Here is a 267,872-nt window from a genome sequence, read left to right as displayed (position 1 = left end):
CAATTGTAGCAATGGTTTTTCTGACATGACTTATTTTAACGGAATTGTGACGGAGTTAATGAAAGGAACCATAGACACGTTTTGATGAGTGAGAGGAACAATGTCATGAATTTTTAATTGGGGGTCCATTGATCCAATTGGGTTAAAATTGAGGAACAATTGTTACAATTTTCTCTCAAAATAAAAGACTGAAAATTGAAATCAAAATTGCTATGTAATGTGTTATGTATAAACGTACCCAATGTATCACCAACTCGAAATACTTTGCCTTTAGCCCACTTTTGGTAATCAAAATCCGTTCTCCAGCCGCTATCATCTCCGACGACGAACTCTTTTGCCATGGACAGTGTAGGAAGAAGAATCACGAGAATGGAATTTAGGGTGACAAATTTGTTCGAACCCATTGGAGCTTTGATAATATGTATCTTTTCAACGAATCTTTGTTAAATTAGCTTTCAGTGGTTATAACATTGAGGTTATAAGGGTCTATTTATAATAATTTTTGTTGTAAAGTTCATCCAAAGCCTCGAATTATGGACAAATTTGAAGACCGACTACGGTCGGCTTACCATACTATATATGTTAACATTAGATGTATATTTGGTCGGCTTATTATAATTTATGCTTCACAAACTTAGAGAAGGAAACGAAAGATCTTGGGAAATGGTATTTTGGTTTATTCCTGACTTGATCAACGTCTAAGAAGGATCGCTGGATCACTAGAGATCTCAAATTTTCTCCTTATTCCACTTCATAATACTTTCTTGGTTAGGAGATTTTTCAGTGTGCCACGAACATGTTCGGACACTAAGTTTCATATTACAAATGTTTGGATTTTTTTTTTTCAAGTTTTCAACCAATTATATTATTACATTTGGTGTACCGGCCTTTATTTCCGGCACTCCGAAAAAATCTCCTTTTAGTAAGAGGCAGTGAGTTTAACTTGTTTTAGGCGGAGTAGCCTGTTGACACTTTCGTCGGCATGAATAAATCTGAAATGTCTTGCAAAATTTTTAAGAAGCTTATGTACGGGGAAAATGTCACACAAATATGCTTTTTTTTGTGATGGTTTTGAAAAAAAACCGATTAAATTTCATGGGTAATTGCTAATTTTTGTGAAAGATGCAAATATTATTCACAAGTAGAGGAATGAGCTCGTCCCTCATTGAGGAATGCAAATATTATTCTTATTAAATTTTCGTAAGATCTTTTGCATGCTCAATAAATAATACTTAAGCAACTCAATAAATAGTAAGATCTAATTGAACGGCTCACTATTGATCCACTAGCGGTCTAGGTTCCATCCACTTCAACATATCTCATGGAACGCAAAAACTATTATGAAAACCCAACAATTGCATTCTTCACAAAACTAGTGAGCAACTACCCACTTTCATTGGCTGTGGAAGTTTTATAAAAACTATAACGTTCTGGCTAAATTTTCACCCCGATTGTATGTTTAATTTACTTTTATGTTTTCCAGCTTAAAAGTTCAATAAATAAATAAAATGGTAATATTGCTTCCAAATAACTTATAACAATTTTCAGTTGAGGATGCAATGTAACCTCAAAAATTGTGAGCCATTAACCACAATTTTAATCCGATTTGGAATCCTTAAGATTCATGCAGAACATTTTAAAGATATTCAATATCATATGTATGACTGAATAATGGGAAGCCCGCTTTCAACTGGCTTTATCATATGTATGACTTAACATTTGCATTTTTCAAAAAAATGTGAGCAGTTAACAACAATCCTCACATTTTTTAGGTTCCTTATACAACCAACTAAAGGGGAGTTTTAGGTCCCTGTGCACGCTGCTAACACACGATAATTCTAAAACTCCCCATCAGTTTATTGTATAAGGAGCTAGCATCAATGCATAAAAGTGCTTCAATCTATTATGTCTTTGAGTTTGATTATCTAGTAATTCATCGTGTCGTCTTCTTTTTTCTTTTTCTGTTTCTTTTTTTCTTTTTTTGACATGAAACGATAGCGTAGTATTTCATTAATCAACACAAACCATTACAAGGGTGTCATTAGGTACATAGCTCCAGTAACCAATAAGTTGATATGGAGTGATTTACACAAATAGACAAATAAGAATAAACCCGTAGTAGACAACCACAAGAGCAATCATACAATCGCCAAGAGCACAAATGCTACAAGTACAGATCTGTCACAAGAAACGATAACCGCAACAAAAAAAATATAGACAGCCATAATGGACATTGCTGAAATGCGAGGCCACACAAAAAGTCTTCGAGGAAGAGCAAATCGCATCAAGTTATCGTTGACAGACGAGACTCACAAAACGCATCACACAAAGGCGAAGACCAATTTAACCAAACAACAAGCCCCAACATGGTGCACAAAGGCGAGTGGACAACAAGACCACCCCGGAAAGGGGTCCGTTGTTCAAACTCATTACTAAACAAACTACTCCAAGAAAGAAGCCGCAAGGGAGCACCTTCCGATGAAGGGATGAGCTAATCCTGATAGAGGCCACTGCACAGAAGTGGACAGACCCAACAGCAAGTCAAAACCAGGCGGCCGAGCTGCAATGCACTTTCGGGAATAACACAACCCAGGCGGTGCAATGGATGAGAGCAGGAGGGGGTGCGTCCATACATCAAGAGAGGGTAGCATCACAGCACCGGAAAAGGAGGATGGAAGTGGCTTCGACCCACTAAACGACCCCAATCTAAACCCAAGATCCGAAACGGACCCAAATCAAGCGAATACCTTGAGAAGGGTATAACCCGGATCTGGGAGGGAGACCCGAAATCACGGGACAGCCGTGCACAAAAAGGTGGGGGAGAAGAAAACGGGGATGGAGGAAGCTAGTAGCGGCGGAGGGGTTGGCATAGGGAAGAGGGGGGGGGGGAGGTGAGGCGGAAAGAAAACAGAGGCGCGAGGAAGGGGGAGGGAGTGAAAACGCGCCGGCGGGGGGGGCGCGGGGGGTGGGGATGGGAAGGGGGTGGTACAGGGAAACGGCGGCGTGAGGTGGTGGGAAGGAATATTAAGGCACATGATTGAAATCGCGAGGGGTAGGGGTGGAGGATGGCTGGGATGGGGAAGAGGGGGGAAGAGGAAGGGAGGAAGAGCTAGGAAAAGGAAGGGAGAGGCTGCCACCGGCCCCCGGCTCCCAGCCATAGCCAGAGGCCGGCAGCGATGGGGGTACACGGCTAGGGTTTGGCTGAGAGAGAGAGAGAGAGAGAGCTAGAGACGGCTAGGGTTTCAAGATTGACCTAGCACACAGATCTTTCATCTTCTTCAAGTATGTAAGATTTGAGTGTTTTGATTTGCACAAATTGATAAAGTGATTCTACAAATGTAACCAACATAGACGCAAATGTTATTAAATTAATAAATTTGGATACATGATAGAAAAGTAGACTCTGATCGAGCAATTACATCAACATGCTAGCAGCTGCTAGCTAATACAGATTTAAATTCTATTATTGTATGTCGCACACAATTAATTAAAAGAACAAATTAACAATTTTGGATACATAGGCATATATTGCATGTGTCAGATATGACCATCAGACTGCAACAGCAAGGAGGACTCCGAAGACGGCGGCCGCGAAGACTTGGTATCTGGAAAAGATGATCCCACGAACGGCAGAGGATGGAGCGGACGCAGGCGCGGCGTCCATAACAGTAATAACAAGCTTCTGTCCCAAATCACAGTGATTGGCAGCTGTGCAAATGTACCATTTGTTTCCAGGAGTCTTTAGCTCTATTCTGTCGTCTCCAGAAGTAAGTGGTGCTTGATCATTTGCTGTTGGTTTAACACATTCCTGGAACCCAGTTCCGTTCACCTTAAACACATTGTGGGGTGGGTTCGAGTACTTGAACACTGCATGCACGTACAAATTTGCATGATTAGTTGTTATTAATCAATCATTTGTGCATGCAAGTGTCGACTAACGATAACTCTTTTTTGCATACAAATATTTATGTATTTTGTTAGACTGTGAATCTGGTTGACGAGAATCAACCAAATTAAATGACGGATCGAGATTCACAAATCTGACAAACAATTACATATATATGGCAAAACAATTATTTTTTATTATGCTAAACATATAATTTATATTTATAATGTATAATTGAAATGTGCATGTATTACTTAGTGCATCACCAACATGAAACGTTTTGTCCTTGGCCCAATCTGGATAATCAACACCAGTTGTCCAGCCGCTATCACCTCCGACGACGAAGTCGGTTGCCATGGCGATTGTAGGAAGAAGGATCACAACAAGGGTAACTAGGGTGAGAAATTTGTTGGAAGCCATTGGAGCTAATTAATTTGATAATACAGATATTAATCTTTGTATTAGCTCTGACTTGGGTTTATTTTGGTGTGGGGATGTATGTGTCTGGTCTATTTATAGCATTTTGAATTGTTGAATAAACATCGAAACTCTCGAATTAAAAGACAAAAATATGGAAGACCGCCTTTGGTCGGCTCATCACACTACGTGCTAATAGAATAGGTCGGCTTTATTATGTTTTACACTACTATGTAAGGTTAAAAAATGGAAGGAAAAGGCTGGGAAGATAAAATGTGTGGTTTGTTCGGAGCTGAACGTCCACAATTAATAGAAGGAATAATACTTGCATTCTTTTACGAGGAGAATGCACAAATTTTACTATTTACGAATAACATTTTTATCGTATAAAGTTTATAATCAGAACACTGTTTAATTTTTTAATTTTCATTTGAAGATTCATATATATCATTCAAATCGGAGATTTTTTAGGTATTCAAATCTATCAAATGAATGGACGATTCATCATGAATATGTTAATTTGATACTCACATCGTCGATTTATTCCATACATTTGGATGCACGATCTTCGGTTTGAATTATTTTTTGTATTAATGATGCATAAAGATTAAGAAATCATACGGTGAAGATACATTATTAGCAAATGGTGGAATATATCGTGTTAATAAAATTAAAATTTTATTTTTATTACCAATTGTTTATTAATTGTTCCACTTTTTATAACAATTAGTCTAATACCTCAAATGAAGAGAAAATCAAACTTGAAATCTCGGATGTAAGAAGAAATATACATGTAAGATAATCACTTTGTACATATATTTCTTGACAATCCACTATTTCCTATAGGTAAATATCAATAGATTCGAAGATACTTACAACGTTTAATATATATATTCTCTATTTTTCAAATGCTTCACTTGATCCCAAAGGGCCAGAACACGCCATATGGAGAAACAATCTGTGAAACGGTCTACTCATAAGGTCTCACGCGGAGAACAAGAAGATCAATTCTTTACTTTGCATATTCAAAAACTTGCCGGCTTCGTTAATTAGCACCTGGTCAAATCAATGTAGTCCTTGAAAATCGGTGTCGCAAATCATTGTGGTTCATCCGTCACAATTCTGTTAAAAAATCTGTTAAGTGTTGATGTGGCACATAAATGTGCCTTATAAGTCTTTTTTTCTTACAAATGGTCCTTGAAATTGACCCATGACATCAAAATGATCATTGAAATTGACCCGCGCCTAAAAAATGTTCCCTGAAATTGAAAATTAATAAATGTAGTGCCTTAAGTAAGTGTCTCAAATCAATGTAGTCATTCCGTCACAATTTTGTAAAAAATTCTGTTATGTGCTAATGTGACATATAAATGGGTCACACAAGTCTAATTAAATTTAAAAAAATTACAAATAGGCTTAATAGTTTAATAGTTAATAAGAAAATTGTCAACCCAAAAACCCAGTCATGCAATCACCATCGATCCTAGTCCACATTTCTATACCTCCTTCTCTCTTTATTCTCTAAACAAAAATTCAATACGGCCATCTTTACACACTTCGACACTCTTCACCGAATTGATCGAGATCCCCCTTGGTGATGGGTTGGCCCATTGGCAAGGACTTCTGGGACATCACCGTTAACATTTAGGCGATCAACATCTTCACAACCTTAATCTTGGAGAGATTGTTTGGCGTTTTCCTGGTGGTTTGGTGATGCAAAGAACAATGATGTCTACCTTAAGATAATGAGGTTATAACTGAGGTGCGTCCATTGTTGGTTGAAAACTATTTCCACACCATCTCTTAGGCCTTGGTTAAGCCTTGTGCCTTTGAGAATTTATGGAATGGACCTCTCTTTGGAGTACACCCTACTATAAGAAAAAACAAATTTCATGGTGCAAAAAGGTATCTTGACAAATGTTTTAATTCATTATTAAACCCACAACAACACATAACAAATTTTTTTAAGGAATTGTGGTGGAATGATCATATTGATTTGCGACACCTATTTTCAAGGACTAAGTTGATTTATTTTCAATTTCAGGAACCATATTGATGGCGTGGATCAATTTCAAGGACCAGCTTGATGGTGTGGGTCAATTTCAGGGACCATTTGTGATAAAACCCCGTAAATCTTGTGGGTTTATGTGCCACATTAATACTTAACGAAATTTTTAACAGAATTGTGACAAAATGACCACATTAATTTGCGACACCTATTTTCGGGAACTACATTGATTGATTTTTAATTTCAGGAACCATCTTAATGGTGAGGGTCAATTTCAGAGATCATTCGTGATAAAACCTTAAAAGTAAATATATATTTTTGTTTTGATCTGTAGTCCAAATGCATCTGTCTTCACGCATAATGAGAAATCAAATGTGTATTTACAAAGGGTATTTAGAAATTAGAATTTTTTTTTTTTGCCAAAGTTTGACGTATTCAACACTCTAAAGAGTATGACTAATCTCTAATAGGCCCGAAAAGGCTAAATAAATTTCAAACCACCTCTGAATCTCCGATCACAATTAAGTGACACATGTCTGCTGAGACATAACGACGAATAATTAGAAATTAGATCTGAGGTAACAAATAATTAACCTCTATTGAGTTCATGGACATAAGCCATGCATGGTCGAAGACTCTTAATTCTCATCGAAAAGCAAAAGCCCTAACAACAAGCGATCATGACTAGGGATGGGCAAATGAGTCCTGGACCCGAGGGTCAGGGCTGTTCCATGTGGTTCGGGGTGGGTACGAGGCGGGTCCAAAAATTATAAACACAAAACGGGGTGGGCCGGGCTGGTTCCTAGTAAATAATGGGGTGGGCCGGTTCTAAATATTGGAGAAAACGGGCCCTCGGCCTGGACCGTTCATTGCCTAATTAAATCTTTACCGTCTATCTATCTATCACATTCTCTTTTATTCTCAGACGCAATTCACTCAAACTCTCCCTTCACCCTCTCTCTTTATCCTGACTCCAAGACTCCGAGTCTCCGACGACACCACTCCGAGTCTCCTCCCTCGATCTATCCTCCTTGAATCTCCTTTCCTCTCTCGTCTCAAACCTCAATCTCGAGCCCAGGCTCCCATCTCCGTACATCGACTCTTCACACTTGCTCGTTTTCCCCTACCCATAATGACTGAGTCGACCTCGATTATGTCGACATCACAGCAGCTAGGCACCATCACCATCGTGGCATCCTCTCCTAACTCTCCATTGGTGCATCCCTAGGTAATTTATGAATTAGGGTTTCTGATTTAGAAATTTAGGGTTTTTGCATAAGCTTTTCGATTGATTTAGGGTTTCTGATTTTGTTTTGATTTTGTGTAATTTGTAATGGCGAGGTGGAGGTCTTGGATCCGTGAGGAAAACGACGTTGTCTTAGGCTCCTACTTCTCTTATTCTCGGAATCTAATTTCAGTTTTATAAATTTGGGGATTTAGGAATTAGGGATTCAGTTAATTTGCTTGAAAAATTCATAAAAATGTTGGGGATTTAGCTTAATTAGGGATTCAATTTTATTTTATTTTTTGATGAATTCGAAATTTTATTTGAAGATTTATTTATTTATTTATTTATTTGTTCTATTTAGGGATTTAGGTTGGGGTGTGAGAAATGCTTGAAAAATATTGGATTTTTTCTAGGAAGCTTGGTCTTTGATCCCCTGCATAACCCAAATCACAAATTTTTCAGAAGATCAGAAGGGTTGCAGTTGCAAATCAAATTAACTGGGAGTTAAATAATTTACTTGCATTTATAGAGAGAGAAAGTAGAAGATGAATCCCACGTTTTGAAAATATGTGGTTTGTTGATCGCTGAGATGTGGCAAGTAGACGGTAGTGATGCCTTTACACAGCAGACTTTGCGATGGAAAAATGGGGGTCGCAGGCTGGTGGCAATATGCCAAAGCCGAAAAAAAAATGTAGTTGGACCAGTCCCGAACCAGCCCGTTTGAAACGGGCCAAGTTAGGTCCGGTTCCCAAACTCAAAATACCTCTACCCGGCTCGACCCGACCCGTTACATTTTAAAATGAGTAGGATCAGGTTCCTCCAAATTTAAACCCGATCCGACCTGTGCCCAGCCCTAATCATGACAACTCTGCCATATGTAGGTCGTTATTCCCATAATGTACGTGATTAGTCGTCCAAAGATCGATCATGGCGACCAAAAAATAAAAAAAGGGATCGATCATGGCTAATTTAATCATAATTAACTTCATTACCTTACGAAGAGGTAACTATTCTTAAAGCAAACTAAGAACCCTACTTTCTTGAAATATGTAGATGCAATCAGTCCACGTATCTTTACAACATTAACTTTAAGCCCTTTTGCTCCCAAAGATGCATTTTGTCTTTTGCCTAAAAGTTGAAAGAGGATAAAGAGGGGCTCAACGATTTGTGTGAACAGTGTTGTGCCCTTTGCCCTTTTTTTGAACTGTTCTGGTAATCAGAATTAAATTGGTATATAGATTCGATATAAACTGTTTGATAATTTAATTGAATCGGAATGAAAATCAATATAATTACTAAAAGGTTTCTAGTTGAAACAAATTATTTTATATACTAATTGATAGAAAAATGTTAAATGCCCTCTTCGACAAATATTAAAATTTAAGAAGCTTGTGATACGGGAAAACTGTCAAGCAAATAGGCTTTTTGGTGATGATTATGTGAAAACAGATTAAAATTCATGGGTAATTGCTAATAATTGTGAAAAATATAAATATTATTCACAAGTTGGAGAAGAGTTCATCAGGGGGAAATGCAAATATATATTATATTATTGTTGAATTTTGGTTTGATCTTTTGCATGCTCAATAAATAATACTTATATGACTCAATAAATGATAAAAACTGATTAAACGGCTTGCCGTTGATTCACCGGCGGTCTAGGTCCCACACACTTCAAAATATCCCGTAACATTTTCCTTGTATAGCACACAAAAGCTATTGTGAAAACCCAACAATTGCATTCTTCACTTCACAAAACTAGTGAGCAACTACCCACGATTTTCATTGGTTGTAGAAGTTTTATAAAAACCATGACGTTCTGGCTAAATTTTCACCCCGATGGTTCGTTTCATTTACTTTTACGTTTTCCTGCTTAAAAGTTCAATAAGTGAATAAAATGGTAATATTGCTTCCAAATTACTTGAAATAAATTTCAGTTGAGGATGCAAAAGATTTTGTGTAACCTAAAAAATTGTGAGCATTAACCACATTTTTAATCGGATTTGGAATCTTTAAAATTCATGCAGAACATTTTAAAGATAATCGTGTCGACGGTCTAGTTAAGTTCTCGATTTCGATGGAATTTTTATTTGTTTATTTCATTTTTCCAGTTTTAAAATTCAATATCATATATATGACTCAATAATGGGAAGACCACTTTTCAAGTGGCTTATAACTTTTTCCTTGTGCGTGCAAAATATCTTACGAAAACTTAATATTTGTATTTTTTACAAAAGTGTGTGCAATTAAGCACAATCTTCACCAATTTTAGGTTCCTTATATACATCGAACTGATGAGGAGTTTTGAGTTCCTGTGCACGCTGGTAACACACCACAATCCTAACACTCTCCATCAGTTCGTTGTATAAAGGACATCAGTGCATAAAAGTGAAAAATGTTATTAAATTAATAAATTTGGAAATTGCATCAACATGCTAGCAGCTGCTAGATAATACAGAATTAAATTATCTTATTGTATGTCGCACACATATTTTAATTAAAAGAATACATTAATAAATTTGGATACATAGGTGTATTTATGCATATTGCATGTGTCAGATATGACCATCAGACTGCAACAGCAAGGAAGACCCCGACGACGGCGGCCGTGAAGACTTGGTATCCGGAAAAGATGATCCCACGAACGGCGGACGATGGAGCGGGCGCAGGCGAGGCGTCCGTAACAGTAATGACAAGCTTCTGTCCCAAATCAGCACAGTGATTGGCAGCTGCACAAATGTACCATTTGTTTCCCGGAGTCTTTAGCTCTATTCTGTCGTTTCCAGAAGTAAGTGGTGCTTGATCATTTGCTGTTGGTTTAACACATTCCTTGAACCCAGTTCCGTTCACCTTGAACACATTGTGGGGTGGGTTCGAGTACTTGAACACTGCATGCACGTACAAATTTGCATGATAAGTTGTTATAAATCAACTATATTTGTTCATGCGCGGGGCTAACACTAACGTTTTTTTGCCAGACTTGTCATACAAATGATGTGCATATTTTGTTAGACTGTGAATCTGGTTGATGAGAATCAACCAAATTAAATGGTAGATCGAGATTCACAACTCTGACAAACAATTGTACATGGCAAAACAGAGAGTATTTTTCATTATGCTAAAACATACATACACACATATATATATAACTGAAATGTGTATATATGTATATATTACCTAGTGCATCACCAACATGAAACGTTTTGTCCTTGGCCCAATCTGAATAATCAACACCAGTTGTCCAGCCTCTATCACCTCCGACGATGAAGTCGGTTGCCATGGCGATGGTAGGAAGAAGGATCACAGCAAGTGTAACTAGGGCGACAAATTTGTTGGAAGCCATTGAAGCTAATTAATTAGTTTGATAATACAGATACTGATCTTTGTATTAGCTGTCACTTGGGTGTACTAATCTGTATTTTGGTGTGGGAATGTACGTGTCTGGTCTATTTATAGCATTTTGAATTGTTGAGTAAACAACGAAATCCTCGAATTAAAAGACAAAAATATGGAAGACCGCCTTTGGTCGGCTCATCACACTATGTGCTAATAAAATAAGTTATAGGATGGTCGGCTTTATTATGCTTTACACTACTGTATAAGGTTAAAAAAACGGAAGGAAAAGGCTGGGAAGATAATGTGTGTGGTTTGTTCGGAGTTGAACGTCCACCATTAATGGATAGAATAACAAGAATGCTATTCTTTTATGAGGGGAATGCACATGATCTATCATTTACGAGTAAAATTTTCAAATCAAAGATTGTGTAGTCATTCAAATCTATCAAATAAATAGATGATTCATCATGAATATGTCACTTAGAACTCATATCATCTACTTGTTCCATACAGTTGGATACACGATCTCCGATTCGAACTATTTTTTGTAAGAATGATGTTCTAATAAAATTAATAAATTAAACGGTTATAGTTACAAAATTTCTTCGGTGAAGATACGTTATTAGCTAGCAAATAGTGGAATATGTGCATGTCCCATAGATAGAAGTATGCATGAATTATTCTAGTGCAAATCAACGCTAATTAATTAAATATTGATTTTTATTACGAACTGTTTTTAATTGTTTCAATTTTCATGATGATTAAGCTAGCTAAGACTTCAAATGAAAGAGGAAATCGAACTTAAAATCTCGGATGTGAGAATAAGTACATGTAAGATAGTCATTTTGTTGATATATTTCTTAACAATCAACTATTCTCTATACGTAAAATCTCAATAGATTCGAAGATAATTACAAGGTTTAAATGGATACTCTCTATATTTTATATGCTTCACTTAAGAACCAGAACACACCATATGGATGGAGAAGCAATCTGTGAAACGGTCCTAGTCCCGCAGAGAACAACAAGATCAATTCTTTTCTTTGCAAATTCAAAAACTTGCCGGCTTCGTTAATTAGCACCTGGTCAAATAAAGCATAAAAGTTATTTTCTTTTTTTTTTATTATTATTATTATTTCGTAACTATGTATTTTGTTTTGATCTAGTCCAAAATCCAAATGCATTTGTTTCGCCGAGTAATGAGAAAATGACATGCATATTCAGAGGGCATTTAGAAATTAGATTTTTTTTTATTTTGTTTTGTCGAAGCTTGATGTAGGGTATGATTAATCTCTAATGAGACCGAAAAGGTTAAAATTATTTTAACCCACCTCTGACCACAATCAAATGACCACATTTGCAGAGAGGTAACAAATAATTAACCTTTGATTAGTTCATGGACATAAGCCATGCATGGTCGAAGACTCTTACATTATGTTTGGATAAATAAAATAAACTTGGAATTTTGATAGAATTTGTAAATTGACATGCATCAATTCTCTTGTTTGGATTTATAAAGACAAAAATTTAGAATTTCTGTGTGAAAAAAAAAACTTGGAATTTGGAACCTTCAATTTTCAGTTAAAATTTCATATAAATAGGTGTCATTTCCAAATTTCAATGAGTAAGAGTTTAAAAATAAAATGTTCATATTCAAATTTATTGTTCTTTTAAATTAACTAAACAAAAAATTCATAAATTTTAGAAAATAAAATTCTGCCATTTTGAAATTTCTTAATAGTAATATTAAATTTCCTCGGTCAATACAGTGAATTTTCATTCAAAAGCAAAATTCATAGGAGCTCTGCCATAGGTCATTATTCCCGTTACGTGATTAGTTGCCCAAAGATTAGGGAGAAACTGGTTAAGAAAGGTGTTCGAATCTTAAAAGAATGGTGGTGTGTCGAGTTTTGTAACTGGTCTTGTAATTAAGTAGGACATAATCTTATAATTTTATAGAAAATGAGAGATTCATTGTATCTCATGTCAGATAAAGCACCCAATAATAGAGGTGGGCATAAAAACTGTCAAACTGCAAAACTGCATCGAACCGTATGGAAAAAAATCGAAAAGAACCGTGTTGACTGGAAAAGTCAACTTTGAGTCAAAAATTGAACCGGACCGGTTCAAACCGGTTTATGTTCCGGTTTTGAAGGAACAAGTACTAGTCTGAACCAAACCAAACCGTTTTATTAATAATAAATAAGTTCATTATATATATATATATACACACACCTGTCATGGTATAGCAGTGAAAAATTAGTTTCATCAAATTGCAAAGCAGTGAATCCATCCCAATTAGGGCTCACCCACCCTCAACTGTTTTTGCTTGCTACCGTTGATGCTGCTGCCAATATCAGGAGACCGATGCTGCTTAAGTTCTTGATTTGTTTTGTTGCATATTTCTTTTAATTGTCTCTTTTTGTTAACTTGGTGCCATTGCCAAAGACATTTGTATTAAAAAAAAAAATTGTGTTGTATGCAACTTTACACAATATTTTTAGAAGACATATGTGAATGCATGATGATTTGGTGTTCAAATAATTTAGTATTCGGAACCGTAAACCGGTAAAAACCGAATAGGAACCGGTGAAACCGAACCATACGGTTATAGTAATAAATTTAAACGGAACCGCATCGAATTGAACTGTTGATATTTTCCAGTTTCAATTCCAATTTAGAGGGGAACCGCACCGTGCCCACCCCTACCCAATAAGGGATGCACATTCTCTCCTGATTAATTCTATGAGGATCCTTCACGGATTAATCTCGTATGATGATACAAATTCAACCGCTGAATTAGTTCACATCAAACGAATTCTGCAAATTCCCAGCAATTGTGCGGTCTGTATTTATGTTTTTTTTTATACAACTATATATTTATACTAAAAAGGAAAGAATTAAAACTAAAACACATAATAAAATTGTCTTAGTAAATTAATATCAAACTCTTATGCTAGAATTGAACTAGTAATTCTAAATTACCAATTTTAATTAATAAAAGATAAATGTTAGGTTTCTCTCAAAAGTGAGACGCTTCGCAAGTGACCTTTACCATAATGGTGGAAAAATGTGATAAATCCTTATATGACGGCGTAAATTCAAATTTCGTTATTTATTAATATAACATCTAATCTAATAAAATTTATCGTTTAAGAACTAAAAAACGCTGGAGGTTTAGTGATCTCTCCACACATCATGTTCTTAACAAAAACAAAGAGTAAGTGTTGTGGGCGCCACACGTGTGACACATCGGTGAACAAAAGCGGTAAACCCTAAATCCTGATTCGTGAACGTGCCCATCGGACCGCCGCCAGTTATCCCCGCCATCCAACTCCGTCGAACTTTCTGTTTACCAGCCGCCCTCTCACCTCTCTCACTCTCCCTCACTCCACTACTTTTTCATTCGACGCTCCCGCCCTATCGTCTCTGCCCACGGTAGCTACCGTCAGTTTTCTGTCCGCTTCTTCTTCTTCCTGCTGTCTTTCATCATGGGTAAGTTTATTCTCTATCAATTTTCTTGCTTTTTCATCTATGTCCTTCGATTAGGGTTTGATAATTTGGGGAAGATGGAGAGAAAAAAGAGAGTTAATTGATGCAGATATTTAATCTAACAGTGCAATCGAGACGAGAGGAGCGAAAGGAAGCTCGGTTGGCAAAGAAAGCAAGCAAACATGAGTCGTGGAGTCGACATAAGGTATCAAGTCTTCAATTTTTAATTTTATTTGACACAAATAATTGTCTTTTTTTCTTCATATGGTTTGAAATTTGAAGCCTTGAGGAATGTATGGATTTGGTGATGTTTTTTTATATATATGAATTTAACAGAATATTCAAAAGCTTGGTAAAGCCAATGTCGGGGATTTGAAATCGAAAAATGTAGAGAAGAAGAAAAATTCTGTTGGTTTGACTGCGAAAAGAGTTAATTCTGAGCGAAATGAGACTAGGTTTCAATCTAATACGGCGGAAGAGAAAGTTGAAGCGAAAGCAGAGTTTCCGAAACGAGCTGATCTTAAGGCCTCAAAGGCGGCTAAAAGAGAAAAGGTATCTAAGAGAACCCCGAAAACGAATTTTGAAAAGTATCTTGAAATGGATAGGATTGGGGCTCAGGAGGATTTGGAATTAGAAAGGAGACTTGCAAAGAAACTTAAAGTGAAGGATGGGAAATTGAAGGGGGAGGATTTTGGCCTTAATGTGTTGTTTGAAGGGATCGTACCTGTTGATTCATTTGGCACAGAAGAAACGATCTATGCTGATGCATTACCTGTCAAAAAATCTAAGAATAGTGATTCACGCAAGAAACGTAAGAAAGATAAGTCATTGGAGGACAGGCTAGAAGGTGAGCTACCTTCTAGAGGAGTTCCAGAGGAGGCAGTAACTGATGGTGCAGAGGTGGAAATTGAAGATTTTCCTTCCAAGAAATCATTGAGGAAGAGAAATAAGAAGAGAAAGGTGCTAGAGGAATCTGAAGAAGCCAATGAAGGTGACATGACAGTTGATGTATCTAAGCAAATGGAGTCATGTGGTGCAGAGATGGCATCAGATAAGGTTCCCATGAAGGCACCTGAAAAATATGTTGCTCCTCAAAAGTATGTAGCTCCTCACTTAAGATCTCGTGCAGGGAATGAGCCAGAAGAGCATAGTCAGATTCGTAGACGCGTAAGAGGTCTTCTGAATAGGTTGTCTGAATCTAATGTGGAATCTATTACAGGAGACCTATCTGCTATTTTTCGTTCCATTCCTCGTGCCATTGCTTCTCAGATGTTCAGTGAGGAGGTTATATCATCTTGTGCTGGTGGTCCTCGTGGGAATGAACAGTTAAGTTTTAGTTTTTCTTCTTTACTAATCAAAGTATGATACTATCATACTAGTATAGTTTAACATGCTTAATGGAGAATTGTAGTTCCACCTTTTGGCTTGAGATTGGTTTTGTTTAGCAGCAATATAAAGATCTTCTTTTACCAACGTGTTCACTTTAAGTCTTCTATTCATCGGGCTTTAAGTAATATTTTTTTTTTGTCATTAAAATAGATTTTGTGTATGTCTTTTATTGTATATAAGGGCTTCAGTTGATCTCTGTGTCTTTTCCTGTGCTGACAACAAGAGCACTTGTAAAAAAAAAAAAAAATAAACAAAAAAAAAAAAATGAGATAAAAAATTTGTTTTCAGACCTATGGTTAGTATAGGTTGCAGAAATTTTTGGGAGAATAATATGGTTACTATAGTGTAGGACTTTGGTTATTGGCTTTTTTTTCTGTGGAGCGAATAAAATGAAAGACAGATAAACAAATAAAATTTCAACTTTTTGGTATCCCTGAAATATTTTCTTTACTCCTGTATTTGTAAACAGGTATTGCTCTATTCTTGTTTGTAGGTTATGAGTATTTCTCATTTTTGTTGAAACCTCTTCTACCGTTCAAAGAAGTTTAGCAGATAAAATCTTAGTAGAATCCGTTTGTTTTCCTTTGCCCTTTTGCGTAACATGGGAATAAATTTGATATAGCACAGAATTTATATTTAGGGGGACAGTAAATATTATTTCATTCATTGGAGCTTTTAGAGTTGCACATATCCAAAGTCATGCAGATTCAAGCTGTCCATTGTTCTGGGCATGATATACTAATCCTTGCAAATTTGAAGAAGTTTGTTCCTTAAGTTTTGATTTCATTAGTCTCACAATAATTGGATATAAAGCTAATCCTTACTTTCAGTTTTAAGTTTTAGTGTTTCAACTTATCTGTGTATTGACTTGTTTATGTGGTTTTTGTTGTGAAGATATGCTGCTGTTTTTGCTGCTCTTGTGGCAGGCATGGCCTGTTTAGTAGGAATGGACTTTGGTGCAAACCTTTTGGCATCACTTGCAAAAACCTTTGAGGTGAGCCACTAATTTCTTTAAGTCTGATGATCAATTATCCAAAAAGCTTTTGACTAAACTGATTCATCTTCTTTTCTGTTTTTAGGACGAGTACCACAAAGAAGACAATATTTCGCTGAGAAATGTTACGCTTTTACTTTCATATTTATGCATATTTGGAGTTTGCTCAAGGTAGGTAAATTATTAAGATAAGTGAAAAAGAAGAAAAATAAATTTGCAATGATTTTGCAAGCTAATCTTTTTGTGAAACTGCCTCATGAAGATTTGTTCTTTCATTACTAAATTATTTTTTTTTACTAAATTATTTTTTTTTCAAAGTTTATTTTCAATGAGTATGTTCTACAATATTTCCTCGAATGGCAACCCCTTTCTAATTTCTGTTCTTCTGGTGATGCTTTTCAGTGAATTGATATACGACTTTCTGGTTGTTTTGAGCAAGCGGTTAACCGAGGTTGATGTCTCTACTATACTGACAGTTTTACAAAGTAAGCACTTTTGGATTTCTGCCACATGCTTTTACTTACGTGGCCCTGCCTTCTATAATCTCTTGCATTTTGTTTCTTTTTTCTTTGTAAAAAGAAAAAATATAGTTTGGGACATGTTAAATTTAACCCCAACAACAAGATTTCCGTTTTGTGCACTGAGTAAATTATAAAATTTCTGCTCATCCCAGAAAGCAAAAATATGGTGTCATCTGCAAGCTGCAGATCGTTACTCCCTCCATTCCGAACAAGAGCCCTTTCATAATAAAACTTCTTGTCCCTCGAAATAAAAATTTGTTACATTTTGTTATTAACATTTTGACAAAAGATGCATATTAAGCCTGCATTCATATATCAAATGGTTCTGCATTTCTTATGTTATCTCCATTCTTTCTTTTTTTTGTTGTCTCCATTCATTTGGTATTCTTGCAAACTCCTCTGATTGGGCAAGTCAAGTTGTTTGTTCAAGCTTCGGCTAAGGAATAAAAACCTCATATTTGTTTAAAACGTCTTTAAGACTTGTGAAATCACAAATCGTTTCTAACATGAATTCTTATTAACTGAACAGGCTGTGGAATGAAAATAAGGGCCGATGATCCTCTTGCGATGAAAAACTTTATTCAAAGTGTTCAAAATAGAGTGAATGAGCTAAAAGCCTCCTGTAGAGATAACCAGGATAATATTAACGGCAAAAGAGTAAGTTAGACATCTTTATCTTTACTCTAAGAGTTAATTTTGCATCAAAATCTGACAATTCTTTTCTGATACTTGCAGATGGAATTCATGCTTGAGACCATATTGGACATCAAGAACAACAAAAAAAGGCCTAAAGAGGATACTGCACAGCATACTAGGATAAAGAAATGGCTACAAAAGGTCTTCGGTTCATTTATATTTTCTTTATCAGTGCTTCTTGAATTCCAAATTAATGAAATATTAGGATGTGGAAATCTATCATGAGTTTCCCTTATCTGCTTTTTTATTGCCTCAAGGCTATTCGTGAAGAATGTTAAAATTGTAAAACCAATCATGTGTCTTTTTATCATAAATACAAAGCTTACGATAGTTAGATGAGTAAAAGGTAAGAGAAAGGCACTTAAGTTGATAAACTATATTCCGACTAATGTTGATGAATTTCCTTGGCCTAATGAAAATGAAAAGATTTTAATGAGCATGCCAAGATGACCTGAAGTAGTGCAGTGCTAATGCTCTTCACGATATGAAAACCTATGTCCTAGTGAGAGAGATCAGTGCAGTGTTAATAATTGTGTCATTCGAGTGACAATTTTGTGGATTTCATCTGGCTTTCATTGTCCTCACAATCCTTGTATTTTTTTTTTTCAGTTACGGGTAGAAGACAGTTTAATAAGAGGGCTTAAATGGAGCAAACTTCTTGATTCTAATAAGAAGGGCCAATGGTGGTTGTCTGGGGATATTGCCTCAGCAACAGACACTGTCGAAGATGTTGCCAACACAATAGACAAAGAGGTTCTTGAAACCCAGAAAATGCTGCAGATTGCTGCTGCACAGAGAATGAACACAGATGCCAGAAGGGCAATCTTTTGTATAATTATGAGTGCGGAGGATTATCTTGATGCGTTTGAGAAGCTTCTAAGATTGGATTTGCCTGGAAAGCAGGTTGGTGTCATCAGATTTGGAGTTTTATATACTTTTTTTCTGTCATCTTTTATTGTCTTCGAAAATTTATTTGTCATTTTTTTGTAACACATCAAAAATTTATTTTTTTGGTGTTCCATTTACAGGACAGGGAGATCATCAGGGTTCTTGTGGACTGCTGTTTGCAGGAGAAAGTGTTTAACAAGTATTACACCACTCTGGCTTCCAAGTTGTGTGAGCATGACAAAAATCACAAGTTCACTTTACAGGTATTTCTTGTGAAGTCTTTTGAAGTTTGCGTTTTATTAGAATTGGTCCTTATGTCACCAATTGGTTTGCATTCTATTGTCTGGTATTTATGTTGCTTGACCTGGTTGTGGCATTAACCTTCCAAGGGTGAGCTTGAGAAACATATTGTTGAGGGGCCAGTGTGGAGGGAGAGTTCAGGGTTTTTGGAAGCATTTAACGTTTGAAAACGAATTTATTTTGTAATTGAATACCCCAAGTAGTCTTCCCTGTCCAATGTGACTTGGAAAGCATGTTCAAGGCTGTAAGCTGGTTGGCGAATCAACCCTTTTCTTATGTCAAACCTGATACCAGCTTTGAATCACTCAAGTGAATGCCTTGGATCTTCCACCACTTAGATCTTACACCAATCCAAATACCCCTTGATTGTAACTATCTAATAGTAATATTGCATGGGATCAATTTTGCTTTCAAATTTTGGAACTTGTACCTTTACTTTCCTGTAATATCTTCAGTTGTGTCATGCTCTTGATTCCCCACAGTATTGTTCTCAATGGTATGGTTTTAGAAATTTCACCGCATTCACCACCCACAGAACCATGGATGGATTGATTTTAATGAGAAATGCAGGATCCAGATTAGATATTAGCTTTCTATTGCTCCTTATTTTATTACAACAATTTTTTGGTTCGTTTAACGTTCATCTCATAAATATTTTCCATTCCTCCGCAGTTTTGCCTTTGGGACCACTTCAAGGATCTGGAGTCAATGCCGCTTACCGGGTCAATGCACCTAGCAAAATTCGTAGCAGAGATGGTAGCCTCTTTCACCCTATCCCTTGCAGTATTGAAGACGGTAGATCTAGTCGACATTAAGCAGCTAACAGCAAAAAGGACAATGTATTTCCGGATGCTATTCGAGGCCATCTTCGAGTATCCTGACAGCCTCATATGGAACATTTTCACGCGTGTAGCTGTTTCCCCGGAGCTCGAAAGTCTTCGGCATGGGATCGAGTTTTTCATCAAATATATTGTGGAAGCCAATAGAGCCGTCAAGGAAAAGTTTAAGCTCGCAAAGAAAGCCCTGAGTAATGTTGAAGGAGTTCTGATGTGAGTTCATTAGTTTTCTATACAAATTTTGTAGTTTATATTTATCCATAAATTAGATGAGCAAATCATACGATGAGATTCTTGTTTTTGTTTGGTCATTTATTTGTTTAATTTGCAAAGCAAGAAATCGGTTTAGTATAAACCAGCTGGCTGTGCACTGGAGATTTTCTAGTATGCTTTCGGTATTCTGTACACTGGGATTTTCGACTGTTATATCCGTGGTCAAGAATCCGACAAGATCTAAGGCCCAAAAATGTCAATGTACATATACACCGGTGAAAGATTAGACTAAAGTTAGCTACCTAATAAATATTGTTTGCATTTATATTGTTTTTTAACCATAAGATGATCTTACACTAAATTAATCTACTACAAAAAGATCTTCAGATTTAATTGCATAAGTGGATTATATTATTCTACCTAACTTAGAGCTCGTTTAGAATTGATTTTAAATAACTAAAATCACTTTTTGTTAAAAATATTTTTTGAATCAATATTTAGTGAAAAATGCAAATGAATCCTTAAACAGTAGTTGAAGTGCTTCGGCTTTCTACAAAAAGCACATAAGCCATGCTTCTTGTAAGAAACATTTTAATGTTTTTGAAATTCAAAAACACTTTCAATCATTAAAAACACTTCCAAACAAGTCCTTGAACGCTTACTTTGGACAAATTGGTCAATGACCATTTCTTCATTTATCATCCACTGAAGTACACACCAATCAGATTGGTGTCTTTGAAAATAACAGGAGGCATTGCCTCAAAAATACAAAATATAAAGGTGAAAAAAACCAAAAACAAAAGATAAAATGCCCTCAAGAGCACATTAAAAACCCTAGTAAATATTTTATCATCACAGAGTTATTAATCGAATAAAAACATGATTTCTCATCCATTTGATCGCAATAGAACGTGTTGATTCAACCCTCCCTTCCTCTCAAATGATTCACTTGGCACTGGCGAGCTCGGTGCGGAGGAGCTTGGCGGCAGCAACCATGTTGCTGAGCGCCGGCTTCACTTCTGTGTACTTGCGGGTCTTGAGCCCACAGTCGGGGTTCACCCACAAGATGTTGGTCTCCAGCACTGCAAGCATCTTGTTGATCCGGTCAGCAATCTCGTCGGTTGATGGTATTCTGGGAGAGTGGATGTCATACACACCAGGGCCAATTCCAGCACCGTACTTGACTCCCTCACGGAAGACTGACAGGAGCTTCTCATCAGAACGAGAGTTCTCAATGGTGATTACATCAGCGTCCATGTCGATGATTGAGTGGATGATGTCGTTGAAGTTGGAGTAGCACATGTGAGTGTGAATCTGCGGGTTTTAAAACAAAACCAGTTAAGAAAATTGCACAGGAGAAAAGAAAATAAACATAATGAGTAGAATTGAAGCGAATAATACCTGGGTAGTGTCCTGGACACAACTGTTGGTGATCCTGAAGGAATGCACTGCCCAATCCAAGTAGAAAGCATGTTCAGACTTCCTTAGAGGCAATCCCTCTCTCAGAGCAGCCTCATCGATCTGAATAACACTGATACCAGCCTTCTCAAGATCCTCCACTTCATCCTTGATGGCCAAAGCAATCTGGTAGGTGGTCTCGAATCTGGGCTGGTCATTTCTGACAAAAGACCAGTTCAGGATAGTGACGGGGCCGGTAAGCATACCCTTCATTGGGCGGGCAGTCATGCTCTGAGCAGCAGATGACCAGAATACAGTCATAGGCTTGGGGCGGCTCACATCACCGTAGATGATTGGTGGCTTCACACATCGAGATCCATATGATTGCACCCACCCATTGGCGGTAAAGGCAAAGCCAGATAATTGCTCTCCGAAGTACTCAACCATATCGTTCCTCTGCGATGAGAATAACCAATAATGAATTGAAGGAACAAGTATAAAGGACTGAAAAAATGAACAAGACATTTATATATGAAAGCTTACCTCAGGCTCTCCATGAACAAGGACATCAATGTCTAGCTCTTCCTGAAGTTTAACAACCTTATAAATTTCTTCCTTGATGGCCTTGACATATTCCTCCTCAGAAATCCTGTGAAAAGAACCATCAGCACGTTTACTCATGCATTATTAATAAAATTGTGATAATTTCACAATTTTTTAAAAACACTGATGAACAATTAACTTCACTCACTTCTTGGCCTTGTACTCACGGCGGACCCTCCTGAGTTCAATGGTCTGAGGGAACGATCCAATGGTGGTGGTTGGGAGAATTGGAAGGTTAAGCTTCTTCTGTTGAGCATCGAGTCTAGCACTAACATTGGTAGCACGACGGTGGTCAGAACCCTTCAAAGCAGCAGCCTGAGAAGAAAAAGAAATGGTCAACTCAAAGTACAAAACCATTTTAGCCACATGTCAATTTGAAAGGCACATGAATGGAAAATGAAGCACTCACAGCCTTCTGAACAGCCTCATTGGTCACCCTTGGGGAGGACTTCCTTGAAGCCTGGGCAGCGGCATTAGCAGAGAAAAATGCCTGATGACAAAAACCGAAAAGGTGAGTTCTTATCATGTTACAATACCACACAAGAAGAAAAGATAAATTAATCAAACCGTGAGAAACCAATGCTGAATCGAACAAACTCAAACTCCAAAATGCAGCTCATGTTAGACTGCCCACTACTCCAACTTTATGACTATGACCTATAACAGACCCAAAAAAAAAAAAAAAAAAAAAAAGGTTTTACCTCGTCCTTGTGACCAGCCAAGGCCTTGGCCAAAGCATTAACTTCAATAATTTTCTGGGCAGCAAAAGCCAACCATGACTTAATTTCCTGGTCGAGCTTGGTCTCATTGACAAGGTCAACAGCGGTGTGAAGAAGAGAGGTGGAGGTGGAGACAACAAGTTTATCTGCAAGGACAAACAATTAATGATATACAAGTTTTAAAAAACGAAATTACTTCACAAAGAACTGCAGAAAAAAAAACTGAATACCTTTTCCAACAATGCCTTCAAGGGTCTTCAATGTGCTTAGAGAGGCAGAAAGATCATTAGCCCAGATGTTCCTTCCATCAACCACACCAGCAAAGAGGTACTTTCCCTTGGGGAATTCACTCTTAATCAAATCCAGGGTCTTGGTACCACGGACCAAATCAAAACCATAAGCGGTGACACCCTTCAAGCTAGTGAGGGTCTTGAATGCCGCAGCAGGAACATCAGCAAAGTAGGTTTCAATAAGAACATTCAAGCCAGATAGAGCTGACTCCAGTTCAGAGTAGGCACCAGTGAATGCTTGCAACTTGTCGGATTCAAGATCCAAAACAAGTGTGGGCTCATCAAATTGAATCCATGAAGCTCCAGCTGCCTTAAGCTCAGATACAACTTCCCTGAAGAGACAATCATAGTTGGAACAATAATGTGAATACTTCAACTTAACAAAATAAAAAAGAAATATATACGATACATAAAAAGAAACCCAAGTATCTTACTTATAGATAGGAAGAATTTTAGGAAGAAGAGAGAGAAGAGAAAAGGTCTTCTCAACACCCTTGGCTGGCTTGGACAGCAACAAGTATGACACTGGGCCAACAAGGACTGGGACAGTATCCACTCCAAGCTGCATAAGAGAGATTGATATGCATTAACACATAACTTGAATAAAGATAGTAAGTAGGATAAGTTGCACCATTTCTAATCGGGTCCCCCAGCAAGGATTGCCCTTTCAGATATGCATGTGTGTGCACCATGTGATTCTCCGCCTATGTGTGTATACATATATAAAAAACAAAATTGTTGAATCATATTTGACGGATCGATTAAGTAGGATGTTCCTTTAGATATGTGTATAGATAAAGTGAAGCAAAACCACCATGGCAAACAAGTTTAGCTCAAGTGGCATGGGGTGAAATGTAGCTTCTAAGTTTTAATTCTATGACCGAATAAACAAAAAACAGAACAAAACCAATAGTACAAAAACATACAACCCTAAGCATGTAAAACACTCTTAAAAAATATTGCTACAACCAAGATATTAAGTTTCTCCTTTTACCGTTCTAATTAACACCCAACTCAAACACTCAAATTAAAAAGAGTATAAAAACAAATACATACCGCCTTAGCCTCCTTGTATTCCTCAACAGCCTTGTGAGAAGCATAAGAGAAGTTCACATCAGGGCCCAACTCAGGGACAATGAAATGGCTGTTTTAATACATCAGTTAAAGTTAGTATAAAACTATCAATTTATGCTACGTGGAAGCTTCAAATCCACAAAATGCTCATAGATGGTTCACTTACTAGTTGGTATCAAACCACTTGGTCATTTCCATAGCAGGAACTGAGGCATTTCCTCTGGCCATGGAGAAGTATGTATCGAATCCAATCTCACCGCCGTTCCATCCATATCTTGGTGGGACAGCGCCAAGCAATGCGGTGGTGTCAAGCACCTGATCGTAGTATGAGAAGGTGTTGCTGGGAATGTGCTTGATCCCGGCATCGGCCATCTGCTTCCAGATGGAAGATCTGAGATCAGCAGACACCTTCTGCAAGTCCTCAGCACTGCTCTTGCCATCCCAGAAAGATTCAAGAGCAAACTTGAGCTCTCTCTTAGGGCCCATACGGGGATATCCAACAATGTGAGATGCCATTTCTCTGTTCGATCAGATCAAGATGTAACAAAGTTTAGCTGACTTAATCAACAACTAGGACAACACATATTATGCATAAAAGCTCGGAGATTTATCCATGATATCCAATAACAAGAAACTTCGACTTGCACAATTCAAACTCAAAACTCATTGATCTAAAGTCCAATCATACCAATCATTCAACAAAGCAAAATTAAAACACTTCTTCATTTTAATTTAAGTACTATTAAGTTTATACCCGTAAAAAAAAAAACAAAAAACAAAAAAAAAAAACAAAACAAAAAAACACACACACACACACACACACCAAATTCACAGAAGTGTAATTATTTAGAGTTGTGTAACAAAATCAGAACAGAAATTAGATAAATTTGAGACAATAGAAAGCTCAGAGAATAAATTTCTTTATCAAATCCAATCACAGATCAGAGAAAGCACGACCTTAAACACAAAATCTTCGTACTTAGAGATCTAATGTTTAAAGCAGGCAATTTCATCTTCAAATCGCAGTATAGTTTAGAAATGGTTCAAAGAGAAATGCTCTCACTTCTAGATCCAATCTTAAAAGAATGGAATTTATCTGAACCACTAAACAAAATCCTTTTTTTTTTTTGCCTTATCCTAAAGAAAATCTTAACCGCTCAGAAACAGTGATCTACTGCAAAACCCAAAAACCTGATAGCAGATCTAGGGATTCAAACACCACAACAACACACTCAGATCCCCAACCCAAAATCCATAAACCCCAAAATCCAAGTGCCAGCAATTCGTTAACTCAATCAAACCAAAGGGGTATCCAAAAAATCCAAAATTTAATCAAAACCCACCACAGAATCACAGAAATGGACACTAACCAGTACAGATCTCAGCCTAAGACAAGAAGAAAAAGATCAAATCTTTGAAAGAAAAAGGAAAGAAACAGCAAAATGGGTGGGAAGCACGAGGGTTCTAGATCACGTTGGCATGGCAAAACAATTGGAAATCCACTGAGAGAAAGCGATACTGGACGAGAGAGACAGAATAAGAGGAGGGAGTAAATGAAAGAACGGGTACTCGTACCTTTCGGAGAGATAGAGAAGACTGGTTCTTTCTTTGGGGGTTCACTTCTTCTTCCCTATCAGTATTTGTTAGCAGAGAAGAGAGCGGAGCGAGTTCGAATGCTTCCCTCTTGCCGTATTTATAGCCAAAATCTACTGCCAGATCTGGGATTATCAACTTTTCTTTTTATTTTTTATATTTGTTTTCTGATTTTAAATTTTATAGAAAGTTTCTTTAGTTATGGCAACGCCAAACTACTCTCTTCTTGTTCTCAAAAAAAAAAAAAAAAAAAAAACCTACTCTCTTCTTATATTTTCGATTTCATTTGTCAAAATTTTTGTTAGATTAGCTATCAACGATGTTTGAATTTACGTCGTTATGCAAGAACTCAACATTTTTTCACTACTGTAGTAAAAACCATTTGCATATTTTTCTGTTAAGTACTAAAATTTTAATAACATTAATTAAAATGGGTAATAATCTTTTTTTTTTATTTATTTATGGTAATTATTTTATTTATATTTGACACTAAATCCGTGGTGTTTTTTTAACTATTGACGCGCTTGTTGTGGGCTGTGGGTGGTGGGTGGTGGTAGTGAGATGATGGTGGGTTTTGGGCGACGCGGTAGGTGAGGGCATCAGGTGGGGCCGACACCAATATGTTTGGGTAGTGGGTGGAATCTGAAGAGAATTTTTACTAGACTTGAGGCTGTGGAGTTGGAGGAGTCATTTTGTATGGTTATCTGTTAGCACCAGCCTATTGCTTTGAGTTAACTCATAAAAATTTAAAAATCAAGTAATACCGTACTTAGATCATCTCTAACCCTGCCTGTAAATGAAAGGAAACTTGCTTTGTTTGTTTAAGTTCTGGAAATGAAAGAGAGTATCAGTAAATAAAACGATTGTTGGTGTAATATTTTTCAAGGTTTAAATAACACAATCGGTGAAAGGAACGGTTGTTAAATATTTTCATAGTAAATTAAAAACAACAACGTTGTTGTAGTTTGAAAACTAACGAAATTTGTTCAGTCGGGAAGCATGGGTTGAAAATGATCTAGATTCAGTGAAGTCAAAATTTTGGTTTCCTTACATTGTAACAAACAAAGACTAAAATTGTTCTGCTTTTTTTTGCAACTAATGGTTGTTATTCTCAATAACATGTCTCAGAAGTTAGAACAATTTCCCTCGTTGGGTAAGGTCAAGGGCAGTCCAATGGCAATTACTATTCACTCTGAAAAGTAATTCTCTTTGTGCAATTTTACTCATTTTACAATTATCATGACGATTACTATTTACAAATATATTTTTTAAACACATAATTATGTTATTTAATAAGTAACGGACATGTTAGATTTTTGGTGCAAAAGTGAAAATGATGGCTGAGTATATATAGGAAAAATATATATAACAATTTTATATTTTTGTAAATAATAGTTTAGATTCTTTAGAAATTTCTAATTTTCTCTCTTTAAAAAAAAAATCTTAGTTTTAAAATTATGAAAATATTGGAACGTTCAATCCCTGACCTTTGGAAATCGAATGGTTAAACTCATGCCACGTGGCTTTAGCAGTTGAGACTCTTTTTTTTTTTTTTTTTTCCGTTGCCCCACGATAACCCTCACATGAGCTTCACTCACCTAGATCAAGCGTGCAATGCAGACAAAAAAAAAAAAAAAAGTTGAAACATCATGACAGGGTCAGCCACGCCAACATTTTGCCTTCCTCATTTTTGACCGTGAAGCTAAAGGCAACAGGTGGAATTGCCCTTATTGCTTGCCCAGTTTATAGTAAGGATTTGACCTCTCTTCTAAGGAGCATATATATATATATATTGCATGTGATTGAATTTACAATAGAGATTATTTTAGAATGAAAGATGAAGGGGAAAGAAAATCGGAAATTGAATTCTTAAAAAGGAGAGAGTTTCACAAAATTATTTATCCGGTAAATTTGTCTTTTTAGTGAGAACGAAAGAGTAGGAATATGTAGCCCACCTACTCAAGAGTCAAATCAAATGACGGCAAGTGTAAGCCACCCATGATTGGTGCTCTATTATAAAATACACTACCTTCATAATGCATACAAACCTAAAGATGTTGGATCCCATCGTAACTCTTTATTGTAAATCATGCGGTTAGAAATTATTTTAAATTTTTTATTTAAAATCAAACATAAATAATACCTAATAAAAACTAACCGCATCATATACGACGAATAATTAAGTTGTGAGGATCATTAGAATCATCACAAAGAGGATTCTCATCCAAACCTAGCTCTCCCAGTTGAGTCAGCATTATTAGTTTCTCCCACGCCCCAACAGCGTTTGCTCCAAACATCCACAAGCATTAGTAAAGTTTTACTAAATTTTTGGTTTTTTTTTAGAGAATTGTTATTGGCACTCCAAATTCTTCATTCTACACTTAAAACTTTCTATATTTAAAAGGAAAAATACATTTATGAGTAGTGTAAAATGAGATTTTTCGAGTGTCAATAACACTTTCCTTTTTTTAAATAAAAATTATATATATGAACAAATGACAGTCAAATCAAATTAATTTTAAAAATAAAGATTCAGACTCGGAATGCAGATGAGAAAATACGCTGTTGTCGTCGGATTGACTTAAGTTTAGTAACGTGTTATTTTGTGTAACTTGTAATGCTTTATAAAATTGGATGAAAATGATTGAAAAAAATAAATAAATAAATAAAATAAGGGAGAAAGTTGGTGAGTTCCTTCTTTTTTTTTTTTTTTTTTTTTTTCTTCTCCTCAGAGTTGGTGACTGAAGTTTGTGGGAGGTTGGTGGCGGGCCCACTTGTCTGCACTGTTGTTGGGAGACTAACATTTTCCTCAATTAATTATTAGGTAATGCACTAAATGTTGTGTGAATTACCAAGTATACCCTTTGATTAGTATGCAAAAATGCTGCAGGTACATGTTTTATTGCTGAGTGAGTTGGTGGAATGGGATCAGAATTTATACTTAAAACGCACGATAATATTAGTAAATTATAACATGACAGTGCCATGTGATTTTGATTTTTCTAGGATTTTTTGTTAAGCTTTTCAAAATAATAACCTGACTTCTAAACAAGTTATGTCACATCCCGACCCGGGAGGAATCACTTTCCGGGCCCACTCCACCATTTTAGCACGATATTGTCCGCTTTAGGCTTATCATTCCTTCACGGTTTTGTTTTTGGGAACTCACGAGCAACTTCCCAGTGGGTCACCCATCATTGGATTGCTCAAGCCTCCTTCTCGCTTAACTTCGGAGTTCCTACGGAACCCGAAGCTAGTGAGCTCCCAAAAGGCCTCGTGCTAGGTAGGGATGAGTAAATATATTTAAGGATCACTCCCCTGGGTGATGTGGGATGTCACAATCCACCCCCCTTAGGGGCCCGACGTCCTCGTCGGCACACACATGACCAGGGTTAGGCTCTGATACCAAATTGTCACATCCCGGCCCAGGGTGAATCACTTCTCGGACCTGCTCCACCACCGTAGCATGATATCATCCTCTTTGGGCTTACCATTCCCTCACGGTTTTGTTTTTGAGAACTCACGAGCAACTTCCCAGTGGGTCACCCATCATGGGATTGCTCAAGCCTCCTTCTCACTTAACTTTGGAGTTCCTACGGAACCCGAAGCCAGTGAGCTCCCAAAAGGCCTCGTGCTAGGTAGGGATGAGAATATATATTTAAGAATCACTCCCCTGGACGATGTGGGATGTCACAAGTTAAATTTCTATTTTGTTTGCTCTTTGATTATGCAATTAGTGAGACTGCTAGTTTGATTCAATGTTTAAAATATCTGTATCGGTGGAAATATTGATATGCAAAATTTCTAGAAATATCGGTGGATATATTGATAGCAAGTCGATATTGGTTGCATTCAATGAAAATTTGCTCAAAAACTGTGGAAATTTGAATGAAAATTTAGGGAATGTCAAATATTGATTTAGACGAAATATAAGAGTTAATTTGATATTTAACCCATAAGTCTGAAATATTAACAAAATCTGTCGATTTTACTCTAAATTTAAAAGCTTCTATGATATTTTTCAATATTTTTTTACAGAAATATCAATCGTAATGAATAAATTTCAAACACTATTTGAATCTTACGTACTTGTAGCATAAGTAACAATCGTCCTTGGTATTGCCAACAATGAATACAATCTTAAGAGTTCTAGGAAGTAGAATTTTTTCGTCATTCTCTTGTAAAAATAGATTAAGTTAATGTAATTTCTTCACATGGGCAACTCGTTGCAATTTACTGTTTTAGCTTAGGTCACAAACATTTTAATTAGAGACATGGTTTGACTTTAATCTTGTATTCAAACTTAAATATGAAGGATTTGTTACGTTTAGTATTTAGTCTCAACTCACCTAAAAAGAAATGATTGAATGTAATTAAAAATTCTTTAGTTATAAGTAAAGAGTGATACCATATACGTCCACCTATCCTATTTTTCGACTCACTTCATAACTAAAATATAAATGACAAAATTGTATAAATTGGTTAGAAAATAAGACACAAGTATAAACATGGTAAGCGGTAGAAAACTAAGAAAAATATAAGAAATCATTTTTACTCAAGTTTTCAGAAAAAGAAGTTGAATTTGAGTGCAGAAAATTAAGCACACTGCTCTAATCTCTAACTACGTCTAGGTTTGCAATACCTTAATTTTAAAACCGACCCACGTCTCTTGTAAACTTTGAGCTTATTGTAATTAAATATTAACATAGTCCATTAATATGCTAATATGACCAGCCGCTCAAAGAAGATACCAGTTTTCCATCTGATCCTATCGTCATGCTTTGCAGAAGTTAATTTGAAATGACACTAACGCCCATTAGAGCAACAAAATGAACCCTTGTTCTTACTTTCTCACTATCTCTCGTCCTAATTACTTTTTCTGCCAATAGCTTTGACAATCTCAAAAATCACCCCATAAAATCTAACTAATTAATAAATCATATACCACGACCCCTATATATACTAGTTTGAGCTCCAACCATTGTATCGTAATAAATCTTCAATTTTTAACTATTTCAAATTTTCTTGCTCTACTTTCTCTTCATATTTCTCCAGTTCTCCTACTTCTTCCTCACCTGCATTTCACGTATGAGATTTCCAGGTTAGAAACAACGATTTCAGATATCAATGTCTTGGATCGGTATAAGATTGTGGAATTTTCCAGTAGTTAAGAGTCTTGGTGCATCATTAGTTGAACCATGCCTCTCAGATCTCTCCAAAAACCCTTGAGTTGACTTGTGTGAGGGCAAGCTATGTTCCTCTGAGGGATTGTCTGAGACCGGTGCCGAGCTCGGTAGTAGTCTGACTGCAAGAAGAAAACGGTCGGTAAGAGTCTAAGAGACAACAATTTCAGATATCTGCTCATGCATAGTTGTTTACATTCTTTAACGTACCACAGCTTTCTTTTGCCAAAGTTGTTTTGCGTTGAGTTGAACTAGTAGATTGGATAAGTGCAAGATGATTGGCTAGCTTGGGATAATCTGTGGAGTGGGTTTTTGGGGACCTCTACGTTTTCGAATCTGGATTTGTGAGCAAAAGAGGAGTGCCGATTACTGCAGTCCCCAACGAGTTTTGAAAGAAAAACATTTTCCTAGTTCCTCTTTTTGGCATCCTACTTAGGGATCTTCCCTTTGTAGTACGTGTTGTTAGAGAAGTATTTTGCGAGAGAATTCTTCAGTTGGGAAGCCGAGCATGTCGAATTACCATAGAGACAGGCCGAAGGTCCCTTCCAATAACACTGATATTGTCTTTATCTTAGTAATTACTACATGCACAATCCATCAAAGTGTGAAATTTTATTTCAAAAGGCTCAGTATTAGTTGAAGTGGGATTAGGATATTTAAAATCTTCTTTTCTCAAATATACGGTCGATGTGAGATATTTTGATGTAGATGTAGGAAATTGTGTCTCTATTAAGGTTTTGGAATGATAGGTGGTGTGCGCACATAAGCACAAATGAGTACGAGAACAATTGTGAGTGAAACAAATAACAATAGCAAAAGATAAAGAAAGGAAATCAAACAAGAACATTAAGGGTGCATTTGTTACACCGGACTGTCTCGGACTGGACTAGCTTTAGGGACTAAGCTGGACTAGCTTTGACTAGACTAAACTGGACTAACTTAGTGAAGCGTTTGGTGTAGTGTCGGACTAATAAGCTGGACTCTAATATTCTATTTTTAAATATATATATATATATATATATATAGAATATTTTATCATTAATTTAATGTAATCTACCAATTTATTATTATTATTTTATCATTTGCCCTTTCGCTAGAATCATCTTCTTCCACCATTTTTATCTTCGCACATTGCCTCCTTCCCCTTTCCATTTTTTCTGCCTTTTTCTCCTTCATTTTCTCAGTACCACTGTCTCCCTCCCCTCTATCTTTTTTGTCCCGTTTCACCCCCATTCACTACTCTACTTTCCTCCCTCTGTTACACACGCGATTGGAATTATCATCACAAGAGACTTGCCTCCCAAATTCTCAATTCCCCAAAAAAACCCCAACTCATCCCTCTCAAGCTTAGGATCGCCAATTCGAGTGGCGGCCATGGCGATTTTCCCGTTCAGCTCCTTTTCTCTCTTCCTTTTGTTTTTTTTGTCCAAATCCCTCCCTCTCTTCCCTCCGGCTCTTTTCCTTTCCAATCACTGGGTGGTAATCGGAACCGGGTTCTAAGAGTTTTAAGTCGCGGGGGCTGCAGTCAGTGAGGAAGGCTGCTTGCGACGGATAGGGAGAAGACAAGAGAGCGGCAAGATCTAGTCCTGGCTAATACCATACTTTCAACCGGGATTAGTTATCGCCAGTTAGTGAGGCCCGGAGTCGAGGCGAGTCCGAGCTAGCATCATTAAAGCTAAGCCTTTGCTGCGCCAAACAGTGGATTACACTAGCTATTAGTTTAGTCCAATCCATTGAGAGCTAAGGATGTCAAACAAACAGGCCCTAAGGCCTATACTAATTTGGCGTTAAACTTTACGTGCAGTTTGAAGAGGATGCAGTGGTTATTTTCCTATGATGAAAGAGAGCTACGAGGCAGTACCTTCTGTATGAAACACTTTTAACTTTATAAATACATGTCTCTAATAAAAGTATTTCTAGTAAAACATATTATGAGAGGCTTTTGGTTGATACAGATCATAATTGAGGTGAAAGGCAAATAAACGAATACAGTGTGCCAGAAACGAAAAGTGATTAAATGTAATCATCATCTACAACTAAAGTTTGATTTCTTTAAAAAAAAACAATTAATTAAAGTTTGACTTGGGGATCTGAGATCACATTGCTATATAAAATGTCGGTGAGGGTGAGGGAGAAATTAAGAGTAAAGTTATTCATATTATATTTTTATACCATATTTTCATACCATCTTAGATGTCATTTGATGTGATTGTCCACATCATTTCAATTAATCAGATTTTTAAATTTAGTTCATTATTTAATAAATTAATAATTAAGAAAAACTAGTTAATTAAACGATGATTGTGGTATACAAGGAGTCTTTATTCTTCATTTCCTTGGGTTTTGCAAATTTTTCAAATGATGTGGTTGTCCACATCAGATGTCATCTAAGGTGATATAAAAACATGATATGAATAACATTACTCAGAAATTAGTTTAGCTTTGAATTGTATGGTGGAAAGGGATCATCTCCGGATCTCTTCCATTAAATTCATTCAATCATCTAATCCGGGTCTTTGAAATTTGATCAAATGATTAAAATTATTATAACTTTTAAAAGAGCTTCATGTTTGTAGCAGTTAAATCAAATTTTAAGAGTCTGGATTAATTAATTTGATGGATTTGTTAGAAGGGATCCGAGACTGATCCCTTTCCTTGTATGACTTCGGCAAATGCGGCCAGATTCAGCTGGGAGGGACGGAATAAGAATAGCGTACATGCACGCACGCTAGGTGTCGGTAGTACTTGGAGTTCTTCTGCCTTTGCCCTATCTCTATCGAAACACGCACATCCAATAAGATTTACAACTTGCATGATTTGGAATTTTTTGCTGTCTCGTGGTTTTGAGTGAACTAAAATCAATGCCCACGCTCCTTTTACTTTCGTCGGGGGCAAGTGAAGGTCACGTTTTATCATGTCACATGGAGATCTATTACTGCAGTAGGGCAGTGTGAGTGTACCGCATGGCCCTGTCTTCGTCCCTCGCTGCCGATGCTTGGGCTCAAATTGCTTGCAGCAGTAGTCGTTTTCCATTTATAGACATTTTCATTTGGATTCTCCTACTTAAATCATCAACTTATTTATACTCAGTCCAAATCAACGGTAACATTCACACTTAAGCTTTTTTTGAGTGATTGGGAGTATTAGGTATTTTAAGTGTTTTAACGGTTAGATTTTTATTTCAAACACTCGAAGCATCCAGTACTTCAAAGCATTCAAGAATTTTTGTACATATGTATATGTGTGCAGTTCTATAAAGGAAGGGATCTTCATTTATATTTCTTCAAAAAATAAGGATTAGTTGTGGGACCAATTCCACATCGAACTTCATCGATGCGAACCGTCTATTTTGTTTAGTCTTGATTCATAGACCATCTATGCAAAAATTCAATTCAATTTGAAATCATAATGTTCGTCAATTTCTTTGAACTCAATTAGATTTCTCAAATATTTCCGATTTGGCTAATATTTTGCAAAGATGATCTATAAGATGCAACTTGAAAATAGACGGTTCATATCGTTAAAGTTCAATGTGGTGTGGGCTCCCACAACTAATCCCTATATATAAAAAATAGGAATTCCTTCTTTTAAAGAATTTGTATATGTGTGTGTGTGTGTGTGTGTATATATATATTACATACTGGGAAGTTTTCCAAACCCAAAACCTCAGTTAAAGGAGAGGTATTTTCTTGCCATTGATTCACCACATGTCAAACTTCTATTATGGCTGAGGAGTTCATCTTTTGAACATGTGACAAAAATTTATTGGATGGGTGATGCTACTAAAAATTATATGCTTATGTTGCAAGAGAGAATCTCCCCAATCAAAGGCGATTCCAAGCTCCTCATTGTGTGCATCTAATGTTCTACTGGAGAGAGTCAATGAGGAGCTTGGAATCGCCTTTGATTATGGTATGAATCACCTTTGATTACGATAAAATATAACTCTTGAAATCGATATTGAGCTATTATGAGGGTGCCTCGAAGTAGCGATTCCAGACCATAATCAAGGGTATTCATCGCTTTTGAGAGTCAAATTTTATCTTGTTTTTAGAGGAAGCCAATTTTGTATGGATGCTATTTCTTCTCTGCCGTTCCCAAATGAACCTAAAGTTACAAATTCTTTCTCGTCGTCCTTGGGCTGTGACCTTGGCTTTTAGCTTTGTCCTAGTTAACTCAAATTGAGCTTGACCATTCATATGAACCTAGGATTCTGATTCACTTTGAGTCAAATCCAATGCAAATATCAAGGACGAGATATTTGACAGTTTCCTCTGTTGTTCGGATGATAGGTTTTCAGCTCTTAGAAATTGTTGAATTCTTTTGTTTCTGCCGTTGGTATAAAAATAATATATTGCTTGTGGTCTGTTGTTATGTCAAAGTTTGGGAAGGTTGTCCTTCCTTTGCAGCCCTCCCAAAACAAAGTTTAAATGTACAGTGCTTTTTCATAGGAGAAAAACTTAAAACTTTAAAGGCTTTACGGGTCAACAAAATAAAAATATGTGCAAATTTTTATCTATATGCCATCGTTTTTTTTGCCTCAAATGTTACGTGACGATACAATCATACCATATAGGTTGCGAGATGGTAAAAATATGTCCTAGACCTTGAGTTGGTTTGCAGTTGCTGCTTCTTGTTTCTGCAAGAAAAAGGCTAGGATATGGGGGTGGGTGTTTGTGTTTGTCCTTTCTTCCTTTGAATCGAGGGTTGGCTCCTGTGACATGCACTGAAGGACTAATCTAGCATAATTCCTTATATAATTACGAAAAATACATCATTACAGACGTATAATTTGTTGAACAATCAGCAAAATATCCATTAATCTTTTCTTGTGCTTATTGTTTTAAATACTAAAATAATGATACGTGTAAAAGATGTCTTTATCTATTTTAAAGTTGCGCATAGATTTTTCATAGCAATTATTCTAGATGCAACTGCGAAATTGACCAAAAACCATTACTGATAGTAACCCTATTTTGTATCAGATTGATTTTCGACATAAAATACCTAAAGTCACCAACTCACCTTAGAGAATAATTCACGGTTGGTGATCAATGAGACTACAAAATGGAAAAGTTGCCTTTTCAACACCAACCGCTGGTTGCTCCCTTTTGGTTTTACTAAATTGTCCACTAACCCAAGGGAAAATGCATCCTCCAAACTCTTAACACTTTTCTAAATTTTCATTGTCTGTTTTGTGTTTTTATATTTTTAATGGCGATATTACTATTTAAGTTATAAAAAAAGAGAGAGACAGTTTGAATTTAAGATGCAATGAATACATAATAATGTAATTACAACTCATATTATAAATGAAATAAAGAAAGAACTAGCTTTGAGTTGGTGATAGGTGTTTCTATTGGCTGGAGGCATGCTCAAATTCAACTCATGTGAATGCGATAATAATATATACTCATGATTGAGTTTGATATGTGTGTGTGGCTAATTAATAGTGGTATACAACTTTGTTGTGAGTGTATTAGTTCGTTAAATATCTTCGTAAATATTATTCATTGGCGAAAACCTAATACTATTAATGAAATGGACTCTTCAAACTAGAGCGTTTACTGGCTCATCTTACTTGGAAATCCCCTCATTAATTGTTTTATGAAAAGTTAGTGCTCCTTTTTGAACTTGAGGTTGCTCATATCATTTGAAGGATGATAGAGATGGTCATAGCGAATGCATCAGCTACATCTCAACATGACAAAATGCTAACATTCGTTTTTTTTTTTTTTTTTTTTTTTGGGCCCCCCCCCAACAACCAATAGAAAATGATAATTTGGATGCCACAATGTTCATGCTTTGGGCCACATGGAGTTCTCTTCCATGCTCAATGCCCACCACACTTAAAGGCCTAAGGGTGGCCTTGTTAGACAATGAAATCAATTTTGAAAAGATTATTGTTTTGGTCCGATGAACTATAATAAACCCATGCATGTTGAGTTGGATCACAAGTGTAAGGTGGCTTCCAAGCCAAGGAGGAACGGAAAGGAGGCAAAAACGCAAAGGATTTGCAGTTGGGAAGGTGATAATACACTAGGGGGGGCGTTTGTTTTGCCTCACTAAAGTTCATTGGAATGGACTAGACTAAGGGTTAGTCCAGTCCCTTGTTTGGTAGCAGCGTGGCCTAGGTTTAATGAGACTAAGGGGGACTTGCCTACGTTAAAAGCTTCACTCACCGGTCCTAGCGAGGCCCCCCAAAGTTAGGCGGACTGCTAAGAACTTTATGCAGCTTCGCCGTTCCCATCTACTTCGTGTTCCTCACTTCATCCCTCTGCTTAGCTGTTGTGCACATCTCGGCTTCTCGCTGTTCGGAGAAACCCAAACCAAAACTACTTCTTCCTCACTTCGCCCTTCTCGCTGCGAGCATCTCAGTTTCTCGCCGTTCGGAGAAACCCAAATCAAAGAGACCACTTGAAGATCGCCCAACAAGATCCATAAGGAAGGAAGGTCGTTGTTTGGAAGCTCTGATGCAAAACCTCTTATTCAAATTGCATAACTCCAATCCTTTGAATCTTTGCACCATCTACAAAGCCTTTTCAAGAAACAAAAAAGAACAAAAGAGCAAGAAAAAGTTCGAATACCCCAATTCCTTGAAGCTTTGCACCAGTTGCGATGCAACTTTCCCAAAAGAAAAAAAGGAACAAAAGAGCAAGAAAAAGGGAAAGCATTCGAGAATTCTAGAAAAAGTAAAAGAAAAAAAAAATTTATTATTCTACTTCTTAGTCCGACACTGCACCAAACACTTCGCTAAGTCAATCCAAATTAGTATAGCCTAAGCCAGTCTGACTTAGTCCCTGAAGCTAGTCAAATCCGAAATAGTCCAGTGCAACAAACGCACCCCAGGTGTTTATGTCTCATCTGATTAGGTGTAATTTTTTTTTCTATATCGAAAAAATTCTCTCGTACAGCCAAGATTTCTTAGAAAAAAGGTTGGGGAGGTTGATTAACAAGTGGATCACAGCGGGTGACCGATCACAAGTATTGGGCTACTAGTTTTTCGATAACTCTTAACAGAAGTTATAAGGGGGGAGTAACAAGGTTTGATCCGAAGGGTGTGAGAGTGGTTGTAGGCACAATTAGCCAAGCCACTATCAGCTCTTGTGTGGATTATTAAGGGCCTGTTTGGTATCCTATTTGAAAATTTTTTATAATTTCTCAAAACATTTCTTAAGAATTTTTATTGAAAACAATTTTCTTTTAAGACTCAAAAACTTGTTTGGTATGCGATTTGAAAATTTTAAATCTTACAACTTAAACCGGACAAAGAGATCCAAAAAGAGGGGTTCGAGAGAGAAAGAGGAGAGGAGGAAAGAAAGTAAGAGATGATTGGAGGAAAGGGAAAGAAGTGAGAGGATCGGAGGAGATAAAGAGAGGAAGAGGAGCGAGAAAAAGAACCGAGAGAATGAAGATAGTGAATTAAAGGAGAGACGAAAAAAATAAATAAAAAAGGAGAAGGGGGAGAGAGAAAGAAGAAAAGATAGATAGATAGATTTGGAGTGAGAGGGAATGAGGGAGAGAAAAAAAATGAGTGAATTTAAGTTTAAAAACTCTAAAAACTCACTTTTTGTGTTTTTAGAGAATATGCTATATTTTTTAGTTAGTCTTGAGTTCAGTTTTTTAAAATAGTCCTACCAAACAAGTTTAAGGCCTAAAACTTGAAAATTGTTTTTGAGTTTAAAAAGTTGGATTCAAGCAGAGTATCAAATAGGCTCTTAGGTTTTGTGTTTGTTTATCTTCTTTGCAGGTGATTGCATGCATAGTTATCATAATCCATTGACAAGGAGATGTTATTGAAAACTTCTCTACAATCTCTCTTATCTCCCAGAAGAGATTCAGTATCCTTTCACCTGTAATTTGGTAAATGATGATATTTTACTGCCTGCTTATAAGATTTGTAACCGAACAATTATAATATGTATTAGGGATTCAAACAAGCAATATATATACTACAAAATTTCGTTCACGAATAACTCATTGCTTACAATGTCATATGTTGTAGATCAAGTGACAAATGTACAATACAATACATCCACTTACTAGCATATATAAGGAATTACAATCAATTTTGATACACATCAAATTTGTTTTAATAACAAAATATACGTATTTAGGTGTTTTAATTTAGAATGAACATACTACGTACGAATGAGTCAACAACTTCTTCCGCACATACTTTCAGTCAAAAGCATCAGCATTGTGAGCTCTAAAATGTGAAAACCCTAATTCAAAATACCAATGCACCAATATTAGTTCCAGCTTTACTAGCTAAACAACAGCCAATGGCATCGAACGATTGAAGCTCCCATGAAGAGTTCTAGCTCGACTCGATTTCTTCTTCTTCATTCCTCCTTTGATGATCTCCTCCTCTAGTCCCATGGATTTTTTCCCAAATGAAACTGAGGCCTGGGTCAAGATGTGTGCCATATTACTATTGTCTTTTGTTGCACCTCTATGAATAAGTATCCTAGTAATGCCAACATAGTGCAAAGACTCAGCAATCTGCACTGCAGTCACACCTTTGTTAGTTTGAGCTTCAGCATCAGCTCCTTTCTTTATCAACATCTCAATCACATTCGCATGTCCCGACTCCGCTGCACAGTGCAACGCAGTGTATCCATCCTCATCTTTAGCATCCATATCCACACCCTTTTCAAGCAGTGTTCGAATGACTTCTATCTTCCCTTTGAAACAGGCTCTATGGAGAGCAGTCCACCCATGTAGGTCTCTTCCATTGATTGCTGCACCTGTCTCAAGCAGCTTTACAACTGTTCTTACATCTCCCTTCCTCGCCGCTATACACAAGCTATCACCAAGTCGAAGGGCATCAAATAGTCTCGTGTGTCCATTCTCCGCTGCAACATCATAGGCTGTTAGACCGGCAAAGTTTTTTACATCTTTATTCGCACCCTTTTGCAGCAACAGCTTCACCATGTACTCGTCCCCTAGGCTTGCCGCGGTATGCAAAGGCGTGTCACCATCTCTACAATCCCTAACTTCAGCTTTAGCCCCGCTTGCCAGTAAGAGCCTCGCACAGTCCCTTCTTCGCTCCTCAACGGCAAGGTGCAAAGCCGTGCTACCATCCTTTGTCAGCGCATCAACATTTGCCCCTTTGATTATAAGAAGCCTCAGAACCTCTACGTGGCCTCCTCCGGCTGCGAGGTGAATAGGTCCCCAAGTGGAGGACTCAGATCGTTCAGTGCTGGCACGTCGAGCCAATAGAAGCTCAACTATCAAGGCTTCTCCTCTTGAGGCTGCAACCTCAAGCGGAGTAGATCCTGACCGGCTTTGAGCCTCCACATCAGGCTCAAATTCAAGAAGTAGCTGGACAAGGTCAGGCCGGCCTTGAGCAACCGCCAAGTGAATCAAAGATTGGCCCTCAGAATCCACAGAATCGGCGGCTCTCCATGAAGGTTCACTCTTCTCAAGCACTTCTCGAATATCATCCATCAAACCATCGGACACAAGTTGTGCCAAAATAGGTGAACCAACAAACATAATCTTGACACCACTATCTATGAACACTTGTTTCTTCTTTGTGGTGAACCAATCGTTTGGAACCGCATCGAATGTCGAAGAAGACACTTTTATCGCCGCTCCAGGCACAACCACGCTATGCAAAAGGAAGGAATCATGGCAGTAAGGAAAGGAGTCCGGGAGGCTGGACCCTGGCGGAAGATGGTAAACAATCTCTACGGTCAACTTCTCGAGAGGAGATATGATCCCGGACTGAGGCCTCACCGTGTAACGATTCTTGATCAACGCTTCGAGCCGGAAGGCAACCGGCATGGTGTACATAACGTTCCGTAAAGTGAGCTGGCCGTAGCATTTCTGTCCCGGTTCGATCCGTATTGCAACAAAGTTTGATGGCTCCAAACTTATGAGCCTGTCCATCTTTCTTTGATTTTCACTTTCCCTTCAAATCAATGGGTTTTAAGGGTTCTTAAGATGTATAGAAAAAATTAAGACACATGAAATACTGAAGGAGGAAGTGATATTCGAATGTGAAAGTATTGGGTTTGGTGGGTGTAGTTTAAGAGAAGGGAATGCGAAAGCCGGCTTGATGAGAGAATGCCAAGTGGGGGGTGTAAAAAACAATGCTGACTTGTTCTATTAGTCGTCTCAACTAGAAAGAGGATAACTCCTAAAACCAGAGTTGTATGAACAATTTTTTTTTTAATACAACAGTATATATTTGCACTAGAGAACTGAGATTTTTGGACTAAATCACACAATAGGTCGTTAAAGTAATTCGGTATCAAACTCGTAATTTATGAGAGTCGAATCTAAAACTTTCCAATTACAAGTAAAGAGAAATATCACAATACTGTAATGTTAGATAACAAGAATTTAGTCACCTTAATATTTGAGAAGTGATTTTTACAGAGTCTTATTCTCCCCCAACACACCCTTATCATTTTTTTTTATTTATAAATTTGGGGCATAGAAGGTTAAAATACTAATTGTTTAACAAAGTGGGATCAATGAAGAAGCAAACAAGATGCTCTCCATCCAACTGAAAATTTCTAGGAGTACAGCTATAAACTGTTTATTAAAACACAATTTTCTTAGTTAATTTCATTTAAAATTAAAATTAACAACCCTATGTGAACGTATAAGTTTTATTACAAGAATATTTTCTTTTTTTCTGATAATTTTATCACAAGAATATTACTGAGTAAATATAAACAATTCTTCTTGTGCAGCGACTCAATCCTACTACCATGTACAAACAGGCACTATGAACCTTTTCAATGGATTTTGTTTCAATATTTCTGCTGGCAAGACAACTAGCCACAACAACAAATTGCTGAACATTGACACCTGGCATCATTTGGTTTGTGAAATGGTACGAACCCTACCCTATACCTCTTGTCATTTGCTCTATTTAAATCATCGGCCTTGTCTTTGGCTCTTCAAATTACATAACAGGAGTTACAGGACCTTTTCTACGATTGCGATGTTGCAGCACACCAGCCAACTATAACTGGATGAAAAATAGAACTGTAAAAGGCTCATTGATTGAATCACTCGCGCTGTTGCAATCATACATGCAAGCATGTATGAGTTGTTTTTCTTGTCAATTAGAGCATCCGGTATTTATAATTAACGGAGATGGAGATTCGGGCTTAGAACTTCTTCCAATATTGTAAAGTGAAAAACCTTTTAACTTCATTTACTAGCTAATTTCTTTTAGCCATTTGCTCTATTTAAATCATCAGACTTGTCTTTGGCTCTTCAAATTACATACAGGACCTTTTCGACGATTGCGACGTTGCAGCACACCAGACAACTATAACTGGATTATTTACCAGAAAAAAAAGAAAAAAAAAACTGTAAAAGGCTCATTCATTGGATTACTCGCGCTGTTGCAATCATACATTCAAGTACGATGAGTTGTTTTTCTTGTCAATAGAGCATCTGGTATTCATAATCGACGCAGATGGGAGATTCGGACTTGCTCTTTTGGTTGTTAGTCTCAGAAAGAGACAAAGTACGAACAAGTTAAGTGACAAAGGGAAAAGAGAATAAAATAAGAATTTTCAGCATTTTTTTCATGCATATGCCATTCAATGAAATATTTATGTTTAATTTAAGAATTTTATGTCAATTTTAGTATGACAAACGAAAAATCAAATTTTGTCCAACTTCATAGATAGTTTCTTCAATTTTAAAGATTCAAAGTGTCATTATTTCCACTAATTTCAATATTTTCATCGTTGTTGCTACAATAAGACCTTTCAATGAAAATAATAAGGGCCCAAAATTATAAACAGTGGGACTAAAAATGCATTACATGATCATCACAAAATTATAGACATTTGCAATGACACTTCTTAAGTAGAGATTAGCAATTTTTCCACGCACAGCTTGGTAATGAACATGTGATGCATTTCTAATCTCTACTATTTACATTTTGTAGTACAATCATTTGGCCTCAATCTCTTGAGACTTGGAAGTCTCTTAACCAATCAAAATGTAAGAGTCTGTTTGGTGAGCTGGATGAGACATGTTATTAGCTTTTAAAATGGATTTGAGGCCAAGACCGTTGTTTCATGCATTCAAAGAGCATCATGGGTTGGATCATTTTGAATCCAAGTCCAGACTAGCACAGGATTCATAACCTGTTGGTGGACACAGGATACAAAACCATCGCGCCTTTCCCATTCTCTTTAACCAATTCAATTTTGAATTCAATCAATCATATTGAAACACTCTATGTATACACCAAACACTAGACACAAAACCCATCCAATCTAATAGATAGAGAGATCAAATTTTGAGAGACCGCATTGTATTAGTAATCACCACATTTATTAGAAAAGTCGTACAATGTAATCTCCTAAAATATGACTTCTCTATCATTACTCTTTACAACGGCATAACCACATGAAGGCCACAATACACCTAGGCCCCTTCTGCAGCTCCACCATAGCATATAGCATTTTGCCCTTACAAATTGTTAAAACATGCACCACACATGAAATAGCAATTGTGTTGAAAACTAATTCTGTCCTGAAATAAGTCCCCTGTATAGTGTCTTGCCACCATATGTTTTTAATAATTAGTTTTAAGCTTATAGTATAATTTTCTTAATACTGATATCGCATGAAAACTCTAAAGATTCTTCTCTTTAGTTTATAATTCTTTATGTCAACGTAACTAGCACCACATGTGTTTTTCTTCACATAAAAGTAGAAAGTCTTACATTCAACTCATTTGAATGACTAATGTGACACCAAATTATAATTATGACATGCCTATTATGTGCTTAACCTAAATCTCCCCTTAGTGTAAAATAATTTTGTCTCAAAATAATGATTGATGCCAGTACCAAGAATAAACCTTTCCTCCCATATATTTTGTTTAAGAGAAATACTTCGGAGACTCTTAAAGTGCGACTCTTCATACACTCTTCGTCATCTCATGTTTTTGACACAATATTTTATAATATTGACACGTAAATTATGCAAAAAACATAAAATGACAGAGAGTTCGTGAAAAGCTCTACTTTTGAGAAAATCTACTTGGCATTTCTCTTTAATTAATTACGGCCTAGCCTACGTGCCCCTAGCCTTGATTTATGACTCCGCCGACTCTTTATGTAGACATGACAAGTACAATTATCAATCCAACCCCGTTAACCTGATATTGGGGTCAACACCTAGTTTATATACCTAGCATCCCTTCCCAATTTGGAGGACGGGGATGCTTCCATGCATGTCACGAACATAATTTTTTTTTTTTTTTTAACAAACGATATTATGTACACTAAGGGAATGAAGGAATGGGTTAAGCCTCATAATTGATTAGCAATAATGTGGTTCAAATTCGCCTTTAGCGAGAATTGAACATAAAACCTCTCACTTACAAATAAAGAATGTGGTTCAAATTCGCCTTTAGCGAGAATCGAACATAAAACCTCTCACTTACAAATAAAGAAAAATATCATAAGACTGTAGTACTAAATGGTCAAACACAACTATTTATGTACGACTTCTTTCATTAACTTGAAAATTTTAGCCACACCAAGATGAAGGTACGATCAAACTCCATTGAGAATTTGTAGTTCCATGTTCAAATAAGTCATTCCATGCGTCCGAACTTCCATCCAAAGATCGTTTCAATTGTAACACGTGCACGATGTGGTTGGACACATTCCCTTAAGCATCAAGGGAAGTGCATTCAAGTAATTCTCCACTAAATTCGAAGGCCCTGGGTAGTGGTACGACAAGTTTTAAGGTCGACGTTGATGAGTAGCCCTCCTCTGTAGGTTACACTGTGGTTGGTTTTTGGTTCAAGTTGGAATTTGCACTATTGAAATCCTCCATAAGATCCCTCTAAAAGGGCTTATACATGTAGGTAAGGGAGAGAGAATTTGTTTTCATATTCTCTCTTTTCCTTCCTTCTACCGTTGATACAGATCCAAACCGTTCATTTCTTTCCATCGTTATTATCTTTATTACTATTACCAAATCAAATGACCGTAAAATGATGAATCCTCTCTTTGGGTGTCTATCTTGTACCAACAATAGCTCACACCTTCTCAATGCCACCGCATTTTCTTTCCATAATTTCTTGACTCGTTATGAATTGTGAGATTCTTCTTTGCTAGTATCTCGATATGAAGCAAAAGATTTGGAGTTCCCGAATTCCCTAACTTGTATCAAACGAAACGACACAGTTATGATATGGTGTTCAACAAGTATTTGATCTTTTAACCCCTTGATAGCTGATACAACTTGGTTCATCCCATGGTACGGATCTCATTCAAACCTATTGCTCTTTCCAATTCATCAAAATGTAATCCAGCTGTGGTACATTGAAAGCATAAACCCAATACATTGAAAGCTCAGCACGTGGCCTGGGCTTGGGTCTAAAAATCTTAGCATATGTTGGCCCAGAAATTTCTTTTTTATTAAAGCCCATCATGGCCGGCCAAGCCCACAAATTTTGTGGCCCCTAATTGATGGAGGAGAAAGGAGAGCAAAAGAAAAATTGGAAACATTAGTAGGAGAGTTTCACATTTTTGAAAGTTTTGAAAATAGTTGTTAGATCATTTAACTTAATGAAATCTAACTTAAATGTTACTTTTATGTGCATATTGGTATAGAGATTTTAAACTTTGACTTGATTTTAAAATCAATTTTCGTTATTTTGAAAATTTGAAAAAATCAAAATTAATTACCAAACGGAAATAAAACCTAAAAAAAATTATGGTTACCAAATAGGTCGTTTAATTAGAAATGCAACATTTCAGCCACTCAATATTACGATTTGGTTGTATTTGTGAAGTAAAAAATAATCAAGAAAATTATGAAGGCGACACGTGTACTTTTAGGTGAAAAGGACAATATTACCCTCAATAGCAGACAATCATAGCACAATCAAGATCAAAAGTGAGCAAAATAGGTATTTATTCAAAACATATTTTATTCATCCTCATCAAATCCTCCCCACAAGGTAACTTTCAATTATTCATTTAAAATAGAATTAATTACCTAAATTAATTGATTAATTTTTTAATTAATTGCAAGATATTATTTTGACATAATATCTTGCAATTACACTAAAAAACCATCATATGTGGTCGGTTCTGTAACTTTCAATTATTCATTTAAAATAGAATTAATTACCTAAATTAATTGATTAATTTTCTAATTAATTGCAAGATATTATTTTGACATAATATCTTGCAATTACACTAAAAAACCATTATATGTGGTCGGTTCCCATCTCTCCAAAGGGGACATACCACACTCCTATAAATATCACATCATTTCTCCAAAAACCTAAGTCTAATTATCTTCTAAAATTCTCCAAATTTCTCTAAACACTTTCTCTCTCAAATTCTAACTTTGGCATCGAAGGTTCTTCGGTCAAAGTCCTCCCATTCATCGTGGGCGCATGAGGCTCTTCACCTTGACCTAAGGTGTTAATTGTTTTGCTGATGCATTTTCGTCCAAGAAGAAGAAGACGGAAATTTGCATCCACACTTTACTTGAAAGTGAGAGGTCTTATGTTCGAATCTCGTGGATGACGAATTCGATACCAAATTAGGTTGCTTATTATATGGTTTAACCGAATTCTCTATTCTCTTAGGGTAAAAATATAGATGTATACAAAAAAAGGAATGCAACCTCTCAAGTTGCAGTTTGTCTTTGTAAGGACGTGTCACTTGGAGGGATGCAAAATGATAAACAATATTTTTGCTTACAATCCTATTTATGAATGTGTTTAAATTCTAAATTTGTGCAATAAATTTTAATATTTAAACTTAACTAATGATAATAAATAGAGTAGTCTGCTTCCTCAAAATTTAAACTCATAATAAATAGTAATGAGTGTTATCACCACTTAAAAGGTGGTGAGCCAAAACGCGCCCAACCTGATGTATTGATGTGTCTCTCTGCAGTTCTATAGGAAGCCATTGCATTCAAGTTTCTTGTTGCAACTTACTTGAGAGAGTTATATGAAAACACGAAAGAACCTAAAAGGATCTTATTGATTAACAAGAAAATACAAACAGACCCAAATATTATTAAATTAGTTAAGATTTTGAAGATAGCAAAGCAGGACATGGATCTCTAAGGCCAAACTGAATCCACAGAAACTCTTGACTCCAACTGCAGATCATCATCCACCAAACCCATCTTCTCACTGTATTTGCAGCTCCCATTTCTAATCAGCGGTTTTATGGCGGCAGTAAAAGAATTAGAAACGGCGGAGGCGGCAGCTGCTGCGGCAGAATCAGAACAAGAAGAAGAAGAAGAAGAAGAAGGGGGAAGTACCCAGAAGTTACTTGGACCCGTGTTGTTACTGCTGGGACGCCCTAGTACGGACAACAGAAGTACAAGAGAAGCCATTGAGAGTAGAACTAAACTTGTTGTGCTTGAATTGACGATGAAGTTGAGACGGGGGCGAAAAAAAAAAAAATATATATATATATATAGGCATTGAGCTGCAGCCCACTGGTTTAGGTTGTTTTCTTGAAAGGAAAAGGAAAACAATGGGTAGGGTCGCTGTTTTTTTTAACCCGGTGGGTTAACAGGCAGTTGAAATGTCTCTGTAAGTTTTTTCGGTATTAGAAATAGATAAATAACAGTAGTTTGCCATAAATTATCTCTTTTTTTGTTTAAAAAAAAAAAGATAATGTTAGGAAGATCACATATCTAAACTAAATTTATAAATTAAATAATATGTCACCAATAAAAATAAACATATTAATAAACACTTAAATAATAATTCAATTATCAACATTCATATAATTTACTTTAAAATTTTAGTCTCTTTGGTATTACCGTGTTGACGTATAGTTGGTTGCATGTATGGTGTACCCTCCCTCTGATCTTTTTCCGTGTTGACGTATAGTTGGTTGCATGTATGGTGTACCCTCCCTCTGATCTTTTTCTTTTTCTGTCTTAATTTGGTGGTTTTGTTCAACTAGATTGACACCTATACATAGATCTTACTTTTGCTGCTGCGAGTTGTTGCGTTCTGTGTGCGGATTATTTATTGTGGCTTCTTTTGAAAGAAACTGCCAACTCCTTCCGACATTTGTTTTATTTATTATTTTTATTAAACATTTATTTTAAAACAAGCGACATTAATTGCATTAATAAATTACAAATTTGAAGGAAGAGAATTTAAACTTTACAAAAAAAATAAGTTAAAAAAGAAAAAGTTAAACTTGAGTGCAAGGAGTAAAGCACACCGCTCAAGTTAATTTGGCTAAACCCAGTTGATATGCCGATTTGAAAATTCAATTCACCTGTCATTTGTTATGAGTATAAAAAAAAAAAAAAAATTTCTCTACCTTTTTATGAACAAAAATGCACGTATGTTTTTTTTTTTTTTTTTATGTAACATATGGGGTGCTTTTTGGACAAGGATTGCCTGCCCTTCCATTTCTGGTACCCTCCTGTTTTGTGTAGTTACGGTTAAGTCACGTCAACATTTTATATTATTTTTTTTATAAAAATAATAAGACAAAAATAAATAGTAATATAAAATGTTAAGGGTACGAAAGAGCACCGAAAATGGAAGGACAAACAATTCTTGTCTGTGCTTTTTAATACATAAATTAACATATTCGATGATCCGCTCTCTTACCTGTAGTTTGGATCACCATAAAAGAGTATTTATTACTAATATATATATATGTATATATATATATATATGTATGTAAGGACTCCTTTCCTATGGGAAAGGGATTTTTTCCAGATTTACTTTGTGAGGATCCTCACATCCTAATCGTTCATTGTATATCGTGCAATCAGTTTTCGTCAGATATTATTTGTATATAATTTTAAATTAAAAAAATCAAATAATTTTTTATCGCATGATACACGATGATGACTAAAATATGAAGATCCCTAAGATTCCCACAAAGTGGATTTGAATGGGATTCAATTCCTTTCCTATAAAGGGATTTGTAAACATAATTACTCTTTAATGTAATTTACAAAATCCTTCACCCCCATCACACGGCATAGACTCAAAAGTGTTTGACAAAAAAATAAAATAAAATAGTGTCTGGGGTCTAAATTTCATTGGATTTCTTTTCTCTTAGAGTAGTTCTACCCCTAACACAAATGTGCCAGCATCCAATGCATTTATCCATTCAGTGAATAATGATAGATCCCAACGAAATAGGTCAAATGTATCTCCATCCCTAAAACTAAATAGCCTAGTTAATTTTATTAAAATATTATTAATTTTTATTATATAATAATAATTTAATTTTTAATTCTTCTTCCCACTTTTCTCAAAAGGGTCTCTCTAGGCTCCTTATTTTTCTTCCCTGATATACACAAGTCCTTGTTTATATATCAATTGGGTTTCAAATTTCAAATTCCATCCACTTTGTTTCTCTGTAGAAACATCAACTTCCATTGACAAAGGCCATGGAATCTTTGATGGGACATCATTACTGTTGCAGAAAAGAAGCCCCCTCCTCATACCCGGTTCTGGTTTTCTTGGCGGTGGTTGCGGTGCTTCTTCGAAACCCTGAAATTTGAGATCAATTGGGGGCTCATAGCCACGCCGTTGTTGTTGCTAGCGGTTGTGCATTGGTTGTCGTTAGAAACTCCCAAGGCGCCATGTTTTGTGCCTCCACCGTGTTGCAAGTGTAGGCTCGGAATCAACCTCAACGCCGAGGAACTCTGCACCAAGAACCCGGAATCAAACTCAGCCTTGAGGAACTCTGCACCAAGATCTCTCTGCGACGCGTTGATTGTGAGGGAGGTTGATGGCCCGGCTAATGTCAGATGACCCGACATGTGGGTCTGTCGATTTTAGGCCGGTCTCTTGCCTGGCTTGGGTTGGGTGCTGGGCTAGAGTGGATAGCCTGGTTGTCGGGCTAGTTTTTTGGATGGGTGTTGGCCTATCAGTTTTTCGGTGGAACTGCTCTTATGTAACTGATATTGAAAGAGGGAGGGAGTTGAACCATGACATTAAGGTCTAGGGTAAATTGATTAACTACTTTGGGCTATATACATATTCGGCTTTTTTTTTATTTTTTTTTATTTTTTATTTTTAAATTAACTATGAAATTGGCATAACTTATTTGGTTTCTGATTATAAAATTGATAGAAGTTGTAACTGAGTTTATTCACTGTAAATTACTTTGATCATTCTGTGAAAAATATCAATATTATCATTAAATTGTCACGTGAACGACCATGTGACCACCTTTTAAATGTATTTTTGTCAAACCAACCCCTTCACTTTACTACAGGAGAATATTGACAAATTTTTTACGAAATGACCAAAATGATAAACTGTGAACAAACTCATAGACCACTTCAATTGATTTCCATAGTGAAGAACCAAAATGAAAACTTTTGTGCCAATATCAGAAGTCATTATAAATAAAAAGCTTACATATTCATTTAGTTCATTACCTTCTCGTACAATACCAAACTTCTTCACTACTAAATAAGAACACGCATGTTTAATTTTTCTCAGTACTTGGCTGCATTGCTTATGGCTTGAAGACATCACTAATTCATTATCTTAGAGTACTTGGGTGCATTGCTTATGTCTTGAACACACGACAAATCGAAGAAAAATTCGACAAGCTAATCATCTTCAAAAAGATGAGAAGCATGTGTTTATTGGCCACTCCTCCACATAATATATTTATTTAACTCTATCAAATATTTTGTTACCCTTGGAATGCAATTAAAAAAAAATGTCCTTCTCTCTCATTTTAAAGATAACGTTAGGGATAAGAATGTATATTAAACTTGTCATTCACGAAATTTAAACTTAAAAGTTCTCATATAAGAGAAAGTAAATACTTATATTTTAACGAAAATGATACTTTAGTGTCTTGTTTAATTAAAAACGCTACTACGATCGGCAATAAAAGAGTATATTAAACAACTAAAACGATTAACACAGATAATACTAAGCAGTGAGCATTCATCCAAAATATTATTTCATATCAAAGGCTTACGAAGGTTTCACATTAAATCATATATTCAAAACGTGCCAGAAACATTTTACATGTAGCTAGTAACAGTATTCAGCAAATACACACTTTCTTTTTGGTTCTTGGTTTTTCTTCTTGAACTTTAAGTATTGGCTGCAACGTAAAGGAAACAGGAGTTGAGCATGCTCTCTTGACGCCCCAAACACCTACAAGGGCAAATCATACAGATATAATCATGTGGAGATAAACAATTAATTGAAACTTAACAAATAAATGAATTAACTAACAAATTAATTAAACCTGGCCAACCATGTGTTGGTCACATTTAGGTCATATTGTAAAGATAAATCTCAACCAATATAAAAAAAATTATACGTGAAGTCATTCTTGTAACAGGACAATGTTGAGTGGCAATATGTTTCAAAAATAGCATTTGTCAAAAATTTAACGACTAGTTTTGTTTGTTTCTTAAATCTAACTAATCAAAATTCTTTTTTGGATTAGCAAAAAATGAAATCGACTAATGAAATAATTACCTGATTATTGGGCAGATGCATGCACACGCGACAGATTAATCGCTGTCGCTGCTATCATCCTTCTTGTCCTTCTTGTCCTTCTTGTCTTTCTTGTCCTTCTTCTTCTTCTTCTTCTCGCCTTTGTCTTTGTGGTCATCTTCGTCGTCTTCCTTATGGTGGTCGTCATCTTTGTCCTTGCGGTGGTGGTCATTTTTGTCCTTGTGGTGGTGGTCATCTTTCTCCTTGCGGTGGTGGTCATCTTTGTCCTTGTGGTGGTCACCATCTTTGTCCTTGTGGTGGTCGTCATCTTTGTCCTTGTCGCCTCCAATGTGGAGGGCACCTCCAATCTTGCCCATGATTCCTGACATTTTCACTCTCTCTCTCTCTCTCTCTCTCTCTCTAACTTCTCTGTCTAAAACAAACAGTTCTCTGTAACTTCTCTGTGCAGCGTATGTTATATGAGATATGAAGCTGAATGTGTGCCTATTTATAAGGAAAACAAGAAAAAAGACGACCTTTCCTTTCCCGTCTTTCTTCAAATAAATAAACAACTAATATTAGAGTTTATCCGCGGTTTGATTGCAAAGTACATTGACCATCGGCCACCTATTTTCTTGAGTCTACATTTGTGTGTTGGATTAAATATAATATTACTCACTCCAGTTTAAGCCATTATATTAAATACAACCTTTAAATATGTGTTGATACTACATGTAACTCGTCAGTACTAAAAAAAAGTCGATATGTCGTAGCTACGTATAAGTTTATGTGTTTGTTTAGATATGTTTTTAAGATGATTGAAAGTCCTTTTGGTAAAAATGTTTTTGATACTAATTCTTAGTAAAAATTCAAGTGGATCATAAAAAAACACTTTAATTGATTCCTGCAAGAAACACATATCTAATACTTCTTCTAAAAAGCACTTAAAATGATTTTGGAACTCAAAATCAATTTAACCAAAAGTGTTTTCAGACATTTTAAAAGCACATCCAAACAAGCACTATAATACGTCGATACCATATCCATACTACGTGGACGTGTACGCGGGAAACGGTGGTATAAAGTCTACTCAATCTTTCTTTATATCCAACATCTGTCGCGTGTCGGTAAGATCACTTTATTTTAAACCATAAAAAAAAAACAAAAAAAAGATTATTACCACATCAAAGTCCTCTTGTTTTTCTTGGCCAAGACTTTGTCCTGAGTCTGGCATTGCGGATCGACTGTTGGTTTGTGGTTTGGCACGTTACATCGAAGTCTCCGACTCTTGCCGTGAATCATGGCTGTGTCGACCGCATGGCTTAATAATATACAAAGAAAAACTTGAGTTGAGATGCCGACCACATCATTTATAAGGTGTTCTCGCAAAAAAAAAAAAAAAAAAAAACAAAACAAAACAAAATTTTAGTATTTTAGTCTCATTTAATGTGATAACCATCATATTTTTGTCTCGTACATGTTATGTTTCATACGTATATTTTACACATTGATCTTGCGTTTTGATGTAGGTTTTGAATGTACCGTTTAGTAGTTAAAACTTAATATATCAAAGAAAACACGAGATAAACATATTTCAAAGCATCGCAAGTCGCTATATTTAGTAGAAAATACAATAAAACGACGTTTAAGGAGAAACAAAAATTGAAGAAATGTAGTTATGGTGATGATGGCGATGGCGAACTACAGAAGATGGAAGATGTTTCTTCTCTTTTGGCAACACTTGGATAAGCAAGAATCTTAGCATGAATGCCTCTCGTCTTTAAAGCTTCAACTACAATCCTTACATAACGCTGCATTCTACACATTCAATACCACCCCTCCACCCCAACCCAATACACCCCTAGTATCCCAAACCCAAAACCCAACACCCAACACCCAACACCCAACACCATCTACGAAACTTATCAAAGAAGAAGACAACCATCAATTTCCCATATATATCCAAATGAAGCACGCAAATAAAACTGTAAATACAAACAACTGAACATATTGGATACAAAAAATGGTAACCAAACGAAAGAATTGTGAGAGGTGAACTTAGTTTGGAGCGACGTAAATTGGGGGTTGCAAGGTGTTGAATCCTTGCATGCCTGCGTTGGTTCAAATTTCGTCGGTGGCTAATCTAACATTTAATCTAATAAAATCTATCGTTTGACAAAAGAATAAAAAATAAAAAATAAAAAAAACCAAATTTAGCAACTCTAACTAAAAGAATCACGTGAATGTCACGTGAGAATACCAACTAATGAGTAAAGTAAGTTGGGCCTCAACAACGATTGGGCTAGGGAATGAGTAATTAAACAAGTATCCAATTCATTCTAGATGACCTTCCAAACTTCTAATGCACATGAAAAGCGCACATTTAAGTTACACGTGAATAGTCACTCAATAGTACGATTAGTTGTATTCCTTCTTTATTTGTAAGTGAGAGATTTTAAGTTTAATCCTCACCAAAGACGAATTTGAACCATATTATTGCTAGCACATGAATAAAAGTTGTTAGATCATTAACGTGACAAGATCTTACGACTCTTGTTTAAATATATAACTTAAGGGTAATGCTAAATAGATTAAAATTTTAAACTAAATAAAGTGTCACCAATAGAAAATAAAAACGTTAATAAACACTTAAGTAATAATCATCAACAACTATATCATTTGGTTTAAAAATTTAGTCTCCCTAGCATTAGCCATAACATTTTTTTTTTGAACAAACAATTTATTTACACTAAGGAAGAGGAATGAGTTTAGCCTCACAATCTCACTTACAAGTAAAGATGAATACCACTAGACCGGAGTACTAAGTGACAACATTACTCAAAACCCTTTTTTTTTTTTTAAGCAAACGATATTATCTACGTTAAGAGAAAAAAGATAACCACAGATGGTGGGCCGGCCTTTTGGTTAGAATCGTATGAATTTTCTCCATATTCGAGTTTGAATTGTCTTGTGTTTGAAAAGCCAACCGAGCGTCGTCCTCTTCACTTGACCTGAGCTGCTGACCCTCTCGGCTTTCACGAAGGATGACTAACCCACTTCCTATTCAGATCTGCTGATCGCTCTTCCGCTGCCCACGATCCTGCCCCTCCAGGTACGCACGCATCCATGGCTTCTCCGATCATACCCCTACAAACTACTCCGATTCAGATCCCTCATTGCAGTCAATGATTTCTCAGCACCCAATTGAACCGATCCAGTTTCAAAAAGTTCACTTTTTATTTGCATACTCTGCAGACTATAAAAATCGTAAAAATTGAATCTTTCAAATTGTTACAGCAATGGAAAATGTATTGATCTTGTATCCTGTATTAAATATCTGTTCAACTCTATCGCTTTCGATTCCGTCGTTTGTTTTATCAGCTCAGTATTTTTTAGTAGAACGATTTAGTGGGTTAAATAGTTCGTTGTTAGGGGAGGGGAATCGGTGGGGATGAAACCCGCACCGAGGTGCATAGCGCCATCTGCACCAGCTGAGTTCCCTTGGAAGATACTATCACATATCACATTGATTTCATGGTTAATTCTAGATTGCATCGGTGTACATGGCATATATTGCTAAATTTAACGACTGGATGTTTGCTAAAGAATTCCGAGGAATTAAAGGGGTGAATCCGAGTCACTTACAAGGCATTGTATACTTGGTACCAATTTGGCTTAAGCTTAAATTCTGAAAAACCATTTTTAAGCAGCTTAGTTTTACGGTTTTAGATAAAAAAAAGATGCAAAGCAGCAAAATTGAGCTTCACAAGACCGGCTTTTTATAGCCAAAACACGGATGAACAGTGTTCGTTAAATGAAACTTTCAAAATTTCAAACCTACCCTTTTGCATCTTTCTCCTAAAACTCTCCTTCACTGTTGTCTCTCGCTCGCTCCCACTCTCCTGCTCTCTCACTCCGTTCGAGCTTGATCTCTCCCTCTCATCTTGTTCGAGCACTCTTCACCAATAAAAAGGTATATTTCCTTTTCTCAACATCTATTTCTGGATAGTTGGAATATTGAAATTGAATAATTGGAAGGTAGAATTGGAAGATTTAGATTTCTGGGTAATCTGGGTGATCTGCGATTCTGGGTAATCTGGGTTTCGGAGGGTTGAGGCCGACGATGATGGACTTCTTCAACGGCATGGAAGACCAGGGCTCCACCATGGCCATGGACGTCTCGTCAACCCACTCGAGGCGTTCCGCGAGACCCTGACGGGTGAAGGCAAGCTAGCCGATGCCGATTTCTTCACCTGCTTCGAGGACGATTTCGGTGACACCGACATCAACTGAACCAGCAAGCCAAATCATCATCCTCTCTATTATTTTGAAAAATTGGATATATAAAGATATGGATTTTAGTATGTGTTTTTGCAATCTGTGATTTTTCTATGAATGATTGATGAGTTTTCTGTGTGATTTGCTGATAAATTAGACATTCTTCTATGAATGATTAATGCCCTTATTAGTCATTTTACACAATCACATCAGTTTTATATAAAAGTTTACCAAACATTCTGACACTGTTTTTTTTTTGCTAAAAGCACTTTTTGCATTATAGTTTTGAAAAAAAGCACAGTAATCCCAAACTAGCTAGTATCACATATGCTTCGGTTAAAGTTTGACCAATCATCAAACTTTAGAGTGAATTGATGATTCGATTTTATTGTTTTGGTACTGCAGGTGGGATTTTACATAGTCGAATTGCTTGGGATTGGGGGCTTTTTCACCTCTATCATTCAGAGGTGTGTTGGTTATAGAGTTAAATCTCAGAGGTTACTCTCATGATTTTTCGTGTCTACCGATATTTCCATGCACTCTAGTGACAATTGAATATGTTCTCTTCCTTGTATATTTTCAAATTGCTTTACAAATACAGAATCATGAATTGGAAGTCAAATTATGAGAGGAACTTTGATAAACAATTATGAAAGAAAAAAGCGACATTGATTAATCTAGAATATAGTCGGGCCTGCTCTACTTGAATTTATTGCTTCATTCCATTAGAATTTATATGGGATGGTGTACTTGAACAAAAATGTTGTTAGTGGACGTGACCACAAATAAGGCATTGAAACAAAGCTGTTGTTTTTAATAAATTACATATACAATTAGCTAAAAGAGAAGTTTAATTCTACATGGGCACCAACAGAAAGGTCAGACATTTCGCTGTATAGAGTAGTAAATTTCTTTTTTTTTTTTCATTCTTGCCTTGGTTGGTTTTTGTAACGAAGAATATCAGAAAATGCATTGAAGTAGTTAAGATCTCAGCACCTTGTAGTGGTCAAATTTGACACCTTTAGACTCTTATCAATCAGTAATTCTATGTTCAGATGTTAAAGCATTATTGGGTTGCTTTCTTTGTGGTGGTGTCATGGGCTGTCAGCTTCACAGTTTTAGATGCCAGTGCTGGTGATGCTGATCCGCGCTATAGGTAATTGTTTTTATCTTTTTTTAGATATTCCTTTATAGTTCATTTTGAGGTATGCTGCCTTTGTACCTATTGTTACTCGTTTGCCACATCCGCTTGTATGTTTTTTGAGGTTTTCGCATTTCGTAAGTTTAAAAGTTATGTATTGTCACCTCTTGTCATTCATCATTTAGAACACAATGTAGCCTACTAAGTTATTCTAGCATGCAGAACGTGTTCTTTCCTGAATCAGCCATTTATCTTCCAAATGACTGAAATTTCAGCTGAATCCTGAATGGCTATATTTCCCGTCTTCATTGGAATGTCTAATGGAAAGGGCCAGTTGTCGCCCACACCGTTCCAGTGAGTAGGGCCACACTGGTGTTCTCCCCGTTATTAGCAATTAGTGCTCCTCATTTGAATTTCGAACAGGGAGCTTTCTTTTCCCTCAAATGTTTGTGTTCGCATAACTATATGGTAATTCACCAATCAGTTATTTAGTGGATGAATTAATACATAATAAGTATCCCTTGAATAAAATAGCTTCCATAAAACTATTTATCAATCCTTATTACACAATTGGAATTCTTTTCGGTAAGTACCTCACTAGAAATTAATTTGTAATAATTGGCTTATTTCTAAGCTGTACAAGTTCCTTGTGTGTTAATTCTTTGGCAAAATTGACATTTTGTTATTTTGCTGACACTTGTAACTTGTCATGTGGATTTCAAACTGTGAATTTGGAAATTGATATATGATTACTTGCAACTTTAGGGCTTGTCTAAAAGAATGTGGAGAAACCGGTTGTGTAGGGCAGAGATGCTTTCCGAATTGCAATTTCTCTTCTGATGGGGTCTCTGTTGATCGTCCATGGTACATGCGTGAACCTCTTTATCAGCAGTGGAAACAATGGGATTGCCAAAGTGATTGCCGTTACTATTGTATGGTTGACAGAGAGAAAGAAAGAGAAGCAGCTGGTAACGGTCCAGTCAAATATCATGGTAAATGGCCCTTCAAGCGTGTTTACGGGATCCAGGTTTGCCTTTTTCGGACTATATGCGTTGGCAACATTTTCTTTTACAATATATTTTAATGGTATCATAGTTCTGTGGTTGGTGCTATTTGACATGTTATCCTTTATTTAGGAGCCTGCTTCCGTAGCTTTCTCTGTGCTTAACCTTGCAACGCATTTTCATGGTTGGATATCCTTTTTCATCCTTTTATACTACAACTTGCCTCTGAGACGGGATAAGAAGACATACTATTATTTTGCTAGTTTATGGCACATCTATGCTCTCTTATCATTGACCTCCTGGTTCGCGAGTGCTCTGTTCCATAGCAAGTAAGCTTTTTATTCTACTCTAACTTGTGCCACCCATTTGCAAACTCACAATTTTCCTTTTATTATTGGGACTTGGATATTTCCTCATGCTTGAATGGGTTGTAAAATAATTGTGAGCGTTGGTTTGTATGTTAAAGTTATTACTGTGCTATTTAAGTGACATTTTAATTTTCCCTAAATCTTTCTGGAAAGACTAGTTATTGATGAAAGACGAATGATAAATATGGTTTGCTTATGCATTGAATTTACCTCATCTGGTGATCCTTACTTACTAAAATGGGGGGTAGTTTGGTTACTTGGCACATTTCTTGATCATCAATGTGTCTAATGGACTACAGGGACGTGGATTTGACCGAGAAATTAGACTACTCATGTGCAGTGGCAATACTTGGGTACTCGCTTATTCTGTCCATACTAAGAAGTTTTGATGTGAAAGATGATGCTGTCAGAGTCATGGTTGCTGCTCCACTGCTTGCTTTCGTAACCACCCACATATTGTACCTCAACTTCTATAAACTGGATTACGGTATTGCAGTTTACTACTTTTTTTTTTCATTAACGTATAGTTGGAGAGAGAATATTGATCAATTGCACCTCCTTTAATCTTCAAATAGTTTTGTTAACATGAAGTTTCTTGACGTGCATAGCAATCTCATGTCGACAATCTGACTGAGATAATAAAAAATCTTTGCAGGGTGGAACATGCAGGTTTGTGTTGTCATGGCGGTGGTTCAACTTCTTCTTTGGGCAGTTTGGGCTGGCGTCACTCGCCATCCATCACGTTGGAAGCTGTGGGTGGTAGTAGTGGGAGGAGGCCTTGCAATGCTCCTAGAAATCTATGACTTCCCTCCATATTACGGATTCTTGGATGCTCACGCCGCCTGGCATGCCACCACGATTCCCCTAACTTATATTTGGTGGAGTTTTATCCGAGACGATGCCGAGTTCGTGACATCTAATCAAGTAAAGAGGTTGCGAAACTCGAACGTTGCAAAGAAGGCAAAATAGAGCATGTGGTGGTGGCGCTTGAGCACGTAGCCCTCGTCTCCGTTAACTTACTGGAAATTGCAGTTTTCCCCTTTTTCTTCACTCAACCTGCATTGCAAAACGAGACAGTTGCCGTAGTCAGTAGGGTACTGATTGCAATTGCATGGAGATAACTTTGGATTTTGAATTTCCTTTGGTAATACTGTTATAGTTAAATTATTTTTATTTCATCATTTATTGAAGTCCTAATGATGGTTCGTTTGGAAATGCTTCTAAAGTGATTGAAAACGCAAATGCTTTTTCAGGATTTACTTGTATTTTTACTAAAAATTAGTTTCAAAAGCACTTTCTTTTTTTTGGTAAAGACCACAAAGTGTCCCCACATCCCAAGGATGGGACTAATCTCCGTTTGAGGTTCGGCTTGCTTCTGGCCACAAAGTGCTCTCAGCTGGTTTCGAACCCCCAAAAAAGAACCAAGGAATCCGCCAACTGAAGGTGGCAATTTGCCAATCGCACCACACCTTGTGGTTAGTTCCAAAAGCACATTCATCAAAAGTGCTTTTTGTCCTCCATTTTAAACTCGTTTCAACCAAATTTCGGCTTTCGTAATGATAAAAATTTCCTTTTTCAAATCCCTCCGGCGCCATCGTCACTAAGACCTGCCCACCAACAAGGAAACCTAAGCAAGAACATCACACCAAGTTTTTATGCGTCGCCCACCCGAGAAAAAATTCTTGAATCCGTCACTATGGATCCCACCTAAAAATCAACAATACTAAAACCTTCAAATAGGCTGAAATGCGTCTGTGAGTCTTCCTAGCCTCCGGAAGGTGTCAACTTAAGCTCATTCATCTCACGCACAACATATTTCATGGAAACTGCAACCTGCGTCATTGCTCGCTTAATCGCTGTAATATTCGTATCAGGTGCACCAAACGATTGCGGTATTGACAGCTTACAACTGGTGTCAACAGCATGCTTCACAGATGCATGGATACAAGAGGAAAGGGTAGGTCCTGCACCCACCCTACTCCCATGCGAAAGCAGAACAAGACCTTGCAGCACGGTGAAGTAGGAAACCATGTTCTCTTCGAGTGCTCTATGGCCTCCTCCCAGCTCACCTTCTCAAGTGTACAGGGTGCGGTTTGATCCAACACCTCGAGGGTCTCATGGACGGTGTTGAGGTGCTGGTTTAGAGTTCAGTGGGTTGCTCTCTCTCTCGGCTCATCCGACTTTCCCGCGGTGCTCGAACAATGAGAATTAGGCAAATGGTCAAATTGGAAGAGAAAAGGGGTATATGGTTATCATTTCCCTTCTTTGCATGGGAGAGGGGAGGGGTAAAGAAGGTAAAAATTTGATTTGAACATTTACCAATACATTCTATCACCACATGAATTGAATTTGGGTGCAAGATTTATGTACAAACCACATGATTTGATTACTAGGGCATCGCCGATAAACAAATTGGACAATACTTTCTAAAATCTGGCAAATGTAAGGAGACGGAAGACGAATAAATATGTTATTATACACAAACAGAATTTCAAACCTCCACAGTATAAATATCATTCAATGTCATCTGATTGCTCCAAGCAAATTTGCACCATCAAGCCTTGCACCTTCCAAATGCTGTTCAAAACATAAAAATTAGAGTTACATCCTCGATTGCACGCTGTCAGTTGACACACCAAGCAACTATCCTACCAACAGAAAGGACGTTCTCAATGCTGCAATTTCTACACTGGATGTACATATAATGCACATAAACCGGACATCCGAACTTCAATTCAAGGGAGGAAAGTAAATCCTAAACTAATTGTCTAGTTTTAGCAGCTTAGGCCCACTCAGTAACCTTTTCTTTCTTTTTTTTTTTTTTTTTTTAGCTTTTCATTTGCGTTTTTTCAGTTAGAGATAGAGAGGAAATACATGGATGAAGAGAGGCGGTGAGAGGGGTGATGGAAATATCGAGGATGAATGAAATAAAAACTTGAAACGAAAACAACTTAAAATTATTTTTATTTTCAAGCCGATTTCTTCAATCTCCTCCCACCACCCTTCTTTATATCTCTCTTTCTCCCATATATATCCTCCCTGTCTCTAACAAAAAACGGAAGCTAAAAGCCAAAAATGAGAAATTTACCAAACCAATAACCAAAATAGAAGTTACAAAATGGTTTGAACTTTGATCAGCTTTCATTACCGTATCTCGAAGATTCACTTGACGTAAATAAGCTCGTTGAAGGTTTGCATCCTTCAAATTGGTATTACTCAACTTGGCACCCTAACATGCAAAAAGACAAACCAAACAAATAAATTAAGGGAGGAGAGGGAGATTTTTTTGTCATTTATGATTCATTTCTTTGAACAATAATGGATAATGTCATATAAGATGAACTACATTTTATTTTCTATAAACTTCTTTTCATGTAAACGTGGGGTGTTTCTCCAAAACAGCCTCACCTACCAGCTATATGATTATGACACTTGTCTAATTGAAGGCATTCTTAATCACATAATAGAATATAAGAAATAAGCAAATCAAATAGGTTTTACATTTGATTTCTCATAAATGAGACTTCCTAATTCTCAGATTGCAATGAAACTCATCCAAATTCCAACCATTTAAGTTCCCTAAAAAGTAAAAGAATGTGTGGTATCTGTTGCGTTATTTTTTACTTTCCTACGTAAGATCTCACCAGATCGAAAGTAGAAAAAAACTCAAGGGATATCTCACATTGTTTTTTTTATTATACCTTCACCAAACCTTCACCACTCGTCTTCGATGACTACCTAGCACAATCACCTCGTACATTTTCTCAAAAACACCTTCGATTTGACCCCAAATCTAACAGGATGAACATGTTGGTCGTATTCTGTTCTCTACCTAACACTAGAGTTCCACTACCAGCATTTATTATGTTCATTTAACCATGAAACACTAATTCACCACAAAGTGATCCAACCTTCACTGTTAGGGATCTTTTTAAATCATCTCGCTTCCCTTAAGGTGAAACAAACGTAGGAATGAAAGAACCTATGTTTCATTTCCATCCCCTGCCTGCTATAATCTCAGACCAAACAAAGCATTAGAAAAAGGCTTAAATGTTTCGGTACTTGGAGAAAAATGAAGACTATTTTCATGGTACTTTTCTTCTCGAAAAAGGGAGAGCAAGATATATTCCCTTCTATTGCAATGTGTTAGCAAACCCGTGAAGATGTGTCCCAGAAAATTTAGAGCTATGAAAAAAGATGTAATATGGCAATTCATAAGCTTTTTTAGAAGTCAAACAGGATAATTATGTTCTCAAAATGAATTTATAGGAGTTCTTTTAATCTCTTAAACATAAGATTCATACTAGACTAAGTTGTTTTTTTCTTTTGACACACAATCTCCACTTTACCTTCAAATTTGCTCCTTCCAGATTAGCTCCCTCTAGATTGGCATTTGTAAGATCAGCATTCTGAAAAATTAAGAGCAAGAAGATAATGCATCATTCACTACGTAAGCACCAAATCCTAAGCCTTCATTAGTCGAAGTAATATGAGCATCTCAAACAAACAGTTACTATCTCATTATTGGATGTTCTTGAAAACCCAAAAAGGACAAACACTCAGAAACAAGTGAACTATATTCCGATTGACAAATGCAGAACCTGTAGGTGTGCAGAACGCAGGTCTGCCTGGCAGAAGCTAGAATCTATCAAGCATGCATCTGAAAAGGGACAGAACACGATTAAAAGGAAAATTCAGCCTTAACTCTGGGTAAACGAGAGACACATAAGCTAAATCCATATTAAAAAAGTTTTAAAAAAATATTTGAAGTTTAAATGAACAGAAACGTATGCCAAGGAATTTAAGGCAACATGATTTCGGAAATAACAAATAACATAGTAATAAAATATTATCAGAAACCAGAATGCAGAAAAGTTTGCCTTGTAGGTTTGCGCTCTTAAGATTAGCACCAGCCAACAAAGCTCCACGGAGATTTGCCCCAGTAAACTCACATCTTCCCTAGGCAAAAGATAATTGCATTAATCAAGCAACCGATTAATAATATAATATCATCATTAACTGGAAATTATTAGAATTCATACTCCTGCAAAGTTGCATTGTGAAAGATGGCACCCGCAGCATCGACATCCTGTGACAAAATATAAAAGCTTCAATAGTCATGTACTGATCTTATAAAAAGAAACGAAAACTATATACGCCGACAAAAAATACAGTGAGACTTTTTAACAACATTTAATATGTAGAAAAAAACAGCAGTTGTTTTTAACAGACCAGACATACCATGAATAACTAAAGCTTACCTTGAACTTAGCACATTGAAGATTTGCACGTGAGAAAAAGACATTTTTCAAACATGCATAGCTGAAGTCAACTAATGACAAGTCCTGCAATTTCATGGATCGACATCAGAGACAAGGCATCAAATAGATGGATAATCATGCATCTTTTACCATCCATAACATCTTTTCATTTAAATTCATAAATAATCCAGCAATGCCTACTTTTATGTAAGCAGTAAGCAAATGGTTTCAACATGATATAGGAAATTTTGATTCTTAATACAGATTGTAATAGATGTTGTTTTACAAATTCAAAATATTTTTTGGTAAAAAAGACTTGGTACACTAGGCTCAGTGAGGACGTTGCAGAGAAAATGCAAATGTATAGATCTATTCGGGGCTTCATTATGTGCCTGTACTTCTGAAACTAGATGTTCTAAATGGATATTAGCTTATTGTAGTGTATTTTTCCAAATTTCTAGAAACCGAATTTTACAAGGCACATATCTAGTACTATTTTTACTTTATTCAGAACTGAGAACCTGAGAAATTACCAATTTGGAAAGGTCAAGGCCAGAAAGATTGACACCTCGAAAACGCACTTTCTGAGACTGTATGCACTTGATGATATCAGTACGTGTTAGTTCTGTATCTACCTCTTCATCCTCCCTCTTCTTATTTAGAACTGCATGTATTCCATCTATCAGACCCTGAAAATTGTTTCAGAAATTCACAACATTGTTGAACAATCTGACTGTTAAATGAAAAGAGGCAGTATTCATTGTGATGGGAGAAATGACGGTGTATAAAAATGGAGATATGTTTGACATGTAAATTCATTAGTAGATTGATGAATGAATCTCAGCCCATGTATAAACTCCACTACTTCAACATAGTTAGAGATATACAAAAATGTTACATCTGAGTTGTATAGTTACAAAGCAAATACTTAATCTCTAGGGATTTGTTTTGAGTCTTTCGACATTCTGGAATATAATCAGTTTATGTTATTAGATTGTGAATCTGAAACATGAACTACTTTGATCACTGCTTGAATATGTGGTCCAGATTCACAGTTTGGAAATTAAGATTCCTATGTTGCAGATTGTCTAAAAAAAAGAGAATATTAGTCCATATATTGTACATGTACATAAGAATGTAATTTTAATGCGGTGGTGCTATGTATGCACCCTTTTTTACCTCCCACACATCCCCTATTACTTTTTGTCCTTTAATCCTCTTCAATACATTCGATTTGAACCTTCCATCGGTTTAAATTACGGAACAAAAATTCACTATTTGAGTAAACAAGTACACAATATGAACTAGAGTGCAGCCCATTGATGACGTTAATAAATAAGAGTAAATGAATATAAAATGTAAAACCCACACTTACTAGAAGTTGATAGTATTCAGCCTCCCTAAGTAGTTCTGAATATTCTGAATCTTTTAATGTGGGAACAATGCCATCCCTCAACCAGTTAAGGATGTGCCGAAAATGTTTGCCATCCCTATCAAGAAAAACATATCCCTATAAAGAAAAAAAAAGCCCGGGAGCAGAATATCATTATACAAACTGAAAATAATGTTTTCATTCATAATTACATAACAATAAATAAATAAAAAATATGATTCATGTCCGACTATTTGGGATAGTTACTTGAATCCCAACCCTTCATTTGATCCTATATGGATCATACTTTCATACAAATCACACAGTACTGTATTTTTCCTAATTACTTCCTTGCCATCTCCTTTCGTAGCACTACCCTCTGTTTTGATTAAGTCACTTCCTAACCAGCACACCTATTGGTCTTTGTTGAATATGCGGAGGCCATCATAGATGGTTCTCCCTATGTCTCCACTGAGCGCCATTTCAGCCTACTCAAACATGATCATTCAAGTACATAAATAATTATCTAACATCTGGTGAGGTTGTAGTGGGGAAATCAATAGTCATAATGGAAACCTGTTTAAAATGTGTCGCAAAGGCAGAAGTTTATACCTTTTCGGCTTCTTGACATAGACTATGGCGACCACTGAACATTGCAGCAAGCATCGAATCGGGCTCACGATGAGTCAAAGTATCAATAGTAGTACAAAATTTCTTTCCTCCTGTTAACAGACAAAGAATGTATCCAAATTATGCAGCTAATCCTCAAGCTCTATTAAACTACACCATCACTATAAGTTTTAAACAAAACCACTTCAAGAGCTCAATTGGAGAAGAAGGACTCTTCATTTATCCACTTTTCATACTCTTAATCTGAAGTTGTGAGTTTGAAGTGGTTTTTCTCTAAAGTGTAATCTTATCAAGGCTTATAAGTTAAAACCCCAATTTTGAATTTTTGACAACTCCAATCAGTCACACATGCACAAACACACAGATTGCAGTAATAGCCCTGCCAAAACATTCAATTGGTTTACTTATATAGCTTGGCTTTTCTGAGAAAATGAAAAATTAGGGTTTCAACTTCCATTCGAGCGCGATCGAATCGATTCAACAAAAAAATTTATACTGTAAGAAACAGAAAATTCAAATTAAATTGGATTGGATTGCAACTTGCAAGAGAGAAAGAGGGAGCTGACCGATGTTAAGGCGAATCAGAGAGGAGGAATCGGAGACCTTCATCATTGAATTGAGGGCTCCGATTTGGGAATCCACAGGAGCAAGTAATTCAAAGCTCGGAGCTTTTTGTTTCCGACTTTATGATTGTAGGTTGAAGGTAAGTTTACATTAGTGTGTTTTTGCAGCCCTTCATTGCTTAGCAAGCGAGAAATAGAATATGAGGAAAGCGTCGCAATTGATCGGTTAATTCGTTAAAATGTGCCACTACGTCACTTTCATCAACACCTTTACCTTTAGAATTAGTCACAAGAAGTCACGTGTCATGTACATAAAGCTGAATTAAAGGACAAATATGAAAAATTAAAATGAGAAAATTGTAGCAGTGATCCCTGAACTTTAATCCAAAGTTAGCAATGTTATTTTAACCCAATTAGAGAAATGGTCCATCAACTTCAATGCAATGATCCTTATACCATGATTAATTTTGACAGAAGTTCTAATGGAGTTGACAAAAAGCACCAGAGCTGCATGTTTTGATGGGTTAAGGGAAAAGAGACCATTTCCCACAAAGATCACCGAATCAAGTGATCCGGGCTTTTGAAATTTCATCCAACGGCCCTATTTGTTTTGATCCCTTAAAGCTATAATAATTTTTTACCGTTGGATGAAATTTTAAAGGCCCGGATCACTTAATCTGGTGATCTTAGTAGAAGAGATCTGGAGAGAATTTCTTTCCAAGTTAAGGGACTAAGGTTACGGTTTTTTAGTTAAGAGACCAACTCTTCAATTGAATTAAAATTAAAGAGTCATTGTTATAATTTTCTCAATAAAAAAATAATTTTCTTTTTCTTCATATTTTACTTATTTATTAAAATTTAGATCAAAACAATTCCTAACAAAAATTAAGATTAAAACATAAAAATGGAAGTAATCCCAACACATTTTGTCTTCTTTTGTTTGTTTTTTGATTTATTTATTTAATTTTAAGACTAAAATAAATATATTGCGATCAAGAGAAAAAAGTGTGCACAATTTAATTCACTCTTCACATCTACCATTGAGTTGGCGAGATTTTTTTTCCTAGCGTTGACAAGAGATTCAAAATTTCAACTTGTTTTTAACTGAGCAATGTTAGAGAGATTAAATTTGTAAGAATGCTACTAGACTCATCCAATTGTCTTATTTCTCCACCTCATTATAATCTCACCCACTATAAAAAATAAAAAAAATTAAAATCTTGTTTTCCCACCCTCTATTATTAAAAAAATAACCTTTATCACAGCACGAGCACCACACCATCATTATCTTGTTTCCACCTCTGGTCTCCCCTGGAACTTCCTTTAGCAGCAAAATGCGTCAATTAGCCAACCCAAAATCCCAGAATCCAATACCATTTTCTCAATCTTGTCCACAAGCTATGTATCTCTAGATTTTGTACTACGGCAACAAGTCACTTGCACTTGTAGCAACTATCAAGCAGTGAAGTTCAGGGTAATTAAAAAAATACAAAGTAAAAAATTAATTACCGTCATGATGACACTCTCAATCTCCACAACCATTCAAATTCAATGGAAATTGAAATTTAAGCCCCAAACGAGAAGTGACTTGCCCTAGAGGAGAGGAGCATTCCTCTTGCCCTTCCTCCACCACCACAACTTTGTCGTGCTCCTTCTAATCCTTAGTGCTTGTGGCCATGGTGGTCGGTGCAGAAGCGGAGAAAAGAGAGATGAAACAGAATAGAGAAACGGGGACGGAGAGAGACGATGGGGGAGTAATGGGTAGGGGTTTAAAAGTCTTTTTATAAAATTATAAACATGTTATTAATACTTTTGAGATTTTTATTAAAATATGGGTGGGAAAATATGACAATGGGGTGGGATTATCAACACTTATTTGTAGATTAAATTTTGTAAACTAAATGATATGGAAGTTGATGATTGAATTATTACTTAAACATTAATAAACATGCTCATTTCCTATTGGCGACACATCATTTAGTTTGCAAATTTAGTCTTCATAGCATTACTCTTTTTAATTTGGTGACTTAATACGTGATTAACTATTCATTTTGGCTCATTCCACAATGTATTAACCATTTACTTGTTAATTACGTTCTTATTGGAGGATATTCCTAATAAAGCAAGCTCACTCAATTTGTTTATCAATATTTATCATTTATCGAAAATATTGTGTTTATACGTGTTTATTTTGATCAGACTTAAATAACTAAACACTTTTTGTCCAATTGAAATTTCACAAAAATAATCTTTAAATGAAAACCTAAAGACAAACAACACCAATGATACATTATGAAAGTAGGCACAAATGAATAGTTAGTACCTTATTAACTTTTTTTTTTCTGCAAAGAAGGGGAACAATTTGTGGCAAGCCACAGTTATCCATCTTTTTTGGGCCCAAAGAAGCTTTGAAGGAATTTTACCTTATCTATAGCCACAGTCAAGTCAACTTACCAACTCACTTTATTAACTTGTTAACAACTTAATTACCAACTAGTTAGCAATATAATTGAATTTGAATAGGGCCAAGAGTGTGAGATCAGCTATGTTCGGTTGGTTTCTAATTCCGGATAATTCAGCCGAACTCGACCCAGAAGGTTAAGAAAAGACAGCCCAAGTCGGCCTCAGAGAAACGAGGAACGTGCAACAGGTGGAATAGCAAATGCTGCATGGCCACCCAAACGTGGCAGCTCCATGAAGAAACACATCTCAGCCTCTGCCTCTCCTTCAACTTCTCCTTCCTCCTTCATCCCTCCCTATTAAAAACCAAGTAATCTTCTGCTCTAATTTCTCTGCTGTTCTGCAACAATACAACAATGTCCACAATGAAGTTGAAGCACCTCTCCTCCATTGCAAACAACGTTGTACAAAAATGCGCTTTGTAAGTCCATCATATATGATATGTAATTCATACATATATAATATTTTGCACCTGCAAATATTGTTCTTCTTCGTATTTGTTGAATTTTTAAATCGATGTTGACTATATATATAATATATATGAGTGTCTTTTATATACGAATCGTTGTTCTACGTTAAACTAATATAAACCGCATGTCGAGGGAGATTCGAAGTAGGGTGCACAGGAGAGCACATCCGCTGTAGCCAACCAATGAGGCTACGCCCACGTCTTCATGTTTATATGCATGTTTGTTTATTAAATCCTATTATATACCCTTACATAATTATATTACGTTCAGGAAACTGGATACCCCGGTGGACAAATTGGTGGAGGAATTTGAAACTACATGGAAGACGGATGAAACGGCGCCGGTTGGTGCTGCTACTATCAGTAACAATAACAACAATAGTAATAGTTATGGGAGGAAATTCGTAGAATTTTGCAGTGCCAAGGTTATGCAGAATTGTGACATGTGCAAAACCATTGAGGAAAAGATTGCCAATGGCTCTTTTAGCCGCTTCACCTTCGACATGATGCTCGGTTGGGAGATGCCTACCTCTGCTGACGAGGAATCTTTTACGGTAATTAATTATGTTTGTAATTTGATTGTTTCTGTTGATACTAACGGGGATTTGGCTAAGCTTCATGATGATGTTGAAGTCAAAAAATGTTGGTATCGAAGAATTCACCATTCATGGAAGTCGAACCTAAAAACACCTAAACTCTCACACAGAGGTGGATAGGAATACCACTAAACGGTTGTTTTTTATTGAAGAGAAAAATATAGTTGTATTGAACTATTATGATGCATTGATATATTTATATTTGTATGCAAGGAAAAACATGTACGCAGCCTTACCCTTACTCTTTGCAAAGCAAGGTAAGACTGTGTACGAGAGACCTTCCTCCCCGACCCTCGCAAAGTGGGAGCCTTGTTGGCTCGGGATCGCCCTTTGTTGTTTCTTTTGTTATTGTTCAAATGTCATATTTTTGGGGTTTTGCAGGAGTGTGTGGCGAAGGAGAAAGAAGAGAAAAAATTGCCGCAAAAATGTCTTTCAGAACAAGATGACATCTCTCTGTTCTATTCAGACCTTCTGCCACTTCTTGTAAGCTATTTCATTTCTTAAGATTTAATTTCGTTTTTTGTAATTTTTTTTTCGAGATACATAGAGAGATGGAAAGTTGGACTAAACTAAGTTCTAGGTTGAAGTAATGGTCGTTGCTTGAACCCTAATCTTTTGTTCCTCATTGTAGTTGTAATTATGTTTTGTTTCTATTCATTCTTCACCTACTGTCTGACAGGTTGATAATGAGAAAAATGTTGGAGAAGATGCATTTGTTTGGATGGGGTCGCAGGTTCCACTAGTTACAGATGTTGTTAATGGGAGATTTACCTTTGAAACTTTAACGGTGCCTACGGGAAACCGGCTCCATTTTCCTTCCTATGACAAATATTTAAAGGAAATTGATAGGTGATGCATCTATAACCATATATTTCATTTGTAAGATGTGTCGACGCATACCCAATAAGCAGCTAATACTGTTGGAGACACTCGTTATACCTTAGTTGAACCTTTTTCTTTGAAATAATAACATGCAAAGAGTAATTAATTTTGGTGCAATACATTTAGGGGAATAGACAGTATAAATGGCAGTGTAACTTATAAAGAATGCTTGCATTTGAAGTTTCTTTAAGATTGTTTCAACTTTTCCCTTTTTGTACTGTTTTGATTTTATAGATGTATAAAATATTTGGCAAAACATGCAAAACCGAAGGGTGTGGAGCTTGCAGACGACGAATTCATTTTACACGTTGAGGGAACTGCTAGCACACAGCGAGTAGTGCGCCACATTGGAGGAACAAGTTGGCCTGGTTTGTTTAGAAAAGAGAACTTTGATCATCTCATGTCTTATATATAGTTTCTTTTCCCCATATGTAATTAAGTAATCGATTTGATATGGCTAACCCTGCATTGGTATTTCAGGTAGGCTTACACTAACGAATTACGCACTCTATTTCGAGGCTTCTGGAGTATTAACATATGAAGACGCTCTTAAAATAGACCTTTCGAAGGATATGGAGCAAACGGTGAAACCAGCTTCAACAGGGCCATGGGGTGCTCCACTTTTTGACAAGGCTATAATTTACGATTCTCCTGAATTGTGAGGGCATATGCTCTGCATTTATGAATTTAAGTATTTATCCGAAATCTTGCATTCATTTTTTAGTCTAACCCAAAGCACCAAATAGCTAATCAATCGATGTGTCGAGTGTTTAGAAACTAGTATTTGACACGCTGAAAAACCAAAATCTTCGCTAGGGTTTCTAGTGCTCCTGGTGACCCTGTGTGGATACCACATCGACCAAACAGAAACACAATTACACAAAGTTTGTTAAAATCTTATATTGTTGTTATAGATTAATGAATTGCTTCACCAAATTTCTAGATCAGAGGAGATTGTCCTGGAGTTCCCCGAGGTAACAAGCTCTACAAGGCGTGACCTTTGGCTTGCGCTCTCAAGGGAGATTATGTTGATGCATCGTTTCCTAGCAAAGTATGAAATAAATTGTCCGATGCAAGCATGGGAGATGCATTCAAGGACAATCCTAGCAATAACAAGGCTCCATGCAGCAAGAGAAATGCTAAGAATATCACCCCCTCCACCAACAAGATTCTTAATTTTTTCTTTGTTCGATGAGATACCGAAGGGAGATTATGTACTGGAAGAGCTTGCAGAGAGTCTTAAGAAGAGCAATAGCGGGCATCCATGTAGTGCTAGTTCCATCCTAAGGAGCATGAACTTGTCAGAGTCGATGATCATCTCAGGTTTAGACCAAGAGATGAAAGTTGGCAGCAGCGAAAATGCAACCCCAACTCCAAGCGGTCAAGTCGAAAACAGTTCCCTATTAGAAACAGCAATTAATCAAGCAAGAGTGGAAGAAAAGGATATTGCTATTGCCAAAGCTACCACGAAGGAACGTAAAGAAGAGGGAATCAGTGAAAGCGCTACTATCTTTTTGGCAAGTATCTAACCCCCTCCATATCACTCTAGAGGAATTTCCATGATCGATCAATCCAAATGGCGAAAAATATCTTAGTTTATATTATACTTAATATTCCGTCTAACGTGCACCTTCGCATACATCCACGTATCAATCTGACTTCGTTTTATTGTGTAGGAGCTACTAAGGCCCCTTCGGAATTCAGTGCCTTGGTTTGAAGAAGTACTCATGTGGGAAAGACCGTCAACTACTCTCACTGTGGTTGCTGCGACTTTAATAGTCACCTACCAGTATGTCGTTTCTCTAGCTAGCTGCAGTGCTGCGTAAGCTTTAATAAAATTCCAAGTTGGTGAATGGTATTTTGTGAAGAACAACTTCTTGATATGCAGGGAGTGGGTTGGCATAGCACTAGCCGCTTTATTCATTTGGCTGGTTGCGAAGATGGTTAGAGCCAGGCTGCAGAGACTTGATATAAAATGCAATGAGATAGTCGTGTGCACCGCCTCGGACCAGAGTACAATAGAAAGCATAGTGTCTGCTCAACGTGGAATGCAAACTGTGCATGAGATGATGCAGATAGCAAATGTTTCAATATTGAAGTTGTGGTCCATATATATTTCGAAGGCACGCAAGGTATTTATATATGCAGCCAAGCTATATGTTCACTTCTACAATTCACTGTGAATTTCCAGATCGTAGTAGTAGCAAGAGTCGAAAGATATTCTAAATTCAGAGGCTCAAATGTCGAAATGCTTATGTTACGCCGACTTTTCTCATGCATATAAGAGATTGATAACTTGTGTTAATTGCATCAATCCAACTAACAAAGTTTAATTGTTGTTGCAGCATGCAAATGTGGCGATGGTGTTGTTGAGTGCGACGGCAATATTTTTTACGGTGGTTCCGGTGAAGTTTGTTATAATGGCAGCCATAGTTTGTTGCTTCTCATCGACATTGGCGTCGAGACTAGGTATGGGTAAGGGGGAGAACCAAAGCAGCAGACGACTAAGAGAATGGTGGGATTCAATTCCGGTCATTCCTGTCCGTGTTGTCGAGACTCGACAGTCCAAGGCAGACTAGCTAGATACGGCTGCTTCCGACTGCCAACTGCCCGAAATAGTTTACTTTGCACTTATGATTCCGGTTTGTCATGGTTTCTCCGGTTTCTTTTCGATGCTGCAGTAAATGGATACAGAAGAAGGGTAGCTTGCATGTGTGGCCATGTGTAAATAAATATCATCGTTAAGAGCTATAGATTGTACACGAGTGGTGTTATTGTCATTCTTCCTTTGCAGCAAAACTTGTAATGTAATAATAATGGAGTTTGTTATGCCCGCCTCGATTCAGTGAGATGGAATCTTCCTGGCCTTCGTTACACCATTTGTTTTGAGATATTGGAGCATCGGTTCTTGAATTCTGGTCAAACTGTACTAAAAAGTCGTGAGTATTGATTTTTGAACTTTCATCTAAATAAAGGGTTTAAAGCGGTAATAAGCGACAAAATTTTTAATGAAGTTAATCAAAGTGATCATTACGTCTCCCGTTGTTACAAGTTTGGGGATTAATCCATCGATAAGTTGATGGATTAATACACCGAGTTTCTCTTTTGCTCTCATCGTTCCATTGGTTTTGCAACTCCTATGTGTTATTGAAGGTTATTGAACAGTACTCGGCTATTCAATGATGAGTGAACTCAAAAATTTTCGTGACCAAATCATAGTAAATTATTCTATAAATATCATCTCTGTTAAAAATCACTTAATGAAACTCGAATTGTGTCTATAAATCCATGGCAACGGAGTTAATTTTAATGGCTAGAGACTCGTTGAATTTGGCTCGGTTCGTTTATAGCCCGGACTGGCTGAACGAGGGCTAAGGTCACATTAATTTGAAACCATGGAGTTAGAACCAAAGATAATACTAAGTTTAGAGCATGAGGAGGATATGATCAAATAGTTACAAAGGATCTGTGATGTCAAAGTATTTCGCCTTCCATCAAGTTTAACAAACTTTCCGTCTACTATTCTAATCTACCTAATAAGAGCCCCTTGCTGTCCATCCCATATCGTTGCTTGCTACTCACTACTTCATCGCCGTTTTCCTACTTTCTCGCCTTCTCCAGGTCCGGAAGATCTGTAAACAAGCCAAAACCGGGTGTTAAAGAACCGTCAGAAAGAGATGCAGGTGCAGCACTTTTAACATTTCCAACAGACTTCATATGACTCACTCTAATTCGTTCAACAACTGACTGAAACCGCAAAGTCCTAAATGGCATCGCTAGGGTTTCTTCTTTTTCAAGGACAAATTGACGACAGAAGGTAACTCGATAATAACAGAGAAGAACTTGTAGTTTTTAAATAGAATAACCGTTCCATACTACACATTCGATTACAAAATGTCTTAAAATGCAGAGACACATTTATATTTTTAGGACTTGGACAGCAAACAAACTTTAACACAATAAGGAGAAATGTTGAATGTACTGAGAGTCTACAAATTTGGTTTAAAAGAAAAAAACAACTTTGACAGTTTATGTGCCTCGCTATGCGTATAGTTTATCAAGTGAGTTTGGCAAACAGAGGATGCTGCCACTGGCTTGCTGTTTAAGCCGCCGCATTTAGTTCCTTAAAAGGAACTTTGCGGAACTCTTTGTAAGGACTAAGCAGCAAAAATTACCAAATGCACATACTTCTATAAAATTTACTGAAACTAATATCACCAACGGAGCAAGAGGAAAAATATACTTACAGAGCATTCCGTCATCGTCACTGCTTCCACCATCTTGACCAACATACTGCAAAAATACAAAAAATCCATTTTACCTGATTAGGTGAAGTTAATCCATTATTCTAAATGATATAAGGTGTCATATTTACCGTATCATCATCATCATCATCGGGGGCCAAATCAGCTGCAAAAGACAACACAAATGTTGAGTCAGATCCATGGAAAATCTCTCTCAAGAACTATATTCAATTTGCAGGCACATGATACTAAAAATTGTGTCAAATTAAAAACGGCAATCACGCCCAATTGGCATTCCCCTGACCAATCATGGCATTTCATATTAACAATAACGGTATGAAAAGACCAGGGACGCTATATCATTTCTATGGATTAGCCTAAGCCGCTAAAGCCCTCATATAATTGCATTTCCAGAAAGATTGTGCAAAAACTGGAGGTAGATAAAAACTAGGTAACGATAACACAGCGGGGAACATTTTTTTTTCACCGTATCAACAACTTTATAGTAAACAACAAATACACACAAAGAGAATCAATCTAACGTGCTAGAGCAATTAGAAACCAGCATTATGTACACACTACAGTGAGGCAATCAAATCACCAGATAGTCCTGCTTTCTCCTTTCAATCATTCACTACTCAGACAAACAATGCCAAGTGCATCAACGAGAAATGCAAGATATATGATTCTACTTGCCAAAGTAGGGCCTTTACATGTACTCATATATTGCAGATGTTTCAAAACACACAAGCTATGAACTTTGTGCCACCTCATGCTCATTTTTCACATTCCTATCCAAAAATTCATTTTGGTTTCACTATTCACCTCAAGATCACAAATTGGTTAGACAAAATCATAATCAGACAAACCCCATCAACCAAAACATCACAAAATTTTGAAAAATAAACCGATAACAGAATCAAACAGCTAAAATAAATGCAACCATTTAAAGAAAATCGAAAGGCAATCTATACGAAAGTTCATCTTGGGTTCACTGTTCACCTCAATCTCACAAACTAGTTGGACAAAACCATAATCAGACAAACCCCATCTATCAAAACATCAGAAAATTTTGAAAAATAAACCGATAACAGAATCAAACAGCTAAAATAAAGGCAACCGATTTAATGAAAATTGAAATGTGATCCATACGAAAGTTCATCTTAGGTTCACTATTCACCTCAATCTCACAATCTAGTTGGACAAATCATAATCAGACACACCCCCCCCCCCCCCCCCCCCCCCCCCCCCATCAATCAAAACATGATTAGAATTCGAAAAATAAACCAATAACAAACCAAACAGCTAAAACAAAAACAACCCAATTGACGATAATCGAAACTGGACAAAGAAAAACAAGTCACAAGTCTCACCTTCCTCGTCCTCATCGCACCATTTGTTCCAATCAACTTTAATGTAGGGCGCCGGCTTCTCTTCCGTCTTCAGCAACCGCTTCCACCAACCTCTCTGCTCCTTCTGGATCGAGCAGAGAATGTTCCGCAACCCAGTTCTGGTTTTGCAGCCATCAAGGGTTATTGGACCGTACAGCTCGAGAGTGAAGTGAAAGGGCTCGCCTTGGACTCCCACGGCGGAGAAGCTGAAGAATCCCTCAGGCTCGCACTTGACGGTGATGTCTTTGGCATCCGGTAGCGCCACCGTCAGGTACACCTTGTCGGAGCGCTGCGCCCACAGAACCTCCGGGTGCCGACTGGTCCCACTACAAAAAACAAAAAGTTAAATCTAGAGAGCGAGAGAGAGAGAGAGAGAGAGAGATTGAGGCAGGAGAGAGAAGGAGAACCTCATTTTGGAGGGTTGCTGCTGCAGAGGGAGGGCAGAGATCAGGTGTACTGGGTGCTGTAACAAGAGTGGGCACGAAGCAACAAGGAAATGGAGAATCGACAAAAACCCTCAACAGCCAAACAATATGTAGAAGGAATATGCCAAAAAATGATTCGGTGTAACTTGTAGATTACTTGATTAAAAACGGTTGCACTTGATTAAGAGCATTCACGTTTTTATTCGAAGTTTCGTGTCAAACTCTTCTCTTTTCTTAAGCAGTAAGTCAACGGTTCGAAGTTGCTTAGTTGATTAAGTTCATTCGCGTTTGTAAACGAGATTCTGAGTTTGAATTCCCTCTTGATATTTTTTATTGAAAAAATGGTAGTAGGCTCTTTGCAAATTAGATGCTGAGGCACTTAAACAAAATAGTAGGCTCCATAAAAGAAAATTATATAAACTAATAAGTTAATAGTTTTCACTCATAAATGATGAGTTCGATACTTTAATATAACTAGTTGATTGGTGGCTTTTGACCAAATTCTTTTCTCCAATGCTCATATCTTTTTCCGAAATAAAACGAGTTTGATTTAAGCACGACTATCATAATTAGACAACAAACAACAACAAAATCTTATTCCACTGAATGAGGTTGGATATATAAATACTATAACGTCAATGCGCTCTCGGTTTTGCGCTTATAATTCGAATAAGTTGTAAAATTAGAGCCAACTATTGTATTAGATTACCTAAATCTAAGTATTTATTTATGAACGTACCATTTATAAAAGCATAAGCACAACATATGCCATCTGAGACATCTTCAGAGGAGAACCTAATAGAAAATGCATGACCAAAAGAAGCTAATCGAAATTAAATTGCAAATGAACGATGCTCATAATGCTCGTAACAGATTTCGTTACACTTCCAATTAAGGTATACAATCTGCTAAAACCGTTGCGTTGCCTGACCTCCACTTTGATCACTAAGTGAAAGGGAAAAAAAAACGAGTAACTGCAGTAACTGAACCTCAAACCTCAAAATAAAATTGTTGTGCAGCTTACGAGGGAACAACTCGCAACTGCATTCAGTCTCCCATGTTTGTGAATTGTGATGATGAATCAGTCCCCGTGGATGGTATAACGCTCCCATTTCTTCGTTGGATCATATATCTGCCAGAAAAAAAAAAAAGACAAAACGGGTGACTGAAAAGAATGCTGAAGAATCATACACAAATACCCAAAGGTGTAGAGTGTCTCTGTAAATAGAAACATCAGGGAACTAAAACACACAGAATATCGATATTGGAACATTATGAGAGAAACGATGCAAACTTTGAAGGAACTATCTGCTATTTCAATCAAAGAATCGGAAAACATTCAAGGCATAGTAGGTCTATACGCTTTTAAGGTGGATATATTGTTACTCAAAACCAAAAAGTGAGCATCCCATATTGCTATAAAAGAAGAAAGAATCATGAAGCCTCATCTGCAACTCTATGTTTGATGTTAACTACTCAAATATATTAAACATGTCTTATATACTCAGATGAAGTAGCAAAGACGGTAGGCAATCATCCCACCGAAAGAGAGAGGTTAGGGATTTGAACTGCACTCCCATAATCAAACTTATTTACCGCCCGTGCTGGTGCACACAATATGTTATCCCACGTAAAAATTAAATTTATCAACAATAGTCAGGTATTGGTCACACTACATTAACTACAGTGGTTTTGAGTATATTTCTGTGTATGTAGTCTACATACACAGAAATTGGATACTTAAGCACTGTAGTTAATACTCGAGAGATGCAATTTATAGAATGGCAAGTAGTATACCACACTATCAAGCCTGTCTGGAGCGAAAAGGCGAAAGGGACACTTCATTGTAGACATCTACCAGACATAGATACTATCTATAACACACATATACGAAGAGAGAGTGAGAGAGGGAGTCAGAGAGAGAGGGTACCTCCCATCTGGAAGCAGGGAAAATATGCTTGTTCTTCTCATACCAATGCCTCTCAACAACCTTCCCAGCATGAGACTGCCACAAAAATAAAAGCAAAGATATAAGAATATGAAGAGAGCCATGTCATTACCAGAAATAGATACCTGAAAAGTATAACCAAGCATGGTCAAGCCATGGCATTAACTTAGTTATGGTTGTCTTACATTTCTTTAGTATTGGAAACTGCCAAAATAGAGTTAATTTCTTGATATTTTCATCTCCCAATCGGAGGATTTATATAGGAATACAAGCAATGATGATCAGGTATGAAACCAGTACAAGAAGTCATAAAAACACTGCTATGAAACTACTGCCTATACCTAACTTTACTGCTTACAACTACTTTATTAATTACAATGGAATTCATGTCTGATTTCCTAATTCTTTAGTCAACAATGGCTGCTTCAGTTAACAAGTCTACAATGGTTGCTTCAGTTAACACTCCCCCTCAAGTTGGTGCATAAATATCTCGAATGCCCAACTTGCTGAGTGAAAGATGGAAATCCTACTTGACACTGCCTTTGTTAAAATATCTGCTAGCTGGTCATCACTCTTCACATAAGGCAAGTTAATGGTACCATCAACCAACCTTTCCTTAATAAAGTGCCTATCCACTTCAACATGTTTAGTACGATCATGTTGAACTGGATTATGAGCAATGCTAATGGCGGCTTTGTTATCACAATAAAGATTTGATGGCTTTGTAGAATTGAAACCCAATTCTCTCAACAAAATCTTGAGCCATAACAATTCTTGCACGCCGTGTGCCATACCTCTAAATTCAGCTTCAGCACTGGATCTAGCCACTACATGTTGCTTCTTACTGCGCCAAGTAACTAGATTTCCTCCAACAAATGTAAAGTATCCAGAAGTCAATCTGCGATCAGTTACTGACCCAGCCCAATCTGCATCAGTGTATCCTTCAACTTCTTGATGTCCATGATTGGAAAACATCAAGCCTTTTCCAGGAGCAGACTTCAAATACCTGAGAATGCGTTGTACAGCATCCATGTGGGCTTCACTTGGCCTATGCATAAATTGACTCACCACACTTACAGCATAGGCTATGTCAGGTCGTGTATGAGACAAATAAATCAACCTCCCAACTAATCTTTGGTATCTTTCCTTGTTAGCCGAACCTTGATCAGGATAGTCTTCTAATCTATGGTTTTGCTCAATTGGTGTGTCTGCAGGTTTACAAGCTAACATCACAGTCTCAGTTAATAAGTCTATAACATATTTCTTTTGAGAAAGAAAAATGCCATGCTTTGATCTTGCAACTTCAATACCCAAGAAATATTTCAAAGTACCCAAGTCCTTCATTTCAAATTCCTTGGCTAGATACATTTGAAGTTTTTGAATTCCCTCGACGTCATCACCTGTAACCACCATATCATCCACATAAACAATTAAGGCTGTAAGTTTACCTTTATCATGCTTAAGAAATAAGGTATGGTCAGCCTGAGTTTGCTTGAACCCATAATTTCTCATCGATTGAGCGAACCTGCCAAACCATGCCCTTGGTGATTGCTTCAATCCATACAAGGACTTTCTCAACCTGCATACTTTGCCAATATCACAAGTGGTAGTGAATCCAGGAGGAAGATCCATGTATACCTCTTCATCCAAGTCTCCATGTAAAAATGCGTTTTTCACATCAAACTGTCGTAGAGGCCACCCCAGATTTGCTGCCAATGACATAAGAACCCTAATAGTGTTGATCTTTGCTACCGGCGCAAATGTCTCTTGATAATCAATGCCATAGGTTTGAGTATAACCTTTGGCTACCAATCTGGCCTTGTACCTCTCCACTGAACCATCAGCTTTATGCTTTACTGTGAACACCCATCTACACCCAACAGGTTTCTTGCCTTCAGGAAGTTTAACAAGTTCCTAAGTGGAGTTTTTTCGAAGAGCTTCCATCTCTTCAATCATAGCTTTTTTCCATTTTGGATTTTTAAGAGCATCCTGTAACTTATTAGGAATTGAGACTGATGACAATTGGTTTGCAAAAGCTATATAAGAGTCTGACAAGCGATGAGATGAAACAAAATTAGATATAGGATATTGAATACCCTTTGTAGAAGAATAACCATAACGAACAGGGGGTATCCCTCGATTTTCTCGAATAGGATAACGAGAACCAGACTCATGATGTGGTTCATTTGGATCAGCACTTAATGAAATCTCATGATTGGACTCATCAAATATAGTAGGCTGAAGAGAAGGAGAATGAGTGGTTACCTCAGGATAATTCGTATGAGTAGCAGCTGATTGGTCAGAGAGTTGGTCAATGAGGGGATCTATATGTGGGTGGTCTATCTCATCAGCCACTTTTTCTTTTTCTTTTCCTTTATCTCCCCTTTTTCTTGTCCTCTCATATACCTTCAATATTTTTCCACTCTTTGCCTCATCATTAGGCAAATTTGGACCATCACCGGCATCAGACAAGTGTTCATCCGAAAAATGCATACCACCAATGTCAAGTGGCCACTGCTCTTCTTCCTTACTCCCCATCTCCCCCTGAAGAGAAGTGACCGAATCTCCCTCTGAAAAATAAGCCTCTTGTTCCTGAAAGGTAACATCCATAGAGACAAAAATTTTCCCATTGGGAGGATAGTAACATCGATACCCTTTCTGAGTAGCAGAATAGCCAATAAACATACATTTGATGGCTCGAGGATCCAACTTATCACGATTTTGCATGTGGACATGAACATAGCAGACACAACCAAACACTTTTGGAGGAATATGAAGGAGTGAAGGAAGAGAATGATACTGGGAAAGGGTTTGGATAGGTGTTTGAAATTGGAGAACACGTGATGGCATGCGATTGATAAGAAAAACAGTTGTGTGAATGGCATCACCCCAAAAACGTTTAGGAACATGCATAGCAAAACATAAAGATCGAGCCACATCCAAGAGGTGACGATTTTTACGTTCTGCTATACCGTTCTGTTGAGGAGTATGTGGACAAGATGTTTGATGAATGATACCTTCTTGTTGAAAAAATGTTCCAAGTCCATAATTCAAATACTCTTTCCCATTGTCAGATCGAACAACTTGAATTTTAGCATTAAATTGGGTTTGAATCATTTGATGAAATATTGGAAAAAAAGACATAACCTCATTCTTACTTTTTAGTAAGTATACCCAAGAAACTCGAGTGCAGTCATCAATGAAAGAGACAAAGTATTTAGCACCAGTATAAATAGGAATATGAAATGGTCCCCAAACATCAGAATGAATAAGAGAGAAAGGAACATCACTTTTATTGGAGCTTAAAGGAAATGAGACATGATGATTTTTAGAAAAGATGCAAGTTTCACAATGGAAATTAGAAACCTTGACTTTAGAAAATAAAAAAGGGAATAGATATTGCAGGTACTGAAAGGAAGGATGTCCCAATCTTTTGTGCCATAACCAAATTTTTTCAGAAGCTTCAAATTGTTTAGCTTCCACTTGACAACTGTAACTTGTCTTCTCACAATCTGGTGGTAAGTCCAAGTAGTATAGACCTCCCCTCTCTCTACCATGACCAATCAACGCTTTCGTTCGAATATCCTGAAACCAACAATGAGTAGAAGAAAAGATGGCAAGACAGTTTAGTTGATTTGTAAGTTTACCAATGGAAAGCAAATTGTGAGAAAGATTAGGAACATGTAAAACAGATGAGAGAGATAGGCATGGTGTTAATGAGATGGAGCCTGCTCCAAGCACTGGAGTGGGAATACCATTAGCAACTTTAACGGTATTTAAAGGTGGAGTAGTGTGAGAAGCAAACCATGAAGAGTTATTGGTCATATGGTCAGAAGGCCCCGAATCAATGATCCAAGGTTTATTTGGAGCACCAAATGTGGTGTTCAAGGCAAAACCAAAGTTACCTGCGTCGACTAAGGAAGTGGAAGCAGTAGTAGGAGAAACTGAGTGAGCAGATTGATCTACTCGAGGCACGGAAGGCGTTGGTGTAGACAGGTGTGCTTGTGATCCAACAATGCTTTTCTTTTGATTTTCCTTCTTTTGAACCCACCAATCAGGATATCCATGCAACTTAAAACAAGTGTCTCTAGTATGCTTATCCTTGTCACAATAAGTACACTTCCTTGTATCAGTAACTTTAGATCCAACTGATCGAGAATTCGAGACTCCACGGGGAAATCGAGACGGAGCAGCTACCATGGCTGATCCTTCCACTTGTGGGCCAACCAACATAATGGTTTGCCTACTTGCTTCAGCATTCACAAGAGCATAAGCAGCACGAACAGATGGCAAAGGTGTTTGAGTCAAAACTTGACTGCGAACATGATCTAAATGAGGATCAAGGCCAGCCAGAAAATCATACAATCTTTCTTCTGAAATTTCTCTCTCGAGCAGCAACATCATCAGCACATTTCAATTTTCCAGGACGTAAGAAATCTATTTCTTGCCATGTTTGCTGGAGTTTACCATAATATGCAGATAAAGGCTCACCATTCAGGCGAGTCGGCAGTGCTTGACGGCGAAGTTCATATAATTTTGATGCATCTTTTTCAATTGAGTAAGTTTGGGTAACAGCATCCCAAACATCTTTTGTAGTAGAGAGTCGGAGAAAAATGGCCCGCAAATCTCTAGTCATGGAGTTGAGAAGCCAAGATTGAACCATGGCATTCTCTTCCTCCCATATAGCATACAATGCATCGGCTTCTGCTGGTGCCTTCTTTTTTCCACTGACATAAAACCATTTGCCTCTGCCAGTGATGTAGATGCGGACACTTTGGGACCACGAGGAATAGTTGGACCCATCCAACTTGTCTGGGGTGATATGCAGAGACATATCATTTTGTGTAACAGCAGCTGAAACAGTGGTCTTGGAGTCACCCATTACTACTGCAACGAATTCTCTTTATTGAAACAATAGAGAGTCAGTCTCACTGAGAGAGATGCAGGAACAAAATGCAAGGAGGAAGAGGCAATGGCACGGGTTTGTTGGGTGATTCCAACGGGTATGGTTTATAGGGTATGGGGTAGTATTTAAAATTTTTTGGTTTTTTTGGAAAGTTTTATGGGTTCGTGGAGATATTGCAAATGGACAGAAGATGGATAGAGATGCAGCGGAATGTATATGGTTAACAAGCTCAATATGGGTAGTGATGTTGGCAGATATGGCCAAAAAGAGATTGGATTTGTATGAAAGTAGAAGGCCTGCTATTCTGCAGGTCTTATGGGGTAGATGGCAGTAGTGCCGGTAGGTTAATCAGAATAGAAACTCCTTTTGGATCAGAATGGCTCTGATACCATGCCAAAATAGAGTTAATTTCTTGATATTTTCATCTCCCAATCGGAGGATTTATATAGGAATACAAGCAATGATGATCAGGTATGAAACCAGTACAAGAAGTCATAAAAACACTGCTATGAAACTACTGCCTATACCTAACTTTACTGCTTACAACTACTTTATTAATTACAATGGAATTCATGTCTGATTTCCTAATTCTTTAGTCAACAATGGCTGCTTCAGTTAACAGAAACCTTTTATGCAATAGAGTATTACTAAAAAAGAAACGAGAATGTACCTCATCCTTCTCTATTGTAGCATCAGCAATTGTTCGCACATCCTCATGCACATCAAAATGAAAAAGCTATGCAAAATACAACAGAAAATCGTAATGAGTCACCATCAATGAGCACATCCTACAATAAAATTTCAGACAAACCTAAACCTTCATACAATATTTCCAAATGATGGAAGAAGAATAACAAGATATATTGAACATTACCGGTCCACTTTTTCCCCTAGCCTTGTTTACAATTAGCTCATAGAAACTATGCTGTTGCACTTCCACAACCATGACACAAGTGATGAGAAATTAATTAGCATTTATTCAGTAAAGCTTCTACCAAGAAAATGCATCACTAACAATTTTTTCTTACATGTGGAATGATAAGATCTTCTTTTACATAGAGCAAATTCTCCACTGAGGTGGTTCGCACCTCTCGAAACTCAGGTGCAAGTTGCTGTTGAACAGCCTTAAGGAAATCTCCTATTTTATCACCTTTCGTTACCTGATGGAAACAAAGAGAATATGAAAAAGAACAGAAAAAACGATAGTTTCAATTTTAAAAGAGAAATCATGAAGGGAAAACAAATGCAAGTCAAGCATGCTTTACTTGCCTTGAGCACTCTCCTATGCCCAGTTCCATCCCAATAGCTGTAAGTAATTTGAAGTGCCTCCTCTGAAAAAACACAATAAAAGTTTCTTTCAAAACTAACTTATTATTGGCAAAGGACGTAAATACAGGGAAAATTAGGATAGCAAAATTACTTCGTATATTGTCCTGCTCAGTCTGCCACTGCTTCCGCAACCTTTCACGCTCAGCTTGTTCCTCTGCCTCCCGCTCACTGAAATAAATCCATAGCACCTCTTAAGTTCAAATGTTAGACTGAAACAGAAACAAATAAGAGGGAGGGATAAAAATGTTTGTGCATAAGAGCAAGAAAGAGAAAAATGTTACACCTATCTGGCAGAAAGCTGGTCTCCACTGTAGGATCTTTCCCAAGTCTACCGCACCGTAATCTTGTAGCCTCTGTGCTTTCTGTAGAACAAGAATCAGCATTAAGTTTCTAGTGGGCATCCACAAAAAACACTAGATGAGAATAATCTCAAGTGACCACTAAAACATCAACTATCTAAATATAGCCTCCCATCAAAAAATTAGAATGGACGCTTCTATACATGCGAGTTGCAACAAATATCAGTCTAGATCTACGCCTAATGTTCATCAGGGGAGAATATGTCACATAAAATGGTGAAAAGAAATGCTAAATCAATCTACAAAGTTCCATACAATAAACCTTAGTGACAGTCGGTCATTAAAAATAAGAACAATATGCATCCTATGAGCAACTTAAGGCACTGCATAACCAGAATAAGTTTTTTAATTCTTTAAGGAGAGAAGTTCTCGCTATTTTCACCATCTTCCTCTTCAATTCCATCCTCTATGTCATCTGCAAAGGACAATCGAGAACCCCCCTTTATCTTCCTCTTCTTTCGCTTTTGTAATTGAAGAAGCTCCTCCCTGAATTATAAAAGGAAAAACAAAATTAGACTGTTGCATGTCATTGACAAATATAAACACTTTCAGATGTTCATAAATCAAACAGCAACACAGTCATCTGTTACGAAACTCACTCTTGTTGTAGCTTCTGAAGTTTCTCCTTTTCTTCCTCCTCAAATTTGATCTTAATATTTTCTTTCTACAACATAAATTCACAGCACAAGCACTGCACTTTAACCATCATATGCTTCCATTAGTATAAGTAAAAGAAAGCAATCCTAGTTGTTTAGTATTTACCTTCTCCACATACTGCTCCCTTGTTACCAAACCAATGGTTTCCTTCTTAAATGCCGTCTCAAGAATCTGAAATATCAATCAAGAAAATCATTAATCAACGATAAAAAATCTGTCCGTACAAAACTTGTTATCTATATCTATTGTAAGTTTGTAACACACCTATTTGGTACCACATAAATCGTAAGGACAAGAATTTTTTTTTAATGAATAGGCTCACAACTTTCATGCTTCTCATCATTGGTAAACCAGAGAGTACACAGAACCAACATTAAAAAGTCATAAGATTTCTGACACCGAAATATATGCGCATGGGGAACTTTAAAGCCCTAGATATGAGTTCGGTTTCAAGTACAGACCTCAGAGGTACTTGACCCGAATTGGAGGAGACCCGGCTGGCCTGTATCGTTGGCTGACTTGCTTTTGAGCTCATGAATTTTCTGGCGCTCGGCTTCTCTTTGCTTCTCAAGCCTTCGGATCCTCACGGCATCTTGGGCCGTGCCCACATATCCGTCTCCCATGCCCGACATCTTTTCCTTCCTCTCTGTTCAACCCCTACCCCTCCTCTTATCCCTTACTTTGAACTGATAGAATAAATTAAGGTTAATAATCTAGGTTCTTGTTAAAACCAACTCCTCAGCATAAACCTACAAGAAATCTGACCTGTATTATTAAAAACTTTCAAAATTTGTATTAAATAAAAGGGAATTTCAGCATTAAATTAACAGCTTTAGAACTCATATAAATCATAAATTCGAGAAATTACATGCTCAGAACGGGAAATTTGAGAAATTACTACTGGTTGTAATAAGGAAAATGTACCAATTTAAATATCAATTAGAAGTTGCCACTCAAAGCTCAAATATTTGTTTTCCCTAAACAAGGACTGCAGATAATAAAACTCGATCAAGAACGCATTTTCTCAAGAAATCGGTCCTGTTATTACCTCAATTAGCAAAATTAAGCCACAATTTAATCATAAATTAACAGTTTATAATCAAGGATTGAAGGATGATGAGGTACCTGGGTGCGAAGAGACGAATTGAGGAAGAAGAAGACGAGCCGATTAGAAGAATCCGAATGAGAAAAGGAGGGAAGACCAAATTAAAGGGGGGTGACGATGGTTGCGAAGGGAAGCGGGGAGGTGTCCTTTTAAGTAGGTTACGTGGCGACCCTCAAGTATTTTTTGATGAATTCAAAACTTTGTTATTATTTCACTCAAATTAAAATACATCTTGTAATATAAAAATAAAAAATTACACGAGACATATAAGTTTGTTATTTATTTATGAAAAAATTAGTATCCAGTTCTAGTTTCTAATATTTATTGACTAAAATCTTATTAGTTTTTAGATTTTGATCAAATTCCCTAGTATTAATATATTAATGAATTACATGTAAGCTACATAATTTTTATCTTTAATATTTTTAATCCCATAAATTATGCGTTTTATTTAAAATCTCATTAACATAAATAACTACAAATTTCATTTTCAGTTTAAAAATAAAATAAATACATTATTACATTAATGTCAGGGATTTTGATCAAAAACTAAAAATCACAAAGATTTTAGTCAAAGAACATTGATAGTTAAGGACCACATCCAAAGTGTCCCTTTATTTATATTAGAATATAAATGATGACACCATTTTATGGTGTCCAAACTACATAAAATGGGGCGTTACGGTTGTCCAAAAACAAATTATGAAATGTCATGCGGGAAGGTCTGGAATACTATGATAACGTATCAGATTTAACGTCCTCATTGGGTTGGAAGTGCGTGAGGTATATCATCCCAAACGTCGTGTCATGTAAAAAGAAATTTTGCATGTAACATTATATATTTTGACATGAAACGCCAATTAATATAATTTTGGAAAAGAATCCGGTTCTTTTCCCAGCGATTCGGAATATCTCGTGATTATGATCATTCATCGTACATCGTGAGATCAGAAATCATTTAAAATTTAAATTTTAAAATTAAATATAAATAGTACTTAACAAAAACTGATCGCAGGATGTACGATGAATGACCATAATCACCGGATCCCTTGGGTATCTGTTTGGGCCCGAAATATTATTGCTGGGCCGAGCAGCAGGATGTGCTCGGCCCAAGGAGATGATAAATACTATGGGCCGAATAATAAGGCCCGGGCCAGCTGGCAGGGTCGGCCAAATCCCATCAGAGGTAATCCGGATAAATAGAAAGGTCGAGGAAATCCTGATGCAATTAGGATTCTCGACCAGCAAGGAATGAAGTCCCGAAAAGAAGGAAAATTCAGAATCCCAGTAGGAGTAGGATTGTTCGAGGAAGAGGCGAATTGGGAAAAGGACTCCCGATCCAAATCGGAGTCAGATTCAAGGAATGGGGGACTATAAATACAAGAAATCATGCAACAGAAAAGGATCTTCAGAATCAGCATACAATTGCCCTGCGCAAAACCTCTCAAACACCTTTAGTTTTTTTTTTTCCTTTTCTTTTCCTGCCGACACACCTTCAGTTTGGATAAACAGCACTGTGGAAGCGCCCGGCGAGCACCTTCAGTTTGGATAAACAGCACTGCTGCCGCAGAATCAGCCGACCGAGAAGCACCTTCAGTTTGGATAAACAGCACTGCGTCGAGGTCGACCGATTATCTATCCAAGTCTCGGTCGAGAAAGGTTTTCGAACCTTTGTTGGCAGAGGTCACCTTGCTAAGCTTTCTCGGCATAGTTAGGTGTTACGAATCGCATTGCTCGGCGTACAGGACGCCGAGTGGTTTTATGATTGGATACTCGCAAGTAGGTTTCAGGGTTCGGCATTCCGACGGCCGAACTACGTTTACCATCAAGACATACATCACGTTCGAGTACCTGTGCCCATACACCTTGGTCTCGATTCGACGTGCTTATACTCTCACGAATATAATCACGGTGACCGAATCGGGCTCCGACGATTATTGAACTCCGCAGAATTGGCAGCCTTGTCTTCAGGCTGTAGAACTCAGAGACCGAGAGCGTTCCTTCCTCGGTCGCAATCGCAAGATACAGAAGTCAACGACGCGCTCCAAGCGACATCAACAAATTGTACTCCTCGGCCGAGCTCGGCCGACGAGTTGGCACGCCCCGCATTCAACCGAAGGACGTAGTTAGCTTACTAGTTGCTCGGCCTGCGCGCCACGTAGGTCTTGTAATTATTAGGGTCAACATTTTGGCACGCCCAGTGGGACCATTTGTGCTAAACCTTCGGAGTTCATGACCATTGAGACACGGTCTACGAAGCAGAAAACAACCATGGGAAAGTCAACGACTGACTTGCCAGTGCAAGGCCTTGGGCAGGATTTGCACTCTACAAAAAATCCGATCATAATTGCGCCGCCCGAGGCCACAAGTGTAACACGCCGAGAGAATGAGGTCTGTCTCGGCGGGCAACCTTACAACCCCGCAGTCCCGAATCAAACAGCTGGGATGTTCATGGAAGGGATTGTGGAAGATTGTGATGACGATGGTGGGGAAGGTTCCGATCCACCAACTAGGACATTCCTTCGGAGACGACTAGATGAACAATATCGTCAGGTCGAGCAGTCGATTGGTCAGAAGATGAATGATTTGCTAGACGCAATACGTAGTAACAGCGATACACAGACCAGAATGCTTGAACTACTGGTTAGTAAAGCCTTCGAAGATGGCCAGGTCGGCCAGCCTCGGCAGCTCCCGACGAATTTGCCCATCCCAGCCGAGAGAGGGTCCGCTCGGCCACAACCAGTCCTCTTGGAAAGAAGAGGACCAGGAAATAGAGCCGAGGGACCAAGCCAGGGAGAAGAAGCCGCTTCCGTAAACATCACCGAAGTCCAGAGAATGATTGACTCGGCCCTGAAGAAAGGGCCGAAGTTTCCAAAATTTATCCATCCATACCCAGCTTATGTAGAAAGGTTTGAATACCCACGAGGATTTAAGATCCCCGATTTCAGCCTCTTCGCCGGAGAATCATCTTTATCCTCACTAGAACATGTGGCTCGGTTCACAGCGCAGTGTGGGGACGTCAATAGCGATTTCTACAAACTACGGTTGTTTAACTTTTCACTGACAGGCTCAGCTTTCGCCTGGTACATTAATCTTCCACCCAACTCCGTGCAAAGTTGGGAAGAGTTGGTCGAAAAGTTCCATGAACAATTTTATCGGCCAGGGATGGAGATGTCCGTATCGTCGTTGGCCAGGATGGCTCAAGCATCTGACGAATCTCCAATGGAATACCTAACAAGGTTTAAGTCGGCCAGGAATTGGTGCCGAGTACCACTCCCGGAGGTGGAGTTCGTCAGGATCGCCCTTAACGGATTAGACGTGGAGTACAAAAAGAAGTTTCTGGGGGCAAATATTCGAGATATGTACGAACTTGCTCAACACGTCGAACAATATGAGTATCTGCTCCGAGAAGAAAAGATATCCAAGTCACCATCCCGGGGGACGTTGTATAAGAACCCCACGGTGAGCTATGCATCGGCCGAAAGTGAAGACCCTCAGTATGTTAGTGTGGATGCGGCCGAGATAATAATAGACAAACCCTATGTTTGCAAGGCCTTGGCGCAAGTAAATACCAAAGACGCCAAAACCCGTTTGGCCACCGAGGAAACGAGTAAGTCATCAAAAGTATACACTTTTGATATCACCAAGGCTGATGCAATTTTCGATCAATTATTGGCAGCAAAAATCATCAAGCTTCGGCCGGGACATACTATCCCTAAGGCCGATGAATTAAAAGGAAAGATATACTGCAAATATCATAATTCTAATAAGCATGCAACCAATAATTGTGTTGTGTTCCGGGACACAATTCAAAGTTGGATCGAAAAAGGAAAGTTGAAATTTCCGGAAAAGATGGCGGTCGATGTTAATCCTTTCCCTTCCACAACGATTGGTATGGTGGATGCTCACCTTCCCAGAAACAAAGGGAAGGCCAAATATGTCCCGGTGCAGCATATCCGGAAAAGGAATGGTCAAACAAGACTAAAGCTTGATATATTTTCAAATACACCACCAACGGAACAATCGGTGCGACCCGCCGATGAGCCGATGACGAGGTCAAATTCCGACGAAACTTGTGGATCGAAGGTTTTATGTGACCATTGTAAAACAACAGTTGAACCTGGGAAGAAATCTTCAACCCCACCAACGGCCCCTACGGCGTCATCAAAGGGATTAGGTCCACGACGTCAAGTGTTCGACCGACTCGGCCCACAAGTAAAGCCGAAAGAACAGACCTCGGTCAGGCGGCGTCTTGACTTCGCCGCACCCTTCTACAATGAGGATTATTATTCGCGCAATGCCAACAGTTCGGGCTCGCCAGTTGATCGCAAAACTTTCAAACCACCAAGGACATCGGATCAACGCTGGTACAGTTACAATTCTCCGACAGGTTTGTATACGGCGCTGTCCAAATCCCAAAAACGTCGTCGTCAACGGATAGATTGCATGGCTCGGCGACGAGAAGCGCAGGCCAGCCCGGCCAACAAATGGCAACCAAAAAAGGCCGTGGAAGATAGTAGCGAACGGCCAACCCCGACTATCATGACCGAGTTAGCCGAAGGCAAGAAAGTAGCGGATGCTAATTTCGAAACCACCATTGAGGAGGCTGAGAAACGTATTAAGATCCTTCTCCGGCCTGGGGAAACGAGAGCTCGTCTAGAGTACTTTACACAAGAGGCCGAAAGGAAACTGTCTCCGTTACCACCGCGCGAGCCGTTTATCAAAATACGGCGCAACTTACACCCTCCATTCCTCGGTGCATCCATGGAATACATGCGAGAATTTCATAAGAAATACTCCGCAAATGATTTGTACGGACTCCCCAAGGCATGTCAGGAAGCCCTCGACTTAGCGCTGACTTGTCCCGATGCCGAGCAAATTATCCAGAAAACTTCTGATCCAGCCATTAAAGCTCGGTTTCAACATATACGGGAGGCTCGGGTCCTGGGTTTTGAGGTCGATCCTTATACAGATATCGACACCGCCGAATTACCCTTCTCGCTTGAAGACCTCCAGCATTTACGTTATCATTTCGAAGTTTTCTCGGCTGTATCGCTTTTCGGCCTCACGGCCGACGAGGAACAACGGATAGCACGGTTGGATACGTATCTAGACACGAGGAACGCCCGTATTGCCTATGAAGAACGAGCCCGTGTAACCAAGGATCAACATGAATCTTCGGCAGTCAACATTGTCGAAGGAAATCGCCCACCCACATTCGATTTGGTTCCTACTTCTCAGATACCGGCTCTTACCGAGGAACTCAAAAGTTTAATTCAGGATGTTCCGCCAACTACTACTGAGGCTAGTTCTGCAGACGACGATGACCACGAGCCAATGGGTCCCTCGGTCCTCGAACATATGGAGATCAGTATGGTCCACGTCCTACCAGCCGAATTCCAGCCAGGTACCCACCAGTCGAATTTCTTGGACGGGGACGTAGTTACCGAGGAAGCAACGCAAGTAGACTTCGTCGCAAACGACGACGATAGAGAAAACCGAAGCGGGGACAACCTTACGGCAGCTTTGGCCGAGCTATTTCCCCGCTCCCCTTCGGTTAATCTCCAACACCTGAAGCCGTTGTATGTCACGGCTCATATCGAAGGATTCCCCATTTCTAAGGTGTTCGTCGACTGCGGCGCCACAGTCAACATTATGCCAATCTCCGTCATGAAGGCTTTACGCCGTTCTGATAGTGAACTCATTCCGTCAGGGATTACTATGAGCAGCTTCGTCGGTGACAAGTCTCAGACCAAAGGCGTACTTCCGTTGGAAGTTAGCATTGCCGGTCGTCAACATATGACAGCTTTCTTTGTCATTGATTCCAAGACCGATTATAACGCATTACTTGGTCGCGACTGGATCCACCAAACCAGTTGCATTCCGTCATCACTCTACCAAGTCCTCATCTTTTGGGATGGCAAATCGGTCGTGGTCCACCCAGCCGATAACCAGCCATTTGAAACCAACATGATTCAGGCTCGCTATTACGATGATCACGTCGGCTACATCACCCTCCAAGGCCTTAACGAGGATGGGCGGCCGACGAGAATTTCGGTACAGAAAGTAATTGAGGTCGGCGCCGAGACTGTCCAACAGGATTCGGCGAGACTTGGCTCGGCAGATCTAGTCACCAACGCCGATGATTGAGCACACCACGCAAGAAAGGCGTCAGGCCGCGGTTTCATCTACAATGGAACGTCTGCTGGCCCATTGGTACGCCATTACCAAGCAACCGCACTCGGGCGTCAATTTAATCGAATTTCTGGCCGAAGCAGATAACGGCCCCGTTCTTTCTTTCGATAAAGTTCAGGCTGCGCCGGCCGAACTCGAAGACCATCGGCCTCAAGTCAAGGACCCGTTGGAGGAAGTTAACGTAGGCACGGCCGAGGATCCTCGAACATTGTTTATTAGCGCGTTACTCCCACCGTCCATGAAGGTCGAACTACGGAAGTTACTCCACGAATTTAAAGATTGCTTTGCGTGGAGCTATCATGAAATGCCCGGCCTCGACCGAAACCTTGTAGAGCATGAGCTACGCATCAAGGAGGGGTGTAAACCTTTTCGACAGCCTCCTCGACGATTTTCGAACGAAGTACAGCTCGGCATTAAGGAAGAATTAGTTCGGCTTCTGAAAGCCGGATTTATTAGGACCGCACGGTATGTCGAATGGTTGGCCAATATCGTCCCCGTGTTAAAGAAAAGCGGTGCCCTTCGCATTTGCATCGATTTCCGTAATCTAAATCTGGCTACTCCCAAGGACGAGTATACAATGCCGATTTCAGATTTATTAATTGATGCCGCAGCTAATCATGAACTGCTCTCTTTTATGGACGGTCATGCGGGTTATAACCAGATTTTCATCGCCGAAGCTGACGTCCACAAGACGGCTTTCCGATGCCCGGGGGCACTTGGTACTTATGAATGGGTCTTCATGCCTTTCGGCCTCAAGAATGCCGGCGCCACATACCAACGAGCCATGAATATGATCTTCCACGACTTAATCGGTACAATCGTCGAAGTTTATATCGATGATGTGGTCGTGAAATCCAAACGTCGTCAAACACATCTGGACGACCTGAGGCAAGCGTTCCTTCGCATGCGCAAGAACAAGCTCAAGATGAACCCGGCCAAGTGTGCTTTCGGTGTTTCGGCCGGTAATTTCCTAGGATTTTTAGTGCACCACCGCGGTATCGAAGTCGACGAAAATAAAGCTCGCGCCATCATTAGCGCCCCACCACCAACGACAAAGAAGCAGCTCCAGTCGTTACTCGGGCAGATAAATTTCCTCCGTCGCTTCATCGCCAATTCGGCGGGTAAGATGAAGGCATTCTCTACGCTCTTGAAACTTAAGGATACCGACAAATTTGAATGGCGCGAAGAACATCAAATGGCATTTACACAAATCAAGGTGGCTCTTTCAACCCCACCCGTGCTCGTTCCACCATGTCGCAACAAACCCTTGAAATTATACATTTCGGCAGCTACTGAATCCATTGGTTGTCTCCTCGCTCAAGACAACAATGGAGGGCGTGAACAAGCGATCTTTTATCTTAGCCGAAATCTGAATTCACCAGAGCTCAATTACTCCCCTGTCGAAAAACTGTGCTTAGCTTTGTTTTTTGCTGCGTCCAAGCTTCGGCATTACATGTTCCCATCAGTAACGCAGGTCATCGCCCAAACAGACGTAATTCGATACATGCTCACTCGGCCTATTGTCAAAGGCCGAATCGGGAAATGGACGCTCGCGTTATCCGAGTTCAGTCTTCAGTATGTACCCCAAAAGGCCGTCAAGGGGCAAGCTCTCGCCGATTTCTTGGCCCAACACCCTTCTCCTTATGGTTCTGAGGGAGACAACGTCGATATCGGTTTCATCACCACGCGCGATAGTCATTGGACTATGCATTTTGATGGTTCCAGCACTTCGACCTCGGCGGGTGTGGGAATTGCAATTCAATCGCCTGACCACTGCCGATGGTATTTTTCCCTCAAGTTGGATTTCAGCTGCACCAATAATCAGGCCGAATATGAAGCCCTCATTATCGGCCTCCACGTTTTACACGATCTACGGGCCTCCCGCGTTCTCGTCCTCGGTGATTCCGAACTGGTGATTAACCAGATAAACGGCCTGTTTCGTTGCATGAGTTGTACTTTAGCGCCCTATCACATGGTCGCCACCTACCTGGCCGAGTCGTTCGAACGGATCACATTTGAACACATTTCACGCATCCACAACACAGACGCCGACGAACTCGCCCAGATCGCCTCCGGAGCACAACTCAAGGGGGGCAAGCTAGGCCGAATTGCAGTCACAAGTCTGCGCTCATACCCAGCCTTGATTAATCGGCAAACTCTCCAGCGCGCACACGTAATACGCACAAGGGTAATGTCTCTCCCATCCTTACTAGAACGAGGAGATCCCGTGGAAATATGTGCTGTCGAAGTAGAACCAGATGATTGGAGAAGGACGATGTTACGATACCTCGATAACCCCAATGGGAAACATGACCGAAGAACGAAGGTCCACGCCACGAATTACGTGTCGTACCAAAATGAGTTATACCGCAAGGGCGAGGACGGGTTACTACTATTGTGCCTCGGCCCACAAGAGGCCACCCAAGTAATGGCCGAGGTACATGAAGGAATTTGTGGGGCACATCAGTCCGGACGAAAGATGCGTTGGTTGCTCCGACGACACGGTTATTTCTGGCCCAATATATTAAAAGATTGTATCGAATATGCACGGAGATGCGTCCCATGCCAAATTCATGGACCTGTACAGAGAGCCCCGGCCGAATTACTACACTCGGTCACTAAACCTTGGCCGTTCAGGGGTTGGGCAATGGACGTAATTGGCAAAATCACGCCATCATCAGGGGCAGCGAAACACGCGTGGATAATGGTAGCAACTGACTATTTCACCAAGTGGGTCGAGGCAAGGTCATACGCCGAATTAACTGCTAAAGAAGTATGCAACTTCGTAGAAGAGAATATTGTGACCAGATTCGGCGTGCCAGAAACGATCATAACTGATAATGGCACTATATTTACGGCCGATAGGTTTAGGGAATACGCGGCAAGTTTGAATATCCGACTGGAGCAATCTACGCCGTATTACCCACAGGCAAACGGGCAGGCCGAGGCAAGCAATAAAGTGTTGATCGGCATCCTTGAAAAAATGGTAAAAGAGAAACCAGGGTTGTGGCATTTGAAGTTAAATGAAGCATTATGGGCATACCGAACTTCACCCCGGTCGGCTACTGGAACCACTCCCTACGCGTTGACTTATGGACACGACGCTATGTTACCAGTCGAATTGAGTATAAGCTCGATGCGAGTAATTGAGCAGAATGATTTGTGCAGTATTGAATATAGTCAAGCGATGCGACAAGAGTTAGAAGACTTGGAAGAAAGTCGAATCGACGCGGGTAACTTGTTGATAGCACAAAAGAAAATTGCCGAGCGAGCATATAATCAGCGTGTAAGACAAAAAACGTTCGGCGAGGGAGAACTGGTTTGGCAAACTGTGTTGCCTGTTGGAATAAAAGACCCCAGATTTGGCAAGTGGTCGCCAAATTGGGAAGGGCCATTCATCGTTCACAAAGTCCTCGGCAAGGGGGCATATCATCTAAGAGATCGGACGGGTTCAGTTCACAAATTACCGATTAATGGAAAGTTTTTAAAGAAGTACTATCCAATTACATGGGAAATGCAAGAGTAAGACCATTGTATTGAGAGCAAGACGACCATTGTATAGCAAAACGACCATTGTATTGATAACAGAAAATCATTACAAGTACAAATACAATGATGAACTCCTAAGGGGTCGAGGGGAGGTAAGTCTCAAGGGCAGCTTTCAGCTCCAGCCACTTCGCCTCGCTCAAAATTATCTCAGCCTGCCGCGTTTTCTTGTTGCACTGCAGTTGCTGGATACGCCGTGCGCCGGCAGCGAAGGCCGTCAGCCGAGACTTGTTAGCCTCGAAATCCTTCTCAAGCTCGGAAGCAGCAGCCGACCTTTGACGTTGAAGGTCAGAAATCTGATGCTGGAGGTCAGAGATCTGGAGATCAAACTCGGTCAGCTTTGCTTTCTTTGCTTTGAAAGCCTCCATCTCTACTCGGCCAGCCTCATGCGCAACCTTGGCCACCTTCAAATCGTCCTCGGCCTGTAGGGCACGCTCAAAGATAAGAAAGTGTTGCCGAGTCCGCTCCAGGAGGTCGGTCAGGAAAGAGATGCCCTCCGGGCTCAGGTGACCACCGCTGGCAAGGTCATTAAGACACTCCCCAACAGAGTCAAGGCCCTTGCTCCGGAGAGCTTGGGAAGCAGTCAGAGATAGGACTTCGTGCAGCTTCACGAAGACTTCGGCGGGCGTGTCTTCTGCCGATTCGGCCGGAGCTGCAGAGGAGCCGACCTCCCCGGTCGTGCTTTGAAGCAGAGCGTCAAGTTCCACTTCCCACGATGGCTGTGCGCATAAAAGGAAAATGTGAGGGAAAGTAAGGCATGATATGGTGCATAAAGAAAAAGGGGATTGTTTTAGACCTGCTGAGAGGAGACTTCGGCCATGCCCTCTGGGTCATTGCTCGAACCCAGGGAGCTTAATGGCCGAGCCCAGTGCCTTAGACCGCTACGCAATTCACGCGGCCGATGGAGTTTATCTACATTTGATGGCCACGACGGCGGCCAGGAAATATAGACAACGCCCCTCGGCGCGTAAAATTGCCGGTGAAATGAATGTTCAGGCACCTGACATTTAATATCGTTTCAAAAACAATGTCACAAAAAACTCAAAACACAAAAGAAACAATACTTACAAAGGCCGAAGAGACTTCCTGTGGAGGAATGGGAGGGTCTTCGTCCTGCGGGTGGATCGGTGACTCAGCCGTGGCCTCAGGATCGACCATGGGTCTCTTGCCAAGTTCCGCCGCAGTAGGACGTGGTCGAGCGGTCACCTCGACTACAGGAGGAGGATGGACGGGAGGAGAGTTGACTGGTCGACGGCGGCGTTGCAGCGGGACTTCGTCACTCTCGCTCTCGACATCCTGAACAAAAAGAGAACAGTTAGCATTACGATCAGAAACCTAAGGAAGCAAGTGAAAACAGAATTATACCTCCAAAACGACCGGTGGAGACAAGGGTGCCTCAGGTGCCGCGACCGACTCCGAAGCTAGAGCGGGTGTGGCGTTTGGATCTGCCGGGGAAACGGCTGGAGGATTCGAGGTTGGGGAGGCCGCGGCTGCCGGCACAGATGGAGAGCCGGCGGGAGCAGGCGTCCCAGTAGTATCACTGGGAACGACATGAATTTCCCGGTCGCCCTTCTTCGCCAATTTCTTGACACGTTTAGAAGGGCGAGGGGTCTCCTCCGCAGGCTCGGCCTCTCGGTGGGGGCGCTTGGAAGGCACCGATCGCTCGGTGACAAGGATTGCCTTCTTGGGCACTAGCTTCTTCGCCTTTGGCACCGCAGCGACTACTTCGACCGCCTTCGACCCACGACCCCCTGGAGCAAAGTAATTAATAACAGGGACGAGAAATAAAACAAAAGGAGGAAAGAAACGGAAATACTACCTTGGGCCGACTCCTTAGGGTGAGTCGAGGATGCTGATCTGGGCCGATCGCCGAAGATTTTCTTTACCAGATCTTCGGCCGGGGCGCCGAAGAAGTCTCCGGTATATTCCTCCCACCAATCCCCGAAGGTGTCAGTTCCCAAAGACTCAGGAACCGTCGGCCGAAGCCGAAATTTCTTGCACTTCTCCTGGAACTCCTGGTCTGACGTCTTGCATTCCCTTTCAGAGGAACCAGTAAGACGTCCCCGACTTAGGAGCGACCGAGAGGCGAGCAGGGGGACTGGACAGCCTTGAAGATAGCCGAGCTGCCGGGCGAGAAAATGAGGGTGATAAACCTCCCAGCTGGCTCGGCGAGCATCGCAACCAAGAGGAAGGTCGCGAGCCAAGACAAACGACCCCCAGCGCTGGCGGATGCCCGCATCCTCAGATTCGGCCCATGCTGCCGTAGGGAGTCTAAGCGAGGATGGGTACTCCTGGCGCCGACACACCAAGAACTCATCATCCGAGAGGACGTCGAGGCTGAGGAAGTGTTTGAAAACCTCGGCTGCCCGGTGAGGTGGCACTGGTCGAGAGGCCAGTTGAAGGCCGAGGGCGGCCGTTCGCTGGAAGGCAGGAACCTCCGGTCGAAGGGTGGAGAAGTAGACCTGCAACCAGAGTTGGAACACCCAGAGGGGTCCGTTCTGGTGCGGGTCGATCTTGCCAATGGTCGCCTCGGCCAGGCAGCGGTAGAGGTTGGCAAGGATGGCTGGACTGAGCGCCAGCAAGCGACCATTAGCCAGTGCCTGGGCCACCGGCATATTCTTCACCAGACATTTATTTGACCTGGTACAACAGATGAATTTGTTGTACCAGTAGAAGAGGAAGGCCTCGTGCTCTCCCTTCCTAAGACCTTCTTCGCCTCGGCCGGCGAAGTGAAGAATGAGCGTGTTATAGTTGAAGAAATTCTTGTGCAGCTTCTGAACTTCTTCCCTTGAGGGCTCCCGGTCGTCCCGGCTTAGCGTCTCGACGGCCCTTTCGTCGAATAGTGCCTTCAGGTCGAGAGGAGAAGGGTATCCGGAAAGGGCAGCGTCAATAGGAAGGCCGGTCGGGGAAGTCCCAAGGATGGCCGAGACGTCAAGGATTGTGGGGCCGAGTGGGCCGAAAGGCAGGATCATGGTGTTGGTGGCCGAACACCATAGACTCAGGGCCGCCATAAGCAGCTCCTTATCCATGGCGACCTCCATGGTCGACAGGATGATGGCATCATAAATACCCAAAGCCTTCCATTCCTTGGAGAAGAATGTGCTCATCCGGTCGACCCAGGCAGCCCAAGCCGCAGTAGTCGACGGCCAGGCTCCCTGAGGCCGCGCCAGAGTCCATTTCGACCAGTCGAACCCCTGCAGCAGGGGTGTTAGGCACTGTTCCTTGAGCAGGTTAGTGACAGACGACGGCACTGTGTCTCTGAAAAGGGGACCCAGAATTTGGTGGGTCGTGGCCATGTCTTCTTCAAATCGTAGCGTCTTGACGGCGCTCCGGTCGACGAAATCCTTGCACTTGTTGATCTCATCAGAGAACTTTGAAATGAAGGAGGCCATTTGTGGAGAAGTGATGTTTCTGGAAAAAGAAGGTATTGCAGAAGAACTTGAAGGTTTGATTTGAACGAACAAGGATGAGGAATTTGAGATTTTAGAATTTCTGAAAGCGTAAAAGGCAAATGGCAGAAATATGGGTATTTATAGGCCTTTCAGGATGAATATCAAACGTCTGGGATTCAAAAGGCACTGGTTCAAATTGGGGGGAAATTTAACCGGGAAAGGCTCAATCATTTCGGATATTTTGGGAAACTGCGAAGAGGGGATCGAGGAGTCGAAAATCCAGGACGCACGATTGCGTGCGACGCCAGTTTTAAGGCATTAATAAGGATGAGACGTTTCAGTTAGCGCACGGTTTCGAGGCCCACGATTGAAAGTTTTAAGAGCGGCGGAGAATCGACACGTGGCCACGCTTTGGGGGCAGCAAGAAAAGTGCAATCATGCTTCATAAATGCGCAGGAATAACGGTCATTAAGTTCAAAAAAGCAATAAACGTTTTCGCTTCTTCAAGGTCGAGGCCCGACCAAGAGCTAACAGTCGGCGACCTCAGAAGCGAGGGGGCAATGTTTGGGCCCGAAATATTATTGCTGGGCCGAGCAGCAGGATGTGCTCGGCCCAAGGAGATGATAAATACTATGGGCCGAATAATAAGGCCCGGGCCAGCTGGCAGGGTCGGCCAAATCCCATCAGAGGTAATCCGGATAAATAGAAAGGTCGAGGAAATCCTGATGCAATTAGGATTCTCGACCAGCAAGGAATGAAGTCCCGAAAAGAAGGAAAATTCAGAATCCCAGTAGGAGTAGGATTGTTCGAGGAAGAGGCGAATTGGGAAAAGGACTCCCGATCCAAATCGGAGTCAGATTCAAGGAATGGGGGACTATAAATACAAGAAATCATGCAACAGAAAAGGATCTTCAGAATCAGCATACAATTGCCCTGCGCAAAACCTCTCAAACACCTTTAGTTTTTTTTTTCCTTTTCTTTTCCTGCCGACACACCTTCAGTTTGGATAAACAGCACTGTGGAAGCGCCCGGCGAGCACCTTCAGTTTGGATAAACAGCACTGCTGCCGCAGAATCAGCCGACCGAGAAGCACCTTCAGTTTGGATAAACAGCACTGCGTCGAGGTCGACCGATTATCTATCCAAGTCTCGGTCGAGAAAGGTTTTCGAACCTTTGTTGGCAGAGGTCACCTTGCTAAGCTTTCTCGGCATAGTTAGGTGTTACGAATCACATTGCTCGGCGTACAGGACGCCGAGTGGTTTTATGATTGGATACTCGCAAGTAGGTTTCAGGGTTCGGCATTCCGACGGCCGAACTACGTTTACCATCAAGACATACATCACGTTCGAGTACCTGTGCCCATACACCTTGGTCTCGATTCGACGTGCTTATACTCTCACGAATATAATCACGGTGACCGAATCGGGCTCCGACGATTATTGAACTCCGCAGAATTGGCAGCCTTGTCTTCAGGCTGTAGAACTCAGAGACCGAGAGCGTTCCTTCCTCGGTCGCAATCGCAAGATACAGAAGTCAACGACGCGCTCCAAGCGACATCAACAAATTGTACTCCTCGGCCGAGCTCGGCCGACGAGTTGGCACGCCCCGCATTCAACCGAATGACGTAGTTAGCTTACTAGTTGCTCGGCCTGCGCGCCACGTAGGTCTTGTAATTATTAGGGTCAACAGTATCCTTTTCCTATAATTTTTTTTCTTTTTTTTTGAAAGGAAGAGGCATGCATAATCACTTTTTAAGCGACAATGCATGATTGGCTTGAATTGACTTAGAAATGAGCTTGAACTTAAGTTTGGTTGGAGTTGATGGGATGTTACATGGCTTGTGTTCAACTCCCGGGGCAATTTGTATGGAATTATCAATAACCGTTGAACGATAAACATGCCTCCCCGTCTCTTACAATGCGGATAGCCTTGTTAGCTTGGAATGACCCCGTATCAATAACTGTTGAAATTATCAACCAAATTAAGGAAAATTGTGTGAATTGATCCAAATAGAACTTCACGAACAACAATCTGAGCCTTCAGATCTAGAAATTAAAATACTACAAAATTGTATGTACTTCCCGAAAGAAGTTCGCATCTTTCGGACTCGCTAACTCCACCTATTCAAGACTAGTCGGTCCTCGGTGAAGCACAAATTCAGAGTTTCCGGCGACGGGTTCCTAATCGATTTCAGCAATCCATGTTAAGTATCTCCAGCACCAAGAGTTTGTCAGACCCCTTTGTTGATTTCAAGTTTTGTAACCCAATGATCGAGCTGACTGGCGACGCATGCTGAACCTGTGGAACCATACGAGGAGAATTTCTTCACTGCATTCTCTACTCCGAGAAATTCGTATACATCTTTTTCAAACACTGGATCGATACTTTTGAGCTCATCGACACCCAATGCCTGCAGTTCGCAACTTTTTGAGACGCACACGGCAACTGCCCTTCCAACTATGTCATGAGAGGTTCTGAAGGGTATTCCCTTTATAAAACAAGAGAAGCAACTTCAGTAGCAATTATTGACAAATATTACGAACTACATGTGATCGTAAAACGCGTAAATAGAATGGTGATTTAAGTTCAGACGTCCTAAGCTCCGTCTATAATTGGCAAAAATGAAAGTTAGTCAAAAGAACTTGCCTTTTTCACGAGATAATCGGCAAGCGTTGTGGCATCAAGGTGACCAGCAGGTAAACTCTTTTGTATTCTCTCCCTGTTAAAGGTAATGTTTTGTGCAAACTCTGCAGACACTTCAAGCATCCCTAATATTGTCTTCACGCTGTCGAAGACAGGCTCCTTATCTTCCTGTCTCAAGGGGAAAAGAAAGAACCTTTTGTGATCATACTCGAAATATTGCAGGGTTAGTTAAAAGACCAATGAATTTTATACATGGTAAGTGCAAGCGGAATAGATCCTTTTATGTAGCATTGTGTTTCTGTATAAGTAACACGCATGCAAATCCGTCTAAGACCTTAGCTTCAGGCTCGAGAACGTAAAGAGTGAACAGACCCAACTGAACCCCTGCCTTTCCGTGCTGATTGCATGTAAATTAAAAAAAGAAAAGAGAAGATTATACCTGCAAATCACGATTGTAAGCAAGGGGAAGTCCTTTGCACAATGTGAGAAGGGTAACCAGGTCTCCTACTACTCTAGCGGACTTTCCACGGACAAGTTCCATTGGATCTGGATTTTTCTTCTGAGGCATGATACTACTTCCTGTTGAAACCTTGTCACTTGGCGTGACAAATCCAAACTCCTCTGAAGCCCACAGTACCCATTCTTCACCAAGCCGGGAGAGATGAATTGCTGTTATGGCATTAACAGAAAGAAACTCCATGACAAAATCTCGGTCTGACACTGCATCAATACTACATTAAGAAAAGAAATAAATCATTATTTGATGAAAACACATAAAAATAAGCATGAAATACACAACCAACCACAAGATTTAGACGCAACTGATGGCACCAAGATACACTGTCACTCATTTAACTGACGTCATTGGGCATAGCTAATGTACTTGTATGACTTCACAGCAAAGCGTGATGAATGTATGATAAGTTGTACGATTGCGTTTGCCAACAAGTGGATAAACATTATTAATCTTTGTTATTGTTAATGTAAGAAACAGAGAAATAATAATCAATCCTAAGTTAAAAGAAAGGATAATGTATCAGCTGCTTCTTTCACAGAGTTCCATGCAATTTTTTTATTAGAACGAAAAGCGAAACTGAACCATACAGCTATAATCATGTATGTTTCAGTCTCATGTGCATTGGAAGGGAAAACCGGAAAAGGAGATGGCATGAGAATGCCATAAAGTAACTGACTAATTTGTTAACTATTGGCCAGTTTACAACATCTTTTGCAGAGTACCAATGAAACAAAAAGGCAACATAGCTCCATGCTGCCGCTCACTGGCACAAGTCAACTTCGATCCCAACCAAAGAGTCAAACCAAGGGGCATACCTGTTCCTCATAGGAGCAGTAAATTCTAAAGCATCAGAGGTCATAAACCGATCAATTGGAAGTCCTGTGCCGGCCAATGCACAAGCGCCTAAAGGGCAGAAATTCAACCTCACTCTGCAATCCAGTAAACGGCCAGCATCACGTTCAAGCTACATAACAAGAAAAAGTGCCAAAATTAGTCTCTTCCAAAGGCCATGCATATACTGAGGCCAAGAAAACTTCATAAGCTTCAATTTTTATATAGTAATAACAACTAATTGACAAATTCATACACAAACCAACTATCAAGTCGCTAAAAACACTACAAACAATGTATGATTACAAAGCAACTACCACAATACAAGGGCCACAAACCATATAAATATATGTTAATAAGTTATGCAAAGAATTGCATTGTGCAAAGCTATACAGATACAAACCTGCTCAACAAACGCCAAGAGCAAATGCTGAAGCAGAACAGGTTGGGCCCTTTGCAAATGCGTGTAACCGGGAACAATCACACCCTCGTTCTTGATTGCCAATTTGACGAGCGAAACTTGAAGATACTTAATCTTCACACCAATTGCATCAATCGCGTCTCGGATCCACAATCGGAAATCTGTCATAACCTGATCGTTTCGGCTCCGAGCCGTGTGGAGCTTCTTAGCTGGTTCGCCGATCAAATCAGTCAGCGCTGCCTCAACGTTCATGTGCACATCTTCTCTGTCGGTCCTCCATTCAAACTCACCACTCTCAATTCGCCTTTCTATCTCACTCAGCCCCTCGTGGATGCTATCCCGGTCATTAACAGTAATCAATCCCTAAAACATAATAAAGAATAAAGCTTCCCCTCTAACCAAACAGATCCCAGAAAAACAAAACTTAAAGAAATAAAAAAAATGGGAAAAGAGAAAGTACCTGTTTGGCTAGCATGGAAGCGTGAGCCTTGCTGCCCATGATATCATGCTTGTAGAGGGCTTTGTCGAACGAGATGGACTCGGTAAATCGCTCGACAACATCAGTCACGCTCTCCTCAAAGCGACCACCCCAGAGCTTGGCCTCCTTGGACTTGGGGTCAGTGGACTGGGTCAGGGCAGCACATCGGACCTCCAGCTTGGGCATTTGTCCGTGAGATTGCAAAGACACCATACGAGAGGATCGAAGGTTTTTTGGGATGAAGTGGTCATGTGAGGGAGAGCTGAGTGAGAATGAGTTGTTGAATACAGCTAAAGACTCCATGTTCATGTACTAGCACACAAGTTTTTAAGCCGGTGGACGAAGAATGAATCTATGGCTGGTAACAAATTCAAAAAAATAAGGAGAGCAACTAGTCCAGCCGTCCATTGTAACCAAAATAAAGAAACATAAAACATAAACAAAAAAATGCTAACAGTCAGAGGTACAATCTCCAACAAATTTTTAGAAAAGGAAAACGAAAAACCGGAACCTAACCTAATGTATACAACATTGCAAAGGGGAAGAGAAGACGGTCATGGTGATCCCAAACACTGGATATGGAAGATGATGAACAATAATATATGTGAAAGAATACCAAATGGCATTCGCAATTGAGCAGGGACGGATTTAGGGTTTAAAAATTGGAGTGGACAGAATCCGCAAAGCTGCCGACCTCAATTACAAACCCAAGTCGGAAATTTGAAATTAGACATTTATGTGAAATCATCCAAAGCTCTCATCTTTACTGTCATCTGAACCTTTAAGTCCCTAAAAGGTTAGGAATTATGCGAAATGAGAAATTGGGCATTAACTGAAATCGTAAAATCCCTAAAAAAATCTATCAACTAAAACCCATCAACATTGATTACTAAGTCTAAAATCACTATATCAGAATTCAGACACAATTCATAAATTCATTTACAAAAAATAGGAAAAGAAGAAGAAGAAGAAGTGACGACTTACATTTGCCGGAGGAAGGACGGAAGGCGGGTGGAGGTGGAGCTGGGATGCTGGCAGTGTAGACTGGACGAGCCGCCAGTTGTACTGAGACAGGTGCAGCCGAGGGAAGCAATAGAATATACCAAAACTTTTTTTTTTTTTATCAAACGATTGATTTTGTTAGATTAGACGTTAAATTAGCTATCAACGAAATTCAAATTCATGTCATCATATAAGGGTTCTTGCAAATATACCAAAACTTGACACAATGGGTGTGTTTATTGCACCGGATTAACTTTATGGACTAAAATAAATTGGTTTAGACTGACTAAACTAGATTAATTTAGTGAAATTTTTTATGTTTTATCGGATTAAAAACTAAAATAATAAAAATAAAAATATTTAATTCTTTCTTTTACATTTTTTTTTTCTTTTTCTTTTTTCTTTTACTTTTGTAGAACTCGTTTTCTCTCTATTTTTTTTCTCCTTCCCGTCCATCTGCCTCTATGTCTCTCTCATTTTACTTTCTCCCTCGTCACCAAATTCTATTCTTTTTCACCACTTTCTCCCTCATCATGAAATTCCATTTTTTTTCATTCATTCTCAACAAAAGCTTCTGATTTGTCATATGGGTTTTTTTTCCTGAATTTTTCACAAGCTTTTGAATTTCATTTGGGTTTTGGCAAATTGGTATTTTTTGTCTTCTAGGTTTTGGTTGGCATCGTGGAGTTTGCCAACGATGTCCCAGCTGATAAACGTGATGGTCGAGAGCAATATTGGGAGTTGAGGAAGCCGAGCATTTGAGCAGAGGAGAAGTATTCCCTTTCGACAGTGAGCTCGGCGATAAACTCGAGATGTGCACGGAAAAAGCAGATATGAGATCTCATGATTCTGGGTTCTGGGCAAGGAGAGAGGGAGAGAGTAAGAGAGAGTGAAACAGAGAGCAGAGAGAGTCAATTCTTAGCTAGTCCCACAGTTTTCGGGTACTCCGCTAAGAACCTTTAGTGATGCCTTTTAGTCTATGCAACTTCAGACTAGTCTTATTAACACTAGTCCTGCATGCTATCAAACACAAGATTAGACTAATAGTTAGTTCAGTTTAATTTAGTGACACTTAGTAAGGGCAAACAAATGCCCCAAATATCTTTCAAACGTAACCAAATTCTTACTTAAATGGACCTAAATGCCCTCCAATTTAAAAGCCCATGGTAAGAATGGTTTGTATAACGATATGTTTACATATGCACATGTGGCTAATTTTCAAAACTTATGGTGAGCATGGCTTCATGTCACAAGTATATGATATGTTTACATATGATTGTTGATATTTCACTTTGTTTGATACATTAAAAGAGAGTATAATTTGGTCATGGCAATCATGTTACAAGTAGGCTTTCGGTTTTTTTATGTACATATTGTTTTTTTGGAAGTTAATGTATCAAAACATACCAAAATTTGACACGTTGAAAAATATGTGACCCAATCCCATTTTTTAAACTCATTTATCAACATATAAAAAATATCTTTAGCCGCGTGTAGCACACATGATTTTAAAAAAAAAAAATTTGAAAATTTTGAGTTTTAATGATAAAGACAAAATAAGGTATAAAGTGAGTAGTACCAGAATGGACTTTTTAATATAAAAATATAGTTTTTCGTTAAAGTAAATAGTACTATAAGTTTTTTTATTAAGATTCACTAAAAAAAAAAAAAAAAAAAAATTCTTTTGCGTGCACATCTACGTGCAAAAGACTAGTTCCAATTAAAATGTCATTAGAGTTTTAAGAGGTCTTTTGTATGGAAAATGATCTTTTCCGGATTCTTTTTATGGGGATCCTAGGGATCCCACGATCGTGATCGTTCATCGTATATTATACGGTCATAAATCATTTTAAATTTTAAAATTAAATATAAATAATATCTAATGAAAACTGACTGCACAATGTATGATGAACAGTTACGATCGCGGGATCCTTAGGAAACAGATCCGGCGAGGATGTTTTTCCCATTTGCAATGGGCAACCTAATTTGGTAAGAATTCACCATCCACCAGATTCGAATCTAAGACCTCTCAATTCCAAATAAGGAGAAATTAATTTTTATTTAGGGATTCGGGTGAATGATTTAATTAACCTATAATATAGGGATTCGGGTGAAGTAAAATTAATTTTACAATTAAAAAATATTTCCTAGAGACCAAACTAATTCCGGGACATGTTCAATGTGATTAGGGTTGTAAAACACATTTGAACCATCTCACTTATACAAATACGTCTCATGATTCTTTATTATATAGGAAATTCATATGTGGTCTACAAAATATTATTCGAATTAGGAAAAACCCTTTAAACCTAGTTTGAGCATATCGATTAGTATTGTCCGAGTTCAAGCCGAATTTGAACTTAAGTAATATTATTTAAATTGAGTTAGATCACTTTGATACTTGTATAATATAAGTGAAATTAAATTGAATTACACAATAAGTCAGTTATAAGTAACAAAGTATCGAAATAATTATTGGTTGAATTTTTTAAAAAAAAACAAAAATAGCAAATAGCAAATCGCATGCATCTCATTCATTAATTCCATTTTCAAAATTGAAAATCAAACTTGCTAGAAATTTTTCAATGTGCTCGGAATACGGTCACGTTACAATTGGTTGATTTTTTTTTTTTTAAATGTTAAACAATTGCATTATTACACTTGTGCATTAGTTCGTACACATACCGCATTAAAAAATCTCTCCAAACTCATATATTCATTAGTCTTTGTCCCAATAATGTCCTTTCCATTTTTGTGACAGACAAACGTCTCATGCATTAATTATGTTGGTAAAACTGAAAAACTACTTTTGATCAAAAAAAAAAAAAAAAAAAAGAAACTGAAAAACTACTCGCACAATCTTCATCACGAATATCACGTGACATCCCGGTATATAGGTATAATCTAACAAACAACGGCCAAGGAACGAAACGTTGGTGATCACCAGGGAGGCAAAAGTAACTGTAAATGAAACCCTACCAAAACCCTAACCGATAAAATCCCCCATTTGCACAACCACCATGAGCCAAGACGCCATGACAGTGAACCAATCTCCGCCGCTGCAGTCGAGGTCCGACGCCCTAGAAAACCTAACCAAAGGCCCACTCTCCTCGTCGATTTCCAAGCTCTCCGGCTCCTCGCGATTCTTGCCTAACAGCAAGGACTTCTATTTCTACCGCAACTTCGACGAATTCAAAGCCCCGATCGAGAAAATCACCAAGGAGGCGCAGACGATGCTCGGCTCGATTGGCTCATCGGCGCCCGTTTTGGGGAAACCGATGGCTTTCCCCCAAGACTTGGACGACGGGTACGATTGGCTCGTTAATGTGAACGACGAGGTGCTGGAGAGGTTTGACTCGTCGGTGGATGAGTTCAAGAGGGTGAGGAAGGAGGCGGAGGAGGCCAAGCGGCCGACGAGTGCGGCATTGGACACAGACGATGGGTTTCAGTTGGTGTGTGGGAAGAAGAAGAAAAAGGGGTCCACTGGGTTGGCTTCGGCCAGTGGGAACGATGATTCGAGTCAGGTTTCCACCGCCGTGAAGGTGGCTGCCAAGGACAAGAAAACTGTGGCGGCGACGAAGCCCAAGGTTCCGTTTCATATACCAAGCATTCGGAGGTCTCAGGAGGAGTTTAACATTTTGGTTAACAATGCAAACCAGCCGTTTGAGCATGTTTTGTTGCAGAGAAGTGAGGATGGTCAGCGGTTCCTTCATCCCCTAGTAAGTCATTTCTTTTATCATTTTTGTATAGCTATTGAATTTCAGGGTGATTTTATGTTGGGTTTTAAAAATTATTTAACTTTTGATTATGTCTTAAATTATTTTGGGAATGTCCCGTCAAACAACGGGTCTTTTTCTAATTTTTTTTTTTAATCAATAAAGGAGGAGCTTTCTGTTCTGGATTTTGTTGACAACAACGTCGGGGATGTTGAGTCTGTAAAACCGCCTTCATTAAAGTCTACGCCATTCAAGCTTGTGGAGGAGGTCAAAGATCTGGAAGAGCTAGCAGCTAAGCTCCGTGCTGTTAATGAATTTGCGGTAAAATTTGACTGCAATGATCCCTTTTCGTTTTTCTTTTGTGAAAGTTTATCTACATTTCACGGTCAACTCCAACTACATACATTATCATCATGGTTAAAATTATTTGCTTTTGCAGAGTTTGTTGCACTTGCAGTCACTATGATTAGGTAGAATTGATGATGCTGTCATCCATTTCATTTAGTGTAGAATTCATGGTTGTATTCATAGGAACTTGTAGCATAAATAGAATATATACCTAGGCTCACAAACAATATACTTACGATAAACTTGCACAATCTGAACATGGTATTGATTGATGTCAAATTGGTGTCTATGCAAGAGTACTTCACCTTAGCTCTGTTACTAGCAATGGATTTGTATAAACCTTTTGCTCTCAAGTTCTTATATTTTTGTGTGATAGTTGTTTGTTATGGATTTTGCTCATTTATAATATACATAAATGTCAGCTTATATTTCCCTCGGCTTTTTTCCTAGTGGATCACGAAGTTGCTTCTTTTAACCTTTTTCCTTTCACCTGTAATATTGCTACCTCGGTGCACGCTATATTTGAGTTCTTGAAAAGGTTTATTCATTCATAGCCGCATGGAATTAGTTGGCATTTCAATGTTATGATTATTTCATTTTAGTATTTTACTTAAACTTCACATTTTGGCATTCATTTTCCTGTATTTATACTTCTATCTTTTTCTGTCTAGGTTGATTTGGAACACAATCAATATCGATCGTTTCAAGGATTGACTTGCTTGATGCAAATTTCAACTAGAGCCGAAGATTTTATAGTAGATACTCTGAAGCTTAGAATTCATGTTGGGCCATATCTTAGGGAAGTTTTCAAGGACCCTGCCAAGAGAAAGGTTTGTTGTGTGCTCATTTGCATTTCTCACTTGGTAGCATATGATTTTTTCTGATAATATTTTACAATTCATCAGGTGATGCATGGAGCGGATCGTGATATCAGTTGGCTCCAACGTGATTTTGGCATTTATATCTGCAATTTGTTTGATACTGGCCAGGTGCTATACTATTCCTTGAAGCAACTGAATGAATAAATTTTCTTATCTTGCGAAGGAATACTTAGTTTCTTTTCCTTAATCTGGAAAAGAGTACCATGATTTTTACTTTTTGTTTGAATTTAGCTTTTCTACGTGAAATATACTTTTTCTTCATAATGTGTTGCTAACCAAGGACAATCAATTTGTTTTAATCACCAGGCTTCAAGGGTGTTGAAATTGGAGAGAAATAGTTTGGAATATCTTCTACAGCACTTATGTGGTGTTACTGCTAACAAAGAGTAACTTTTTGCTATTACTTCGATTTCTTTAATCTTCTAAATGCTCTTAATTAATTTTCCCTCTTTATATTCGATAAATTCATGTGTTGCTTCGTTAACTTTAACTACTATTTCTCCTGCAGATACCAGAATGCAGACTGGAGATTACGCCCTCTGCCTGAGGAGATGGTCAGGTAAAATGTGGATTATGGTATTTGTTTAAGTGGGCAACTTAGCTAGTATTAGTTCTGTAGATAATATCTCATAAGTCTCAGAATAACTGTTCAATCCTAGTTTTATAATCGACACAACGTTAAATTTCTTTCTTATTTGTTGTAGAATGATTTGACACTTATTTTTTAGGTTAATCTAGTTCGGCGGTTTCTAGTAATGCCAAAATTAGTTTTAAGAGTAAGATTACCTCCAAATTGAACTTTGGAGTAAACAATGCATTAAAGGAAGTCTTCATGCATCATGTTATTTTGCTTTCCTGGTTACATGATTATTTTTGCCTTTTGGGTGTTTTTATTAATAATTATTTTAGATGTTGCATTCTCATGTCCATTCCGTTTATATAAATTATTTTTTTTATTCTCCACTGTTATCTAAAGAAGCTTTCTTTTCTTGACAGATATGCCAGAGAAGATACACACTATTTGTTGCATATGTATGATTTGATGAGAACACAGTTATGTATGATGCCCAAGGAATCAGAAAACTCTGACACTCCATTAGTAGAGGTATAGTATGAATGAGGATCACATGGTCTTCGTTGCATTGAATCTTTCTTTAATGTTATTTTATGCTCTCTCATTATCTACATTTTTAACACTTGTGTATATTGTTACATACTGAACTGCTAGTTTTGCCTTTATGAGACTGTTTTTACATTATAGAATTTGCATTTTGGGTTGGTCAATATCCATGTTTCTTGGCGTTTCTGTTCTGGGAATGAAGTTAACCGTATGGGATGTCTAAGTTTTATTTGTTTTTAAATTACCAAGACAAATTTTGTAGCACTTCTAAAAATGTGTATGTCGATATTATTTTGTTTATAGTATCTGCAGATGGATTATTGTTTGAATTGGTGTTTTATTGTGTAGGTATCCTTCTAGTATTTTGTGAACTAAGTATTCTTTCATATAAAGTGAATATGTCTTGATGGTAAATTTGTTTATACATCTTAGGAAATGGTTCTTCCAATTATCTTGTATTATATATTATTTTCCATTTACTATCATTTGGCAATTTTATTAACTCTTTTTTCCCGACAGGTTTACAAACGCAGTTATGATATATGCATGCATCTGTATGAGAAAGATCTTTTGACAGAAAATTCTTATCTCCACATATACGGGTATGCTTTTTTGTGGCCGGGCATATGTTATTTATTTATTTCTTTATCTTTTCTTTTTCTCCTTTTGGTATTTGTGCAATTCTTTCTGGTCTTGGGCATGACTCCTCTCCAATCCCCCCCCCCCCAAAATCCCTCAATTTCCCTAGTTCATGCTTTTGTTTTCTTGACCACAGTTTCTTTCAAAGGTTGTTAAAATTATTACGCATCACTTAATTATTTTGAGGTTTTTCATACGCATTGTACATTTTTAATGTTAGACTAGTTTTTCCCTCAGAGAGCACACATCTTTTCTGAATTTCATCAAGCCCACCACTACTCTGTAACAAAGATCCAGTCACATTAAAGCTCCATTAGAAGTTTCCTATAAGTTAGTAGGGATTGTGTAAAAATCTTGGGATTGTGTAAAAATCTTGTGCCTTCAATTAAATTGGTGAGATGACCTTGTTGGATTTAACTGTTAATTGAGGAAATATGAATATATGATAATGGCGAGGGAGTCCAATTCTTTTTTTCTTTCTGTAAGTGTGTCCATGAATGGAATTCTGTATGCATTACCTTTGTTTATATATTATGATGACTTCAATTTATATTATTTTCTATTTTGATGCAGGTTGCAAGGTGCTGGTTTCAATTCTCATCAGCTTGCCATTGTTTCCGTATGATGCCTCCTTATTTTCTTTTATACATTGTTCAACTTTTAACTGTTGGCTAATCTTCATCTGAATTGTTTTATATCGTATCTACTTTTCCAATATGATTCTCATTGTTCGTTAATTCTAACTATGTCCAATGAGTGAGTTTTTACATAAGAGGACTAGTTAAATATTAAATGTTTTGGCACAATCATAAGTTGATAATCTGTTTCCTTATTGAGCAATGTAATATATACTTATGTTACACGAGGAACTCAACATTTTGTCTGTTGTTGATTATTGCGCAATATAAAAGGTTATACACTACTTATACTAGATTAATTGTTAAATGGTTTCAGGGTCTTTGTGAGTGGAGGGACGTTGTTGCCCGTGCAGAGGATGAAAGTACCGGCTATATATTACCAAATAAAACTCTTCTTGAAATTGGTAATACTTTTATAAAGTTCCTTGTTCTTCAAGCTCAATATTAGTTCCTCTCTTTTTACACAGTAGACATTTGACTTTCTTACTTTTGTTTTTCTTCGGTAAAAGCTAAACAGATGCCTGTCACCACTAGCAAGTTAAAGCGGTTGGTGAAATCAAAGCACCCGTACATTGAGCGTAATCTTGGTTCAGTTGTTAGTATCATTAGACATTCTGTGCAAAATGCTGCTTCTTTTCAGCCTGCTGTTGAACATCTGGCGGCACGCGCAAGAATGGTAAGCCCTATGTTTAATTGTTTGGTGATCATGAAGACTGGGCAGTCATGTTTGCCTTTCTGTTTTAGGCTTTCATTCATGTTACCTATGGAATGTTATGGACAAAAAAACTACTTTGCATGTATTGTGTAACATTTAACTATTCTATCATGATAAAATCAGTCCTTTTCTCCTCCTCCATTTTCAAATTTATAATTATTTTTAACTGTAATTCGATGACTATTTCTTCACATTTTTATCTATAGTTAACAGTACACCTTTTTGCAGGCATCTGAAGAGAGAATATTGGTCAATGATGGGTCTGAAGCCTTGTTACCGGATCAATCTGTCAGCAATTCGACTAATGCTGATGTATCTGTGGTTTCACCCCCGTCTCAGCAGCATAAAATGGAGTATAAGGAGATTGCATTTGGTGCCTCCGAACTAGTAAGAAATGGACAAGGAAACTCTCTTGAAACTGGCAGCCCCATTTCAGTAAATCTTAGACAAAACAGTGTTCTGGGCCAAAACAGAGAAGCAAGCAGCATTGCCTGTTTATTAGATTCAGCAAAGGTTTACATCCATTGGCATTTTTTGGATGTTTATCTTGTTTTATTTCTTGCTCGTAGAGCTCTAGTCTTAAAATAGTTGTGTATTTCTGTTGTAGGTTACTGGAGTTAGTGTTCAGGTGCAAAAGAAGCCTAGCCGTGCCTTTAGTTCGCTGTTGGGGAGTTCAGTTCCAAAAAGAAAGTTTGACGCCGATAAAAAGGTTAGTAAGAAGAATGCTGTTGTAAATTATATGCGTGAAATGGAATAGGCCATCTTTGTCTTGTATTACTTGCAATCGCGGCTAGGCATAAATCTTGCACCGTTGTATGTTACAAGTCAAGTAGAAATATTGCTACCACAAATGTTTTGTTATATAGATTGCTCACCTTCTACACAAAGCATTTAAGTGATCAATGACCGTCCTTTTTTACCCTGACTATTTGAATCATATATTGGTGGCGGTTTCTTTTTTATTTATACAACTCGTTTTTCGTGTAATCTTCTTTAGTAACTTGTACATTATTAACTCTTGTGCTACTTGATTGTCTTTCTAGGACAAGGAAGGTAATAAGTTGGAGCAAATTAGATCTTCAGTGAACTTCCCATTCCACTCATTTTCGGGCGGGAGTGAGAAAACCAAACCAATCGTGGAAGCACAAGATAAAAGTTCAGATATTCCCCATTCTGAAGGGCCGCTTACTGCATCACCCCCTAGGTCTGGTTTAGATGACATCATAACGTTGGAAAGTGACTCGGATGGAGGTGAGCCAGTAGATGGTTCCTCAGAAGCCAGAAATGAGCCCGAGGATAATGATTCAGTACCATCAGCTTTGGAAAGGGATAGGGAAGACGAACCTGTGTCTCTCTGTGGTTTGTCCTCAAGCTTCGAAAATTGCATCCAGTCGTTTAACCAAAACAGGAAGACAATAGAAGTGGAGAAGTCCCAGGAATCTGGTGGTTTGCAGGTGAAGCCCTTCGACTATGAGGCAGCAAAGAGTGAGGTCATATTTGGAGCTAAACCGGTCAGGGAAGCTGGAGCTGCGGAAGGTGTGAAGAGCTTAAATTCAGCGGGAAAGAAAAAATCTTTAGCTGGTCGAGTTTCAAACGATGATGGGTCAAAAGAACTAGGACAGGGTAGACGACGTCAAGCTTTTCCGGCAACTGGAAATAGAAGTGCGACGTTTCGTTAAGTTTCTGGCCTAGATTTGTTCTGTATCATTGTAGAAATGACATAACTTTTCAAGTTGTCAAAAGAAATGCAACGAAATTGGAAGTTAAGAAAGAGAAATTAGAAGTGTTTTCTTTAAACACGTGGGTCTTTAAAGAGCTTTAGTTTTCAGAATGGAAGCCATAAAACTAGTATCGAAGGTGAAATTGTGAGAGTTCTTTCAATAAAGAACTGCATGCCGGAGTGCATGTTTCTGCACAAACAATGTACGTACATGTTAAGATTGTTTTCCGTCACTTCGGTAATGCGTCATATAGGAACGAGTTCATAACTAAAATTGAAGTAGAAGATACTCGAAAAGTAAACGAAACAGGCTCGAAAGCTTCTTGGTCATCGGAAAAAGATGGGAAGTAAGCACAAGTCAAGTAGAGAAAGCTATTAACAAGTCTTGTACAACCGAGATACCGTACTATGGATGGAAAGGAGTTATGCCATTGTATCTCGGCGTGAGTTTGAACTCCGGCGGCCAGGTTGGGGCTGATGATTTACATAAATTAAATTTCTCTCTTGCTTGAGAATATTTTAGAAGAAACACTTTTGAAGCGCCGCTCCTTCTCTTTCTCTCTTGCAAAGAACAAAGAGGCTATCTCGCTGCCGATCCCTTCCTTCGGTTGGGATCGGCTGGCAGCCCTTTCTTTGTGCAATTTCCTTTTTTTCCTTTCCCATCTAGAATCTCAGACCATGCCCTTCGTGGAAGGCTTGTTTTTTCGGCCTTCTTCCCCATTTTCAGCGTTTTTCAGTGTTTATAACCGTATTTTATCTTCGGCAAACCTAACCCCCATCTTGTAATTTCCCTTCTTCAACCCCAACACATATCATCCTCCATTTCCTTCATAAGCTCCCGCCTCTCACACACCACTCCTCCCACAATCTTTGCTCAAAATTACGAGGGACAAAACCTGATTTGGCCGCCAGATCTCAATCCTTCCCTCACTACCCAAAGCCCCTTTTTTGCTCCCTCTATTGATAGATCAAGGGCCCTCTTTCGCCTGACTGGTGTGTCGGAATATCTGGGCAGAGCATGTGTGCTGCAATGCTTTCGTCGAATTCAGCACGAAGTTGATTTTCTTAGGGCAGGGACCCTGCTGCTGGTGAGGTGGTAGTGGTGGCGAGAGCAACAACTGTGTTATGACTTTACAGGATAAAGATTATAATTCTCTTTTAGTACGGTATAATGATATTTCATTTTAATTGTAAGTAAAAGATTTTATGTTTGATTTTCGTTCAATGAGAATTTAAACTACATTATTGCTAGCATATTTTGAAATTAAACTCACTTCTTTTCACTTAGTATAAATAACATCGTCTGTTAAAAAAAAAAAAAAAATTGGCTCTCTCTAATTTTTACTGAACTCGTTTATGTAATGTGTATTGAATCTTTCCTCGTTCAGTGAAATTTACGTTGTTTTCGAAAAAAGAAAAAGAAAGAAGAAACACTGTTGACACTGTCTGTCAAAAGTGCTTTAACTAGAAGCACCGCGAATAAAAATAAAAATCTAAGCCACAGTAAGAATAATACCGTTGACTCCTGAAAGGGAAATCCGTGGTTGATTTTCTCGGAGCCAAATTACCAATTACAAGGTCAAAGCCAACGGTATTTGGCATTTGTGTATGGGCTATTTGGTCATTTTACATTTTGGTGTGACCAGCTAAGCCTAAAACCGCGGGTGGGGGTTGGGGTGCGACACCACCGCCAGTTTCAATTCAAATCTATGGGTACTAATGGCGGAACTGCAGAACCTTGTTCTTAATATTTCCTTAGTTTATCCCACAATTTACACACTTTTTTCCTCTTCCACACCACAATTCCATCCATGCAGCCCCTGGTTTTGGTTTCTCTCTCCTCCTCTCTCTCGATGGCTCAATCCTTATATTGATCCTTGATCTTCCCCTCTCCCCCACTGTTAAACAATATCTTCACCGTCCCACTTCTCTTTGCTTTGAGAATCAGTTGTTTCTCTTGCTTCTTTGTTTCTTAATTTGGATGTTGAGTTCTGGGTTTTGAAGGAGAAAGTCTTCTGCTGCATCTGAAGTGAATATATAGTTACACACACACACACACACACATATATATTACACCTATGACTATGGAGACTGCGAGGGTGGTGGAGCAGGGAAGACATCAGAGGGTTGTTTCGCGTGTTGGGCATGCTAGCAGTAGCAGCAAGGTTAGGTATCAAGTGAAACAGGGTATAAGGAAGAGAAAATGGAGCCGGAAGATTCAGCATCCTCTTTCGTTGGCGCCGCCGTCGACTGTTCCAACTCCGCTGCAACAGCTGTTTGATGCGTGCAGACATGTTTTCAAAGGCCATGGAACCGTTCCTTTGCCTCATCATGTGCACAAGCTGTGTCACATTCTCGGTACGTTTTTCGGATTTACCATGTTTCGTACTGTACTTTTGTCTCTTCGATTTCCTGTCGCCTTTTCGATCAATGTATGTGCGTGCATCTGAGTTGATTGCATTACTGCATGTTTAATGTGGACGCCCTCCATCTTCTTGACAAGCCAATTTTATTGTGGTACTGTAGATGATATGAGACCAGAAGACATTGGGCTGAGTAGGAATCTCCAGTTCTTCAAGCCTAAAGCTGTTGTGAAAGGGACTCCTAGGGTCACGTATACGACCATATACGAGTGCAATAAGTTTTCGGTAAGTCTAGTACTTCCTTCTACCTAGTTTGCCCAGTATTTACTTCGGTCGCTTTCTGCAGAACTGACTATTAGTTCCTTTAAGATCACCATATAGGGTTCTTTACTAGTTAAATTAATAGCATATAAACATTATGAGTGATTTGCAAAGTTTCTTTTACAAAAACCATTTATTCGGTCGATTGTTGATTAGTTCTCCTGTTTATTTCCATGTGCAGTTGTGCTGCTTTTTTATTCCGGCAAATGGCGTTATCCCACTCCATAACCATCCAGATATGACTGTTTTCAGCAAGCTTCTACTAGGCAAGATGCATATTAAATCATACGATTGGGTTGATCCCGTTAATTCAGATGGCTCCACGCCAGCCCCTCAATGTGAGTCAATATCACTCTCCTGTAAAGTTAAAACAAAACATAAAGACTATCTGGGACCGTGTCTTAACCGGTATCTAATACGAGTAGGATGATTTTGCAGTGAGACTGGCCGAGTTGAAAGCTGATAGCGTCTTCACAGCCCCTTGCAATGCATCGGTACTCTATCCAACAAAAGGTGGCAACATCCATGCCTTCACAGCCATAACACCATGTGCGGTGCTCGATGTGATTGGACCTCCGTATTCTAAAGAAGATGGCCGGGATTGCTCATATTACAAAGATCATCCCTATGCTGCATATTCAAGTAAGTGACCTCTTGCTCTGTGGCCTTCATCACTTGCTTCTTTGACAAATTGCCAAATATATGAGTTTATTGTCTTTGACCTATTGTGACAACCACCAAATTATGGTCCTCAACTTTTGCTGCTTAGGCAAGGTCCTCAGTATTCTATCTAACCACTGAAGAAATTTGAACTCCTGATTTCTCAAATTCTTTGAAACATAGTTCGCAGCCTTATGTTAAAACTTGTGAAGCAAGTGCAGAGCTTAATATACTTAAAACTTTGATTACTGGAATTTGATGCATGTTTGAGTTTATAAGCTATATCTTATTCGCTTGCCAATGTTTCGATGCAGATGGAGGAGCAGCAGTAACTGAAGAGAAACGCGATTGTTATGGATGGTTGGAAGAGATTGAAATGCCTGAGAACGCAAAAATGGATATAATTGAGTACTTGGGTCCACAAGTTAGTGAGACAAGTTCGTAGCACTCCCGATGTATGCCCTTCAAGTATATATTCTTCTCCACGCTGTGCTCTAAACGGAAATCTCTCTTTTTTCTTTTGGTACAGTGTTTGAATTAAGATAAGATGGTTGTTGAGCTTCCTTTTAGTTATTTTGTTCTTTCACATGTACCATATACTTCACATGTTTTGAGAAAAAAAGTTGGATGGATTTGGTTAACCTTTGTGCTCATGGTTTATGAATTTGGTTAACTTCTTCGAATTCAAATTTTGTCATATAACTTTTTAAAACTCAATTCGTGTCATATTTCACTTTGCCTTTATACTATTAAAGTCCGTTGAATAAATTTGTCAAAACTATTACATGGCAAAACTCCTAAAAAAATTGTTAAGAATTATTTTCTTATTTGGATAAGAAAACTTCAACTTAAATTTTTTTATTTATTAATTTTTCAATCATATGACACCCATCTCAGCAACAATGGGTTTTATTTGTGCCACATAACAATTTTGATGGATTTTTAACGACTTTTGACGATAGAGGCAAAGTGAGACGCGAGTTGAGTTTCAGTTAATGGAATAAAGTGACAAAATTTATGTTTCAGGGAGTTAAATGAGATCCTAGTTGAATTTTCGTGGCTAATGAATTGTAGAATGTTGAGAGAGAGAATCTCGCGTATGGGCAAACATATATGGCTTCAAGGCTTCAAGACACAAATTAGGGGTGGGCTGGATATGAGAATGCAGGAGGTGAGACATATAAGGGTCCGTTTGGTGGACTATATGAGATTGGGTTTTAGGGATAAGATTGGATTGACAAAGACATGTAAGACATAATTTGTAATCCACACATAATAATAACTTGGATAACTACTTTATTGTGTAGATTCATAATTCATCATACCTAGTCATATTCATCTCATATTTTTACACAACAAATAAGAAATTGGCCTAAAGTTCATTCTGATTGTTCACAACCTATCCCAACTAGCCCACCAACTAGACTCATACGGCTTCAAGACACGAATTAGGGGTGTGTTGAACCTGAGAATGCATGAGGTGAGACAGGTGGAGTTTTATGTGTGTTGGTCGGATGGGTGTGTTCGTCCGGCCGACCGAATATAAAAACTTGTGGACTGAAATAGCACTAGAGTGGAGTCCTAGATCAAGTGAAAAGGGAACATGACCTAGGTGGATCTCCTGTTCCAGGGGGCCTATACCTTTAATAAAGCATATAATATCTAATCACCCGCCAAATCTATCTTCATCTGTCCTATGAAAGAACAATGTCCATTGAAAATTAAAAATCTTGTGGAGTCTATAATGAATTCTCAATGATTATGGGTTTGAACTTCTGAAATTCATGAGAAATTAATAAATTATTGGATAATCATAACAAGAGGTCCAGTGAAATTACGGTAGAATTTCCAGTCAGGTATGCTCTCTGATCTTGGTTTGAGGTACGAAGCTAGCAAAAATACGAGTGGTTTCCTAGCTGAAAGCTTTAGGAGGACGTGTTTCATTTGACTGTGGTCAAGAGTGAGCTGAAATGCCTTTAGCCTTTCCAGGCCTCACTAGGATTTAAGTCTACTATTCAGGGTTTGGGATACCTCATGCTATGGCAAAAAATAAACCAATTATCAGATTCAAATATAAGATATTAATTAAACATTGATGATATAACGATTAAAGATTTGACGATATTGTGATCAACTATTGAAAACTGATCAATTTAACAATTGAAATTTGAAATAATCATTTCGGCCAATTTCACAAAAGATAAAGTTGTTATAACGGTAAAAAAAATGGACGATATTGTGATCAACTAGTGAAAAATGATCAATTCAACAATTGAAATTAAAAAAAAAAAAAAAAAGAAGAAGAACATTTTGGCCAATTTACACACAAGATAAAGATGGTAAGAAACTTAAGCTAGTTAAAAACATTAATCCTTATACATAGGTATTGAGTTCGACTCTCCCTCTTTGAATATTATTTGTATAAACAAAAAATGGATAAGAATATGTGTGACTGTGATAGGTTTACAAGGAAACTCTATGTGTAGTAGTTATGTACGAGTCCTAAAATGTACAAGTACATGCTGAATATTTAACTTGACGGTCCTGACCATTTGCTGCTTAGGCAGGGTCCTCAGTCATTCTATCTGACCACTGAAGAAATTTGAACTCCTAATTTCTCAATTCGTTTAACGCAGAAAAAATGCATCAATAGATATCCCAAATTCTCAAATTCTTTGAAACGTAGTTAGCCTTGTGAAGCAAGTGCAAAGCTTGATATACTTAAAACTTTGATTATTGGAATTTGATGCATGTTTGAGTTTATAAGCTATATCTTATTCGCTTGCCAATGTTTCGATGCAGATGGAGGAGCAGCAGTAACTGAAGAGAAACGCGATTGTTGTGGATGGTTGGAAGAGATTGAAATGCATGAGAACGCAGAAATGGATATAATTGAGTACTTGAGTCCACAAGTTAGTGAGACGAGTTCGTAGCACTCCCGATGTATGCCCTTCGAGTATATATTCTTCTCCATGCTGTGCTATAAACGGAAATCTCTCTTTTTTCTTTGGTACAGTGTTTGAATTAAGATAAGATGGATGTAGAGCTTCCTTTTAGTTATTTTGTTCTTTCACATGTACCATATACTTCACATGTTTTGAGAAAAAAAGTTGGATGGATTTGGTTAACCTTTGCGCTCATGGTTTATGAATTTGAGTAACTTCTTGGAATTCAAATTTTGTCATATAACTTTTTAAAACTCAACTCGTGTCATATTTCACTTTGCCTTTATACTGTTAAAGTCTGTTGAATAAATTTGTTAAAACTATTACATGGCAAAACTCCTAAAAAAATTGTTAAGAGTTATTTTCTTATTTGGATAAGAAAACTTCAACTTAATTTTTTATTTATTTATTAATTTTTCAATCATATGACACCCATCTCAGCAACAATGGGTTTCATTTGTGCCACATAACAATTTTGATGGATTTTTAACGACTTTTGACGATAGAGGCAAAGTGAGACGCGAGTTGAGTTTCAGTTAATGGAATAAAGTGACAAAATTTATGTTTCAGGGAGTAAAATGAGATCCGAGTTGAATTTTCATGGCTAATGAATTGTAGATTGTTGAGAGAGAGAATCTCGCGTCTGGGCAAACGTATATGGCTTCAAGGCTTCAAGACACAAATTAGGGGTGGGTTGGATCTGAGATTGTAGGAGGTGAGACATATAGGGGTCTGTTTGGTGGACTATATGAGATTGGGTCTTAGGGATAAGATTGGATTGACAGAGACATGTAAGACATAATTTGTAATCCATGTATAATAATAGGTTGGATAACTACTTTATTGTGTAGATTCATAATTCATCATGCCTAGTCATGTCCATCTCATATTTTTACACAATAAATAAGGGATTGGCCTAAAGTTCATTCTGATTGTTCACAACCTATCCCAACTAACCCACCAACCAGACCCATACGGCTTCAAGACACAAATTAGGGGTGTGTTGGACCTGAGAATGCAGGAGGTGAGATAGGTGGAGTTTTAAGTGTGTTGGTCGGATGGGTGTGTTCGTCAGGCCGGCCGAATATAAAAACTTCTGGACTGAAATAGCACTAGAATGGAGTCCTAGATCAAGTGAAAAGGGAACATGACCTGGGTGGATCTCCTGTTCCAGGGGGCCTATACTTTTAATAAAGCATATCATATCTAATCACCCACCAATTCCACTTCATTTGTCCTATGAAAGAACAATGTCCATTGAAAATTAAAAATCTTGGAGTGTATAATGAATTCTCAATGATTATGGGTTTGAACTTCTGAAATTCCTGAGAAATTAATAAATTATTGGATAACCACAACAAGAAGTCCAGTGAAATTACGGTAGAATTTCCAGTTAGGTGTGCTCTCTGGTCTTGATTTGAGGTACGAAGTTAGCAAAAATACAAGTGGTTTCCTAGCTGAAAGCTTTAGGAGGACGTATTTTTGACTATGGTCAGGAGTGAGCTGAAATGCCTTTAGCCTTTCCAGGCCTCACTAGGATTTAAGTCTACTATTTAGGGTATGGGATACAACATGCTACGACAAAAAATAAACCAATTATCAGATTCAAATATAAGATATTAATTAAACATTGATGATATAACAATTAAAGATTTGACGATATTGTGATCAACTATTGAAAATTGATCAATTTAACAATTGAAATTTGAAAAATAATCATTTTGGCCAATTTTCACAAAAGATAAAGTTGTTATAACGATAAAATAAAAAATTGACAATATTGTGATCGACTAGTGAAAAATGATCAATTCAACAATTGAAATTAAAAAATAAAAATAAAATGATCATTTTGTCCAATTTACACACAAGATAAAGATGGTAAGAAACTTAAATTAGTTAAAAACACTAATCCTTTTACATAGGTATTGAGTTCGACTCTCCCTTGTTGAATATTATTTGTATAAACAAAAAATGGATAAGAATATGTGTGACTGTGATAGGTTTACAAGGAAACTCTATGTGTAGTAGTTATGTACGAGTCCTAAAATGTACAAGTACATGCTGAATATTTAACCTGACGGTCCTGACCATTTGCTGCTTAGGCATGGTCCTCAGTCATTCTATCTAACCACTGAAGAAATTTGAACTCCTAATTTCTCAATTCGTTTAACGCAGAAAAAATGCATCAATAGATATCCCAAATTCTCACATTCTTTCAAACGTAGTTCGCAGCCATATGTTAAACTTGTGAAGCAAGTGCAGAGCTTGATATACTTAAAAACTTTTATTACTGGAATTTGATGCATGTTTAAGTTTATAAGCTATATCTTATTCGCTTGCCAACGTTTCGGTGCAGATGGAGGAGCAGCAGTAACTGAAGAGAAACGCAATTGTTATGGATGGTTGGAAAAGATTGAAATGCCTAAGAACACAGAAATGGATATAATTGAGTACTTGGGTCCGCAAGTTAGGGTTGGTTTGGTATTGCTGTGCTTTGAAAAAAATACTGTTTCTGCTGTGCTGTGAGAATAAGCTCATTTTTGCTGCTTCACGTTTTCAGTTTTCACCCAAAATTGTGAAAATAAGCTGTTTTTAAGTATTTACCGAACACCTTTTTGAGTTTAACTTTTTTTTATACCCACTTTTTATAAAAACATCTCAGTACCAAACCAGTACTTAGTGAGACGAGTTCGTAGCACTCCCGATGTATGCCCTTCGAGTATATATTCTTCTCCACGCTCTGCACTAAACGGAAATCTCTCCTGTTTTTTTTCTTTGGTATAGTGTTTGAATTAAGATAAGATGGTTGTAGAGCTTCCTTTTAGTTATTTTGTTCTTTCATATGTACCATACTTTACATGTTTTGAGAAAAAAAGTTGGATGGATTTGGTTAACCTTTGCGCTCATGGTTTATGAATCTGACTAACTTCTTGGTATTCAAATTTTATCATATAACTTTTTGAAACTCAACTTGTGTCATGTTTCACTTTGCCTTTATACTGTTAAAGTCCGCTGAATAAATTTGTTAAAACTATTACTTGGCAAAACTCCTAAAACATTTGTTAAGAGTTATTTCCTTATTTGGATAGGAAAACTTCGACTTAAATTTGTTTTTGTTTATTAAATTTTCAATCTTATGACACCCATCTCAACAATAATGGGTTTTATTTGTGCCACATAACAATTTTGATAGATTTGTTAACGAATTTTGACGGTAAAGGCAAAGTGAGACACAAGTTGGGTTTCAGTTCAGGGAATAAAGTGACAAAATTTGTGTTTCAAGGACTTAAATGAGATCCGAGTTGAGTTTTTAGCTGGCTAATGAATTGCAGAATGTTGAGAGAGAGAATCTCGCTTATGGGCAGACATATATGGCTTCAAGGCTTCAAGACACAAATTAGGGGTGGATTGGATATGAGAATGCAGGAGGTGAGACATATAGGGTCTGTTTGGTGGACTGTATGAGATTGGGCCGTAGGGATAAGATTGGATTGATAGAGACATGTAAGACATGATTTGTAATCCATGCATAAGAATAGGTTGGATAACTACTCTATTGTGGATTCATAATTCATCATGCCTGATCTTGTCCATCTCATATTTTGACACAACAAATAAGGAATTAGATTCAAGCTTATTCTAATTGTTCACAACCTATTCCAACCAGCCCACCAACCAGGCCCATACGGCTTCAAGACACAAATTAGGGGTAGGTTGGACCTAAGAATGCAGGAGGTGAGATAGGTGGAGTTTTATGTGTGTTGGTCGGATGGGTGTGTTCGTCCGGCCGGCCGAATATAAAAATTTCTCGACTGAAATAGCACTAGAGGAGTCCTAAGTCAAGTGAAAAGGGAATATGACCTAGGTGGATCTCCTGTTCCAGGGGGGCTATACCTTTAATAAAGCATATCATATCTAATCACCCGCAAAATCCATCTTCATTTGTCCTATGAAATAACGATGTCCATTGAAAATTAAAAATCTTGGAGTGTATAATGAATTCTCAATGATTATGGGTTTGAACTTCTGAAATTCATGAGAAATTAATAAATTATTGAATAACCACAACAAGTGGTCCAGTGAAATTACGGTAGAATTCTCAATCAAGTATGCTCTCTGATCTTGGTTTGAGGTATGGAGCTAGCAAAAATACTAGTGGTTTCCTAGCTGAAAGCTTTAAGAGGACGTGTGTTATTTGATTGTAGTCAAGAGTGAGCTGAAATTCCTTTAGCCTTTCCAGGCCTCACTAGGATTTAAGTCTACTATTCAGGGTATGGGATACCTCATGCTATGGCAAAAAATAAACCAATTATCAGATTCAAATATACGATATTAATTAAACATTGATGATATGACAATATTGTGATCAACTATTGAAAACCGATCAATTCAACAATTGAAATTTGAAAAATAATCATTTCGGCCAATTTTCACAAAAGATAAAGTTGTTATAACGATAAAAAAATTAACGATATTGTGATCAACTAGTGAAAAATGATCAATTCAACAATTGAAATTTAAAAAAAAAATTGATCATTTTGGCCAATTTACACACAAGATAAAGATGGTAAGATACTTAAGTTAGATAAAAACATTAATCCTTATACATAGGTCTTGAGTTCGACTCTTCCTCATTCAATATCATTTGTATTTTGTACATAGAAAAAATGGATAAGAATACGTGTGACTGTGATAGGTTTACAAGGAAACTCTCAACTTTTATGTGAAGTTAAAAGGCTCTCAATTCCATGTTGATTGATTCTTCCACTTTAAGTAAGTGGGTCTTTCAAACCCTAAGGGCTCCAGTTGTGTCCCAACAAACACAATATTGGAAAATGCATTTCCTTATTGACCTCCATTGGCCTCCTGATGTGATGTCGCACACTTTCTTGAGCTAGGGACAATAATTTCTAAATTATTTTAAGGAAATCTTGGTGCATTTCATGTTGTTCTAATAAACTATGAGAGAGACGTTGCAACAAATGGAAGAAAATCGTGACAAGATAATCAAATTTGACATAAAATGAAGGTTTGTAAAATCTTAAAAAAAAATAAACAAATTTTTCTAGATAAAATCTGAAAAGGAGCAAGTGCATATATAATAAAATAAGATAGCACTTTACCTTAAGTGGTGGAAAGTAATAATGTACTTGGGACAGGTTCGATTCCTACCGATCTCTTTTTTTCTTAATATTTAATAATTTAATCCAATAACGCTAGTGTTTGTAATAAAAAAGAGAGAGATAACTATGTGTATTAGAGGGATCCATAATAGATTTTCAAAGCCATAACTTTCTTAAGAGTATTCTGAAAGAATTTTAACAAGGTTACGTTTTGTGAGTATTTTTGTAGAGATTCACAAAATCAAAATTAAACATTGTAAGTAGCTCATGTATTTTTAGAATAATGTTTTTGTAGATATTCACAAAATCAATCAAACCTTCTGAGAAGCTCATATTTTATATTGTCGTTACACAATTTTTTTTATTTTTTTTAAAACACAATGTACCCAGAATAAAATTCCGTAGATCAAAATATTTCTGCAATGTTCGATATAAATTTTAAGAAACTTATGTTACACGAAAAACTCCACAAAAAGTAGTAGGTTTTGTGACTACTGTTGTAGAATTTCTCACCACTAATTATAAAACGTGTGTAACAATTTTTGTTTGGGGCAAAATACAAATGAAGGACACTCAAGAGAGTTGACGGTTAGCAGAAGAGATAGAAGAACGACTGATAAAGCCGCGAAAAGCAACAGATTATGTGGAGAGAGTGGGCCACGGCTACACCATACAAAGACGAGTGGATGAAAAGCCAAAGCTTACCAGTACCACATCACCACATCACCACACCACCACACCACCACACTCAGAAAGCAAAAGCATGGCTACCTTTTTTTTTTTTTTTTTTTTTTTTTTTACTATTTCCAATTTAAATAAATTTTAATTTTTCGAAATCAATCTGGAATTCAGAGAATATAATTAGCAAGTTGATTTATGTCAGAGACGGGTTTACAGTCTACTACTTGTCACTTCAATACTGTCGTCTAACATGCTTAACAGTGCAGATGGCTCTATAATAGGAGAAAAGAATAACATCTTTTGTAACGACAGAAGTTCAAATTCTGTCAGTTGCAAATTAATTACAACTTAACGATAATATTCAAAAAAAAAAAAAAAAACATGCTTCGCATTACCAAGCTCAAAGCTGGGTAAAACTGCACAATACAAGTTATATTTAATTTTGTTTACTTTTCGACGAGGTTCTTATATTATATTCTTCGACAATTTCTTCCACTCACAGACAGTCACAGTGAAATAGAGCTTCCTGACCCTTCTCTTCTGTTTTTTGCTTTTGCTTTCAGTTGCAGTCCAAGCATGGCTGCCCTTTTTGAGTTTACTTTTCCAAAAAGCACTAGAGAAATATTCCAGAATAACAAAAATAAAACACAGAAAAATAAGTAAAATAAATATAAATATAAAATGTCAGTTTCAAGTTGTCACTTGTCACTAGATTGTCTTGTTGTGGTATGCAAACTACAAACCAGAAAGCAAACTACAAACCTTCTTGTGGAGAAGAAGGAAGAAAAGAAGAAATATCCATCTCTTTTCTGTGTCAGTCACTAAGATTTTCAATGGGTGGTTCACAAAACTTTGGGATTTGCTGAAGCAATAGGCAGGTCAGTGTTTGTTTGTTTATTTATTTATTTATTTATTTGTTGGTTTTGTTTAAATTTGTTGCAGTTTGATCAGATACTTTATGTTTATGTAGTTTAAAAGTTTGGAAATTCTTTTGTTTGAGGGGATTCCCGTGTTTTTTGGAGCAGTTTTTGGTGAATATTTACTTCATTTGAAGTTGAAGTCACAATTATTTGATTAGTTAATTATAACCAATGAAATCCTCAATCGGTGTGGTTAGTAGTAGCCAGTAGATCAATGACCCGTCTCTCTAAGATGTTTGACATATCTCTCTTGTTAATTTGCTTTCACAGGGATTTGGCAAAGCAAAAGCTTGTGGATTTGTAACCATCATTATTTTCGTGGATTTGTTTGGATCTCAAGTCACATTGAGCTATTTGTTCAATCTTCAATCCACTGAGCTAAGGTAACCTTCTTGATTCCTGAATAAACTTGTGTTCCGACCCTGCAAAGCGGGGAGCCTTGTTGGCTTATAGGGCTTCCGTATATGGTTTTGGGAAGCTGAATGTATTAACTGGAACTGCTATGGCAAAACTCTCTCTCTCTTTTCTGCCTTTGGTTCTTGCTATCATTCTATCTTCAGTTCGTCATTCCCAACAACTTCAATCCTCCGAAGCTCAGACCCTTTTGAGAATTACGCGACTCATAAACTTTCCCGTTCTGAAAAGCTTGAATAACAACACAGATTTTTGCAACTTTGAAGTGAAAACTGCTTTTACGGTCTCATGCTACGAAGGAAACATAACCCAGCTGCATATAATCGGCCAAAAACCTGCTCCTTTGTTGCCTCAAAACTTTTCGATCGATTCCTTTGTAACAACTCTGGCTAAGCTTCCGAGGTTGAAAGTCCTCACATTGGTTTCTGTTGGTCTATGGGGAACCTTGCCGGGTAAAATCGCACGTTTATCATCACTCGAAATACTTAATGTGACTTCAAATTTCTTGTATGGCACCATCCCTCCAGAGCTTTCCTCTCTAACAAGCCTCCAGACGCTTGTACTCGATGACAACATGTTTTCTGGACCGCTTCCAGAAGGGCTGAGTTCACTTCCAGTTTTGTCTGTTTTGAGTTTGAAGAAGAACTCGTTCAATTCGTCCTTGCCGAGTTCATTGAGTGATTTGAAAAATCTTAGAGTTCTCGGGCTTTCTCAAAACCATTTCCATGGGGAACTGCCCGATTTTAGTCGTTTGACAAACCTTCAAGTTCTTGAAGTGGGAGATAATGCTTTTGGACCTCAGTTTCCGAAACTTGGGAAGAAGTTGGTCACCCTTGTACTGAGAAAGAACAAATTTAGGTCCTCCATCCCTGCTGAATTGAGCTCCTATTATCAGCTACAATGTCTAGACGTTTCTTCCAACGTGTTCATGGGGCCATTTCCTCCGTTGCTGCTATCTCTACCTTCGATTACTTATCTTAATTTTTCGGGAAACAAGTTTACAGGACTGCTTTTTGAAAATTTGCCTTGCAATGCTGAACTTAAAGCTGTGGATTTGTCCTCGAATCTTTTGACCGGAAGCTTACCTAAGTGTCTTGAGTCGGATTCTAAGGACAGGGATGTCCTGTATGCAAGTAATTGTTTAGCTACTAGTAATCAAAATCAACATCCGGTTCCATTTTGCCGCAATGAGGCGTTAGCTGTTGGAATCGTACCTGACCAAAGCAACCGAAAGAAAGCCTCCAAAGCAGCCCTTGCCGTAGGTATAATTGGAGGGATTTTCGGAGGTGTTCTACTTGTCGGTCTAATTTTCCTTGTATATAGAAGAATTAATACCAACAAGACATTGAAGAAATCTCCACCAAGATCAATAACAGAGAATGGATCAAGTGGATATACCTCAAAGTTACTATCAGATGCAAGTAAGTTCTCATATCTCTCTCAGTCTCTCGCTCTCACACATGCTCACACACACACATACATGCAAAAATAAACGATGAGACAGGAAAAACATAAATACTGGATGCTGATTGGCCAATTTGTCCGGTGTACTCAAAATGTCTGATAATATGATCTTCTGCTTATACCAAAAGGATATATATCTCAAACAATGAAGATAGGAGCGCTTGGCCTTCCAAGTTATCGAACCTTTTCACTCGAGGAAGTTGTGGACGCTACACATAACTTTGATACGTCTACTTTCATGGGTGAAGGCTCACATGGACAGGTACATAACATAAACCTCTTACTTTCATGTGGTATTTATTGATGAGCTTTTGTGGATGCTTTTGAATGCAGTTTTGTGTGATTAACTATGCATTGCATCATAGAATTTCTTGCGAGCTTAAATAAATGGTCGTTACCTGGTGTTTTCGTCCCTTTTGTGATCTCAGATGTACAGAGGCCAGTTGAAGGATGGTTCTTTTGTTGCCATCAGATGCTTGAAAATGAAAGGAAGTCACAGCACTCAAAGTTTCATGCACCACATAGAGCTAATTATGAAACTACGGCATCGCCATTTGGTCAGCGCACTTGGACACTGCTTTGAGTGTTACTGGGATGATTCGAGCGTCAGCAGAATATTTCTTGTTTTCGAATATGTACCATATGGCACACTCCGGAGCTGGATATCTGGTAATTCATCGTGAAATAGTTTATTGAATTTCCCCACCATGACCATGTTTTTTTCTTTTGATTTCACACATTTATCTGGAATTTTTCGTTCTGTTTTTTCTTTTCCGGAAGAGGGACATCCCAGACGATTGCTCGCGTGGACACAACGCATAGCAGCTGCAATTGGCATAGCGAAGGGCATTCAGTTTTTGCACACAGGGATCATGCCTGGTGTATATTCAAGTAATCTTAAAATAACAGACATTTTACTGGATCAGAATTTTGGTGCGAAAATTAGCAGTTACAACCTTCCTCTGTTAGAAGAAAATATGGAACAGGTAAAGATTATGTTGTAATTAACTTACTGGGGTTGTCAATTCAATTCTCGAAGCAAATCATTATGCACCGGTTTTTAGCTACGCTTCTCCTTGCAGGGTGGTCATGGAGTCTCTTCGAGTGGATCCATAACTTCTAGTACCAGTGCAAGGTCCGCAGTGAAAAATTTCAATCACTTTAAGTTGCATGTATACTAAAACACTTAAGTGCACCATTCATAGGAACTTCTTAATTCTATTACTTATGATGTTAATCTTAGCACACCTTTGCTCTTGTCGACACCTTTTCACTGCTCGCTACCTTCACAGTATTGCTTGTAACCATTGTGCTATGTTGGTTGACAGGAAGAAACATGACGGTAGGACTGATGTTCGTGACTTTGGAGTAATATTGCTGGAACTGATCAAGGGGAGACCGGTTAAGTCTGAGGCTCAAATCGAGGATTTAGAAGATCAGGTAAAAGAAACTTGCTTTTCTTATATTTTCTTCGAAAGCTTCATTTTAATTTTTGAGGAAACAAGATCTGTCAATATCTCCCATGCCACCTGCAAGGCTCTTGGAGACCTTCTGATTTTCGACCTTTCATGGAAGAAGTGTTGGCTAACTTCACAACAAGAGAAAACACAAACAATTGTTTTATTGGCCTTCGTTCGAGGATCAAGGGTGGAAAATTTACTAAACCAAGATGATAGATTACAAACAAAATTTCTTACACGTTACACTCAAACTTACAGCTATTTCTGAAAATAATTCTTCTTTTTGTCTTTGCCAGGGTAATATACTAATATGGAAAATAAGTGGTTAATTTATATACATTCGTTGATGATGCAGCTACAAGTGGCCCTTACAGCTGATGATGCAGCTCGAAGAAGCGTAGTTGATTCACGGATTAAGCAGACGTGCTTGGATCTGTCGGTGAAGACAATGATGGAAGTTTGTGTTCGGTGTCTGCGCGAGGATCCAGCAGATAGGCCTTCTATTGAGGATGTTCTGTGGAACTTGCAGTATGCTGAACAAGTTCAGGATGCATGGCAAGGAGGAGAATCCCAGAGCAGTGAGGGCTCTCCGGTTTCATCTCCAAAACCTCCACGCCTTGCCTTTAAGTTGTGAGTTACCGGAGTTTTTTTAATGCTTGAGAATTCATACCACGGCTAGCTACACAGAGATGATGACTTCCGCCATGAAAGATGTTACATTGCTCATATCCCGCAACGTATGTTACTGAAAACCTTAAAAAAGGATCAATTGATGGCGACACTGCCTTGCCGGCCAGTGATCTATGTTCTGCAGCAGTTCAGAGATTTCTTGGTTTTCAAGTCACAACTGTAAATTAAGGAGTGTAAATAATCACTTTTGACTGTCTATATGTACATACATCTTATTATATTTGTACCCGACGTTTTGACATACAACCAATCTTTCACCCAGCCAGCTTCGATTCTTTTCCAATCGTAGCTGACCGAGGGATCCGACAAGATTCATGCAACATTTTCTTTGAAGCTTCAACCGTAAAACAGATAGTTTTCTTTTTGACAAAAGAAAATTTTTAATGAGTTGAGATTCGAACTAAATCTCAAGTGCAAGAGTGAATGTTCTTAACCAACTGAGTTACAAGCTACTTGCTCTATAAAAAAAGTTAAAAATACTATTATTTCGGTAGTGCTATACATATGTCAAATTCGTGCACTAAATTTATGCACCAAATAATATCACATATTCTATACCCTATAAATTTTTATTATAACTATTAATCCAATTCCAACTTAAATAAAGTATAAATTTAATTGGTACCACATTATTTGGTGTACCTAATATTATTCTTATTATTTAATTATACCATATTGTAACATCCCACATCGTCCAAGGAAGTGATCCTTATATGTATATTCTCATCTTTACCTAGCACGAGGCCTTTTGGGAGCTCACTGGCTTCGGGTTCTATGGGAACTCAGAAGTTAAGCGAGTAGCGCGCTAGGTCATTCCCAGGATGGGTGATCCATTGGGAAGTTCTCGTGTGAGTTTCCAGAAACAAAACCGTGAGAGCGTGGTCGGAGCCCAAAGCAAACAATATCGTGCTACGGTGGTGAAATAGGCCTGAAAAGTGATCTACCCCGGACCGGGATATGACAATATGGAGCAATAACCTGTAGCACAGTTAGTTGTTAAGAGCATTCATCCTACTATAATGAGCAAACGTTCACAACCTTTTCCCATGTATCCTTCTCTCATTCTCCCTTCTAAGTTTGTACTTTTTTTCTCTTAATTTTTTTCATTTAAAAAAAAAGTGTCAAAAGTGATCATATTTTAAATTTTCGTCTTTGATCACCAAATACTTAAAGAGGGCAGTGTTACATATTTTATGTATATATTTTCAACATATTCCTACGTTTTTTTTCTTATTTTATGAAAAACGATAGTCTTAATGAATTAGATAATTAGTCGTTTGAAAATAGACAATCTGCCACCTCGGTAAAATGTGTGCATGTTTTCTTTATTAAAACATAAATATTCTGTTCTCTGTTAACTAAGGTAAAAGATTATGCTTGACATGTGCACCCATGCACTTTGAGGTTTTCCCCATTCCACACGCCACGGGCAATACAAATCTTATGCCAGCTGCCTGCCATGATCGATCCAAGACAACCTTCTACAAGTTCCATTCAAGTATCATTTGCTTTTTTATATAGTACTATACTTAAAACTAACACCAATAATAGTATAAATTAATAAAACTACTTCTCATAAAATTAATTTAATTAAAACGTTAATTAATTATAAAACCCCGACCCCTCTTTAACAAGAAATTTTTATCAGTGCATAAACACATACTACATATAGTATATCTTTTTTTTATTTTTTTTAAATAGATCGACAACTTTAATTAGTTAAATAATTAGTTGTTAAGGAAAAAAAAAATAGTGGATCTCGAGCCCACACCAAGATGCATAGACATGGTTATTTTCTGTCACTACAATAAAGCATCATCCGTATATGGTATATCATTTTACGTGTTATAATAAAAGTGACAAAATAGATATATATGTTCCACTCAAACTATATTAATAAAAAAAACAAAATAAAGCAAATTCACGTGTTATACATTGAGTTAAATATATAACAATGTCACAAGACCATATTCTGAGTATACCATAAAATTACTCCCTTGGCCTTTGCACGTGCGCCTCACACACACCATGCAGCTACCATACTCACATTTCACTCACTCGCTCAATATTCATCACCAACCATAACGTTTCTCTCTCTCTCTCTCTCTCTCTCTCTCTCTCTCTCTCTCTCTCTCTCTCTCTAAGAAAGAAATTAAAAGAAAGGCTTAGCACATTCAGCTTGCCAACTATTTCACGAGACAAACGTGCACTGCTAGCTCCGGCAGTTTCCTTATAAGCACCAAACTCGCCACCCTTCTCTTTTGCTCCCTCTCTAATTAATTAAATTATCCTTAATTTATACCTTCCTATATAGCCCATCTTGTTAACTAGCAAGTCCTTCCAATATAATTCCCATTGCTTGATGGCTGATCAGCCAGTACAACGAGACCATGGCACGTCTGAAAGCCGAAGGAAGGGCACATCCAGTGGAGGGGGAGGCAAGCGTGCTTCCATGGAGGCGGCAATGGGAACGACAACAATAAATAGTAATGCAGTAGGTTCTGGTGGTGGTGGTGGTGCAGCTCCATGTGGGGCGTGCAAGTTTTTGAGGAGGAAGTGCATAAGCGGGTGCATATTCGCACCCCATTTCGGTTCAGACCAAGGAGCTGCACGCTTTGCGGCGGTGCACAAGGTGTTTGGGGCGAGTAATGTCTCGAAGCTTTTGTTGCACATTCCCTTGAACCGCCGGCATGACGCTGTCGTTACCATTTCCTACGAGGCTCAAGCTAGGCTCTCCGACCCCGTTTATGGTTGCGTCTCCACCATACTTGCCTTGCAACAACAGGTTTCATTAAATCATATACTAACAATGTTCATTCATCCATTATCTCTACACGCACTATCAGAAATTTTAGCCTTGGCCTATGAAATTTTGCCTGACGAAATCCGACGAATTTCGTAGGTTCGTAGGGCAAAGATGATCAACATTTAAAGTTTACCACCTTTTGTACATCTTTTTATTGACATCAAAATATTGTATATATAGTCGATAAATTGCATTTACTCTTGCACCCGAGATTTATCATACAATGATCAAGTATCGATGCAAAACAAATATACTTTAACGTTCATGAAGATGATGTCATATCCGAAAGGCTTCAGTTAAGATGCAAATTACCAGTAAAATAGTCAAAAAATATACATATATATTCATTGAAACGTACGTATGACTAACTGATGTGATATAGTTAACTATTCTGGCATGAATATCGTGCAGGTTGCATCTTTGCAAGCCGAGCTAGCAATGGTGCAAACTCAGCTGATAAACAGCAGGTTTGCATTTGCAAGTGCTCTCCAAATCACCTCACAGCAGCAACAGCACGAGCAGCAGCAGCAGAACATGGCACTAATGTTGCAGCCTGCTTACTCCAACAACTCCTCAGCCACCACTAACCTCATCAACATGAACAGCTTCACCTCAAATTTCGACATCGAGGCGGCCCCGTCTTCACAGAGCTTCATGGAGCCTCTTCAGCTTTCGAGGCCATCCCGAGATGATGAAGATGATGAGGAAGAGAGTCGAGTTCCACTCTTGTTCGCCAATGATCGATATTGATTTAGAATTTTCTGCTGCTCCTCCTTATTTCTCCATCTACACAACTTTCTATATCTATCCATACAATACTCTTCAAATTTTGCTTGCTATCATCTATATATATCGTTTGTTATCATTAAACTACTCTTTTTTTTCACCAATCGCTAATACGTGTGCATGGGTAAAATTTTGGGGTAGTTACATTTCACTCTCCCACTTATTTTAAACGATCATGGTATTTTATTTTTTCACATTGCACTATGAGATTTTGAAGTCATATGAATTTATGCTTGTCCATATTTGACCATCTGAATCTCTATTAGATTGATGACATAGTAAATGTTGAACCCCTTTCTGGTTTGCGACCATTCTGACCAAATTGAAATTGTCCAACTATTTTCCATTTTGGGAGAAGTCCAAGCTTCATGATAACTAGTTTAGGTCCATGTGGTCCAAATATTGCTTCCGCATCAACCCATAAACAAGTTTCATGGCTGCCAAGTCATCAATTTGATGAAGGATTAGAAGGTCAACTTGTGGGCCTGTATAGAATCGAAAGTCATATGATATGTAGCACCAGAATCAATTATCCATGTATTATTTGAAACAAGTACAAAATTCGGAGATGTCTTACCAACATTACATGTTATGGCTTCCAAAACAGAGGCTTAATCGACATTATTCGGAGGTTCCTCAACAGCACCAGCGGCTTCAGTTTGGTTGACGACTTGAACTTCATTTTCTGGGATCCTTGCTATGATCCCACCATCCTGGATAACCCACAATCTCATAGCAACGAGATTTGATTGGAAAGGCCAGGTTGTCCACAATGATCAGAGGAGGTCGATTAGGTTTCTTGGCCTTCAGGAGCATCAGTGGCACGAAAGGCGGGCCAAAAATTCTTATCACTATTGGAACTACAAACTAAGCTCTGATACCAAATTAGAATTCGTGAACGCTTCAATATTATTGCTCTCACTAGGATAAAGTGTATATAGCTATACAACCCTAATCACAATTAATCTAGAAAACATATTAAGGAAAGAAATCCTAAATACGATCAATTACAATATTCACATTCCTATTCTAATATATTCTAACATAACAAACCAACTCCAGATGCACAATAGTTAAAGGCCAATTGAGAAAATCAATGAATTCCAATACATCCATTATATATTACAGTAGCACAACTGAACAATTCGTAACATTCCTCCGTTTTGAACCAAAATTTGTTGCTTTGCCAGATTACTTACTATAGAGCCAAAAACTGCGACTAAGTCTGCTCTGCCGGCAACATTCCAAGACAACAAGAGCTTTCGCAAAAGCACTTTAAACCCTTGGACCTTAGCGTAACTTCACCATAGCTAAAAGTAAGCTCCTCGTCTTCTTGTATGTCTTTTGAAGCAAAAAAGCAAAGGCGTGGGAGCAAAGCACCTGAACTTCTGATCAGTGTTGTGGATAAGTTACCACCGTCACACGAATGGTTGATGAACCTTGCTACATTTCCAACTCTTGTTGCATCGATATTGTATCTTAAACACGCCTTTCTGGATGGAAGATGCTCCCTCACAACCAAAAGAGCAGGAGAAAAATTACCACCTGATGCAAACTCATCATATACTTGTTGCCGCAACCTTGCTTCTTTTGTTGTCAAGAGTTCACCTTTCTCACCAGAAAATAAAAAGATATCAATATCTAAAGTGTTGGAACATATCTAGTCCTTCCTGCAGGATACACACATATAAAAATTCAAGAAATTATTTGCAGAAAAATGTTAATCAACCAAGCATGGGAAACTGAGAATGCCCTTAACAAGTATCATTATGATGCAAGTAGATATTCTAATATAGGAGTTTTGGCAAGAACTATAATATTAGGGGAGAAGATTGAGCAGCAGCAGCTGAAAGCCATTCATGAACAACAATTACCACAATATGGTCAAAGTTTCAAACGTTGTAGCAGTCCAGGGTCCCCAACACCTCAGCTGAAGGAGCAGGCAAGAAATAAAAAGGAAGGCCTCCTTAATTCACTCTTGCACTTCACTTTTTCCTATCCCCACATCCCCAAAAGTACCCTACGTCACTCCTCAATCTTGTTTTTATAAACTTTAATTTCGCTCCCATCATGTTCACTCTTCCTTAAAGCTTTACCTAAATGTATGATGATCCAACTACATGATTTCAAATCTAAAGTGTCCTGGTCCCCACTCTAACGCAAGCTCCAAATATCAGACATATCATCATCTGTTCTCTTATCTACCTCTAAAGAAGTTTTGATACCGTAAACCATATATTTCAATCCAACCTACCCAAAACAATGCCATTTCAGCAATGAAACTATAGTTGTCCCTCTATAAAGAACATCTTTCTGTATCTTCAATCTTCTCTACCTCATTCACATTTCCACCCAAGAAAAGAACATCAGAACGATTACTCTTACTTCTCATGCAGATTGGAGGATTCATTCATAACGTCTCTGATTTTTATTCATTTGATGTTATGACAATGCATAACTATATATCCAAGAAAATACTAAGAGCGCCAAATTCAAAACTTCCCAACCCAATTCAAGCACAGTCTTCCTAATCATGAGCTTCATGTCACATAATTCAAGACATTAACATTATTTCTTCTTCTACTAGCCACAATCAATTCAAAATCAACGGAAACACCAATCATATACCATCAGCACACATACTAAACATAACACAAATTGCCATTGAGATATTCAAATCCCGCTCCACGCAGTTTAAATTAGTTTAAAGTAGAATATCGCTAGTATCAAACGAAAAAAGAATTTTAAAATGTGGGTTATAAAAATACCTGCATATTCACAGACAAACCGACCCTTTGGAATGAACTGATCAGCATACAAGCTCCACCCTTTTCTCCTATCCTTCACAATCTTCAACCTCACCTCAATCCCTCTCTGACTCAACCGATTCCCACAATCCAACCCACACCCACAACCCAATCCACACTCCGAAACGACGCCGTCAAACCCACCAAACTCCGAACACGGACACCCACCTTCCTCCTCCCCACACGTCTCGCAATCACACCCAGCCGCGCCCTCTCCCGACTCATCCACCAAACGCAACGTTTCGACGCCAATTTCACCCACCGAGTTCGGTCCCTGCGCGGAGCAACCGGAACCCCAGGATTGGCGGAGTGGAAATCGGGAAGAGGAAGGAGGGATTTGAGATGGGGTGTAGGTGAAGAAGGCGTACGGGTGTCGATCGACGGAGTTATGGAACGGGATCGGATGGGGTTCCAGGGATCGGGAGGCGTCGGAGGCGCGGCGGAGAGTGATGGAGGTGGAGATTGCGCGGAGGGCGGTGCAGGTGAGAGAGACGGTGGCGAGTTCTTGTGGGGTCAGCCATGGGAGGATTAGGTCTGAGCACTGGAAGAGGAGGGAAGGGGAGTGGTTGCGTTTGGATGGCGGGGTTGGGGGCTGATTTTGCTGCATCCCGCTTTCTGTGAGCTGCAGCAAAAACACATTTGAGAAAGAGTTGTACCAAGGTACGAGATTACGAGATGATGCTCAAAAAAGTGGTTCTAAAAAAATACTGTTTTTTTTATGTTTGAAAAACATTTAGCTTCACAGGTTTGGTGAAAAAAAATAAAAAATACAAAGATGTAAAACTCAGTTTTGAAAAACTAGTTTTTTTTTTTACAACTGTTTTACATAAAAGTTTATTAAACACTATAATACTTTTTTTTTTTTTTCAAAAGCACTTTTACAAAAAATTTTACCACAGCTGCTTATTCTCACAGCACAACAGAAACAATTTTTTTTTTCAAAGCACAATAATACCAAACCAACCTTAAGTCTATCTCATTGTCTTATTTTCTCATCTACATTATATTCACACCCACTATAAAAAGGTAAATAATAACATCACTATTTTCCCACCCATCATTATTCCAATTATAACCTTTTAAATATCTTTAAATTCTTTAATTTTTATTTTCTGTAATATGTATATATATAAATATATATACATGTAAAATATATTTATCTCAAGAAAAGAAAAAAACCAACCATGGGACATATTCAGCAGTAATTCAAACAATAAACAAGAATCCATCAAGGCAGACATGGAAGGTCCATTGTCACCTTTTTTTCTGGGTCGAGCTCGAAGAAGGACAGAGATGACCTTCTTCGAAGAAGGACAGAGATGGCATCGACGCCACCGGTAGGGAGGCGTGCGGGTGTGGACTAGTTAGGCTTGTATAGTAGGGTGGGTTTTTAAATTTTATTTCTTTTCTTTTTTTTCTGCTATTTCAACTAATAATGATGTGGCAAAATGGTAGTAGTTATTGTTTAAGCCCTTAAATGTCATTTTATAAGAGGAGATATTTTTCATTGACATTTATATTTTAATAATAAGACAATGGGGGTAGGATTAACGCCACTCTTGAGAAATTTTATTAGGGATATAGCAAATTTGGGACATTTTGAATATGAGAATGACAATTTTGGACACGACACGAATTATGGTTAATTGCATATATTTAAAGAGGCTGATTCTAATCGTTTTCGTGTTGTGAATAATAATTGTCGCCTTAAGATAATAGAACAATTTGATTCAATTTTGGAGCACAATAGTGATGGGAATAAATTGATTTTTAATTCACTATCGACAAGTCCGTAACACTAAGATCTTTCACTTACAAGTGAAGAGAAATATCACTAAATCGTAGTACTAAGAGGCAACCCTCAAAAGTTTGAATGTGAAAACCTTTTGGATATATTGTTTTAGGACAATTATTAGCATTCCTGGTAGAGTTACATGTAGTGCATGCTCATTGCTGGTTGTGTGAACCATTATTCCGATCATCAAGTCAGGTAGCCGTTTAATTCAAAAAATGTGTTAATTAGGGTGGTTAGTGCACATTGTGACTAGGCCTAGACTTGATGCTAATGGTTCTTGCATCGTATTTGCCCCGTGTCTTACGCGAGCCTGGCAAAGGTGCTTACCTCTACGGGCTTGTAATACGACACGCTTGTCCGATTGGGCTTGCAATACGACATACCTGCCCAATCGGGCGGGAGTGCATGCTCCCACAATCTTCATTATTTCAAGATACATGAAAATGGAGTACGAAAAATGGAATTTTATTAGATTGAATGCGTATTGAATTCACAAACTGATAGCTAATGGATTACTATCGAAATTACTCGAACAAAAAACAGGCTCTCGCGTATGATACATCAAAATGTGGTTACAAGACCTATACCAAGCTCCTCGGCAAGCTCATCCCATACCGGAAGAAGTGTGAGTACAACAAGGAAAACGGCCACTGTAACAACTGTTTTCCTCCACGTTCCAACCTCGGTTACATCATTCAGGCACGGTTTCTCCGGAGTCCTCTGAACATATAAACAATGTCAATGAGATGGAGCGTTTTTTCTTTCCCGGTAGCAGATGAGGATTGTTGAAGCATGAAACCGCAGTACATAAATTTTTATTTGCAAACCTGGCATATGAGCACGTAGAGTCCCCATGGAAGTGAGAGAGGTCCGCCAAGCTGAAAGGGAGGAAAAGAAGACTAAAACTTCACAAGCCTCGGAAGTTGGAAAAACTGCTATTAATGCTTTTACCAAACATAAGCATGTTTTGTTTTAAGTTGTAAAAGTTAGCATACTCTGCTCAATCCAAGAATTTAAAGTTTGAAGCAAACATTAGCATGTTATGTTTAGGCCGTAAAAGTTAAGACATACCACTCCCAAGCCAAGCATCGCGTATGTCGTCAAGCCAAAAGCATTTATAGCATTTTTTCCAAAAGCGCCCTGCAGTAAGAGAGATACACCATAAGCCGCATTAGAATACGGCGATCATCGCTGCAGACTGTGTACCTTAGGCTACTTCAAAGAGTAAAAAAAAAACAACTAAAACAAATTAAATAAAGATTTCATGAAATCATCATAATAAAGAAAACGGAAAGAGAAATTCAGTGCACGGATTTGTAAATTAACCTGCACAGCTCTTCCACCATCAAGACAGCCCACTGGAAGCATATTAAAAGCTGTTGTTGTCAACCCACACCTGCAATGTTAAACTTGAGTCACGAGCATGTTACGCATTGCAATGAAATTATTAAGGTTGTCAAGAAATAGTACATTACCAGCCAGCAATCATAAGAGGATGAATTGGAACTGTCGCAGCATGCATTGATCTGCATGTTCAGGATGGTATCATGTCAACTAAGAATATATGAAGTGGAATGAACTGAAACTTCTGCTACATTAATTGAAAAAGGATTGAATATATGTCTCGTAGCTCACATACGTAGAAGAATCAGTTAAATAGTGGTACAGAGGCAAGGGAAGGACATACGCATAACCAAGAGTGGCTCTACTGATGAGTCCAAGAAGCAAAGAACCTTGAAACAGCATGCTAGGAACCTGCACCAACTCTCCTGTAGCATTGGGATTAGACGAGAGCAGCAGACCTACAGCAAACATTGACAATGACAGTGCAGCACCAGCAAAAGGGCCAGCTAGTGATATGTCAACTTTTGTGCTCCGATCAGGAAGAATGGATTTAAACTACAAAACCAGTGAACGATGAGAAGAAATTATCTGAATCACCTTTAAGTACAAACAAGGGAGATAAGGGGGTCTAGGCGCACAGATGACCTAGTTCGAGCAAAGGTAGTCACAAATCTAGGTCAAACTACTGCATCAAATACAACATACCTATAGCTACAACCATAAAAGTCCTAAACTATTCAAACTTACAATACGGGAGAAATGGAAAAGTCAGAAACTCATGACTCAGAAGTCGGAACAGAATAAGCCAACTGTCTTAAATAAAATGTGTAACTCGTGTCTGGGATGGGGAGTGGCAGGGGGAAGAAGTACATTACAAAGATCAAATTTACATTATTCTTCGGGAAAGACCTGCTCCTACTCAGATTGTATACTAAACAACAGAGACAAGTCTCTTAAACGGACATGTTTCGGATTGCTATACTTGGATTATTAGAGGTACCTGAGTGATTGCACCGAAGCTGCCGAGAGTAATATTAGGAATAAGGAAAGGAATGCTAAGTTTTACTTTCTTTGGGAAAGCAGCCACAGAATGCCCAACTTCCTGCATACAATGAACTCCATCATAATCATATTCAAATAAGAACAAAAGTAAAATTCAAATAGCAAATCACAATTTACAAAGTATTGACTAATTCATCAAAACTCAAAAAATCATTTGGAGAAGGTCTAAATTGACAGAAATTTTTGAAAAGAAAACGACATAATTTTCATATTTCACACAAAGCATATGCAAGTCATCAGATTTTTTCACTTAAAACTGACACAATTGAGTATTTACTTATCGTTCATTTTATTCACTAGCATGCCCTCTCTTGAAACTGACAGAATTGAGTATCTACTTATTCTTCAACATACATCGTCAGGGTAAGTGAACTTGAACAATAAGCATGCTCATTTTATTCACAATCAAATCTAGTATTATACATAACAATGTAAAGAAACGTCACAATAAATCAGCTCTCTCTTTCATAGGCATAGGCTTAAAGATTCTACTTGGTCGACAAGAAAAAGCACAGTGTGATAGCCAATATATAGAAAGAAATATACATTTTAAATTTGAACCAAACCCAACAAACAGCAAGACATCTCACTTACATGAAACAGTAAAACACCCAAAACACCATATGCTACAGGCAAAGCCGAATCTACATATGGGAATAGCAACTCCATATCTGGTGGGTCAACGGCATTTGGATCTGTGAAGTATTTCACCACCTCTGGTGGAAGTCTATTTATCTGTTTAAAATAATGCATGAATATAAGTAGAGACTCTAAAAATGAGAAAGAAATCAATTGCTAATGGACCGTTTATAGCATCACAAAACACATTTAAAAAATGCAAGTTGGCGTACCTGAGATGCAATTCCTAATTCCACAGATGATCCAATTGTTAGAAGGAATAATAAGAAAGCAATTACATATTGCCAAAGCATCGTTGGCCCTGGTTCTGAGACCTCTTTCCGCAGCAAACCAAAGCTAACACGTGGCCCACCACGTGGATCTAGGTCTTCTGCATTGGGTTCCTCCACCATAAAAAGGTTGTACTTGTTACCCGTGACCTCAGCCAGTAGACTCTGGAATTTGGCAAATACCTCTTCTCTCTTTCCCCTCAAATTCCCAAGGAAGAGAATGCCCTCACCAAGGTCTCCAAAAGGCTCCTCTTTGGTCACCCAAAAGGTAGAATAACCAAAAAGTGCTTCCTTAATCAGCTTTACATCAGCAGGATCAACCTTCTCAGGTCCAAGGAGTTCCATCAGTTTAAAAGAGTCAACTTGGAAATTATTGTACGCGGGCCCAAGTGGTGATATAGTTGGCGGCTGAAGGACATATTGACACATAACGCTATTAGAGACAGTGTTACATTACTATATTAGATGTATGTGAGTAGAAAACTCTGATGTCCTCTTTCTCGCACGAAGAATAACTATAGGTACATAACTACATATGCATACTGGCAGTGATAATCAGTTCCCTCACAAGAACTAGGAACAGAGAGTACATAGGAAATTAGCCATAACGGTTATCTGTAACCTATCTTCTTACATGAGCCATTCAAGGTAAATATACATATATGTATATATATTGTGTCAGCATGTCTGCGTGTAGTTCATGGACCATTCATTTTCATTGCGTCATTTACCAATTCATGCACTGCAGTCAGTCACAATTGTTTTCCTCTGAAACTGAGCTCCCAACCGTTGAAGACATTCAATGGCTGAAGCTAACAAGATTCTGTCTATCTCAACCGTTGGAAGTCCAGATGAGACTCCACCTCCACGTATAATGTAGAAAACAAGATGGAAATTTCTCCAACACCAATTCTTAAAACAATTCAACAAAGACACTAACACTAACACAGAAAATGAACTCAAACGCACTCTTGAGTGCTGCAACTAAAACCCACAATTGGATAGCTACCATTTTTCGCTACGACTACTATACATGTCATACCGTCATCAACTGCAGATTCCGGAATAAAAAAACCCACTGACCAAACCAGAAAATTCTACAAATATAGAACCTTTTACTCCTATTTGCAGAACCCAATACCGAATTTAAATTCCTATACCAATTTCTTCATTAAAAATTCAAACTTGATAAATAAAACGCTGTAAGATAACACAATTAAAAGAAGAACACACTAATGCAAATTCAACAGCTAATGCAAAAACCCAAATGGATATAAGTAAGAACACATATAATAAAGTTAAGCAATGTACTTTGGAAGAAACCGACGGACGCTCGGAATCATATTTGTTCGAGCGTCTATTATCTTCATCTACTTCCGTTGTCGTCGCCGCCGTCGTGGGGTCTGTTGACTCATTACTACTACTACCGCTGCCGCTGCTACTCTCTCCGTCACCGTCACCATTATCGCTAGAACTATAACATTTAAGCCTACCAAAATTCCTACGCGGAACCCAACAAACTCTCTGAGTATTTACACTCGCTCTGCTGCACAAGAAGCATGAATTCTTCTTGCTGCTGGGTTTCTTGGGAAATGGCAGTCTCGGAATTTCGCGGGTTTTGAGGATGAAGTTGAAATCGAGGGTGCTGAAAGTGCAGCTGGTGAGCGTCCCCATTCAGCTGAATTCACAGAGCTTGAATTATATGAGACTGTGAAATTACAATTACAACAACATTTGGAATTTGGAAGCGGAGGAGGCAAGGGGGGAGGAGGGGCTGCACTCTTTCAGCCAGTTTTTTTTGCTGTGACTGAATATGTGAATATCCGATGAGTTTTGCTAATATCCCTTTTTTTTTTCTTTTTTCTTTTTCTTTTTAAATTTTTTCATTTTGTACATTTCTCAAGTCTATTTTCTGCTCCAAACCATTTTACAATGCTTCTCACGCACTTCAAGTAACCTCTAAAACACGATTCCAATTTTGATATATTTTTCAGTTTTGATTGCATGAAACTTTCGTCATGATGCATAAACTCAATTTTACATGTTTCAAATTATAATATTCTACTTAAATTATGTTCCCAATTCTTATATATATATTGTGGTAAGTTGACACACCCCGATCGAGATCAGGGCATGCTGGCCGTCACGTGGAAGTGACGTAACCATGTGCACAGTGCGGAAGCTAATAAAATAATAATAAAAGTAGTACGAATAAATAAAAAACAGCTTTACACAAGTAAGAACAAACATGTGCAAGCGTAAGTGTGAACACTAAGTTCAGAGCACGAAAACTTAATGCAGTCCGGGAGAAAACGACACAACAAAAGCACACCCGAAGGTGGTCCTACACTGGTGGTAGTCTGTCAGATATGCCGGAAAAATCCTCAAGGAAGCCACCAAACGTGCTAGCCAACTAGAACCTGGAGGGGCGCAAAACAAAAGCGTAAGTGGGCAAAACAAAGCTTTTCAAAAACCATTTCATAAACAAGTTCTAACCCCTCGCCGTAAAACCTGTATACTTCCCAGAAAATAGAATATATATATATATATATATATATAAGTCATGCTCAGAAATATGTTATGCCAAAACCTCGAAGTAAAAATGCAAGTGCTCAGGTAATATCACATCAACGTCATATAATCTGTCAGCCAGAGTCACCTAACGTGACCTGTACGGCTGAATCTATAGCTCAAATCTCCATCTCACTAACTATACCTGCACACGAGTCGGAACCACCTAAAGTGGTCTGTACGACAGGCATGGGTGTAATATAAGTACGCTCAAGTGCTACGATCACGTGAAGGCTGGACGAATAATCGCGGGTCACCTACGAGTCGGAACCACCTAAAGTGGTACGTACGACAGGACTGTGCACCTAACTTGGATCCAAGATGAGCGTGTGGTGCGGGAGGTGAACATCACGTGAAGGACTGTGCCCAACTCTGGGCGGGAGCACTAACACCGGGGGTGCAGGTTATGAGTTCTCTATGTGCCTCTCAAAACACTACTAAACATAAACATAAATCATACTTACCTGGCACTCACATGTGCGTCCACAACACCAATACACATATATATATGCAACTAACAATGCATAAACAACGGTAATATAATGCATGGCATATAAATGAATAAACGTTTCATAGCACTTTCTGGGAAAAGTATAAGTATATAGGTATATACGGAAAACCAAAAGCTCACTCACTGGTATGTAGAAGGGTCGTAACCCCCTTACCTCGAGTGACCACGCTCGTCCTCGGGATATGTATCACCTATATGCGAAACAACAATAAAAACGTTAATTTTAAAGTACATAACCAACCTTAAGAAATAACTTCTCATACAATGCTCAAATGGGGTGTATGAATACACCAACGTGATCTACTCAACCTCAGGAACATCCCCATATTTTTAGAAAAAAATTTCACCGTCGCATGCGCCCCCACGCACCGGCCAAGGCACGGCCACACGCGCCGGCCACGTGCAGGTACGTGCCTGGCACGCTGACGGCGTCAGTTAACGCCGTCAGGAATATTCCGTTAACTTTAACGGATTCCGTTAACGGCGTTAGGAATATTCCGTCCAAACTGACGAAATATTCCGTCGTCTTCTCCGGCGAGGCTTCGGCGCCGGAAAATCGGGAAAATTTTCAAATCGTCCTATCTTCTTCGTTTTTCAACCAAATTTCACAAAATTGGTACCAAATTGAAGCTTACAACGAGAGGAACAAGTTCATACCACTTTCAAGTGCTAAATTCCACTAAATCTCGCCGGGAAAACACCACCAACTTCGGCCAACCTCGAAACTCACGATCCTGACGTCCAAAACCTTCAAATGAACCACCCCGAGCCTCCTAAGGACCTCACCAATCTTCCTACAAGCTTGAAATTCCCAAAAACATAAGAATTTACGTGTGCATGAACAGTGCCAAAAATCGGGTATCTCGAGTTCGACGTGAAAATGAAGGTATCCTTACCTGAAATGGGTATGGTTGAACTTCTACGAACCTCACGAGCATGGATAGGTACTTTGTTTCTTCGATATGTGAAGATTACAAGGGTTTTGGAGTGTGTCCGTACAAATGGAAGTGAAATGGGGAAGGGAAAGGGCACGGGACAAGTGCAGGGACAGGGAAAGGGTGAAGGAAATGTGTGGGGGAAAGTGTATGGTGCAAAACCAGCCACACCAAGCTCAAAACAACCATACAACGTAAAAATCACAATAGGGGCAAAATTGTCTTTTCACGCGTACGTTTTAAAAATTTTCGGAACGGGCTGTCACATAAGTGATAATTGTGCGAGAAAAAGAAAAATAACATAATTAGGATTTCTGCATCTTGATTTGCGCAAAGCCACAACTTGAAGTTGTTTAAGTTACGTCGTTGAGCCACGGTTGCGAGCCGCTAAAGCCAAGCCACCCATGTTCCAAAATCGTAGGACCAAACAACTCTGTTTTTGAGTTGTCCCTGTCCTCCATACTTGGGTCATCAGGTAGATCGCCTGAAGTTTGAACCTCGGCCGTATTTTATCATTTTGTCAAACTTAGGAAAACTATCCCTAAAGTATACTCATTTGATATTAATGTACTATTTTTCCTAAGATCAAGATCATTTTGTCCAATTGGGATTTTTTTGCCTAACGAGATTTTGATGAGCACCCATTCTAAGATGGTCATACCCTTGTGTGCGTCCTAATTGCATCATGAAGATGTTAAGTTTTGACTGATTACATTTACTCACATTTTTCCTTAGAATATGAGTCTTGTTCCATATTGAGTTTCAATTTTGTGAAGTCATATTGAGTTTCAATTTTATGAAGTTTACTCCTATATGCAATTTCTTAAGTGAAACTAGCGTTTTTTCTATCGGTGCCTATGAGACAAAGTGTAAGAAAAGCCCACTGGTGACCGTGCCTTTGGGGCAGCCAAAATCCAAGCCCTTTTCTTCAAGGCCCAAAACATGATGCTTTTCCTCCCTCGATAAGAAATCTTTCTTCAAAATTTGGAATCAGAATTCAGAAACAGAAAAAATGGACACTTTTTTAGAGCCAAAGCTATCTCGGAACGCACAGAGAGAGAGAGTAGCGAGTGTGCGATGCAATGGGCTCTTCTCTCTCCTCTGCCATTCTCCTTCTTCTCTTTGCTTTCTGTCTCTCTCTTCCGACCCTCTCACCTGCCACCGAACTCAAAGGTATCTATCTCTATATTGTCAATTTTTGTTCAGTGTTGCTCGTCGCCGCCTGTTTGTTTCCCGAGAAAATTTTAGGAAATCAGTGAATTTTTTTATTTTTTATGTTTTGAGTATGTGGGTTGTTTACTTATTTTCATTTTAAGAGAGAAAAACTTGTACTTTGACTTGCTCTGCATTTATTTGCTGTGAAAATTATTACGTTTTAGTCTCACTTTTGTTGTTTCTTTACTTGCAAGGCAGATAGAGGGTTAGGGTTTCGTTATGCCTCTTGAGGGTTTATTTCGGTTGCTGTATTGCTTGAGGGAAATGTCAAGTTGTTAGCCGGTTAGGGTTTCGAAAAATGTCGACTTTTTGGCCTTTAAAGTGGAATGTTAGTTTCAGTATTGTAGTTTAGCGTGATACCATTTTGGGTTTGGTCTGATAACATATGTTGCACCTTACAGCTCAATGTCGCTTTGATTTTGAGTTTTTAATCTGCTATAGCTAGACAGTATGTCCATTATAATTTTAGGGATTTTAACTTTGAAGAGTTTGAATATCTCTTGTGTACTTTGTTGGTTTGTTTGCATATTTTTGAAACTAACCTTTACCAATGCTGAAATCACAGGTGTTGATATTGAAAACCCAGTATTAGAAGTCATCCCGGCACCTCTTTCTGAGCACTCAGCTGTGCCTGGTTCTAAAGATGTTTTATTTTGTGAACGGGCACGAGTTTCTGGTATATCCAGGTTAAAACTTGGGAGTTATGCAAGTTCACTTAAGATCACCTTGTCTGCATCTCTAGGAATCCTGGAGAGGTTGCTTAGCAAAATTCAAGTCTGTTTTCATAGGTGAGCGAAATGTCTCATCTTTACTGTTACAATCATTCTGTATTTTTTTAGGATAATTGTGTTTTATTGATTGAGTTATGAGTGCACCATATGCTACCTCTCCCTCATTCTCTCTGTTTCTCTTTCCCTTACTCATTTTCTCTAATCGCACTCTCACACACACGCACACCTTTTTTCTGTGGATTGTTTTGTCTCACTCATGAATTTTTTACAGGAATAATACGCTTGGATTATGTCAGTGCGAAGAGGATGATTGGAAAAATATTCAGAAAGGGTTATGGAGCTCTGTCATATCGCCTTATGGTGAAAGATATGTCGATGTCAAGTTCATTGGCAAAATACCTGGCCCTGTCACCATAACTGTTGAAGAAGGTATGATAAAAATAAAAGTGTGGCTGATTATAATTGCTTATGCTACAATTTGCAGGCTTTGATAGTTATCTATTTTTGTCTGTACAGATTTTCAGAGATGGCGCCTTTTGTGTCTGGCACTGGGATTTACTTTACTGTTGTTGGCACCAATTGTCAGCAATTGGGTACCTTTTTATTATAGCAGTTCAATGGTTATAGGAGTTTTTCTGGTCATTATAATCATTCTCTTCCAGGTAATTTTTTTTGTGATTCTGATGTATTTTCGTTTGACTTGCATGCTCTTGGTTTTTCATTGGGTAGTATGAATTTCAGATCTCCTCTAAAACAAATTGTAATTACAGGGTTTTGTGATCATTATCCTTCACCTGCAGTTTTAGCTTGCAAATTTATAGGTAATGTTTTGCATCATTTTTTGTCTTTAATCTTTCAGGGAATGAAGCTGTTGCCAACTGAGGGGAAAAATGTCCTCTATCTTACCATATGTGGATCAGTGGTAACACTTGGTGTCTTGAAGTTTACTGTTGCTTCATGGTAACTTATTAACCTCATGTAATTGACCGTACAAGTAATTCTTTCAATTTATATGCCTTTGACAGCTTGGAGCAGGATCTTTCCTTGTTCATCAGTTTTCACTGATGGTAAATTCAATTCTTTTGAGTTTTGGCCCTTTTGGACTAAGTGAGGAGATTCATAACCCAGTAAGTGTTGGTTCCCTAAATCTTATATTCGCAAAATTCTCATAAACATCTAGACAAATTATCTGCTTCTGATACTTTCTCTTTGGATCACTTTTTTTTTTTTTCTGGAAACTTCTCTTTGGATCACTTTATTGTCTTGGCTTCTCGTGTTTTTCTGCCAGGTCTCTATATTTTTACTAGTGGGAATTATCCTCCCGGGAGCTGCATTAGGGTACTGGATTGTGAGGAAGTTTGTTGTCTCAAAAGATGGGACAGTAGATGTTGGTATAGCACAATTTGTCAAGTGGGCTATGCGTATCATTGGAACAACCTCCATCTTGCAGGTGTTCTCTCACATTCCTTTTGGCTGTATTCTTGATATTCAAGTCCAAATGTTTGCCTGCTTAATTAAACCATGTGGGGTAGAAATTTGTAATGGTATATTATGTACCTTGCTAAAAATATTTGAGGGACTTTTTATAGCCGATATGTGTCAAAGGAGAATCATTGAAATTGTTGGATAATAGGGCCATGTCTTTGTGTCCTAAGATTTAGCTAGTAGATTACTGGACACTTAATACTCAGTAGACATATACATAGCCAAGTGCAGTACACCTTGATTGTGTTTCTTGTCTATTACTTGTCCCTTTGAGGATCAAGTTTTAGATCATAGAAACACCATTTATTGCCTGGCACCATTAGGACAATGTTACTTCAAACCTGTTTTTATTTAAATTTGTCGTATGGACCCACAGGCACTTACGACTGAATTGGTTATTCAGTAATCTTATGTTAAAGTTAGTTTTATAATTCGATGTAATTGCCAAAATATTTGGTTATTGATTCTTTTCATTTTCTCAGAGCACTCTCGATACTCCTTTAGCAATGGGCGCTTTGGTTTCTTACTGGATCATCAGCAAGTTGATTACTTGTCTGAAATGGCATCTCAAATCGTAAGTCGTACATTCTTTACCTGCGTACTTCTTGGTATTACAGAAGTGAAAGCGTTTTTAGCTGAAATAATTTTTAACTTATTGTATGGAGCTATATTTTTCTCGAAATAAGTTTAGATTTCTGGCTGGGTTTTGTATTTGGAAGGTAAACATTAGCAGTCCAAGAAAGTTCAGTTAGATGAATGGATGCGTCCCTGGCCGTTAATAAAGGGTTTTGTCACATTAAAACATATTACTATTACTCCATGCAGTCATCAGTCGAATGCTGGGAGTGGGAGTTGATGATTGCATATTTTACTATTTATTTACTCCGAAAGTTACATTTTCTTGTGATAAGTTGGACGAAAATGAAAGGAATTTCAGAGATTTGTGCTTTTATGACTTGATTAATAAGAAGGCAACATTCCTAAGATTTTTGTGTAATTTCTAGACAAATTGGAAGCTGCTACAAAATCAGAAAAATGAGAGATCTTGTTGATTGGTGGTCAAATTATAGTGGGCCACCCAATAGCCTTTTAAGTTGGTTTGTTTATTTGGCTCATGTGAAAGCACCAGTGGCTTTTAGAGGTTAATTGGCTGCAATTGCTGCTGCCTTTTTTATTGCAGCAAATTGCAGCAGAAAAGCTGGAAGACAAGCAACAGAGAAGCTTCAGAAATGAAGCACTAGAGCAGGAGAAAAAGGGGCAGAAAATGAGGAAGGGTGCCGCAGCCCATGGGAGAGAGGGAAAGAGATAGCAGGAAAAAAAAAGGAGAGAGGAGAGTAAAGAAAGCAGAGAAGCCGAAGTGGAGAGCAGAGAAGAGCGCAGGGAGAAAGCAGAGAGCAGACGGGAGAAGGGCGTGGCAGAGCAAAGGAGTTTTAGAGAGATTTCTAAAGTTAATTTTCAGTTTTCTTATTATGAATTCAGTGACAATTTCAACTATGTTTCGGAACTAATTTTCTTTAGCTAGAGCTACGATGTAGCAATGACTATGAATGCTTAAATTCCGAATTGTATTATTTTCAAGTTTACAATTTTCATTGAGTATCATTTGTTGTGCTTGTATGCTTGGTTTTAGTCTTGGTGATTGGCTACCATCTTGACGCTTAGTAAATTTGATGCAAGTTGTGCAGATGCCATGTTTTCAACTTGAGTGATAACTTCTTGCAAATAGATACCACCAATTACCTAGTAGTAGATGCCATACTCAAGGATTTGTGTAGTCTTTATATAAATTTTCACTGATCGTAATAAGTTGCATTATGTTAAACTAGTTCAGATGCCATGGAAGGTTGCATGGTGGAATATACGTAATAATCTAGATGCCATAGATATTACATGAATTAGGGAAATTTGACTATCAGTGAGATTGGGTGCTTGTTAATAATTCGTTGCATGAAATAAATATGATTGGTTACTGTGAGTCGGATGTTTTAGTGTTTTACTCAATTGAATTATAAATTGCTTTCTTTGTTGGCACATCCAGTTCTATTGATCATACTTTCTTGTTTTCGTTATTTGTTTTTACATTAGTTTCAATTTTCAAACTAATCTTCATTCATCAATCTTTGTTAAATTAAAATAACGTTGTAATTGGAATTTAGTTAGTTGATACGAATTAAATCATTTTCCAAGAGACGATATTAAGTGTTTGCTTTCTATACTAACGAACAATTTGTATGCTTGAGAGCATAAAATTTGGAACTATGTTGGACTGATTTCGTGTAGTTTAAATTTCGCAACAGCAGTCCAAGAAAGTTTTAGTTAGATGAATGGATGCAACCTTGGTCATTAATAAAGGGTTTTGTCACATTAAAACATATAAAGTAGGATTCTCTCCCCTCTTATTCTCATCTCCTTCTTTCCTCTCCTCTTACACATTGTTTTTTGTCTTATTATCTCTATAAAAAAATCAATATAAAATGTTGATGCGATTTAACCGTGACCGTTCAAATATGAAACGAGAGAAGGAGAGAGAATCTTCCTCCAAAACATGTTACTATTATTCCATGCAGTCATCAGTCGAATGGTGGGAGTGGGAGTCCTTGGCTGTAGAAGGGAAAACAGGTCAAGGGTAGACAAAGTCGTCTAGAATTTCTTAGCAGGTCTAGCGACTCTAGCCCACGAGATATTTTTTAGTGTGACCGGTACACGGGAAGGTACACTACGTGTCATTATACAAATGGTAGAATATGTGTACTAAAAAGTTAATAACTTAAAAAATAAAATTTTTCACCACTCTTATTAAAACACATGATGTACCACTTGTGTTCCTGTCATAATTAAAATTTTCTTCAAGCCCACAAGAAAAGAATTGGAACAGCCGAAGGAGACCAGCTATTGTTGCGTTTGTACATATTTTGACTGACTTCTTGTTCCAGCTACTCCGTAGTTGTTTTGTTATTTACTTTAACACTATATTAGAATGAGGAAAATAAATTTGAAATTTAGATAAAAGTTAAAATTTATAAAATTGACATGCACCAATTCCCTTTGGATTCATAAGCATAGAAATGTATAATTTCTGTTTGGAAAAATACTTGGAATTTGGGACCTCCAATTCCTAAGTTTAAATTCTATGTAAATAGGTGTTATTTCTCAATTTCTGTGATTGAAAGTTTGAAAATAACAAATTTCGTATTCAATTCCATTATTCTTTTAGATTAATCAAATAAGAAAATTCATAAATTCTAAAAAATAAAATTCCGTCATTTTAAAATTTCTTAATAATCTTAAATTTTTTCATCAAAATAAAGAGTTTGTGTTGGCTATTTGTTCTGCCTATTTAGAAAAATACTGAGTCAACATGCAAAATGCATGTCACATCCCGGTTCGGGACGGATCACTTCCCGAACCCGCTCCACCACTGTAGCACGATATTGTCCGCTTTGAATTTACCATTCTCTTACGGTTTTGTTTTTTGGAACTCACGAGCAACTTCTCAGTGGGTTACTCATCATGGGATTGCTCTAACCCCCTTCTCACTTAACTTCACTTCCCGTGCCCGCTCTACCACCATAGCACGATATTGTCTGTTTTGGGCTTACCATTCCCTTACGGTTTTGTCTTTGGGAACTCACGAGCAACTTCTCAGTGGGTCACCCATCATGGGATTGCTTTAGCCCCCTTCTCGCTTAACTTCGGAGTTCCTACGGAACCCGAAACCAGTGAGCTCCCAAAAGACCTCGCGCTAAGTAGGAATGAGAATATACATTTAAGGATCACTCCCCTGGACGATGTGAGATGTCACAATGCAGAATATCCATTCCCATTTCAGCTTTATAAATCATGCAAGAGTGTAGGCGTGTATGGTCAGCGTACCATTGTACACTTTAAATTAGGAACTTTAACAAAAAAATTTCGATACTGTTCACTTTAACGAAAAATCATATTTTTACACTAAAAAGTCAATCCTAATACTATTCATTTTACCTTTTATTTTATTCTTATCATTAAAATTCAAAATTTTCAAATTTTTTTTATTGATTTTCTTTTTAAATTATGCTATTTGTTTCTGTTTGTTGCAGGTGTCATGTCCCCATCTTCCAGGGCACCTAGTCAACAAGAGTAATATTCAACCTTCCACAAGGTGCAGAACCGAAGGAAGTTCACAAAGAAAGAGTGGGATGATTTCACACATGAGAATGTCGTGGGGAGCACAGATCGAGTAGATTTTCTTAAGTGGTAATGATTGACATAGGGTACTGGTTTGGTATCGAGGGATTTTTATAAAAAGTGAATAAAAAAAAAGTTGAGCTTAAAAAGGTATTTGGTAAACATTTAAAAATAGCTTATTTTTACAATTTTAGGTGAAAAAATTTGAAAACGTAAAGCAGCAAAAATGAGTTTATTCTCACAGCACACTAAAAACAATTTTTTTTCAAAGCATAACAATAGCAAACCCCTACCCTCTCATACAAAGGATTCATGATGCTGTATGTATTTTTTTCTCCAAGAGAGTGTGCTTTTATCTTCATTGGAATCGTTCTTTTGTTTATATTATAAATCACTCTATAAAGATTGTTTATGCAAAAATAGGTCGTTCATCAAACTATATAGAAACAAATAAATGAAATTAATAAAATTATTATGAACCGTTATATCTGTGTATTTGCTATAATAAATTAACTAAATGGTTTTAGCCTTTGTTTATTTTTTGATGATTTTTAAAGAATGATTTTTTTATATGAAGGTTTATGATGATAAGCACAAAATATGTGACATCCCACATCGTCCAGGGGAGTGATCCTTATATATATATTCTCATCCCTACCTAGTATGAGGCCTTTTGGGAGCTCACTGGCTTCGGCTTCCATTGGAACTCCGAAGTTAAGCGAGTAGCGGTCGAGAGTAATCCCATGATGGGTGACCCACTGGGAAGTTGCTCGTGAGTTCCAAAAAACAAAACTGTGAGGGATGGTAAGCCCAAAGTGGATAATATCGTGCTACGGTGGTGGAGCAGGTCCGGTAAGTGATCCGTCGCGAGCCGGGATATGACAATTGGTATCAGAACTTAACCCTGGCCGCGTGTGTGTCGACGAGGACGTCGAGCTCCTAAGGGGGGTGGATTGTGACATCCCACATCGTCCAGGGGAGTGATCCTTATATGTATATTCTCATCCCTACTTAGTACGAGGCATTTTGGGAGCTCACTGGCTTTGGTTTCCATTGGAACTCCGAAGTTAAACGAGTAGTACGTGAGAGCAATCCCATGATGGGTGACCCACTGAGAAGTTGCTTTTGAGTTCCTAAAAACAAAACCGTGAGAGAACGGTAAGTCCAAAGCAAATAATATCATATTACGGTGATGAAGCGGACTTGAAAAGTGATTCGTCTTGGACTGGGATGTGACATAACTCAAAGTTTTGCTTCTTTTTCGATTTCCTGATTTTTATTTATTTTTACGTCTCCAGCCGCAGAAAGTAAATCCCCACTCGCTTGTGGGTTCAACGGAAAAACCCTCCTAAACCCCAAACATTTCATTTCCTCTCCACTCTCCTCAGTCCTCAGTGGCCCACCACTCCAAAATGTTCCTCCAGAGGCAGTGCGCCGCCGTCCTCACCCAAGCACTCCAAGTCCAACTCCGCCGCTACACCCAATCATCCGCCGCCGCCCTCCTCCACCCGGACCCCGAACTCGACCGCGACCTCGAATCCTCCACATCCTTCCCGATACCCGACCCGAAGTACGCCGAGACCATCTTCGCAGTCCCACGCACCACCTCCGGCAAGAGCATCGCCGCCAAAGAGCGCAAGGCCGGCCGCGTCCCCAGCATCATTTTCGAGCAGGAGGACGGCCAGCACGGCGGCAACAAGCGCCTCGTTTCTGTGCGGACCAACCAGATTCGCAAGCTCGTTGGTCATCTCGGCCGCTCTTTCTTCCTCTCCAGGCTCTTCGACCTCGAGGTTCGCTCCGACTTCGACTCTGAAAACGACGTCGTTGAACGGGTCCGCGTTTTGCCTCGCTCGGTATGTAGTCTTACACTCTGCAGTCTCTAATAACTTAAACAAATTTAATCCAATTTAATTTAATTTAATTTGCTGTTAGGGTTTATCAAATGTTGTGTTTTTTTGTTAGATTCATCTGCACTCTGCGACGGACGCACCGCTGAATGTGACCTTCATACGGGCTCCTTCTCATGCTTTGTTGAAAGTGGAGATTCCCCTTGTGTTTCGAGGAGACGATGTCTCTCCTGGATTGAAGAAAAGTAAAAGAAACCACCTTTTTTCTATCTGTTGTATGGGATTTCATTTGTTTCATTCCGTTGTTGCGAATTTTCGCATGCACTGTCTGTTTCTATCCTCTTGTTGTGTATGCCATGCTTTGATTCAACATTGCCACCATTCTGTTGTGCATATAACAAACTGTTGTAGTTAGCAAAATATGATACTTGGTCTCATTCGGATTATATCCCACTGTTCCTTTCTCATAATTCCGTTGTTGTGTTCCTCGATTTTTTATGTTTAAACGTATATAGAAAAGAAGAATGTAGGTGCCTGTTTTGAACACAACATAGCATTCAGATATTATCAGATTTTAGATTGTAGTTCCGGATTATTACAAGCCTTTGTGGATATGGAACATTCTGAAATCTTAAATGCTTTGAGAATTTATGTGGGAAGTCATTGTTTCTTGCAAGAGATTATGAAATGATTGGAAGTTTTGGTCTCACAGCTGTAATTCCTAATATCGTTGTTCGAGCATACAAAGGTTTTGTTGTGGAGCATGTTATTGGTTCAAATCCGTAACTAAAATTAGGTTGAAAAGTCCCGGAAGTTGTCAGGGATTATACAAGGATTTGGTCAAAAGAAAAAAGTTTCGCTTTTATGGAAACAATTTTCACCATCCATTTCCAAGAGTTGAGTGCGTCTAAATTTTTGAAGGTGGTTCTTCGTATTGATTTTGGTAGATTGCTTTCTGTGTTATGTATAATCATTTTCAAAATCATGGACATGAAGGTTAGTTGCAAATTAGTTTGCGGGTGAGGTAAATTAGAGGTTCAATTATAGAGGGAGACGAAAATTTGATAATGGCTTCCTTTTCATATTCTAAGATATATATTATGTACTGTAAATTTAGTACGTGAAGGGTCGTACTTTATGGTTTTTGTTGTACTTAGAATCAAGTTTGCTGTTTTGGTTACTTTCAATCAGTTTGCATTGTTATTCATATTGCTTTGATGATCTTATCAAGTTAAGTTAAACCGTGACATTTGACAATTTGGCAGATGGTTGTCTAAATACGATCAAGAGGACCGTAAAGTTCCTTTGTCCTGCTGATGTGATTCCTCCATATATTGATGTGGATCTGAGCGAGTTGGATGTTAACCAAAAGATAGTAATGGGAGATCTCAAAGTTCATCCAGATCTCAAGCTTCTCCAGTCAAAGGATGAGCCTGTTTGTAAGATCACGGGAGCAAGGGTTTCTGAACAAAAGAAGTCTAAAGACAAAGACTCTAAATAATTGCGGTCGTTGGATTCTGGTTGCTCCTTATTAAGAAAAATGGCTTCCGGCGTTATATCCCTTCTCAGCTAACATGTTTACATGTTGTTCGACCCATATCTTTTGATCTTGTAATGGTCGTGGAAGACAAGCTGATGGAATGCAACTGTGAGTTTTCATCTTCTTTTTTGCAATTTTGTGGGTATATTTCACTTCGGTGGGGGGAAATGTGGTTTGGCGGCGAAGGATGCCGTTTGAGAGAGGAAGAAACTGGTTCTGCTTCGTGATTCTTGTGAATCTGAGCCAGGATTCTATGATAATAAGAATGGTAGTTTCTGAATGTGTTGTCAATGTATATGCCAGTGTTCTGAATAGGCAGCAAGACAGATCAAATATGTTATTTGAATGCTCAATTTTGATGTTTCTTTTGCAATTTCTCTCATTCGAAGGTTTTGTAGTTCAACTGTTTTGAGCAAAATTTTGTATGGCAAAGCATAGCAACAATAATAACAAGTTCAAATATCCCAAAGACCATGGAAACGATTACTGGCTTGCTTTGAAGTGTTTTTATAGCGAAAATGTCTTTTAGTTTTAAGAGCACTGAAAGTGTAATTCCTGTAAGAAGCATATAAAAAGAAACATTTTAAATGTTTTTTTTTATTTACTTGCATTTTTACTAAGGATTAGTTCCAAAAATATTTTTATGAGCATGACTTTCAACAATTTTAAAAGCATTTCCAAACAAACTTTACTACGCATCCCCACAAACGAAAACAGAAACTAAAGATCATCATTGTAGGGTGTTCTCAACTTGAAATTGTAGGCTTCATTTGGTGTCTAAGATTGGATTGGATTAGATCACTGACTAGACTCAATGTACTTGATGAATGAAAACTTTCAAATTTTGTACAGGTTAAAATAGAAAATGAATTATTCATGAAGAAAACCTATCTTTCTCTCAATCCCCTCATTGTAAAACCTATCTTTCTCTCAATCCCCTCATTGTTGTTTCAGCAAAAGTGCAAGTCGCGAATGTATAATAGTGATGTGAGTTTTTGATCCGTCTGTTTGAAATTATAATAATTTGTTTCTTAATAATATCACAGACGGACATTTTGATCACAGTAGACAAGTTACCCAAATTACCTTCAAAAAATCTTATATGTCATTTTTTGAACTTATGTAACGAAATTCACTGTCTATCCCAATTAAGTGCATTTTCAAAAGTTTAGATCAATATGGGATGAAAAAAGGGGTAAGGGCCCAAACTGGTAAAAACCCAAAAGTTTAGAGGGCAAATATGTAATAGTAATGATAAACCCCCTAATTCTATTTCTTAAACGACGTGGCCTTCTACGATTAGGCCAAATCATTCATACTCCTGGATTTCCATCCTATCCTAATACTTTTCGAACGTTTTTTATTTTTTATTATTTTTGGCGTTGGTTCTGTACAACTTTACCATGAAGTGAAGCAAATACAAAGAACTAGGAAGTGCTGGGATTTCACTGGTTTCTCTCTCTACTTTCTCTCTCTCTCTCTCTCTCTAGAAGCAGAAGCAGAAGCTGCAGAGGAGAGGCCCTTGCTTTGCTTTGCTGCTGTTCGACGTAACTGGTATGTGAATTTGTTGCATTATTTGTGTGTATATGAATCATGATGAAGAGATTGCCAAATTAAAAAGGAAAAAGAACAAAACAAAACAAAAAACCTGAGAACACACATTCAATTAAGTTTTTGACAACTTGAACCATCTGAATTATTATATCCATAGTTAAGTTGTGTATTAGTGACATGATTTAACAAAAAATTAAAAGATTAATTTCCCACTTTACGTGAGGATTGGCGTAACGGAAAGTTGCTCATTTGTGACCAAAATGTCACAGGCTCGAGTCGTGGAAACAGCTTCTTTGCGAAGCACGGGTAAGGCTGCATACGGTAGATGTTTTCCGGCCTGCAGAAAGTGGGAAGCCTTGTTGGTTTAGGGTTGCTTCTTTTACAAAATATTGTATAAACTCTTTAATGGTTTGCCTGGGCATTTCTCATCACTATTATTTTCCACTTTCACAGGGATTCCCAAAGTTGAAATTCACCTGCATATTACACTGATCCAAGAGTTGTGATTGACAAGAAACTTTCCGTCAATGTTGTCTGATTTGTCTCCGTTAGCTTGAATCCGAGAAGCTCTTAAGTTCCGAATGGCTTCCAGTAGCATACAAACGCATCCAACACAATGCACATATGATGTCTTCCTTAGTTTCAGAGGCGAAGACACTCGCAAGAACTTCACTGACCATCTGTATGCTGCTTTGGACCTCAAGGGAATCATGACATTCAGAGACGACCTCAAACTTGGGAGAGGAAAATCCATTGCCCCGGAACTCCTCAAAGCAATCGAAGAATCAAGGTTTGCGGTAGTTGTTTTCTCGCGAAACTATGCTTCTTCAGCATGGTGTTTGGATGAGCTTAGTAAGATTTGCGAATGCATGAAGGAACTGGGACAAACAGTTTTTCCTGTTTTTTATGATGTGGATCCGTCTGTGGTGCGCAAACAAACAGGGAGTTTTGGGAAAGCGTTTGCTACTCACGAAGAATCTTTCAAGGGAAATGTAGAGAAGGTGCAGAGATGGAGGGCTGCAACGACGGAGATAGCCAATCTCTCTGGATGGCATGTACAAGATAGGTAATCAAGCTTTTGGTTTTGCCCTTCGGAATATTTTCACTCATTGATTTGTGCTTACTGCTTGCTTAAAACATAGAATGTCTTGTCCTGCAGGCACGAGTCAGAAGTTATCCGTGAAATTTCTCAAGAAATATTTAGTAAACTGAGTGACACATTCTCACAAGTTTCCAAGGAACTCGTTGGAATAGAATCTCGTCTGGAGGAAATAAATACGTACTTAGGTACAGAGTTAGATGATGTTCGCATTATAGGGATCTGCGGGATGGGAGGAATAGGTAAGACAACTATTGCTCGCGTTCTGTATGACAGAATCTGGGGCCAATTTGATGGTAGCAGCTTTCTTTCTAATGTCAGAGAGGTTTCCGAAAAGCGTGGACTAGTTTCTTTACAGAGACAAATGATTTCCGAAATCCTGATGGAAACAAATGTAAATGTATGGGATGTCTTCAAAGGTTCCAGTGTAATAAGACACAGACTGCGGCATAGAAGGGTTCTTCTTATTCTTGATGACGTGGATCAATCAGAACAGCTAGAAAAGTTAGCAGGAAAACATGATTGGTTTGGTTTGGGGAGTAGAATCATCATAACAACTAGAGATGAGCATTTGCTTCTTCGCCATGGAGTGGATCAAATATACAAGGCTAAGGAATTGAATCAAAATGAATCTCTTGAGCTCTTTAGTTGGAAAGCATTTAAAAAAGACCATCCGGAAAAAGAATATCTAGACCTCTCCTACCTTGTTTTAAATTATGCTAATGGTCTTCCATTGGCGCTTGAAGTTTTGGGGTCCTTTCTGTTTCGCAGGAATGTATCTGAGTGGAAAACTGCATTGGATAAACTAAAAGAAGTTCCCAACATAACAGTTTTCGATATACTTAGAATAAGCTTTGAAGGACTAGAGGAGATGGAGAGAAACATGTTCCTAGATATCGCTTGTTTCTTTAAGTGGAAGAACAAAGCTCGAGTAACAAAGATACTTGACAGCTTTGGCTTTCATTCAGATATTGGAATAAGAGTATTAAGTGATAAGTCTCTCATAAGTGTTTCGTATAACATGTTATGTATGCATGATTTACTACAAGAGATGGGTTGGGAAATTGTTCGCCAAGAATCTCGTAGCGAGCCGGGAAAACGCAGCAGGTTGTGGCTTTTCGAGGATGTCTATGATGTACTAGTGAATAATAAGGTAAGAGATTTGGTGCAGTTTGAATTCAGATACTAACATACGACTAAGCAAAACTATAATCTGTTCTACTTAGTCTGCTATATCATGCAGTTGTCTTGATGTTTTCTCTTGTTAATTAGGGTACCGAAGTCATTGAAGGCTTAGTCCTAACTTCACGTGCAGACGAGGAGGTTCACACGAGCACTGAGGCCTTCTCTAAAATGAACAAACTGCGGATGCTCAAATTAGGTAATGTGCACCTTTCCGAAGAGCTTACATATCTCTCGAATGAGTTAAGAGTTCTCAAATGGCACGGATATCCTTCAAGATCTCTCCCATCAAATTTCCGACCAGAAAAACTTTTCGAACTTAGCTTGTGTAATAGCCGCATTGAAGAACTCTGGAAAGTTATAAAGGTACTGTGGATTGTTATACATGTGATTTCATCAAAAAGCCTGCAAATCAGTAAATGCTAATTTAATTTCTCTTCCTTTTCGCTTTTTTTTTTTTTCCCTTTCTTCTGGATGTATAGAAGCCTCTGGAGAAGTTGAAAATCATTAAGCTAAGTTACTCTCAAAGTCTCATCAAGACCCCGGATTTTAGTGAAGTCCCAAACCTTGAGAGGCTGATCCTCGAAGGTTGTACAAGTTTATCTGATATTCACCCGTCCATCACAGGGCTTAAAAGACTTGTTTTGTTGAATCTGAAAGATTGTAAAAGTCTTCGAAGTCTTCCAAGCTCCATAGAACTGAAGTCCCTCAGAATTTTTGTTCTTTCTGGTTGCACAAAACTCAAAAAGTTCCCTAAGATTGTTGGAAATATGGAACACTTGTTCAAACTGTCGTTAGATGGTACAGCTATACGAGAACTTCCCTCAACAATTGACCATCTACCCAGCCTTGTATATTTAAGTATGAGAGACTGTAAAGGCCTTGTGAATCTTCCGAGCTCCATTTGTTCGTTGGAGTCTCTTAAAGTTCTTGCATTATCTGGTTGCTCAAAACTTGAAAAACTGCCTGATAACTTGGGGCATTTAGAATCATTAGAGGATCTTGATATTGGTGGAACAGCTATAAGAGAAGCACCACCCTCTGTTGAACTCTTGAAGAACCTTAAGTTATTATCTTTCCGCGGATGTAATGGACTGCCATCTACTCCGTGGATTTCATCCCTTTGGTCCACATTGGTCATGAGAAGACGTCAAGATTCTATGGGGTTTCTGGTTCCGTGTTTGTCAAGCTTACATTCATTAACGGAACTTGATCTAAGCGACTGCAATCTATCAGAAGGAATACTTCCCTCGGATCTTGGCTGCTTAAGCTCATTGGTGAAGCTAAATCTGAATAGAAACAACTTCGATAGTTTACCTGCAAGCATCAGTCAACTTACAAAGCTTACAGAACTGAACTTAAATGGTTGCAAGAGGCTTCAATTATTGCCAGACATTCCATCGAGTGTAAGAGAACTAATGGCGCAAGATTGTTTGTCACTGGAAACGTTTTCAAATCCATTGTCTGCAGGCAGTTCGGTGTGGGCGGGGTTCAGTTTTATTAACTGCTATAGATTGGCAGGGAATGAAGGCATTAACCTGACCTTTCTCATGCTCAGAAAGTATCTTCAATCATCAATGAAAGCTGATTCTCAGGTTTCTCTGTCTCTGTCTCTGTCTCTCTCTCTCTCTCTCACACACACACACACACACACACACACTTCACATGATTCTTAAGGTATGGGATGAACAAGGCAGGGTAGGCAGTTCATCAGTACCTGATTGGCATACGTAATTTTAACAAGGAACCTTCTTTTTCATTCTTATGAGTTAGTAAACGAATGATATGTCCGGATGAGAATGATACTCATACCTCGCATACATATTGCTGCAAAGTAAACATGTGATAAAAGTTGTACCTATTGTTGTACAGGAACCATTTGCTGGATTCAGTAGTGCTATTCCTGGAAGTGAAATACCAACATGGTTCACACATCAGAGTGTGGGCACTTCATTAAGTATCGAGGTACGTCCACATTGGTGCAGTAGTAAGTTCAAGGGAGTTGCCGTATCTGCTGTTTTCGGAGTCTGCGAGAATGCAACCATCCGCCGTGTAGATTTGAATTCAACAGATGATCCAAAGATTCGGTGTGAGTTGGATACTGACAAAGGTACAATGAGCCCTGGCATTGTTTTTCCCTTCACCAAAGACATATGGATCGAGTCAGATCACCTTTGGCTGTGCTACCTGACGCGCAACGGGTTTCCAGAGAGTGCATTTGAGTGGTGGAAATGTAGACACATTCAGGCTTCGTTCAAGTCCAGTGTCCCTGGCTTAGAGGTGAAAATGTGTGGGCTCCGTCTGGTATACGAGCAAGACATGGAGGAGATATTCCGTGCTGATTTTGATGAATCATCAGTAGGACTAAGAGGTGCCATAATAACTGGACAAAGTCGTGATATCTACGAGTGTTATGATGAAGTCGAACGCCGGGAAAGCGGGAAAGTCAATCCGATGATTGGAAATGCAGTCAAATTCTTCAGAGCCTTTCTGGTTGGATTGCTACTTTTGATTCTTTGGCAACTTTGCTTTTCCCGGGTTCCTTGTCTGTCAAGTTATTGCTAAAGTTAATGTGTGTCTGTTCTGTCATAAAGTATGCGGTATTCCTGTTCTTCAGTCGTCCGTACTAGGGCTTCCCAGCAAGCAGTAATACAGATCCAAGTAACTTCTGGGTAACAGAAGTTCACTTCCCCGTTCTTCGTGTTCTAGTTCTGTGCTGCCGTCTCCGCCGCTGCCGCTTCGAATTCTTTTACTGCCGCCATGAAACCGCTGATGAGAAATGGGAGATGCAAATACAATGAGATGATGGAATGGTTGATCATGATCTGCAGTTAGAGTCAAGGATTTCTGCGGACTAATTTATAAATATTTGGGTGTCTAATGTCCATATTCTATGATTTGGTTCAAACTCTTTGAAAGCGAGAAAATAATACAATTACACCGTAGTACTAAACAGTTTCCGTTTTTCGTTACAAGGGATCCTCATCTAAACTAAAATGAGATGAAGGTAGGAATGAGCATCAAACTGACTGAAACGACTAAATTGACCAAACCGACCAATTTGAACCATTTGATCAGTTTGGTTTGATTTTGACCAGACAAAAGTTAAACAATTTAAAAATCAAACCGAACAGATTTATTTATTTTTATTCGGTTTTCTTACCTTTGAAACCCACTAAAATTAAGCCGAACTGATTATATATATTTTAGTTATTAGTTTATTTATTTTACACATGTTAACATATTATTAACGTTATCACGTTATAAGTTTTATGACTATTATCAATTGGAGATTTGTTTGTATTTTATGTTTACATGACATTGTAACTAACAAAATTATTTGCTAGCACACTAGCATGAATTTTTGTGTTCTGAAAAACTTATTCTTTTGATCAAATTAGAATGTTGGAAAGTTAAAATTCATGAAACGTTGAATGTTTTTGTCACATCCCAGACTCCAACCTCTCGGATATTGTCCGCTTTGGCATTCTGGGCCTGGACTATGTCGCAGCCACCCAGCTACCGCACGGTTTTGTTCTTGCAGGCCGTAGCCCCAAAAGGCCTCCTTGAAGTTAAAACTCTGGGCATGGAAATATAAGGCCCAAAGACCACGCCCTCACGGGCGATGTGGGATACAACAATCCACCCCTCTTAGGGAGCCTGACGTCCTCGTCGGCACACCACGATCGTGAGTCTGGCTCTGATACCAAATTGTCACATCGCAGACTCCAACCTCTCGGATATTGTCCGCTTTGGCATTCTGGGCCTGGACTATGTCGCAGCCACCCAGCTACCGCACGGTTTTGTTCTTGCAGGCCGTAGCCCCAAAAGGCCTCCTTGAAGTTAAAGCTCTGGGCATGGAAATATAAGGCCCAAAGACCACGCCCTCACGGGCGATATGGGATACAACAATTCACCAATTTGTCACATCCCGGCTCGGGGCGGATCACTTCCCGGGCCCGCTCCACTACCGTAGCACGATATTGTCCGCTTTGGGCTTACCATTCCCTCACGGTTTTGTTTTTGGGAACTCACGAGCAACTTCCCAGTGGGTCACCCATCATGGGATTGCTCTAGCCCCCTTCTCGCTTAACTTCGGAGTTCCTAAGGAACCCGAAGCCAGTGAGCTCCCAAAAGGCCTCGCGTTAGGTAAGGATGGGAATATACATTTAAGGATCACTCCCCTGGGCGATGTGGGATGTCACAATCCACCCCCCTTAGGGGTCCGACGTCCTCGTCGGCACATTTCCGACCAAGGATTGGCTTTGATACCAATTGTCACATCCCGGCCCGGGACGGATCACTTCCCGGGCCCGCTTCACCACCGTAGCACGATATTGTCCGCTTTGGGCTTACCATTCCCTCACGGTTTTGTTTTTGGGAACTCACGAGCAACTTCCCAGTGGGTCATCCATCATGGGATTGCTCTAGCCCCCTTCTCGCTTAACTTCGTAGAGCAACTTCCCAGTGGGTCACCCATCATGGGATTGCTCTAGCCCCCTTCTCGCTTAACTTCAGAGTTCCTACGGAACCCGAAGCCAGTGAGCTCTCAAAAGGCCTCGTGCTAGGTAGAGATGGGAATATACAGATAAGGATCACTCCCCTGGGCGATGTGGGATGTCACAATCCACCCCCCTTAGGGGCCCGACGTCCTCGTCGGCACACCATGGCCAGGGTTAGGCTCTGATACCAAATTATCACATCCCGGCCCGGGGCGGATCACTTCCCGGGCCCGCTCCACTACCGTAGCACGATATTGTCCACTTTGGGCTTACCATTCCCTCACGGTTTTGTTTTTGGGAACTCACGAGCAACTTCCCAGTGGGTCACCCATCATGGGATTGCTCTAACCCCCTTCTCGCTTAACTTCAGAGTTCCTAAGGAACCCGAAACCAGTGAGCTCCCAAAAGGCCTCGCGTTAGGTAAGGATGGGAATATACATTTAAGGATCACTCCCCTGGGCGATGTGGGATGTCACAGTTTTTTTATTGATATTGATCAAAATCGAACCAAATCAACTCGCTAAATGTTTTTAATGTCAAACCGCATCAAACCGGACCGCATCCGAGGATGATATAACCGCACGCGCGCTTCCCACACGTTTGCTTACGAAAGAAGCTGAGTTTCCACTTTTGCCTGGCGATGCCTCTCCTCCTTCCCTCCATCTTCCACGAGAATTCCAAGGAGTTTCCAAATTCCCAACGCGGCAGAACAAAGTCAATATAAGTCAACAAGCACAGCCAAACCTCCATCGAATTCGAATCTCAAAAATCTCAGAGAGCTACTGAATTTCAAGAAATGGAGAACGAAAACGAAGGGTGGATCTACGACGTGTTCGTCAACTTCCGCGGCGAAGACACCGGCCGTAACTTCACCGACCACCTCTGCGCCGCCCTAGACCAGAAGGGGATCATCGCCTTCCGGTACGATCAGGCACTCGAGAGAGGAAAGCCCGTTTCCTCCGAGGTCTTCAAGTCGATCGGAGAATCAAGGTTTTCGATCGTGGTCTTCTCGAAAAACTACGCCGCCTCGGCGCGGTGCTTGGACGAGCTCGTGGAGATCCTCCGGTGCATGAAATCGACGGGCCAGATCGTTTTTCCGGTGTTCTACGATGTGGATCCGTCGGATGTGAGGAAGCAGAGGGGGGAGTATTTTGAGAAGGCGTTCAGGAAGCATGAGGAGGATTTCATGGACAAGGTGGAGAGTTGGAGAGGTGCATTGAGAGATGCAGCCAGCCTCTCTGGGTGGGATTTGTATAACAAGTAAGTTGTCAGCAACCAATTTAATTACTTATACGTAGTTCCGCTCGCCTAATCCCACACTAATTGGCATAAAAAAGATTAAAATTAGTTAATTTAATTGTGGTCTACTATATTTGTTAGTTAAGTTGAAACGCCTGGCGTTGGCACAGCCTATATTCGATTTTTGGCGCTAGTGAATCATACGTTAGTGATCAAGGAAGGCTGAAATGCCTCTATAAGTCTTTTCGGCCACTAGCCGGTCCTCTTTTTAGAAGAAAAAAAGACTGATTAATCGTCACTAACACCTGGGTCTAGTACGGTAGTACTTAATGGTACTCATTAAGAGCGAGGTTTCATATTCAACTCACATAGATAACGATATTTGGATTGTGTTCAATGCATAATTATGATTGACTCCTCCTATGGTTTAGCACATAAATAAGGTAACTACTTAGACAGTGTTGCCGAATGGAAATTCTGAGCAGACGCAGCACACCTACTATAGGATAAAGTTTGGCATTGTTTACCCTTTACATAAATAGGTTGAAAAAAGAGGAAATTGTATTCAGTTATCAAATTTTAGATAACCGGAACAGAGATTTCTTTCGAATTGTGCATATAAGTCCGTCCTTTTCGAGGATCGAGTCATGTTTTCTATGTGATATTTGAGAAAAAATCAGACTTGAGTTTTTGAAAACAGCATTTGGAGCTTTTAAGTTACTCGAGCTGTGTATATTTTTCACTGTATGTCAGTATAACCAAGACTGTTTCATTTACTTAGCGGACACGAAATGTGAATGCTAGATTTCATTTTGAATTTGGATCCTGCTTTCTTTGCATTACGTAATTTCAAGGAAATTACGTAGCTAAGTTGCTCTCAAGTGAGTAATGTGCTGCTCTATACGGAATCAGAGTGCATTTTTTACATGATGCTTGAAATCGTGGCTCACTTCTTTCAATCAAATTTTCAGTCTCAGTGAAGAAACTAAACTATACTACGTATCTGTGTGTTTATGCCTTATTGTTGACTCCTCAGTCCTCACACACAAAGTTCTTGCTGTCTGTTTTGCAGGCACGAGGCAAAAGTTATCCAAGAGATTGTCAAAGAGATATCAAATCAATTGAGCCAAAAGCTTTCAAGCGTGCCCGAGGATTTATTTGGAATCGATTCCCGAGTGGAGGAAATGAATCTCTGCTTGGATATGGGGGTGAACGATGTTCGCATTATAGGAATTTACGGGGAGAAAGGTATAGGCAAGACGACAATTGCTCAAGTTGTTTACGACAGGGTATCTGGTCAGTTCAACGGCAGCAGCTTCCTTGCTAACATAAAAGAAGTTTATGAAAAACAAGGCCTAGTTCCTTTACAGGAACAACTTATTTCGGAAATCCTCATGGATAAGAGTATTAAGATATGGAATGTACATAGAGGAGTCAATGCAATCCGGAACAGACTGCGCTATAAGAAGGTTCTTCTCGTTCTTGATGGCGTGGATCGGTTAGAACAGTTAGAAGCCTTGGCTGGGAGCCGCGATTGGTTTGGCGCAGGAAGTAGAATCATTGTAACAACCAGGGATGAAAACTTGCTGAACAGATACCGTGTTGACAGGATTTATAGGGCACAGGCGTTGAATCACGAAGAAGCGCTTCGCCTTTTTTGTTGGAAAGCGTTTAAGCAAGGCCATCCGCCGGAGGAGCAGTATGTAGAGCTGTGCGAGCTTGTGTTGGATCATGCTCGCGGCCTTCCGTCTGCGCTTGAAGCTTTGGGGTCTTTCTTGTTTGGCAGGAGTTTAGTTGAATGGAGAAGCGCAGTAAATAGACTAGCACAAGTTCCTTGCACGTGGAATTACTTGAAATGAATAATTGTTCGACGTGTAAGGGCTTGTAGCTCAGTTGGTGAAGAGTGTTCACCTATTTAGTCGAGGTCCTGAGTTTGATTTCCCCTCCGTAATGTCACTTGTATAAAAGAAAAGAAAGATTAATGAATTATTTTAGAGCATTCACCCTTTTAGTCGAAATTCCGAGATTAATTTAGTTAATGGAGTTAAAATATCTCATTAGTCGATGTAAACCTTTCTAGTATCATCAAAATAAAGTGCATGCGTTAATTTTGAGGGGTGCATTTTTGCACACCACCTTCAAATAGTGGTAATGCTCATCACCCTATTAATGACGTTAGATGAGTTTAAATTTTGATATTTGTGTCTATTCATTACTCATATCTCGAAATTTAATCTTAAAATTTAAATAAATAGGGTAATGAGCATCATTGTAGGATGTTTCTTTCATGTGGAGAGGGAAAGACTCCCCATGCACGCTTGTGATCTCAAAATTGGAAATATTTTTCTAACCGGCCTTGGTGATGGTGTTGCACCTTATGTATCTCCGTTATATGAACTTAAAATTTAAAATTTGTGTTGTGGATAAATATCTCAAAATTAAACTTATACAACGTAAATAAATAAAATGATGAACATTACCATTGCTTAAGAGTGATGAGAAAAAATGCACCCTACAAGTTATTGGGATTACGAAAAGAGGAGTGAGACCCAATTAAGGTGCATGATATTGCTACAAGAAGTTTTCTGATGCAGATAAAATACTTAAAGAAACTGAAAACGAACACGAAAACCATGCCTAATAAATTGGTTGCGAATTTTTACATTTAAGATTCGAAATTAAGATTTTTCACTTGTAATTGAGGAAAAATATAATTCGGCCGTATTATTAAGTGGCTAGATTGATAAATTAATGATAACATAAGGTGGACTAAGTTACATTGACTATTAAATTTAAGGCATGTGATATTCACATGCCTCATTTTACTTCTCACACATCTTTTTAATTTTCGGCCGTCGGATTGGATGAATTGAAGAAGATCAACGGACATAAATTATCAAAGAGTGTGTAAGAAGTAAAATGAGGTGTGTGGATAGCACACCCCAAATTTAATTGGGAAAATTTTTGCTCACTACCTCAAGTGATGTAACCAAATAATCTTCAAAAGGTCCAAGGATTAAGCTACATAAGCAATAAATTGATTTTCTTCTCCAACAATAGGTTCGATGTGGTAGCATCGACCTTTGTTACGAACAAAACTGGTAAGATCGTCAGTCTAGTAAAGCAACCCAAGCAAGATTTACTATATCCATGTGAATTGTGTCTATTATCTCTATGAATGAATTATTCAATTATTAGCAATATTCTCTATCTTATTTATATAATTTAAAATTTTAAGTCATTTCTGATCGCACGATATACGATAAACAATTACAATTACAAAATCTTCAAATTCACTAAAAAATAGATCCAACGAAGATCTTTTTCCAAATAGAATTACGAGAGATCATTTTAGGTGCAGAAGATTTCATCACTTATCATAGTGGAACGAAATTGTTTTTACCCGCGTATTAAAAAATAAAAAGAAATTAAAATGGAAAAAGGAAACTTTGAGAAACATACCAAATCGGCTTCTTTCTCAAGCCAAAACACAATCCCAATTTCTCAGGTGAAATCCATCAATACCGCCAAAACCACACACCCAAAAGAACAAAAAATCTCAGAAATTGCAAGAAATCTTAGGAAAAAAAATCAATCAAATTCTCCAGTCAAAAGCTTTTGACCTACTTTTGTTACTGCTGGAATTGTGAAGTTGCAGATTTCGAGCTTGCAATCCCCAATTCGGAAACAGATGATATCCGGCAGGCAGAAGAACGGCCGGTCTCTGGCGTCGCCGTCGAGCTCGCGCTTCGTGACGGAAACCGTTAATGGGTCCCACAACTTCATCATCAAAGGGTATTCCTTGGCCAAAGGAATTGGGGTCGGAAAGCACATTGCCAGTGAGAATTTCACCGTCGGAGGGTTTCAATGGGCCATCTATTTTTACCCTGATGGTAAAAACCCTGAGGATAACTCCGCCTACGTCTCCGTCTTCATTGCCCTCGCCTCCGAGGGCACCGACGTTCGAGCTCTCTTCGAATTGACTCTCGTTGATCAGGGTCCTAATGGCAAGCACAAGGTCCATAGCCATTTCGATCGATCCCTCGAAAGCGGGCCTTACACCCTCAAGTACAGGGGCAGCATGTGGTGGGTAATTTCACTTTGCTGGTTTCTTGTTCTGGGTTCATTTCAATTCTTCGAAATTTTTCGCTAATTCGATGCTTTACTTAATTGGAAATGAGTTTGTGTATGTTGTGAATGAATGTGTTTCGCAATTTTTCGTTAATTCTATGCTGTATACAATTGGAAATTAGTTTACTTATGTTATTAATGAATATTTTTTTCGCAGTTTTTCGCTAATTCCATGCTTTACTTAATTGGAAATGAGTTTATGCATGTTGTGAATGAATGAATTCTTGCAGTTCTTCGATGAGACTGGCAGTTTGTTAGATTGGGAATAGGATTTTGAATAGCTACTTTGGTACTGGTAGGCGTGGCAGGATTGCTATTTGTAATCAATTGTGTTTTTGTCTTAGAAATGGATGGTATTTGACTACTAACAGATTTGATATGTAGATTTTATGTAATGCTATTTGAACTCCGTATTGTTTATACATTTTAAAGTAAACTTATTTGCACTTGGGTTTTAGGGGCTACAAACGATTTTTCAGAAGGACGCTGCTCGAATCATCTAGTTTCCTCAAGGATGATTGCTTGAAAATCAATTGCACTGTTGGTGTTGTGGTTTCTGCAATAGATAGTTCAAGATTGCACTCAATACATGTCCCCGATTCTGATATTGGGGATCATTTTGGTATGCTTTTGGAGAATGAGGAAGGTTCAGATGTTACATTTAATGTGTGTGGTGAAAGGTTTCATGCTCACAAGCTAGTATTGGCAGCTAGATCTCCTTTATTTGAAAAAGAATTTTTTGATGGAACGGAAGAAGAGAATCATGATATAGTTGTTACAGATATGGATCCCAAGGTCTTTAAGGTAACGCTTCTCAACCATTTCTTTTCCTTTAAAATTATGCTTTTGTAAGATTGAGTTGTATTTGTTGTAGTATGTCATTTGGCATTTGGAAATAATATAATACCAGTTTATCCTAGGTGGTTTGCTTCCTATGAACAAAGTTCATCCTGCTTTCCTATCTAATGTCTTTTGTGCTGTCTGAGCAGGCATTGCTACACTTCATATACACGGATAACCTTATTGAAGATGAAGAGTTGTCAGATGCAAGTTCACTGTGCATGTCATCTCTATCTGATGGATTAGCTGCGAAGTTGCTAGCTGCATCAGACAAATATGGCTTACCTCGACTCAGACTGATGTGTGAATCTGTTCTCTGCAAGATTATGTCTGTTAATTCTGTTGCCATTATTCTGGCCTTGGCCGACCGTTATCGTGCTATGGATCTAAAGTCTGTATGCCTAAAGTTTGCTGCTGAAAACCTAGTTGGTATGTCCTCCCTGTTTAATTTTCTGTTCTCATGGTTCTTACTTTATGTAAGGGGTAGGTAAGGGGTTTGAATCAGGATAAGTTGTGTGTGTGTCCTTTTGGTATACTGTATACTGTTATCAGAAATAATTAGGGAGTGCAGCTGCTGGGATTCCAGTCTAGTCATTAAGGGATCAAGTCGGAGCCCATGGAAAGACATTTCTCGAGGGATTAACTCGTTTTTCTTCTTGCTTCCAATTTTGGTGGGTAATGATGAAAGGGTCAGGTTTTGGGAACAGAGGTAGGTGCTGGAAAATGCCTTATGCCTTTTTGTTCCTAGACTATACAGTCTAGCACAGCATCTCAATTTCTCCATAGCTAGGGTGTATGTTATTCCTTCTCAGTTTCTATTGAGTTGGGATTTTGAGTTTCGTAGTAATATGAATGAATTTGAAGAACCAATTCATTCTCTACAAACTGGTCTACTTCTTTCAAGTTTAGGGATACTTCTTCTCTACAAACTTTTCAAATTGGAAAGCAGCTGCTTTTTAAGTGCCTTTTGTGTATATACTGGTCCTCTGTAGTTTTCTCTCTTTGCGATAATATTATTATTTTCCTGGAAAATAAAAAAGATTTGTTTCCATTGCCATCACGATTCTCCATCTGCCCCTATGCAAATACACGAAAGCAGCTGATTGACCCAATCAAATAGTGCATAACAAACATAAGGGGTACTTATCTTCCAACTTCACGCAGACCCTTTTACCCAATAGCAAAAGGACAGATTGAGGATGGTAGGAGTAGGGAACCTATCTGATTCTGACTCAATTTCGAGCTTTCTGATTTCTCTAGCAGCTTTAAGTGTTTCATATCTGGGATAACTTGTAGTTCCTGGTTAGGTTTATGTTGCTCGCCAAAACTAATTGAGGTTTTGTATGAGCAATCAAACAACATGCAAGTGGGACCTGCCGTATAACAGTGAGTCTAACATACAGATTGTGGGAGTCAAATTGCATATAACCAATAATGATATGCTTTTGCTGCCTTGATTGCTTATGCTTTTACTTTTGAAAGTACATATTGTGGGAGTGAAATTACAAACAGTAGGCATTATTTTCCCAAAACAAGGATGATATGCTTTTGCTGTTTGCTTTATGAAGTAGAGCCATCAACCACTCTGTTCTCCCCACCCTTCCCCTCCTCTCTGTGTTTGTGATGAATCTGCAGTACGATTGTGCATTCACTTTAGTATTTCGTTGTCAATTTATTTAGTTATACAAATATCAAAATCTTAAGCTTAGATTACAAGTGAGTTCTTACGATCAAAATTTGGGGATCCTGCAGTTACCGAAAACCTGGGAATCGAGAATGGTGCCTGTCGTTTCTATTGCACTTTACATGCCAGTGTCCTAATTCTCTGTGCTCACTTATGATTTCTACACTTTCTGATTGACATGTTTGATGCAGCCGTCATGGAATCGGATGGTTTTGAGTATCTCAAGGAAAACTGCCCGCTGCTGCAGTCAGAGCTGCTGAAGACAGTCGCTGGATGCGACGAGGAACTTAGCGGAGGGGCAAAGACTCGGAGTGTGTGGGCCCAGTTTTCTGACGGAGGGGATACGAATGACAGGAGCGTAAGGCAACGAACCTGGGAAAACGGAGGCGAGAGAAGTCAAAGCATTTGGGCCCCGCTTTCCGACGGTGGCGATGCGAGAGGTAGGAGTAGGAGTAGGAGTCCCAGGCAAGATGATTGACGTGGAGGATGTGTGTATTGGTTTGAATGCGAGTAGATGGAAGGAAAAATGACTAGCAAAACTATGTGATAAAAGAAGAATGTATGACAGAATAAGAAAAAGCATGGCTGTTGTTATTTTTTCTGTAACTTTTTTATTTGTTTGATGAACTAGAGAGTAATTTTTGTGTTTGTAAAGCTGCAAACGTTAACGCTAGGGAAAGTGACCAAGAAAATTGTGCTTTTTGCAGTGCATTTAGTGCGATAGGTGATGCGGCTAATGCATCTGTTTGAGCGAGAGTTGCGATTTAGACGGGCGTCTAAGCGGATCTAGACGTACTTATTTAATTTCCAAACGCCTAGAGATTAATAAGGGGCTTAACGCCTAAGGCGGAGATTTTCAAAACAAAATGTACATAAGTTATCATGCCTTTGGTGTGGCTCCGATTGATTCCGAGTGTATTTTGCTCACCACTCTTAATGTCAGTGTAACATTTTTCTTATCGTTCAAGACTAGTGACGCAGGAGGATCTTGTACAATTTTGAAAATCCACTGAAAGATGAGCAAAACGCTACTTTGGTTCTTTGAATAAAACAAATATAAAATACCTTTTTCGATCTTTTGCCTAACGGTGAATTATAGAACAACCTATAAACCAATAAATTCAACAATTATTACTTTGATGGAAAAAGTAAATGCGATCCATGGCTGAGTTTAGGCTCATATTTGACAATGTGAGTATTCTTTTAAAATGATTGAAAACGTTTTGAATGAATGTTTTTTGTAAACCAATTGTGAGTAAATCCTGAAAAAAAACCTTTAAATGCTTCCTGCAAGAAGCATATTTTTTCGATAAAATATTTAAATGAACCTAAAAATACTCTAACCAAAAACATTTTTCAATCATTTTAAAAGTGCTTGTATATCGTAAATTTTGTATTAGATTAAATTTGTTTTTGTGGCAAGCAAATTGGTGGAGTAAGTATATTTTCCTTAGAAATTATTGGTCGAAGGTTCGTGAAGATTGGAATGTTGGGTACACTGCAAAAATGCAAGCAATTCTCCACCTCTTCTCCCCGTTGTCCAGTTCTTACCTTTTGTGTACAACTTTGTGCTGCTGCTGCTGTAATTTCTATATTTGTTACTTGTTACTTGGTAGAATATATCCATCACTATCAACCTCCATCCCCAGAAATCTATCACCTTCGGCCACCATCCCCAGAAAAGCACCCATCTTTCACCCAACAACCCAGTGGCAGTGTCATCCTGCTCCCCCTCTCCTTCATAAACTCCCTTATCTCCAAACTGTTCCGAGAAAAACCCACAATTTATTTCCTTTTTATTTCAGTGATATAGTGAACAGGCGAAAAGTGCTTTTGAATTGAGTGTTTTTGGTTGGGTTTGCGAAGTGCTGATATGCAAAGTGTTGGTGGGAGCAAGTGCTTTAGGGGGTTTAGAAGTTTGATTCAGAGGAAGGAAGTTGATTCAGTTCATGTGGGGAGGAGGGAGGGGCATCATCAATTGGCTAGGATATTATCTGTCACTGACCTCATTGCCATTGGTAATAATTCCATTAACTTGCTTCTCTCCCTTGCTTTCTGGAACTGGGTTTTGCTTTGTTTTCTTATTTTCACTTTCGATAATGCGATATCCTAAACTACGGGGACCAGGTTCGAACTTAAACGTAAGGGGCGGACACACTACTCTGACCAACGGGCCTAACCCACATATGCACTTTTATTTTCTTATTAGCTTGTGATATGTTCATTCAAGTTTGTGGTATGTAGTGTATGAATGTAGCTAATTCAATTATGTTTTCTTATGTTGTTGTCTGTAAGTTGAAAGTAATTTGTTCCTCAAGTCACTGTTTAATGGGGTTGTTAGCATAATAGTTTCCCTTTCTTTCTTTTTACTGTTCTTGTTTTTTAAATATAAAATGAGTTTGGTTCATTTGGTTTTATTGCAATTGCTTGGAAGAATTTGCTCTTAGGATTTTCCTCATTGTGTTAAATTAACCATGTGATGAGTGCACACTGCTTAGCATTGACGAACCAAAATACGTGTGCAACATTCAATTCAAGCTCATGCTAGGTTCATTGTACGTCTCATTTCCTTATAAGCATAGAGATGATTCTTTTAAAACTTCCTATCAATCAGGAGTTGGAGCTACAATAGGTGCTGGAGTTTATGTTCTTGTCGGCACAGTTGCTAGAGAGTGTGCAGGACCTGCACTTACCATTTCATTCTTAATTGCTGGGATAGCTGCTGCACTCTCAGCATTTTGTTATGCAGAGCTTGCATGTCGTTGCCCATCTGCTGGGAGTGCCTATCACTATTCATACATATGCGTTGGAGAAGGGTACTGTAAAATCTTTTTAATCATTTGAATGTACTGTACTATTGATAGTCTTTACCCGTGCTATCTACCAACAGAGTCTCATCCTTAGTGCACATTAATTTATATGATGTGCTGGCCCTGTTTGATGTAACAAAATTCTTTGTTAATAGACTAGTTTCAAGGCATACTGGTTGTAAATTTTCTGACTCAAATAAAAGGCAATTTCATTATAGGACAAAAACAGTGCTAAGCTTGAGAACATGGTTAAGCTGCTCAGGCATATTGCTAAGTGCTTCTTAAGACATGGGTGGGGGGATATGTTATTGTGATTGATCCTTGAATAGATACAAAACCATGAAAATCTTTCTTTTTATTTATGTTTATGACATCTTCAGTTAGTGACTCGCGTCATGTGGTTTCTTTAGTGTTGCTTGGTTGGTAGGTTGGGCTCTGATTCTAGAATATACCATTGGTGGTGCTGCTGTTGCTCGTGGCATAACCCCAAATCTGGTACAGTGTATATATCTTGTCTTCTTTTGACAATGTCATATGCAATTGTGCTTATTGAAATATATTGCTGAGAAATATGTAAACACACACACACAAAAAACACGCTGGATAAAGAGGGCGCTTTCACAGTGTGGACAAGTGAAAATGCAAAGGTTGTTGCATCGACCAAGCACAGCCTTCTATATTTTTGTGTTTTGGTTTGCAAAGACATGTTGGCACTTTAACTGTTATATATGTATTGTTTTAGAATACATTCAAAAAAATATTTACCTGCAGAATGCATTAGATAAAATAATAATAACATGTACCTGTGAGGACCAGCTGTAGTATCATTTGACCAGTCTCGCTTTTTTGTTTTGCATACTTGTGAAACAAGGCTTCTTTGTGCCATTATATGGCACGTAACCTTGAAATGCCTAAAATACTGAGTTATTATACTGGCATCTGCTGCTCAAAATTTCCTTCTTCTGTGTATTATCAGTTGTTCTTTTGTTGAAAACGATATCATCCTCAGCCTTGAAGGTCGAGCAGACTTCCCCAAATGCCTTTCAGTTCTGAAGCTTTTTCACATAAAATGAATTGGTTTTAGAACAATTGGAACAGGAGTTAACTTTCGTGTGAGTTACAACATGTGTAAATTGACATAAAATAATCTGATGATATCTTTCCATATATGAGTGAGAGAGTGTCAGTACAAATTTAAAAATAATTTACTAGAGAACAAGGGAGGATAATGGTATACTCACACAGCAGAGAAGTCTGTATCTGTTTTAATTCATGGTGTTTATTACAAATTATCACATGTTTCGAAGTAATTTGTCCGTTCAGTTTGAGTAGTTTTTCTAGCAAACAATGTGGGAGGTCCCCAATGTTAATGGATACCATATGGTCCTTCTGTTTTTTACTTTGAAATCAGGCCTTGTTTTTTGGAGGCTTGGATAAGTTACCTTCACTCTTGGCCCATCATACCATCCCCGGGCTTGGTATTGTGGTTGATCCATGTGCAGCAGTGTTAGTTCTTATTGTCGCTTTTCTCTTGTGCACAGGGATAAAGGAGGTAATCTTTTTCCCAAAAGTATCATTGTAATCTTTTTCATCCATTCAAATTTTATTTTCCTTTGCATTTCTTACTAAAGCGAACGACCTGATTTCTCAGAGTTCATTGGTACAAATGATTGTTACGTCAGTAAATGTTTCTGTCATGCTATTCATCATGATAGCAGGTGGCTATTTGGGTTTTAAAAATGGATGGGTTGGATATGAACTTTCTAGCGGGTAATGCTTTGTCTTCACTTTCTTATATATTAATCTCATGAAACTACTTTCTCATATTGCACTTTAACTTTTTAGGTACTTTCCCTTTGGAATAAACGGGATGTTTGCTGGTTCTGCTGTGGTCTTCTTTTCTTACATTGGTTTTGATTCAGTTACTAGCACAGTTGAGGAGGTAAGCATTTTTTTTGTAGCAGTTTATTTGTGTTGGGTGATGATTATGGAGCCTGCTGGAAATATTCTGCAGTTAGGTTATGCTGGAAATGTTTATTTTATTTTTTGGACGATTAGTTGTAAATAAAAGCATCACTAGATTGTCAAAGGTTTCTTTTGGGCAAACTGGAAGTGTCTACAAAAGGCAGCTACTATTTAGAAACCACCATGTGGCAGAGGATTAAATGATATCCGGTAATATAAAACTTTACTATTGTAGAAGCATGGAAATTTAGCAAAGAATCTCAAAATTGACCAGATGAGTCACTTAATGAACACTTATGTATGCTGGTAAGTTTCAGTTTTCAATAAAAGTTATTGGTTGCGGGCACTCACCCATTAAGGATTCGAGCAAAATTTCGTAATGAATGGTTTGCACATCTCTTGTTCAAAGCCGTTCTGCTGTATCAGATGTCAAGTCAAATTTTATATAATGTTATTGTCGTGTTATTCTTCAAGAATTTAAGAGAATATTTTTTATGGCAGGTGAGGAATCCTCAACGAGATTTGCCCCTCGGTATTGGAATAGCATTGTTTATATGTTGCATCTTGTACATGTTTGTATCTTTTGTAATTACCGGCTTAGTACCATACTATGACTTAGATCCAGATACTCCCATTTCCTCAGTATTTGCAAGCTATGGGGTGGAATGGGCAGTGTAAGCATATTTTCTTCTTGTTTCTGGTACTCCGTTCACTAGGACTTTGAGTGCCTTCCATTTAAAAGTATTTGTTTAAAGATTCATATGTATGGACTGCAGGTATATTATAACAACGGGAGCAGTTACTGCTCTTTCTGCAAGTTTGTTGGGTTCGCTTCTTGCTCAGGTGTGTCAGTAGTACCTTCTTTTTTAATTTAGCATAGTTATAAATCTCTTTATAGTGGAGTTTTACTAATGCAGACAGCACTTTTAGGAAGTTTTGCATTTACTACTGCTTTTTCAGTTATATATTGGTTGGTTCCGTCGAACTTTCCTGACAGTTTTATATAGATCTTCCTGAAGATTTTGTGTCAATGCCATAAGAACTTGCTGTTTGAAAGTCTTTTTGCTTGCATTCCCATACTGAGACAGGACTTCAAGGCACTCTTCCTTATATCTAAAAAGTATTTAGGTTGCCAGTTTAAATTTAGGAGCTTGCCTCACCTGAATTTCCATTTATTTGGAGGCACTTTGTTCTCTGCATTATCACGAATCAGAGGTTTATTCCACCTGGTAATCCGAGATCTATCGGTTTGTTTTGTTTAAATTTTACAGCCACGGATCCTGATGGCAATGGCTAGAGATGGATTGTTACCATCATTCTTTTCAGACATTAATAAAAAAACCCAAGTTCCTGTGAAGAGCACTGTTACAACTGGTATTTTTGCTGCAGTTCTGGCGTTTTTTATGGATGTTTCCCAATTGGCAGGGATGGTAAGTTAACCGAAGTTTTTTGACTGGAGATAAAAGCTGAGCACATAGTTATAATTTATTATTCTCTAGGGAGATGAATCTTTGTCGTTTTCACGTTTTCATCCTCATAAGTGTTTGTTATGTGGGTACAGGTTAGCGTTGGTACACTATTTGCATTTACAACTGCTGCACTTTCAGTTTTGATACTACGATATGTGCCACCAGATGAAGTGCCACTTTCATCAGCACTTAAAGAGTCCATTACGTCAGCATCATTGCAATCTGGTCGTAATATTCAGGAAAGTGACAGCGAAAAGCTTCCACTTCCTGCTGGCTCCTCTAAGGATGATAGTCAATATTTACGTGAAATAGGGGAGGCATCACTTGGCTATCCTCTGATTCAGAAAGTCTTATCACAAGGTAATAGTAGCTCACGTGATTTGTAGTATGGGAAAACAGATTATGCACTGAATGTACCGAACTCATGACGCTTGTGTTTTGGAATAAGCAGAATCTCACTGAACATGGAGGATTAAAAATAGGGGAAATGACCAATCCCTCTGGTTAGGGTATTTTTTTCAATTAGACCTCTCTAGCGTTTTTTTTTTCTTTTCAATTTGGTCCGTATAGTTGAGTTTTGTTTACAACTTTACAATCAAGGATAATTACAAGAATCCGTCAATCAGTTAGAGGAAATACTTTTTCAATGAGCTCACTATAGTTAGCTTTGGTTTCCAAAGGTCCCTGCCTTCTGTCCCACATGCAACTGAGGTGCGTGATATTTCAGTCTAACTGATTGACAGATTCTTTAATTTGCCCTTGATTGTAAACGAAACCTAACTATGACGATCTGGTTGAAGAAATTAAAATTACAGAAAAGAAAACATCCAAACCGTGTCAATTTTGCTTAAAGTTAAGATGGTCTTAGTTCCACTAGCCACTAGGGCCACATCCCATGTTAAATGAAGATGTTTACAATTTGGATTGACTAAGGTTCTATCCTAGACAATTGGTATATGATGTTCCTCTTTTTTACTACAAATAATCACACAGACAATCGAAATGAACAAAAAAGGCGGAAGATTGCTGCCTGGGCCATAGCCTTTCTCTGTATAGGGACTTTTACCTTTGCATTTGCAGCTTCAGCTAAAGGTGTTTCCAGGTTTGTCGTGTTTTAAATTACATTTTACGCAGGTTGATGTTTGATTAATGGCTGGCCTTTTGTACTTTGACATGAATTTCAACTCGTGATAGGCTGTTAAATTTTTAAGACAACGCTTTTGTTTGCTTGATAGACATTGTTGGCCCGTTCCCTAACAGCTTTTAGATTTTTGGGCTTGTGGTTGTATAAAATGATATTGGAGCTATTAAAATTTGAACAACGGCCTATTAAGATCTATCTAGGTAGTCTAAGATTTAGTTATATTCCATTAGAAACATATGCAGTTTTGTCTTTGTAAATCATATGTCGAAAGAGATGAGATCAGAGATTCAGACATATATATCTAACAATTCCATCAGATTTTAGTTTAATGTTGCCAACTTGTTTACTGTGCCAGCATTCTTCGCTTCACAGTATGCGGAGTGTCTGGCGTTCTACTGCTGTGCTGCTTAATTGTGCTGACCTGTATTGATCAAGATGATACAAGGCACAGCTTTGGACACACTGGAGGTACGGTTAATATCTATCCTATAAATATTGCTGAGATTGATGGCATTACTCAATGTTGATGGGTTCATCTAGAAACCTCGATTCTCTCGAATTTCCATCTCTTTGTTTCCTGCTTGTGTTTGGAGTGGACTTCATCCTCGAAAGTTGAAGCAAATCATTTTTACGACTCCACAACCGTTTGTTTCTCTCTGCAGGTTTCAGTTGTCCATTTGTTCCATTTTTGCCTGCTGCTTGCATTCTCATAAATACCTACTTACTAATTGGTCTCGGGTGAGTCCTCCCTTCCCCTCGCAACACACACACAAATAAGCAAATTCATATCGAAATCCAAAACCAGAATCTGAATACATTGATCCATGACATTCGAAATATGCTATATTCACAACTGATAACATGTTTCATACTCGTAGAGCTGCCACATGGATCCGCGTCTCTGTATGGTTTGCCATAGGAGCATTGGTATACTTGTTTTACGGCCGAAGCCATAGTTCACTTTACAATGCAGTTTATGTATCCTCAGCTTATGCTAATGAGATTTATCGTTCCTCGTCAGACCACGCGGCCTAGTCTGCCGGGCGAGAACCACGCTCGCCCCGGTGCCGGTCACAAATGTGTTTCTGTTATCATGTGTTTACTTGTCTCATGTAAATTTTTATGTTGGAACTTTTGAACAGAATGTTCATCTCATTGTAAGTAACCCAAATTACCTTCAGTTTCTTTGCAATACAAAGTAAGCCTTGAAAGAGAAGGATAGAGAAAACCAAGCTCTGTTTTCTTTACCTTAACCATAGGACCATGGCGAGCATATGTTCCGTTTCGTCGTGTTTGGTGCCTAAGATTGAATTTGATTGGATATCCACGTTGAAGAACTTTTAGTTTTGACAGAGTTGACGGAATTAAATAGATTCGTTATAAGGTGTTGATATCCTATCGTGCGGTGTGGAAGGGATACGTCTTCTTCTCGAGTACTGCTGCCTTCAATTTGGACAAAATTTGAAAGTTGACGTTAGTTTCTTCCGGTTATCTTAACTAATGTTCAAACATTTTTTTTTGGTCTAAGAAAACATTATTTGACTCTAAAAACCGGTGTTCAAGGAACAAGTAAAATAAAAGGTTGGTGTTATCAACACATCATTTTTTATCTCGTACACGCTTATATTAATTTTTTGTTGTTGGATTTAATGAAGAGAAGAAAATCAAAAATGTAAATTAATAAAAAGTTGTGTATTTCCTACACACCTATATTAATTTTTAGTCGTCAAATCGAATAAAATCAAAATATGTAAATTAATAAAAATGTATAGAAAGTAAAAATAGGTGTGTAGTTAACGTCACCCAAAGAAAAAAAAAGAAGCTAAGTTGTAACAAGTTTTTCTTTAATTTAATTTTTTTTTTTTAAGAAACAATAGTATTTACATGAGAGAGTAGGCTAAGTTTTATAATGGACTAGCAATAATGTGATTCAAATTTACCATTAGCGAGAATCGAATATAAAACTTTTCACTTGCAAGTGAAAAAAATACGCATTATTAGACCGTAATATTAAGTAATTCTTTTAATTTAATATTAAGTCATCCATCACAAGATGAATTATTTGAGTTGGCTTTTTGCCAATAAACGCGCCCACGTCAGCTTCGTATGGGACATGATTGCGAATTATTATTTGACCCTAAAAGCCCGTGTTCAAGGAACCAAGTAAAAGAAAGGTTGGTGCTATCAAACGCATCATCTTTTATCTCGTACACATTTATATTAATTTTTTACTTTCGAATAGAATGAATAGAAAAAAATAAAAAATGTAAATTAATAAAAAAATGTGTAGGAAGTAAAAATAGATATGAAATTTTTTATTTTTTATTTTTAAAAATGAATAATTAGTAGTAAGTAACGGTTATCGACCCACCACATCAATACTCCAACTTGATAATTATCATATGTCCAATCTGTCAGTTATTAAGTTTATCATAATAGATAGCGATGCCAATTAAAGTAAAATTACGGTAAACTATTATTTCTCTTTTTCTCGACAGCAACAAGTTTTTCTTTAATTTAATATTAAGTGATCCATCAGAATATGAATTATTTGAGTTAGATTTTTGCCAGTAAACGCGCCGACGTCAGTTTCGTAAGGGGGATGATTGCAATTTACTATTTGCCCATTTCTTGACTGGAACTATACATTTAATACAATACATTACTTTATTTTACAAGTTGAGCGAGTGGAAATTTTGTCACCATCTCAATTGAATCTTGTGTGTACCATTCAATGTCAATAAACATTACTGTCAACAGTTTAGTCCCATACGCATCGATTGCTTATGGGTACCCATAACTTATCTTTTTTAAGATAAATCAAGGGCTTGACAACATTTCGATGGCCCGTCTATCGACATGTTAATTTTGTATCTGAGTCGAAAAAAGGAACGAGGATCTTATCTAGATTCTCTTTGTAAATATTTCGAGAATTTTTTATCGTGTTTGTTTATCGTACATTGTACAGTTAGTTTTAATCAAGTATTGTTTATATTTAATTTTAAAAAAAAATTTATAATAATTTCTGATTGCATTATATACGATGAACGAATACAATTAAAATATTCTAGAATCCATATAAAGAGAACCCTCGTTCGAGAAAAGTATAGATCATATCGTAATGCCATGATTAAGTTTTGATAATTTGCATATTTAGATTCGTTTCTCTTTTAAATTATGTCCACAAAAACTAAATCATCTTCCACAAAAATTCATGAAGAACATCATGAAGCCGTTCAAAAAGAATAAGTACAACTGATTTTATAATAGTTATCACTTATTTGTAATTCCTTTTGGCATTGGATCCTATCTAGATCTATTTTGTGGGGATCATATGAATCCCACATTTTAATAATTCATCGTATATCGTGTGATTAGAAATGATTTAACTTTTTTTATTTAAAATTAAACACAAATAATATATTGCGAAAATTGGCTGCACGATGTACGATGAATGACTAGGATGTGGGGAACTCTAAGATCCCCCACAAAGTGCATCCGAAGAGGATCCTCTTCCATTCCTTTTAACTCTCAAGCATGTGATCTATCCCTAAAACCCTCATCTGCCGACTCTAGCACTTGGCCGTGGGATCACGCTAATCTCTCTTGGTCTCTTCTTTTTATTTTTTTTCGTGTTTCTTTTCTACTTGTAGTCACTCTTTCGCTATGGTGGTAAGAGTTTTTTGTGATTTGGATGCTCTCGCTTTTGCGAGGAGAGCCTTTGTGATGACTATGCCTACCGATCAAACTTGGATCTTTAAGCAACACTATTGTTCATAGTTAAGGTTGGTTTTTGTTTTTTTTTGTTTTTGGCTTGTATGCGTGACAAGGGACCATGAGAAGGAAGCTCGATATTTGTTGGAGGTGGTGTAATCCTTTCCTCGCAATGTTGTCATGGTGATTTTACTACTCACAAAATTGTTTTCATTTTCATTGGTTAGATATGGGTCTCCGTGGTGGTTGGAGAATAGTATTGTAATTTATGATGAGTTTATCATTGTAAATTTGTGTGGTGTTTTTTTTGGCGTGCGTGACACCTTAGTTACGTTCGACATGCCTACCCTGTCACATCCCGGCCCGGGGCGGATCACTTCTCGGGCCCGCTCCACTACCGTAGCACGATATTGTCCGCTTTGGGCTTACCATTCCCTCACGGTTTTTGTTTTTGGGAACTCACGAGCAACTTCCCAGTGGGTCACCCATCATGGGATTGCTCTAGCCCTCTTCTCGCTTAACTTCGGAGTTCCTACAGAACCCAAAGCCAGTGAGCTCCCAAAAGGCCTCGTGCTAGGTAAGGATGGGAATATACATTTAAGGATCACTTCCCTAGGCGATGTGGGATGTCACAATCCACCCCCCTTAGGGGCCCGACGTCCTCGTCGGCACATACATGACCAGGGTTAGGCTCTGATACCAAATTGTCACATCCCGGCTCGGGTGGCACCACTTCCCGGGCCCGCTCCACCACCGTAGCACGATATTGTCCGCTTTGGGCCCCGACCACGCCCTCACGGTTTTGTTTTTGGGAACTCACACGAGAACTTCCCGATGGGTCACCCATCCTGGGAGTGCTCTCGCGCGCTACTCGCTTAACTTCGGAGTTCCCATGGAACCCGAAGCCAGTGAGCTCCCAAAAGGCCTCGTGCTAGGTAAGGATGGGAATATACATTTAAGGATCACTTTCCTAGGCGATGTGGGATGTCACATACCCCATGTAGTTCTTATGGTTTATTAATAAAGTCCTTATTACCTATAAAAATAAAAACATTCATGAAAATGGATTGGGTTAAGTTTATTTTAACAAAAAATCATGCTATAACTTTATTTAATGAAAAATAATTAAATATTATTTTAACAAAAAATCATGCTATAACTTTATTTAATGACACAATTTCAATAATAAAAAAAAAACAAAAACCTGATGCGCAGGATCTTTGCGTCCATCACAGACACTGTTTATGAAATCGAACACTATTTATGAAATTGAACACTATTAATAAAATTGCACTATTTATGAAATTGAACGGTACTACATTATTTATCGATCAAATTTCATAAATAGTGCCTAATTCTTGGTTAACCTTCATAAATAATGTCTTGTTCTTGGTCATGTTTCACAAATACTGTCTAGTTATTGGGTCTAATTTCATAAATAATGTATAGTAGTTGGTACAGTTTCATTAATAATGTCTCTTTCTTGGTTCGGGTTCATAAATAGTGTCTAGTTATTGGTTCACTTTCATACATAGTGTCTAGTTCTTGGTCATGTTTCATAAATATTGTCTAGTTCTTAGTCCAGTTTCATAAATAGTGCCTAATTCTTGTTTTAGTTTCATAATGTTTACTTATTGGTCCAATTTCATAAATAGTGTCTACTTATTGGTTTAATTTCATGAATAATGTCTACTTATTGGTCAAGTTTTATAAGTAGTGTTTAATTCTTGGTTCAGTTTCATAAGGTTTGAAACTTATACCCTTTTTGGTCATGTAAAAGCACCCATTGCGCTGAAAACGGTGAACCCATAAGTGATCATTTGATCAAAACCTTGAGAAGATTACTTTATCAGTAATTATATTTAAAAAGCTGTTTTCAATTACCAAATCAAAATTTCCTTACATTTTCTATATACCTACAATAATAAATGTAGCTCTCCATCCAATTTCTTAAGCTTGGTTGTCATCTTGGAGAAATTTTTCCTTGTGCCCGTAACACAAGTGGTACACTACGTGTTATTATGTAAGCGGTGGGAAATTTAATTTTTTATGTCATTAATTTTTTAACACAAGAATCTTACAACTTGTATTGAAACACGTGGAGTACCACCCTGCTTTCTTGGTACATTGAAAAATAACTCATCATCTTGACTACTATTGAAAAACAACGCCACAAATACAAAAATGGGGAATATAATTCAATTTGAAGTCTTTTTCTTATGGAAAAATTAAGTTCTCATCCCTATTTTTCCTATTCCATTGATTAAAACCTTAATCTTTTCCAATTTTTGATCAAGGTCCTTAGATTTTAATAAACGTCATTAATTATTTCAAATTTTTATCATACATTTTTATTTTTAATTTGTTCCAATTTTCTTTTCAGTTTTAATTTGTACCCATATATTAATTCTTTTTTGTGCCCATATTTTTTAATTTATTTGTACCGATTTTTAATTTTGCTAAATGTACCCGTGCTAATTATATGTATTTATTTTATATTTTAAAATATATCAATAGTTATTTTTTAAAATATGTTAATAATTAGGGAGCTTTATATATAGAGACAAAAACTTTCACTATATTTCAAATAACTCAACTAGTTTTAAAACATGTTAAGTAGAGACAAAAACATTAAAAATAACTAAAGTTTAGCTCAAAAACATGGAAACAATGTTTTAAAACATCAATCATACCCTAAGACTTTAAGGCTATTAATAAAAATCAATCCTCACAACTCAAACAAAATTAACATGTGTCATAAGCTCAATCTATCATTGACTATTTTTGCAGAATCAGTTTTGAAACTATATGTAGAATTAGTTTGTATAATTTATTACTAGAATCAATTCAACTCGTCGTCGACCATTTTTACAGAATCGATTTAATCTGTCATCGACCATTTTTGCAAAATTAGTTCAACCAGTCATTGACCGTTTTTGCATAATCAGTTTAATCCGTCTTCAACCATTTTTGCAGAATTAATTCAACCCGCCTTCGACCATTTTTGCATAATCACTTCAACCCATTTTGGACTATTTTTGCAGAATCAGTTCAACCCATCCTCGACCATTTTTGCAGAATCACTTTAACCCGTCCTCGATTATTTTTACAGAATCAGTTTAACTCGTTCGACCATTTTTTTTTGCAGAATCAGTTGAACCCTTATTCGGTCATTTTTTTTTTTGCAGAATTAGTTGAACCCGTTTGACCTTTTTTTGTATAATCAGTTCAACCAGTCTTCGACCATTTTATGTAGAATCAGCTCAACTCATCTTTGACTATTTTTGCAGAATCAGTTTTAAATTCATGTAGAATTAGTTTTGTATACTTTTTAGTAGAATCTTTTTTTTGTATAGTTTTAGTATAATTAGTTTGTATATTTTCAATAAAACTGCATACATGCCATTAGCCTAACCTGTTATTGACTATTTTTGCAAAATTAGTTTCAAATATATGTTAAATCAGTTTTGTATAATTTTTAAGTATAACCAATTTTGTATATTTTTTGTAAACAAGTTTGACAACTGGCCTTCCACTTAACATCCAGTAATGTTATTCTTACCATGTTTTTATACCACATTTATATATCACCTTATGTGATATCTGATGTAGATAGTCACATCATTTAAATTATTCAGAATTTAATTTAAATTAAAAACATTTAATAAGCTAATAATTAAAAAAGAAGAAGCTAGAATTAAATGTTCTTATCATGTTTTTATACCACATTTATATATTACTTTATGTAGTATCTGATGTGGATAGTCACATCATTTAAATTATTCAAAATTTAATTTAAATTAAAAACATTTAATAAACTAGTAATTAAAAAAAAAGCTAGAATTAAATGATGATTGTGGTATAGAGTTTTCTCCTTCCTTCTTGCTTCTTCTCCCGTTTCTTTTTCCATGCCAGTTCTTTCGCGCCATTTTGTAGGTAAAATATTCCAAACTGAACGTGTATTAGGCTTGTAATTGGAATGTTGAATACATGAGTTTATTGCATTGTGATGTGCCTCTGAACTCTAATTTGAATGTTGAACTAGCAATGATCATTGGTTGTCCTTTGTGTTGCAGTTCATTCCGCTGCCTTCAGTTGCTGGTTTCTATTTGGCACGATTTTTCACAAAGAAGTGTTTCATCATACTTTGCTTTTGTTGTTCTTGGAAGCTTGATGATGACATGGTTTGTAATACAAGTGGGGTACTAAAGTACAAGAGAGAGTGGTAGTGTACACTAACGTAAAAAATACTAGGGTGAAAAAAAATGGCGTGAAAGAACTGGTGTGGAAGTAGAAACGGGAGAAGAAACAGGATTGGACGAGAAAGGAAGGAGAAGACTCCTCGTATGCTATAATCACTATTTAATTCCAGTTTTTTTTTTAATTATTGGTTTATTAAATATTTTTAATTTAATTAAATTATAATTAGTTTAAATGATGTGACTATTCATATCAGTGCTACATAAAATGGTGTTGTACAAAAACATGATAAAAATAACATTACTGGTTAACCTCACTTAACAAATCCAACTCTTTTTTCATTTGAAATCCAACTCTTTTTTTCATTTGAAATCCAACTATGTTCCATCAAAATAAAAATAAATAAAAAATCGAACACATACGATCCTTCATCAAAATTGTTTTTCTCCAAGCATGGTTCGCTTCCCTCATCTCTACTAGGACTGAGCATTGGGTGGGTTGGCCTGTTTAAAAGCAACCCGTAAGCCGATAAATTATGCTCGAGTCATCATCATTCGACCAATCCATCACCGAGTGAACAATTTGTTACTTCGACTCACCCAGCACAATTAGTTTTCGGTTTGGGTGGGCAGGTTAAAGAGGTATCTGCGTTTGAAAATTTTGAATTTTGAAGAGCAATGATTGAAGGATTGACACCAATTAGGGAGATGAAAAATGTGAATGGCTGCTTACTTTTAGGAATATGAGTGATTCCACGTGGTAAGCATGAAAGTAAAGTGCAGCCTGCCTGGAGGGGTAATTTCGTTAGTTGAAATAATATTCATGATGTCATCAAATATGTGTCAAAAAAGTTGTCTCTCTTTGAAAATTACAAAGTGTTATCTTAATTTAAAATTAACAGGAAACCTTTAAGAGAGGAGATTTTTATTTAAAAAAAAAAAGGAAATTTTTTTAACCGTTAGATTAGGTTTTAATGAAATTCTGTGTCATATTATTTAATCTCAACCATATAATTTCATTAAAGTCAAATCTAATGATCAAGAGGAAATAAGAATCTCTTTCCTTAAAGGGCCTGAAACTAACATATGGGCACACACAAAGTGTGTGAAATTTTTTATTATTTTTATTTTTAAAATAGAAGGAGAGAGGAAGGGAGAGATAAAGAATGTGGGAGTGAGAAATTTTTATTTTTTTATTTTTTATAATTAGAGATATATTAGGATCAGGTAAGACTTAAAAAAAACGTAAAATTTAGATGTGTGAAATTACATTTCTGTTCCATATTTCTTATTCATGTTCTGCTTTAATTAGAATGTTAAACTAATAATTTCATAGAATTTTGATTGAAAAATAATGTTTTATTAATTAGTAGAAATTAAGTATTAAAAGTATATTTTACGTGTAATTTTTCCTAATAAATCCTCAAAGAAAAATAAAAATCGCTCTCCAAATAGAATACGTGTCCCCTGCACACATTAATCCACCTTTTTTTTTTCATATCCAATAGGATTGTAGAACCAAGAATGAATGAATACCCAAATTCCTGTTTATTTGGACCGATTCAATCCCCTATGGTAACCAAAAAAAGAAATATAAAATTAGAAAAAAACAGCAACTTTTGTGATATCATCGACAAACAGACCAACACACCCAGAGAGAAATAAAAAGGGAAGAAATCCTCCCTTTCTTTCCTTAATCTGCCAGCTTCCCTTTCGGTGCAAGGCTTTCAGAAATCTGTATTATATATTATGCATCCGGGAGTGTGCTGGCAGGTTGAATTTTACTGTACATAAATTTTCAATTTTTTTTCTCAAATTTCAGATTAAACTGTAGAATTAGCCCTTTAGGATCGAAATACCAATCGAAACAGAAAAACCCAGCTCGTAATCTTTGGTTTGGACAAGGAAAATTAGAAAAATCAGTGTGGGAGGATCAAAGTTTGGAGCTTTCTGGGAGGAAATTGGGTTTTTTGTGGTGTTTGTTTGATGGGTTTATTGATTGATTCAAAAGGGGAAGGGGGCGGCGGAGGAAGTGGAAGAAACGGCGGTTCATGGGGCGGCCGGCATAGTTTGATAAGGCGGAAACAGGTGGATTCTGTTCATGTGAAGTCAGGGGGTCATCAATTGGCCAAGGAGTTGACTGTTCCCCATCTTGTTGCAATTGGTAAAAGCTTGTTGCTTTTCCCCTCTTATTTTTTTCAATCATATATTTTGATATCTGGTTTGTAATTTTAGATAAGATGATGATGCTGATGGAATATTTGGTTGTCTGCTATATTCATGTAATTTTGTCTGAATTTTCATCTTGCAGTTATATATTTTCGTCTCAACTTTATGACTTTTTATCTACATAGGGCATGTTTGAGATTGCTTTTGTAGGAAATACTTCTGGTCTTAATTGCCTCTGCTAGAAGTATTATTTCATATGAACTTGTAGAAATTTTTATTAAAAATACAAGTGCTTCATGGAAAAGCAGTTTTAGGACCTAGAAGTGCTTTATGTGCTTCTTGCTAGAAGCAGTTCAAGTGTTTTCCAAAATTAATTTGCATTTTAACTAAGGTTTGGTTCCAAAATCATTTTATTTAAAAGCGCTTTTAGTCGTTTAAAAGCACTTGTGAGCCCAACATGAACTGCTTCATAAAGCACTTTTAGGACCTAGAAGAGCTTTTAATTTTTTAATTTTAATTTTTATCAATTATAGTAAAAAACGCTTTTGGTTGTTAGAATACACATTTAGCCAATTCATAAGCATTTCTAATCAGTCATATAATCTGTTGAGATTTTATCTTCGTGTGTTCGGTGCCTCACTTTAAATTTCAGGTTTATGGTATGAAGATTCTCCTTGTAGCTGTGCACCCGTTATTGAAGAATTACTTACTACTAACCCTTTGCATAATAATATTGTCGATTAATATTCTTACTAGTTTCTACCTGATGGTTTCTTATTTTCTACATACAGCACATTTCGGTACTGAAATAATGAAACAGGCTACTTCTGTTTTTTTTTTTATCATGAATTATTTTGTCTTTCTCATATAATTAACCGTAGGTTATCATGCACTTTGATTAGGGGTTGGCTCAACGATTGGAGCAGGAGTCTATATTCTTGTTGGAACAGTTGCTAGAGAGCATTCTGGACCAGCACTAGCAATTTCCTTTCTAATAGCTGGAATTGCGGCAGCCCTTTCTGCATTTTGTTATGCTGAACTTGCAAGTCGGTGCCCTTCTGCAGGGAGTGCCTATCACTATACATATATATGCATTGGAGAAGGGTAATTTCTCATTCCTTCTTTGTCATTAAAGTGTTGAGCATAGCAATTGGAAAAGAAAAGGGAGAGTTACGTTATCATGCTTATTCAACAATACATGCTTGCACAGTTGTACCAAACTAATTACATTGAAAATTTTCTTGTACGTCAGTTAGTGATATTAAAACTATCATTGTTTGCAGTGTCGCTTGGTTAGTTGGTTGGGCTTTGATTCTAGAATATACAATCGGTGGCTCAGCTGTTGCTCGGGGCATATCACCTAATTTGGTACAGTTTTTAAAAATATCTACTTATGTATTCTGCAAGAAAGATTATAATGTCCGCTCAAATAAAAAAAGATCTTCCTGCATACTCTGACAATCTCTTAAGAGAAGTTGGGACATCTATCCTTAAATGGGTTTGTTTTTCTTTCTGAAGGCATTGCTTTTTGGAGGAGAGGACAGTCTGCCTGCTATTATAGCCCGGCAGCATATTCCTGCACTTGGTCTTGTGGTTGACCCATGTGCAGCAATTCTAGTATTTATTGTTACAGGGCTCTTGTGTGTGGGAATCAAGGAGGTATGCATATATCTTGTTTGTTTTCTTTTGTGTATCAGATCAATCCTTAAACTTGGCAAACGTAATTATTTCTTCTGTTTCATTAATATTCTCTCTTTTTTTTTCTTTAATGGAACACTCCATTTATGCAGAGTACAGTAGCACAAGGCATTGTGACAATAGCGAATGTATGTGCAATGATATTTGTTGTAGTAGCTGGTACTTATTTGGGTTTCAAGTCTGGCTGGACTGGATATGAACTTCCTACTGGGTATTTTTCATCCCTATTCCTATATCAACTCATGTAGTTTTCAAAAATAAATTTTGAGTTTCCTTCCAATTTATTCATGTAAAAGGTACTTTCCTTTTGGGGTGAATGGTATGCTTGCTGGGTCTGCAACTGTCTTCTTTGCATACATTGGTTTTGATTCAGTTGCCAGCACTGCTGAAGAGGTAAACAGGTTCTTGTTATGTCATCCGAAATATCAATCTTATAAGTTTTGTGGAAATGTTTTAACTTGTGTAGAATCTGAATTATGCCTTCATGTTTTTCAAAAGGTGAAGAATCCTCAACGAGATTTGCCACTTGGTATTGGTGCTGCACTATCTATTTGCTGTGCGTTGTACATGTTGGTTTCGATGGTCATAGTTGGTTTAGTGCCTTATTATGCAATGGATCCTGATACACCAATTTCCAGTGCATTTGCTAGTCATGGGATGCAATGGGCAGCGTAAGTGAATAAATATTGTGGGGATTGCCTTTTCGTCTTTGGGCAACTAAGTTAAATTTCCTGCTTATGTTTTGAAGGTATGTGATAACTGTTGGAGCTGTTACTGCTCTCTGCTCAACATTGATGGGCTCTATTCTTCCTCAGGTATTATTTGATCTTTTTTAATATTCCATTTATCTCCTACTTTTCGAGATGCATCGTGTATTGTCTCAGGCTGTGTCAGCTTGTTTATTGTCCATGAATCCCCCACACACCTGTACTGTAACACTGATTAAGATATTTTCTTGTGTTTCTTAGCCACGAATCCTGATGGCCATGTCTAGAGATGGATTGCTGCCACCATTTTTTGCAGATATTAGTAAAAAAACTCAGGTTCCTGTCAAGAGTACAATAGCAACTGGGATTTGTTGTGCAGTCTTGGCCTTCTTCATGGATGTTTCACAGTTGGCAGGAATGGTAAGTTGACCTTCACGGAAAGGTCTGGCTTTGTTGTTGATAAGTTGTATAACTTATTTACTCTTTGTTATGCTAAAGGACATGCGAGTATTCTTACTGTAATGCTATAATTGTGGTTTACCAGACATTCGCTTTATAAGGGGGATTCCCACTGCATGTGAACTAGCCTTGAAGTTTTTTCTTTTATTTTCACAATAATTGATCCTTGATAATATTTATATCCTCTAACAAATTCTGATACCGTTGAGGATTTTATTTTGTGGTTCATGATAATGACTCAAGGAATTCAACTTAAGATGGAAATCCATGTGTTTAACCCTTATTTAAGTTGACATCGACCTTTTTCTGTGATAGTGAATGTAAATGTGGAGACTGACTTAGATAGTACCTATGTTGTGCAGGTTAGTGTGGGTACACTTGTTGCATTCACTATGGTAGCAATATCTGTACTGATAGTCAGATATGTTCCGCCAGATGAGTTGCCTATGCCTTCATCTCTTCGGGAGTCAATAGATTCAGTGTGGTTACGACATGGAAGGAATTCTCAAGAGATCAATGTTGAAGATCCTAAGACTAGTGTTACCAAACCTCTACTCGAGGAAGTGAATATCACGGTTGAACTTCCTCTGATAAAAAAGCAACTGCCTCTTATTAACTGTAAGTTCCTTATAGTCTTGTATTCTCACTTCATTATATATAGCTACTGCAACAGTAGAAGGGTCATACAGAACCACACGAGCACACACACATACACCTAAATGTCCTATTATCGTAGTTATGTTGCCATAATCGAGAAACAACCTTATAAATAGTCTACATTCTCAGTCGGGCAAGAGAATATTTCCTTGTATCTATGCATGTCTATAAAGTATGTATGACAATGGGATATATGTGTCTTTATATTTGTGTCAGAAACAACCTTATATTCTGAATAGTTTCTGCTCTACTTTTCTGTTATGTGGCTGATTCTGAAATATGTATTTGCTGTGTTAATTATTACAGACACACTAAGTGAAGCTAAAAGGCGTAAAATTGCTGGCTGGACCATAATGTTCACATGTGTTGGCGTGCTTCTCCTGACATATTCAGCTTCAGATTTGGCCATTCCCAGGTGGGTGAATTTCAGTCCTAGACTTAATTCTGAGAATGATATTTTTTTCTGGCTGCATTTGATTCATTTTTATCCGCAAAAACAAATTCTAGATTCTAAAATTGATATGCCAAGATTTATGGTTTTGGTTATGATTTTTTTATTTATGTCAATATGCTTTATGTTTTACCTTCTCTTGGTATATAGTTTAATTCTCTATTCATTAATTCAACAAAAATATTCTTGGTTTCAATTTCAGCTTTCTTCGCTATACATTTTGTGGAGGTGGCGGTATTCTTCTTTTGTTAGGTCTGATTGTACTCACATGTATTGATCAAGATGATGCACGACACACCTTTGGGCACACAGGAGGTATGCTCACTATTTTACAAATATCACTGAAAAGGCTTCAGGGGATGCAACCTTGTCCGCAAGCTGTAAATAGTGAACTTGTAAAGTGTATATTACTAGTACACACAAACACATACGTATAGATATCAGCTGTAGTCGATGTGGTCAGCTTTTCCTCGAAAGAGTAGCTCATGAGGCTGGTTCTCTAATTTGGTTACTGTAGGCTTAGCGAGCTAATAATTAAAACGTTCAACAATATCTTCATCTCGTGTTTAGTTGCGTTGGATTAAATGGTTAGGTTATTGTTCATTGAGGAAAGTACTATTTGACTATTTAATAACAATGATTTATTGGTTTCCTTTCAGGTTTCTTATGCCCATTTGTCCCATTGCTACCTATCATCTGTATTCTCATCAACGTCTACCTACTGATAAATCTTGGGTAACTATCCAATTAAATAGTCCGTTCCATTTTAGTGTTAATTACGTTGTCCTTTTCGCTTCTCATAGCTTTTCACATTTAAAAAAAAAAAATTATTTTTGTACTTTTTGTATCAAAGGGAAATCCTACATACCAGAAATGGTTCTTGTACGCTGGTCGCATAATATTATCAGAATTGAGATAATTCGTATTGTGTGTTCACCGGGAAAGCACTTTCAATATTATCAGAATTGATTTCTGCTGAATGCACTGTGGCTAATCCGTCGTCTGTAAATATTCTTTCCTTTAAAATTGTTGGTATATTGTTTTGTTTTCAGAGCGGACACCTGGGCGCGTGTTGCTGTATGGCTGCTAATAGGAGTGGTGGTTTACGTATTTTATGGCCGATCACACAGCTCATTGGAGGATGCAGTTTACGTGCCAGTAGCTCACGCTGATGAGATCTTTCGGAGCTCAGAAACTTATGTAGCGTAAGTTTGTACAGGAAATGCAACTTGTACAGGAAATGCAAGAACGAACTTGGTCCATTATATCGTGTACTATGTCATCTGGCGATCGTGAAGTGTCCTACTGCGTGCTTTTGACTCCGATTATGTATTGTTGGTAATCTTGTTATAGCAAGGACTGAAATCAGTCCATTGTATGATAGCTTATTGTCTTCTTGATGCTGGACGTGTTCGTGCAATGTAAATAATGTGCAATAATGAAAGTTTCCACTCTCCTTCCTTAGGACACAGGCTCGAATACATTACCTCTTCTCTCTGTTCTCGATTCGAGCAAGTTTTCGATACAAATTCAACCCAACCGAAAGAGAGTACCAGAAATCGCAGAGGCGTATTTCACATGACATGGTGCTACAACCACTGTGGCTTAGAAGGCTCGACGTTTACCGCACACATCCATCCATCGTTTTTCTTATGCATGGAGATTAAGCCAATGCTACCCCTACCAATGTTGCTAAACGGTTACCTAGGTACAGTTAACCGTTAATAAACGGTTATGGGTATGAGTATATCTATTTATACAATTATCCAGCAGGTAAAGGCTTAAACGGTTATTGGTAAATAATTACGGTTACCCACCCGCCATAACCGTCCATCCATAATACTGGAAATGGTTATTGTACTCTATGTTCTGTGTTTAATCTGCTGTCTGTAAATGTTCTTTCCTTGCACAATGCCATACATTGTTTCGTTTTCAGACCGGATGTGCTCCCTCCATGCACCTAAGGTCGTATTTAATGAAAAGTTCGACCCAAATATTGGCTCATATTCGGATTGTTCAAGCTCATTGGAACTCTGATAAATTTGGCTAGGTTGTCCGATAGGTTCGATAAGAATATAACTCATGCAAAGAGGAGGATTTCGAACTTAAGTGCATGGAGAGAGCACATCCGCAATTCCCATTTTTAAGATATTTCTTCAGTCGGATAAATAACTCATCCACGACAAATTAAGCAGTGATTAAGATGCAACAAAAGGGGTTTTATTTGATCTGGCTAAGCTCATTCAAATTCAACATATTCTTCTGTACCTACATGCGACTGCCCATCAAGACACCCTCCTCCGAAAGGATGGTTATGCACCCCACATACAACCTCAAGTTTCCACTCATCTCCGGGACCAACGTTTACACCTTTCAATAAAAACGGGCAACCACACTTTTTCGTACCTGTGGCCTTAGGGCGCTTTCTCTTCCGATGATCTATATCTGCACTGAAACTCATCGCTTGTTGGCCATCTGAATCTACGTTAGACTTCTTAGTATAGTATCCACTATGCTCACAGCAAAGATTAATTCTAGCTCGTCGTAATCTATTTTTTCCAGCAGCATCTGACCTCTTGATGACCACCCCCACACCACAACTCCGTCCTTGTACACGAATCCAATTGACCAATTCTTCTCGACTCTTGAATACCTGCCAAAAGTATGTATATTTGTTCTAATCAACCATACACCACCAATAAGTTACAACAAAACAGAACTTTTACCTCATCAGTGATGAATTCACTTGTGGTGTCCAAAAGGCTATCTATTGCAACACCACTGCTTGTTGTAGATGCATCATGTTGCAGCTGCAAAATACATTTTCGATAAAGTTTCAGTATTCGGCAGCTGATTGATGAACTTAACTGTGAAAGTTTGGCCCGCAACCACCGAATGTTTTGTTACTCAGCCTACACATGCAGTAGAACAGCCGAACACATGTCTGGTTCATGGTTTAGGGTTGGTTCTGGGTAGAATGTGGTTCTAAAAGTTCGGTATATGGAGTCTGAACCCCCTGGATATCTTCTCGGTTTGCTACTTACCAAAACAAACACTTATGTTCAGTAATTCAGCTTACCTTTCGGCTCTGCCATGCGGTAAGTGTAGAGAAAATTATTTGCGCCACATCATACATTATGTTGGAGACAATACATATCGGAAAGTATTTTTCCTTATTCTTTTTCATTTCTCATTTCTTTGATACAAAATGATTGAGATAAGTTAATAATCTTTAACATTGCTCAGAGGATAATAAAAAGAATTACATATATGAACCGATAAAAGAAATCATTCCAGGAAGGTTCTCGAGAGCCAACGTGAAAATGGCACCAAGTACAAAAATCAAAACGAAAGCTAACACTATTTTTCCAATGTACGTAAAACTGATTGCTGGTTTCAACACCCTCTTTGGAACATGTAACTTGGCAGAACGCTACAGAAAATCATAAACATATATTAATACAAGCTAAAAGGTCAACAATTGATAAAGAGAACGTTCAACTTAGAAATGGCAGAACGCTACCCTTAATCGCTTATTTGATTGTATGTCATCAAATATACCCTTTTAAAAATCATTTAAGATCGTACATTACTTTTCGTGAAACAAAAACTTTAGTTTAGATGAAAAAGAAAACGTAACTATCACAAGTACAAGTTTTCGTTCCTCACATTACAAATAAGGTATTTTAAATTTTTACATGTGCACAAATGTAGATTACTTAATCATTTCAGACAAAAACTTCACCCCTATGAAGTATGAATACTGGTTGGTTAGAAGTGCATATGAACATATTTTCAAGACTCACATTTTCGGTTTACTTTCTGAGTTGTTTCTTTGAGATTTTATCTGTGTAATGGTATTTGTCCGCACATTCACTTGCGAAAGTTCAATTATCATGGCCAATCTGTAAACTTGAGATGAGACGTATGTTTTCCCTCCAACAATCTACTTAGTACACAAACTACAACTTAAAAGAAACGACGACGACGGATCACCCTGCCTCACCATCATCCTCCCATCTAAAATAACTGAATAGTTTACTGAACTTAAACAACCTTCAATCCACAATTCCACCTCCCATCAAAACCCTTGCTATCCGAGACATGGCCTAGAAATCTAAGGTATAGACTAATCCTTTCTTTTATTATTTCCATCTCTTTACACAACAACGTACTGGGCTTAAGCTCAAGAGTCAAGACTATCACCAAGCTGCTTCAATGCACACTCTAATGCTTTCCTTCCTAATGAGCCCGAGAAACTGAGCTTCCAGACCGTGGATACTATCTAAAGTATATATCTAGTCTTGGTTTTAGACCCATTTTTCTTCCAAAAATCTATTTATAACCTAGAACGTTCCACAAGGTCATCCAATCAAGCCACTGACTTGTTAATTAACAACCTGAATTCGTATTATTAAAGTTTGATTTTTTTTGCAGACGTGGGCATAGCCCTATTGGCTCCCTGTGCACCTGAGTTTGAATTTAAAGTATAATATCGCTTGTATATACAAAAAAAGGTTGAATCTTTCCTTTCATAATCACTGTAAACAAATGCCCAGTCTGAACTCATCTATACAATAAACACCAAACAGAATTCTTATTCACTTAACAGTTAACATACAGAAAGAGATGAATAAGATCATACCGTTACATCGGGAACTGGCATTGCCATTGGCCTCACAACCCCTTCTCCACCTCCAAACCCTGTACTCGAGCAAAGACAAAAAAAATCATTACAACCCACAATTTAATCATTTTTAACAAATACCCAAAAAATGAACTAAAATAAAGAGTAAATAGAAGCATTGGTATTGTATTGTAGCTTTGGCGCTGAATTAAACATCCAATTTTTAAATTTGACAAAATGCGGAGCATTGGTCCTTCACGCCAACTCGTGAGAATTTCTGTCAAAGTTGGCCCTCGGTGCAGTTCCCGATTTACTTCTTGAAAGAGGCTCATGTGCACTTCACTTACAAAAATTCTTACAAAGTTGGCATGAACGACTAATGCTACACATATTGTTAAGTTCAGATACCTATACCGATTTTAATGGAATTTCAATTCAAAGACGAGTTAGAATCAGATTCCTACACCGGTTTTGGTGGATTTCAATTCAGAATATGAAAGACGAAAGCTACAATTAGGTCATAGTTCAGGAACCAACGCTCCAATTATCCTAAAGTTAAAGGGGTCAAGCGCACTTCATTGACGAAAGGTACAATTCGGTCATAGTTCAGGAACCAATGCTCCAATTTTCTCGAAAACACAAAAAGTAAAGAACTTGGAATTGAGTGATTGAAGAGAAGGGAGTGAGTTACCAGGTGAATCCAGCTGGGTAACGGTCTGTAACCGCCAGCCACTGCCGTAATCGACGAGGGCGGAGCTGGGGCCGAAACTGATGGGCTCCTCACCTTCTTTGACGGCTTCAATGTGCAGAGCAAGTGGGTCCCCCGCACCCAATTTCTTGTTTATGAGTGAGACTGCGAATCCTGCCTCCGTCCCCATTGCGAACCGCCGTGTCATCCCTGAACTCTGACATTTTACCTCCAGAAACTATCAACCATTCACAAATTACAGTCAGATTCCCGTACAAATTCGATCGATCGGATCGGATGAGAGAGAGAGAGAGAGAGAGAGAGGGGGATTACCGGAGTAGGAGTAGGAGGTTGAGCTTCGTCCATGGAAATTTGGATGATCAATAGTCAAAGGAACTGAAGTAAACTTATTTATTCGACTTAAGATTGGACTGGACTTTATTTATAAAAAAACTAAGGAAGAGTCTAAAAAAATCTTCATTTTTAACGAAGAAAAATTATTTTTAAAGGTGTAATAAATACTACTAGAAAAATGTATAAATATGGTTTTTCATTAAAAGTAAACAGGTATTGGGAGTGTTTTGTTAAACCCTTCATTTTCAATTGCTTACTGTTGTTATTTTGGCCATATTCACTTTATTAGTTTATTTAATTTTTTAGGCTTATTTATTGTTTTGTCTCTGAATTTATCTTTTTTCACACTTTACTCTCCTGAAACTAAATTGGTATCTTTAATCTCTAAAATGTTTGGTATGAGTTATTTTTGTGCTTACTAAAAATTGACATATCAAAGTTTGCATCACTTGGTAAATTCTCTCAATAGCACTCATCATATTGTTTCAACATATGTCAATATCTTTTGATATGTGTGCAATTTAGTTCGACTGATGACAACAAGCTCATTAAGTGTTCAAAGAAATGTCTCGCTGATTAAACTTAATTTTTTTTTATGCACTTAGCGTTCTGTTTCTATGAAAAAATATTTGGACCTTTAATACTAAGACCCCAAAGCTCAAATCTTGAATCTGCTGCTCACTGACATTTCTTGAGCATAATTTTAGAGAATATTTTTTTTCAAATGGTACACCACGTGTTATTAAAAGCATCGGTGCGTGGATAAAAGCTAAACCCTTTAGCAGACTGAAACCCCGCTCTCCCCGCCCTTTTGGTCCTCTCAGCTCAAAAGCTCGAAACTTTCTCCGGCACCATGCAGGGCCTACCGGCTACCATAATTATTATTATTTTTATCGTCACTACTTATGTAGATCTGAAAGTTAGAAACTTTGGAAGATTTAATGCCCCAACTCACTGTAACTTTATTTATGTGTAATGAAAAGCATAATTCATTTTTTGTTACCTAGCATGTTTGATGATTTTTGTACATGCCCAAATGGAGAATTTTTATTTTTAATTTTTAGTTTGATTTTTTTTGTTAGGGGTGTGAGTGATAAACCATAAATCTGTAAACTGAGTGATGGGTATTTGCAGCTTTCCATTTCTTAGAATTGCAAGTCCATCTGTGGCATATAAGTTGAAAATTACCAGAAAATAGTGATGACATCATTGACATGTATATTGATCCCAAGATTAATGCCTTGGGAAATTTCTGTCATATAGATATAGGCTCGTTGCGGACCCCACTTAGTGGAATAATAAGGTTTTGTTGTTGTTGTATAGACATAGGCCGGTTGCGAGTAGTTCATATTGTCATTTAACAAGCCTACATATGTGTGTGTGTGTTGAGATTTGTAGCTGAGTAAACTTCTTTTTCTGTTATTTAGATTAGGAATAGTTGAAGAACCCCCGAAGGTCAGCATCACTAAGTCCGTTATATAGGTAGGGATTCTAACAACGGGGAACTATGTTGTGGATACTTTGCAGTTACAATGTGCCCCTTTTGTAAGCTAAAATAAGGGACTCTTAGGACGGGTTTGGTATTGTTGTGCTTTGAAAAAAAGCTGTTTCTGCTGTACTGTGAGAATAAGCAGCTGTGAAATAAAGCAACAGAGTGTCTGGTAAACTTTTTTGTAAAAGTGATTTTGAAAAAAAAAAGCAGTATTATAGTGTTTGATAAACTTTTATGTAAAACAAATATGAAAAAAGCCGGTTTTTCAAATCAGGTTTTGCAGCTTCTTGTTTTTGGACTTTTTTTTTCACCCAAAACTGTGAAACAAAGCTAAAGCTGAATGTTTACTAAACACAAAAACAGCTCCCAACTTTTTTTGATATCAACTTTTTTCAGAATCACCTCAATACCAAATCAGGCCTTAGCAGTTCGGATACTACTCTGTGCGTGTGTGTTTTTTTCTCTAACTATTGGGGTAGTTCCATAAGTGCATTAGGCAGACAAATGTATGTTGTATTTAGCTGATTTACTAAAAATATTAGGTATTCAAACTTTCAGTTCCCAGTTTTGGTTTTATGGGTCTCCGATTGCTTGGAATTTCTGATGCCTTTAGTTTATTCGTGACATTTGTTTGATACTTTTGATGCTGTGTTGATTGTCACTACAATAATCTGATTTATATGTCCATGCTCAATTTGATTTTTAGGGTTGAGATGGACAAGGATTCAACTCCTCATCCTAATTCTGTTGAAACTCCCCGAACTAACCTGCTTCCACCAGTTCCTAAATTCAGTGCGGGTGTTAAAGAAAAACAACCTGGATCACTACCAAATGATTCAACTCCTCATCCTAATTCAGTTGAAACTCCCTAACCTGCTTCCACCAGTTCCTACGTTCAGTGCGGGCGTTAAGGGAAAAGAACCTGGATCACTACCAACGGTATGGGATCACTGCATTAAACTTGAAAATGATGGCCTTAGCGAGCCTAGATATGAATGCAATTACAGCAGGGAGGAATTCAGCGTGGATACTATGCAGCACGGAGATAGTATTTTATGGAATCATTTGACAAATGACTGTGAAAATAACCCGCATAGATTAGAGCACGAAAGGAAAGAGAACCCGAGTCTTGAAACTAGCCAAGTTCCTAGTTGTTCTGGTGAGAATTCTTTGGAAGGGTCGTTAAGTGAAGCAGAATATATCAGAGCATGCACTGAGATGATAATTATCGACGATTTGCCCTTTAGCTTTTTAGAAAGACAAGGGGCTCAAGTTTTTATGAAATCACTTCGTCCTGAGTTTGATGTCCCATCTCCAGTAGCACCTACTCGAGATGCATACCAGCTTTATTTGGATCAGAAGAAGCAACTGAAAAGCTTGTTGATTGAAAATTCGCAGAGGGTCTGCCTTACCACCAAAACATGGACTTCTATGCAACAAATCGACTACAAGGCTCTGAAGGTCCATTTTATTGATAGTGATTGGAAGCTTCGTAGGAAAATGTTGAACTTTTGCCAAGTACCTGATGATAATGAGGATACAGTTGGAGAAATCATTGAGCCGTGTTTAGTTGATTGGGGCATAGAAAGAGTGTCGACAGTTTCTATTGAGTCGTGTTTAGTTGATCTGAAGTTTTCAACTTCAGATCCAATCATGGATCATGGGAGCTTGGAAGTGGTGAAAGATTTCTGGTGTGCATTGGCAGTGGAGAGTGAGTTTGGAGTTGGATAACTTGACCTGAATACTTCAGATCGAATCATGGATCATGGGAACTTGGAACAATTATCCTTAAATCTTTGTACTTTCTGTTGTATCTTGTTTCTGGGTGTGTCTCAATGTTGTTATATTGTGTTCAAGAGAAGGTTATTAGTTATTACTGTGATTAGAATTCTGAACTTAACAAAACGTGCATTATTGGTCAATCTGAAATGTTTTTCATCAATTTGATTATGGCGCGGAACATAGGAGCCACAATTGATATGTAAACTTTCACTATAGTTTAGATTTGGTTCTTGGAATTTCATCTTGATTTAGATTTGATCTCCCAACACATATTGAAAACATACTAACATAATTTTTACGATAAATAATGGTAGGCAATCAACGGTGCACGTGTTGTTAAATTCAAGAAACCAAAAGTAATGAATTTTTGTTCAAGAACCAATTGTAAACTAGGTGATAACTTAGGGACCAATTCTAAAGTTTACTATTTAATAAAAATAATAAAATAATAAAACCGTCGTAAAATTGTGAGAATGAATGCCCACATGCTTTAAATGAGGAAGACTTGAGAACAGTACTGTGATTGTTGTTATGTGATGTTTTCAAAAGGGCGATAGTAGTGTAATTATTGTTATATGATGTTTTCAAAAAGAGCAATCATTTCACTTTTTGGTTTGTCACGAATATGGCTTTATATAAACTACATGGCTCTGAAGGTCCATTTTATTGATGGTAACTGGGAGCTGCATAAGAAAATATTGAACTTTCGCGTTGTACGTGATGTGAATGAGGAGAAGGTTGGAGAACTCATCGCAGCGTGTTTAGTTGAATGGGGTTTAGAAAGAGTGTTGACGGTTTCTGTTGATAATGTGAGTGCAAATGATGCGGCTATCAACTTTATGAAAACGAAGTTGAAAATTTTGGCTGGGAATTTGTTAGATGGTGAATTTATACACATGCCGTGCTACACACGTATTGTGAATTCGATTGTGAACGAGAGCTTGAGAGATATGCATGAATCAATCGATAGTATTCGCAATGCTGTGAGATATGTAAAGATTTTTCCCGAAGGATTATCGAAATTTACAGCATTTATTGAGCAGGAAGAAATTGAGTGTGAAGGTCTAATGGTTTCGGATGATCCAAAGGGCTTTTGAGAAGCTAGAAGAAGATGACGTTGAGAGACACCTTAAAGTTCCAAGGGGCTTTTGAGAAGCTAGAAGAAGATGATGAAGATTATGCTAGCTATTTCTTGGAGGTTGGATCAGTAGGGTAAAATTGAAAGGGCCACCTACTGTCGATGATTGGGAAAATGTTCGGGTTTTTGTTATACTTTTGAAGATCTTTTATGATGCGACCTTGAAGTTTAGCGCTTCGTGTGTCACTTCGAATGTGTATTTCGATACCATGTGTTCAATTCAATCGAAGTTGACAACATTGAGCCGAAATCAAGATTCAGTTTTGGGAAAAATGGCGGCTAGTATCAAGAGAAAATATGACAAATATTGGGGCTCTCTTGACAGCAACAAGCTGTTGATTGTTTCAGTTGTGCTTGATCCGCGGTTTAAGCTGGATTATGTGTCATTTTGTTTTAGTGAGATATATGACGATTCCACGGTTGAAGAGATGGTGAAAGGGTTCAAAGAGCTGTTGTTTCGTCTTTACGAGGTTTATAGTGCATCGGATTCCACCCCTGGTTGCCCCGAAGCTTCTAACGATGATGATCGGTGTCACGATGAATGGATAAATAAGTTTCTGGAGTTCAAAGAAAAGAAAGGTTTACTTCCAAGAAACGAGGTGGATAAGTATTTGTTGGACCCTTGCGAGGATCCAGCAAATGACAAGTTCGACATGCTGCATTGGTGGAAAGTACACTCTACAAGGTATCGAATTTTGTCGGGCATTGCAGGGGACGTGTTTGCCATTCCATTATCTACAATGGCTTCATCTGAGTCTGCATTTAGCACAGGCACAGGAGGGCGTGCTCTTAATAAGCATTGGAGCTCGTACACTCCTAAGTTTGCGCAGGCGTTGATGTGCTCGCAAGATTGGCTACGAACCCTACCATCTTCTCCCGTCTTGGTAGATGATGATGAAACACTTATCCGGGACACACAATTCTACGAAGAACTCGAGTCAGGTAACAATTCAAATTCTTTGTAAATTTGGCCCGAGTTGAATTTATGGATTTCTTCAAACATTTCCCATTCTTTTCGTGTAGAGTTTTTCGGACCACCCCCAACAACTCAACAGATGGACGTTGATGGTTGATTCTGTCTTGTTTCGGTAAGTTTACGTTAATCTTGTTTCGTTAATTTAGTCGTAGCAGATGTTTAACAATGTATGATGATTTCATGTTTGGTTATTAGAACTCTTTGAAGGTTGAAGTTTTGAAGAACTTCAGTTGAAACTTGGATATCATGGGTGTTGATTATTGGCTCAAACAAAGTAGTCTAAAAGCAACAAATGCTTTCGGCTACTTTTATGGTTGGCATGCTACATATGGAAAATAAAAAATGGATGCACTTATGCCTAATTCTTGTCCACTGATGAGAGGCCTTGGGCTATAAAAGGAGGTGTAGGCATAACTCAAATATAACAAGGAAGAAAGAAGAATAGCAAGAAGCCATTCGGCATAGAGAAGAATTTTCTCAAATTGTCTTGCTTTGTATTTTTGATTTTCTCTTCCTATTGTAAGTGTGTGAGCTTGGGTTATTCGGGTCTTTGGGAAATTGAGTGATAAACACTATTGTATGTTCTCATTGATTATAGTGGAATATTCCGTCGTCTCCAAACTGGATGTAGGCATTGCCGAACCAGTATAAATCTTGGTGTTCTTGTTGGTATTGTTCCATTTATCTTTTGTCAGTTATTGTGGTTTATTTTCACTCACACTTGGTTGACGCTTCCGCACAACAATGGGGAGCTTGGAGGAAGGGATGGGGGATTTAGTCCAGTGGACAATTATACTTAATCTAATACTTTCAGTTTGGAATCGGATAGCTTGACCTGACTGGATAGACAATTTAGCCCGGTGGACAATTATCCTTTTAAATCTTGTACTTTATGTTGTATTTTGTGTTTGGGTGTCACTCAGTGTTGTATTGTTTTCAAGACCGGGTCGCCTCTGAAAGTATTTGCACTTATGTCATGATTTATTTTTGAACCACTTCATTTTACACCGTTCAGGTTTGAAGTGGTTTTTAAAACTGGTTACGGGTGTTAATCTTTTCACGTTGCATCATAAAATCTTGAGATCTTATCAATCTATGCCTTCCATCAGGTTGACTTTGCAGTCCTTCGTTAAATTGGGTTTGGGTCCAATTTTATGAGTTGTGGAATGCACATTAGCACCACATGGACCAAAAGTAGATATCATAGAGCTTCAACATCTCAATTAATAGTCTGTATTCTAAAACAATCACTTATTTTGGTCCGATTGGTGTAAGTGTGACTTTTGCATAGCTTGAAAGTGGGTCTCACATGTCATAACAGCAATTTATATTCATGGTATAGTAGATGCTATCGCACATACAATCATACTCAATTCGATAGAATTGTTTGATCTTAAAGGGGATCTTCTATAATTTCGCACGTGAGGGGTTATTTCTTGGTTTCGTCTAGTCATTAATAACTTGATTATTTTTAGATAATAGTAGATAAAAAATTAAGAATCATATGATTAAATAGATGAAATGCATAAATGGAAACAATTTTAAAACCTCACGGTCCGATATGAGAAAATTGAGATTTTGTAGCACTTCTAAATAAACATTTTCTGCCCCTCTAATTTAGGGATTTGAACTCTGAAAATAAAAATTTGGGGCTTACCGTTCACCTTTTAGCATTTGTTCCAAATTCTGTCAAATGTTAAACAGTTGAACGGCAAAGAAAGCACTCGAGATTTTGTTTACATAGGTAAATTGACTTAAACATACACATCTCATACGTATTCTACAGAATGAATTCTTGAGCACGACAATGAAGATCGAACGATACCAGGAAACCATGATCGGGCATCTGATTGCCCGATGAAATCATGAAAACGGAAACCGCATCTGTTAGATAAAAATTGCATAGTGTGTACGTTTATATCCGGTCCAGTCAAGAGAGGTACAGATTTCGAACTAAAAGGAAGTAAATAACAAACCCGAAAAAGAGTTGTCGCTAAATGCTAGTGGCTGCCAAGATACATGGGATCACACTAGTATTGTTTGAGTTCCAATGCCGATAGGAGCACCACCAACACAAGCAAAATCTTTCTGCTCTTGTTTAAAATGATTTTCCGTCATTATGCTAGTCCATACCGCCGATCTTCTTACCTGTGTTGTTCTTTCGCTTCCCCTTAGTTTTCCCTCTGAACATACTCGGACCAGCATATTTGTCTCCAGATGAAGTAGGACGTAGCAAATGCTTCACATCAAGTACACCGTTTTTAAAGTGTCCTTCGCTTCCTTTCAAACCCCTGTTCTCGGGCCTCTTCCTCTCTGTGGATCTCTTAGAACTGCCACTTGAATTCCCACCAAAACGTCCAAGGACCATGTTCTATACAGATTGAGTATCGAGTTAGTTCAAGTTGACCAAACTACCATTTGCAAATTAAAAAGGGCAGTGGAAGAAGAAAATCACCTGTTCCTGCAGTTTTTGCTCCCTTTTCTTTTGATTCTTCATGACCAGTTTTGCTACACTTAGAGGTAGTCGCCGGTTCTTTTGAGGCTGTTTCAAGGAAGCAAGCACTCATGAATACTTTTGGAGAGCTTGTAAATGAATGCATACATGGCCATATTGAAAAAAGTAGTACTAGTCGGTGCTCAGCTGAAGGAGACCAATGTCCTATTGCTCTTTAGTTATATAAGCTGTGTGCTTTCAGCTGACTACTAGCACTATTTGCAAACTTAAGCAAATTTCATTCCCATTTACAGGAAACATAAAAACCATATTCAACTCAAGTAATAAATAAAACAAATGTCCGTTGCACCAAGCGAGCAGCCCACTGAAAATGCAATCAAAACCACCACGTTTATACATTAACAGAACCAAACCGTCATTACAGACTACACACCTCAAAAACTAACAGCTGACTTAAGCTACATCAGCCCTCCAATCCACACTAATCTAAAACAATGGAACGTCCCTAAATTAATTGGACTCGAAGCCTATAGAAAACCAGAAACTTTCCCCTGTTCCACAAAATTTATTTGTCCTCCACTTTTCTGTTTGCCCTGAACAGACCTTGCTTTCCAGAACAACCTATACCTAAGCCTCAAAGCGATCACAGCGACTAAAAATATCGTCAATACTATCAATCAGATCATTGCACATAGTGCAATCAAAAGGTGATATTTCCTATGAGCAGGTGATTAGCCAACACTAAGCCTCTTTCTTCTGGATAATGTTACAGGCACAAACTTCTCCACAAGCTTATCCAAGCAAGTATTTTGTACCTTATGGGGTACCTTAGACTTCCAAATCAACGTGGCACAAACAGGCTACGGATACATGACAACAAGGCTTGTGGAGTGTGGAAATAATAGGAACTAACGAACTCCTCTCACCATTTATTTTCCTAAAACTAAATCCTTTTCCCATTACAACAAAAACATAAATCAAAACAAAACAGTTCATAGATTAATACTTTTGAAATTAAATATAGGGATAGGTCTATACCTTTCCGCCTAGAGAAACCACCCTCCTATTTTCCAACTCCTTTCTCTCCTTCCATGTCATATTAGAAGTACCTGAATGCAGTAATTTGAAGTGGAAGGGCAGACTAAAATTAGCATAAACATAACTGAAAAGGTACAGATAAATACATCAAACACATGACGTTGTCCAATCCCATTACTTATACATATAAGTAAAATCCACACACCACGAAATGATACTTTTGTCTCACCATACAACAAAACTTTGAGTGAACAATACAAAAGATTCACTTGACCACTGAAATAATCTAAGTAGCTAGGCCCCATCAATGTGATGCATCAAACGAAAACATGAGCATTTCACGGGCATTATCCATGGAGCATGTCAAGCAATTCTATCATCTTCCTAACAAATTCGGTACGACAACACCCTAAACCAATACGCTTTGTAGAAGGAACTCATTGGGCTTATAGGTTCTATAAAAATGTTGTTTCACCGAAAAATCTTAGGTTATTACAACAAAAGGAACTGTATGAATGCGAAAAACAATAGTGACAGATTATATATACATACCCAAAAGCTCAATCTCTTTAGCAATGTTCCTCAAGTCCATTTTTTGGAAGTGGGTGTCTGAGTTTTCTTCCTTGTTATCCGTTCGTCTCGTAAATGGTCCCCCTCCTCTTTGTCTTCCCTTATTCTTCTGCATTTTTTCCTATTTGTTGGAACAAATTGGGAACAAAGTATTGCAAAAGCCCTAGTAACCTGCCAGAATTATGGTTAATTCAGAAATTTGTAACAATTTAGTCACTAATTCAGAAATAATAAGAAGTTAGAAACATAATTAAAGTTAATTTGCTAAAAAAATCAAACAGGAAAGATGAATACGTTCACAGAATTACTTGTAACAGAGAAGACAAGAGGCAGAAGAGTTAAACAAGAAGAAGAAGAAGGTGAAATTACGAGCAAGGACTTACAGAGGGCGGCGCTGGGTGGAGGAGTGCTGCAGAATGGCGGTGGAGCGGCGGCTCGAGCTACAGGGAGGACTTAGTGCTGAAGACTGAGGAGGCTGCGTGCTCGCGTTCGGGACTCGACGACTTATTCGAACCAAATGCCCTTATAATTTTCTAATTTATACATTTATTTTTTTTTTTTTTGGATCTGGACATTGGACAGGAATGGGTTGTGGGCTGGGCTGCTAGGTGGGCTTGGTGGGCTAGGTATTTCAACTGGGCAACCCATTTCATATTCATATGTTTATTGACTTTTAACACTGACTTTGAGGTCCTGTGTTTAAATCTTGTCTTTGTAGTTTAATGTAAATTATCTTACCGTTTGTCAAGGAAAAAAAAGAAGAAGAAAACACATATTTTGACCGTTGGAATTGATCCAAAGCTTAAATTGATGATAAATAATTGTTCTAGAACGCTTTCTCGCACTCGTCGTCCCACTTGTTCCCCTGCGCCTTTTTGATTGTGTTGAAAAAGGGCTTGCATCGATCGGTGGACTGCAGGAGGAAAGGTTGAGTGCATGTAGGTACTTAAGAAAAATAGAAGAAAAGAAACATTATGACCTTTTTCTTCCTTAATGAGAATTGGGGATTGGTTGAGTTGGGAAGGATATTTGAACTCGAGACCTATCTACTGATTGAAGCATATAACGACTGTGCACCATAGAAAAACCGATTTATAATGACATAAGTTGATAAGTATAACATCACTAAACACGATTAACGGTAAGAGATACAGAAGATAATGTTTACACAGCATTTGTATGTTCTACATGGAAATTACATATATTACAACAAACAGTCGTAACGGCACTCAAAATCTCAATCTACAATCTCAAAACAAAGCTTAGCCTCATCCCACGGACCGTTAATCTCAAATTTGTACTCCTGCATCCGTATCAGCCAATACGGACAGACCACAGTTACAAAAACCAACAACCCTAACAGCATCACGAAAAGAAACAAGTGCAGCGTGTAAACAAAAGCCAAGGTTGCAACCATCAGACTAAACGAAAACCATAGGTGCAGACGGAAGGAATACTTCCTGATGCAGTAAGTTACCAACGGAGCGAAAAGGAAAACTTGCAGGGAGAAAAGCATGTTCGCAAATACAAGAAGACTTGAAGGCAGGCGCGAAGCCATGAAAACCGAGGCCACAACAGAAGCATTTAAAGAGATGCAACTTGTCAATGTCGGATTGTTTGGGGCCTCAAGAGTTCTTATGGTGGACCCAAAGTAGTCATGGAGAAAAAGGTGAAGCACAAGAAGTGAGACGGTTACTGCCCAAACAGAGTCTGAGCTAATGGATCTTGTAAGAGTTTGATAAATAGGAGCTAGAAGATATAAGCCGGTGGTAAAAAAAGAAATATTGAGGATGTAATGGAAAAGAAGATTGAGGGAAAACATTTCTTGAGTTAAAATGAGTATGAGAAACCCCAACCCGAGAAGGGTGACATCAAGAAGCAAAAGCGAATTTTCATTCAGAGTTGATCTGAGGGTGTAGATCCAAACCAAACCAGTGAGAGTTACGATGCACAGATATTGGGAGATGGAAACTGAATCCTGCATCACTTTTAGCATGTCCCTTTTTCTCACATTGGCATTTGTGACCATCTCTTCGAGAAATGATTCATCAGTGTGATTGTCATCAAACCCAGGTTGCATCCCTCCATAAGCCACTTTTCTCCATTTGGTTTGTGTCGGAGATGTCCTTTCAGTCATGTTGGTATCCATTACAATCCAAATATTCACAAAACCCCACCCTCAAGAGTGTATTTTGCCCTACTGGTTTCGACCTGTCCAATTACATGAAACATAAACAATGAAAACCAAAATACAACCACTGACTGATATTCATTTATCCCCCTAATTTCCTGAGGTGAAAATAGCTAATATCAAAGAATTATATGGAAATGTAGGAGTAGGTGTGAGTAAAGAGATACCTCAAACAAGAAAACTCGGAGCCATTGTTATGCATCCAAAATCTCACACATTATCAGGGTTAGTGCGAAGTTGGCTGATCCGAACATGTGTCAGAATCTACTGGGGAACATAAGAAACAGAAGACAAATTACGGCATAGTACTGAAATTGGGATTTTTTAAATACCAAGCTGATGAAGGACAGCTGAAAATTATTTGAAATAAAATGGCAAAAACTTTGCAGTGATCACAAAACAAAAGCTAAAAAGTAAACACACTTGAAGCCAAAACATCAGAATCTTTTCATTACATAAACCACCAAATAGGCAAACATCACATCATCATATGCAAAGAAAAGGGCAGCCCCCAATATGTCGAAAAAGGAATAAAGGCTTACATCGAGAAGAAATAGGGTTTTATTGACAGAAGACAGAGGATCAACAGATCTACTCCCCCGCTTCCACAAACTGGGCTTCCTTCCTTGGAGTTCTTCTTTGTGCTATCATAAATAATAACTCCTAGGAAGGAACACTGACATGCAATCTCTCGACAGTGTATATTTCTCTTTGATAATGTCAACTTATCTACTCTAGACAATAAATTACAGTTCCAACACAGTTCCAACTTACAAGTTCGTGTTTTGAATTGAACAAACAAAACATATAAATAATTAAACGAACCTCAAACTTTCAAATAAAAACCATTAGACTGAAAAAGCAACTAACTATTTGGGTGTCAAAAAGGACTCGTTTAGCGTCTAGGATTGGATTGAACTAGATAACTCACTATAATCAATGTCCGTTGACGGAAGAAATAACAACATCGTGTCCATCTTGAAGAAAGAAGAAGGATTACTCATTAACAAAACTTATCCATTCCAATCCTCTAAAATGGTAGGATTAGAAGGAATATCCTTAATGTCTAACCCTCTCAAAAAGAAAAATCATTCACCGCCACCTTCGATACACCTTGAATTTTTCGAGTAATCCAATCCAATCCAATCCAATCCTAACAAGCCCAAAAAGGCAGTGCAACCTGTAGCAACTACTACCATTATCCCAATTGCTGTCTTATTTCCAGAGGAACCACACACAAAAATAATAAGAAAAATTCTCCTAAAATTATATTTTTCTGGATTCAAATCAACAGATTCAGGTATTTACTGCATCTGAGAGGAAAAGCATAAACAAAAAACGCAAAAATAAAGGAGAGAGATAAATTAAAGAACCGAGCAGACTTACAAGCTGAACCTTATTCGGAAGAATGCCAAAGCGGAATGAGAAGTAGAAATTGAAGTTGGATCTGGCTGGAGCAAAAGTTTTTAGGGTTTCGGGAAATTTGGGGATTTAGGGTTCTTTATTTCTGGAGCGGAATTGGAACTTGGAAAGGGGAAGAAGACGACACGACGTCGTATGGAAGGAAAAGCTGCATGGAAAAATGCAAAACCGTCCGCTACGGCGCGTGTCGACAGGCTTTTTTTCTTTTCTCAGTCGCGCTCTACGCGCGCCTTAAAATTTAACTTTGCAGCCCAAGTATTATGATTTATTTCTAGGACACTTCCCAAGTATTAAGATTTTAAGCTTTGTAGTTTGAGCGAAGTTTCACTTCAATCCTTATAGTTTCAAATTCAATTGTTGAAAAAGCTTTTTAGTTTGTCGCTCGATACATCCAGTATCATAATATAAGTGGGAATGGATCATTTCCAAATCCCTTCTATCAAATACTCACGACTCACCAATTAGGATTCTTAAAATTTTATACAACAGCTAAAATTATTATAACTTTTAATGGAACCTCCTATTTTTAATCGTTGAATCAAATTTCAAGAGCCCAGATTTGTAGATCATGAGGATTTGGTGGAAGAGACCCGGATAGGATCCCCTCCCAATATGAGTGGTTGAAATTTTTTTAAATTCCAACCAATTATATTATAACACCTTGATATACCGAGTCATGTTCTCCGCGTGTTGAAAAATCTCTCCAATTATAACAAAATTTAGTTATTATTGCAATTAAAGGATAATAACATGATTCAGTCATTTTTTTTAAAATTAAAAATTGAAGCATGTACATGGTTTTTTTTTTTCTGTATCAATTTTCACTATTTACCCGCACATGTCACATACATATTTACCCGCACATGTCACACACATGTTAATTACGTGAAAAACTTGATACAGTTAGAATTTAGCTATAATACTTACCATCACATGATGATTGTGTTAAATACGTGCAAATATTGTAGTCACTCCCGCTATAATATTTCAATTGCAACAATCAATAATCTGAAGGGATCCACTTCAATACATGTTAATTATGTTAAGTTCCAACTAAATTTTAGACATCAAACACTCGACTTTAATGTCGAAGGAGAAACACATTACTCTAGCCTACTTTCTTATGCCCAAGTCTGCTTCATTTCAAATAGGTTTTTATGTGTTGTGATAATCCATAGTTGTGACTTCTTTTGGTGATGTTAGTTGAGCTTTCCCATTTGGTGAAATAGCTAGGGCTGTTAAATAATCGCTTCAGAACCGATTTATTTGAATAAAACTGTATCCAATCCAATTGTAAGATTGAAATAACTCTTCATTTTAGTCTCTGATATGAAAATTAAAAGAGACCAATGAGTTTGTACATCGTAAATCATTTTGAATTTTTCGTGAAAAATCTGTCAATATCCTCGTGAAATTATCACGTTAAATGTGGTCACCTTTTGAATGTATTTTTGTCAAACAAACCCCTTCACTTAATGAGAATATTGACAAATTTTACGGAATGACCAAAATGATTTAGATATACAAACTCGGTGACCATTTTTATAAGGGCAACAAGAGAGATATGATGGCTACTTCCAGCAAACAGAATATGCACTCCTCATAACGTTCTCAATCGTCTTCTCTTTCTGGGGGAGGACCACAAGGCAAAAGCATTTTCTGCACAACAAAAAAGAAAACCAACCAATTCATTACAACACGTATTTAGTGCTCGAATACTGCAACTCGCGTAATCCAATCTCTCTATAAGACCAAATCATACCTAATAGACAGCCATCATAAATTACCTTGAACAAACTTACGCATCAGATGATAAGCGTACAAATAAAGGGAAAAATACGAAAGGCGCACGTAACATGATAGACTACGTGACTGGACCAAGTGATGTTAACAAGAAACCAAAATTATACCGGAATTTGGAAACTAACACGAGGAAGCCTAACAAATAATTAGTATCAAAACATGTGTCTGCGTTTGTGTGCGCACACAAACCCATAGCACTTAAGTCTTAGTCACATAAATTTACAATTACACATTTTACGCACAAGAGCCACATTTCATACGTAACCTACATCCCGTGAAATTTAAAGGCATGTACGACTGAATTGTTGATGAAACCTATTAAATTCAACACCATCCTGCTTTTAGAGTACCTATAAGCAAGATTATTAAAATCTTAATCCATGCTTGCTTAACTAACTGGCTACACAACTGTTTGGCCGCTTAAACCTTATACCATAAGGGCAATCCTTCCTACGATTGGATACAAAAGATGCACGTACCATCAAAGAAAACACTAAGCAGACGGGATTACTTCAACGCAAAACTGCTCAAAGAATTAGATAGCTTTAGCCAAACCATGAAATAAAAAAACTCACTCCAAAGAAACTATTACGACCATTCTTTTCCCTCAAGATCTTATACCACACAGGGTAAGGCTAAGAGCCGCTTTTGTTTACCCGCGAAAAAGTACAACACCCAAGGCAAGAAAACATTTAAAAGTACAATACTTTGTCAATATCACATACACCACCGCAAAACACAAATTGATAGGAAGCTACGGTTATTTTAGTAAATTTATGAGAGATTGGTTTTAGTTAGGCGCTTCAGCTTGCAAACTCAGTTTATATACTGAGGTCTTTGTACAATCATGATGTTAAATGAATTGATTAGTATTTCTAGTTCTTGTATGATTAGTTTTTTGTGTATATGAGTTAAGGTTCGAACGGGGCTAACACACATGGATAAGAAATACTACGAGGTACAAACGAGTAAGAAAATGTGAAATCACTCACAACAATGCAAGAGACTATATCCAGAATACAATTCCTAAAGCCAACTAAAGCGAAACACCCAACGAAATTAGTTATCCTCAAAGTCATACATAAGCACAAAAACAAAGGAATAAAGAGAACCTGCATAAAGTTGTAGCGTTCTCTCCCAATGGACTCATTCTCGGCAAGAGCAAAGTATGCGAGAATCGGATAATGGCCAACGTATGAAGCGTAGCTATCACGCTGAATATTCACCGCCCATTCACTACACATTACAAAGACAAGATAATTTCAAAACTAACACATAAGCAAAATTATAAACGCAAAAGATTAAGAGCTCGTTTGGATGTATTTTAAAATGACTGAAAGCGCTTCGAGAGAAAATGATTTTGGATTCCAAAAGCACTTGAAGTGCTTTCTGCAAGAAGCACCATTTATGTGCTTCCATGAAACACTTAGTACTTTTTCAAAATTTACCTGTATTTTTATTAAGAATTGATTTCAAAAACATTTTCACCAAAATAATTTCAATCATTTTAAAAATACATCCAAACGAGTTCTAATTGATTTTCGTTCTTCAAGAATTGAAAGGAAGAGAGATTTAACTACTCACTATCGATTCAAGTCGGCGTGCCCGGTTCCAACGTACTTAGCTTGAAGGTGTTCAAGCTGGGAATTGATGTTGAACCTGTCACTGGCCTAAACCAATCAAAATAAAAACAATTAGCTATGCTCTAATTACTAACTTTAAGTAAACGAAGAAAAAAATTAGGGTTTATGAATTTGGAATCCTCAAGAGGACAGCTTGAGGGAGATGGATGTTGATTTTCTTCCTCAATTTTCTCAGCAAACAAACAGAAAATTGGGGTTTTGAGAGATTAATTAGGGCGATAATATCGATTTGATATGTAGTTACCTGCATAATGGCGAACGAGAACAAGCGCCAGCTAGGGTTTCAGATAGAAGAAGAAGATGGATTGCCTGAGGATATAAGGGGGAAAACGACGGCGTCTTGCGGAAGAAGCTTTGAGGAAAGCGGTCTGTGTTAAAAACCGTTTAAACCCTCGGCTCATTAAAAAAATTGCCAGTTGTTATACTGTGATTGGACTTTAGAAACTTTACGGTGGTCGTTGCCACACCTGATCGTTCAAAAACCTTATTTCAAACCCTAATCCCTTCCCACATTATTCCAGACGCTCTCTCTCGAAAGTTCTTAAACCCTAAACCAGAACTTCTTCACCCATCAACAATGGCGGACGACGACTTCAACGACGTTGACATGGGGTTCTCTCTCTCTCTCTCTCTCTCTCTCTCTCTCTCTCTCTCCTCAGATTTTCTGTCATTGCGTATGTGAGGTATACTGATTTATTATTCATTTTTTTGCAGATACCAGGATGAACCTCCAGAGCCCGAAATTGAAGTAAGGTTCTTACTTTTTTTAGTTTTCCCCTTTTTGTTGGTAAATATAATGTTTTTTTTTTCTTTTTCTGAGTTTTAATTGGAATGATGGGCAGGAAGGGGCAGAGGAGGAGGATGTTGACAATTTGAACAATGATGATGATGTTGCAGGAGATCCCATCGAAGCCGAGGAGAAGGAAGAACAAGAGGGGGTGGAACGGCCTCGGAAAACCTCGAAATATATGACCAAGTATGAGCGTGCTAGAATCTTGGGTACCCGTGCTCTGCAGATTAGGTATTTCAAATTTCCAAACTTTACGTTATCTGTCTACAATTTTTATTTGTTTGATTTTGGCTTCGATGGACGCTGACAAAATTTTAATCTTTGGGTTGGATGAACAGCATGAATGCCCCTGTTATGGTTGAATTGGAGGGCGAGACTGACCCGCTTGAGGTAAGATTCCATTCCCCTACAGATATTTATCACTTGTAAATCTATTAGCCTCTGTTTCGATCTTGTCATTTTGCTGCTTTCACGTTGAGTTGAGGTAAATTAAGGACTAAAACTTGTAATGTGAGATTATATCGTCAAAAGATGAAAATGTCGATCATGCTATATGTACAACATTCACCAACCGCCTTATTGACTATTTCTTCAAAAGTTTTTGGTAGCTAGAGTGTTGCAGAATGGAAATAGGGGTAGAAATGCTGTTTTCGTGAGCGCTTAATTGTCCTGGTAGCATCTAATTCTTCGTAGTACAATGTAGATATGCAACAGCAACACGAATGATGCAATGCATTAAAAATATTTAATTCTGGTAGCTATTGAAAATATGAGCGTGAATATTTGTTTCTTGAATAATGTTCATCCTTACCCAATTCAATGAATGTCACATTAGGTGCTGCATTACCAATCTTGATATATTTGGGAGTGGGTAAGGCTATAGGTTTCTGATTGTTGATTATGTATGTCAGCAACTGGTGTTTCTTGGTAATTAATTAAGGAAGAGGAGGAAATGATGGAGAAAATGGAAAGGATGACTCTAAAGCGGTGATGTCAGTATATGTCATAAGAACAAAGTATATCTTTTCGGTTCTCAGTTTAATCAACTGTGGTTTGTGTGTGTCATCTCTCTATGAACTGTGAACAGACAAATGGAGTTGGTGGTTCATCCCTTGTGTTCATTTGTTTATACTCTTCTGGGAGGTTAAAGAACGTGGTATATATAGTTGCCTTGCACACACACACACACACATATAGGCATGGTTTAGGTGTGTGTTGGGCCTCTCCGCTCCAGATGCATACATATAGCTAGATGTTAGTAATGGTTACATGGGAGAGAAAAGAGATTTTTTATGTTTCTCATTCTTACGAGAAATGAGATTGTTTCTCCATAAGGGTATTAGAGCTTATAACCAAGTAAGATTTGCTAGTTATCTGGATTAACAGCGAAGAAGAATATCACTGCACTAAATATAACATTAATGACTTCTTTGGTTAATGTTCTCAATGACATGTTAAGCCAGCCATGCCACTCAGAATTGGAGAGGAGTATACGCTTTGTTGAATTCCTTAATTTAGTGTCTAGCTATTACAGTTGGGTTGGGAGGGAAAAAGTTCCCTTCATTTTCTACTTTTTAGTTGTTTTAAACAGTCAGAAACAAATAAGTTGCTATAAAAAGTGCCGGCATGAATCACATATCGTTAATCCATTTGACTGCATAGAAATTTAACATGGGGTCGACATTGCTCCAATGTTCAAATATGATGGTTTAAATTAAACCATTTAGGCGACATTACATATTGTCTACTTCCAGTTTGAGCTCAGTCAAGACCTCATTAAAGAATTGCTTGAACCCTTGGCTTACCGTTTCTGAGTTGCCGTGATTGCGCGTCATCATCATCTATTCCAATGTACCGCAGTTGTGATTGCGGCTGAGTACACAAAGTAATCTAATTGATACAACAGGTATTGTTCCCTTGTGCTATACTCTAGTGTGCTAACAAAAATCTCTGGAATATTGAATTTCATAGATTGCTATGAAGGAGCTTCGTGAGCGGAAGATACCATTCACCATACGCCGCTACCTGCCTGATGGAAGGTGAGGTTCTAGTTTTAGTTTTGCCTATGATTTGAGAGGTCTTGGTTCAAACTACCAGTTTACGAGTTTTTTGAGAAGCTTGTTCATGATTGCACACACGGGCACAAAACTTTCCATAACTTGTATTTTAAGATTTGTAGGTGGTTTAAGAAAAACATTAAATGAGGTTTAATATTTTCAGCTACGAAGACTGGGGCGTAGATGAATTGATCGTCGAAGACTCCTGGAAGAGGCAGGTGGGAGGTGATTGATCAGATCTCGTTTATGCATGGAGAATGGTTTCCGATGTCAATATTAGCCTCTAAGTATTAGGAAGATCTCCCTTTTGGCACTGGACCTATGAACTTACATGTTGGAGGACTTAAAGAACTTTTTTGGTAAATATGTTGAAACAATGCTGAGACACCCCAGCAATGTAGTTCATCAAGTGTGCTTATTTTCATTGCGGCTATTGCTTTATCTTTATGTTTGTGTTGACCATGGCAACCCGATTGCTTGAGTTCGGGATACACATTCTGCCTTCATCCATCGTGTTCATTGACATGTTTACAGGTTTATTAAGGGCATGTCTGGAAGCGCATTTAAAATAACTAAGTAATTTTCAATCATCAAAAGCACTTCTGACCATATTTTGCAAAAGAAGTTAGCGCGTGTTTCAAAACGCACTTCAAGTATTTTATGGAAGGAAGCAATTCAAGTTCTTTTACTATAAGCGCTTTAAAGCAGAAGTGGTTTCTGAAGAAACTTTTCCAATTAAGCCCTAAATGTTTGAAAAGTTGGTTGCTTAAACATTGGTCAGATGAAAGTTGATTCTAAAATAGCTTTCCATAAGAATGTTGCCACAAACATCACCTAGGTTTCTGCATAGTCAAGCAAACGCATATAATATCGGGGGGAAAACATAAAGTGCCCCAAACCCTGTATCCACCCGTTAAATTCCGTGGAATTCTTACAAGCACATCCAACCATTAAATTCAATAACGATATATCATACGTTGATGTACTCTAGCCCTCCATTTGAACGAAGAAACTAAAAGAGTTCCGACAAAATTAGAACTTAAAAAGGAAGTACAGTAATAATAATGAAATGGAGTGAAAATACAACTGCATTACAAAGCCGGTTTGCAAGTACACATCTCATAATGTCTAGTAACATCAGCACACAATTCGTTGCCATAATGTTTGGTTTAAGGCCATTATGCCAGTCTACTGCTCAGCCAAACGCTTCGATGAGGAATGCCTTATAAATGCTCATGAACTTGGCCACGAACGCTGAAAACAAAAAAAAGAGAGAAAAGCGAAAACCCATTAGAGATTAGAAAGCCACTTCGTCGTCATATTCATGAGCACATGCCCCCCAACCCATACGAAAAATGTGTGCTGTGATAGAGGTCTGATGCTAAATATACATGCTACCAAAGGCAAAACATGTACATGATGGATGAGTACGGATCTGAAAACTCACGCCTCACACTTTCTGATGAAATCACACGTAACATAAGATGAAACACGATCACAACACAGAACATCATGCATCATGGGTAGAAAAAGAAAAATTAAAGTCTTAACGAGATTTCAAGAACCCTAAATGAGATTCTTTATAAATCGAGAGCAAGCAATTGAACTAATATGTAATGATTCTTCATTTCTACTTATCATTATCTCAACCAGAATCTTGAGAGACGAAAGTACCTTCAAGGTGAAATATGGCTTTTTGCCCAAGACGCATCCTATGTTCCTGTAAAAAAGAAAAAGAAATCTGCAATGTAAATACTATTAAAATTGGAGAAACCAAAACCTGACTTTATTCCACAATTCCCAAACTTTGACTTGTGGCCCGATGTAATGAGGTCAGTGTGCTCATGATTCTTAATCATGTATAAACAGCACAAGAGATTACAAGTACAGAGATGACGAAAAACATATAAAGCCTAATCTAACCACATTGAACTACTGTCAGAAATCAAGGCTTCTGACATAACCTCGATTATATACTTACATAATATGCAGCCCAATGACAAACCTCATGCTTCAACTCCGCATCCAACTTCTTCAATAACTCAAAAAGAAGTCTCTGAAACAGAATACATAAGCTTCAAGATAACGTCCGAAGTTGAAGTCGCTTATTCAACTATTGCTGCACTTGAAAAGGCCTAAAGCAAATAGATGTGGAGAAAATTGTATGAAACAATATTATAGGGAAAGAAAATTCTACCTTCAAGATGATCTCCGGAGGAATACAATTAAGCAGCAGCTCATATAACTTTTGCCGCACTTGATAAAGCCTAAAACCAACAGAACAATCTTTGATTAGGGTACCAAGAAACACTAGAAGATGGAGAATCAACTTTCCTACTTCTACAAGCGTGAATAGTGTAGGCAAAATGAAAAGAAAAACTTTAGACATCAATAACTGTATGCAACAAAATAACTTCTACAATCATCTTTCTTTTCATGTAATGTGATTGCGTTATGGTGAACAAGGGCCTGCAGGTTGCTAGTCATGCAATTACTAAACTCAATTAGTGAGAAGATGGCATAATAAGGACAAATAAGATAAATGTATTCAAATCCAATTAATTCTGAATTCAATTATAAGTATCCAAAAAAGTGACTTTTTGATAAGAGAAGGGCATGATCCCGTAAATACATATTCCGTTTTATGCTAAATGGCAGCCATGAATGCTGTCATGAATGGCATGGTCATCTTTTAGCTACTAAGCTATTCCTTTTTTACCTTCCCACCTTGTAGAAGGGTTTAATGTGTAACATACATCTGTGGAATTCAATTTTTTCTTTTGTGCTTTTCTTAGGTTGGGTTTGATAATTAAACTACAAAAGGACGATTCTAAACTGAACTGCAGAGAAAAAAAAAATATCACAACAAATGCCAATTTGATAACATGCAGAAAAACCAAACCTTTTAGGGCTTTGCTCCTTCATTATATCAGATGCAATTTCAGACACATATTCTTCCCAATCCATAGGTGGTATGGCCTGGTTACTTGTAAACGGATATCTGCAACCACATCAATGGTACACAGAAAGACCTTATGTATCAGGAACTGTGCAATTGCTACATGAAGCACATTAGCCTAAGACAGAAAAGAACTGCTTGGTGCAGCTGATGATCAATAAGAACTATGGCACTTAACTGTTGAACACGACAAGTTTCCAATGACAATATAGCTCTCCTTAAGCTCCTATTGGATTTTTCAGCTATACGAGCAACAAATCCTGAAGGAAGTTGCAGCCCTTCTTTCTTTCCGATGGAATCCAATACCTTCACAATCTGGCACCCAAAAAAATGATATACGTTAAATTAAGGATAGATTACGGTGGAAGGCAACACACTCGACAATAGTTAATTTCACACAAGCAGTTCTACTAGTTGGAAGCCAGAAAAATCAAACCTGATCTTCTGTTGGTGAATTTATTCGCACATTAAGACATCGAGACCTGATTGCTTCAGTAACCCTTGAAGAACTGTTACAGCATAGTATTAGCCGGCAATAAGCACTATATTTCTCCATAGTTCTTCTAAGTGAATGCTGCGCTTCCCTTGAAAGTTTGTCAACTTCATTCAGCACTAGGACTGACGTTGAAAACAGGACATAGTATTAGTATATAATACTTAAACAATTGGATACCCAACTACTTACCTATTAGGTAAGTGTAAATTCATTAATGATCAGAAGGTACCTTTATATCCTTTTTTCCCTTTTGTGTCAATGGGTCTATTTTTAGCCATTTCTTTGATTATCTCTTGAACAATATATCTGTCTTGAAACCCTGCATCACTGGGGTTCAGTTCAATATGATTGGTGCTCGATAATGTAGTCAGCTCTATATCAATCGTTCTACTCCCAGCCTGAAAATAAACCATACGAAAATTTCAGATAAATAAAATGCAAATTAAACATAGTAAAAGTGGAAAGTTTTAGTTAAAAATTAAAATGCATGGTATGCATCAACAATATCAAATCGAACAAGGAGGATATCTGAAAAAAAAACTCTAGATCTATTATATAACATAAACAATGTTACTTAAAGTCAGAATGCCCAAAAGTATGTTGAAACAAAGCGAGATGAAAAAAACAAATAAATTGGGTTGATACACTATACTGAGCTAAGATGGGAGACGTCAGTGTTCTTCAGCCTTTCATCAAGTTTCAACTAGAACCTATGATTTTCAGGTGACAGATGCTACAAAAGCTCGTGAAGCCACAAATGGAACAACACATTAGAGGAATAGGCAAATCTGAGATATCAGAAGCATTTCCTAAAGCATCGATTACATGGATGATGGTTTGAACCTTTTTTTTTTTCCTTTAAAGACGAAGACTTTGTTCCTTTTTCGAAAAACCAAACACGGATAGATAATAATAAGCAAAATGCAAATAAATCTAAATAACAAATCAACAATAGTTTCTGCAGAAGCAGCATCAATGATCAATCATATAAATTAAAAAGCGGGCGATTCACTTACATCGACTTTCCATGCCCTGTTTTCCACCTTCACCTGCCAACCAAAATCACAAGAATTTCTCAAAATCCATCATAAAAGAGAGAATTTTCTCAAATACCCACAATTCGGTAACTGGAAATGCACATGGAGACAGTTTAAAAAACATTAAAAAGTGTGAGAGTTAAATAATCGGAGACCTTATCGGCACTGGGTCCGAAAATCTGACGAAGAAGGGCGATGATTAGGGTTTTCTTGCCGGAACCAGAAGGGCCATAAAATAGCAAATGGGGGCAGTCCTGCTCCGCGACCTGTTAGAAATGAAAATTCCAACGAATTAGATAAAGAAAAAATACAAAACCCTAGAAATTGGGGGTTGAAGGCAGTAGAGAGATGATCGGAGGAGGAAGGGGGTTAGGGTTTTACGAGTTTCTTGAGGTTTTGGGCGACGTCTTGGTGGACAATTGCCTGGTCTAGGGTTTTGGGTCGGTACTTGTCGACCCACAACATCCTGAGAATACTGTTTTTCTTTCACTCTTCACTGAGAGAAGAAGGAGACGCCAAAAGTGGCGGGAACTTGTTCTCTCTCTCTTGGTGCGTTTAGGGCTGTAAATCGGCTGGATTTGTTGGGGTGCGGCTCATTTAATTTAATTATAAAAAAATCTAACGAAAAGTTCAAAAAAAAAAAAATTAATTTTAATGAAAAAAACAAACAATTATGTAGTGAATAATAACAGGAAAATATAAAAATGATTGAAAATGTTGCGTTAGAACTTCTTTTATTAAATCAAAATATAAACAGTGATTTAGTCTCTAAATTATTATATAAATAAAAATTATATTTTTAAATTACTTTTGAAAAAAAATCAGTCCTTCATAATTAAATTAATAAAAGTCTGTCAATTACATCTTTAATGTAAGGTTCAAAACTATTATATTCAATTTTTCATTAATTTAAATCACATGACACATTTTAGAGAGTGTCATTTTCTCGCTCATAAGGCCTTAAAGTTGCATATAAGTTGACAAAAAATTTGATGAAATAGCTCTTCGTATAGCAGTTTTTAATCAATTTAAGGATCTTTTTTATTAAAAAATAATTTAAAGATTTAATTTCATTGAGGTGATAATTCAGTATTGAATCAACAGTTTATTCTATATATTTTTTTGGGCAAAGGCTTCAACATATTTTATTTGTTTTTTTCATATTAATTTTTCAGTTTTATTAGTTGAGTCAAACAAAAGTTGAGAGTTCACTTAACAAACGAGCAAAACTTAAGCTCTAAAAAATCATTTGAGTTGCCCAAAAAGGCTTGAACCAAGCTATTTTTAGTGGAGAAGTCTTAAGTTTAACTCCCTAGTGGTGGCTCAAAAACTTGCAAGCGCAAAATATGGAGGTGGAGGTTTTGGTTTGTGGTCTTGTTCCAATGATTGTAAACCGGACTTTTGTGGAAGCATAAAAAAAAGAGTTTTAACGAAACACTCCTGATACTGTTCAATTTAACGAAAAATGACATTTTTACTCTAAAAAATCACTCATGGTACTATTCACTTACAACAAATTTTTGTCTCTTTGATTAAAACTCAAAATTTTCAAACCTTTTTCATTAATTTTCCTTAAAAAAAAATGCGGGCAGATCAAAATAACCGACCCAAACCCTCGTGAGTTACTTCCCGACGGCACTATTTTGATTAGTAATGCCGCACTGGTTGGGATTGCGGGTTGGATACACAATCCGATTCTGAACGTGGTTGTGTACAACCCGACAGCATTGTCGGATGTGTGGTTCGAGCAACAGAACCAGGCAACAATCCCTCTCCCGCTTACAAGACTAATAGATGGCTCAAAGATTTACAAGCATCAGTCCATAGCTAGAGTCGGATGGTGTTTGAGTGACAGCCAGGAAAAACTTAAAAGAAAACGTATGACGGAACTCAACCGTGATCGTTTACAACATACTGGCAAAACTATTGTGGTGCTGCAATAAACAGCCAACAGAAATGAAACTCCGTGTTGAAATCTGAACAAAAAATGCGCCATGGCATCCTCCTGTATTGCAAAAGAAACTCTCAAGCACCTAGCAAGGAAGCTTACCCCACATCATATGGAGTCTTGAGCAAGTAAGAATCATTGCTTCAGCAACTTTTCCCAGCTTTCCTAAAGAACACACGATGTAGTTACACTTACTCAGGTTCCTTGGTAAAATGTGACACATTCACGTCAATGCACGCTACGCGAGCCTTTTGGTGGAACATGCTAATAAATGATTTCCTGTCGAAAGCAGATTCCATCTTTTCCAATTAGTGAATGCTTAAGTAATACAAATAAAGCGTATATATCGTGCTCAAAATCTAGTTTACTTCAAGTAGATCATATGAACCTGATATATGACAATTAAAGAATATATAGGTAGGTAACTCATACCATTTCTTCCTTAGCTGAAGGCATGGCACCATCATTTTTCAACAAACAGGAGCAATAAATAATCCTCGTGAGTTAGTAGAAGAAAATTTCCATACTATCCAATGTTAGCCTCTCCATTCACTAAAGTATTTTCGTCCTTGCTGGAGACGCTACTGGCTACTTTACTGTTGCTCTTCCTTGTCTTATCTTTGTTGATGTTTGGTCTATCTTTGGCAGTGCTGACTAATCTCCGAATAAACTTCTTTTGCGGGAGCTCTTCCCTCTTTGGAGAATCCTTGTCAGATGTTTCTTGAGAAGCTACATCATTGGAGTCACCTGTAGACTGCTTTGCACTGGCATTCTCTACACCTGTATCTGGAAGTAGAGCTTTGCGGCTAAGGCGAAGTTGCCCCTTCTCATTTACCTGCATTTTACGGCCAAATTATCTGATTATAGTCCTTCATAGTTGGCCCGGTAAAAGCAAAACTTGATCAACAGATACGAAGGAATGAAAAAAGAAGGCACTGTCACGGTTATGGCAGACTACATAAACAAACACTACAAAAATTTACAAAAACAACTAAACTGATTACCTAACAAGAAAAAACAAACCATCTGGTCTGCAACTACTCCTGTCAGTAGTCTATTTATAAAAGAGCTTTCTTAAAACCAATGATGCAATGTTTGCTGAAATTACGACATCAGGAATGTTTCCAAAATTTTTACGCCAGGGATAACGGACAGATTGTGCAAAGGACAGTTGTACTTCAAATTCTCACATGAATGCTAGAGTTGCTGCCATCAAAAGCTGGCAGTTGTATGCATCGGCATAAAGTTTTTGAACCAACTCTAATCAGTGGTCTTGTCAACATGTTATCAATGTGCAAGGACTCTTCGCTTTGAAAGGGGCCTTACAATGGAGGATGAAGTATTAGAAAGTTCGTTGAGTGCAATGGTAAAAGTTTCAGGCTAGAAAACACAACTACACAGGCTCAAGTCATGAGGTAGCAACTTGATGCAAAGGTTAGGACTGGATTCAAACTTCCCTTAATGAGACCAGAGTTTGCAGGACCATAGACTATAATGGATTTTGCTTATCTTATTAGAAAAGACGTGTTCTTCACGCTTCTAGGATAAGGAAACTCTACAATTTTCTTATTGATCTGGCTGTTAGCAAATGTTATTGTTCCACTGAGATGAATATTTGACACTAACTAATCGCTTATCACTGAACAGTTCACGTTAGGTTTTGTTTTTTTAAAGATGTCAGGAATGACAGAACGTACCTCAATAAGTTTAACATCAATATGATCTCCAACTTTAACAGCCTGTTAAAAAAATAAACAAGAAAGCTTTTATCTCCATGATCATAAAACACTCACACACATATAGTAATATAGAAAAACATTATGTGCTTACATCTTCTGCCTTGGCCAGCCACTCTGAAGTCAACTCGCTAATATGGCAAAGTCCCTGTAAAAGATTGAGAAGTGAGATCTCTGTTGATGTACTGATTTAACCCCATTTATTTATAAGTTGAGGCCTATCTCTATATAACACTAGGTTTATAACGCTTACAGGGGCAAAAGAACTAATAAATAATGTACTAAGGATGCACTGGATTATACCTCTCGCCCAGGTGCTATTTCCACGAATACTCCATATGGAACTATTGATTTGATCTCGCAGTTCCTGATACATCAAAGCCAGAAAGTCAAACAGTTAGCTAGTAATCTAAACCATAATTAACCACACAGAAGGCATATGAAAAAGATGTCCTGTTTCCAGATACACTAATGAATGACAACATGCATCAGTTATGAGTTCCCATACCACACTTGAGTAGAAGCTACGTTCTGGTAGTAGCAGACACAAAATTCAGATAGCCTACAATTTCTCATAAGCAACAGAGTGCCTGGAGTGCTTATGAGTACAGGGACTTTGGCCAGTTTTCAGCTAATATATTGATATACTCTTTCACTAAGCCTCAGAAAATAAATAAATATGAAAAGGTACAAAATCAAGGGGAGTATTAGATCCTGGTCTTTAGTCCATAAGATTGTTGAGAATAGTTCCATAAATCGCTTTAGTTTAAATGAGATCTCTCTATTTTTGCAAGCAGGCTGACTTGGAAAAAAATGTCACTACCACCTTATAATTGTCGTGATATTAAATATAGTTAATAATTACTACATTTCCTCAGAATTTACCATTACCATTACTTTCACTTGATGTGTATTTTACATAACTTTATATACAGCATGGTTCTTGACAACATATTTCAAAGAGATCAAGGAATGTTCTCCAACTGTATAAACTATATGTAAAAGTGATAATGCAGAATGTAGTTATGAAGCTTTTAAATTTTACAAAACAAAGAAAAAATATTGCAATAGCTATGATATTTAATACTATTGAATTATAAAGGCAATAACAGTATCTTTTGTGAATGTGTCTATATTTTTCTACATAAGAAACAGCTACCTGAAGATATCGCCAACTGACGGAACCATTGTCAAGTTAGTAATAATAGCTTTAGACTTTTCTATGCTAGACAAATCCCTGCCAGTAATTTTCACCTGCAATACCCAGAACATAAGTAATGTTTTATGGTGAAATTTTTAAGGGAATAATATGGTCTGACTGGGTAATTGTCTGCTCTTACAATCCCGTCATCTTGTGTGTCAATGGCATCTACTCCACTCTCTTCTATAATACTCTTCACCTTCTTCCCACCACTACCAATGATTAAGTTTACTTTATCAGGGTTGACCTATCACAATATCAGGTCGTGAGCAAGAACCAGATTACATACTTCAGATCATCAGTTTTATAACTTGCTTAGCAATATTGTTCCGGTAATCAACAAACCTTCATTATGTGAATCAGTGGTGCATACATAGAAAGCGATCTTGAAGGAGGAGGTGAGCACTTCAACATTTCCGCTAATTTTTTACCCAAAATAACAGAAACACAAAAAATTAACTTCAGACTTCTACTGACAGAACAAAATACGATATCTCTACAATCCAAACAACTAAACTCAACATCTTTTGTAGTTGTTTAAAACCTACAAAAGTGTAACACACAAACATATAAATTGACCCACAAGCTCTACTCCAAGAAGTTAAGATGATCAACAACATCTGTACACATGCAGCCGTCTAAAGCAAAACCAGTGTTTAATCAATTCAACTGCAGATAATTTGCTAGTTGTGTTGGCACATGTTTGGGTGTGGCTTGGAGGCAGTATTGTTACCTTGTAGCACTTTTACATGGTAGCACTTTTGTCAGAAGGATATAAATTTTCAACAAAAACTGTTAGCATTTGTCGCTGTAATTAGGTTATAAATAGCGTAAAATTAGTTAGGAGAGTTGACTTTGTAATAACTTTACTTTTACTAGACTTATTAGGAACTCTTGTAAATCAGTGCAACTACCTTTATGAGAGAAGAAATTAGTAAACTATACCAATAATATGCTTCCGGCCATCCTTTGCCTGTAGGAGTGCCTCTCTCATAACTGGTAATGTAATCCCGCTCACCTAAGATAGGAGTGCTTCTGATTATTACTCACTAAAATGCACAGAAATCCCACACAACGCAAACAGCACATATGTGATAGCTGACCTTTATGTCCATCTGAAATGCAGTTACACCATCTTCATTTCCAGCAACCTGCAATCACTGAATTATTCAATACAAATATGATGCCATAAAACATGATCTTTGCAGACCACTTTGACAACAGATGATTTCACATGTGAACAAAAGCAAGGAAAAACCAACAAAAACTCTAGGATAGTGAATTAAATAAATTCTAGAACATAAGACCTTGAAATCCATATCCCCGGATGCATCTTCAGATCCAGTTATGTCAGACAGAATTAGTGGAGCACCATTTCCCCCAAATTCCTCAGTTTCCAAAACCATACCCATTGCTATCCCAACTATAGAGGACTTGATTGGAACCCCAGCATCCTGCAAAGCTAAGCAGCCCCCACAAACAGATGCCATACTGTATTCCGCAGAAGAATGGTGTTAAGATGTACATCTTAGTGCTATAAGTTGGATTAATATGTGCAAAACCATTCAAAAGAATATAGACCAAGTTATAGATGTTTGAAATATATTTGATAATGAAATTAATTATTTGGTGGAAGGTCAACCTTGAAGAGCCATTGCTTTCAGTAATTGTACTCTCAACACGTATAGTGTAAGGAAAATCATCTTCGGAAGGCAAAATTGGTTCAAGAGCTCTCTCAGCAAGCATTCCATGGCCAATTTCTCTTCTACTAGGGGCTCCAGTCCGTCCAACTTCCCCAACACATGAAGGGGGAAATGTGTACTGAAAAATCAAAACATTATTAGCCAGGTTCCCAAATGGTATAAGCATGAAGAAATGCAAAAATATTTTGAAATGGCAATGGTAACAATTGCAGCATGATTTACTTAGTGGAGTTCAAACATCAATGAATGGTGGTAATTCCAAAGTTCAAACAGAGAAAATTGTTATGAAATCAAACAACTTGTTTCTCTGTAACTCCAATTATGACCATGTTGGTAATTATGACGATAACTTCCAAAATAACACAAAAGAAAACAACAATAGATGACAATCATAAGTTAAATGCTTAAAGGAAACAGATGAAATCACAAAAGACAAATTTACTTAAGATCAGAAAAGAAGGGCAGAATATCACATCATGAACAGATGTACATATTTATATCTGTATGAAACTACATGTGTGCCAGAGCCACTACATTGCCATAAAATGTTTACCACATAGTGAAGTTACTAAGAATAAGAGATATATAGAGAGACCTGGAGATAGAATCTCTTCCATTCGTCATCACCTACTAGGTTGTCTAACCTCTGTGCCATCTGTTTATCCCCGAGTGTAACAACAGCCAATGACTACAATAGAAAAAAATGAAAAGAAATGGTTAATGAAGCTAAACTAAAAACATTTACAGCCTTTAAATACCCACATAACTGAATAAATAACACTTGTTAAATGATAGCCTGAGAAATTCATTTTCTGGCAAGATATGAGATTAAACTAAATAAAGATAAGAGTGGCAATGTGACAACCTAAAAAATCTATAAATAAAAACTGTGCATTAAGAGACTAGCAACAGGCTTAGTTAGTACAAATGAGAGCCAACTGAGAGGCTTTAAACGAATTAAAGAAGTCAATGATACTCTTCGGCTCCATCACTAGTATACTGATCTCATTAACAACATATAAGAGGTAACTAGCTTCGACGACTGGGATAGCCAGACATAACCCTATTTCAAAAGCCATTCACATTAATTTGTAAAACCATTCATACTATATATATATATATTTTTTTTTTCTTTAATCAAACGATATTATCTACACTAAGCGGGGCGGGGATGGCTTAGCCTCACAATGGGCTAGCAATAATATGGTTCAAACCCGCCTTTGGTGAGAATCGAACCTAAGACCTCTCACTTATAAGTGAAGAGGAATACCACTAAACCATTCATACTATTAAAGTCATATGAGAGGTAACTGGCTTTTACTATTGGGATATATTCATGGAACTAAGTGCTTGGAAGAAATAAATCATGCTGAAATCCTTAAAACACAAGCGCACATGTCGCAAAGGCGACCATACATGAACAACAGGTAACTATCTACACATGATTTAAGTTTTAACTACACATATTAATCACAATAGAAAAGAGTAGTTACAGTACACAAAACACAACCAGGTAAGTCATCGAGTCATGCTGAATAATAAAATTCAAAACCTGTGTTTCCCCACGTGTGAAAAGAGCACTTCCATGTGCCCTTGGAAGCAGTCCACATTTTGAATTAATTGGACGTATCTCATCTGGGGTACGTCCATCACTTCTTCTACCACCCTGTAACAACCAAAAAAAGTCTAAGACATGAACTAGAATAGCACTTGTAACAGCTAGATGACAAAAATCTACTTCACAGTTAAAAATAAGGTTCCTATCAGTTTGATACTTAAATATTTAAGGTCATAAGTTTAACCTATAATACAATACCTAGTTAAGTAAGCACCACCTTCACATCTACCTCAAATATTCTTAAGTAAAGCTTATCTAACTAGAAGAAAATGTTCATACCTCCACAATGCGTCTTCGCAAAAATTTGGATGTAACTTCTTTGAATACCAGCTTCACATCTACCTCAGAAAAGAACTAGAAAACAATAAAAATTACTGTATCAAAAACTGCACTCACAATCATGTGTTCAGAAAACTCAGAGACAGACCAAGAATAATACAAACTTTATTAACACCATTCCAGAGCAATCAACAAATCAAAACTTCTAGTTAAGAAAACATATAGAATAAGATGATTCCATCTTTCTTAAATATTAACAGACATTTGGATAAATACATACACTACATATATATATATATATATATATATATATATATTTACAATAAAAGATAATGTCATTCACATAACCACAAAACACTTGAATGCAGAATAGAAAGAACTGTTCTATACCAAGGGGGTTGACTTTCGTGAACTAGGTTTTATATGAACATCACCCTCATCTACTTCACCATCCACAACCACTTCCTCATCCTCTTCTTCATCTTCAAATATATCCGGTATCGTTTCACTGCCTCCGGGAGCTGCATCCTTACTAACATATCCCTTTTCTGTAAGTATAGTTAAAACTTCTCCTTCCAATGACAAGAGAGCTTTCCTTCTAGGAATCTTTCCCTTAATCTGCAGAGCTCTTACCAACTCATCACCAGCAATTTCCTGCACATGGTAATCTATAATTCGTGAGTACTTAATGCTTGGCACATATCAAAAAGTAAAGGAAACACACTTTTCTTATGGAAAACTAAGTAATCGGCAATCATCTAATTCAAAAGGTGATATCTTTCAGTTACAAAAAACAGAGAGAAAGCATACCTCAACATGATTATATAGCTCAGGGGGAGGTAATTTGATTGCATCAAGCATTTTTGGCTTTCCACACTTCTTCACCAAAGCTTCTACCTCATTGCAAATTGCTCGTATGGCATCCTGACATTGGTGTATAAGTAAAGTTTATACATCTAATGTGGATTTGTGTCTGTTGTGGGATTGTTCTAATAAACAATCAAAGAAATAACTAACAAAAAAAACTCTTTTACCAACCAAATAGAGTTGCAGATCTCCCAGCAACGACTTAGTAAACATGGTTTGGATTTTTTTTATTTTATATAAATATAACTTCCATACAGTACATAAGATACAAGCTACAAGCTTGCTGCTGGTCTAACTAGAAGATCTAGGGTTTAGTCTTGGCAAGGCCAAGATAACTGAACTTAGCTTAATCCTTTATTTAACCTAAAACAAATAATAAACTATAACTCGTGCAAGCCAGTAGACTGCATACTCAAAAGAAGTAACAACCTGCCCAACTTCTACCGCTTGCAGCAACTTTTCCTCTGTGAGAAAATCACAATAGCCCTGCAAATAAGATGTTACACCAATGGGTGTGAGTCAGCATGAAGACAAGGAAACATAGAAAACTTTGTGGAACTACTATATCTACCACCAGAGAATGAAAACTGTTAATTAATACTTTCATGTCAAATGTATAATGAGTAAATAAAGTAATGCAGATAAAAAATGAATTTAAAAGCCCAAAACCAAGTAAAAATCTACTTGAAGTGATGCAAATTACTAAAAGATTTTTTTGTTTTTTTCAATTACAAACAGCAAGGGTGCAATTTGATTCACTGCTGATTATGTATTGGATAGCCAAGTACCCTTTCTAAATACTGTTTTCTACATAGTGTAAATTGAGATGAAAATTACTAAAACATGTTTTTTTTTTGCCTCAATTACAATAGCATATCAATGAACAGATAAATTAAATATTGATTATCCATACCCTGCAATAGACATTCCTTCCGCTACACCTAAGGAAAATTACAGAGGCTGAGAATTCGAAATTGTCAAACATTACATTTAACTTTTCAGTAACTTACCTCTATCATCAGTATTGCATTATCTGTGCCAGCAACCAACAAGTCCAACTCAGAGTCTTCCATCTCCTTTGTTGTTGGATTCACGATAAATTTGTCACCGAGAAGACCAATTCGCACTCCTGCTACGGTTTTTGAGTTTGGAACTTCTGAAAGAGCCCTGTGGAAGTTGAATAATTAGGCATAAAAAAATGTCACTTTCTTTTGTAAGAAAGGTGAACTAAATTGTAAGATGTGTGTCATAAATGCTCCAGAGAATTGGGAACTGCCAGACTTACACTGCTATTCCAGCTGCTGTGACTGCCAAAGAATCAGGAGAGTGTAAACCATCATAACTCAGAACCTGTAGGGGTATGTTGACAAAGGAAGTTGTTAGCAAGACGAAACATAAACCAAGCAATATAATGGCACCTTATTTCTATATTGCATTCTATCCACATGCACCAGAAAAACTTTTGATAAGTTAAATTTTAAATAATTATAAAATAGACACAGCCACCTATTTAGCTATTTGCTTAAATAAAGCAATTAACAAATCTAAAAACACATACATATATGCAGTTGAAACTCATATGGAACGTACCCAAGAGAGTATCTGAGTTTCATGGTAGAAGCCATTCAACATAGTTGGACGCAAAGGCCTATCAATCAATCTACAAATGAGAACCTGCACAGAACCAGACAGATTGATTCCATCCACTATAGTACAGAATCAGACCTCTCAAATAAAGCTAAACAAATATTTTTTTTTAAAAATTAAAAAAGGTGGAATGTTGAGTTATGTAATATGAACACGTAACAGTACATTTACGTGGGATTTGTAGTGAGACAATCTCCCAATATGGGAACTCAAAAGAGAGGAAAAGCTTAGAAAGTTTAGGACAATAATTCCAAGCTACCGTTTCTGCTCTTAAATCTGATCTGAAATATACATGCTTGATAAGAAGCCATATCTACATTTATATTTTCATTTTTTTGGTTTGGTAAATAAACTCAGAATCAGCACGACGTGAACCCACAACCACACCTTCCACCCTTATTGATGAGGAGAGGAGCTACCAACTGGCCAAAAGGCATACCTGAATTTTCGGTGGCTGATAAAAGAGCACAGACCTCTAAAGAGGAATCAAAGAAAACATCATTTTCAATAAAAAGAAACAGTAAGCATTCGACCTTTGATTCTTTCATTCCTGGGACCTAGACGTTACATGTAAAACTTAAGAAGGCAAACTGTTGCATGTTTTCTAAGGAAGAACAGATAAACACACCAATGCACCAGACCTATAAAGCAATGTGATAGCAATCGCATGAAACAAGCATTTCAAACTGCATGTCTATGATTAATCAAGACAACTCCAGCTGTCAAGCGGGGGTTGGGGGGTGATCAAAGGTTCTCAAAGGTTCTTAATACTAAAAGCTGGTGGCAAGTACCTCATGATCTTTTGCCCTTCCTTCTCGTTTGAAAAAGCCTCCACTAAAACAATGTCAAATACAAAGTATTAAATTGCACAAGCAATAAGTAAGAGTCTAACCAACTAACCACAGAGGAATAAAGTCCAAGACAAACCTAGTTCGACCTGCTGCTGAAAAGCGCTCCTGATAATGTACCGAAAGAGGGAAGAAGTCTGAAGGCTCACTTGGAGTGTCGGCCAGACAAACAGATGTATAAACAATCTACAACAAGAAACATAAATCTGCTAAATCTTCAAAGGAAGAATACCAATATTCAGCTACAAAATAACAGCAGGAATTAAAGATTATTATCAAAAGCAACAAAACAAAAACATATTTTTACTGCATATCAAATGCAAAACCTTAGAGCTTTCTATTATTAGATGACAAAATGAGTTAGGAAAGGATGAAATGATATTAGTAGAAACATCAATATTCCAAGTTTATGGAAATTCGAAATATAAGTAAAAATCAGGAAATGGCATAAGTTCACTCTAAAACTGGAAATCCTAAATGAAAGTTTGGTAAATCAGTATTGTAAAAGAAAAAAACATGTAAATTTCCTCAAATAATATAACAGTTATATATATATATATGACATGCTGAACAAAGTTGTCTGCTGAGTACTGGAAAAAAGTACAAGACTAGAGAAGGAGCCATTTGCTTTAAGGCACAAATAACTTACGGTTTCTCCATCTGTCACTGTAACAGAAGCACTGGCTTGTCTCCCAATATGACCTGTCTCAACCAAAATCTGTAAAGATTCCAAATAAATATTACATGATAAAACAATCGAGCTTAATTCAGTATTATCTTTTTCTGTTAAATAATAAGAAGATGCGTCACAATTGTCCACACAATTTAACTGAACTGATAAACATGTTCTGTAAAACCAATACTTTTGGACACTTTTCAGTCCTAAGGGACATTCCATATACCAGGATTCTATAAATAATCTATAGCAATCATGGAAGAATTCAATTCAAATGCATTTTGCAGAAGTTAATCTTTCCGGAAAGTAATGCATATGGCACTGCCAGGCGCAAATGAGTGGAACACATGATAAGAGCCCCTTGAAGAAGATATAAAGTAGCGCAAAAGAAAATAATCGAACAATGTGAAGTAACAGATTAGTACTTCATATGACACTCACTCGAAATAATCAGCAAGACCTCCACTTTAAGTTTGTTTCGTTTTCAAGTTTGAACACCAGAAGTATTTTGAAATTGGGTTTTCGATCCTATTATACTCCGCTTTCAACATCTCGTCCATTTCAGCTATATGACTAATTTGTAAAAGAAGAAACTACATTTGCGTTTCTACAAAAGCTTCCTGAATACAATTTCCTTTAGTTTTAACACCGCTTTACGGAGTTTTGTAGTACTTATTCAACACACTTGATACAAATCCTATCCAAAATCTCTCTAAATATGCATATAAAAAGAAGAAGAAACTGATTAGGAGAATCCCAATTATCCAATGAACGAAAAGATACGAAAAACACGAAAGAAAACGGAACAAGGGCGGCTAATAAGGATGCAAAATACATTATCTTCAAAGATGAAACTACCAAATTTTGTGAAAACTCGACTCACATGTCTATCACCAACAGGGATTTTGACAGAGTACGGCTGAGGGTATCCCTGAGGACCGCTCGACGAAACACCACCGGGCTCAGACAAAGCTCTGATGCCAAGCCCCTTCTTGCTGGTCTTTCTGGGCAGAAGCAGGGACAAATTGCAGAACTTGGACTTGCTGGAGAAGCAGGGGGAACGAGGGCAGTTTGGGAAGAGGAAACATTTGGGCCTGTTTGGATCCAGGAATTGGGAAGGATTGGGGCAGTGGAGCCTGCAACTGTTAGGGTTTGCCAACATTTGTTGCTTCTATCAGTGTGGCGCTTCACTCTACTGGTTAGAGAGAGAGAGAGAGAGAGAGAGGGAGAGGGAGAAGCAGCAGCAGCTGACTTTATCCGCTTATTTCAAAGGCGCGCAAGGTTGAAAGAAAAAAAAAAGAAAAAAAAAGAAGAAAGTCTTAATTATTCATTTGCCCCTGAAATTAACAAGGACTATCATTTTGCCACCTCAACGTAAGCATATTAGTATATTAAATATTAATTGAATTTATATGTAAGCATATACGAAAATACATAAAAATGACAATAAATTGTCTGTACAAAAAAGTTCGAGAATATTTAAAGGAAATCGTTATTGGCACTCTACAAATCTTATTGTCATAAACAATTATGTCTAAAAATCTTAAAGTGCCAATAACATATATCCAAAATTATATGACTTCTTAAATTATGTTTCAAAATTTATGAGATTGCTCTAATTCTGAAAATTAGTAAAATGATAACCCTTTTGGGAGAGATTTTTTGGGCATTTCAAAGCTTTTTCTTTGATCATTAACAAAAATTAATTAATTCAATATTAATGTGAGAGGGATATGCTGGTTGGTTGCCTAGGATTTTGGTAACAAGAGTGACCAACATTTTTTCTTAGGGGGAATATTTGACTCTTAAATTAATGCTAGATTAATTTTGCTTTTGGTTGGAAATTGGGGGCTGCATTTTATTAGTATTCATGGAGCTTGCGAGTTTTTATCTTCTGTTTAACTTTTACTTGTTGAAAAAGATTTCTTTACCACTTCCAACAAGGACCTGCAACTGGTTACTTATGAAGGATCTTATGTGAACTGACTATTTCCTGCGCGCAGGAATTACAGCTCTGGATAGGAAAAGGATCCGGCGAGGATCCTTTTCCTGGATATCTTGAGGAATCCGTGATCATGACCGTTCATTATATATCGTGCGGTCAGTTTTCATTAAATATTATTTATATTTCCTCTGGATATATTATGTTATGTACTTTTTCATCCATTGTCGCATAGGTCCCGTAGTCCTAACAGATAACCAGTATGAACTGGACACTTAGATTTTGATGTTAACTAATCAATCGAATGTTCATGCGGGTGCAGACCGTAGGTTTGAAGAAGGATGATATAATGATAACATAAAATTTTAGTTTGAGCTTGTTGATTCAGGTTTATGAACCATCCAAGTAGTACGATTCACATTCAAAGTCGGATTTATTAGTAGAGGGAGATTCGAACACAAGACCAAGCTATTTATTTTTTTAGTAATCTTCATGCATGGATCGTCGTCATTGCAAAAAATCAAATTCAATCTGAAGAGAGACATGAGAAAATATAGGACAAAAGTCCACAACACAAGAGAGAGTCCGGCAAGAATAGTCACATTAGAACTTTATCATATTTCATAGGGAAGTGATTTTCATACACCCTTTCAGTTTCTCATACACTTTTAGAACTTAGAGCAATTGTATTGAATAAATCAAACTAAATCAACAACCAAAATACATGGAGGTGTGTTGGAAAATTTAACAATAATATTATTATATTAAATTTATTAATTGAATGGAAATTAGAAGTGGAGCCTTTTTGGTAGAAAGATATGTCTACTCAAATGAAGAGTTGCAACTTTTGACTCTTCATGAATAGTCACATGTTTTCCAAAGAGGTATCTCACATTCTATAAATAGGGAAGCCCCTAATCACAAAATATAACTTTTCATTGTTTTACATAATTATACATTGAGTATACTAAATATTAGGCCATCTCCAACCGAAGGGTCCAAAGGGTCAGAGGGCCGAAAATAGCCCGAAAATCGTCTTCAATCGAGGGTTAGGCCAGAGGGCTCGTGGAATATGAGAGGGCCCCACGAAATTTAAAATGGCTGGAAGGCGGGAGGGCTGGCTAGAAAACTGAGTAATCCTGTCGGTTATAACCGATAGGAATTTTTAAAAAGAATTTTGAATCCAATGGCTAGCTGATGCCAGTTACCGTTGGATTCAAATTTTTTTTTTATATAGGTTTTTTGGGGCTTTTTTTTTTTTTTTTTAATTTATATTTTTTTCCTATAAATACCTAAACCATTCATATACCATTTCAATTCTCATATTTTCCTCCCTCTTTCAAAAATCTATCCTTCTATTTTTTTAATAATTTTGAAATGGCCTCGTCTGCAATGAAAGGTAGGGCTTGGACCCGAAAAGAAGATGAAACTCTTTGCAAGGCTTATAGATGGGTGTTGGAAGATAGTGTGAGGGGGAATTGTCAAACAAATGATGGTGTTTGGACTTGTGTGTCCAAAAAATACTTAGAGTTCTATGAAAGCACCACTCCAGTGAATATTCAAAACCACGAGAGTTGTTCTTCAAGATAGAAGAAACATCTTTAGCCAAGTTTGAACAAATGGCTTCAAGCATTGTTAGCAGCCGCAAGTAGACATGAAAGCGGTGCTAATTACTACAACGAAGTAAGTGTTTTCACAATTTATTTTAAATATTTAATTATATTACATTTAATTTCATAAATTAATTTCCTTTCATTTTTTTCATTTTTTTTCTAGGTATGCCAAGTGGAGGAATTGTATATGGACAGCAGCTCGAAACCGTTTCAATTTCACAGTTGTTGGGAAATTTGTAAAGGGTAGGTATTATTTGAAGATCCACCACATAGAGCTCCTACGCCGGTGTTCGGAACTGCATCCTCAGCTGCAGATATGGATGAAGATGGATCTCCAACCATTCAACAAACAAGGGTAGAAAATCCGTCTTCGGGTGAAGGTTCCATACCTAGGGCTATGGGACGAAACAAGGTGTGAAGGTTGAAGGAAAAAGGCCTATGAGACGAAACAAGGCGCGAAGGTTGAAGGAAAGGGCAAGGCAAATGATGATTACGCTGCTCAACATGAAGTGGCGACCTCATTGTGATTATTGGCGGAGCAAAATGCCCTTGAGGCGGAAGAAAGGAAGTGTAGGCATGAAGAACGGGCCAAACAAATACATGAAGAGATGGATGATAAGAATATGGAAAGGAACACTTCGAATTGCACTCCAATGAGTAAGGCCTATTTTGATAGGAAAACAAAAGAAATTATGAGCCGACGGCAGTTGTTTACCTCTGACTATACTCCTACGACGGCAGATGATAAATATGATGTTGATTATGGATATTAAATTTAAGTTGTTGTAGTTTTTAAATTTAAGTTAATGTTGTTTTCGAATTTAATTTTTAGTTTTTAAATTTAATTTGTTGTTTTTAAAATTTAGTTGTAGTTTTTAAATTTAAGTTGTTGTTTTTAAATTTAAGTTGTTCTAGTTTTTAAATTTAAATAATAAATTATGTTTGGCCCTATGGCCGGTTTTTTGTGACAGGGCTAAAATGAGCCATCTGGCCCTTTGGCCCTCAGTTGGAGACGGAGGCAAATATGGCCCTGGACTATTCATTAAAATATTAATATCTTGGAGGGCCGGAGGGCTAAAACAAGCCCTCGGTTGGAGATGGCCTTAGAGAGTCTTACTAAGTCCATATGAGAGAGTTTTCAAAATAATCGCGGTTCATGGAGCCTTGAGATTTGGAGTGCCACTATTACAAGGACGTGGTCGTTGTATCTTGGGAGACATGCGCCGATCAACCATGAGCACTATAGTGGGACGTAAACTTGTCTTAACGACAAGTGTCCAACACTTGCCTCGATCATATTTTCCAGGTTTTTCTAATCCATTCTATCATATTCATTAAACATTGGTTACTCATGTGCATGCATTATTGTGATATATAATTGCATGAATTATTTCTTGATTTTCTATGTGATTTATTATAGCAATTAGACCCAATTTTTCCAACAATCTTAAGACAGTTTATGGTTTGATTGCTATGTTTGTTTGAGAATTAAATTATCCGCGATATAATACTTGGTCCTATGGGCGTGAATTTTCTTCCTAATTAATTTTGTGGGAGAATTGTCACATCCTGGCTCGGGGGGGGACCACTTCCCGGGCCCGCTCTACCACCGTAGCACGATATTATCCGCTTTGGGCCCCGACCACGCCCTCACGGTTTTGTTTCTGGAAACTCACACGAGAACTTCCCAATGGGTCACCCATCCTGGGAGTGCTCTCGCGCGCTACTCGCTTAACTTCGAAGTTCCCATGGAACCCGAAGTCAGTGAGCTCCCAAAAGGCCTCGTGCTAGGTAGAGATGAGAATATACATATAAGGATCACACCTCTGGGCGATGTGGGATGTCACAATCCACCCCCCCTTAGGGGCCCGATGTCCTCGTTGGCACACCACGACCAGGGTTAGGCTCTGATACCAAATTGTCACATCCCGGCTTGGGGAAGGACCACTTCCCGGGCCCGCTCCACCATCGTAGCACGATATTGTCCGCTTTGGGCCCCGACCACGCCCTCACGGTTTTGTTTCTGGAAACTCACACGAGAACTTCCCAATGGGTTACCCATCCTGGGAGTGCTCTCGCGCGCTACTCGCTTAACTTCGAAGTTTCCATGGAACCCGAAGCCAGTGAGCTCCCAAAAGGTCTCGTGCTAGGTAGAGATGAGAATATACATATAAAGATCACACCCCTGGACGATATGAGATGTCACAAGAATGGTCTAGTATCTAATCTTGCATATGAAGAGCTGGTTTTGTTTTGTTTACCGCAAAAATAATTATTATATTCTTGGTTTTGTGATGCCTGAGCGTTAAGGTTACGATACTTGGCATGAACTGTTTGTTTGACTTGGGCAGATTTTGTATGTCAACTAAGTTATTAATGAATTTTACTTTTGGAAGAAATACATTGGCTACGTTGTACATACAGAATGTAATTATGTGTTTTCATGCTTTTCTGCTCTATTTTGCATTGGTTTCTTTTGGTGAAAAGAAATAAAAATAATCTTATACGTGCAGTAGAAATTAAATTCAATAATATATGAAATAGTGAAACGCTTTGGATTTGCAAACCGTGAGGGTGTTGGGTATATACTAATCAAGATACGGCTTCACTCTATTATTATTATATTAAATATTCTGACATTATTCTAAGGACACGAGTTTTGTTCGTTACATATTAGAACATATACCTATGTGATTTTTTGGGATATATGTATTTCTTGGAATCTCTTGCAATTGTTTAAGATAATCTCATTTGGTATTTCTAAACCATGCACCGTCTAGAGTTACAATTAATTATCAGATTAATCATGTTTCCTACGCACCATTTCACTTGGAAAAGGTACTATGGCGATGGGGTATCCGGTCTGGATAACCGCGAAAGGATCGTCTGAGTTCGGTCATGTATCAAACATATGCAGACTGTGCAGTCACCCAACAATTATATGGTTGGTAAAGAGAAGGTGTTTGAACATTTTCAACACAGAGCATGATAGTAGTATCGTGTATATTTGTTGCTAGTTATCACAATAAGGTGATGATGGTCACTAAAATTGAAGCATAAAATGCCTATGCTCCTTTCGCCATAAGGTATTGCAGGGCATTAGAAGGAACATTTGCAGACCGTAACTTTGTGGCACTATAAAATATGCAGACTACATCTTGAGACTAGAAATAATAGTAAAAGACGTCAAGTATTATGAACATCGTAATAGAGTCTTGCAGTTAACCCCTATTAGTCACGGTGAAAGTCTTGCCTTATTTGTTTATGTTAGTCATGGTTAGTTCAACAAATTTGGTACAGGATTATGATCACAAAGAGTGATGTTGTCCTTCATCTTGATAGTTTTCTACTTCTTAAGTTTGATGAGTGAGTTACCAATAGCATTAAAGCAACTATAATATGTGTGAATTATGGGGGTGGCTTAGCTATTTTGAGAAATAGGATATACTTAAAAATAATGTAAAAGTAATTTGCTTCTAAAAGGAGACAACGATTATCTCTTATAATTGAAGTTTTAAGGTATTGAAAGGTTGGAGATCTTCTCGCTAATACTTTAAATGTGGGGGATTTTACCCAAGTGTTATTAAAATTACTTATCAAATCCAAACACACATGTTTGGAGAAATTACATTGGAAAACAACTACTCTCAAAGGAAATAATTTCCATGCATGGATATAAAGTTTGTGATGGCCATATAATGAATAGTCAACCTGGTGGCACCAATTTTTAAAGGCTTGACTAGAGAGTAAGTTGTATCATCGAGGGGAATGGGTTAAAAGCCTACGTCTTAAGAATTGATGCGAGATTTACTTGACACTCAAATTAAACCCTCGTTTGACAATTGTAGTAGAATGGATAAGTGAGGGATCGTTCTAGACCGGGGATTAGGAGGGAATGCAAATCTCTTGGAAACTGACTCAAAAACGTAAAATAAAGTTTAAAACACTAAACTAGACTCAAAGAATGCAAAATTAAAGTTTAAAACACTAAGACAAACCAAAAACTCAAAATGCTTTAAAAAAAACAAACTAAAATGATTTCTAACTAAATTGACATTAAAGTAAAGGGGGATTTAAGTTTATACGAAATTAAATTAAATGAACAAATTAAAACAGAATGTAAATATGGAATTGATGAAATGGAATGAATGGATGATAGAATAGCTAAGGGGTTCATCTCCATACATGTTACACTTGCATAATAAAAAGATTTCCAATTGCATTTCAACAAATCATTAATTCTCAACGCCCCGGGTCAATTAGGTCCGCTTAAATTAACCGTCAAGTTTTCCTTAAGTTAATGAATTGGATGGGTTAGCGCAACGCAATTCACAACATTCTCCAAAAGTCCTTTACGTGAAAAGCACAATAAAGATACAATCAAAAATCATTAAGCATCATGAAAACTTTAAGTGTTGACGAGGCATTCGTTACTATGGAATACGCATGAAACTTATGCCAAGAATTCATTTAACGCGATTGTTTATAAGCAACCTCCACTACTTGTGAATATAAGTTCGTAACTATTAGGTGAAACTCACTTATATTCTAGCGTCATATTCATGCATGAAAATTAAGTGTACACTCTCAATAAACATACATAAATAAGTTATCAATCAAACGGTTAAACAAATTGAACCACAACTTATGAAACGCAATTAGAAGTAATCAAATCAAAATGCAAGCATAAACATTTATTTCGAATCACCCCCTAGCTAAAGGGGGTTTTAGTTCCTCATTACGTTGAAATCAAAGAAACACCTAAACATTCCAACAACTCAAACTTGAATTGTATGAACGTTTAGGCACTCTTCTCTTCCATTCCTTATACGTACAAAACAAAGAGAATTAAAATGAAACATTGAAATCAAAGAATCACCTAAACATTCCAACAACTCAAACTTGAATTGTATGAACGTTTAGGTCCTCTTCTCTTCCTCGTTGTTGTAGCACAAGGTCTAAGGTGAGGTTTGGGGGATTATGGAAATGTGGAATGGAGTGAGGAGTGATGGAAATGGAAAGATGGTTTTGGATTCTAAGGGGCCTCACGGCAAAGAGAAGGAATGGAAGTGTTTGTGGTGTGTTGTGTATGAAATGAGATGTTTTGAATGATGGGAATGCAAGGGTATTTATAGGAGGAGTGGAGATGTATATGGCTATTTGTTTAAGGTGTTTGTGTGGAGGAATGATGGAGAATTGCATGTGGAATGGCTGCAATGATGAAGAATGAAAGCTGGAAAATAAAAGGGAAAGCTGGAAATCTGAAAATGCAAATGGGAATCCTGAAATGCAAAGGTGGCCACGGTTTTGAGTGTGTTTTGTGTTGGAAATGCATGTGAATGCATGTGAATGTTGTTTGTGTGAAGTGTGTGTGGGTTAAAGAGTGAATGGTGGTGTAATGATGAAGTGTGATGGCTGAAAATGTCAAGGGAAATGCATGTGATTGCATGGCAAAGAATTTCAGGATGCATATGTGTTGAATGATTTCTTGGTGAGGGATGTGGAGTGGTTGAATGTGGTGCAATGATAATGTTTTGTGGCTGAATTGGTGGTGGAATTATGATGGGAGTGCATATGATTAAAGAGTGGGAATGCATGTGGGTGAATGTGAAGGGAATGCATGTGTTGATAACTAGGTTAGTGGGTGGAAATCTGAAAATGGCATAAGGGAATGGGAGCTCACGGTTTTGAGTTGTTTGTTTGTGTGAAGTGTGTGTGAATGCATGTGAAGATGCTAATAAATAATGCATGTAGGGTTAGGAAATAAAATCATAACTTAAAGGGAGATGATTAAAGGGTGTTGAAAGGTTTGAAATGCATGTGTTGAATTGGTGGTTGAATGATGAAAGAATAAGTGAATGATTATGATAAGTGATAAGTGAATGATATGTTAAGTGTATGATATGTTAAGTGATAAATGAATGATATGTGGTGATAAATGAATGATATGTGGTGAGTGATAAGTGAATGGAAGTGATAAGTGATAAGTGAATGATATGTGGTGATAAATGAATGATATGTGGTGAGTGATAAGTGAATGGAAGTGATAAGTGATAAGTGAATGGAAGTGATAAGTGATAAGTGTATGATATGTTGAGTGATAAGATAAGTGGTTATTGATATGTAGATGAATGAATGATATGATAAGTAATAAATATATGATATGTGGTGAATGAATGAGTGGAATGTTGGAATGTTATGCACGACTAAGGATATAGGAAAGGTTTAAATATCCTAAAACTAAAAGGAACAAGGTTCCAACACTTTGGTCTTCAATTAGGTTTTTAATTTCGTCCAACACTTTGGCTCCAAGCATAAGCTATCCATCCTTAGCCCAAAAGTGCTCCAAACGTCTCCAAAATGCATCTTTTTGCTCCTTTAGCCCTTTTGGCCTACAAACACACGAAAATAGCTTAAAGTACTAAAATAACTAAAGAAACATAACGTAAATGCACGAGAACAAGCCATTTAAGTCGCATGAATATGCTCCTATCAAATACCCCCACACTTATCTTTTGCTAGTCCTCGAGCAAAACAAAACAAAAGAAACTAGAAACAAAACAAAACGAACAAGTAAAACACAACCTAAACCTTCCAACAAACGTCTCAGGGATTTCCAAAACACATGACAAGTTAAAAATCATTATTCACACAAATTTTAGCCATCATTACACTTAAGTACATTCTTAATCATAGTCACCACATACTAGTTCACAATTAAACATTTAAAACACATTTCGAATGCAGTAACATGCCTTTAGAGAAATTGCTCAAATCCTTACAAGATATGCACTCGTTTTTCACACAGATTTTCTGACTACACACCCTACACTAGTTATATGTGAGAAGATTGATGTAAACATGTAGATGAACACTCACATATGTTATAACAAGGAAAGCATTTTCTGGATTTACGATAATGACATGAATATGATCTCATGAATGGAATGCTACTACTTAGAATGAGAACCAGTGATTCCATAAGCTCATATCAATTTCAAACTCCACATTATTGAACACATAACGATCAAGATAGAAGTCAAAGGGGTGTAACGGGGCTAAAGGTGTTGGCTAACAATGAAAGGTGAAGGATAAACAAACATTCTTAAAGCAATAGTGAGCAAAGTATTGATTTAGGCACTTAGAATTCCCTTAAGAACGCAGAAGTCAACTTTGAACACCCAAGGGAAAGTCACACAAAACTTAGGGCCAAATTCAACTTTTTTGGACCCTTTCTTCAACCATCAACGCTCGTGAGTTCATTCTTACTTATTTTCACTCTTTTTTTTTTTTTTTTATTTATTTATTTTTTTTTCTTCTTCTTTTTCTTTTGAATCTCAAAACATACATATAAACGTAAGAACAAACTTTTACTCCCCCACACTCATTTTCTTGCATAATGTACTCAAAAGGAATTCATTTTAGTCATGCTCACTATCAATTAAGAACAAGGGTGTGGACTGTCCTACACTAGGCTAGGTGAGGATAATGTGGGTAAACAAAGAATAAAGGCTAAACAAGGCTCAACGGGGGTAAAACTTACAACATATACGAAATATGAGAAGTAAGGCTATTTGGCTATGGTGGCAACTACACAACTTCATCTTGATATATGTTATGCAATTCAATGTCATGCTTTGAATGAAACGGATATAAGTTCTAGCATTTAGTTCTATCATGATACAATTGCATTCTAAGTAGCAGCCAAGCAAGGAATAATGAGATCATGCAACAACTTTAGAAAACACAGAATCACAGATTATAACTCTCCAAAGAAGGTAATAGCTCGAGTCTCACAAGGTTGTAGCGTTTGTACGAGTTCCTTCCTTCAAGCATGTTACAAAAACCAATTTTTCTTTTATGATTGCATGTGAAGTCATACATTATAACCATAACTAAGCATATACCAAGAGTAAATCAAACTTTTCTCCATGTTTATAACTCTTTTTAACAGTCATGCAATTACAAACCAAATCCTTATCATTGTGTTGGAAGGTACCCTAAGACACAAACTCACAAAAACGACTCAAAACACTCTTTTTAGGCTTTTCAAAACAATTTTTCAAATTTTTATGTGCTTTTCGGAGTTATAAAAACAAAACATACTAAAACACTCTAAAACAACTTAAAAACACCTTAAAACAGCAAGGAACAACATTTGAAGTTATGGGTGATAAAATCCCACGAATTTGCATTAACAACATTAGTTACCCCCCCACATTTAAATCAAACATTGTCCTCAATGTTTTAAGCATAGATTCACACAAAACATAAGTAATCACACAAACAACAACTAAACATACTAAACATGGCAGAATGTAATTAACAAAGAGAAGAGTTTAGGGACGCAAATCTGGTTATGGAGTGTAAATTCCCTCTTCTCTTTGTTGATTGCATTGAGGCTTGATCTTGATGATTCCACAGGCTTACTCTCGAACTGGTTTCCGCCCATCATTGATTTTCCTTTGTGCTACTTCTTGAACTGGGCAGCAGGATGGTTCTTTTGGTCTCCCCCGAAGGTCTGAGCATACCCTTTTGGTCTGTTTCTTTGTTCAATCTTTCCAATTCGTATTGAAAAGGGTTGGAGGATAACTCAGCCTATGTTTGTCTCCACATGCTTCAATGTATCATTTTCACTTGCCTTACTCGCTCCCCTTTGCAGAAGTGGTCCCTTCTCCGGAAGTGTATCAACCGTTGAAGATGACTACTCGAGAGCAACGCTAGGTAAGCAATCAGGAATAGATTCCAGGCAGTTGGCTCCAGATCGGAAGATTGACTCCAAGTGCCGGCTGATTGCTTCTTTTACTTTGCCATGCGAGTAAGAACAAGGACAAAGAAAAAGACAGGGAAAGAGCATGATATGAGATACTTTTGCTTTTGACCTTGATGATATGAGATACCTTTGCTTTGAAGAAGCGGTGGATGAATCAGCACATGCTTCAATCCGCCGTTTCCTCCTGGGTCATATGTACTCCAGGCATCTGGTATCATCTTTGGGGAAGAAGAAAGAATTGAGTATTTTGAAAGGCCTTGCTGGGAGTGCGCCCTCAGAGGTGAGGGAGAGTTGGGCATTTTCTTCAGGTTTGCCCTGCCATAAAAGACGAAGGTCGACATATATAGAGATAATATCAAGTGGTGGTACTTTTTACCCTTGTCGACAAACGTTTTGATCCCGCAATTCCGGCTTTTTGAAATAGTGGCGCCTCTTCGATCTTTGAATACGCCTCTTCGATTTCTGAGCAGGCGCCCCTTCGATTTCTGAACGACGCCCCTTCGATTTCTGAACGACACGTGGTAGTGCAGATGCGGCTCCTTTTGACAAAGCTGCACGCGTTTTCTGAAAAGCCGAGAACGCGTCGCCAAAATTACGCCGGAAATTCCGGCTTTTTGAATTGGTGGACGAGTCGCCTTGGCTTCTTATAGAGCTATCGATCACCACAACAAACACACTCTGAAGAACTCTCATTCTTGAAAATCGACTCCGACCCTTTGAAAATTTACTCCATCAACCCCTATTTTTGAACACTTTTGAAAAAATGGCAAACTCATCGAACCTTAGCTTGGAATTGAGCCTTAGCAGTGATACGGGCGCGCCGCGTCAAGGTAACGTATGGCGCCCTTCTTTTTTATCTCCTAACGGTCCTCTTTCAGGTGAAGACTCTGTGATGCAGGACGCCACAACAGCTACAATAGTAGCTAGGAACCTCCTCACTCCAAAAGATAGTAGGCTGCTGTCAGGACGGTCCGATGAGTTGGCCGTTCAAGAGTCCCTCGCACTTAGTGTTCAGTGTGCGAGCTCTGTGTCCAACATGGGCCTACGCCTGCTTGCCCGCTCCCGTCAGGTGGAATCGTTGATGGCAGAGGTGGAAAGACTTAAGCAAGAGATCCAGCAGCTTAAGTACGAGAATAGAAGTTTGCATGTGCTTGCAAATAACTATTCGTCGGGGATGAAGAGGAAGCTTGATGAGCTGCAAGAATCTGAGGGTCGAATTCACAGTGACCGTCAAAGGCTTGCGTCTTATCTCCAGAGGCACCTTTTTCCTGGGTCATCTAGCGCTTGGCCAAGTATTGAGGCCTGGAATGCTCTAGCTCCGATGCCTCCCGCTCCGATGGCTTCCGCTCCGATGCCTCCCGCTTCTATGCCTCCCGCTTCTGCGCCTTCCGCTTCTGCGCCTCGTAGTGGGGCTTCACGTAAACAACCTTTGTGAAGCTCCACCTTTCTCCATGTTTAGTATCTTTCTTTCAATTTTTTTTTTTTTTTATTTTTTATTTTTTTATTAACATAAATAAAATCAAACGGCATGGAATTTATCTTTGAATGGGCGGTGATACTTGAAATGATCCGGTAATAGTTTAAATTCCAGATTGGGTGCCTGAATCATTAACCACATGTTAGTATAAAAGAAAATTGAAATTCGGGGAGGCGGCTTACCTGTGTGCTCCAAAATGAACTCCAGAATAAACACCCCTTCGAAAGTTATGACTTGTCCCGTGTCATAAAATCCAACTTCCTTGGGAATTGTGGTTTCAAATTTGTCCTCTTTGATGCCTTCTACATCTTCTCCAGCCACTACCTTCTCTTGAATCATTCTTCTTGGTGTACAAAGTCCTTTGAAGAATTCAACACCATCTAAAACTTGCTGTGTTGCACCAAGAATTTGAATAGCATTTTGCACCTTTGGGAAGGCTTCCACGATGTCCTTTTTACTCTCTTCTTGGTTGGGAATCAAAAACCTGCTAGGAAAAGGGACATTGGGTGGAATAACATCAGAATAACATGAAATGGGACGTCCTTACTGGTGGTGGGTGGTTTAGAGGGCTTAGGGGGCTGCGGCAAGGGTTGTTCTACCCTTGCCGTGTGCATGTCTTCTTCCTCCTCCTCAATTAGCAGCTCTTCATCCACTTCTAGGCTATGTTTGGACATTTTTAGGTCAGCTCCAACCTCCATAGCACTTCCCAAAGTGATAGCATTATGGATTTCAAAATCTTCCTTCGAGTTTTCAATAGTTGAGTTGGAAAGTTCACTTTGCTCTTGAATTTGTTTCATGAACTCCATAATCTGCCCAAATTGCTCGTCCAATTTACCCAACTTCTTGTCTTGATTTTGTTCGTCCTGCGTCAAAGAGGTTAGTAATTGAAAATTTTTATCATTATCCATGGACATACTTGAACTTGATTGGAATTGTTGTGGGGGAGGTTGTGGTGGCTGCATAGGTGTTGTATTGAACTCCTCATATGGTTGCCAATATGCTTCTTGTTGAGCCTCCTTGGCTTGATTTTGTGACCCCTGCGCCAAAGAATTTATTTCATTAAGAATTTGAATATAATCTACTGGCGAACTTGAATTTAATTGAGCATATTGCATATGAAGTTGTGGTGGCTGCATAGGTCTTGAATAGAACTCCTCATATGGTTGCCAATATGCTTCACGTTGAACTTGTTGATCTTCCCACCATATAGAGTTTGAATGATCCCTCCAATCTCTTTGTGGACATTGATTGGCTTGAAATCCTTGCCTATATGAAGCACCAAATGTAGGGACACTCTGCATTGTGGTCCTTTCGGCATACGGCGACAATTTAGAAGTAAGATTTGCCAATTGAGCTTGAATGCTAGCAAAATCCATATCTTACTTCTCTAGTACCTAAAAAGAAAGAGAACTAAATCAAAAATCAAAAGTAACAACAAACAAAGAAAACAACACTAAGTTAGAAACTAAAACGAAAACAACTAAACCAAAAAAAAAAAAAAAAAGAACTAAGGGATTAGCAAAGTTGCTAATCCCCGGCAACGGCGCCAAAATTTGATGCGAGATTTACTTGACACTCAAATTAAACCCTCGTTTGACAATTGTAGTAGAATGGATAAGTGAGGGATCGTTCTAGACCGGGGATTAGGAGGGAATGCAAATCTCTTGGAAACTGACTCAAAAACGTAAAATAAAGTTTAAAACACTAAACTAGACTCAAAGAATGCAAAATTAAAGTTTAAAACACTAAGACAAACCAAAAACTCAAAATGCTTTAAAAAAAAAACAAACTAAAATGATTTCTAACTAAATTGACATTAAAGTAAAGGGGGATTTAAGTTTATACGAAATTAAATTAAATGAACAAATTAAAACAGAATGTAAATATGGAATTGATGAAATGGAATGAATGGATGATAGAATAGCTAAGGGGTTCATCTCCATACATGTTACACTTGCATAATAAAAAGATTTCCAATTGCATTTCAACAAATCATTAATTCTCAACGCCCCGGGTCAATTAGGTCCGCTTAAATTAACCGTCAAGTTTTCCTTAAGTTAATGAATTGGATGGGTTAGCGCAACGCAATTCACAACATTCTCCAAAAGTCCTTTACGTGAAAAGCACAATAAAGATACAATCAAAAATCATTAAGCATCATGAAAACTTTAAGTGTTGACGAGGCATTCGTTACTATGGAATACGCATGAAACTTATGCCAAGAATTCATTTAACGCGATTGTTTATAAGCAACCTCCACTACTTGTGAATATAAGTTCGTAACTATTAGGTGAAACTCACTTATATTCTAGCGTCATATTCATGCATGAAAATTAAGTGTACACTCTCAATAAACATACATAAATAAGTTATCAATCAAACGGTTAAACAAATTGAACCACAACTTATGAAACGCAATTAGAAGTAATCAAATCAAAATGCAAGCATAAACATTTATTTCGAATCACCCCCTAGCTAAAGGGGGTTTTAGTTCCTCATTACGTTGAAATCAAAGAAACACCTAAACATTCCAACAACTCAAACTTGAATTGTATGAACGTTTAGGCACTCTTCTCTTCCATTCCTTATACGTACAAAACAAAGAGAATTAAAATGAAACATTGAAATCAAAGAATCACCTAAACATTCCAACAACTCAAACTTGAATTGTATGAACGTTTAGGTCCTCTTCTCTTCCTCGTTGTTGTAGCACAAGGTCTAAGGTGAGGTTTGGGGGATTATGGAAATGTGGAATGGAGTGAGGAGTGATGGAAATGGAAAGATGGTTTTGGATTCTAAGGGGCCTCACGGCAAAGAGAAGGAATGGAAGTGTTTGTGGTGTGTTGTGTATGAAATGAGATGTTTTGAATGATGGGAATGCAAGGGTATTTATAGGAGGAGTGGAGATGTATATGGCTATTTGTTTAAGGTGTTTGTGTGGAGGAATGATGGAGAATTGCATGTGGAATGGCTGCAATGATGAAGAATGAAAGCTGGAAAATAAAAGGGAAAGCTGGAAATCTGAAAATGCAAATGGGAATCCTGAAATGCAAAGGTGGCCACGGTTTTGAGTGTGTTTTGTGTTGGAAATGCATGTGAATGCATGTGAATGTTGTTTGTGTGAAGTGTGTGTGGGTTAAAGAGTGAATGGTGGTGTAATGATGAAGTGTGATGGCTGAAAATGTCAAGGGAAATGCATGTGATTGCATGGCAAAGAATTTCAGGATGCATGTGTGTTGAATGATTTCTTGGTGAGGGATGTGGAGTGGTTGAATGTGGTGCAATGATAATGTTTTGTGGCTGAATTGGTGGTGGAATTATGATGGGAGTGCATATGATTAAAGAGTGGGAGTGCATGTGGGTGAATGTGAAGGGAATGCATGTGTTGATAACTAGGTTAGTGGGTGGAAATCTGAAAATGGCATAAGGGAATGGGAGCTCACGGTTTTGAGTTGTTTGTTTGTGTGAAGTGTGTGTGAATGCATGTGAAGATGCTAATAAATAATGCATGTAGGGTTAGGAAATAAAATCATAACTTAAAGGGAGATGATTAAAGGGTGTTGAAAGGTTTGAAATGCATGTGTTGAATTGGTGGTTGAATGATGAAAGAATAAGTGAATGATTATGATAAGTGATAAGTGAATGATATGTTAAGTGTATGATATGTTAAGTGATAAATGAATGATATGTTAAGTGATAAATGAATGATATGTGGTGATAAATGAATGATATGTGGTGAGTGATAAGTGAATGGAAGTGATAAGTGATAAGTGAATGGAAGTGATAAGTGATAAGTGTATGATATGTTGAGTGATAAGATAAGTGGTTATTGATATGTAGATGAATGAATGATATGATAAGTAATAAATATATGATATGTGGTGAATGAAGGAGTGGAATGTTGGAATGTTATGCACGACTAAGGATATAGGAAAGGTTTAAATATCCTAAAACTAAAAGGAACAAGGTTCCAACACTTTGGTCTTCAATTAGGTTTTTAATTTCGTCCAACACTTTGGCTCCAAGCATAAGCTATCCATCCTTAGCCCAAAAGTGCTCCAAACGTCTCCAAAATGCATCTTTTTGCTCCTTTAGCCCTTTTGGCCTACAAACACACGAAAATAGCTTAAAGTACTAAAATAACTAAAGAAACATAACGTAAATGCACGAGAACAAGCCATTTAAGTCGCATGAATATGCTCCTATCAAGAATCGCCATAATGGCAACCCAACCTAGCTGACTGGAGATCCCAAGATCTAGGTTCAAAGGGACAACTGAATTGTGGATGATTCAATGGGAGCACTGCGGAGATAATCTCCTACCCATGTCCTATGATGAAACATTGCTAGCTGCAGTGTATATAGGATAAGCTTTGCTTTTAATGATTCATATACTTGGAAATAACAAGTGGGGTATTGCAGGATACTCTTAATGGGAAGTCACCTATCTTGAGTGAGGAATGGGGTCGTTCCTGTGAGAATTTTTTGAAGGGCTTAGTTATCTAAAAGCACTCATGAGAAACCAAGAATTGTTCATGGCCAAAATGAACACAACAGAGCAACCACGAGGTGTCTGGAAGGGTATTGTGTGATTACTATTGTCTTGGTTTACACAAATGGCTGAGCAGTTCAAGACATCGCATTCACTGATTAGCCAAGTAAATCCGATAGTAATTTACTACGGAAGGTTCAAAGCCAAAAGCCACCTATCTCGATGCGGTACTTTTCTTACTAAATTCTCTCTCTAGTGTCTACATTGACACACCCTGACCCGAAATGTCCACTAGGGTGTGGTAGGGGCCCAAAGCAGACAATATCGTGCTACGGTGGAGTCGAGCCCGGTATGTGACATACATTGTCATTTGCATGGTATTGCGTCAATTTCCATTCATGTGGGGGATTGTTGGAAAATTTTACAATAATATTATTATATTAAATTTATTAATTGAATGGAAATTAGAAGTGGAGCCTTTTGGTAAAAAGATATGTCTACTCAAATGAAGAGTTGCAACTTTTGACTCTTCATGAATAGTCACATGCTTTTCAAAGAGGTGTCTCACATTCTATAAATAGGGAAGTCCCCTATAATCACAAAATATAACTTTTTATTGTTTTACATAATCATACATAGAGTGTACTAAATATTAGAGAGTCTCATTGAGTCTATATGAGAGAGTTTTCAACACAATCGTGGTTCATGAAGCCTTGTGATTTGGAGTGCTACTATTACAAGGACGTGGTCGTTGTATCTTGGGAAACATGCGCCAATCAACCATGAGCATTATAGTGGTGCGTAAACTTAAAGACAAAGTGTCCAACACTTGCCTCGATCGTATTTTTTAAGTTTTTTTAATCCATTCTATCATGTTCATTTAACATTGGTTACTCATGTGCATGCATTATTGTGATATATAATTGCATGAATTATTTTATGATTTTTTATGTGATTTATTATAGCAATTAGACCCAATTTTTCCAACAAGGTGTATAAAAGGCTAAAAATGGTGCGTAAAAATTTCAATAGAGAAGCATTAAGGGCTGGCCTCATTTTTCGAAAAGAGGCTGGGCTAAATTTTAAAAGGCAAGTTAGACCAATAAAATTACATGGCACTTTTTTAAAACCCACAATTTGCCCTGTGCTGGAGCCCAGTCCAACCCAAGCGTACCTCCGCCCTTGGTACTAGTAACTACATTATACGACTTTATCAGATGACGATCCAATCAATATGCTACATACTTTCTTTAATTCTGAAAAAAAGGGTTATAACTACACGGAATGGTTTAGTAGTTAGAGACGAATTACATGTGCGTATTCTACACGATATGTTCTAGGATCGATAAAAAAAAAGGTTATGAATAAAACATTTTGAGAATGAGAGGATCAGAGTATTATTCATGAGTTGCCTGCATTCCTAACAATTGGTTTGGACTATGAAGTTGTTATGTTGTGAAGACAATTACTTTCAAAATGGCTGTGAGAAATCATACGTGAAAGAAAGTAATTTAGCGTTCAGTGAATTATATATGAACTTTTTTTTTTTAGTAAAATAATTAATTTATGTATATAGCTAGGGTTTCGGGTTTACAGTTTAGGAGCAACTTGAGAAAACAATAATATATAAGTTGAGATTGTGTCTCACCGATCTCGATGTTGGACTATTCAACCCGTCTCTTTAAAATTTTGACAACCCATGAACTACTCAACCTATGTATTACATCTAATCATTTTCAAATGCAAATATAATTTTTCTAGTGCATTCCTAACAATTCATTCAAAGTTCCATGGAACTTTAAAGGCGCCCCGCGCCCCGCGCCCCCCCCCCCCCCACCCCCCACAAAAAAAAAAAAAACTCTCCCAGATGCACCACCATAAGAAACAATAGCGTGCTGCCAAAGTAGTTCTGGTTTCTTGTAATGTCTTAATTATAATCTAGCTCTCTACTGCCATGGATGCATTTCCACTATCTGATCAAATAAGTTACGGGAAATACAAATTTTCATTGTCTGTTTGCGGCCTGAGGTTGTCGGCATACCACGGAAGGATGCCAAAAGGGTGTGTGCAAGTGCAACTCACAGTAAGTAAATTGCCTGTTAAAATATGAGGCCATGGATGATGTGATTGCACGTGGAATTGTGGATATATATATTTTGTTTTGGCACCCCCTCTCCCTAATGCTTTTCGGAAATTTCGTTTTTTAACCTCTTTTGTGTACAAAACCATATATCATAATTAATTTCTATCCTCCTACGTACAGAAATGAAGGTGCCCAAAACTTTTATCTAATTAAGTCCGGACCCATGAACTTTTAAAAGAGCATTGTTTGGCTCTTTACTAGAAAGTAGAGGGAAGGAGCCAAGTATCGTACCTTCACTTTCTACCCTTAAACATAATTTACATGTTGATTGGCTTAATCCTAAACACCGAAAACATTTTCTTTTACCACAAACAAATTAAAATACCTTGAGGTCAGTACTTGAGTAGTATGTAATTCAAAATTTCAAACACCTACTTCCTATAATATGAAATATTTCATATATATCCCTTTCTTTTGTTGAGATTGAATCCAAAGTCAGGAAAATGAGAGACTTTTCTTGTGCTTATAAGTAATTTAGTTAATATTTTTCATAAATCCGTTTTTTTTTTTCATGGTATCAAAGTATATTGTTTATGTGGAAGCCCAATGCCACACGTGTTTCATATCATCCGATTTGTGTTGTCTACGTATTAGACTTAAAAATTTGTTACATATGAGGAAATGGTATTTCTCATATTATCAATTAATTTTATGATAAACTCAATTCTTCATCGTTTAACGACCAAAAAATAAATGTCCATTTCTTTAGGTGATATATATAAGCTAATACTTCACGTTACCTCCACCAGAAAACAGATTCCCCAGAAGTTCCAAAGTTGGTAGACTCCAATTATATCTACATATCTTTAAGCACACTTTCTCTACAAGCTCTCTCTTGTTTGGTTTGAATGGCGAGCTCAGCCTCCATTCCTCAACCCAAGAAACTCTCCATATTCATCAACATTTCCTTTCTCTTTCTCTTATGTCTCTCTCTCATCACAACATATCTCCATCCTAATAACTTAGAATTACCAACCCCTAAATCCAATAGTATTAGTAGTGCAAATATTCTCAGTGAGGATATCAAATCCGTTAATGGCTGCAAAGATCTCCATCAACACGCAGATTATAAATCCAGGTGTTTGTATGTGAAAACCCACACAGGTTGCAACCCTAAAGGGTATATACATTATCTGAAAATATTTTACTGCAGTCTTGGCAATTTTCCAATTCTGGGTCATGCTGCAGTTCTACTTTGGCTTATTGTTTTGTTCTATCTATTGGGCAACACAGCTGCTAATTATTTCTGTTCCTCCTTAGAGAGTTTGTCCAATATCTTGAAGCTCTCTCCTACCATCGCCGGCGTCACCCTCCTCTCCCTTGGGAACGGGGCCTCCGATGTCTTTTCCAGCATCGTTGCGTTCACAAAATCCGCAGACGGCGATGTTGGCCTCAACAGTGTATTAGGGGGTGCCTTCTTCGTGTCCAGCATTGTGGTGGGAGTTATTAGTATACTAATAAGCCCTCACCAGGTTTCAGTTGATGAGGCCAGCTTTGTCAGGGATGTCATCTTCTTCTTATTCTCTCTCTCATCCCTTCTGGCAATCATAGTCATTGGGAGGATCAACTTGTGGGGTTCCCTTTCTTTTCTTGCTATTTACTTTGTTTATGTTGGTACTGTTTCAGTATCTCAAATATACAAAAGGAACAAAAATCTTGCAGCTTCAAAGTCTTTACCAGTGGTGCAAAGTTTTGATGATTTAGCGGATGGTACTGCAAGTATACCATTACTTGGCTATGTTGATGATGATAAACCCGTTTCCAACGCAAATTTGAAAACGGGTCTTCATGATGATCAAGAACAAAATTATTGGTTTTTTTATTTGGGAAAATTGATTTATATCTTGGAGCTACCTCTCTACTTGCCTAGAAGATTGACCATACCTGTTGTGAGCGAAGAAAGATGGTCTAAGCCCTATGCAGTTATTTCTGTAGCTTTGGCACCAATGTTACTGGCAGCCCTTTGTAACACACAGAGGGAAGATTTGAGTTCAAGAGGTAAGTTGGTAACTTACATGACAGCAGTGCTGATTGGGTTAATTTTGAGTAACCTTGCATACGTGACTACAAATAAGTGTAGCCCACCAAAGGAGTGCTTGTTCCCTTGGCTTGTTGGTGGGTTTTTGATGAGTGTAGCCTGGACATATATTACTGCTGAAGAGTTGGTTGGCTTGTTAGAATCATATGGTAATATTTTAGGGATAAGCCCTTCAATTCTAGGACTTACTGTCCTAGCTTGGGGTAACTCCCTCAATGATTTGATAGCTAATGCTACAATGGCAGTGAAGGGTGGGACAGATGGGGCCCAAATTGCTATTTCAGGATGCTATGCGGGGCCCATGTTTAACACATTGGTGGGAGTGGGAACGTCACTGGTTCTGTCATCATGGTTTGAGTATCCATCTTCATATGTCATACCTACCGACCATTCCCTCTACGAAACAATAGGGTTTTTGATGGGTGGTTTACTTTGGGCACTTGTGATCTTGCCAAAGAAGGGTATGAAGCTGGATAGATATATGGGGAGTGGCCTTGTGGCAATTTACTTGTGTTTTCTGTTTGTGAGGTTAGCCAGGCTCTTGTTCTTTTGAATGCATCCAGCTGAAGCTCTTTTTTGCTGCAACAGAGTCATGTACGAGTGACTGTCATATCCAAATATGATGTACATTAATTTATTTCATAAATCCAATAGTCATCGTTGTGTGGAGCAAGACTAATCTTGTATACAGAGCCTTTGACTTTTATGACATGTTTATTAAAGGATCTGTTAGATAATAATTTAGTTTCAAGAGTAATATATGCTACACTTATCACATCTTTTATACCACATTATCACCTCTACGAGAAATTTTTCAAGATGCCGGAAACACGGTTCAGTACACCAATGTCATAATACAATTGGTTCAAATTATTTTTCTCAAGTTTCCAAACAATTATAGTTTTACACTTGGAGTACTTGGCTGTATTTCTGGCACACTAAGAAATCTCTCCACTCTTTAATAAAAGTAGGGTCTACAAACATATGTGAATCTCATCTGTATTAGAGAGGTATGATATGAAAATAACTGTAGAGTAGGAATTTTGAATTTTTGATTTCCAATGTTTTTTTTATTAAGAATAGAAGGATTATATACACAAGTGGAACAAATATGCATGAAGAATGTTGATGCACAAAATCGAGTCAATCTTGGACCAACGTAAATCCGATCGTAAATCACACTAACGCACAAGAACACAAAGATATATCATGATTCATCCCAAGTTGGAGCTACGTCCACACTAGTGTCGATCCGGTTTCACTATGTAAATTGAGTGTTACAATGTGCATGGAAATAGAGGCTAGGGTTAGTTCTCTTTGCTCTTCTTTTTTCCCTCATTTACTCTTTTTGCTCCTCTTAAAGTGAGGATGAAGGATCCTTTTTATGGAATAAGAATTTCCTTAACCTCCTACATACATCATGAGCTAGGTCATAAGGCTCAATATATGGTACAACAGGAATCCTTCAAGCCTTCAGTCAAGAGAGTATTTTGGCTAGAGACTTCAAATCCAATACATGTACGGGCCGAAATGACTAAATGTCGTCCAGAATTCAATACTCGACATGAGGCGATGCTCAACGTGAAGCAATACTCAGCTAAAGGTAGCACACATTATGAGGCTGCTTGGATAGAGGCGGTTGTCACACCCCGACTCGAGAATAAAGGCTATTCACGAGCTAGGGTGTGAGCCATATCTTAGCTATAGAAATAAATTCTACGACCAAGATATGGTGGAAAATAAAATAAAATTATAACGATTGCACATACATTAGATAACAAAATCTTACATAAAATTTATCAAATACGCAGCGGAATAACTATAGTGCACAAATTAATTCACAACAAAAAGTAACAAAATAATAATTAAATTGTAAGAATTCTTTCAAATGCATAAAATATATGCAAATGAGATGCATGAATGTATTCACTCCCTTATAATCTCGTCAACACATACCTAAGGCACCCAAGCCTACACGTCCCATACCATGCTTATACCCAGATACGTTAGAATATGAGTTAACTCTCATTTATCCCTTAACCCAATTTTTTTTTGTAATTAAGCTCTCAGTTTCCACTTTATTATACAGACACTTCCCTCGACACCCCAAATGTATATTCAAGCCATTCCCCCAACGCCTGACATATACAAGATTTTTTTTATTTTTTATAATCAACCGATTTGTATACTCAAGCCCTGCACCCTACGCCTGACATATACAAGGTTCATTAATTTATATTAAAGGCAAACTTCAGCCCTTGAATATGCTCCCAACTTAAACACTTTACACAAGTGAGCACTTGACACAACACAACTCTTTTTCTTGCTTTGCAATGCATATGTATATGTCATGTGCACATCAATACTCACATTTTCTTTAACAAGCCTATAAGCTTCAACATAAATCAGATTGATTAGTAACAAGAGTAATATAATCATAATATTAACAAAATAATAATCTTTAATGTAAATGATAAGCAATATGTTACCATTTCTTCATTTGGTCGACCCTCCTTTTCCATTATGTTTCTATTTAATAACTCAATGTTTAAATGGTTTGCTCAACTCAAATTTATTGCAATTAGACAAAGGAACACGGAGATTTAAGTGGTTCAGCAATTTGGCTACGTCCGCTAAGGTTGCATATGCATTTATGTTTTCACTATGTAAGAGAGATTTACAAAATACAATGAAGATGGCTTAGAGCCTTTACATAAGGTAAAAGAAAAGGATGATGGGAAGAGTGGTCTATGAAGAAGAGGAGGTTTTGCTTCTTTTTTCCCCGTGTGTTCTTGTTGGTGTGTGTGTTGTTCTTCCCCCATTTCTCTCCTCCCTCTGCTTTTATGGATGAAGAAATGGAATCCACAATTAAGCCTTCAATGACATGTCCCAAATTCTTTGCTACACATGTACATCTTGTAATTGGAAGTAATAATATCTAATCATGTTATAATCATTACCATACATGTGGACAAATGCTCAAAAGCCACGTCCAAACTCTTAAGGAATATGAATCTCACCCTTTCTCCCCTCATTTGGATGCAACATACCCAAGTCCCTTAGAAGATATCGAAGCCACGATAATTCACAACAGGTTCCAGTTATGGCTCTATATTCAGCCTCGAGTGATGACAAAGATATGGTCTTTTGTCTCTTTGATCTCTAAGACATCAATGAAGAGCCCAAAAAAACTCAATACCCTGTAGTTGATCTTCGTGTCGTAGAACATCCTGCCCAATCCAAATCACAATATGCATTCAAGGTCAAGTCATTTTTAGAAGAGAAAAACAAACCTTGCCCATGAGTATCCTTTATATATTTCAAAACTTGGATGTCTGCTTCCATGTGTGGACGGCAAGGTTCATGCATAAATCTACTTAACACATGCACTGAATATGTTATGTTCGGCCTAGTAATCGTTAAATAGATCAATCGGCCCACCAACCTTCTATATTGTGCTGGATCTTTAAGCAACTCACCATTGTTTGAAAGCTTAAGGTTCTGTTCCATGGGAAACTCAACTGGGCGAGCTCCCAAGAGACCACGATCCTTCAAAATCTATAAAGCATACTTACATTGGGAAATGAAAACCCCATTCTTCGAACGTGACACTTTAATGCCCAGAAAGTATTTTAAGTCACCAAGGTCATTGATCTTGAAATGATTATTAAGAAATGTTTTGAGAGCCTCAATTGCATTAGGGTAATTGATAGTGATCAAAATATCATCAACATAAATTAAGAGTGTTGTAAAAGACTTGCCTTGCTGCCGTGTGAACAAAGAATAATCATCATTTGATTGGACATAACCAGTAGATTGAATAGCTTCTGAAAACTTGGCAAACCATTGACGAGATGCTTGCTTCAATCCATATAGAGATTTGTTAAGGCGACAAACTAAATTATCCCCTTGTCGCCGGAGACCCCGAAGGAGGAAGCATATATATTTCTTCATAAAGATCACCATGAAGAAACGCATTATTGATACCAAGTTGATGGAGGAACTAGTGACGGGAAACAACAAGAGCTAAGAGACAGCGAACAGTGATCATTTTGGCAGTGAGAGAGAAAGTATCATGAAAGTCAATACCTTCAAGCTGTGTATAACCCTTGGCAACCAAACGAGCTTTATAACGTTCAATGGAGCCGTCTAAACGATGCTTGATTTTGTAGAGCCAACAACAACCAAAGAGAGATTTGCCAACGGGAAGAGGGGGTAAGAGTCCAAGTATTGTTGGCTTCCAGAGCCTGTAATTCGAAAGCCATAGTAACCTGCCAATGAGGAGAAGCAGCAGCTTCGACATAAGTCTAAGGTTTAACTTGTTGAGTAATAGTTGCAAGAAAAGATTGTTGTGCGGGTGAGAAACGATGATAAGTAAGGTAATTAGCAAATGGATAACATGTACCTGTGGTGTGACTAGACAACGAAGATGACAGAGAAGCTGGTTGGGTAAGCTTGAAAGTAGGGCAATCGAAGTCCCACAACTTTAGAGGTGAAGAGGAGTGACGGCTAAAGCTACGAAGCACCGGTGTAGGAGAGGCAAGAGGCACGGACAGTGCAGAAATAGACTTTAAAGATGGTACAATAGGAAATGGAGAAGACTCGGCAGGGACATAAGAATCTGGAAAAGACTCGGGCTGAAGGATGGTAGCAGGAAAATCACTAGACTCAGGTGGTGGAGAATGAGGTGGAGGTGAAGAAGGGCATGGTAAAATGGGGTCTGGAAGTAGTGGTGATAGAGGTGCATGTAAGGAATGGAGGATGGTCGGGAATGATGTAGGTGTTGGTGCAGTGATGGGTGAGGTAGAAGATGGAGAAGAATGGTAAGGGAAAATATGTTCATGAAAAACAACATCGCGACTAGGAAAAAATTTGTGAGTGGTAAGATTGTAAAGCTTGTACGCCTTTTGACCAATGGGGTACCCTAAGAAGACACATTGGTGAGCTAGGGGGAATTTGCGAGATATATGGGTGTCGGTTGCATAAGCAAGACATCCAAATACTTTAAGATGGGAAAAAGAAGGTGGTTTAGAGTAAAGATGTTCAAAAGGCATTTGATGGGAAATGATTAGGGTAAGAAGACGATTAATGATACGGACAGCCGTTAGCACACATTCACCCCAAAAATGAAGGGGAAGATTAGCTTGGAAATGCAAGGCACGAGCAATTTCAAGTATGTGACGATGCTTGCGCTCGACTACCCCATTTTGTTGAGGCGTATAGACACAAAAGTGTTGATAAATTACTCCATGGTCTTGAAAGAAACCACGAAGTGAAAAAAATTCTCCATGATTATCTACTCTTATTTGGCAAATGGATGTATTAAATTGAGTGTGAACAAAAGAGAAAAATTCTTTAAGGATATGTTATGTTTCTGATTTGTGTTGCATAAGAAAAATCCATGTGAGCCGGGAATAATCATCCATTATAGTTAAGAAATATTTTGCTCCAAAAGTAGAAGCAAGGACCCCAAATATCGCAATGGATCAAATCAAATGGTTTTGTAGTTGTAATAGAACTGACACCAAAAGGTAAACGACTTTGCTTGGCTAAAGGACAAACATCACAAGCATTATTTGACTTAAAAAGAAAATGCAACAGGTGTTTTGACATGAAATCTAGTCTAGACGATGATAAGTGACCCAAATGCCGATGCCACAACTTTATAAAGGAGAGAACAAGGTTGTAGACTCGGCGTGGACTACAAGAGGTTGTGTGAGTCAATGCCACCAAATAATATAGCCCTCCGCGTTGCTTACCTAAACCAATCACAGTATTCGTCGTCAAATCCTGCATAATACACCACGAAGGAAAAAAGGTTACGGAACAATGTAATCCAGTTGTAATTTAACTCACAGACATCAAATCTACTTTGAAAGTGGGCACACATAACACATCGTGCAACAAAAAAGTAGAACTCAAATGGACATTCCCAGTGGAGACTATGCGAGCTTGTTCTCCACTTGGTAACAAAACTGGTGACAAATGGGTGTTTTTTACACCATCAGTGAGTAAATCTGATGATGGGGTTATATGATCCGTTGCACCACTATCGATTATCCATCGACGTAAAGGCAAAGGGGATGTTGACAAACCTGTCTTCATGGCAGCGACATTAGCTTTTGGAGGAACAGATGCATCACCTCCTTTATTATTCATTATGTGAAGGATTTGCTGGAATTGGGTGTTAGATAACCTGGACATCACCGACTTCATCTCCTCCAAAGTGGCACATTTGGAAACTTGATTCGCTGAAGAAAAAGAGGAACTGCCTTCCTTTTTAAAAGGCTTGCTTCCTTTTTGAGGCTTGACTTTGTGAAGATGATGCTCCGGTGGATATCCGTGAAGCTGGTAACAAGTATCAATTGTGTGATAGTCATGATCGCAATGAGTACAATGTAGGGGCTTGGGACTGGAGGATCTAGATGATTGCAAACCA

The 267,872-nt window shown here is 37.9% G+C and overlaps 35 protein-coding genes and 1 pseudogene across 42 annotated transcripts; 18 read left to right on the top strand and 18 right to left on the bottom strand.

Moving 5' to 3' along the window:
* Nucleotides 1-3,550: 3,550 nt before the first annotated feature.
* On the bottom strand, nucleotides 3,551-4,243 carry LOC137744608 (blue copper protein 1b-like). Its single transcript, XM_068484382.1, has 2 exons — nucleotides 4,141-4,243; nucleotides 3,551-3,867 (listed from the first exon to the last, which is right to left on the bottom strand). The coding sequence occupies exons 1-2, from the start codon at nucleotides 4,241-4,243 to the stop codon at nucleotides 3,551-3,553; spliced, it is 420 nt and encodes a 139-aa protein (XP_068340483.1).
* Nucleotides 4,244-10,107: 5,864 nt separating this feature from the next.
* On the bottom strand, nucleotides 10,108-10,882 carry LOC137744607 (blue copper protein 1a-like). Its single transcript, XM_068484381.1, has 2 exons — nucleotides 10,717-10,882; nucleotides 10,108-10,427 (listed from the first exon to the last, which is right to left on the bottom strand). Exons 1-2 carry the CDS (start codon nucleotides 10,880-10,882, stop codon nucleotides 10,108-10,110), a joined length of 486 nt encoding a protein of 161 aa, XP_068340482.1.
* Nucleotides 10,883-14,081: 3,199 nt separating this feature from the next.
* On the top strand, nucleotides 14,082-20,500 carry LOC137745237 (uncharacterized). The gene is made up of 11 exons (XM_068485153.1): nucleotides 14,082-14,370; nucleotides 14,493-14,572; nucleotides 14,704-15,692; nucleotides 16,651-16,750; nucleotides 16,836-16,921; nucleotides 17,153-17,235; nucleotides 17,801-17,928; nucleotides 18,007-18,108; nucleotides 18,577-18,870; nucleotides 18,996-19,118; nucleotides 19,828-20,500. Exons 1-11 carry the CDS (start codon nucleotides 14,367-14,369, stop codon nucleotides 20,206-20,208), a joined length of 2,370 nt encoding a protein of 789 aa, XP_068341254.1. The 5' UTR covers nucleotides 14,082-14,366; the 3' UTR covers nucleotides 20,209-20,500.
* A 366-nt stretch (nucleotides 20,501-20,866) lies between these two features.
* LOC137744098 (5-methyltetrahydropteroyltriglutamate--homocysteine methyltransferase) lies at nucleotides 20,867-26,023 on the bottom strand. The gene is made up of 11 exons (XM_068483963.1): nucleotides 25,864-26,023; nucleotides 24,455-24,808; nucleotides 24,271-24,358; nucleotides 23,649-23,776; nucleotides 23,155-23,546; nucleotides 22,907-23,070; nucleotides 22,615-22,695; nucleotides 22,354-22,520; nucleotides 22,146-22,251; nucleotides 21,606-22,058; nucleotides 20,867-21,518 (listed from the first exon to the last, which is right to left on the bottom strand). The coding sequence occupies exons 2-11, from the start codon at nucleotides 24,802-24,804 to the stop codon at nucleotides 21,150-21,152; spliced, it is 2,298 nt and encodes a 765-aa protein (XP_068340064.1). The 5' UTR covers nucleotides 24,805-24,808; nucleotides 25,864-26,023; the 3' UTR covers nucleotides 20,867-21,149.
* A 13,312-nt stretch (nucleotides 26,024-39,335) lies between these two features.
* LOC137744830 (protein VAPYRIN-like) lies at nucleotides 39,336-40,961 on the bottom strand. The gene has a single exon (XM_068484639.1). The coding sequence runs from the start codon at nucleotides 40,959-40,961 to the stop codon at nucleotides 39,336-39,338; it is 1,626 nt and encodes a 541-aa protein (XP_068340740.1).
* A 10,035-nt stretch (nucleotides 40,962-50,996) lies between these two features.
* On the bottom strand, nucleotides 50,997-51,986 carry LOC137744159 (dehydrin HIRD11-like). Of its 2 annotated transcripts, none has more exons than XM_068484030.1 (2): nucleotides 51,543-51,986; nucleotides 50,997-51,159 (listed from the first exon to the last, which is right to left on the bottom strand). In XM_068484030.1, the coding sequence occupies exon 1, from the start codon at nucleotides 51,887-51,889 to the stop codon at nucleotides 51,578-51,580; it is 312 nt and encodes a 103-aa protein (XP_068340131.1). In that variant the 5' UTR covers nucleotides 51,890-51,986; the 3' UTR covers nucleotides 50,997-51,159; nucleotides 51,543-51,577. The 2 variants fall into 2 exon arrangements, with proteins under 2 accessions (XP_068340131.1, XP_068340130.1); XM_068484029.1 differs by having other exon boundaries at nucleotides 50,997-51,212; nucleotides 51,543-51,983.
* Nucleotides 51,987-54,455: 2,469 nt separating this feature from the next.
* On the top strand, nucleotides 54,456-59,496 carry LOC137745307 (uncharacterized). 4 transcript variants are annotated; one of them, XM_068485244.1, is made up of 7 exons: nucleotides 54,456-54,612; nucleotides 56,184-56,245; nucleotides 56,834-56,934; nucleotides 57,685-57,946; nucleotides 58,056-58,252; nucleotides 58,591-58,778; nucleotides 58,947-59,496. In XM_068485244.1, exons 3-7 carry the CDS (start codon nucleotides 56,834-56,836, stop codon nucleotides 59,258-59,260), a joined length of 1,062 nt encoding a protein of 353 aa, XP_068341345.1. In that variant the 5' UTR covers nucleotides 54,456-54,612; nucleotides 56,184-56,245; the 3' UTR covers nucleotides 59,261-59,496. The 4 variants fall into 4 exon arrangements, with proteins under 4 accessions (XP_068341345.1, XP_068341347.1, XP_068341348.1 ...); XM_068485246.1 differs by having other exon boundaries at nucleotides 56,184-56,275; XM_068485247.1 differs by lacking the exon at nucleotides 54,456-54,612 and adding an exon at nucleotides 55,263-55,473 and having other exon boundaries at nucleotides 56,184-56,275.
* A 1,085-nt stretch (nucleotides 59,497-60,581) lies between these two features.
* LOC137745155 (FH protein interacting protein FIP2-like) lies at nucleotides 60,582-66,298 on the bottom strand. The gene is made up of 11 exons (XM_068485056.1): nucleotides 66,121-66,298; nucleotides 65,537-65,646; nucleotides 64,928-65,062; nucleotides 64,086-64,241; nucleotides 63,553-63,636; nucleotides 63,334-63,380; nucleotides 63,172-63,245; nucleotides 62,893-62,951; nucleotides 62,641-62,700; nucleotides 61,440-61,520; nucleotides 60,582-60,868 (listed from the first exon to the last, which is right to left on the bottom strand). Exons 1-11 carry the CDS (start codon nucleotides 66,164-66,166, stop codon nucleotides 60,815-60,817), a joined length of 906 nt encoding a protein of 301 aa, XP_068341157.1. The 5' UTR covers nucleotides 66,167-66,298; the 3' UTR covers nucleotides 60,582-60,814.
* A 2,635-nt stretch (nucleotides 66,299-68,933) lies between these two features.
* LOC137744606 (uncharacterized) lies at nucleotides 68,934-73,414 on the top strand. The gene is made up of 10 exons (XM_068484380.1): nucleotides 68,934-68,998; nucleotides 69,318-69,600; nucleotides 70,024-70,125; nucleotides 70,322-70,491; nucleotides 70,759-70,892; nucleotides 71,005-71,182; nucleotides 71,468-72,041; nucleotides 72,201-72,313; nucleotides 72,413-72,656; nucleotides 72,870-73,414. The coding sequence occupies exons 1-10, from the start codon at nucleotides 68,934-68,936 to the stop codon at nucleotides 73,101-73,103; spliced, it is 2,097 nt and encodes a 698-aa protein (XP_068340481.1). The 3' UTR covers nucleotides 73,104-73,414.
* Nucleotides 73,415-73,925: 511 nt separating this feature from the next.
* Nucleotides 73,926-76,718, bottom strand: LOC137745352 (co-chaperone protein p23-2). Its single transcript, XM_068485296.1, has 5 exons — nucleotides 76,567-76,718; nucleotides 76,142-76,485; nucleotides 74,900-74,934; nucleotides 74,772-74,817; nucleotides 73,926-74,156 (listed from the first exon to the last, which is right to left on the bottom strand). Exons 1-5 carry the CDS (start codon nucleotides 76,569-76,571, stop codon nucleotides 74,125-74,127), a joined length of 462 nt encoding a protein of 153 aa, XP_068341397.1. The 5' UTR covers nucleotides 76,572-76,718; the 3' UTR covers nucleotides 73,926-74,124.
* A 699-nt stretch (nucleotides 76,719-77,417) lies between these two features.
* Nucleotides 77,418-87,033, bottom strand: LOC137745790 (protein XAP5 CIRCADIAN TIMEKEEPER-like). Of its 2 annotated transcripts, none has more exons than XM_068485803.1 (13): nucleotides 86,909-87,033; nucleotides 86,245-86,469; nucleotides 85,889-85,954; nucleotides 85,726-85,790; nucleotides 85,500-85,612; nucleotides 85,051-85,129; nucleotides 84,859-84,935; nucleotides 84,708-84,769; nucleotides 84,467-84,598; nucleotides 84,313-84,366; nucleotides 84,109-84,174; nucleotides 78,515-78,589; nucleotides 77,418-77,716 (listed from the first exon to the last, which is right to left on the bottom strand). In XM_068485803.1, exons 2-13 carry the CDS (start codon nucleotides 86,413-86,415, stop codon nucleotides 77,666-77,668), a joined length of 1,011 nt encoding a protein of 336 aa, XP_068341904.1. In that variant the 5' UTR covers nucleotides 86,416-86,469; nucleotides 86,909-87,033; the 3' UTR covers nucleotides 77,418-77,665. The 2 variants fall into 2 exon arrangements, with proteins under 2 accessions (XP_068341904.1, XP_068341905.1); XM_068485804.1 differs by having other exon boundaries at nucleotides 85,509-85,612.
* LOC137744198 (uncharacterized) lies at nucleotides 81,836-83,823 on the bottom strand (annotated as a pseudogene).
* A 14,898-nt stretch (nucleotides 87,034-101,931) lies between the features above and the next one.
* Nucleotides 101,932-106,024, bottom strand: LOC137745753 (argininosuccinate lyase, chloroplastic-like). Its single transcript, XM_068485756.1, has 7 exons — nucleotides 105,896-106,024; nucleotides 104,894-105,269; nucleotides 104,416-104,796; nucleotides 103,997-104,145; nucleotides 103,104-103,395; nucleotides 102,668-102,832; nucleotides 101,932-102,509 (listed from the first exon to the last, which is right to left on the bottom strand). Exons 2-7 carry the CDS (start codon nucleotides 105,218-105,220, stop codon nucleotides 102,252-102,254), a joined length of 1,572 nt encoding a protein of 523 aa, XP_068341857.1. The 5' UTR covers nucleotides 105,221-105,269; nucleotides 105,896-106,024; the 3' UTR covers nucleotides 101,932-102,251.
* A 2,797-nt stretch (nucleotides 106,025-108,821) lies between these two features.
* Nucleotides 108,822-116,880, top strand: LOC137745604 (protein RRP6-like 2). Its single transcript, XM_068485580.1, has 14 exons — nucleotides 108,822-109,632; nucleotides 109,795-109,950; nucleotides 110,649-110,807; nucleotides 110,883-110,966; nucleotides 111,165-111,244; nucleotides 111,367-111,417; nucleotides 111,855-111,963; nucleotides 112,498-112,580; nucleotides 113,191-113,236; nucleotides 113,572-113,659; nucleotides 113,765-113,931; nucleotides 114,199-114,483; nucleotides 114,578-114,679; nucleotides 115,014-116,880. The coding sequence occupies exons 1-14, from the start codon at nucleotides 108,934-108,936 to the stop codon at nucleotides 115,647-115,649; spliced, it is 2,745 nt and encodes a 914-aa protein (XP_068341681.1). The 5' UTR covers nucleotides 108,822-108,933; the 3' UTR covers nucleotides 115,650-116,880.
* Nucleotides 116,881-117,328: 448 nt separating this feature from the next.
* On the top strand, nucleotides 117,329-119,582 carry LOC137744151 (plant cysteine oxidase 2-like). Its single transcript, XM_068484019.1, has 5 exons — nucleotides 117,329-118,048; nucleotides 118,217-118,338; nucleotides 118,556-118,712; nucleotides 118,813-119,016; nucleotides 119,349-119,582. Exons 1-5 carry the CDS (start codon nucleotides 117,769-117,771, stop codon nucleotides 119,477-119,479), a joined length of 894 nt encoding a protein of 297 aa, XP_068340120.1. The 5' UTR covers nucleotides 117,329-117,768; the 3' UTR covers nucleotides 119,480-119,582.
* Nucleotides 119,583-128,551: 8,969 nt separating this feature from the next.
* LOC137745744 (probable inactive leucine-rich repeat receptor-like protein kinase At3g03770) lies at nucleotides 128,552-133,033 on the top strand. Its single transcript, XM_068485747.1, has 8 exons — nucleotides 128,552-128,661; nucleotides 128,974-130,538; nucleotides 130,710-130,843; nucleotides 131,010-131,250; nucleotides 131,362-131,567; nucleotides 131,664-131,716; nucleotides 131,910-132,021; nucleotides 132,397-133,033. The coding sequence occupies exons 2-8, from the start codon at nucleotides 129,206-129,208 to the stop codon at nucleotides 132,673-132,675; spliced, it is 2,358 nt and encodes a 785-aa protein (XP_068341848.1). The 5' UTR covers nucleotides 128,552-128,661; nucleotides 128,974-129,205; the 3' UTR covers nucleotides 132,676-133,033.
* A 2,060-nt stretch (nucleotides 133,034-135,093) lies between these two features.
* Nucleotides 135,094-136,287, top strand: LOC137745745 (LOB domain-containing protein 20). Its single transcript, XM_068485748.1, has 2 exons — nucleotides 135,094-135,516; nucleotides 135,949-136,287. Exons 1-2 carry the CDS (start codon nucleotides 135,094-135,096, stop codon nucleotides 136,285-136,287), a joined length of 762 nt encoding a protein of 253 aa, XP_068341849.1.
* A 927-nt stretch (nucleotides 136,288-137,214) lies between these two features.
* On the bottom strand, nucleotides 137,215-139,798 carry LOC137745754 (histone-lysine N-methyltransferase SUVR3). The gene is made up of 2 exons (XM_068485757.1): nucleotides 139,092-139,798; nucleotides 137,215-137,931 (listed from the first exon to the last, which is right to left on the bottom strand). The coding sequence occupies exons 1-2, from the start codon at nucleotides 139,735-139,737 to the stop codon at nucleotides 137,543-137,545; spliced, it is 1,035 nt and encodes a 344-aa protein (XP_068341858.1). The 5' UTR covers nucleotides 139,738-139,798; the 3' UTR covers nucleotides 137,215-137,542.
* A 1,574-nt stretch (nucleotides 139,799-141,372) lies between these two features.
* On the bottom strand, nucleotides 141,373-146,035 carry LOC137745670 (probable zinc metalloprotease EGY1, chloroplastic). Its single transcript, XM_068485666.1, has 10 exons — nucleotides 145,551-146,035; nucleotides 144,183-144,647; nucleotides 143,926-144,066; nucleotides 143,270-143,371; nucleotides 142,613-142,824; nucleotides 142,401-142,451; nucleotides 142,252-142,321; nucleotides 141,997-142,065; nucleotides 141,753-141,803; nucleotides 141,373-141,645 (listed from the first exon to the last, which is right to left on the bottom strand). The coding sequence occupies exons 1-10, from the start codon at nucleotides 145,911-145,913 to the stop codon at nucleotides 141,487-141,489; spliced, it is 1,683 nt and encodes a 560-aa protein (XP_068341767.1). The 5' UTR covers nucleotides 145,914-146,035; the 3' UTR covers nucleotides 141,373-141,486.
* A 3,196-nt stretch (nucleotides 146,036-149,231) lies between these two features.
* Nucleotides 149,232-153,014, top strand: LOC137744841 (uncharacterized). The gene is made up of 9 exons (XM_068484650.1): nucleotides 149,232-149,429; nucleotides 150,037-150,259; nucleotides 150,474-150,631; nucleotides 150,719-150,864; nucleotides 151,062-151,124; nucleotides 151,228-151,329; nucleotides 151,491-151,652; nucleotides 152,170-152,261; nucleotides 152,868-153,014. Exons 1-9 carry the CDS (start codon nucleotides 149,339-149,341, stop codon nucleotides 152,926-152,928), a joined length of 1,098 nt encoding a protein of 365 aa, XP_068340751.1. The 5' UTR covers nucleotides 149,232-149,338; the 3' UTR covers nucleotides 152,929-153,014.
* Nucleotides 153,015-157,187: 4,173 nt separating this feature from the next.
* LOC137744842 (uncharacterized) lies at nucleotides 157,188-159,600 on the top strand. Its single transcript, XM_068484651.1, has 3 exons — nucleotides 157,188-157,707; nucleotides 157,817-157,946; nucleotides 158,967-159,600. Exons 1-3 carry the CDS (start codon nucleotides 157,267-157,269, stop codon nucleotides 159,200-159,202), a joined length of 807 nt encoding a protein of 268 aa, XP_068340752.1. The 5' UTR covers nucleotides 157,188-157,266; the 3' UTR covers nucleotides 159,203-159,600.
* Nucleotides 159,601-160,655: 1,055 nt separating this feature from the next.
* On the top strand, nucleotides 160,656-166,036 carry LOC137744837 (disease resistance protein RUN1-like). The gene is made up of 6 exons (XM_068484646.1): nucleotides 160,656-160,795; nucleotides 161,249-161,861; nucleotides 161,955-163,047; nucleotides 163,167-163,442; nucleotides 163,559-164,671; nucleotides 164,949-166,036. Exons 2-6 carry the CDS (start codon nucleotides 161,377-161,379, stop codon nucleotides 165,639-165,641), a joined length of 3,660 nt encoding a protein of 1,219 aa, XP_068340747.1. The 5' UTR covers nucleotides 160,656-160,795; nucleotides 161,249-161,376; the 3' UTR covers nucleotides 165,642-166,036.
* A 2,139-nt stretch (nucleotides 166,037-168,175) lies between these two features.
* LOC137744840 (disease resistance protein RPV1-like) lies at nucleotides 168,176-170,820 on the top strand. Its single transcript, XM_068484649.1, has 2 exons — nucleotides 168,176-168,838; nucleotides 169,890-170,820. The coding sequence occupies exons 1-2, from the start codon at nucleotides 168,375-168,377 to the stop codon at nucleotides 170,674-170,676; spliced, it is 1,251 nt and encodes a 416-aa protein (XP_068340750.1). The 5' UTR covers nucleotides 168,176-168,374; the 3' UTR covers nucleotides 170,677-170,820.
* A 1,463-nt stretch (nucleotides 170,821-172,283) lies between these two features.
* On the top strand, nucleotides 172,284-176,181 carry LOC137744839 (BTB/POZ and MATH domain-containing protein 4). Its single transcript, XM_068484648.1, has 4 exons — nucleotides 172,284-172,903; nucleotides 173,407-173,752; nucleotides 173,938-174,217; nucleotides 175,664-176,181. Exons 1-4 carry the CDS (start codon nucleotides 172,509-172,511, stop codon nucleotides 175,948-175,950), a joined length of 1,308 nt encoding a protein of 435 aa, XP_068340749.1. The 5' UTR covers nucleotides 172,284-172,508; the 3' UTR covers nucleotides 175,951-176,181.
* A 798-nt stretch (nucleotides 176,182-176,979) lies between these two features.
* On the top strand, nucleotides 176,980-184,116 carry LOC137744838 (cationic amino acid transporter 4, vacuolar). The gene is made up of 14 exons (XM_068484647.1): nucleotides 176,980-177,490; nucleotides 178,087-178,288; nucleotides 178,693-178,777; nucleotides 179,694-179,834; nucleotides 179,934-180,052; nucleotides 180,128-180,224; nucleotides 180,749-180,921; nucleotides 181,024-181,090; nucleotides 181,519-181,677; nucleotides 181,809-182,076; nucleotides 182,710-182,818; nucleotides 183,216-183,328; nucleotides 183,523-183,598; nucleotides 183,739-184,116. Exons 1-14 carry the CDS (start codon nucleotides 177,346-177,348, stop codon nucleotides 183,893-183,895), a joined length of 1,911 nt encoding a protein of 636 aa, XP_068340748.1. The 5' UTR covers nucleotides 176,980-177,345; the 3' UTR covers nucleotides 183,896-184,116.
* Nucleotides 184,117-192,373: 8,257 nt separating this feature from the next.
* On the top strand, nucleotides 192,374-198,378 carry LOC137744227 (cationic amino acid transporter 2, vacuolar-like). The gene is made up of 14 exons (XM_068484087.1): nucleotides 192,374-192,937; nucleotides 193,845-194,046; nucleotides 194,226-194,310; nucleotides 194,461-194,601; nucleotides 194,733-194,851; nucleotides 194,937-195,033; nucleotides 195,139-195,311; nucleotides 195,389-195,455; nucleotides 195,609-195,767; nucleotides 196,169-196,424; nucleotides 196,770-196,878; nucleotides 197,117-197,229; nucleotides 197,574-197,649; nucleotides 197,967-198,378. The coding sequence occupies exons 1-14, from the start codon at nucleotides 192,760-192,762 to the stop codon at nucleotides 198,121-198,123; spliced, it is 1,932 nt and encodes a 643-aa protein (XP_068340188.1). The 5' UTR covers nucleotides 192,374-192,759; the 3' UTR covers nucleotides 198,124-198,378.
* A 734-nt stretch (nucleotides 198,379-199,112) lies between these two features.
* On the bottom strand, nucleotides 199,113-202,671 carry LOC137744228 (uncharacterized). Of its 2 annotated transcripts, XM_068484088.1 has the most exons (5): nucleotides 202,563-202,671; nucleotides 202,233-202,467; nucleotides 201,560-201,618; nucleotides 199,641-199,724; nucleotides 199,113-199,567 (listed from the first exon to the last, which is right to left on the bottom strand). In XM_068484088.1, the coding sequence occupies exons 1-5, from the start codon at nucleotides 202,593-202,595 to the stop codon at nucleotides 199,154-199,156; spliced, it is 825 nt and encodes a 274-aa protein (XP_068340189.1). In that variant the 5' UTR covers nucleotides 202,596-202,671; the 3' UTR covers nucleotides 199,113-199,153. The 2 variants fall into 2 exon arrangements, with proteins under 2 accessions (XP_068340189.1, XP_068340190.1); XM_068484089.1 differs by lacking the exons at nucleotides 199,113-199,567; nucleotides 199,641-199,724 and adding an exon at nucleotides 200,071-200,347.
* Nucleotides 202,672-206,501: 3,830 nt separating this feature from the next.
* LOC137744605 (zinc finger BED domain-containing protein DAYSLEEPER-like) lies at nucleotides 206,502-206,954 on the top strand. The gene has a single exon (XM_068484379.1). It carries the CDS (start codon nucleotides 206,502-206,504, stop codon nucleotides 206,952-206,954), a length of 453 nt encoding a protein of 150 aa, XP_068340480.1.
* A 313-nt stretch (nucleotides 206,955-207,267) lies between these two features.
* On the top strand, nucleotides 207,268-208,068 carry LOC137744604 (zinc finger BED domain-containing protein RICESLEEPER 1-like). Its single transcript, XM_068484378.1, has 2 exons — nucleotides 207,268-207,937; nucleotides 208,019-208,068. The coding sequence occupies exons 1-2, from the start codon at nucleotides 207,268-207,270 to the stop codon at nucleotides 208,066-208,068; spliced, it is 720 nt and encodes a 239-aa protein (XP_068340479.1).
* A 1,769-nt stretch (nucleotides 208,069-209,837) lies between these two features.
* LOC137745722 (uncharacterized) lies at nucleotides 209,838-212,540 on the bottom strand. Its single transcript, XM_068485725.1, has 5 exons — nucleotides 212,418-212,540; nucleotides 212,017-212,205; nucleotides 211,465-211,535; nucleotides 210,427-210,513; nucleotides 209,838-210,342 (listed from the first exon to the last, which is right to left on the bottom strand). Exons 2-5 carry the CDS (start codon nucleotides 212,147-212,149, stop codon nucleotides 210,094-210,096), a joined length of 540 nt encoding a protein of 179 aa, XP_068341826.1. The 5' UTR covers nucleotides 212,150-212,205; nucleotides 212,418-212,540; the 3' UTR covers nucleotides 209,838-210,093.
* A 574-nt stretch (nucleotides 212,541-213,114) lies between these two features.
* LOC137745811 (phosphatidylinositol N-acetylglucosaminyltransferase subunit C-like) lies at nucleotides 213,115-215,871 on the bottom strand. Of its 2 annotated transcripts, none has more exons than XM_068485822.1 (3): nucleotides 215,612-215,871; nucleotides 214,393-214,492; nucleotides 213,115-214,245 (listed from the first exon to the last, which is right to left on the bottom strand). In XM_068485822.1, the coding sequence occupies exon 3, from the start codon at nucleotides 214,181-214,183 to the stop codon at nucleotides 213,272-213,274; it is 912 nt and encodes a 303-aa protein (XP_068341923.1). In that variant the 5' UTR covers nucleotides 214,184-214,245; nucleotides 214,393-214,492; nucleotides 215,612-215,871; the 3' UTR covers nucleotides 213,115-213,271. The 2 variants fall into 2 exon arrangements, with proteins under 2 accessions (XP_068341923.1, XP_068341924.1); XM_068485823.1 differs by having other exon boundaries at nucleotides 214,393-214,489.
* A 1,014-nt stretch (nucleotides 215,872-216,885) lies between these two features.
* LOC137745619 (uncharacterized protein At4g14342-like) lies at nucleotides 216,886-219,462 on the bottom strand. Its single transcript, XM_068485597.1, has 4 exons — nucleotides 219,338-219,462; nucleotides 219,035-219,120; nucleotides 218,563-218,686; nucleotides 216,886-217,306 (listed from the first exon to the last, which is right to left on the bottom strand). Exons 1-4 carry the CDS (start codon nucleotides 219,341-219,343, stop codon nucleotides 217,259-217,261), a joined length of 264 nt encoding a protein of 87 aa, XP_068341698.1. The 5' UTR covers nucleotides 219,344-219,462; the 3' UTR covers nucleotides 216,886-217,258.
* Nucleotides 219,463-219,581: 119 nt separating this feature from the next.
* LOC137745618 (DNA-directed RNA polymerases II, IV and V subunit 6A-like) lies at nucleotides 219,582-222,381 on the top strand. Its single transcript, XM_068485596.1, has 6 exons — nucleotides 219,582-219,705; nucleotides 219,808-219,841; nucleotides 219,936-220,114; nucleotides 220,222-220,273; nucleotides 221,855-221,922; nucleotides 222,104-222,381. The coding sequence occupies exons 1-6, from the start codon at nucleotides 219,671-219,673 to the stop codon at nucleotides 222,171-222,173; spliced, it is 438 nt and encodes a 145-aa protein (XP_068341697.1). The 5' UTR covers nucleotides 219,582-219,670; the 3' UTR covers nucleotides 222,174-222,381.
* A 507-nt stretch (nucleotides 222,382-222,888) lies between these two features.
* LOC137745617 (replication factor C subunit 3-like) lies at nucleotides 222,889-226,995 on the bottom strand. The gene is made up of 11 exons (XM_068485594.1): nucleotides 226,814-226,995; nucleotides 226,588-226,698; nucleotides 226,412-226,444; nucleotides 225,625-225,793; nucleotides 225,336-225,517; nucleotides 225,078-225,214; nucleotides 224,843-224,941; nucleotides 224,138-224,207; nucleotides 223,922-223,996; nucleotides 223,615-223,660; nucleotides 222,889-223,194 (listed from the first exon to the last, which is right to left on the bottom strand). The coding sequence occupies exons 1-11, from the start codon at nucleotides 226,895-226,897 to the stop codon at nucleotides 223,136-223,138; spliced, it is 1,065 nt and encodes a 354-aa protein (XP_068341695.1). The 5' UTR covers nucleotides 226,898-226,995; the 3' UTR covers nucleotides 222,889-223,135.
* Nucleotides 226,996-228,203: 1,208 nt separating this feature from the next.
* Nucleotides 228,204-240,170, bottom strand: LOC137745616 (probable polyribonucleotide nucleotidyltransferase 1, chloroplastic). Its single transcript, XM_068485593.1, has 25 exons — nucleotides 239,839-240,170; nucleotides 238,929-238,997; nucleotides 238,359-238,465; nucleotides 238,223-238,265; nucleotides 237,375-237,458; nucleotides 237,070-237,134; nucleotides 236,795-236,951; nucleotides 236,214-236,270; nucleotides 235,728-235,841; nucleotides 235,308-235,571; nucleotides 234,918-234,992; nucleotides 234,573-234,686; nucleotides 233,616-233,708; nucleotides 232,960-233,138; nucleotides 232,625-232,808; nucleotides 232,421-232,468; nucleotides 232,263-232,335; nucleotides 231,663-231,736; nucleotides 231,457-231,564; nucleotides 231,276-231,370; nucleotides 230,420-230,483; nucleotides 230,211-230,264; nucleotides 230,078-230,119; nucleotides 228,813-229,215; nucleotides 228,204-228,659 (listed from the first exon to the last, which is right to left on the bottom strand). The coding sequence occupies exons 1-24, from the start codon at nucleotides 240,115-240,117 to the stop codon at nucleotides 228,907-228,909; spliced, it is 2,751 nt and encodes a 916-aa protein (XP_068341694.1). The 5' UTR covers nucleotides 240,118-240,170; the 3' UTR covers nucleotides 228,204-228,659; nucleotides 228,813-228,906.
* Nucleotides 240,171-260,165: 19,995 nt separating this feature from the next.
* LOC137745933 (cation/calcium exchanger 1) lies at nucleotides 260,166-262,139 on the top strand. The gene has a single exon (XM_068485966.1). It carries the CDS (start codon nucleotides 260,244-260,246, stop codon nucleotides 261,984-261,986), a length of 1,743 nt encoding a protein of 580 aa, XP_068342067.1. The 5' UTR covers nucleotides 260,166-260,243; the 3' UTR covers nucleotides 261,987-262,139.
* Nucleotides 262,140-267,872: the final 5,733 nt, after the last annotated feature.

Source organism: Pyrus communis, chromosome 9 (assembly GCF_963583255.1).
Source record: "Pyrus communis chromosome 9, drPyrComm1.1, whole genome shotgun sequence".
In the NCBI taxonomy this organism is placed as follows: Eukaryota; Viridiplantae; Streptophyta; class Magnoliopsida; order Rosales; family Rosaceae; genus Pyrus; species Pyrus communis.
Note: the sequence above shows the minus strand (reverse complement) of the source record. Positions and strands in the feature narration are given on the sequence as shown.

Excerpts from the sequence above, each read along its gene's own strand:
- LOC137744608 (XM_068484382.1), bottom strand. The coding sequence starts at position 4,243 with ATGGCAACCGACTTCGTCGTCGGAGGTGATAGCGGCTGGACAACTGGT. Across the intron at positions 3,868-4,140 it reads TCATGTTGGTGATGCACTAA|TGTTCAAGTACTCGAACCCA; the intron begins GTAATACATGCA and ends ACGTGCATGCAG.
- LOC137745933 (XM_068485966.1), top strand. The coding sequence starts at position 260,244 with ATGGCGAGCTCAGCCTCCATTCCTCAACCCAAGAAACTCTCCATATTC.
- LOC137744838 (XM_068484647.1), top strand. The coding sequence starts at position 177,346 with ATGCAAAGTGTTGGTGGGAGCAAGTGCTTTAGGGGGTTTAGAAGTTTG. Across the intron at positions 180,922-181,023 it reads TATGGGGTGGAATGGGCAGT|GTATATTATAACAACGGGAG; the intron begins GTAAGCATATTT and ends TATGGACTGCAG. Across the intron at positions 183,599-183,738 it reads TACTTACTAATTGGTCTCGG|AGCTGCCACATGGATCCGCG; the intron begins GTGAGTCCTCCC and ends TCATACTCGTAG.
- LOC137744151 (XM_068484019.1), top strand. The coding sequence starts at position 117,769 with ATGACTATGGAGACTGCGAGGGTGGTGGAGCAGGGAAGACATCAGAGG. Across the intron at positions 118,713-118,812 it reads CTCCACGCCAGCCCCTCAAT|TGAGACTGGCCGAGTTGAAA; the intron begins GTGAGTCAATAT and ends ATGATTTTGCAG. Across the intron at positions 119,017-119,348 it reads TCCCTATGCTGCATATTCAA|ATGGAGGAGCAGCAGTAACT; the intron begins GTAAGTGACCTC and ends GTTTCGATGCAG.
- LOC137745237 (XM_068485153.1), top strand. Across the intron at positions 14,573-14,703 it reads AGTCGTGGAGTCGACATAAG|AATATTCAAAAGCTTGGTAA; the intron begins GTATCAAGTCTT and ends TGAATTTAACAG. Across the intron at positions 18,109-18,576 it reads TAAAGAAATGGCTACAAAAG|TTACGGGTAGAAGACAGTTT; the intron begins GTCTTCGGTTCA and ends TTTTTTTTTCAG.
- LOC137745307 (XM_068485244.1), top strand. The coding sequence starts at position 56,834 with ATGTTAAAGCATTATTGGGTTGCTTTCTTTGTGGTGGTGTCATGGGCT. Across the intron at positions 57,947-58,055 it reads AGCGTGTTTACGGGATCCAG|GAGCCTGCTTCCGTAGCTTT; the intron begins GTTTGCCTTTTT and ends TCCTTTATTTAG. Across the intron at positions 58,253-58,590 it reads AGTGCTCTGTTCCATAGCAA|GGACGTGGATTTGACCGAGA; the intron begins GTAAGCTTTTTA and ends AATGGACTACAG.
- LOC137744606 (XM_068484380.1), top strand. The coding sequence starts at position 68,934 with ATGTCCACAATGAAGTTGAAGCACCTCTCCTCCATTGCAAACAACGTT. Across the intron at positions 68,999-69,317 it reads GTTGTACAAAAATGCGCTTT|GAAACTGGATACCCCGGTGG; the intron begins GTAAGTCCATCA and ends TATTACGTTCAG. Across the intron at positions 72,314-72,412 it reads ACTTTAATAGTCACCTACCA|GGAGTGGGTTGGCATAGCAC; the intron begins GTATGTCGTTTC and ends CTTGATATGCAG.
- LOC137745753 (XM_068485756.1), bottom strand. The coding sequence starts at position 105,220 with ATGAACATGGAGTCTTTAGCTGTATTCAACAACTCATTCTCACTCAGC. Across the intron at positions 104,146-104,415 it reads TCTTGGCGTTTGTTGAGCAG|CTTGAACGTGATGCTGGCCG; the intron begins GTTTGTATCTGT and ends CTTGTTATGTAG. Across the intron at positions 103,396-103,996 it reads ACTGCTCCTATGAGGAACAG|TATTGATGCAGTGTCAGACC; the intron begins GTATGCCCCTTG and ends TTCTTAATGTAG.
- LOC137744098 (XM_068483963.1), bottom strand. The coding sequence starts at position 24,804 with ATGGCATCTCACATTGTTGGATATCCCCGTATGGGCCCTAAGAGAGAG. Across the intron at positions 22,252-22,353 it reads CGTGAGTACAAGGCCAAGAA|GATTTCTGAGGAGGAATATG; the intron begins GTGAGTGAAGTT and ends TTCTTTTCACAG. Across the intron at positions 21,519-21,605 it reads GTGTCCAGGACACTACCCAG|ATTCACACTCACATGTGCTA; the intron begins GTATTATTCGCT and ends TAAAACCCGCAG.
- LOC137744607 (XM_068484381.1), bottom strand. The coding sequence starts at position 10,882 with ATGGCTTCCAACAAATTTGTCGCCCTAGTTACACTTGCTGTGATCCTT. Across the intron at positions 10,428-10,716 it reads TCATGTTGGTGATGCACTAG|TGTTCAAGTACTCGAACCCA; the intron begins GTAATATATACA and ends ACGTGCATGCAG.
- LOC137744159 (XM_068484030.1), bottom strand. The coding sequence starts at position 51,889 with ATGTCAGGAATCATGGGCAAGATTGGAGGTGCCCTCCACATTGGAGGC.
- LOC137745790 (XM_068485803.1), bottom strand. The coding sequence starts at position 86,415 with ATGTCGGGCATGGGAGACGGATATGTGGGCACGGCCCAAGATGCCGTG. Across the intron at positions 85,955-86,244 it reads TCGGGTCAAGTACCTCTGAG|ATTCTTGAGACGGCATTTAA; the intron begins GTCTGTACTTGA and ends TTGATATTTCAG. Across the intron at positions 84,936-85,050 it reads ACCAGCTTTCTGCCAGATAG|TGAGCGGGAGGCAGAGGAAC; the intron begins GTGTAACATTTT and ends GATTTATTTCAG.
- LOC137745618 (XM_068485596.1), top strand. The coding sequence starts at position 219,671 with ATGGCGGACGACGACTTCAACGACGTTGACATGGG. Across the intron at positions 220,115-220,221 it reads ACCCGTGCTCTGCAGATTAG|CATGAATGCCCCTGTTATGG; the intron begins GTATTTCAAATT and ends TTGGATGAACAG. Across the intron at positions 221,923-222,103 it reads CGCTACCTGCCTGATGGAAG|CTACGAAGACTGGGGCGTAG; the intron begins GTGAGGTTCTAG and ends TAATATTTTCAG.
- LOC137745616 (XM_068485593.1), bottom strand. The coding sequence starts at position 240,117 with ATGTTGGCAAACCCTAACAGTTGCAGGCTCCACTGCCCCAATCCTTCC. Across the intron at positions 234,687-234,917 it reads TGCGAAGACGCATTGTGGAG|GGTGGTAGAAGAAGTGATGG; the intron begins GTATGAACATTT and ends TGGTTGTTACAG. Across the intron at positions 233,709-234,572 it reads TCACACGTGGGGAAACACAG|TCATTGGCTGTTGTTACACT; the intron begins GTTTTGAATTTT and ends TTTCTATTGTAG.
- LOC137744604 (XM_068484378.1), top strand. The coding sequence starts at position 207,268 with ATGGCGGCTAGTATCAAGAGAAAATATGACAAATATTGGGGCTCTCTT. Across the intron at positions 207,938-208,018 it reads CTACGAAGAACTCGAGTCAG|AGTTTTTCGGACCACCCCCA; the intron begins GTAACAATTCAA and ends CTTTTCGTGTAG.
- LOC137744841 (XM_068484650.1), top strand. The coding sequence starts at position 149,339 with ATGGGCTCTTCTCTCTCCTCTGCCATTCTCCTTCTTCTCTTTGCTTTC. Across the intron at positions 149,430-150,036 it reads ACCTGCCACCGAACTCAAAG|GTGTTGATATTGAAAACCCA; the intron begins GTATCTATCTCT and ends CTGAAATCACAG. Across the intron at positions 151,330-151,490 it reads GTGAGGAGATTCATAACCCA|GTCTCTATATTTTTACTAGT; the intron begins GTAAGTGTTGGT and ends TTTTTCTGCCAG.
- LOC137744227 (XM_068484087.1), top strand. The coding sequence starts at position 192,760 with ATGGGTTTATTGATTGATTCAAAAGGGGAAGGGGGCGGCGGAGGAAGT. Across the intron at positions 194,047-194,225 it reads TATATATGCATTGGAGAAGG|TGTCGCTTGGTTAGTTGGTT; the intron begins GTAATTTCTCAT and ends CATTGTTTGCAG. Across the intron at positions 196,425-196,769 it reads GCAACTGCCTCTTATTAACT|ACACACTAAGTGAAGCTAAA; the intron begins GTAAGTTCCTTA and ends TAATTATTACAG.
- LOC137745155 (XM_068485056.1), bottom strand. The coding sequence starts at position 66,166 with ATGATGAAGGTCTCCGATTCCTCCTCTCTGATTCGCCTTAACATCG. Across the intron at positions 63,637-64,085 it reads GCCTTGACCTTTCCAAATTG|GACTTGTCATTAGTTGACTT; the intron begins GTAATTTCTCAG and ends ATGAAATTGCAG. Across the intron at positions 62,701-62,892 it reads TGCGTTCTGCACACCTACAG|AATGCTGATCTTACAAATGC; the intron begins GTTCTGCATTTG and ends TTAATTTTTCAG.
- LOC137745604 (XM_068485580.1), top strand. The coding sequence starts at position 108,934 with ATGAGCCAAGACGCCATGACAGTGAACCAATCTCCGCCGCTGCAGTCG. Across the intron at positions 110,808-110,882 it reads AGGACCCTGCCAAGAGAAAG|GTGATGCATGGAGCGGATCG; the intron begins GTTTGTTGTGTG and ends ACAATTCATCAG. Across the intron at positions 111,245-111,366 it reads GGTGTTACTGCTAACAAAGA|ATACCAGAATGCAGACTGGA; the intron begins GTAACTTTTTGC and ends TTTCTCCTGCAG.
- LOC137745619 (XM_068485597.1), bottom strand. Across the intron at positions 218,687-219,034 it reads CACGCCGACTTGAATCGATA|TGAATGGGCGGTGAATATTC; the intron begins GTGAGTAGTTAA and ends TGTAATGTGTAG. Across the intron at positions 217,307-218,562 it reads AACGCTACAACTTTATGCAG|AAAATGCTTTTGCCTTGTGG; the intron begins GTTCTCTTTATT and ends TTTGTTGTGCAG.
- LOC137745811 (XM_068485822.1), bottom strand. The coding sequence starts at position 214,183 with ATGGATACCAACATGACTGAAAGGACATCTCCGACACAAACCAAATGG.
- LOC137744842 (XM_068484651.1), top strand. The coding sequence starts at position 157,267 with ATGTTCCTCCAGAGGCAGTGCGCCGCCGTCCTCACCCAAGCACTCCAA. Across the intron at positions 157,708-157,816 it reads TCCGCGTTTTGCCTCGCTCG|ATTCATCTGCACTCTGCGAC; the intron begins GTATGTAGTCTT and ends TTTTTTTGTTAG. Across the intron at positions 157,947-158,966 it reads CTCTCCTGGATTGAAGAAAA|ATGGTTGTCTAAATACGATC; the intron begins GTAAAAGAAACC and ends ACAATTTGGCAG.
- LOC137745617 (XM_068485594.1), bottom strand. The coding sequence starts at position 226,897 with ATGTTGTGGGTCGACAAGTACCGACCCAAAACCCTAGACCAGGCAATT. Across the intron at positions 225,794-226,411 it reads ACAGGGCATGGAAAGTCGAT|GCTGGGAGTAGAACGATTGA; the intron begins GTAAGTGAATCG and ends GTTTATTTTCAG. Across the intron at positions 223,661-223,921 it reads GTCATTGGGCTGCATATTAT|GAACATAGGATGCGTCTTGG; the intron begins GTAAGTATATAA and ends TCTTTTTTACAG.
- LOC137744830 (XM_068484639.1), bottom strand. The coding sequence starts at position 40,961 with ATGGACAGGCTCATAAGTTTGGAGCCATCAAACTTTGTTGCAATACGG.
- LOC137745744 (XM_068485747.1), top strand. The coding sequence starts at position 129,206 with ATGGCAAAACTCTCTCTCTCTTTTCTGCCTTTGGTTCTTGCTATCATT. Across the intron at positions 130,539-130,709 it reads AAAGTTACTATCAGATGCAA|GATATATATCTCAAACAATG; the intron begins GTAAGTTCTCAT and ends TTATACCAAAAG. Across the intron at positions 131,568-131,663 it reads TAGAAGAAAATATGGAACAG|GGTGGTCATGGAGTCTCTTC; the intron begins GTAAAGATTATG and ends TTCTCCTTGCAG.
- LOC137744837 (XM_068484646.1), top strand. The coding sequence starts at position 161,377 with ATGGCTTCCAGTAGCATACAAACGCATCCAACACAATGCACATATGAT. Across the intron at positions 163,048-163,166 it reads ATGTACTAGTGAATAATAAG|GGTACCGAAGTCATTGAAGG; the intron begins GTAAGAGATTTG and ends CTTGTTAATTAG. Across the intron at positions 164,672-164,948 it reads CAATGAAAGCTGATTCTCAG|GAACCATTTGCTGGATTCAG; the intron begins GTTTCTCTGTCT and ends ATTGTTGTACAG.
- LOC137744839 (XM_068484648.1), top strand. The coding sequence starts at position 172,509 with ATGATATCCGGCAGGCAGAAGAACGGCCGGTCTCTGGCGTCGCCGTCG. Across the intron at positions 172,904-173,406 it reads AAGTACAGGGGCAGCATGTG|GGGCTACAAACGATTTTTCA; the intron begins GTGGGTAATTTC and ends CTTGGGTTTTAG. Across the intron at positions 173,753-173,937 it reads TGGATCCCAAGGTCTTTAAG|GCATTGCTACACTTCATATA; the intron begins GTAACGCTTCTC and ends CTGTCTGAGCAG.
- LOC137744228 (XM_068484088.1), bottom strand. The coding sequence starts at position 202,595 with ATGGACGAAGCTCAACCTCCTACTCCTACTCCG. Across the intron at positions 201,619-202,232 it reads TACCCAGCTGGATTCACCTG|GGTTTGGAGGTGGAGAAGGG; the intron begins GTAACTCACTCC and ends GCTCGAGTACAG. Across the intron at positions 199,568-199,640 it reads GTGAATTCATCACTGATGAG|GTATTCAAGAGTCGAGAAGA; the intron begins GTAAAAGTTCTG and ends TACTTTTGGCAG.
- LOC137744840 (XM_068484649.1), top strand. The coding sequence starts at position 168,375 with ATGGAGAACGAAAACGAAGGGTGGATCTACGACGTGTTCGTCAACTTC. Across the intron at positions 168,839-169,889 it reads GGGTGGGATTTGTATAACAA|GCACGAGGCAAAAGTTATCC; the intron begins GTAAGTTGTCAG and ends TCTGTTTTGCAG.
- LOC137745722 (XM_068485725.1), bottom strand. The coding sequence starts at position 212,149 with ATGCAGAAGAATAAGGGAAGACAAAGAGGAGGGGGACCATTTACGAGA. Across the intron at positions 211,536-212,016 it reads TAAAGAGATTGAGCTTTTGG|GTACTTCTAATATGACATGG; the intron begins GTATGTATATAT and ends TACTGCATTCAG. Across the intron at positions 210,343-210,426 it reads AGCAAAAACTGCAGGAACAG|AACATGGTCCTTGGACGTTT; the intron begins GTGATTTTCTTC and ends CAATCTGTATAG.
- LOC137745670 (XM_068485666.1), bottom strand. The coding sequence starts at position 145,913 with ATGGGGACGCTCACCAGCTGCACTTTCAGCACCCTCGATTTCAACTTC. Across the intron at positions 144,067-144,182 it reads AATTAGGAATTGCATCTCAG|ATAAATAGACTTCCACCAGA; the intron begins GTACGCCAACTT and ends TATTTTAAACAG. Across the intron at positions 141,804-141,996 it reads CGATGCTTGGCTTGGGAGTG|CTTGGCGGACCTCTCTCACT; the intron begins GTATGTCTTAAC and ends CCTCCCTTTCAG.
- LOC137745745 (XM_068485748.1), top strand. The coding sequence starts at position 135,094 with ATGGCTGATCAGCCAGTACAACGAGACCATGGCACGTCTGAAAGCCGA. Across the intron at positions 135,517-135,948 it reads TACTTGCCTTGCAACAACAG|GTTGCATCTTTGCAAGCCGA; the intron begins GTTTCATTAAAT and ends AATATCGTGCAG.
- LOC137744605 (XM_068484379.1), top strand. The coding sequence starts at position 206,502 with ATGGCTCTGAAGGTCCATTTTATTGATGGTAACTGGGAGCTGCATAAG.
- LOC137745352 (XM_068485296.1), bottom strand. Across the intron at positions 74,935-76,141 it reads GTGCGATGAGGACGAGGAAG|CTGATTTGGCCCCCGATGAT; the intron begins GTGAGACTTGTG and ends TGTCTTTTGCAG. Across the intron at positions 74,157-74,771 it reads TGACGATGACGGAATGCTCT|ATCTTCCGGACCTGGAGAAG; the intron begins GTAAGTATATTT and ends GCTTGTTTACAG.
- LOC137745754 (XM_068485757.1), bottom strand. The coding sequence starts at position 139,737 with ATGCAGCAAAATCAGCCCCCAACCCCGCCATCCAAACGCAACCACTCC. Across the intron at positions 137,932-139,091 it reads GTTTGTCTGTGAATATGCAG|GTGAACTCTTGACAACAAAA; the intron begins GTATTTTTATAA and ends CTGGTGAGAAAG.